This window comes from Drosophila gunungcola (genome assembly GCF_025200985.1).
Source record: "Drosophila gunungcola strain Sukarami chromosome 3L unlocalized genomic scaffold, Dgunungcola_SK_2 000009F, whole genome shotgun sequence".
Classification (NCBI taxonomy): Eukaryota; Metazoa; Arthropoda; class Insecta; order Diptera; family Drosophilidae; genus Drosophila; species Drosophila gunungcola.
In genome coordinates this window covers 561,946-850,303 of record NW_026453181.1, presented here as the reverse complement: position 1 = coordinate 850,303, position 288,358 = coordinate 561,946, and the positions used below count along the sequence as shown (strand labels likewise).

General features: G+C 41.2%; 10 protein-coding genes across 13 annotated transcripts; 5 read left to right on the top strand and 5 right to left on the bottom strand.

Moving 5' to 3' along the window:
• Positions 1–16,147: 16,147 nt before the first annotated feature.
• Positions 16,148–18,221, bottom strand: LOC128259659 (glucose-6-phosphate 1-dehydrogenase). Its single transcript, XM_052992183.1, has one exon. It carries the CDS (start codon positions 18,090–18,092, stop codon positions 16,491–16,493), a length of 1,602 nt encoding a protein of 533 aa, XP_052848143.1. The 5' UTR covers positions 18,093–18,221; the 3' UTR covers positions 16,148–16,490.
• An 8,794-nt stretch (positions 18,222–27,015) lies between these two features.
• LOC128259657 (tyramine/octopamine receptor) lies at positions 27,016–65,011 on the top strand. Its single transcript, XM_052992182.1, is given in 4 exon segments — positions 27,016–27,651; positions 60,560–60,828; positions 60,831–62,162; positions 63,184–65,011. Coding segments are annotated over 3 exon segments (1,878 nt in total). The 5' UTR covers positions 27,016–27,651; positions 60,560–60,675; the 3' UTR covers positions 63,577–65,011.
• A 279-nt stretch (positions 65,012–65,290) lies between these two features.
• Positions 65,291–66,330, top strand: LOC128259664 (uncharacterized). The gene has a single exon (XM_052992192.1). It carries the CDS (start codon positions 65,447–65,449, stop codon positions 66,080–66,082), a length of 636 nt encoding a protein of 211 aa, XP_052848152.1. The 5' UTR covers positions 65,291–65,446; the 3' UTR covers positions 66,083–66,330.
• Positions 66,331–66,826: 496 nt separating this feature from the next.
• LOC128259653 (uncharacterized) lies at positions 66,827–71,618 on the bottom strand. Of its 2 annotated transcripts, none has more exons than XM_052992176.1 (5): positions 71,398–71,618; positions 70,619–71,312; positions 69,144–69,933; positions 67,439–68,726; positions 66,827–67,384 (listed from the first exon to the last, which is right to left on the bottom strand). In XM_052992176.1, exons 2-5 carry the CDS (start codon positions 71,288–71,290, stop codon positions 67,312–67,314), a joined length of 2,823 nt encoding a protein of 940 aa, XP_052848136.1. In that variant the 5' UTR covers positions 71,291–71,312; positions 71,398–71,618; the 3' UTR covers positions 66,827–67,311. The 2 variants fall into 2 exon arrangements, with proteins under 2 accessions (XP_052848136.1, XP_052848135.1); XM_052992175.1 differs by having other exon boundaries at positions 70,619–71,317; positions 71,398–71,617.
• A 1,628-nt stretch (positions 71,619–73,246) lies between these two features.
• Positions 73,247–75,827, bottom strand: LOC128259656 (uncharacterized). Of its 2 annotated transcripts, none has more exons than XM_052992180.1 (2): positions 75,612–75,827; positions 73,247–75,534 (listed from the first exon to the last, which is right to left on the bottom strand). In XM_052992180.1, exon 2 carries the CDS (start codon positions 75,525–75,527, stop codon positions 73,572–73,574), a length of 1,956 nt encoding a protein of 651 aa, XP_052848140.1. In that variant the 5' UTR covers positions 75,528–75,534; positions 75,612–75,827; the 3' UTR covers positions 73,247–73,571. The 2 variants fall into 2 exon arrangements, with proteins under 2 accessions (XP_052848140.1, XP_052848141.1); XM_052992181.1 differs by having other exon boundaries at positions 75,722–75,819.
• Positions 75,828–76,747: 920 nt separating this feature from the next.
• On the bottom strand, positions 76,748–77,536 carry LOC128259669 (dnaJ homolog subfamily B member 4). The gene has a single exon (XM_052992197.1). It carries the CDS (start codon positions 77,331–77,333, stop codon positions 76,947–76,949), a length of 387 nt encoding a protein of 128 aa, XP_052848157.1. The 5' UTR covers positions 77,334–77,536; the 3' UTR covers positions 76,748–76,946.
• Positions 77,537–78,804: 1,268 nt separating this feature from the next.
• On the top strand, positions 78,805–80,310 carry LOC128259662 (60S acidic ribosomal protein P0). The gene is made up of 3 exons (XM_052992188.1): positions 78,805–78,962; positions 79,075–79,168; positions 79,244–80,310. The coding sequence occupies exons 2-3, from the start codon at positions 79,115–79,117 to the stop codon at positions 80,141–80,143; spliced, it is 954 nt and encodes a 317-aa protein (XP_052848148.1). The 5' UTR covers positions 78,805–78,962; positions 79,075–79,114; the 3' UTR covers positions 80,144–80,310.
• Positions 80,311–82,466: 2,156 nt separating this feature from the next.
• On the bottom strand, positions 82,467–84,746 carry LOC128259660 (probable cytochrome P450 313a4). 2 transcript variants are annotated; one of them, XM_052992184.1, is made up of 7 exons: positions 84,477–84,746; positions 84,216–84,413; positions 83,976–84,161; positions 83,695–83,767; positions 83,525–83,651; positions 82,896–83,463; positions 82,470–82,828 (listed from the first exon to the last, which is right to left on the bottom strand). In XM_052992184.1, the coding sequence occupies exons 1-7, from the start codon at positions 84,628–84,630 to the stop codon at positions 82,668–82,670; spliced, it is 1,467 nt and encodes a 488-aa protein (XP_052848144.1). In that variant the 5' UTR covers positions 84,631–84,746; the 3' UTR covers positions 82,470–82,667. The 2 variants fall into 2 exon arrangements, with proteins under 2 accessions (XP_052848145.1, XP_052848144.1); XM_052992185.1 differs by lacking the exons at positions 84,216–84,413; positions 84,477–84,746 and having other exon boundaries at positions 82,467–82,828; positions 83,525–83,631; positions 83,976–84,020.
• Positions 84,747–91,943: 7,197 nt separating this feature from the next.
• On the top strand, positions 91,944–92,308 carry LOC128259668 (male-specific opa-containing protein). Its single transcript, XM_052992196.1, has one exon. The coding sequence runs from the start codon at positions 92,050–92,052 to the stop codon at positions 92,257–92,259; it is 210 nt and encodes a 69-aa protein (XP_052848156.1). The 5' UTR covers positions 91,944–92,049; the 3' UTR covers positions 92,260–92,308.
• Positions 92,309–159,326: 67,018 nt separating this feature from the next.
• On the top strand, positions 159,327–276,006 carry LOC128259670 (MOXD1 homolog 2). Its single transcript, XM_052992198.1, has 12 exons — positions 159,327–160,086; positions 209,054–209,501; positions 209,539–209,954; positions 233,215–233,370; positions 248,235–248,519; positions 249,470–249,655; positions 250,615–250,810; positions 255,866–256,035; positions 256,124–256,286; positions 258,082–258,217; positions 267,090–267,258; positions 270,569–276,006. The coding sequence occupies exons 2-12, from the start codon at positions 209,384–209,386 to the stop codon at positions 270,878–270,880; spliced, it is 2,307 nt and encodes a 768-aa protein (XP_052848158.1). The 5' UTR covers positions 159,327–160,086; positions 209,054–209,383; the 3' UTR covers positions 270,881–276,006.
• Positions 276,007–288,358: the final 12,352 nt, after the last annotated feature.

Here is a 288,358-nt window from a genome sequence, read left to right as displayed (position 1 = left end):
TTTTTTAAGCGATCAATGCATAACACATGTGAAAAAAGTTATGATTATGTTCGAACTATATATATAAAAAATTTGCTAACCAATTCTAACAAAACCTGAATTCAAATAAATAAAACGTTATTAGCTTTAATAATTGAATATTGTTTACTTGGATATATACAAACTTTTTTTAGTACCATTTCAGTCAGAAGTTTGCCAAGCAGTTAAGTAGAAATTATAAAGTCTATTTTTTCTTGATCAGCATCACTGGGACCTCGTTTATACAGCCTAACTTTCGTAAAAATTGGGCTGCGATGTCATATAGCTGCCATAGAAACGATTGATTAATTGTTCGAATATTGTTGTTTCTAAGAATAATTAATTTTTGGAAAAGCTGCAAGGCTAGATAAACTTCAGCTTAAATTAATTTGTATTAACTAATGAAAAATATAAGAGTTTTCCCCCAACCAGGAAATTTTGTGAACTCCCAGAACTTTTAATTGATATGTATGTAGGTATCTGTGTTCTTGGATGGTGAAGTAGTAATCACTTGGTAACCGAATCCCGAATTCCCGGAATCCTTAGTTAGGAACTTAGATGCCAGCCCAGTTTGGCTCAGCTCAAACCCCTTTTCCGAGAAAGCCCCTGGCACGCACACACTCAAGCAGGCACACTACGAGCGCAGCGCGACTTGCACTTTGCCACGATTCAGTAGAGTTTACGGGGGCCTCGAGTGAGGGGGGTTTTGGATGCTCTGCGCTGCTCCATGTTGTTCAGCGCCGGCTGACTTGACTTGCCTTGGCTTTCGTGTTGTTGGTGGAAAATGCTGGATAATTGGCGTAAATAGCAAAACAGCAAATTGCCATTAACTATTGGAAAAATGTTCGCATCGGTTGCCCTGACTTTGGCCCCGGGGCGGAGACACGGGGCTGCAGAGGGGGCGTGGCTCTGCTGTTGATGGCGTTTGTGTTGCGTAGGTGTCGGTGATTACGCGAAATGCAATTAAAAATATTTAAGCTGCTTGCACGGCAACAGCAGCTATAACAACAGCAAGGCCCGAGTATAAATAATGTCGAACCGTTTATTAAAGCGCTCGTGTGAGCTTAAATGAGCCAGCAGCCTTAAATCTTCCTTTTTGCTGCATTCCCTGAGGCCTGATCTCTGCTGATTTTAAAGGTCTTTTCGCCATGTGCAACACGAGCAGCTTAACGCGATGCTTATTATGATGTTGCCGCAGCTCGTGGAGTGTGAATTAAATCCTCTCCTTTCGCGCTTTTTTGCGCACTCAATGCGATGGCTATTAATTAACAAGGGATAGCGATTGTTTGCATTTTTACACATGCCAAGCACGCAGATTAATAAAGTGATACAAAAGACCGAACGAGGCAGGGCAAGAGGGATGCTCTGGTATGGATGACAGAAAAAAAAAATACGGTCTCTACGGAAGGTCTCCCGTAAAGCTCTTTGCTTGTTATTTTAGTTGGTATAAAGTTTGCTTAAATTTGTGTTTTTTGTTAATTAAAATCGTGTATTAATCTCTACTCGCTTAAGGGTTTATTTTCCATCCGTGCGGAAGGATTGCGGCTTATCTGCTGCTTATATATTATATAAATTCATTTTAAACTCCACAAAATTGTATTATTGTGATTATGTTATTAAGTCGCGCTTTGTTGTTCAGCAGTCGGTTATTAATTAAAAATAATAATAAATTTGGCAAGATTTCCATTGACAAAGACAATACAATGTGTGCCAGCAAATATTTGATTAAGTGCCACTAATTACAAAGTCTAATTTGTGGCCAAACCGGTGAAAATTAAATCTTTTATGCAAACATCCTTCCAGCACCACAGTCTTGGCATAGTTTAGCATAATTTGATTTACTTTAATCCAGAATGCTAAACAAACTGGCAGGAGAGCGAGTTGAAAGGTAAAAACATTGCATAATTTGCGGCGTCGCCTCGCCAGACCGTAAGCGCATTTCAAGCCGAAGGACTCCCTCCCCAGGACATGAGTCCTGGGCCTCGTGGTAGAGAGCCTGGATTTGAGTCGGGCTATGGCTCAGTCTCAGGTTCGGGCTCTTGATGGTTATTATGTTAATTTACATGTCTGATGGCCGTAAAGCTGCGCACCACTGCGCGCCCCCTTCCCTGCCCCACCCACGCACCTCATGTGGGGGCGTGGCAGGTGCGACTAATGCATAAATTCTCTATAAACATATAGATTGTGCAGAGAAACAGCACAACACACATAAGTAAGTACCGCACAAAGTATGCAAAGTTATGGCAGGCCTATGCGCCATGTCACAGCTTTGAGTCGGCCCGAACCCCCGGCTTCCCCTTCCCTGCTGCGAATTGCATGAGCAGCCGCGCGTGCTTTATATGCCAAACCAAAATGAGTTTCTCCCATGCCTGCCTAACGCTCTCTGATGGAAAGCCGTGCTGGATTCGTGAGCAGATCCCCCGATCGTGAGTGGCTCGTGAGGGTTGGTCTAGAGGAAGGATTGACAATTTGTAATACATAAGACAATTATAATATCAACAATTACAAAAATTTTTAAACTTTTTGTTTAAACAAAACTATATAATACATGTTTATTTGTATTTATATTAATATGTATTCAGTTGCAACTTAAAATGTAAAACAATTATTAAAGTTTCTCTGTCAATCAATTTTATTATTGTCTTCTTCCATACAATCAGTTAATGGAATTCAATTCTATACTTCTGTTCAAGAAACAAAGTATGAGATTATGTTATTTAGTATTGAATTAATACCTATATGTAAACTAAACTATCAGTTTTTTTGGGGGTACGATTCTTTTTAAATCATCTATATACTTGATACACACTTTTAAACTGTCAAGTTAACAATCCACATTCTTATTTATTTTGAATTTTAAACTATTGGGTATTAAGGGGTTACATATAGTTGGGATTTTTAAAAATTCGATTTTTAAATATTTTTAAGAACGCCCGCAGAAAATTTCATATCGTTTCGGTGAATATTTTCGAAGTTACACGCAAATTTTAAAAGGCGTTTCAGAGTGCTCATAAGTGCAGTTACAAGCTTTAAACGAGTTTTCTCAAAACTAAAAAATGGCTAAGCCGATAAGTTTAAAATTTTACCACGAGCTTTTTAAATATATTTTTGAGTAATTAATTAAAGATATCTTTTTTGCAATAGGTATTATTTTTATATGCAATTTAAGTCCAAAATTTTGACTTCAAATCAATGTTTTTGTTTGAGAAACCGCCATTTTCTCAAAACAAGTTATTTTTAAAAATACTTTAACGAAATCTAATTTAGTCTAAAGATAAAGAGGTCACCGCAAAAGGCATTTTTCAAAAGGAGCTCCCGGAGATTAGCTGTATCTCCTTTCCCTATAAATGTTTTTTCCAATACTTAGTTTTAATATAAAGTTCAAATATAATATAATATGTATACAAAATATGACATAAATAAATTTTAAAGTTTTCTCTAAAAAATTATTTTTTTTCGGCCTTTTAAGTTTGAAGTTCTACTGATATACAGTTAAAAATTTCTCAATCAGGTGATTATTAAATTAATACCACTAAGTTTCAAAATTAAACATACGTGGTTAAGTCTCAGAGTCTTCAGTGTGGAAATGTAAACTCAACCTTAAGTTTTTTTTTTTGGTGTATGACCAATCATTATCTTCAAGTCTAGGCTAATATCTTTTTAAATCAACTATATGCTTGGTACACAGTTTTGAGCAGTGGTCAAACTAACAATCCTTACTCAAAATTATTTTGTAAAATGAACAAAAGTATTATCTTCTTTTTGGATGACTGGTTTCACGAACCCATCTCGAATTAAACCACAAATGCAGCTGCAAAGATATCGTTCCCGGGAAAAGGCAACCCTTCGGGGGCAAGTGGTGGTGATGAGTTGGGGGCACCCCATAATTGAGCTAAAATAGTTTGCATAAAAATGCAAATTGTCACATATCCTGCACTTTTCCATTTAGCTCCGAACATTTCCAGCCAGCTCCTCCTGCCGGCGACAGTGGCAGCAAATTGTTAGGGGACTTATCCTGCCAGCGAATCTAGCATCCAGCAAATGAATGAGAGGCCCGGGAAATGTTGGCCAATTTGTGTTAGCTGCCTATTTGAATGCGGGAAATACGTTTGCGATTGTTTCTGAAGCTGCTGAAGCGGTTTGCAGGCAAATATTGCATTAATTGAAACGCAGCCAAGCGGAGATGGAAGTCTTTGTGCCCGCGTATGGGAAAGAATAACTGAGGGGCCAACTAAAAGAGGAAACACACTCAGGCCCGAAAGCAGCATTTATTATCCTTATGTCAAAAGTAAATTAAGAGTCCTTTGATAATCTCGAAACGCACACCAGAATAATTCACACAAACACGACAGCAATGTCATACGTCTGCATATTTCACTTGTCTTTTCTAGCAACAATCCAATAACACATGGCAGGAGATAAAATTGAGTTAAGAAAATATTTTCGCATATTAAACAAGTGTCAAAGCAGCCCAGAGTGCCAAGTAAAGTTTGCCAGAGACACGGATTTAATGAGATAAATTTTTGATTTAGCCGTTTTTGCAGCACTGCAGGACTGGAGGGCAGGAATGGCAGGAAAGAATACACCGCAGGCAGGAAAACTATTTTCATTTTATAAGATTTTATCTTATTTAATTTAAGCATACTTTTTGTACTGCCCCCTTGCCTCAACCCATGCCCTCCGGCTGTCAACGGCAGCTTTGTCCTTTGCCGTTGCGAGTTGCAAACAATTTAAGGACAAAAGTCGGCCCAAGTATTAAAACTTTTCTAGTTACTTGTTAGTTAAATAATAATGCGTAAAAGGAATTTCGAATGCAGCAGCTCTGGCAGCGGCAACTGCAATTAAATGGAGACCGCACCTGTAGTCGTGTTAGCCACCATCAAAGGAAAACAATGGCGAACAGGTATGCAGTGCCGTTAGCGTTTTTGTTAGTGCCATCTGCACAAAAGCAGCTAAACAGGAGCGACCGCAAATCGGGCAAACTTTCCTCGGTCAACAATAAACCAAATTGGAAAGCTTTAATGTGAACCGCTTTCGGAGCTCTGACAGTTCCAAATTTGAAGCGATTTCCCGCCCAGTCTCCGTCGAAATTCACATGGCGCCATCCGAACAAAGTCCCCCAACGACCCTTCGTCCCTGTTGTAATACACATGCACTGTCTTTGGGTTTTTGTGCCCGGACCGTCTGGTCCTTTCCATTCGACTTTTGGCCCGGGGCCATAGACGAACATGCTGAGGATTTCTATACATTTTTCCTTGTACCGAGAATTTACGACTTAGACATGTTAATATGTGCGGATCATATATAGCGCATTAGTTGTGATTTATGTAAACTTATTTAAGCTCAACAATCAGATAAATCCGGAAACTTTATGCGTAGATTAAGTTAACTCTCGTGGGTGTGCAGAGATGAAAATGCTTTTGTAACGTATTAATAATTCCGAAAGTTTGCAATGAAATGATTGGACTTAGTCAGAGCTTAAGTACAATATTTCAGCCATTTACTTCAATTTAATTTCGGTGTTAAGCTGGGCCAAATCCATTACTTCATTTTCAACAAGTTATCCGGGGTATTAACTCTGAGTTAGCCAAGTGTTCCCTGGCATGCGAGCTGGCCTTATTTTTAAGGTTTCACCCACAACAGCACAAAGAATGCGCACCATATACCACTAATTAAGTAGAATTACGAAATGGTAAACCAAATTGATGTGGTCATCATCAACTTTTATGGTGCTTCGTTTCAGCGAAAATTGTTTAAAAAAGGCCAGCAATTTGATGAGAACCTATTCATATGCAGGAAATATGTGGCACATTCTATGTACGGCGGTCCTTTATGAGTTCAGATTTGGTAAAGAGGACAGAGGTCGTTGATATGCCAACAAACTGTCACTCGCAAATGCGCTGAGGAGGGAGAGGGTATGTGGCACATGCCAATGACGACTCTTGGTCCCGGACATGCCACGGAAGTTCCTTTCACCCGCACACACACCCACCCACACCCACCCACACACACACACACACACATAAGGGCACTCACTGAGAGAGCGACCTTCGGGCGCTTGGTCAACTTCCGCCTCAAGGCAACCGGAAGTGTGCCAAACAGTCGCCGTTGAACGCTGTCAACCAGCGAAAGGGGAAAGCAGGATACTTTCCCCCGCTGTGTCACCTGAACAAAGTTATTCCACCGACAGCGCTGACTTCAACACACAGCCTGATGTCGGGCTGCTAAAACGACTCGAATAGACAAGTCCTTAGGGGAGTGTAACCCACGGGTCATAGTAGAGAATTTATGGGCTTAAAATCCAGGTTTGACACTTAAAATCCAGGTTTGGCCAATGAAAAAAAAATTATTGAATACATTAAAACAAAAAAGGAAGCAAACTTGGGCAAGCCAAGGTCATAATGGTCAAAATTAAAAAAAAAATATATTACAAAAATTTTTTTTTTTTTTTTTTTCAATTTGGTTTTTAATATTTTTTTTTATTTCAATGGAAGCTATATAATATAGTCGTTCGTAATTGTAAAATATTTAACCATTACTATATGTCGAAGAACTAAAAAAAAAAATTTAAAAACAGCAAAGTTATAATTTGTTATCATTTATTTTTCCGATTGTTCCTATGGGAGCTATATGCTATAGTCGTCCGATCCGGTTCGTTCCGACTTATATACTACCTGCAATAGAAAGACAACTTTTGGGAAAGTTTCATGCAGAAAGCTTTAAATCTGAGAGACTAGTTTGCGTAGAAACGGACTGACAGACGGACAGAAGGACAGAAGAACAGAATTAAAAAGCGTTTAACGCTGCATTGGCTAATTTTTTTCAACTATTTCTTAGCAAGCATTAGTAAAACTTTAAATTCTACGCACCTTTACACTTATACTGTAAAGTTATCTATGAGACCTTGGACTGCCCTATTCCAGGTGTTTTCCCAATAATTTCATTGAGTCAATTAACAGCTTAGGTTTGCGGCCCGTCTTCAGCCCTCCCATCATCCTGCTATATGGCCGCTTTTATCACAAATTCTGCTTAAGCTGCAGCCTCTGCCACTTTGGCCCCCGACAAAACGAAAATTTGCAGTTGGCTTCCCATAACTCACACGGTTTAGGTTATTAGCGTAATGCAGCCCAGACGACTGTCGCACAAGGAGTCAAGATGGCGGGCGGAAATGAGGGAGGATTCCAGAGATTGCCATGTGCATAAACCGCAACGTATGCGAGGAGTGAGGAGCGGGGAGCGAGGAGCACTTAACCCTGACAAATGGGACTCGGTTCCTGGACAGGTTCAGCAGCCAAGTGTCTGGGTTTGCATTTGAAATTTATAATGCAGCCATAACTAAAGTCGGGCGAGCCACCCCTCGCACCCTGTAGATTTGCCACCGAAACTGCGATTATGAGATGCTCAGCGAACTGTGGTGAGAAGAACTATTTTCAAATTATATTACGCCCTCGGGCTGAGGCACCAGAGCTGAAATAAACTTTAGACTGAATTACCTCGCACATCGGCAATAACTCAACCCAGTCAATACAAATAGACGGAGCAGCTGTGGAGGAGCCGGGCAAAGCACTTCATAGCTTGTTTATGAAAACCAAAAGCTCGTAACAATAAATATCTTCAGCGTGCAACATAAAATCGTATTTACGATCCGGAAATAAATGGCAAATTGTCGCACAATATTTGTTTGAGCAAAAGAGATAATCAAATAGGACTAAGCCTCACTTTACCAAGGGGTCGGGATCAAACGGAGATGACTGGACAATCGGGATTCGCTGGGTTTCATTTCCAATAAGTCGGAACCGTTGTCAAGTGTGAAAGAGGTTTGGATTTGGATTCAGAGCGTGGCAGATGACGATAATGTGCGATAAAAACGCTCCATAAAATGCAAAGAAGATGAAGAAAAAGGCACAGAAAAGTAAATGAAGATGGGAAGAGAGCAAAACTTTTACAAGCTCGACTAAATTTGTTTGTCGTGCTAAATACTTAACTGATGACCATGAACTTCGGGAATGTTTGACATAAGCTTAACAGAAATGATAAAATTAATGTTAATTAGTAATGCGAGTTTGGTTCTTACGTCAAGTTGATTACTTCTCGAAATCTTGCAATCAAAAATATTCATATTTATTATTTAATATGTATATTTTAATAGAGTTAAAAAGTACATCTTCTTCGTCAAACGATTATTTATAATAATTTAATGCATTCTTAATTATTAAAGGAAATGCGGATCCATTTTGGAATCTTTCCCGGATGACATTAGATTATTAAATTAAGAAAGCATCCCGAAAAACATTTTACGTATAAATATTCATGAATGGGGAGCCGGTCGTAAAGCGAAGACAATTTGCATATGTATGCATTGGAGGGGAAGTGTTTCAGGACTTTTCAGTGGGGGTTGCAGAGTAAAAGCACCGTACTGAGTTCGCACATAAAAAGCCAGCTGGGAGCAGGGAGAAAAGTCAAGCACCTAGCTCATATTACGACATCCTACGCATCAAATGACACGTTTTAACACCAGAACAGATGCACAGAACAAAGCAGACAGGGTCACACACCATGACCATGACAACACCAGAAGCAGCAACCGTGCATCCCACCATTGTGCGATGCAGTTAGGAAAAATATTTGTGGTTTTTAGACTGGATCAATAGCTTCCATTCCCTTACCGATTTTTAAAAACAGGTTTTAGACTTAATCTGCTATTTACACAATCAATTCTGTGTTTATGATTTTCAAAAGAAACCTTTAGAAAATTTTCTCGCCGGGGTCAAAAAAATGCATAACTCAAAAATATAAAAATGTCTCGTTTCCGTTTCCGTCCGTTTCTATGCAAACTAGTCCCTTAGTTTTAAAGCTGTCTGGATGAAACTTTTCCAAAAGTTTCTATAAATTATTTGAGTACTCTTCGATATACGGAATTAGAATTTTAATTCTTTTAAAAATATAAAACTTTGGTAGTTACAATCGGAAAAATTTTAAAATATAGATGTAAAAAAATACTACTTTGCAGTTTTCCATTTTTATTGCAACGCAGTGAAGGAGACGTTTCCGACCCTATAAAGTATATATATTCTTGATCAGCATCACTAGTAGAGTCGATCTAGCCATGTCCGTCTGTCCGTCCGTTTATATGCAAACTAGTCTCTCAGTTTTAAAGCTATCTGCATGAAACTTTCCCAAAAGTTGTCTTTCTATTGCAGGTAGTATATAAGTCGGAACGAGCCGGATCGGACGACTATAGCATATAGCTCCCATAGGAACAATCGGAAAAATAAATGAAAAAAAATTATAACTTTGCTGTTTTTTAATTTTTTGTTTATTTTTTCGAGATATAGTAATGGTTTAATATTTCAGAATTACGGTTTAAATTTCATCAAAAACCGGACGACTATAGCATATGGCTCCCATAGGAACAATCGGAAAAATAAATGAAAAAAAAATTTTAACTTTTCTGTTTTTTAATTTTTTGTTTAGTTCTTCGACATATAGCAATGTTTAATTATTTCAGAATTATGGTATAAATTTATCAAAATCGGACGTCTATAGCATATAGCTCCAATAGAAATAATAAAAATATATAAAATAACTATCTAACAAGAAAGGAAGCAAACTTCGGCAAGCCGAAGTTTATATACCCTTGCAGCTATTGCAAGAATTAAATATTTTTGAAAACATTAAAATTATGATTTACTTGCGTATATGTCTAAAAACATTGAAGCAATGATGATTTGCAGCTCATTATTAGGTAGTTATTTTATATAATTTTATTATTTCTATTGGAGCTATATGATATAGTCGTCCGATTTTGATGAAATTTTAACCGTAATTCTGAAATATTTATCCATTACTATATGTCGAAGAACTTTTAGAAAAATTTAAAAAACACCAAAGTTATAATTTTTTTTCATTTATTTTTCCGATTGTTCCTATGGGAGCTATATGCTATAGTCGTCCGATTTTGTTAAAATTTAAATCATAATTCTGAAATATTAAACCATTACTAAATGTCGAAGAACTTAAAAAAAAATTAAAAACAGCAAAGTTATAATTTTTTTTCATTTATTTTTCCGATTGTTTCTATGGGAGCTATATGCTATAGTCGTCCGATCCGGCTCGCTCCGACTTGTATACTACCTGCAATAGAAAGACAACTTTTGGGAAAGTTTCATGCAGATAGCTTAAAAACTGAGAGACTAGCATATAAACGGACGGACAGACGGACAGACGGACGGACAGACGGACATGGCTAGATCGACTCTACTAGTGATGCTGATCAAGAATATATATACTTTATAGGGTCGGAAACGTCTCCTTCACTGCGTTGCAAACTTCTAACTAAAATTATAATACCCTCTGCAAGGGTATAAAAACAGCAAAGTTATAAGTTTTTTTATTTTTTTCCGATTGTTCCTATGGGAGCTATATGATATAGTCGTCCGATTTTGATGAAATTTAAACCGATATTCTGAAATATTAAACCATTACTAAATGCCGAAGAACTAAACAAAAAATTAAAAAACAGCAAAGTTATAATTTTTTTCATTTATTTTTCCGATTGTTCCTATGGGAGCTATATACTATAGTCGTCCGATTTTGATAAAATTTAAACCATAATTCTGAAATATTAAACCATTACTAAATGTCGAAGAACTAAAAAAAAAATTAAAAAACAGCAAAGTTATAATTTTTTTTCATTTATTTTTCCGATTGTTCCTATGGGAGCTATATGCTATAGTCGTCCGATCCGGCTCGTTCCGACTTATATACTACCTGCAATAGAAAGACAACTTTTGGGAAAGTTTCATGCAGATAGCTTTAAAACTGAGAGACTAGTTTGCATATAAACGGACGGACAGACGGACAGACGGACAGACGGACATGGCTAGATCAACTCGCCTAGTGATGCTGATCAAGAATATATATACTTTATAGGGTCGGAGATGTCTCCTTCACTGCGTTGCAAACTTCTGACTGAAATTATAATACCCTCTGCAAGGGTATAATAATTGAGCTGCAAATCATCATAGTTTCGATGTTTTTCAGCACATACTCAAGTAAATCATAATTTAAATGTTTTCAAAAGTATTTAATTAATGCAATAGCTGCAAGGGTATATGAACTTCGGCCTGCCGAAGTTTGCTTTCCTTCTTGTTATACCCTTGCAGAGGGTATTATAATTTCAGTCAGAAGTTTGCAACGCAGTGAAGGAGACGTTTCCGACCCTATAAAGTATATATATTCTTGATCAGCATCACTAGTAGAGTCGATCTAGCCATGTCCGTCTGTCCGTCTGTCCGTCTGTCCGTCTGTCCGTCCGTTATATGCAAACTAGTCTCTCAGTTTTAAAGCTATCTGCATGAAACTTTCCCAAAAGTTGTCTTTCTATTGCAGGTAGTATATAAGTCGGAACGAGCCGGATCGGACGACTATAGCATATAGCTCCCATAGGAACAATCGGAAAAATAAATGAAAAAAAATTATAACTTTTCTGTTTTTTATTTTTTTGTTTAGTTCTTCGACATTTAGTAATGGTTAAATATTTCCGATTTACGGATTAAATTTCATCAAAGTCGGACGACTATATCATATAGCTCTCATAGGAACAATCGGAAAAATAAATGAAAAAAATTATAACTTTTCTGTTTTTAATTTTTGTTTAGTTCTTCGACATATAGCAATGGTTAAATATTTCAGAATTATGGTTTAAATTTTATCAAAATCGGACGTCTATATCATATAGCTCCCTTAGAAATAATAAAAATATATAAAATAACTATCAAATAATTGAGCTGCAAATCATCATAGCTTCAATGTTTTAAACATATACGAAAGTAAATCATAATTTTAATGTTTCAAAAATGTTTAATTCTTGCAATAGCTGCAAGGGTTTATGAACTTCGGCTTGCCGAAGTTTGCTTTCTTTCTTGTTTTAAATATAATTCTCTTCATAATTTGTGTATTCTTTTAAAATAAAATTTCTATTTTCTAACAATTGGACAATAAAGCTGCCAAAGAAATTATAGAATAACTCAGCTGAATTTTGTTAAAAAATTGACGATATGACTATTGCAAATTAGAGAAGCTAACATTTGTTGTATGGTATAGTCATCCAAACCTATTTTTTCTGACTAACCTACTACACTGATAAAAATTTTAATACTAAAAATAAATATCTGTTTATTGTTTGAAAAAACAAAAAAAAAATTTTTTTATTAAGTTTTTTGTAACAAGGAAATAATTTAGGCAGTAATTGCTGAAGAAATCATCCAGATAGCTTCTTCCAATCAGAAGATATTAAATAAGGCAAAGGTGTTTTTTTTTAAAGTGACCAAAGTTAACTATTGAACACCTTTCGTCAAACTTCGAAAGTCTTAAAACCGGCCCAAAAGTGTTTTTTTTTTGTTGTCAACCCAAACCCCAGTTCCATGAAAATCTGACCTTTTAGTTATACAATGTATATTCATTTAATTAATGTGGAATTTAAAATAGATTCAAATAGTCAAATGAAAAATATTCATATTTTATACCTTAAAACCGCAAAGGATGAAAATCAAAGGGAAAATACTTAAATTGAACAGAACTTTTTTATATCAGTGTACCGGCATTAAATCGACAACTTTAGGAAAGTGGATAGCTTTAAAACTGAGATTCTACTTGCGTAAAAACGGACGGGCAGACGGACAGACGGACTTGGCTAGATCAACTCTCCTAGTGAAGCTGATCAAGAATATATATTTTATAGGGTCGGAAATGTCTTTTTCAATGCGTTGCAAACTTCTGATTGAAAGTATAATACTCTCTGCAAGGGTATAAAAATTTCAAAGTTGTTAGCCATACTGGAGATATCATCAAGTGCTAGAGATATTTGATGGTACCTTTGAGTTCCTGGAACTGACTTAACGGGGATTTATCGTATGGACAAATATTCTGCTGCCTGTATGGACAAATATTAGAGCTAAATAGCATTTTAGTTATTTCAAAGTGCTTGTTTGCACATTTTACCCTACATGATAGAGCCCTGCTTGTATGCATATAATTGTTATAATAATTGTTCCCGTAGTGTATAGGTAATTTATATCAATATAAAGTTTTTCCCGGTGTAATTCGCTGCTGCGTCTACAGCACTTCTAGTGCCATTTGCAAGACGCTGATGAGCGAGGAAAGAGGAGGCTAGATGCCGCCGCGAGTGCACATGGACTATAAACCGCATTTTTACGTGCCATGCGAACGGAGAACGACGGCATCTAAAAGCGTAGCTAAATGGTAAACTCTTTAAGCCGATGCCTAGGAGCAGGCGGTTGGCCAACATAGAGTTTTCAAGACAGCAACTGCCAATGCAAGTGGCCAAGACAAACATGGGATTACTTCGAAATATCTCTGAAATTAAGAAACCGTTTTACAGCTCCTTTCTAAGCGTAATTCCCTTTCTAGCATGAAGGTCGAGTGAAGTGAGAAGTGCAAAATGGAACGGTATCAGTGTCCAAAGGATAGAGCTCTGGAGACAGGTATCAGTAGTCAAGTGTAGCAGCAGCAGAGTTTCGCTGCCGGAAGCAAACGAAAAATTAAGACTTCTTTATAAATGCCTAAAGCGATTCATCAAATAAGCCTTGCATTTTTATCTTTACACGAAAATGGTAAGCTTCCCCACCTAAGACACTTCTCCAACTCTGCATAAACAACGGTTAGCTTCTTTTCATCAAACTCTTTAACTATTCGTATGTCCTGAATTTTTACTCTCTACGCTTTACTTTTCTCCTCCTCACCAAACCCATTATTTCACACCCTTCCAGTCCGATTCAAACTAAAACTCAACTCTATCCGATCCCATTTCCATTTCATGGACGACGGTAACATATTTCAGGGCTTCTCATCACACATCCCTCGGAGGGACAGGCGTTGAAAATCTGCTTAATTCGTTTGCTTTGATTACGAGCTTGTTGCGGAACCAGAAGCACCTCCGAAGCCACAAACACCAACTACTGGGCTGGTCAACATTTAGCTAACTATTTTTTTCACACTACCGAGCTCCAAACTTCCCTGCGCTTCACTGCCACGTTGCTCCTTTTTTGCACAGTCACTTTTAAATTAAGCAATTTGAAATGTTGACCAGGGAATCTTTCCCGTCCGCTTCCTTGCTTCCACGTCCATTGCGGACCGCAAAATGTTGGCCCACAACTTGTGTAGACTGTCACGGGTTGTAATCGCCCGTTGTAGGTGGCTGTAACTTGGTCAGCGGCAGAAGCAGAACCACCGGAGAACCAGTTGCAACAGCAGTAAAGATAGTGCCGCAACATACGGAGGAGCCACGAGGGGGAACGGACCGTGTCGAAGGATGAGTCGATGGCCAACTAACTACAATTTTTGATTGCCCGTGTTTTGTAAGCGCGCTGGCCATTTGCTTTACTACCTCACAGCGTCCCTTGTATCCTCCCCCCCCCCACCCCCCCCCCCCCCCCCCCTTCTGAAGGCGAGCAGCTTTGGTCAGCTCACCACTGGCACAGCCATTTTAATTTCACTTTACGGTTTCCAAACACGAAATCCTTTTTGCCACTAGGTGTGCAGCCAGGACTCGTTTTTCGTTTTTTATCGTCCTGCCCGTGAGAAGGTGTGTTTGTCTGGGTCCCCTGTTTGTGGGGTATTAAAAAGTGAAATGGTGCAATCGGAAGCACTAACCCGACAGCGAAGCATGCCAGTCATGTGTGCGGTGTGTTCAGGAACGAGGAATGGAGCTCCTCCGAGCTTTGAACTGGCATAGGGAGGCATGTCAGAGATTCGCCAAGATTGGGCTCCCACCGAGTTTTGGCTAGGGTCGATTAGGTACGGCTTGGGTTACGCTCATCGCGGCGTACGCATATCTAATCCGGTTGAGATTGCACCTGCGGTGATTCAGGTATCTTTTTTACCCAAATTATTTAATCGGTTAACGACGCCTTTCCCTTATTATGTTTATGGGAAATTAAATAGGCAATCACAAACAGCCAAGCAAAATGGCAGAAGTCCCACATGAAAGAAACGCCAACGGCAGGAGGAAGGCAAATAAAATAAATAAATTGCGGAGGCAATCCCAATTGAAAGCGACAATATTGTTTTTAATGATTTTCATGGCCCAGACGCAGCGTCGGAGTCTTTCCGGGGAGAAAAATCTTTTTATTTGGCTTTTTCGCTGCCGAAGGAAGCGGAGCCAGCAAAAAGCGAGGAAAACAAGCGGAGAGAAAGGAAAATAGCACAAAGCATATGCGTGGGCGGCACCAGCACAGAGCAACAAAGGCCATGGAAAATCAACAAGGAAGAGGGAAATTTCTCCCCGATTTCGTGGCCCGAATATCTTTTACGCTAACGTATGCCAAAGATAACAATGCCGTTTAGCCCCTTAGTGCATTACCTTATTAGACTGTGTTCCTCGGAAGACATTTCCGCAGCCAATTTACATTCGAATACTCGCTGAATCAGCGCGGTATCATCATCATCATCAGCGAGTGACCGCAGTAAAGTTTACGGGGTAAACAAGAAGTCAAAGTCTGGTGATTGAGCAGTTCAAAGTTTCTTAGCCAAAGTTGCGCTCAAGAAATCAAAGTAACTTTCCCCACTAGTGCGAACTCTTCTCTTCCTCTTTGGGTATACTTTTATATGTGTACTTTTTTCATCAACTGCTCTATAGTTATTGGAAACTTTTCCCGAAGCGAGGAACTGGCCAGTTTAGCAGCAACTGACCAACTGCCTGGCAAGAGAACCACTAAATAAACAAGGATGTCGGAACTAAAAACAGTTCGGTATATTAGCAAATCGGGCATTTAAAGAACTTTTTTTTTTTCATTAAATCATAAAGAGCTGCAAATTCTAACGCTTTTTATTGAGGTGTCCGCTTCCACTATCCCAACCTTTTAAAGTTTAGCTTAATTTGATTTAGCGCCTATAAAATTTATTCTTCGTTTCTTTTTATATTTGTTATATGGACTTGCACACAGAAACCACTTGGATTTTGAAATCACTTCAAAAGTCCACTAAAAACTTAACGTTGTCTTTCGAAAATAATCTTTAATAATATTAAAAAAAAATTAACTGTGAAAAGCTAGAACTAAATAGGAGGAAGAACTTTTTATATATTTTTTTCAACTACATTTTCAAATTTTATTACGCATGACAAAGGGTTCTAAGTACAATTATTAGAAGACATAACTTTCCTAGGGAATTCAAGGGCTGCTGTTGTTTACCAGCTCCGTGCAATCCTTAGTCCAATGGACAATGGCCAAGCCATGCGTGTTGCTACACCCCCGGGGCAACATCCTACCCAGAAACATTGCCAGCAAGTGCAGTGCACAAGAACACCGAACTGGAGGAAAAGTGTTGTTAAGTAAAGGGCTAGGCTAGTGGGGCGGTCAAGGTGAAGCGGTGGCCAGCTGGTGCAGTTCTGCATTCAGCACTTGCTTAATTAAAAAACTTTCGCTCTAGATTTCATTAGCCCACTTTCAGCCCTAAGACTTGGAGCTGAGCTTCGAGCGGGGCTCCCGGACCGGCCTGAGTGCGGTGTGGGGTCCGATGAGCTGTTTGCTCCGCTTGAGCGTGTACTCCAGCGTCGCCTCGCTCTGGTGCCACTCGTCCGAGGCGAAGAAGACGAAGCCGGCACGCTCCGCCTGGCGGTAGGCCTGCAGCGGTCCCCGGGACCCGAAATCGTAGTGCAGCGGCCGGGGGCGGTCGAATTCGATTGAGCTAAGGATGGGGGAAAATATGCGCCAGATCTCGCACTGCTCGTCGGTGCGCATGAAGAGGGTCTGGTCGCCCTGGATGACGTTGAGCAGGGAGCCGCAATAGCCATCGACGCCCCTGGGTCCACGACGTTCGTCCACACGCAGGTTGATCTCGCTTTCGCGCAGGCAGAGATCCTCGCCGTGCCGCTTTAGGCGCACGCGCATGAAGAGCTCCTCCGTGGGCGAGGATCGCAGGACGAGTTCGTTGCGCGCGTCCGCGCTTTCGCCGTGGAAGACGTCGCAGTCCGCCGGCTTGTACTGGATGCGCACCTCCGACTTGGTGTCGTTCAGGGCCTGGCCGGCCCGCAGGATGAAGGGCACGCCGGTCCAGCGGCGGTTGTTGATGCGCAGCACCACCAGGGCGAAGGTGGGCGTGAAGGAGTCCTTCGGCACGTAGCTGTGCTCCGTGAAGCCGCACTTGGCCGGGTCCGCCTCGCGCCCGTTGTTGCGGTACTGGGCCAGTACCACGTCCGCCATGGTGGGGGTCAGCACCTGGCGCAGGACCTTCAGCCGCTCGGCACGCAGGTCGTCGGCGGTGTTCGCGTACGGCTGGTCCATGGTCAGCATGGCCAGCACCTGCACCATGTGGTTGGTCATCAGGTCGCGGATGATGCCGAAGTGGTTGAAGTAGTCCGCGCGTCCCGCCGACACCGACAGCTCGCTCTTCACCGAGATCATCACCGCCGCCACGTGGCGGTGGTTCAGGGTCTCGCCCCACAGGTGGTTCGAGTAGCGCAGCGCGAAGAAGTTCTGCATCACCTGGCGACTGAGCAGGTGGTCCATCAGGTAGATCTGCGACTCCCGGAAGCTGTTGCACAGCGAGGTCTGGAAGGCGCGGTAGGAGACGTCGTCCCGCCCAAAGGGCTTCTCCACCACGATCCTAGTCCAGCCCGAGGAGGAGGTGCACTTGCGGCTGGCGTTGAGGGTCACTTGGTCGAAGACGACCGGCGGCAGGGCCAGGTAGAAGATGCGGTTCGCCTGCACCTGGCCGTGCTTCGCCTCCTGGCGAGCCATTGCCTCGCCGAGGGCCACATAGTGCTCCGGCCTGTCGTACTCACCCTGCACACAGTGCACGTTCGTCCAGAAGAGGTTGTACTTCTTCGGGTCCCGGCTCTTGTCTAGGTCCATGTAGGGCAGCACCTGCAGCCGCAAGGTCTTCGTCTGCAGGTGACTCCGGCAGAAGGTGAATATCTTGAAGCCCTGCGGCAAACGATGGTCCCGGTAGAGGGCCCAGAGCGCTGGAAACAGCTTCTGCTTGGCCAAAACACCTGAGGCTCCGAAAACGACGAAGGAGTAGGCCATCTCGTTGTGAGGATCGATGGGAAGCATTGTGCAGAATTTAATTAAAATTTAATTTTGAGAAACCAAATGAAGAAGTTTTAGTTACAAATTTAGCCAAAAGTATTTTTAGTTAAAATTTTAAGTAGAGGAATGAGAGATATTGCCAGGAAGTACAGACTGCTGGTATCAATTTACAACAGATACTGCACACACAAGTTTTTAGGCAAACAAATTAGTGCACAAAACTATTTCTGTGTTAGGTAATATTATCAATCTTTCGCGGCTGGTAAAGTATATTCCATTATGTGTTAAGATTACAATTACACAATAAAATGATAAGAATTTAGTGTCCAGCCCGCCTCTCGATTCTAAAATTCGAATGCCCACACTTGTTTGAGTTTTTACAATCTTAAATTTTATCAATCAACTTCTTCATTCATTAATAAATATGTTGAATCCAACTGACTATAATATCATTTACTTCGTTGAACTTCAAAATGTTTTGATTTAATTGAAGCAATTTTTTTAAGCTACAGTGGAACCGATTGATCATAAAAAAAAACCTTTACCTCTTTAGAAGTAAAAAAAAGTCGTGGCAATCACTCTTTTAATATACAAAATTTCTGATATCAAATTTGGTGACGAAAATTTTATTATTCACCTTTGTCCCAGGGTCGAATTTTGGTTTTTAATGCTGAATAACTCATAACGTGCATATTTTAGATATAAATGTCTTTTATATCGAGCCTAAAAAGAATTAGCCAATCGCGTTTTCGAAAATCGCCAAAACGTAAACACAGAAACTAAATTTTAGCTACAATTCCCTAATTATTGTATTATACTTCGAAAAATAATGTTAGTTAAATGTAAACAGCCCTGCAAAACAGCTTTTAAAATCGTGGGATTGATTTGGTGCATACAAACCAACATTTTTTTTCATTTTTATTATCACAAAAAAATGATTTTTTGAATAACTTTTGAACGGATCTTCAGAATTATAGCAAGTTGGGTGGCATTTGACGCGTATTGTCAACAAGATTGCCACCAGCCAATATTACCCCACCGGCCTCAACAGCTCCCTTTTTTTTTACTTACACCGATACTTTATCCAAATCAATATATTTTCTTAAAGCCTTGGTATGTAAACTTCTATGTTAAAACTATACATTCGAGATTTATAATAGTTCCCTTTTTACACTCTTAAAGTGCCTGTTGTCACCACGATTACTGCCGTTCACAGTGATAAATGCGTATTAAGAGAATTGTAATTGTTATGGAAACGCTTAATTTACATATTACTATATAACAATAGCTTACTTATTGAGTAAAAAGGTAAATTGTTTATGCTGAAAAGTATGTAATAGGGAGAAGGAAGCCCTCGACCCTATAAAGAATATATATTCTTGACGAGGATCATTAACCCAGTCGATATGACTATGTCCCTCCGTCTACCCGTAGCTCTGTACGTATTAAAGTCGAGATCTCGACATTCACACCAGTCGGCATATGTATTTTCGCAAAACCTTTTTCTTCATTGATTGTGTATGTGTGACGTATGATGGACTGGACAAAATGGTTCTTGTCGCCGGCCTGATAACAGAGCCGTGCCACAAAGCCCGAATGATGTCTTAATTTTTAAGAGACGTAGATGCTGGTGCTTTGGCCTGGCTACCTTAAAGTCCAGACTTAAATATCATAGAAAACTCCTGGTCGAAACTGGTTGAAACGCAAAAGAACAGCTTCGTTAAATAAAACCAGAGAGAAACCCGATTCTTAGATCATTTTCCTTTGATCATTCAAAATTTAGTGGAGTCGGTAGGAAAAAGTTACAGAACCAAAGAAGAATATAAATTTTACTTTCATAAATTTTGGTAGGCTTAAAAATGTTTTCTTAAGTAAATTAATAATAAAATTAATAAAAAATGAATTAATATAATATAATATAATATAGAAATAAATAATGAATGAATTGAATATTAACTACAGGAAAACAGGCTTATCCAGCTGTTCAGCCGTATTCTAATTAAAAGAGTCGTTTTTTAACTTTCTTAAGTTATTTATTAAATTCATGGCTACCTTAAAGTCCAGACTTAAATATCATAGAGTTTTTTTTAACTTTCTTAAGTTATTTATTAAATTCAACGCGTTAATACGAAACACCTTAAAGATTTTTTGTTGACTAAAATGCTTTTCCCGGGTGTAAGTAAAACATTTTTTTTACAAATCTGGCAAACGGATTTTAGCTCGGCAAGCTGGAGAATGTCGACCCTGAAAGAGAAACTGTTTGGAATAAGGATTTCCTAGCAGAGCCGGCGCTAACCCTCAAGTTCCCCATAAACACATATGAGATTTTCTGCCCCCGCCTGCCATGCAGAATGCAATTCAAATTCAATCAATTCAAATACCCCAAGCCACCGTTTAAGCGCAAGCGAGGGACCCAAAGAGCTGGATTGCAGTGGCATTTCCATTTCTTTGCATGACACACATGCTGTGAGTGCAGCTAATAGAAAGGGTTCCTATTGCGATTCCAGCTCTCTCCACTCAAAGAGCTCGGCGGTTGTTCCGTTGGACGGGCTTATTCAATTTCCTCGGGAAAGAGTCGGCTCAGAGGTCTAGCTTTCAAACTTGAGAACCCTTTATTTGCCCATCAAAGGAAAAGTCTTTACTTGGAGTTCCGTTTTCCTGCCTCAGGGAAAACTCTGTCCCTCATCCCATTTATTGATTCGTGCAGGATCACATAGGAGAAAGGGTTCTACGCCGCAGCTGCAGTAGTTGCGGCTGCCGCCGCCGCCGCCGTTGTGGCACCTGCTGCGCCAGCTGACTTCTTCTTTGGCTTTGACTTTCCCTTCACGCATTTCTTTAGCTTTGGGTTCCACTTGAGAGGGGCCTTACACTTCTTGGCTTCCGTTTCCACTGCGAAGCAGCACAGCAGCAGCACCAGCGTCACGATGCAGAGGCTTACCAGGGAGATCTTCATAGCTCTGCGAATTCAATTGGTCTAAGACGGGTTTTCCACGATCGCGATGTGTACATTGCCTATCCGCATACAGCCCGGTGGAACTAAACCCATTAGACGCCTGACATTTCATGGTACTTTATCGCCGAACGCCTCCAATTATTCAAATAGAATAATATCCATTTCCATTGTATTTTTTCGCAAGGGGTATACATGTTTTGTATCTAGAAAGTAAAAATATAAAATTCAATACTTAACAAAAAGCACAGCACCAAACTTACAAAAATATCTTTAATTTCTCTATTTATTTCGAAGACCATTTCTCCCCGATTGTAAATTTTAAAATAATAAAACAGTCGCTTAATTAGACTGACTTTGGATTGATTTTTATGAATTAATACAAAAATAAACTTTTTTAATAGGTTTTGGTGCCCAGAAGCTGAATCTGACCACAAAAATATCTTACAATCAAAAAATTAGGAAAAAATTCAAATCCAACAAAATGTGTAAGCATGAATCCGTTTGACTGATATTAAGCCGAAATTTATTTACCCTTTCATCTATTGCAAAAATTAAATATTCTATAAATCGTCGAAATTGAAAACTAGAGTTTTTTCGTATATTTTTTTAATATTCCGATTGTTTTTATGAGAGCTATTTGATATCGTCGTCCAATTTTTGTCAACATAAATATTATTTTTGAAATAATAATTAATTTATTTAAATCAAAGAACTATTATAAAGTTGAGAAACAACTAAGACCTTTTTTTTAAATTTTTTTTTCCGTTTGTTCCAGTTGTCAGAACCGGCTCATTGTCCTTAGAGCTCCTTTTGCTCGAAACGCTGAAGGGCAGACTCAAATTCAGCACACCCAAATTTATTAGAAAGGTAAAAATAACTTAACATATCAAATTTTAATGTATTGTCAACTTAGATCTAAGGGTAGACAATTCAAATCAATGTGAGTTTTAAGACTGAGGAAAAACGAAAAGAATCGTAAGAAATTAGGATAACAAATAAGAACTAGAAACGCGTTGAAGAAACGTGCCGCACGAATCGAAATCAGGACTAATTCAATGGCGCATCTTGAGCTTCTGGTTTCTCCTAATCTCTGTCCGAGTTCATCTAGCTGCCTGTATACGTGCCAGTCAAACTCCACACAATCAATATGGACAGAGTTGTGGAGGGATTAGTTGCCAGGAGATGGGACCAAAGCCGCTCGTATCGGACAACTTGAGCCGCAATGGGTTGTTGTTGCCGCTGTTAATTGGCTTTGTTTTCGAACTAACCCCGAGCACCCTTGATATTCGCAATACCCCTACAAAAACGTCTTACAAATGGTGGCTTCAACCGACAGTCATTCCAGTACCACCTGGCGTGTGCTTGATATTTTCCCATAATCATGGTCGAGCACTGTTTGAGAGGACTCCTATTTATAACTAATTGAGGCTGAAGACTTACATTTGAATAAGACAAGTCCCATTTACTAGGCAGAAGTGAGTTCGTCATAAGAATTAATTGGCCAAGTGCGAGAACAGTAGTAGCAGGTTAAACCATTTAAAGATTAGCTTAGAAAGCTGTTGAAGTATGATTAAAAGTATAATTTAATTGGCTTATTAATGGTCAACTCTGTTGTTTTCAAAGTAGCAGCTATAAAAGTCACTCGAAAGTTTTCTTGAAGAAAAACTGACACGCAAATGGCCAATCTGTATTGGACTTATGAAACCAAATGTTGATGATACCCAAATGTATAAATGCTAGGGATATGCATAAATTCCTGTCATGGATAATGCCCCGACAAATGAGTTGAATCATTTTGAATACGGCACATCCCTCATGATCTAACCTTTTCAATGACCCAGCAAGAAGCCAGTCCATCACTCAATTCGAAGCGGCTCTTTCGGTGGCCTTCTCGCTTAGTAGGCCAACTGGCGCCTCCCGAAAGCCAATTTCAATCAGCAAACAAAGGAAATTTCTAGGCTAGAACATAAACACAAACAGAATAGTGGTCAATGATCCCAAAACAGGAAGAGCGCCGGATGGATGGCCGGGCCAAAGTGGCTGAGAATCAGATTGTGGAGGAGTCAGGCCAAGCATAAACTTTGCCAAAAATTTATGCCCTGGCTAAGCATTTTAAACACATGCATAAATCAGAAACACACAGAGACCAAGGAAGCGGAGTGAAATGTTTGGCAAACAGTTGCTTAAAGCCAAAGTTTTTCAATGACCGAAAGAACAGATCACGATGGGCGGGCTCTTCTGTCCCGATGATGAGTGACAGTTTGTGGCAAATTGAAAATGCATGGGACGGATGAGGATACGGACTTAGACACACCATTAAGCTCATAATTGCCACATGAAGATAGACCGAATCCATAGCCAGGCTGGGCACCCGGAATATGTGCCATCTGCCACGAGTTTATTGTGGTTTATTTGCTTTCATTTACTTTCACTTGGATCACATAAATTTAATTAAATTGTTTTATTGCGTTGAGGCCAAATGGAATTCCTTGAGCCAACTGCCATCAACTTTAGCATTTCGTGTGCCGACAAGGCGCACAAAAGAGGCGCAAGGAAAGAAATCCCTGTTCGCATAATTAAAAGAAGCCGCAACTGAGGCTAAAACATTTTTGTGGCTAATCTTTTATGAGATTCCGCAGCCACAAAAGCGGATTCTTTTGGTCCGCATTCATAAAATGAATCTAGATTTGGTCGTATTGGAATATCTTCATTTGTTTGTTCTTTCAATGAGCTTAGAGTCGATGTCTTTGAAAAGAAAACGTAAATGTAATTGGCTCATAATGGTTTACCGTTAAAAGTTGCACTGTTTAAAAAAATACATTTTGAAAAAAACTGTTGAGAAATTCTACGATGGCAAAAAAGTGAAACAGTGCCACAAAGATTGAATTATTCATTTAGACTACGGGCATTCAGGCTAATTGTTCAATGAATTCTTCTTGCCTTAAAGCTGCTGAAATAAACTCGGGTCCCACTTTTTGGCGCCACGCTCTCACAAACGGCAAATGGCACACAAAGGGGTCCAAAAATGAAAGGAACTCATTGGCATATCTACATATTTCTGGTTCAATGCATTGCCAGAACGCTCACACAAACACACCAGAGCGCAAACCCGAAGCCCAGAATAGCAAACAAGCAGGAAAACATCTCTGGCGATTATGCAGTGAGAAAGAGCGGCGCCGGAAAAGTGGAAAATGGCCTGGCAGAGCTAAGGGGAAAACGTGGAAATCCTCCGCAGGCCAGGCAAGCCGAAAGTATTCCAAAGATGCCAATTCATTTGTGCCATAAACAACTACAAACACAATCGGATGGCAACAACAACACAGCAGGCACAAGATACTGCATAGAATTCATATGCATATGTATATTGGCAAACTATCGATCCAAGCCATTGTAATTGCAACTTTTCATTTTTCCCTTTGATTTTTTTGTGCTCGAAGATAAATTATTATTTGTTGGGGGTTGACAGTCGTAGTGAAATGTGAAATAATTTGTGGAAATTCCACTCGGGTCAAATTAGGGAAATGGTTTCCTCTTTGGTACCATTGAACTGTAGGTATTAGACTGGATTTATTGAAACCAAAGTAGCAAAGATATCGCTTGAACTACTAAGCGTTTTACCATACTTAACAGACAAAGTATAGCCATTTTAGAATATTATTTCTTTTTAAAAGCAGAAGTTTTCAAGTCTTGATTGGGGAGATTGTATAAATTACGGATCTTGCAATGAGCGTCTGTTATATGTGTTTGGGCTGCAGTTTTTTTTCGGTGAGCAGTGAGATAAAAAAATTACCTGACCCACAAACACAGACAGACATCTGTAAGTGTGTGGTTGAGGTGAGTCGATGCTATGAAACCATGCACTATGGATAACAACCGATTCTTGTAGCATTTATTAACAACTTAAAAACATAGCAATATATAATGATTATATTTCTTAAACAACGATTATTGTAAGTAAAGCAGAAAAGTTCCCCTTTTTCACAATAAGTCTTTAAATAATGTTATTTGGCTAAAACGTATATATAAAATATTTGCTATAATTTGAATCAAATATAATATAACTTTTAAATGTTAAAGTTGCCAAAAGTAAATATTCTTCTAATAGCACATTGCTAAATAAACAGTGTCCGAACTGCTAAAATTTGTATTGTAAAATATATATTAATTGTAAATATATTAATTATATTAAATATAAATATATTTTTGATATACTAACATGACACCTAAATAAAGATAGTGTAAAGACTCATGAGAAACTGATGTTGGCCAGAAAAAACGGTAACTTTTCCCATAGTGCAGTGTCGTCCTGTCTGTCAAGCTGCAATCCACATGTGAATTACACACTTAAATGTGCTGGCCTTGTTATGACAGACTACCAAAGCTTATGAAGAACTAACCCAACCCCTCTTCTGCACACTTGGGTCTATGATTTGGTCAGGACCTTCGACACAGTTTGTCATTTACTTTTTGTCACTGTTTCCAACGGCTTCCATTTGTGAGTACGCCTGCATGCAGGATAATTCGCTTTGACATGCAACTTCTGGAACTTTAATTGACAACAGCAAGGTGCGGTAGTTGCGGTAGCAGGAAACCGTTCATCAGGGAACAGCATTGGATGTCTCACAACAACTGAGACTTAGATTATATCCGGCTAGCCCAAATGTTGGAGCTTCGTATTAATCCAGACAACACTTCTCCTCCTTCTCAGACCCATGATGCAAGATAATTGAGTTTCCTGCCTGGAGCCAACACAACATGCAAGAACAATAACCTGAGCGGCAGAAGCAACTGCAAATTATTGTATCATTGCGACTACGGAGTGTGAAAGTAACAACAACAGCTCTTATGCACCCATGAATGTCTGATGTGAATTGTCACTTCTTGCAGCTACTCTTCTGTACACTTCTCCAGATAAATGCCATTTTCCCAGCTACCAAACATTTGTCGAGAAGAAAAAGTGGAAAGATACGTATAAACGATGTTCGTTCGTAAAGGGAAGCTTGTCGGTTTCCTCTTATTCGGCGAAATGCTTTTATTTATTTAAGAAGACTTTTGACATTCATTTACATCCAAATAATAAAGTACAAGCTTGGTACTACCTCATTCTTCAGGTCCTTTTGATTTTAAAGACCGTTTGACAATATTGCTGAAGTTAGCAAATAACCCAAATAACCCAAATATCCAATAATTAGTTTTGGCTAATTTTTGAAACAATTGTACGTTGAAGCCACTATTTTTGACAAGTACCTATGTACGTTCTGCCATATGACTTACACATTCACCTTGTTTTATTATGTATTACAGAAAATCCTGTCATCTGGGATATGGCTCTTTTAGCTTTAAAACGTGAAACATGTCGAAAATGACTGAAGCTGGTAAAGGTGTCATATTGGCGTTGCCATCGGAAAATTTAAGCCTCCGTGATTTGTGTGCCTTTGCAAATATTTTAAAATTTACTTTAAGATTAAAAAAAAATAATTTTGTTCAAGCTCCTCAGTTTTTTAAAAAAGTATCAATTAATTGAATTGTTGATTTTTTTTTTCAAAAAAAAAATGTTTGAAATCGAAAAAAGAGTGGTTGTGGCTAGCAAAGACATTCATTTAATTCGTTAATAAAATTTTTTTTTAAATAATAAATTAATTATTATTATTGTAATTATTATTTATTTCAGATCACATTAACCCGTCAAAACTTTAACTCGGATCGCATTTGTATGGGGTCAGAACTCCTTTATCCTTAAGGCTTTAATAAAAGATTGGCTCTAATTAAAACCAAACGTTCTGCTAAACCCTTTTTTGTCTAATTAGTTGTCAAAAGATTTTTGGACTCCGAAGTGAATCAACAGTTTGGCAACTAAGAGAGCCGCGCTAAGAGAGCCGTGCACTGCTTTACCGACGCGGTCCACTCGTTCCGAACCGACCCGATTTGTTTCGGCCCTGTTAAGAGCCGAGGAACAGCCAAATGGCCAAACGGCCAAACGGCGGCGAACTGTTGCGGGTGGCTGAAGTTTAAGGACGGACTGCGGGAACGCTGTCAGTTCAGTGTTCAGTTCCGTGCGAATTGGCGTTGGGTGTGGACGCGAGTGGCGGTAAGCAGGCGACGTCTCTAAGAAACAGCTCTTCCATCTCTCGTGACTCTGGCGCCGATGCGGCAGTAGCTGGCTGCTAGTTCAACAATTCCCGCATAAGTTCAAGTGACAATTGCCCAGCCAATAACAACTTTCCGACGAAGTCAACGCAAACTGATACCGATTCGATTGTCTCTCGATCCCCATCGATTCATTACGCACAGGAAAGGAAAGCCAAGCATTAAGTTTCAGTGAAAAAGTTTCCTTGGCTCCGTTGGCCTGGCCACGCTAGCGAAGCGAAGCCAAAAATTTCGCAAATGTGTTTACCTAACGTCGGGCTAAACCAATTAACAGAATTCGTTCTTGTGTAATAAATAAATTGGCAACAATTATAACTTGCAATCTCACTCAAGCATAATCAAATGAAAAGTTCAACAAAATGTTTACGGCAATTGCAGCTCAAAGCGGGAGACCATAGACGGTTTTCAAGGTGCTGTGGTAGTGGCACCAAAACTCAAAGGAAGCCGCAAGGCTCGACCAGAAATATATAATTGGTATTGCAGGTAAGCAGTATACACGGAAAGAACTCGCATCCATTTCCGATGAGGAATTCCTAGGAATTAAAATGTTGGGTCTTTGTTTGCTTCAACTGTGTTGAAATTAATTGAAACTTTGTATAATCAGCGAGTTTATATTAATTGGCAATCAAAGAGTCATTGACAATTGAAACAGCTTGAAAATAAAATGGGTTTAAAAAATCAAAAGTATTTGTAGCTCATGTTTTTGGAAAATATTCTTGTAATTTGAGGATAAAAAACTGATTGCCGAGTTTCATAAAATTACCAAAAGGACATAAGCTTCAAACACCGAAATTAAAAAAGATTTAATATTCTTCAAAATTAAAACAATTTAAAAATAAAAGAAGGGAAATTTAAATTGGTCCTAAATATATAAAAAGTAGTTCTGTTTTAAATAAGTATTTATAGCTTGAATTGGTTTTAAATTAAATATTGTTATCAATCAAATATTCTTCAAAAGATAGCTTCCCTCATTAAGAGCAATGCAAAATTTTGTTTTTCTTTAACCACCATATTTTTGCTTGATGACCGAGAAAAATGTACAGCTTAAGCACGTGCTTAAAAATAAAGAAACATTCCACACTGGGAAAATCCAAGGAGAAACATGTGTGTAATAGGAAAAAATGGAAGAAAATTTCCCAAGTGCGACGCTATGTATTATTTGAATACCTTAAATTAATTAAACGGCACAGCTCCCGAGTGCAGGCCACTAACAAACTTTCCTGAGGAAAGCCTGCTCTTTTAGGTGTTAAAATGGGTCTTGTGGGGCTGGGGAGTCGTCTTTCAACGGCATGATTATTATTTTATTTCATGTTGTGGCTTTTAAGTAACAGACTTAGCACAATCGCGTGGCGAAAATCCCAGCTATACGCCCCTTGCGGGCGGCGACCCGGGGGGCTTTTTGTCCCCAAGCGTGCCGCATTTATACCAATTTGAAAAGCGCGGCTTACTTTCGCGCCAACAGCATGATTATTTATTTATTTGATTTTTCCGGTCTGCGGTTGCTCTTTCCAAGACCCAGCGGTTCTATCTTTGGGGTTCGTTGCCCAGAAAGTATTTACATAAAATCTAATCAAAAGGCAGGCCATGTTATCTGCTCGGGCTGCTGCTCATGAAAATTTCAATAAGACTTTGACACAGATACAAATTCACGTTCATATGTTCATGTTCATATGAAAATAAATATATACCAAAGAATACATTTGTACATATAGATATACATGCGGTCTGCACTTAACCTACGGACCGACATCATTTACTAAACGAAGGTTAAGGGCTCGAACAGCTCTAAAAGCATTTTTAATAATTCAGAACTTTGTATTTTGTTTCCTGTCTGTCAAGGCGCCACACAACTCTTTAAGCTTTGGCTCTTATTTTACTTTACTTTCACTTCTTGTATAAGTCGCATACTTTAAAAGTTCTTGGTTTTAATAAAAACTGTACAAAATTAAATCATTCACATAGTTAGCTTAAATAAAGTTACAACAAATCTTCCAAGACTATAATCGTTATATCACTTAAATCTATTGTATTAGGTATTTGACGAAATAGAAAGGACAAGAAGAGATTACCTTGTCTAAGTACCGTAAACCACGGCTTTCTATCTGATTCGGACAATTGTGTTTGTCATTGAGGCAAACTGTGTCACTTTATTTACCTTCAATAAAGCCGCAGAAAATAAATAAACAAAAAGCGGAAGGGAGGAAACCTTTATATGGCCGTCAAAATTAATGCAGTTAAGCCTGCCAATGTAATCAATGAAATATTGATATTTGTAATGTTTAATCTTTTCAATTAAATTGGCAATGATTTACGCTGTCCTCCCGAAGATGTTTGGTCACCGAATTGAAATGACACATAAAGCCACGATACGAAATGTTGCGACGTGGCCGCGGAATTGTAAATGATGTTGTCGCGTAAATCAATTAAAATGGTGATTGAAAAATAATTAAATATACAAATTAAGTTGCAAGTTGTGTGGGCTCATCTGCATTAATATGCTCTGTGATTTAATGAATGAGTTTGCTTGTGCTTTCTGTGGGAAGCTTGCTTGGCGCCCGCTGAGCTTCAGTCGTTCGACCAATAAACATCTAAAGTCCATCCATAAAAGTCTCATTTTAAATAACGTATACGCCCTGCTGCCACAGCCAAACAATTCAATTTGTTTTTTCCAGACATTCACTGGCCAAGCAAATATTTATTTAACCAATATCAAGTATGCGCCCCATAAAACTATTCAACTGATTGCGGTATTTTCGTTTCCATAACGCATACGCCTCGATGCCCCGATTAAATGCCGCCTAATTGCTTCCCTAAGCCTAAAAGCTACTTCAGCAGAATAATATGGCCTCATAGACTCTTAACGAACACAATAGCACTGAATTCGATCAAGAGGAAATCATTTCAATTCAATGCTTTCAACTGGCATGCACAGTTTTAGGCTTTTCATTCACTCCCTTACTTGACGCATATCAATTTTAATGCATTCATTTAATTGAATGCCCCAAAACGGGCTGGGGACAACCCCTACCAATCAATCAATCAGCGGGCATGATGAAAATTATTTTGAGACCCAAAAAAACACTCGCAGAATCCAAAGAAGGAGCAAAGTAAAATAAAGGAAAGGAAACTTTGGGCTGCGGTTTGCATAATAATGGGATATGCCAAGGCTGGCCAAGAATGCGGTTCTGGGCTCTCAGCTGACTGCTTTCTGGCCAACAGTACGTGCCGCCGCCGTTGAGCAGGGATCGGATGGACTTAGCTCGGTGGAATTGGCTCCACTCAGGCCACTCAGCCGCAACACAGATACAAATTAGCATTTACGAATTTTTCTGCCTCTTTCGAATGCAATCGCGAAATTTGAAATTAAAGTATTCATCAAGGGGTTAGCGATGGAGTGGATTCTCCTTCTGAAATTTTTACCCACAGCGTAAACATTGACAGAAAGTTTTAATTACAACAAAGCAATTATTAAACATTAGCTCGGTTTCGGCTGAAAGCTAAAACAAACAGAGCTGACGGCCTGCATACTTATGAGGGCTGAGAAAAGCACTTCCCGCTTATAGACTCGAGCAAATGGAGCGTGCTGCATGGTAATTGAAAACACAAGCTGAATGACAGCAATTAATCTGACTAGACCTTCTCGCCCGTTTATCCGAAGGCGAAAGCTTTCTGGTCAGTTTTTCTGCTGGTTTCCTTGATTTGCATAATATGCTAATTACGACACACTTTCCAGCGCATAAATCATTCATTAATCATCAGCTTTCGGGCCAGTCTAATTCATGTGCGGGCTCTTCAAATAGACCCTGAACTTTTCATCCGTTTTAGCTGTCTTTGACTCTGTCGACTGAATGCGCACAAGTTTCTGAGCTAAGATTTTAATTTGTTGCGTGTGTCTGTGCGCCATAAAGCAAAAGATGATGCTTTCAAATTTTTTGCGAAAGGATTAAAGGCTAAGCTTACTGGAAGCAAAAGCTATAATAATAATTAAGTAAAGTAGTCTTGAAAAAACAAGAAAGAAAGCAAACTGTGGCAAACAGAACTTTATACACCCCTGCAGCTATAACGAAAATGCAATATTCTAAAAAACGAATATATACAAATTTGTTTGCGTAATAAAATAAAAATTAAAAAATAAATAAATAATTCGGTCGTTCTCGAGTCCCTTTTTTTTAATTTATTATAAAATGTTTTTTACAGCTTCTATAGCTTTGTCGATTTTCCTTTTCAGTTTAATAAGTTTTTAGTAGTAGTCTGATTTGTAAATATTTGAAATTGAGTAGTTAGTAATGCACTCATGCTTAAAAACAGATCATAATTTGTTCATTTATTTTACTGGTTATGGCATAGTAGTCATGAACACTACCTATGATAAGACGATTTTTTGGTTTCATCCAGACTAATTTGCGTCACAACGGTCGGACAAACGGTGGTCAAGAAAATATCTTCTTCACTGCAGTGCAAACTTTCGTCTGAAACAATAGATCTTCTGCATGAGCAAACAAATAAAAACATTTTAAGACAGAACGAACAGAAAAATATGCTTATATTTTTAAGCTTTTTTCTTGCAGCGTGTCGAATAAAAAGTTATAAACAATATATGAAAATGAATAAAAAGTTATAAACAATATATGAAAATGAAAATTCATATGAAATTAATGGTTTTTAAAACTCTTCACAAATTTTGGTGTCTTGTTGAAAGGTTTTTTGTATGTCCTTATAACAAAGAAATAGCAATTCCGTTTATGTTTTCCAGCTTTTCCACTCTCCTCACGCCTCATTTACGCCTTAGGCCTTAGCCAATCCCCACTGTAGATGCAGTATACTGCTGTTCGCTGCAAACGCATAAAAAAGTTGTTGCCACATCACTCACTCAGCTTGGACGCGACGACGGCAACTGCTTTTCACCGCTTTTCTTTTGCATTCTCACCAAGCGGAGGAAAGCGAAGCGTGGATGTGGGGGTCTCTTACAATATGCCATCGCGGCCCTGGCAGGCTGCAGGCAAAGGCATCTCATCAACAGCCATTCTGGCCCTTTCCCCTGCAATTTTTTCCTCACAGAATAAAAAAGGGCAAGGGGCTTATTACGTTATCACTGCACCTTTTGCGATTGGCAAGCAATTTTTATTGGCCCACTACCGCTTGAAATAAGAGAGAGCCTTGAGATTTCGGCTGACATTTAATTGCATACTTTGTAAGACCCATAGTCGGGACACACAATACCAATAGAATTTCGCAACCATGTGGGGTTTATGTGCACTTTTAATCTCTTTTACTACTTTAGGACCATGAGGCACTTAAATGTGTTGTAAATATTCGAGCGGAATGAAATTGAAATCGAAATGGGAATGCAAAAACACCCGCACATTGAAAGCAATTTCAATGGTGCCCCGTATATTTTCCGTCCGCACATCCACATCCTGCAGCGCCTTCCTGGCCTAAGTCTATTCACGATTTCGAGCCTATGCCGGGTGCTAAAGTACATGCGGCGCCAACGGGACCCGGAATCAGGCTGAAAGAGTCGTCGACGCTGTACAACTTTTTGCTTTTAAAAAGTATATAGAGTTAGAAGAGCGAATTGAAAGAGACAGGAAGAGAAGGGGGTTGAAAACATACAAAGGATGTTTAATTACATTTTTAAACTTATCAAGAGTCTGCATTTTTGGCGCGCTTTGAAATAATTTACTTTGTTTTTGCAAAAAGCGGTTTAAATTTATTTAATAGCTGCAAGAACACTGTAGTCGAGTCGCCCGACTGTATGGTATGTTTATATCCTAGCGATCTTTTTAAGTTAGACGATATAACCCAACAGTCTTTTTAGTAAAAAGAATATACAAAATTATGTTAACATTTGTTATCAAACAAAAACACCTCTTAAAAAGGCCAAAAAGACGTCATGAGCGCAAATTCAAAATTCTGATATACATTTTCGTGACGAAAATTATTGAGGCACTAGATTAACTAAGTCGTAACACAAACTTTTTTTGTAAAGACCTGCACAGCTCTAGAAAAATTGTTCCAGGATTCTAAAACAAGTCCTTAACATTTTACAAACAGAGTGTCAAAAATTGTCATTTTGATTTATACCGAAAAAAAGTATTTTTTTAATAACTTTTGAACAGAGTACCAGATCCAAATTAGGTGTCACTTTCACTGCCCTGCTCTTGAGCCAATTAATTTTTCTAAAGTCTTGTATTTCAATCCCGTTGCTTTTAGCGACTCTTTTCCAAACCAAAACAACAGATTTTCAATTCTGCGGCTATACATAGTTGTCTCCAAAGCACTCGTTGCGTATCGTTATTATTTGTACTGATGTCCACAGTGATATAATATGTTTTATATCATCTTTCACTACAGTTTCAAATTTTTTTAAAAAATTATTGCACTATTTGTATGTGATTTTGCTCCACACTCAATTGACAAAATTTATCAGATTTTTTCAAAGAAAAAAATACGTAGACTTAATAAAAGATTTTATTTTTTGTTTAAGAGTAGAGTCTCAAATTATTTTAAATAAAAATAATTTAATGCTCATCATACAAGAGCTGGCTCTTTAACCTTTGCCACAACATTGACACCTGGATAGCATTACTTTCTCGTGTACACAACCCACCCACACACACTACGGAAATGGCTCTTGTTGCTGTCATCGTTATTTGCACGCTTTTGACACTTTTAATAACCGCAAAACCGTAAATTCCGCCAGCCACAGCGACGTAAACCAAAGCCAGCCGTCTGGCGTCTGTTTAGTATGAGAAAGTGCAACAGCAGTTGGGCCACAACGGTTTGCATGCATATCCATCAAATGAAAAGAAAACAGCGCCACACACGACAGGACCTCCGCTTGGTTCGGTTCAGACAGCGACTTGGCACCAGCTAATTTCCGCAATCAGAGACCCACTTACCGGACCAAAACACATCAACAATGCACCTCAGATACGTCCAGGACCCGCGGCAACAATACAACGGAACAACATTGGCGGGGGCAGGGACAAAGGGTGAAAGGTGAAGGGTGAAGGGTAAGGACAAGGGCAATCATTGCTCATGTGAGTGTGAAGGTTCCTAGGTCGTCACATGCTATGTTTACTCCCGAAGGAATCGACAAATAGTTGCCTTGGAAAAATTTATATTTATTAATTAATTCCTTAAGGGGTTAAGTACAGTTATAATTGAAAATCAATGATTTTTTTTTATTTTCTTAGTGTACAAAAAATGTTATGTCGTTCAGGTGATGTGGTGGTGTTTTCAAAGTCGGTAACCAACATTACTCGAAAAGAACTAAGCCGTTAGTCTCAAATTTTAACACGAGCTTCACAAACATATTTTTTAGTAATTATTGGAAGATTTTTTCACACCGAATATTTTTTTTTTATAAACAATATAAGGCCAAAGTTTTGGTAAAAAAAAAAATTTTTTTTTTTTTGAATTGTCACTTTGTCAAAAAAAATTTAATTCGGCAGTAAGGTGTCAAAATTTTAAAACCATCTGCTTGAACTTAAACTAAGACTGTTTAATTTTTTACATTTAACTGAAAAATAATGTTTTTTTAATGTATTTTATGTTTAAAAGGATAGTAGTTAATTATAAGTTTTCAAAGTTAATTTGTCATACAATTGGAAAAGGGTTCAATTACATGATAGTACCTATTCATTTTTATCGCTTCGCCAATATCCCCTTAAAACATTAGAAGATATTTCAAAAAGCGCATCCACCGAAGCACAATGTTGTTTCGCTGGGGGATTTATGTAGTGGGGGTTTTTCTATTAGTGTTCCTTTTCTATGTTCAGGGTGACAGGCGACTCCTGTTCGAGTGAGTTAAACAATGGCCTAGACCAGAGGAATGGAAACCATCACGGCCAATCCTCAGCCAAAACAAGCTGTCACAACCAGCTGCACATCGACACTGAGACACTTTTAGTTTGACTTTTAATTGGATTTTGATGGAGCAGACTCAAGGACGCAGAAGCGGATGGACTGAGAGGGTATTGGCAGTGGGCTGAACTTTCCACAACAATAATTATTTGCCAGCCATTGAAAAACAATTTCCCTTTCGATTTCCCCATCACGTTTAACTTTGACTTTCCCTTCCAGTCGCACTCGCCCATCGCTTTTTTTCGTTTCGCTTTGGTAAATGTTTTTACCGGAAATTGTTGCAATTTATGATTTAATTTATGTTCTTTTTAAATGGCGGCGGCTGCCGCTGACGCTCCTTCCGCGCCACCTTTGTGCTCGACATGGCATATAAATGCGCCTGATTATCAGCGGAATGAAGTACTTCGCCACCTTTCCACAGGATATGCAGGGAATCAATGAAGACAATCAGGAGGTTCATTTGCGGCCATCCAAAGTCAAGTGCCAGTGCTGGGTGAAGCTACATGCTGTGGAAGGGGGACTTTAAAAATATTTTTATTTAAGATCTCGAGTGAGCAAGGACGATCTGATCTGAATAAATTACTTCCACCCCTCCACCAGGCAAAAATCGGAATTTTACCCGAGATTTCCATCCCATTTTCCTCAACTGTTTATTTTCACAATTAAGTTTCCTGTTTCCTCGTCGCTATTTTGGTTTACTTTAACTGTCAGAGACATCGCGGATGGAAGACGAAGCGGTTGACGGGGGCACTGAAAAGAAAGTGAATGCAATTGAGGCACGCATGACTGCATTTTTGACTGGCATACGTGAGTGAGTAAGACCCCACCCACGCACTTTCCCCCACCTGACGCCGTCATCAAAACTGATGTCACACGATGATGATGACGAGCAGCAGGAGTAAAGAAATTCCTCCAAAACGGTTGGCGTGTGCCGAATGACTCTGGGCAAATGTGGGAAGCAAATAGGAAAATGTTTTGCACATCAGATCCCACTGCAATCATGGTGAGCGGTTTCCTAATGCCTACAGCTCATGCCCTTATCAATCATTCTTTTAACATTCTTTTTGCAACGATTTACTTAATTTCGTCGAATTTGGCTGAGTATAAAGGGCATTAGACACCAAATTAAACATTGAACGCAATGAAATTAATCTGAAATGGCTGGGGGACGGGCACATTCAAAGAATTATGGCACAAGAACATGTTCACATGTGCATGCACGAGAAAAAGCAGGAAGACGACGAGCAAAGTCGATAGTGTAAGGAAATTGGCTACAAGAGTGATCTACAACGCAACGAAAAAAAGACACATTTTGAGCAGTAAATCTTAGTCTGTGTCGGAACGATTTTTTCAACACGACATACACAAAACCGAGTATCCTTAAGGACTAGTAATACCATCTCCTAAATAACCCCGCCAATACATGTACGCCAGATCGTAGTTCATTATTTTTTATTTATTTGAGATTTTAGTGAAGCTATTTTCGAGCTCCTATTATTATGGAAAAGTGTAGAGGTTTTGTGCAAATTTCAAAACGTTTGATTTTTTGTTCCTGTGCCATCAGGAAAGTATTCAATATTAATTGGTGGAGCTCTTCACAACTTATTTTAAATATATAAACTTAAAAGTTCAAAAAACTCAAATTTAAAAAAAAAAACTGAAAAACATCAGGTACCATCGTCATCTTATTAAGATAACTAAAGTTTTATCTTTTCATATGCTGAGTTGAAAAAAATATATACAATTTAAAAGCTTTATGTATATTCAAGAGCGCCCCTCAAATGTTTCAAGAAAATATCCTAACGAGTTTTTTTGTAGACGTCTGACATTTCGGAGGCCTTCCCATTTAAGCACAAAATTGAATTTATATGTAGAAATTCTAATTTGAAGACTTGGCAAAGTCTTAGGACCTAAGCTCCCAGGAAGTGTGAATGAAAGCTTCTGCGGGTCTTTATCTAAAAATAAGAGGCTCAAAAGACACAGCGGCAATTTGGAAACTGAGCGAAAAGTTTTTTGTCTCTGGCGAACCTTGAAGAAAACTTTACCTGTCTGCTAAATTTCCGAGCGGGGTGCCTTTGTCGCAATATTTTCCCGCCACATGTGGGAAAATAAAGGAAGCAGGAAAAGGTGTTCGCTGCGGGCCTATTATGATGCAGTTTCGGGGCCATCAATTGGTTCACCTGTCGAGCGTGAAGGTGCTATGTGCCAGGCCAATAAATCACAGGCGCACAATCGGCCCGGCCGATTAATCAAAAATGTTACAAATAAATCATGGAGTGGCGGCAGGATTACCATGACTGTGCCACAATTAAAACAACGCAGATGAGCAGATGAGAAACTCCGGCAAAAAGGTTATAGGCAAGCAGTCAACTGCCGACAGAATGACGTCAAGCGAAGCCATCATCAGGACACTTAAGTCATCGGATTGCCAAACAGCTCAAACATCCTAAACGAATCCAAGTGTGTGAAGATTGCGTGGGCAGAGGACCATTTTAAGAATGTTTATAATGCGAAGCTAATAGGATAAATCCAGTAAAGTGTAAGGAGAAAACCCATTTCTGTGGCCACTCTAAAAGTTAAGAAGATAGAAAGCACTGAAGAAAAGTTTATTGTACAAGTATGAGCCCCTTTCTGCTTCTGAAAATATGTTTTCGTCCCATATCTCTTGCTTAAATCTGAAATCGCCAAATGTTTTCCGGCCGGTCATGATTGATTGTGTTTAGCAATCGATGCCAGGCTAATTGAGTTTGCCGAACCCAGCCACAATTAATCATTCCATCCTGAGTAAAATATCTCAATCTTAAAGCGTCAGCCTTAAACTTTCGGACGGGAAAACTTAAATCAAGTATACGCCCTGTTGTGCGACTGCAAAAAGTCACCCTTGCTGAAGTGCTTAAGTAAGGCACACAATATGGCAAAAAAGGGGATTTGGGTTGTGTTCCCCAATGCCTTGTAGGTTAATTATCTCCAGACTCTGCCACAGTAGCTGCCAGTAAAATGCATCGAAATGAAAAGGGAATCCCTAAACCGAAAAAGCAAATGGCCAAATGCAAGAAGGCTGGCAAATGCTCACTGACGATTAGCTTTGCCCTCCCTGCGTTCGACGTGCAAGGTTCCCGGCAATAAAAGATTTATGCAGCGGAAATTGAAAGGCAGCCTGGAAAAACAGGGAAAGCTAAGTCACAGCTGAGAGAAGTGAAAAGCAGAGCACAGCTGAAAAACGCAAAACTCGTTCACTCGGCTCTCCCGTTTTTCGCCTTCCCCCTATTGAAGTGCTCGCCTTCTCGGGCGGGTCCAAATGCTTGTCAATTAAATTCAATTTATTAATTTCAATTATTTGCGCTTCAAGTGGCTGGCAGTAGAAAAAACGAAGTGTAAGCCGTAGCCAACGGAGGGAAAATCTGTCAACGAACGCACTAAAGCGAATGCTATGACCTTCTTATACCGATGCTCCCTACGCGTTGGGCAAGTGTTCAAGGGCATTTGATTGATGTGCGGGAAAATGGCTAGGCAGTTTGAAATAGCGAAAAGCCTACGAAGATCAACTTAAACTGTTCAGCACAGGACGAGTGGACATGGCAGCCTCATATAATAAATCAATACTTTTTTACCGGAAATCGTAATCTTTATACTTTGTCAAATGGTCCACAGGATTAAGTATTATTAATTGTGTTGGCAAAGTGTATACTTTTTATATCAATTAGGGTATCTTTTCCTTGAATCATATAAATTTGGTACTATATGCAAGCTACAATTTTCCACAGAAAGCAAACTAAGCCGCCATGATAAGCCGTTTTCCATTAACAATTTTCGCTCCTGAAGGGTAGAGTTCTATAATAAACGCAAACGAATCACACGATTACTTCTAATGGCACATACCCACGAATCAATATGTAATCAAGGCTCATTGACGCATCTTAGTCATTTAATGGACACTAAACGGAAAAGGACCCGAATCGAAGTCATCCAAAACCGCAAGGGAATGTACAGTCACCAGCCCATTCCCGAAATATAATTAAGTGCCATGTATAAAGGCAAAATGGTTCTCATATGTCAAAATCAACGCAGGCAGCTGTTCGCCGGTCTGTCTATCGTCCTTTGTGTTTGCTCTTGGCCTAATGCTTTTTATGTTGCCTGCTTTTGCGGGCGCCGAGTCAATTTTTATGGCCAGACCAGAACGAGCCGTGAAAAAGTTGAGCAAAGGAGAAATGCCATCAAAGTTCAAGTGAGGCACGATTACTCCAGGGGGCTGGCTGGAAGGTGGTCCTAGGCACCTCCCCCCACATAAATCACACATACACAATGATGTTAATAGTGTCGTAAAAACTACTACAAAAGCCCCCCAACCACCTGTCCAACCTGCATAGATGATGCTCTCCTTTGACGCAAATATTGACTACGCAGAGGTGACCCCAACGACCCCCACAGTGAAGGAGGTCTGTGAAAAGAGGTTTGGGGGCTCGGGTGGGGTGGGGTGGGGTGGGGTGATAATAAATCGACGTTTGGTCGCCAAAGTGTGAGTAGAAAATTAAAACATTTCACCTGGCCTGATGTTGACAAATTAGAGCCTTCCCATGCCAGCAGAATGACAGTAGTGGTTGCTCGTCCCCACCACATTCCCCTTCGGCCCCTTGTCAGTGTCACCTGTCGTGTCCTTTCAGTGCATATACAATTTACCAACGCCCCCTACTCCTACCCCTTTCCATTCCTTCCACTTGTGCGAGGCAACAACTTTACAGCCAGGCAGTTGAAGCTTCGGCAGATTATCGGCTAAATAAATAGACAAATTGATTTTAATGGAATTGGATACACCAGCCAAGCGACGAACGAGCGCCGCCTCCGACGTGATGGACACATGCCACACGCAGGCACACTCCTGGCCACCGGTGACAAAAGCTGCGACGAACCTCATTGGACATGACCCGACCCAGTTGTGCAAACGTATTTTCGTGTAATTTGGTCTTGGTTCGTTTGCTGTTTTATATGATGGCCCAATTGCTAGAGCTCCTTCTGCCTTGGATGTTGGTTTACAAGCTTTTAAATCTAGACGTGCTGGGAGTAAATTCCATTAAAAAATATTGACAAATAACCTTAACGGTTGGTATTACAATGAATTTGTATTAGATCCGTTACTCGTAGAGTTAAAGGGTATATTGTATTCATTGAAAAGTATGTATCAGGTAGAAGGAAGCGTATACTAACAAATGAGTATATTGACTCGCAATCAGAACTATAGTTATTAAAGACAGAAATTTGCGGTTAAGCATTCAGATTTTAGTTATGTAACCCATACATTATTTTTGTGATAATTTACTACCATTGACTTTTTGTGCATTTCAGAAGCTTACAAAAAATAAGTAGATTTTTAAGAATGTTGACGATGTAGACAACAAAGAACACAAATTTAGGATAAGACTGCAGTGTGACCTTTTATTATTGTTAAACTTCTTAGAATTTAGCATAATTTTTAGCAATCTAAATTTGATTTCCTGGCCATCCACTATGTTCAAATAATATCAGAGTTGTTAAAAGATCAACCAATGCGTTCCGAAAAGGGATTATGTTAGTGTGTTTCTACCACGCGCGGTCGTAAAATTCACTTGGCTGTCTAAGCCCAAATCAAAAGCTCAGATGCATATTAAAGAAATCTAAGCAATTCAAATGAAATGAAATGAAATGACAAAAAGTTGGGCACACAAAACGGCCATTGTGACCATTGTGACCATTTTTTTCTTTTATTTTTTAATCCAGTTTTATAAAACCTTTTTGTTTTAATAAGCAAACTATGTTTAATATAAATTTGACATGTATTTTTATTTTATTGCCAAGAGAAAGCGGCCATTTGAACCAGTGGGCGAGAAGGGCGGCAGAGGGCAAGGGGTTCCTACATGAGGTAGAATAACTTTTAATGACGTGCTTTGTATGCGAACGCGTGTTACATGTGACTCACATTATCAAAGGAGCAGGAGCAGCGACAACTTTGGCTCCAGACCGCTCCTTCGGCGGTGGCTCAGTGGCTCAATGCGCTGGTCTGTCGGGGAAACGTGTCCAAGTTTGGCTTCTGTGTGTGTCATACCATCCTTTAGCCAATACTCTTCGCTGCCACATGTCCTGGCCGCCCACCCCCTCACTGCGCCCGCACTAACTAATACGAGTTTCACTTAATTGCACTCGAAAAACTATGCATGTGGATTGCCCTCAACTTGTCTGGCAAGTGAGCCGACGGAGGCAGTGGGGAAAGCGGGAAAACTAAGAGAAAGTGGCCGAGAACACAGAAAAAAATAATTAATAATTGAAATTAAGCTTAGGGCACAGTTAGGATGCTTAAACATAGAACACGATTTTGCAAACAAATTTAAGTTAGAAATATTGTAAAATCATAGTTTTAAGCAAAAGAGTGTGCATATATTTATGGAAGGTATCTATTATAATCGTCCGACTGACAAGCTTTAAAAAAGATGTACACATAAAAACAAGATGGAACGACTATAAGATACCAGAAACTCTGCTTTCGCGATTTGTGGGCACATTTTGAAATAAACTTGCGCTTTGTAGGCATAACTAGATGGTTCATCTTACGTCTAAAATCTGGCTTCTATCGCTTCCAAGATTTCGACGTTCGGACAGAGGTGAAGTCGAACGTACAGACGATGCTGATCAAGAATATAGGGTCGGAAATGTCTCCCTTACTATGTTGCAAACCAAAAAAAAAATATAAAATTGAACATTTATTTTATTTTGATAACCCTAAAATCATTTAGCTTGTAAAACAATATTAAATATCTCAAAGAATTGTTAAGTTAGTTTTTTGCTTAAGAAACGCATTGTAAGTTTAAACTAATACGTAACCGGTCCCCCGATTTGACTAGTGTATGTTGGCATTAGTCTTCGCTTTCATTCATTCAGACAGTTTTGACAGAACATCAGATGCACACACTCAGACTGAGGGGCAGAAGGGGAGCCGAGCTTGGAGGGCGGAGGCGGAGACCGAGGCAACCGCAAAGCGACATCCTTGGTATCTGGGTCTGGTCGTGGCACAGAAAAACTTTCTTGCTTGCGTGCTGTTTCACTTTTGTCTTTGGTCTGGGGCTTAGGGGCAAGGGGTTAAGGCTTCGTCCAGAATCCGTTCCCTTAACCCTTGAACAACCAAAACTGTTGTCAGCTGTTGAAAGTTGCTCACGCTTAAGTATTAACCAGCAACCAAAGACTGACATCCTCTGCAAAACCCTGGACCGCATGCTAATGAGTACAACTTTCACCCACCTTTCCCATTTTTCCCCGTTCAAGAGCTGAACTTTTATGTAGGTGAATAAACTGGACAAAACTTTAATGAAAAACCTGAACAACGAAACAAGAACGGTTTAAGTTTTCAAATTTTCTTCCGGTATTAATCAATGGATTACAAGTGCAACTAGTTTTTAAATTTCTTTTTAACCGAAAATGTTTGTGTTTTATAATCTTTACGTTATACTTATGCATTACAATAAATTAGTTTTTCAATAGTTTGTTTTCCGACTGATTGTAATATGTACATTACAAATATTTTAAGCTCTGAACATCTGATTTTAACAACATTTTGCTTAAGAGATTTATGTGCATTCGATTAAATCGATCCCCATTTTTAGTTGCATAAGTCTCAAGATAACGGACCGACATTGCACTTACTTTGTCGAAGCTGTATTATTCTCACCTTGTTCTGAACTAGAGGAAGATAAATTTAATGGCCTGTCGTAAAAAACTTTTTGCCTTGCTGGTGTCCTTTATCCCTTTTCGTAGCCCTTTGCCCCTGGCACACTATACATTAGGGGCATTTTGTATCTCCCAGCTCTAAACCTAATGTTACTTGTCAACGGCTGCAAACAAATATGGCCGGAGGAGACAAGTGAGGCGGAGAGCGGTTCCCTAAGATAAATTGAAATTTATGAAGCGTCTAGAAAGTCAGGAAAGTCAGTAAGAGTCAGGGTAAACTGTCAGGTGGTCGGCCAACCCACACAGCATCACTTCAGCACTAAAAAGCACTAAGTAATTTATAGGACATGGACAGGAATAAAACATACAAGGGCTGAAAGCCGAACTAATGATGGAGACTCAGATCTGGCAGATTGCAAGTTAACCTTTTGTTTATATATTAGGCCATAGAACTTGAAAAGGAAACTTAAGTGCTGATATAAATTGCTCACAACTATTTTACATATATTGATGATTAATTCAGAAAATGCTAATTTTCCTAATGATTGCTCCTTAAATACTTCGTCTATCTCCTGTTGGCACAAAACACTTCCGGGTCCCCCAGCCTTTGTTCGGTTAGCATAATGAAATTATGCATTCCCACCCCCTTTTCGTATATATTAGCCCACCACCCACCTGTCGAAAACTACAAAACGTGCAGCAATAACAGAGCCCGTTACCAGTGCGTTTGTGTGCCAGTGTGTGCAACTTCCTTTTAGCCTGATGCCGGGGCCAATACCTTTTACCAGACCTTATTAAATTATACAGCCAAGTCGGCAACAAAAGGAGCCTCAGGCGAACGGCAGAACGGCTGAGCGGAGGGTGAGACGGGTACAAAGGCAGCACTCTGCATTTCTCGGTTGTCTGAAGATGTTAAAGTGTGGCATATTTTAGCTAAATATTTGCAACTATCCGAAGGGAGTTGCATTTGCTAAATGGAAACACGATCATATATATTGCAACAGCACATGGCGCCCCAAAGACGCAAGTCGGTGTCCTTGCAATAGGAATTGCCATTGGCATTAGAAGCAGCTAGAGCAGGTGATAAAGTTCCAAGCTTTGCCTGGGGGTAAATTAATTCTGGCAATATAATTTATAGCCCTTTGTTGTCTCATTCTGGATTATATTGAATTTACCCTAAAGGCTACTTGCTCCGAACAAAACGAAGTTACGTTTTATGCTAACAAGTAATAGCAGAAAATACATTGAACGTACCTGAAAGCTTGAGTTTAAGCGATGAAAATGTAATATATATAAACTTAAAAATTTTTAAAATATTAATTTGAAGAAATTGTAAGAGTGCAGCACAATTTTTCCAACGATTACTATAATATTGTAAGGACTTAGAAAAAATGCAATTATTAAATTATATTATATTGCAATATTGTTGTTGAAACCTTTAAAATTAATGTTATTACCGGTATGAACAGGGCATTTCAAATATAAGTAAGTGATTTTATTTTCATGATTTACATTTGCTGCAATGTTACACCTCATTTGCTTTCCATAAGAGGAGGAGGATTATTTTCTTGTCATTTTACCGTTTTTGCCGAGTTATTTAAATGCGATTTATTTACTTGCTCAGCCATCCTCCTTTGAGTTTTTCGCTTCTTGAATTATTGTCTTTATACACTGTCATTTCTGACATGTTCGTATATTATCTTCTAAAGAACTCAGGTTCCTAAGACAGCTTTGGGTGTAAACATACAAAATACGATTTTTAAAGTTCCATATTAATGTCTTAAAAAGTACCCCTTACATACGTAACACACGACTGAGCAAAGTATAATACAGTGTGCATGTGCATAAAAAAGTGTATCAGATATGATCGCATATAGTCTGAGATCTATGGTTTTTTACAATTTCCTAAATTTAATTACAAAAAATTGGACTGTATTATACATATATGTAGCTGTCACAAAAATGATCCAAATTTAATATAATAGAAAAATAAAAATGACTTTGTTGTTTTTTAAGATATCAAACTAGTCTCTGAGTTTTAAAAATATCTGCATGAAACTTTCCCAAAAGTTGTTTAAGGTTTGCTATTTTTCGCCTTTTGAGATATTTGGTTTATTTACTCAAAACTATGGTCGCCTATATCATAAAGCTCTAATGATAACAATTAAAATATGACAGAAAAATACATTTCTAAAAAAATTTTAACTTATCTTTTTGTATACCCTTGCAGAGAGTATTTCAGGGTAATTTCAGTCAAAAGTTTGCAGCGCAGTGAAGGAGACATATCCGACCTTATAAAGTATTTATATTCTTGATCAGCCTCACTAGGAGAGTCGATATAGCCATGTCCGTCTTTTTGTCCATTTCAACGCAAACTGGTCTCTCAATTTTAAAGCTATCTGCATGAAACTTTTTCAAAAGTTGTTATTTATTTGCAGGTAGTATAGAAGAAGAAGCCGGATCAAACGACTATATCGTATAGCTCCCATAGCTACAATCGGGGAAAAAATTAAAACCAGTTTATTATTCTGCTGTTTTTCCATTTTTTTATAGTTCTTCAAAATTCTGTGATGGTTTATTGATTTAGAATTACGTTTTAGAATTGATCAAAATATATGATATAGCTTAATTGAAATCGGAAAACGATATAGCTGCTGAAGCAACGATCGAATAATTTAGCTAAAAAATATAAAAGCTTTAGATGTTTTAAAGACAATTTCATTTTTTCAATAGCTGCGGATATATAATCTTCGGCTTGCCGAAGTTTGATTCCTTTTTTTTTTCTTCTTTGTCAGATTGTGTTTTTAATCATATATATATTTATACCCTTGCAGAGGGTATTATAATTTCAGTCAGAAGTTTGCAACGCAGTGAAGGAGACATTTCCGACCCTATAAAGTATATATATTCTTGATCAGTATCACTAGGCGAGTCGATCTAGCCATGTCCGTCTGTCCGTCTGTCCGTCCGTCTGTCAGTCTGTCCTAGTTTATATGTTGAAATACCTATAATAGCCGACACATCAAAATGATTAAAGGAAGTCTGACTTTATTCAATTTGAATTACAATGGACCTTGAATTTCACAGTGAGCAAGATCCGCATTTTCGACACCGCAATTTCAGCTCCCGGCTCCATTGGTATTATTGGTGTGAGGATTTTTAATTTGATTCCTTGCTCCCCGCTTCACTTAGGCGCACAAAATCAATCATCTTAGACGGCTCTTGAGGCGTTCACATGGAAAGTGAGCAGCTCGTAGACAGCCTCCAACATCCATCGACATGTGGCATGAGGGTTAAAGGTCGTGGGGGTCGGAGGGTTGATGGGTTTGGCGAATTCAAATTGTATCATTGGCAAAGTCAATTGTTGCCTGCAATGAATTGCAAATTAGGCGTAACTAATTTGCTTTGTGTGCTCGATGCGGCTCACTTGGAATTGGAATGAGCAAAAGGAGATGCGGAATCTATTTGAAAATTGCATTTTGTTGTCGACAAAGCCATCAATAATTTGGCAACATTCAGGGCTCATTAATTTCCAAATCCTGCATATATGCAGCTTAACTTAAGCTTTGAATTTGCTCAGAGTAGTGCTTAAGCAAAAATTAAATCCACTCTAGATTCTGCCCAGGAGAAGTGGTTTCGAAGCTAATTGCTATTGAGTTGCGATAATTGGTAAGCCAATTAACTTAATTTTTATGGGAAAACTTCGGGCACAGAAGATATTGAGGGACAGACAGACCAAAAAGTTTGGGAAGACGCACAACAAAAATAAAAGGGGCTAGGCAACTGCCATAAGATAAATATGAAAAAGGAAGGAAAAATCGAAAGAGTCCTTTGCGCTCTTTTCCCCTGCCTTAGACTGTAATGGCGTTTTGTATGTAATAGCCGTGACACTTATTATTGTGTCGATATTTTACACAAGCAATCTTATGTCATACAAGAAAATTCCCGAATACTGGATAATTTTTATTTATTCGCGGGTAAATGGGTGTAATGTGCTTGTGGAGCCGCGCCTCTTCCGCCCCTCTGCCGCTGCTCGGCCGTTGCTCTGCCGGTAATCGCTGATGTAGAAGATAGAACAAAAGAACTGTTAGCGGGAGGTGGGGGTGCTGCACGCATTTAGCTTTAGTGTTGGCTATGCAGTTTGACATACTAAGTTTGAAGTTTGTTGGCTGAGTAACGGGAATCTAATTGTCGGGAAATTGACCACAGCGTTCTGTAGTAGCTGATTAAAAACGACATGAGCCCATCGAACTTTTTCTGTTTCATCTTTCAATAAGGCTAAATATAAGTAAATTTTTCATCCATTAACAAATATGATGATTGATACATGTAGACAAACAGAACTTTCACTTAGGCAATCAACCCACTTTCTATCTTCCTCAGCCAAATCAAAGTAGCAAACAATTTCAATGCTAAGTACAAAATTGTTTCCATGCCAATGTACAAACTTGTTTCGATTTGCTAGATGGCCCCAAGAGGCGAACCCAATATGACACAGAGATATGCGCCTCAGGCCCCCACCCACTCGTTCACACCCACTCTCAACCTCGAACCTCCTCCCACCCAACCTACCAGCCACCCAGCCCCTCCCCCTGGGAAAACGAGCTGTTAATGACGTGCGTCGCTGCTACTGCTGCTGCTGCTGCTGTCGACTTCGTTTTCATTTTCATTTTCGTTCCCGTTGCCGTTCGGCGTTCTTCTTCCGGCATGTAAATAAATACGAGAGGAAAAGCGAGAAATGGAAAATAAAAGCGAGAATCGACTATGATTTATTTTGTGTTTGGCACGCACGTTGTCAATATTTGTTGAATTCGTCAGGAAAAATAAAGGCGAAACAAAAGCAAAAGGCAAAAGTTTCCCAGCACCGAGCACTTGAGGCATTCACCTTCCGTCTCCTTCCTACTCAATGTGGGCTCGTAAAGTTGTCGACACACTACTTGGGGCATTGGCGATACCTAAAAAATCAAATCTGTTATTTATGGATACCGCTGGTTCTTTTTGTTCTGCGGCACATGCAAACGGGGAATAAAAAAACCGAAAACCGTGAGCTAAATATATAGACAATTGTATCGAACAGCAAATGAGCTGAATGATGGGGAGGTGGAGGCCTGTTTCTGCCTGACCAAGTGGGCAAATCATGCGAAAACATTTAGCAAAACGTCTTGGTTCTGTTGGGAAATCAGCGTTCATGGGAAGAGCAGCGTTCTGGAAAAAACAGACAAAGGAAGTTTGGGCAATACATTTAAATTGAGTTATGAAAAATTAAATTTTATTATTCGTGATAAACAAGCTTGCTAAGATATAAATAAAGGTAGTGCAAAATGTAAGTATAAACATCAAATAAAATAAAACTTTTTCAATTTAAACAACAATTACAAACAATATACTCTAGGGCCTTGATTGAAAGTTGTGCATTTTGTAATGTTGTTCTAATTTTTAAAATAAACGAAGCACTGTTGGCAAAGTATAAAATATTTTATGTTGTATTGTATAAAAGCAGTGTCAACAGCTGGTGTGCCGATATTTTTTGCGATATAAATTAAATAAAAATGAAAAAAAATGCTTACAATATAATATAATCTCATATAATTTTACAGGATACACAGGTATTAAATCTTTCGTCAACCCATATATAATTGAGTTTAATTTTCACGCGATATGGAGTGAACTAAATAAAACATTAACTATTTTTATTTAGAAGTTTTGCACCGTTCTTCGCCCATTGGGATCAAAAGTTTGTGCTATTTCCTGCAATTGCTGAAACACTAAACTTTAGAGGGCAAAGTTTTTCTTGTTGTTTGTATATTTTCGTAGCTGACAACCAGTTGCCTGGTTTTGGCTGCTCTATGTTCAAGTGCGACGACACCTGCAGCTGCTCGGCATCAAAAGCAAGGGAAAAGTTCGACCAAACATAAAATAAGTTGGACATGTGCGGCCGAGATGGGAGAGAAGCCACTGTCAGACGAGCAGACAATAAACAACAATCGGGGCGGCATAATTGCGTAAAATATATCATTCAGACGTACGTTACTTTTCGTACATATTTGCATTTGATGCATACAAATTGTTCAAAGCACTATAATATTTCAAGTGATTTGTGAGTGCATGGAACTGAACTCTGGCACTCTAGCACTCTAGGAATGGGTGTAAGGGTATGCTAACTTTTTGCTATCAACAAACTCCTAATGGCAGTGGCAAGTGATAGAGTGAGTATAGAGTGTGGAGTGGGCGAGTGGACGGAGCAATGGGCTGCCAAATATGATTTATAGGCCATGTACATGTCACGGCTAGCGAAAGCAGAAAATATGACAGTGGAAATATATTCGGACTATAGGACACGCAATTGCTGTGAAAAATCGAGCGGAAAATTTATGGGCGAAGGCAAAACCTCAGACAATACAGATAGATTTATCTTAAAACGATATATTTATGTGACATTTATTTCAAAATACCAGGCACTGATTGTTCCTACGAATCGAGGCACATAGACTATCTCTGATTCTGGGAAATTATAGACAATGCCACGGATTTCTGCCTAATCCCCTTGTTCGGCATTATCATTCGACTTTGCTATCTCCGGCGGTCGAAACCTTCATATATGGTTAATCCATCATGCCTTTTGACAGCTGTCAGGTGGTCGATATTATTGCAGCTCTGACATTTTGATACATTTGCTTAGATTACCTTAATGTGCTGTTTTTTAGTCGGAAATGTATCTGGGAAATTATAATGAGTTTATTGAGTAGTAATTAAATTCGTTCATCTAATATTATTATCAGAGGTGTCAAAGAATTGAACAAACTGGCAAGCAAAAAAAATCAAATACTGCTTTTGGATAGCTTATGTCACAATAAATGCTATAAAAAGGGTATTAGGGGCTTGATAAATTTAAGAAGAAATTATGAATTGTATGCCATGGAGCTTATTCCTTATTGGCAATAGTTTAAAAATCTAACATTACCGTATTCATCAATAGTTTTATTTGACTGATTTAGTTTGAGATTATACAACGAAAATACAACTGCAACTGCAATTGACGGATCATCCTATACTCCACTATTTGCTTTCCCACCTCAAATCCCATTTACCCTCGTCCACCCAACAAAGTTATCACATCTCTCTGGTGTTTTTTTCCGAGAATTGGGAGGAATGTAGTTGGCTGAGTAAACAACATAAGGCAACACCACTGGGCCACCAAATTGCATGTAATAAATGCGAACAAGTAAATTTTGTCGCATGCAGTCAACGTCAAAGGCAACGGGTTCCCACTGCCAGGCACGTAGCGAGCACATCCCTGTCTCGGAAAATTCCCACTTTCCACCCGACCCCATCCGACCCCATCCGAGTCACAAACACCGACCAAGTCGACTATCAATTGGGGAATTGTTAGAGGGGGACTCAGTTCGGTGTGCCTGACAAATACGCTCAATGTCAAAGCTGCCACTGCGGGGATGCCTCCAGTTTCTCCGGCTACGAGCTGCAGCTCTCTGCTTTCTGGCCCCATATTGATGATCATCATCAACTATCGACTGGATGGCACAGCAATGCAATGAATTTGAAAGCAAGCCAGCAGGGCAAAGGGAAAAATTCGGAAAAACAAAAAAGTCTTGACTGCATTTTGATTTTGATTTTGATGCATTTATTCATGGGGTGGAGGTCGAAGCTTGGAGGAAACCTTCCCAATGCCAGTGTATAATACTGAAATGACGACCGGGCTAAGTGGAAAACTTCTTATGTGTGTTAATTCGGATACTTTTTTACGGCACGTTTGCAGGAATCAAATCGCAATCAGAAAAATATAAATGTAGTCGAAACAAATCAAGTCGCATTAGGATTGTCGATTGCCAAATGCCCAGACATGTCCCCCAATCAATGCCAGAGTCCATAAACAGTCCCACTTTATTGAGCTGCGAAGAAGCTTTTATAGAAATGGGGACGTCTGCCCAGTTCTGGTCGGATATGTTCAGTGTTTTGCTTTGTGCTATTCGCAATTGCAATCGTCTGAGGGACCGACTAAACCACACTTGAAAAAATGTTGCATTGTACATTTACTAAATACGATTTTTATAGTAAAACGTGACGGATTATTTTTAGATTATTATTAAAGCCTTTTAATTTAATAATGCCACATACTTTGTATTGGTTACCGGAGCAATACTCTTTAAAAAAAACTTGCAGTTAAGTTTTCTCGGTTGGGGTTTGTTTTTCTTAGCCCTATAAAAACATGAAAATTTATTATAGCCGTGTTAGAGGGCAAAAAATACACAACGTTCAAATTTTTGATGCAAAAACTAAAATAAAAGCAAGAAAGGATGCTAGCTTCGGTTAAAATACCCTTGCAGCTTTATGCGTATATGGTCAAAAACAGTGAAGTTAAAATGATTTTTCGCTGAATTATTCTACAGCTATATGATATCGTTGTCCGATATCAATAAAATAAAATCTTTAATACTAGCTATGTATGTTTTTTTTTCATTTATTATTGTTAATGTTTTCTATTTAAAGAAAATTAAAATCGGAATTTAAAAAATTAATAAAAAAATTTAAAAACAAGAAGGAAAGCAAACTTCGGCAAGCCGAAGTTCATAACCCCTTGCAGCTATTGCATTAATTAAATACTTCTGAAAACATTTAAATTATGATTTACTTGAGTATGTGCTAAAAAAAAAAATTGAAACTACGATGATTTGCAGCTCAATTATTAGATAGTTATTTTTATATATTTGTATTATTTCTATGGGAGCTATATGCTATAGACGTCCGATTTTGATAAAATTTATACCATAATTCTGAAATATTAAACCATTACTATATGTCGAAGAACTAAACAAAAAATTAAAAAACAGCAAAGTTATAATTTTTTTTCATTTATTTTTCCGATTGTTCCTATGGGAGCTATATGCTATAGTCGTCCGATCCGGCTCGTTCCGACTTATATACTACCTGCAATAGAAAGACAACTTTTGGTAAAGTTTCATGCAGATAGCTTTAAAACTGAGAGACTAGTTTGCATATAAACGGACGGACAGACGGACAGACGGACGGACAGACGGACGGACAGACGGACATGGCTAGATCGACTCTACTAGTGATGCTGATCAAGAACATATATACTTTATAGGGTCTGTAACGTCTCCTTCACTGCGTTGCAAACTTCTGACTGAAATTATAATACCCTCTGCAAGGGTATAAAAAGGAAGGCTATACGGTACGAAAAGACAGACGAATAGATCGACTCTCCCAGTGTAACTGATTAAGAATTAATATACTGACTGAAATAATAATTATTTTTTGAAAAAGTATTACGAGAAGGAACGCTAAAAGCGCGTGTCCCGACTATCAGATACCCTCCTCCTCTTTTAAGCAATCTGAAAATATACATTACCCCGGCAAAACATAAAATCGAATGTTGTAAAAAGCATACATGAAGGCATATCTGACTGCTTGCAATTTCCTAATAACTTCTGATTTGAGCTCTCTCTATCATAGCTAAACAAATGTTTTATAAAAAGTTTAAAAGCTCTTACAAGTGAAACAATGGATGGACATGGCTCCATCCAATGGGTTATTGGCCCTACATTTTTTAACCTTTTTACTAATTATTTGTTACTTTCGGAGACTTTTCTAAGGAAGCTAAAGCCATAGAGCTGGGCCGAATTTCTTCAAGTGTAGACTGGAGGTCGCCACTTTGACCCAGTGTGTGGGCACTTTGCCTACAAATGAGCTTGCGCAAAGTGCGACGCCGATGTCCTTTTAGTTTTTACGACTGCATCGATCGACTATAGCTTTTCAATCAATCCTCTCAACACGTACGCAGTGGGGTCAGAAAAGTGCAAATAGCACTCCTCTCGCTCACATCTCGGTCAGTAGAAAGTTTGCCCATAACAATGCTTATTATATTGCGGCTTGCTCATATTCTTTTTGGAGCACCAGCTCCATGGAGCGCTAATCTTGCAGCCCCTAAAGTCAATATATATTGAACTTTGTTTTTCTTGTGTGAAGTCAAGTCTATTGTTGAAACGAAAATGTTTAATTAAGTGAAGAGCAACAGCAACAATAAAACGAGGCATGGAGCAGCTGGCGTATGGCCTAGCAAAGAGCTCATGAGTTTACTGGGCGGCAGATGCTCGCAATTTGGTCTCTAGTCTCAAGGGGCACTGGCATATTGACTCGGAATTCGATACAGAACCGAGCACCGAAGACGGCCAGGTTGAGTGGCCATAAGCTAAGTTAACCAACTGCTGCTGTATATCAATCAAATCGGAGCTAAATTGCAATCAAACAAGTTTACAAGCTACCCACTCGAACACAATTTGCAATGCCATGACCTCTCGCAACACAATCATCAGACAGACAAAACAAAAAACTGCATATCAAATTAAGGAAAAATGGAACAAACGCCTCCCGTTGTGGGAATTCTGATTTGTTTGGGCAAAAAATCAAAAGTGGCAAATGGTCAAACACGGAAAAAAACACGAACAGACACGGACAAAGGCGAATCAATCAAATCAAATCAAATCAAATCAAACCAATTGAAGCCGTGCATGTTTGAAAGCTAAATACAGCCACACAATGCTTCGCGCTGTACACTTGACTTTTATCGACCGCCTGAATTGGCCAGCCAAAAACAAAGATAAACGGAACTCCAAGTTGGAAAACATTCAGCAGAATACTCATAGCTCTTAGCTAATTGGAAGCGACCACAAGCTTACTCGACTCGGCCCAGAAAGATGATATCCTTAATTAGTTTTACAAATTGATTTCGGTGCCGCGCCCACGGTGCGGGTGGACAAACAAAAAGGGAAATCAATTCATGAATAGTTCAACATTTTGGCGTAAGCCAAAACAAACACAGAACTTTCAGGGTCAGCTAACTGGGAATTAATGGAAACAGGAAGCCGACCGTCCATTCATAAAAGCAAACACATGCTGAATCGATTTAAAAGTGTGAAACACATCAAAGCGTGGGGAAACTTTAAACGGAATGAACTTAAAGTGCTGTAGTTTTGACTTATGGCCAGTGATAAAAACTTACCACTAGCTCAAATATACACGAGTGTCAACTAGAAAAGGTAAAAGACTTCAAATCATGCTAAGCACACGCTCATCAAGCTTAAATATGCAAGAACCCTACAAATATTTCAACAATCCCCAGAAGTCGAGCAGCACTTGGAGCCGAAATCTGCAATGAAAGCGCCCACATTGGACGTGTGCCAGCGGAAAATGCATTTCCATTTGCAACTTTGGGCCGCTGTCAGGACCTGGCATCCTTCTGGCCAAGTCCGCGTCCAGCGAAGTTCGATGGGTCTCAGGATAGTGTTCGATTCGCAGGGCACAAAATGTGCATTCGAGTGCAACTTTTGACTGACTGACAGCTGTGTATGCACAGAACAGAGAAACTTCCACAGCCCGATTTTCTGCAGCTGTAGCATGATTACTGATTACTCCATGTACTATTCGTCTATTTGGTCAAATTGCTCGTTACCAGAAAAGGGACTCTCCTTTTCAACGAAAAAGAAGGAGCTGACGAATTGATTACAAAATTGGTATACAGCATCATGTGAATATATTAATCAAACTTTGAACATTGTCGATGTCTTAAGTAAAAAAGCAAAGCAATTACATCAAATTTTAACCTAAATTATTTAAGATAAATAAATAAACCTAAATTATTCAGTACAAATAACAAATTAGGTATTACAGATTCGAGTAACTTTAATAAAATTTAGGATGTTATGATATAGATGCTGGTTAAAGTTATCGAAGATGAACTGTACTTATTTGGGCGTGGCCACACACCACCTCACATTGAAACACTCATGTACATGTGCAGCTAGCAGTTTACATGGCTGGTTAACTTTTTTTTTTGCCAATGATGATGATTTTCATGTTTATCAGTTGCAGGTATCTGAGTTCATCCATCTATCTGTCCTCCTTTCCACCGGACTGACATTTCTGCCTTTTTTCTGTCAATGCCGCTGCGATTGCTACGATTCTGCCATAGTACGCATCAATTTTCGAGTAGCCGGGTCCGCATTAACTCGCCAAAACGTGCCAGGATTCAGGTTCCCGATCGGAGGGCAGGAATACCGGATAGATTGCAAATTGCTGACATTTCAACACGTCCAGCAAACAATTGACATCGTCTGAAAGGAAGTGGTCGAATTTGGAAAGAAATGGCTTCGCTCTGAGTTAAAGCTATCCAAATCATCATTTAAACAAGAAAATGAATAAATAAAATTAAATTACTAGTTGCATTGAACTCAATTGTCCGCTATGTGTTAAATTACTTTAATTACTACATCTCGAAGGACTAAAAATTACAATGCCCTCGTACTCAAACGCTTCGTGGAAGAATCAGTTTTTTACTAATAGTATCACTTCAAATCAATAAAAATCAATTAAACACCGAATAAAAGTAAAGTTAAAATAATTAAAATATAAAATAATAAATTTAAAAATGTTTTGGGTTATATCCTGTGGCAGATAAGATAATTTTTAATGACTCTACTATCGTATATATGTTTTTAAATTTAATTTACATTAAATGGATTGTATGTTTTTGTGCATAACGATAATATTTAATGAAAACGAGCTAAGTACATTTGCACACCGACAACAAAAAGGGGTTGTTTGTTTTCTAAGAGCTTTGCAAAACTGGCCAAAACTGCAAAGCAAGCGTTTTGGCCAAACGAGGATTTTAACAAGTATTTTTTGGCTTAAATCCGATTCTTATAAAAGAGTTCTAAGGCACTTAAGCTTGTACATGAGTGAGCAACAGAGTACAAAAAAATAGGTTATGATTAAGTGACTTTAGAGTCGTTTGAAAAAATACTATAAATCTGTACCCAATTTGTTGGCCCCATTTACGTTCAATCAGCCAGTTGGCAGCAGCAGCAGCAGCAGCAGCAGCGCTCATTACTTTACGGGGAATATTTTCTGCTTCATCAATCTGCTGCTCATTTGGGAAGCAGCCCCAATTCGCACATGCCTTTATCACACGACCCCGTCTCCGTCCGCCGACCAATTGCTTCTCACATCTGCATGTTCTTGTCATTGCCAAACAAAAAGGAGGAAAAGTGGCATCGGGCGAGGATATTTCCCACATGGCACATGCAAAAGCCAAAAACGAAAGCGGGAAAAGCGGAAAAACGGAGAGGACACCCAAGAAGCAACCGAAATCCACAAGCCAAACAGAACTCCACATCAGCACGTAAACAAATTTGCAACCTGTCCGTGGTTTAATGTATGGCTGCTCTTCTGGTTTCTTAAAATGCATTAAGCCCGCAACTTGTGAACGGATATGGTGTTTGGCACACTTTGGCCATGCTTAAATACTTCCCCCAGCCCAGTGGAAATTAAGCAATCCAGACAGAGGCCCCGTGTTAAAGTGTCCCACTTAATCCAATTTCTGGCCCAAAACTGTATCGATAGTCGCGTAATAGAAGCGCAAAGCTGCATGAAAGCTGTGGGTTGGATGGGTTGGATGGGTTGGATGGTTGCTCCCAGTGCGTGAGTGCCCTGAATGGACCGCAGAGTCTGCCCACAAGTGGATAAGGCCTTGGGGCTGGCCATCCCCCCTCCCTCCATCCCCCATTCACTCATTTTTCATTCACCGAACCCAACTCAACTCGACTCGAATTGCATTTTATTGAGTACAGGTCGACTTTCATTTAAGCCTAGTTCATTTCAGTTTAGTTCCTGTACACTAACAAAAAATTAGCAACGGAAAACAATAAAAGGTTTGTGTTAGTTCATCACTGGAATTGTTTTTTTGAATTTTTTTCTCGCAGTGAAGGGAAATAGAAAAAGAAATTTTAAATCAAGCAAAATTCACTATTTACAAGGGATAGCAGAATGAGAGTTCTTCCTGACAGTATTTCAGAATTAAAAAATTAGAATTGGCCATTCGAACTCAAAGTTTTTTTTTAAAGTGCACTTCTGCTAAAAGGAGAAACTGCAAGAACAGAAAATGAACGCAGGTGGTTTGTTGAAATTGGCGAACGAGTCGTATCTGCAGGTTGGCCAGTTGTCAACTGGGCGCCATATCAGCGGCCTTTTATTGCCTCAGAGCGTGGAAAATCCGTGAAGGAGGGGGAGGAAAAGCGCAGAGCAACAGCACCAGTTTTCTAACTAAGCATTCCTTTGGGGCCCCAATCGTTGTTTACTTAGGCACGAAAACATTTCATAATTTCCAATCAATTTCACACGCTTTAATTACTCGTAAAATATTTAAAAATTTTTGCAGCTCAAAGAGCTTGCCGCGCAACCAAAGCGAAGCATTTTCAATGCCTTCATTTTGTTTGTTATGAATTTCGTAATTTTCTTGGGGGCCGTGTATTTGAACGATGAAATTTTACTTGTGTGTCTGCTGGAATTATTGTACGCCACATTAATCATGCAAATGAAATGAAACATGAAGGGGCGGGCCGTTGAGGTGTGGAGAAAAGGGCGTGGCCCACACACCCATCAATGCCAATTAATGCCAGAAATTTCCCAAGATGCATGTGCCTGTGAATATACTTTATTGGTATCCTTTTCGTTATGTGCGGCAAACTTGATCAGCATCAAAGGCGATTGGGCCTCCTGTATTTTTAGCTGGCCAAGTGCCTAATGATGGCTATAAATATAGCTCTGTGGGTGGTTCGGCGTGTGGGTCTGGGGTCTGGGGTCGAGGATGCGTGTATCTTGCAGATATGCCAGAACTCTTGCATATTTAATGAGCATGACACGGCGCACAGTTGAGGAAAACAAAGCAGATGCCACTCTGCCGTCGACGTTCGGATACTCTTTAACTGGTCGACACACTAAAGGTAAAACCCAAAGCAAGGAAAAGGCTTTAAGTTGTTTATTGGATTTTTCCCAAAAAAAGTTATGTTGGCAAACTTTGTCACAGTAGCTTCTTACATTCCCAGATGCAGGCACACAAATGCTAATGACAAGTTTGCCAAAAAGGACATGTCCGTGTGTGCATATGTATACAGTTTTATGTATATGGGGTTCGTTCAGTCAAGGTCGCTTCGCTTCCTTTCCGAGCGACTGCATAACGAGTTCAAAAAACTTTTACCCATTCCTCCCAACTGAACCCAACTGAACCCAACTGAACTCAAGCCAGGGACAAACTATCCTAAGCTGCTCATTCACACTCACGCGAACACAAACACAATTCCTGGGCTGCTTTTGGGCGCTGTTTCCTTAATCAGGAGCTTTTGTAACAAGCTTATCGCCCGGCGGCCAGGACAGGCCAGAAACGAACTCACGCCACCAATCTCAAGCTTCCACCGACCACGAGATATTCAATTATGTCGCGTAGATTCCAGCAGAAAATCAGTTTACCAGTGGGAGTATAATTCTTTGCACACACCAGCCACAAACGAGATGAGTACCAGCATGAAAGAAAGCTGTTTTCTTCAAAAAGATATTGTTATTGTTTTATTTTTTTAATGTAATGTTATTTAATGGTGAGAAATCAAATCTTTTAATATATTATATATTAAGTTATTCGGACTTGTTAAACATTGCTGTGTATTTGTAGACAAACTAACCGCCACACCCTCATCCAATTATCTTTAACCAATTTGTATATAATTATAAATCTTGATACTTTACTGGGCTGTCAAAAGTATTACATACTTATTACAGTAATTTTATAAGTTCTTCGTTTTTTTTCTTTTTGCTGAGCCACCCTTGAACTCAAATCGTGTTCAAATATGGCTGTTCAACCAACTAAAAATCGCTTAAAACTTTTTACCCGCCTATTTGTGGATGAAATAAAAACCGAAAACCCGAAAATACATCTCCATCTCCCGCTCCCCGACTAAAAGCTTTACATTTGCAGACAGAAATCAAGGTAGGATTCGGGGCATTAGCAATCTGGCAGTCAGCCACACTTCAGCCGCCCGTGGAGCGAAAAAACGCAAAACAATTTTAGCTGAATGAAAATGTTTGCCTCAAAGTTTTTCCTTCCTTTCCCCATTTTCAGGGCTCCGTCCAGTTCAGTTCGGTTTATGAGCGGGTTATTTTGATTAATGTTCTTTCAACTGCTATCAGGCATGGTCGAGGGATAAAAAGAACTCGAAAGCAAAACCCAGTAAAGTTGGCAAGCGCTTAGCGGATATAGAAGTGTCAAGTGAAAGAGCAGAGCAACAATTATTCGATGACTAAGGAGTAGGTGGTGGATGGAAATCTATTGATTGAGGAAAGGACTCGCAGTTCATGGTCCACGATATCCACGAACGTCTTGGAGCCGTCTCTCTCGGAAAAGAAATACTAAGGACAAACTGTTTTGGCTTGACAATTTTAATTACTTTTAAATGTTTCATCTTAAGCAGAGATAATGCGACAAGATTTGTCATTTAAATTGTTTATGACCTTCTGACCGTATTTCCCCAGGCCTGACAAAAGAGTGTACTTGACCTTTTTTCCGGCCTGCCACCAAGTTTTCCTCGTCCGGTCCGACCCGTCATTCGAATGTCCTTTGTGCTGCATGCTTATTGACAAGTTGTAAATAATTTGGATTTGACATAATCCTGATTGCCTCGTGCAATTTGCTTGGGCCTGATGGCAAAACTTTTAACCCATCGATGATGGCTGACGGCAACTCCCGCCAAAGTATAATAAGAGCCGAGGAATGAGCCTTTAAATGATCCACAATGCAATTGTTGAGAAAAAAAGGACTTAAATCGAACAATACTATGGGAAATGGTCAAGTCGATAACTTTTAATCTAAGCCAGTAGATCCCACAGAAACATGGTCTTTGATGTGGTAAAAGTTTTAAGATTTGAATTATTTTTTGAATGTATTTATAACAAGAAGTGGATCAAATATATTTAAATACAAGAAAGGTAACAAGTCTGGGCAAGCCGAAGTTTATATGCCCTTGCAGATACTTCAAAAATATTCTTGAAAGCACTGATGCTAAGAAGATGTTCAGCTTAATTATGGCAGCTTTATGATATCATTTTGCGATATGAATTAAACTAAATTAAAACTGTAAATCTGAACTATCAAATAATTACTATTTTCAAAGGAATACTAAAAAAAGATTAAATATAGCTTCCGTTAAAACAAACGGAATAATGTATGAAAAGCAATTATATCTTTGCTATTTTTCAATTGACTTAAATGTACCTTTACAGAAAAAATTCCGATATTCAGAATTTGGAACTAGAACACTTAAAATGAGGATGTACTTGTTTTGAGTACATATTTCTCCTAAGAACTCACATTTATGATATCTGTAGTAGTATTAGGAAAACAAACTTAAATTGAGGATATGTGTGCTTGAATTATTTATTTATAAAACGCAAAATACTCATAAAACCATTAATTATAATGTTTTGTTTTTAAACAAACAATTATAGAGAGGGGTAACGACGTATTTCAAACAGTAACGTTATAAAGCAAATGGGAATTACATTTTTAACCGATTTATTATGTCCTATTTTCATTCTAAAACCAAAATGCTTGAATAAAAAACCTTATATACTTAATGTAAATTTTTCCTTTCTTCATTTCGTTTTTACTCAATTTGAGAATTTTTGGTTTGAAATTTGGTAGAGTACAAAAGTTCTGAGATTAAGAGTCCAAACCTGACAATTTTTGTACTCTACAAAATTTCAAGACCAAAAATTAATTAATATTCACTATTGTCGAACATATAGGTAGACATACACTTGCTCAATTTAGCTTGCTTTCTTGTTTTTAATATTTTAGAGTGTACATTAAATTTAAGTCTTTTAAATGTTGCTTAGAAGACACCCAGCTACGCAACCTCCATCCGCAGTGCTGCAACCACATTAATCCTGTTTTCCACTCCATTTCTCTCCTCAGAAAGAAGCCAAGAAGCCGCACACATCGCACATTCCGTCCGCTTTCAGCCGAGGCGCATGTGAACGTAGCCGGAGCCCAAAGAGAGCACGTGGGCGAGGCGGGCTGGCAATGCCAAAATGCCATCGGCGCATCAGATCCTGTTCGTAAATGTCACCACAACGGTGGCGGCGGCGGCTCTAACCGCTGCGGCCGCCGTCAGCACCGCAAAATCCGGTAGCGGCGATGCCACACGTCCGTATACGAATACGGATGCGGATGCGGATGCGATGTGGGTGTGGGTGTGGAAGCGCAGACAGTGTCCAACATATCCGGCTCGCTGGTGGAGGGCCTGACCACCGTGGCGGCGGCACTGAGCACGACTCCGGCGGAAGCGGACTCCGGCGGAGAGTGCGGCGGAGAGGTGGAGGAGCTGCACACCAGCGTGTTGGGCCTGCAGCTGGCGGTGCCGGAGTGGGAGGCCCTGCTGACCGCCCTGGTGCTGTCGGTCATCATCGTGCTGACCATCATCGGGAACATCCTGGTGATCCTGAGCGTGTTCACCTACAAGCCGCTGCGCATTGTCCAGAACTTCTTCATCGTGTCGCTGGCGGTGGCCGATCTCACGGTGGCCCTGCTGGTGCTGCCCTTCAACGTGGCCTACTCGATCCTGGGCCGCTGGGAGTTTGGCATCCATCTGTGCAAGTTGTGGCTCACCTGCGACGTCCTGTGCTGCACCAGCTCCATCCTGAACCTGTGCGCCATCGCCCTGGACCGCTACTGGGCCATCACGGACCCCATCAACTACGCCCAGAAGCGGACCGTCGGCCGCGTCCTGCTGCTCATCTCCGGTGTGTGGCTGCTCTCGCTGCTCATCAGCAGTCCGCCGCTGATCGGCTGGAACGACTGGCCGGACGAGTTCACCAGTGCCACACCCTGCGAGCTGACCTCGCAGCGCGGCTACGTCATCTACTCCTCGCTGGGCTCCTTCTTCATTCCGCTGGCCATCATGACCATCGTCTACATCGAGATCTTCGTGGCCACGCGGCGGCGCCTGCGCGAGCGGGCCAAGGCCAACAAGCTCAACACGATGGCGCTCAAGTCCGCCGAGCTGGAGCCCATGACCAATTCCTCACCTGCCGCCGCCTCCGCTTCCGCCTCCGGCTCCAAGTCGCGGCTCCTGGCCAGCTGGCTATGCTGCGGCAGGGATCGCGCCCAGTTCGCCACGCCCATGATCCAGAACGACCAGGAGAGCATCAGCAGCGAGACCCACCAGCCGCAGCAGCCGCACGAGGGCTCCAAAACGAGGGCGGGATCCCAGAGCCACGGCGATCCGCAGCAGCAGCAGCAGCAGCAGCAGCAGCAGCACGTGGTCGTGCTGGTCAAGAAGTCGCGGCGCGCCAAGATCAAGGACTCGATCAAGCACGGCAAGGCCAGAGGCGGTCGAAAGTCGCAGTCCTCGTCCACCTGCGAGCCGCACGGCGAACAGCAGCTCCTGCCCTCCAGCGGGGGCGGTGGAGGGGGAGGGGGAGGGGGAGGAGGAGCGGATGGCTGCAGGACCGGCGGAGGGAAGTCCGACGCCGAGATCAGCACGGAAAGTGGCAGCGATCCCAAGGGTTGCATACAGGTTAGTGTGGCAGTACAAAACCGAAAGGATAAAACCAATTGGGCCCGGAATTTATAGTTCATATATTCGTTTTGAAACGCTTTAAATCGTCCCCAATATTTTAGCTCTACGGTCTTAGAAATAAAAGAAAACAAGTGAATAAAATATAAATTAATCTTAGAAAAACACAAAGTTCTGCGAATCTGTTTATTGGTACAGAAAGTGTTGTAATCCTGACTTGAAAATTCTTTTTTTTTATTAAGTATCAAAAAACGTATTCTAGTCGGCATATGTGTTTTGAATTTTTACTTTTGATCCTAGAATTGATTTAGAAAAACGTGTTATTCATTTTTACATTTTTACTTATAGCTAATACGAACTTAAAAATAAGAAAATATATATATTTTATGTACACGTAAACAGACTTAAATTATTTTGTAGCTTCATGTGTTGACATCTTGACAAAAACGTAAAACTTAAGGGGGTATTCTGGCTCTAAAAGCCTGAATTTTAAAAATTTTTTCAGGAAAGATAATGGAAAACATTTTTAATATACAATTTTTTATATGGTTTTTATAGACATTTTTATTTTAACTTACTGAAAATTTTTTTTAAAACCTAAGCTCATGGAATTTTACTTTTAGAATTCTGTAATGGAAATTAAGTAAAGACATTTCCTAACAAGTATGTATACCCTATATGTTTTGGTATTTTTATAATGGACTATATGTACAGGAAACAATAGCCACAACATTTTCGTATAAATATAAAAATAGTCTATATTTTTGTAATTTTATAAGGGGCTGAGTATCTAGAAAATAATGGCGTTAAAAGTAGTCTACTCATTACCTAAAAAGTAAGAAAATTGTCCATGTTTTTACCTAAACATTAAATTGTATACCACTTTAAGTTTTTAGACCCTGCCTAGTCCACCATTTTTCTGCGTGTATCGACATATTAGGAACAAACCCTTAGCTAGAAAGCATTTATGGCCAATTCTAATCCTTCCCTCACCTTCTTCTTTTCCTCTTACCTGTCCCAGGTCTGTGTGACCCAGGCGGACGAGCAGACTTCCCTCAAACTGACCCCGCCGCAATCCTCGACGGGGGCAGCCACCGTTTCCGCCACGCCGCTGCAGAAGAAGCCCAGCGGAGTGAACCAGTTCATCGAGGAGAAGCAGAAGATATCGCTGTCGAAGGAGCGCCGCGCGGCCCGCACCCTGGGCATCATCATGGGCGTCTTCGTCATCTGCTGGCTGCCCTTCTTCCTCATGTACGTCATCCTGCCCTTCTGCCAGAGCTGCTGCCCCACGAACAAGTTCAAGAACTTCATCACCTGGCTGGGCTACATCAACTCCGGTCTCAACCCGGTCATCTACACCATCTTCAACCTGGACTACCGGAGGGCTTTCAAGCGGCTGCTGGGCCTGAACTGAGGGCCCGGAGAGTGTTGCTCAGAGTTTGTGCCAAACTTAAATAGATGTTTATCCGACCAGCAAAGATCAAGATCTCAGTCGTAAGTTGAGCCCCAACTTCAAAACTTCCGACGTGGAACCAAAATCAAACTTCTCAAACTGCTCGTTTCCTAATATGTCATAATTTTGAGCCCTAAGCTTTTTTCTCAAAAAAGTACGACGACTTTAATTTTGACTGTACTCAAATTTGTTTCTCAAATTTTAATTTAGGTTAGGCTTTTTTTTGTTTATGTTTTCATAGTTTAAATTAATATTGTGTGTGGATCTAATCTTGTCCAAAAAATGGAGAAAACATAATGCGATTTCAACTAAGAGGTGTTTCCAGAATTTTTTCAAGTGCTGAAATTGATCCTGATAATATTGATCAACATTACAAGAATAATAGCTTTTATTGTTTGGAGTTGTCGGGATTACGGGATTTAAAAAAGGGTTTTTAAATTAAAAGCCTGTTCGGTAGATCTTTTGTGTAGGCCAACTAAATTTCATATGAAATTTGTATGATCAAAATACCAATTTTGCCAATTCAAAATGCTTGTTTACCAACATTTTATTTAATTAAAATGTTTTAAAGTTTATGTGTAGAAGCACCTCTGTTCCCTGTTTTTTTTTTTTTTTTTTTGGTTTTCAGTTCGGTTAGTTTCTTTTGTTGGGGAAAACTAGTGCTTACTTAAATAATTAAAAACTGTTCAATACTCATATTATAAGGGGTTGTGCTGGGATAAAAATGAGGAGATATGCATCCAGCCGTACACGCCTACAAATAAAATCATCAAAATTACAAAGTAACAAATTGCATAACCATACATAACATTATACAGGATAAGTGACATCCCATACGAGAATAGCATCATAATGAATTTAATATAATTAAATTAAATGTTTAGACACAAGATCTGTGGCAACTTTCGTGTTTCACCCTATGCGTATGGAAAAACCAAATCGGTGTTAGTTAAATTCAATCTGCGCTCAAAATATGTATAACAACTAAGCTAAACACAAACTTCCAAGAAATAAAATTTGTTTTCTAGGCATTACTTTAACGATTTGTATTTAAATGTAATTTAATTGTAGGCAAGCAAAAACCAAACTACTATACTTAATTGTATATTTTCAAATACGCTTTGAACTATTTGTTAAATAATTTATTGATTAATTGTTTTTATGACAGAGCAACAATTGTGTTGAGTGGGCAGCTAAAAGCTTGCGCATCGAAACTTTCTTAGGATAGATAAATGTTTAATTGCACTTTACGAAATGCAACATTGTTAGCGAATTGGAGTACATGCTATATCGTATATATCACAATTTATGTCTTTTAACGACGATGTACGATAGTTTCACTAATTAACTTGTTTAACGAGCAAATGCAAGCTAAGCATATACGAAACAAACAAAAGACAGATTCGAATTAAAGTTATGAATAAAAATAATATTGAATTTGTGTTTGGATTTGAATATTAATGGTTACTGAAGGAATACAGAATTAGGCATACATCATAATTATAATTTTAAAGCGAAAGTCATTAGAAAGACCATTGGATAACAGCGCATGTTAAGAAAAGCAAGTCTGTTAAGATTTTAGTAAGTATCATTCCGGTGTATGCGATATATTCACGACTATCGGCTATCGGCTGCTCGTGATTGCCATTCACACGGAACGATCCCAGCTCAGGTAGCGCAGCTGTCTCTGTCTCCCATCCCTAGCGAATTGACGGCTTGTAAACTAAATTGTTGAGATTTGAAATTGTTTGGACGGGCGGCAAAAGGACGGAGTTTGATCCCAAATACTGGTTACCTGAGGACGCAGATTTCCGCGAAGACTTCGCCGCGGATGCAGGCAAACCACATTCCTGTAATGTATATAAGCAGCAGGCGTGCTATAGAGATCAGTCAGACCATGGAGACCTCGGAAGCGATAAAAACGTGTGCGGAAAGCGAGCATCTCAACGGATCCTTCCGCCTGCAGTGCTCGGTGTCCTCCGTGGACATGGAGAGCGAGAGCGACCTGTCGCTGGCCTTCGAGCGCGAGGAGCAGTCGCCGGATGGCAGCTGCGACGAGCTGCCGGCATTCGAAATCCGCTCCTTCTCGCCACACGGACGAACCCCTTCACCCATCGACGAGCTCAACCTGTCCGACATCGAGACGCCTAAGCAGCCGCTGCGGCACCAGCTCCTGGCCGACGAGGAGGAGCCGTCCCGCCACAACGACCCCCAGTTCGTGGCCCTGTGCGAGATCAACGCCCAGATCAGCCCGCCCAGCGACGGCGACGAATCCAAGAGCCTGGAGACGATCTTCGAGGGCGTCTTCTTGAACACGCCACCGCGCGAGAAGGCCACAAGCTCCGGCAGCTCGCGCTTTACGCCCAAGCGCGTCCGGGCGAATCTCATGGAGCTGATGGCCATCGGCAACCGTCTGCACGACGGCAAGGAGAACCAGTCGCCATCGCCGCTCAAGGACCCCACCTAGTGACCACCCCCCGAACAGATTCCAACCAAAGCCATGGAGCCCTCGCTCAGACTGCCATCGATGTTCTAGACTAAGTTAGATTAACCTGAAAGTGTGGTTCTATCCCCAGCAGCCAGCAGGTGTACACTCTGGTGTGTATCCTCAGCTGATCCTTGAATTCTCCCTAGCTACGTGCCCTGCATTTTGCGATGTCGGGCTAGAAGTTTGTGTAGTGGTAAATAAAGATCGTCTTTCCTTGTTCCAAACAATACCCCAAGTTTCGGTTGTATTTTGATGGCAGATGGTGCAGGTAGCCAGGAGGATGGGTCGTCTAATCCGCGATACCTGGATCAAGACCGCTATTAAAATTTCCACTGAAAAGTCCAAAAATCATAAAAAAACGTGAACCATTGCCGAAGGTCTTTTGTCATAAGGCCAAACCAAGGGGTTTTCGCAAGATCAGCACATGGGTGTCATGGTTCTTAATAACCACATTGCTTAGGTTGCCTTAAATGTTTACCCAAAAATCCTAATATTGCTAGGTATGCTCAAAGGACTGACTGATTTATTTTCTACAAATTTTGCAGTACGTTTTTATTTTAAAACCAAAATCTGGTTTATTCCGCAATAGATCAGCAATATAAAAATATATATTTCTTTGTTGTTGCGAATGTGTAAATATAAAATTGTAATATAGTTTTCCCAATTTTAAAGGCTTGACAATTATCCGCTAGATAGTCTACTAGAGGTGAACATTTTGAAAGATTTGCAATCCAAACGGACTTTTAATGATAATTTTTGGACAATGTTTACCTTAAAACTAGGGTTCTTACATTAATAGTATCATGTCTAGGGGGTACTTGTACAAAATAGTAGTAAAATAAGTATTTTGTGTGAATTAATATCTTGTTGGAAGATACTGGAAACCCACTTGCAGCGGTGGTTTGCGAGTTCGCGTCTTACACGAACTCCAATTTGGAAGCATAGCTAAACTTAAAACGAAAATGGGGACGAGCATTTCAAGTAATATAGAGTAATAAAATCGGGAATGTTTTCATTGGTTTCAGAACACATTCGAAGTAATACAGCGGGCAAGATTGGAGGGAAAGGATAAACAACTTCGAATTTTGTAAGCAGTGGATACAAAATTAAAGTAACGAATGAGGTAGTTATCGCGCTTCTCTGTTCGTTGCCTTCGATCCTATATGGTCCTATATGGCAATATCAAGCCCACTCTGTATCGCCTCCAATCAGAAGTTCTTCGAGTGACGCGACGCCGAGAACACCTTGACGCGCAACAGGCCCGGATTGACCTCTTGCCACCTGAAATGGTACAATGATTAGATGGGTGTTCGACAAATACGGTTGTTCACCCACCGCAAACGACGCTCGCCCAATCTGGACTTCACCCGGTTCTTGATAGTGGACACTCCGTTGGCACTGTGCAGTCCTCGGCCAGTGATGATGAAGACATGCTTGTAGACCCGCGTGGAGTTGCGCAGCACGGTGATGTGGCGGTCGAGGAAGAGGTCCAGACAGCTAATCGCCTCTACGGTGTGCAGGTAATGCAGGTCCAACAGGTCGGGATTGTTCTGCGTGTGGCGATGCACCTCCATGATGCAGTTGGCCGCCCGCTGGTTGAAGACGTCGATCTTTTGCTTGTGCAGCTTGGCTATCTCCGAGTAGTAGAGCGCCACGCTGCCATTGCCGCGCTGTACCGCCTGCTTGGCCTTCAGGTAGCACTCGGCCTTCAGCTGGGAGTGATGGGCGGCCATGTTACGCGTCTCCTCGAAGTCGCGGAGGGCAGCGCACTTGGCCTCCTCGTGCAGCAGGGGCGACCGGCCAGTGGTGGATGAACTGGAACTGGTTCGCTGGCCCTGGCCTTGGCCGGATGAATTTTGGTGCACTTGCTTTTGCTTTTGCTCCTCCAGCGCCACCTGCTCACTTAGCTTTACGCCCTCGCGAAGGGCCTGCTCATACAGCTCCGCTCCACTGAGCGCACTTTGCACGTTGCTGTCCAAGACCTCCACTGTTTGGCCATAGTTACTGCCAGTGGCCGCAAAGATTTCGAGCACCGTGTCGCTGGGGATGTCGGGGAACGTCTCGCACAGCTTCATCTTGGTCAGGTGGGTGGCAATATCGTTGGGCGGCTGCTTGCGGGCGGTCAACTCAGCTGCCTGCTTGGCGGCCAGCTGCTCGCTGTTGTAGATGCTCCAGGCCAGCTCCATGTCCAGCAGCTCGCCCACGTTGCTCGGGGACTCGCTGCACTCAGCGTACTCCGGGTGCTTGAGCAAGCGGGCGAACTGCTCGTCATCACGCAAAGTCTGCTGGCGCTGCTCCTCCTGCTGGTTGTACACTGCCTCCATCCACAGCATGTATAGCTGCTTGGCCAGTTGGCGCGGTACGAATATTTTTGTGGCGGCGGGCAGTTCCTGTTCCGGCGGCAACATCTCGTCGTCCGTTTGGAACTGGGCGCGCAGCTGTTCGATAAGCATGGCACCCAGATCCATTTCCAGCAGAGTATTGTCTTCAGGGTCCTGCTCCTCCGGCTCTTCCTGGTCCGCTTCTTCGAGCGCCTCTGGCAATTTGGGCCCAACGGGTTGATCCAGAATCCCATTACGGATGTCGCGGATTTTGCGAGTGTGCTCCGAGTATTGTTCGTCGCCTGAAATATAACCGAAATTGTACCCACTTGCTTAAAATCTTCAAATAAATCTTATATTAACTAAAATCTTTAATATCATATTATTTTTGGTAAAGGAAAGGCATTAAAACAGGCTTTAAATGTACATTTGAGGCAGTCTAAATGAGTAAAAAGCGATCAAAAAGGATCGTCTGTTTATATGGGATTTACTCAGTTACTTTATAAAGGTATCATATTGTTGGCCGAACCCGACTAATGCGATTCACTATGTGCTAAAGAAAGAAGACAATTGCAAATGAAATAAGCAGGTGAATTATGATCATGGTCAAGAACATATACACTGTATAGAGTCTGCGATGCAATGTAAATGTACTTCAGGAGCATATTTATATACTTAGTTAGTTAATAATGTTTAATCACAACAAGTGAATATCTCACCCAACACAAAGCAATTCTGGATTTGCTGCTGTAACTCCTTGTTAGTGGGCGCCGAAATGCGTTTGCAGCGAGGCTGGCGCTGCGGTTTGGATGCGTTTAAAGGCTTAGAGGCTGGCAGAGTGGGAGACGAGTTGAGAGGAGGTGGAGTGCGCACTGGAGACTCCTGGCTCCGCACCGACTTGTCGCAGTCGCATTGGAACTCCACCGCCTCCTCGCTGCTCACGGTATCCTCTGTCCCGAACTGATCCGATCCCGTTGCGGTCTTGAGCTCGTCCTCCTTGAGCAGAATATCGACGGCCCAGTCCACGTCGGCCTGGCACTTGACAAACAGATCCCAGAGGCCCGTCAACTCTTTGTTGGGATACATCTGGCGCAGAAGAGCAAAGCCTCTGGGCTCATTGCGGCAGTCTAAGCAGTGTTTCTGAAAACGCTTTGCCTCACTGGAATCCGCTTTCGGTAGCGCCTCCTCCGTTTTTTTCTCTCCCCGAAGAAGCTCAACAAGCGATACTTCGCACGTTGATGTAGCATGAGCAGCCAATGCTTCTGGAACCACCGAGTCTCCTGAATCAGCTGAATCCGCTGTCTGGGACCAGTAGGATGGCGCTCCCTGTTCGTAGGGCACCCAGCTCTGGGCATTGGCATTCAGCTTATAGGTATGTTGCTCTGCCGCTGGCACCGAGGCTTCCAAGGACTTGTTCTCCTCAAATTTGGTGACGACAGGCACGGCAGGAAGAGGCGGATGCTGACGCAGTTGTGGCAGGTCCACAGTGTACTTTGTCTCCTTCAATAACTGCAAAAAAAGAGTCAATAATTAAAATTATTTTTATAAAATTTACCCAAAGTGATCGGCTTTCTAATATCGCTTAAAATTTTTGCTTTGTCTATTTCGCATCGTTAAAAAGTGCAGGTAGCAAAAAGCCAATGATAATTTCGAACAAAATGTTTACAAAAATAATGGAAAGTTAATTGATAAAAAGAGTTGTTTTTAGTTGAGGCATCTTCTGTGTTTAAAACTCAAGCGAATTTAAATCACTTAACATATAAATTGAAAAAAAAAATAAATATTTGTATATTGGTTTTAGTGTGGACCGCAATATATTACAAGGCTAAAAAATCTGACTCGAGTTTTTCTATGTTTGACTATATATATTTTCAAACAATCACTACAACATCATAGGATTTTTTCTTGCTTATTATATGTTTAATCATTGGCATATATATTTTGACTATGAAGCCAAGGCATTTCTGTCAATATACTCGGCACCAATTTTTTTACTATAAAACGAATAAGGGAACAGAATTTAAGTTATTCAAAGCTAGCTAATCGTATTTTAAGCAATTTAACAATAAAACCATTTTGGAATTCCCCTGAACTTTTTGCTAGCGTTTAGAAAAGTTATGGACTGTGAATTTCCTTGTTTATGCACTAACATTAAATGGATAAATAAGTCATTGCCGCTAAAGTGTGATCTTACCTGGATGAGGTCCCCCGCAGTGGTGCGCTCGTAGCGCTCCAGCATGCGCTGTATGCTCTCCCGTGGGACCTGGTGGGTGTTCTTCTGCGCCAGTTTGCTGGCAGACCTGCTCCAGCTGGTCTGCGGCTCAAGCAGCTCGAGGACATAGCCGTGGCGCACGGCGGTCTGGACGTAGGGCTGCATTTCCCACACCATCGTGTTGGTGTTGTCCACGAAGATGGGGCTCCAGCCGCTGGCGGCTTTCTCGCGCACTCGGCGCTGGTTCCACTCGTGGGCGGCTGGCAGCAGGGTGGGATTGAACTCGTACCCATGGCGCGTCCAGAAGTAGTCGTCCGTGCTGAGGACGAAGTCGCGCACTTTGTGCCGCTCGAGCAGGTGGGCCTGACGCAGCAGAGATTCGGCCAGAGTGCTTTTTCCACTTCCCGGAGGACCTCGCATGATGATCATCAGCTTGTGGCCCGCCTGCACCCGCTGGCAGATCGAGCTGAGCTGCTTTTGGCCCTGGTTGTTGTTCACATTGCTGGCGGGGCACATTCTGATGGAGCTCGGAGCCCCGGCGGTGTTGTATTTCCTGGGCGTACCGCCGCTTCGGCTGCGGCCGCCACTGTTGTTATTGCTGCCCACCAAGAGCGCCAGATCCGCTGGGTCAGCGGAATTCCGCGCCGTCGACATGGCGTTGCTTCGCTTCCGGTTGCTGCTCTGTGGAAGAAGATCGTTAAGAGTGGTTCGTCCAAAGTATTGCGCAGTAACCTCTTATCGCATCCAGGTCTTGAACTTACCAAAATCACACCAAGCGTAGGTCAACTCGATCTCGAAACTAAGACAGCGGACAATTTCCTCTCGCTCCTTCACTGGAACCAGATGCAATTTGACTCCTGCGGACTACTACACTACGTTTGTTTATTTCCAGGGCACGGGGAGCTCGGCGTCTCGTTACATCCGCGTATTTGCTGCATTGCCAAATGGGAAAAACCACGTCCGAGCGGAGGCTATCGATGGCGCTATCGATGGCACTATCGGCCACGCGTTATCGATACCCGACAGTGCTGACTACATTATTACGATTATTTATTCCTCGACCGCTTTTAAACGAATTGAATACTACCAAACATTTCATAATGGATAGACGTTTTTGGTACAAATATTTGTTAAATGTTATTTTTTTCTGATTTCAAAGTGCTAAATTATCTATTTCTACCAACCGAAGGCCCCAAAAAATGTTTTTTTTCGTAATGTGGACAGTTCATCCAAAAGCCTTTTTCCCTGCCTGGAAAAACAAAAGATTTTAAAAATGTTTTTTACTACAATTTTCCTTGAGAGAGCAATGATTTTTCAGTTGTTTTGGGCTAATTGATCTATCCTTTGACCCTTTGAAATTTAATAGGACCTTTTTCAAAAGGTAAGGGACGAAAACCAGACCGAACAGCTGTTATATCATCGAAACTTTCGAAAAAAGTATTTTTGAACAAAAAAAACCAAATTCAGTCTTTAAATATTGCAAAACAAACTTAGCAAAAAGTCAAATTGGAGCAAAAAAAAAATAGAATAAAATAAATGCCAAAAATAAAATAAAATTAGTAAATTTGTTAAAAAAGACCACAAATAGAGCAGCTTTTAGAACAGAGAAATATGCAGGTGATAGAACAGCTATTTTTTGCATATATTTTTAAATCCTTGCAGAGGGTGTTATAATTTCAGTCAGAAGTTTGCAACGCTGTAACCGCAAACTAGTCTATTAGTTTTTATACTATCTGCGTAAATCTTTCTAATAAGTTGTCTTTCCATTGTAGGTAGTATATAAGTCTACTATAGCATACATATAACGCAAAAATAATTTAAAAAATAAATTATATATGTGCTATTTATTAATTTTTTTTGTTCTTCAAGATATAGAATTGGTTTAATATTTCAGAATTACGGTTTAAATTTTACTTAAATCGGCCGACTATAGCATATAGCCTCCATGGGAACCATCGGAATATTAATAAATTAAATGAAAATAAAAATTTACCTTCTCTCTATAACTTTTTTTAAAAAATTTCTTTTGAACGTAGTATTAGCTTAAAATTTCTGAATTACGCTTTGAGTAAACGATTTCGTATAGCAGGAAATCATAATATTAGTTGTGCTGAAATCATAACAGCTTCAATGTTTTTAGATATATACGCAAATAAATCTTAATTTAAATGTTTTCAAGAATATTTTATTTTTGCAATAGCTGAAAGGGTATATAAACTTCGGCTTGCCGAAGTTAGCTTTATTTTTAATTTGGGTGTCGGTTTCGCAGTTTGATAACGTTACATCAAAACCTTGACCCATAGATAATTTAATAAAATTATTATAAAAACTTTACATCTTTTTGAGTCTTACACGCCCTATTCCCCTTTTTTTTTTGTTTGACGCACTGTGAACTGGGGCAAACCAACTAGCAAACAAACTATAACAATTTCAGCAGGAAACATTTTGTGTCGCCGCCTTGATGTTCAACACTTCAGAGATTAGGTCGTTTAGGGAATACCCAAATTATAAAAATAAAATTAATGGCTTACAAATATAATGAAAATCTCATGTTTATAGTTTGAATTTGTATTGAAAATAAAATTTTTATTTAAATGTATGTAATGCCTATGCAGTTTATGGCACAGAAATCAAACGTGGTTGAGTTACAATACCTCTGCCTTAATTTTTTGCTGTCTTGGAGTTTTACATCACACAATGTTTTTTTGACAATGATATATTTCAAACGCTTTACAGCTTTAATTATACAGCATTTTAAAATTGATTTAAACGATATTGTACTTTTGTTTTAATAATGCAACGCATTTTAGTTTGACAATAAAGGCCGTTTGGAATCATGGCAGCATGTTATTAGATGCATTTTAAATACCTTATTCGCCTTAAAAAAATATTGGTGATTTCCTTAAGGTCCACAGAGCTTGATATTGACCTTTTTCTATTTCTTCGGCGTTACTATTTTGTCCAAAACTGCGTTAGACATATTCCTTATCGGGGAAACCAGATATGAACCAGTTTTGGATGCAGTCCACTTCCAACCAGTTTTTACTCCATCGACCATAACTCTGTTAGAAGTCGTTAGGGCTGGACTTACGGACTTCGTATAAAATCCTGTGGACCATTTCCAGCCCGTTAGCACTCCTGTGGAAGTTTTCTCAATTACATTTTTGGCAGCTGAATAATATCTGGACTCTGGGGCTATCGGTTTGGCAATCAGTTTTGGTTTTTCTGGAATTATTTTTTTTTTTAGCAGTAATATTATGCCGCATGTGGAAACAAACAATGGGATCAAGATTTTGATATATACACCAGGAATGACCATTTTGCTGAATGAACTTGGTGAGGTCTGGGTGGTCTCACAAGCTGGCGCTGCTGTTTGTGTCTTGGATGAGATGGGGTAGGATGTCGTTTGTTGTTTAATTCCTTCGGTAGCCTTCCTACTAAAAGACATCACGGAAGAAAAGTTTACTGGCCACACACTTCTAGCCTTTGATGTTGCTGTTTCTTTAACTTTGATGGTACTTTTCGCGACTGAATATAGAACCGTTTTTGAAACACGCTCCATACCAGTAACCGCTGCTTTTGTGGTCTTGTCCAAATTAGCTCTATTAATATACCTTTGGGAAATACCCAAATATGAAGTTGTTTTGGATTCAGTCCATTTCCAACTGTTGGTAACACCTTTAACTGTAGCTTTTTTGAAAGCTGTTAAGGCCGGACGAACGGTGAATGGAATTGTGGAGGCAGAGCCCTTTCCTAGATATTCTGTCATCATTTTCCAGTACTTCAGCAGCCCTGTGACAGTTTTCTTAGTTACATCGTCGGCAGCAGAATAGGATCCTTTTTGGGATCCCTGGTTTAATGTTTTGGCAACAACTGTCTTCGAAGCAGACGATATTCCGGCTTGGGATCCCTGGTTTAGTGTTTTGGCGACTACTTCAGCGGCATAATTCAATTCAATGTTGGGTTTTGGTGTTATTGACTTTGCAACAACGTTGGCAGCTGAAGTCAAAGAGTAACTTGGAGTCGTTGACAGAACTGCGGCTTTTGGTCCTTTGGTTAGGGTATTAACGACTACTTCAGCAGCATGATTCAATTCAATATTGGGTTTTGGTGTTATTGACTTTGCAACAACGTTGGCAGCTGAAGTCAAAGAGTGACTTGGAGTCGTTGACAGAACTGCGGCTCGGGGTCCTTGGGTGACTGTGTTGGCAACGACCTCGGCAGCAGAAGATAAAGATGCATTGAGAGTCTTAGAAGAGAGTCGAATATTTTGCCCTGGAGGAGTCAATTTGGCGAGTCTTGAAAGTGCTTTGGATCTTAAAGCGGCTAGCCAAGATATCAATGTCCACAAAGACGCGGGGTGCACCTCACTGAGTTCCCGGCTGACAGCCTGTGGGATGACTGCCACCGGAACTGGCATCGGGGGAGCGGATCTCTGGAATAGTCTGTAGGACACATAGGCGCCCACCAGCACACCTCCTATGAACACAGCCACCTTGAGCTTTTCGTAGAATTCGTCTGGGTTAGGTTCTCCGGGGTTCGGTATTGGAAAGAATCGCTTTGGGTCATTTGGTCCGTAGTGATACTTATCTATGGTAAAGTGGTGGGGATCACGACGAGTTAGTTCATCGGAGACAATAAACCCCTCGGCAGGGTTGACGACTCCATGAGATTTTGTCTTTAAAGAGACATAATCATATGAGGCTCGTTTTTTGGAGTCCATCAGGATGCGATACGCTTTATTGATCCTCAGGAACTGATCAGACCCACTGCCGTTTTTGTCGGGATGCCATTGCAGGGACAATTTGTGAAAAGCGTTTTTAATTAGACGATCGGTGGCGTTCGGGTGCAATCCCAACACGTGGTAGTGATCTTCATAAGCGTCACTCATCCTGGACCTGAACTTAGGAATTTCTCAAGTAAGAATTAATAGGAATATTTATAGGACATATTATTATTATTTTATCTCTTGTACCGTATGCTCTGAGAATAGTGGGAAGTCCCAAATTAAAATGATTGCCGGTATGTGCCACCAATCGATAACAAGAACTAATGTCGATTACAAAAATATATATATCTTCTAACTTTTTAAATATTCACTGTGAAGCGCAATATTTTTTTCCGGGTGCTCCGCTTAATATCATCGGAACTTTAATGCAGTTTTTGTGACCGGCCGAAAAGAGTTGTCAATTTGGATATTTTGTATTCGGAGTTGGCTATTTGGCTAGTTGACCCATTAAAAGAATTTTGCAAAATAAACTTTAGCATAATGCCCTCTTCTCACACAGTGCATCTGTGGAAACGGAGCACATCCGTCCCACGCACACATTCGCTTAAAAGAGTTGTAGCGAAAAGGTTCAAGCGCCCATTCACACAGGCACCCGCTGATGCAAAAAACAGATGATCGCAACTTCAAAATTTTGACAATAAATTAATATCTGCCGAATATCCCAATATACATGAGTGCTTTTCCGCGCTAATTGTAAGTCGTTCTTAAAACTGTTTACTAGACCAAAAGGCATATCCATATCCCCTCAGAATTACAGCCTAATATAGGCAACGACGAGTTGTATAGCATTTTCGCCATCTCTTTCTAGCACATGTAGCGCTTATGGAAGAAAAAGCCGCTGAAGCGGAATCTGGACGCTGTTGCAGAAAAACCGTCTGTGTGAATAGGATTTTAATGCACTCTTTTCACACAGTCCATCCGTTAGAAACGGTTGCGATTTTTGACCAATAACAGCTGATCTGAACAGCTGCTGCTTTTCAAAACATAAGCAAATTCAATCATCTTATTTATTTTTTGTTGAGCCATAGATCAGATCAGCTGTTATCGGAAGGTGGATGTGCTCAGCGGAATCACCGGAATCAAAAATCCCTACGGTTTTTTCGGTTATGGTCTGCGTATGAAGAGCGTTGCACTGAACAAACATCGGCTAACTATCGCATAAATAGGTCCGTCAAACTCCGTTAAATTTAAGGGCGGACTAACTGGGAAATTTGTCGAACGGCAAAACCAAGTGGACCATCCCTTCACCGGATGGTGGATATATATCTGTGGAAATAGGCTATAATCTGACATCTCATGCCCAAAAACATTTTTGCTATCGATTAACTTACTATCGATGGACTGATGCACAGCTGTTGCACATTTGATTTACTGCACAAACAATATAAAAAATAACAGGATCAACAATATTAAACTGTTTACAAATAAACCTCTAAAAATTATTCTTAAGAGTATTACAGCGATGTTCCATTAAAAATTCTATCACTTAGTCCGCAGATACTTAGTTTAAAGGTCCTGAAGTTAGTCCGAGGACGACCCATCGCTGTTGGCGGCCGGCTCCTTCTTCCGGGTGAAGAACTGGAAGGTCTTGTAGGCAGCAAATGCAAATAAGACCGTTCCGCCGACGGCACACATGAACGGCAGCATGTCGGACGTGGGCTGGGCGAAGGTCGCCGGCTCGTCATCGCACCGCAGACCATCCTCCCCGAACTGGTCGTAGATCTCCCGCTTCTCCTTGTCGGACAGGACCTCGAAGGCGGCCACCACCTCCTTGAACTGCTCCTCGGCCTGCGGATGGTCGTTCTTGTCCGGATGGTATCGGAGCGCCATCCGACGGTAGCCCTTTTTGACGTCTTCGCTAGTCGCATTTCTCTCGATGCCCAGAATCTTGTAGTAATCTTTGCCCATTGTGGTGAAATGTGTTGCTCCTTTTTTCGGTTGAGATCTATGATTGACAGGGCTCAGCCCAGCTTATTGGTGCCTCGGTACACAGAGCAAGACGGATGTATGATTTAGGAGATTCTATCCGCTGATTAAAAACAATACAACAAATTATCACTATCATCAAGTATTCCCATCACAACTAATCGATACAATTTTGCCCGCCCCAACTGAGCGGTGGAGAGCTGCCGGACTTTGCGATGAACTGTTAATTAACAGAATAGCCGTTACAAACTTTAATTTTATAAAATCCAATCAGCCTGTACCAGTTTTCACTTTCGAAAAATTCACACGGATTCGAACTTCCCAGACCTGTTTCAGTTTTCACTTCCGAAAAATCCTCACGGAATCGAAAAAATCTGTTAACTTTCGAAAAAATGTCACGGAAAATTCCCGACAGACATTCGGATGCCGGATTCAGATCCGCCAGCACAGAAAATAATTATTTTAAAACGCTTTGCGATAGGTATGCGTGTAAAGTATATTTCTACCTTACTCTTTGATGTTTTATGAACAATACTGCATTATAAAATTAGTTAATAATAACAAGGTTGACTTTTAAAAAATTATTTTGCGGTTGCACATCAGAATCTGTTTGAATCTAAACTTCGACATTTTAGCAATTCCGCCGCCCCTTATCTAGTTTATTTTTAGCATGCTTTTTTGAGTTCTTTTAAATAAGTTAATCAAAGTTAAAGTTAAAAGATTTTTTTTGATTACCGCTTAATTTAATGTTGCTCTTGTGCCGTTGGCAACTCTGGTTCTCAACACTACTTGTGATCAGTTCACAGCACTGAACCCCAGAAGCTTTTAGCACTGGCTAAAAAGTGGCATACAAAACATAGAAAATTTTTATTTGTGCCCGCCAATGCCAGTTCCTTCGATTTTATACGTTAAACTAGTATACTATTAATGTCATTAGCTGGGGGACACCAGCGGACCAACATTTAATAAGCCCTGAGGCAGCAAAACTTTGACAAGTCAAACGCCTTTGTCAATAGGAAACAGCTGCCAGTCAGCTGATTTTGTTTCGGAACGAAGGGAACCAAAAGAAGGATTTTCCTATGTTAATCCGAAAATGTTATCAAATTCACTTCCAAGTGAAAACTGGAACTGTCCCGTATAATTTATCTTTGATTAAAATTTGCTTATAAATAATACAAATACTCAAAATTGTACTTTCAAATCAAAGAAACATAGTGAACTGGAATCTTAAATTTAGATTGCGTATTCCCTAAACGAATGAATCTGTGAATTTGCTGATTCCAACAAGTAATATATAAAAATAAAGAAGTTAAGACAGTCCACTGCTTGTTCAAAAAAACAATAATAAAAGCTGTTTGATAAAAGAACTGTTTGACAACTTAATTGGGACAATTTAGCCAAACAGTTTCTGTTGGATTTTCAGAGATTCAAAGTTTCAGTCGCTTAGGGAATACCCTTATTATGTTAACATTAGCAGTGCGCGCAGCAGCACAGTTTCCGAGCGCGCCTAACAGCACACTGTGTGCAACAGCACGCTGAGAGTTCAGAGTTTCCGCCACCAACTTACCCTCTTTCCGTTCTGCGAGCGAAAACCGAAAAGTCTGTGCTTTGGTAAGTGCTATTTAAAATCCGAAATAATGCTGCATCCGAAATATATTCGGGCTGGAAACTACGGCACTATGGTGCCCGCATGAGTCCGCTAATCGAAATGGTGTTTTTGCAGTTCTTAAATTCAACCGACGAGTCCCTAATACACTATCAAAATGGTTAGGGAGAACAAGGCAGCATGGAAGGCTCAGTACTTCATCAAGGTTGTGGTAAGTAACGCCCCAGCCAACGCCCCCGCCCCTGCCCAAGGTCACGCCACTAATCCTAGTTAATCCGTTCTCCAGGAACTGTTCGACGAGTTCCCCAAGTGCTTCATCGTGGGCGCCGACAACGTGGGCTCCAAGCAGATGCAGAACATCCGTACCAGCCTGCGTGGACTGGCCGTCGTGCTGATGGGCAAGAACACCATGATGCGCAAGGCCATCCGCGGCCATCTGGAGAACAACCCGCAGCTGGAGAAGCTACTGCCCCACATCAAGGGCAACGTGGGCTTCGTGTTCACCAAGGGCGATCTCGCCGAGGTGCGCGACAAGCTGCTGGAGTCCAAGGTGCGCGCCCCCGCCCGTCCCGGCGCAATTGCCCCGCTGCATGTCATCATCCCGGCCCAGAACACTGGCTTGGGACCCGAGAAGACCAGCTTCTTCCAGGCCCTGTCCATCCCGACCAAGATCTCCAAGGGAACAATTGAAATCATCAACGACGTGCCCATCCTGAAGCCCGGCGACAAGGTCGGCGCCTCCGAGGCCACGCTGCTCAACATGCTGAACATCTCGCCCTTCTCGTACGGCCTGATTGTCAGCCAGGTGTACGACTCCGGCTCCATCTTCTCGCCCGAGATCCTGGACATCAAGCCCGAGGATCTGCGCGCCAAGTTCCAGCAGGGTGTGGCCAACCTGGCCGCCGTCTGTTTGTCCGTGGGCTACCCGACCATCGCCTCGGCCCCGCACAGCATTGCCAACGGTTTCAAGAACCTGCTGGCCATTGCCGCCACCACCGAGGTGGAGTTCAAGGAGGCCACCACCATCAAGGAGTACATCAAGGACCCCAGCAAGTTTGCCGCCGCCGCCTCGGCCTCGGCTGCCCCCGCCGCTGGCGGAGCTGCCGACAAGAAGGAGGAGGCCAAGAAGGTCGAGTCCGAGTCCGAGGAGGAGGACGATGATATGGGCTTCGGCCTGTTCGACTAGGCTGGATGCAGGATGCCCAGTTGCGGCGCCCACGGGCCAACGCTTCTGCTTTCGACGTTTACCCACTAAGACCCTCGATTATGTTTTCTATGTGCAAATCATTGCCGCGGTTTGACGGACCCAATGGCAAGTTGCATTAAACATGCGGTGAACAGCGCGAAAGCCCACTCAAATGTGTTTTGATTTCGTATAGATCTGGAAAACCTTACGGTTTCAACCAATATCCCTTTACCCTTTAAACGGCCAGGAGACGAGGCGGCAGGTGCCGCCTGCAACTGCTCCCGACCCTCTGGATATTTACAAAGTAATTACTTGCGATAAAACGAATTTCACAAGATGAGAAAAGTTTAAAGTTTCTGCTGCCGTCGCCGGCGACTTTTGCGATTTCTTTTGCTTTTCGAAAAAAAGACGCGCTGGCGACGCTCATAAAAATTCAATTTGTCTTGACAAAATACGCAAGAAATTAAGAATGTGCCAAGTGGCGGCAAAAGAAACTTTCTTTCCCTTTTCCCTCATTTTCCTGCACATTGCTTGCTCGTCTGGCGAGCGAAAATGAGTTACGCGACTGGGGCGTGAAGCTGCCACGCCCTCGCGGCAATGTGTCGCCCATTAAAAGTGAAGGGCGGCATGTGCGGCATGGGCGGCAAAGCGGAAATGGAAGCTGACGGAGCAGGAGCCGCGGGCCAAGTTAAACACTGCATAAATAGCCGGGACCAAAATGAAAGGGCCTGACGAAAATAAATCCTCCGCAGGCCTCTGCGGACCGCAGTGATGGCACCGTGAGCTTTGAAAATTGGATGGGATTATATGTATTATTGAATCTGAATTCACTTTGTGTATTTTATTTTTCACCAGGTAGAAATTTGATTTATTGCATACTATACAATGTACTAGAAGTTTGGCCGATCGAGTTGTTAGAATGGTTTTATATATATTATTTTACAAGAGTGCCAGTGTAATGTATATAATGTAATGTATATATTTATAAAGCTTGAAACGCTGTGATCTATCAGGTACATATGTACGTTTTTATACCCGTTTCTTGTAGATTACTATTTATAAAGTATGAAATCGCGCCCGACTCTATAAAGTATATATATATTTTTGAATAGGATCAATGTCCCAGCCGATCTAGCCATGTCCGTCTGTCTGTCCGTATAAACATTGAGATCTCGTAACTTTAAAATCCAGAATTTAGGGACTTATGGCTGCGCAGTCTAAAGTATCTGATGTCACTTTAGTCTTGGTATACTGGGCTAGTGGGTCGAGATTTGGCCAAAAATTCGTTTTTTTTTTAGAAATAATAAAAATTTTATTTAATGTATGCCAACATTTTAACAAAAATTCATTCCATGTTTTTTTTTATCATATTTAAACCAATTAATTTTCATGAAATTTTGAATTCAAAGTCCAAAATTCTGGTAAAAAGAGAAGAAAGAGGTGCAGGACCGATGTGCTTGTAATTTAATTTGTAATTTAAGTTAGCTTAATTTCTTATTTATTTTATAATAATTGAGTAGAACTTTAAAGAATAAGTAATTTTTTCGCATATGGATACTTTGCTTTACGAGTACTTTCGAATCCCCTTTTCTTTAAAAATAAGTGTTTTTGCTTTAGTTTTCGAGAATTCGCGAACTATTAAGTTTGAACTTAATTTGAAGGAGAGGCAGATCTAGAAGTCTAATGGAGGACAAAAGTATGGTGCATCCCTTATAACTTCTCGTACGAGAACTAATAGACATGCAGAAAACATATAACAATGCATATCTTTCTGGATATCGTCATAAAGTATTTTAAAATTAAACAAGAAAGGAAGCAAAATTCGACAAGCCAAATTTATATACCCTAGCAGCTATTGCAAAAATGAAATCTTCCTTAAAACATCAGCATTTAAAAACTTTGAAACTATGGTAATTTTCAGCTAAATTTGTTGATCGTTTCTATAGCACCTACATTCCGATTGTTTTTATTTAAAAACAAAAAAATAGAATTTTTCGTACAATCTGACTTGTTCTCCCGTATATACTATCTGCAACAGCAAAAAATTGTTTGGCAAAGTTTCTTGCAGATAGCTATAAAACTGAGAGGCTAGACGAACCGAGTAAAAATGTTCTTGATTGACGAACAATCCGATGCCTGTTTTTCCTTTCAATTTGTAAACGTTCGTTCACAAAAAACCGATCGAAATCGTAAACACATACCTTTTCGTTAATAAAAGTTCGCTCGCATTTTTCAACAGTTTGCTCACAGAAATTTAACGTCATTCTTAAAAAACCACCTACAAGAAATCAAAAATCGTTCTGAAATGTTTAGCCTCATCCACAATCAATTTATTTATTTATTTTTTTGTTTTGTTAACTCTGTAACTCTATTTTTTTTTTAAGTTGCCTTCAAAAATATAACTTAAACTTGCCTATACGGGTATAGTACATAGTTGAATGTGGTATCAGAATGGCACACGTACTTTTTGACCCCGATCGGGCTTGACTTTTTTACCGTTTTACCCGTTTTGTTTAATAAATATTTAAATTCTCTTCTGGAGCTCCAACAGTGGCACAGTTTTAAGCTTTATAGCTATGTCTTCAACAAAACAAAGATCTTCAAATGGAAAGCTCGTCCTAAACCTATAATTCCGCAATAATTTGGCCAGTGTAACTTTAGTCGATATCAAGGCATATCTCCAGCCTGAAATTAAAAAATAAACATGATTTAAACAATCACATGATACAAAAGAAACCCATAGCTTTGTTACCTATGCAATTTCGGATTCCCTTCGTGAAGGGTATGAAGGCGTAAGGGTGTTTGTCTTGTATATTGTGGGGTAAGAAATGATCTGGATTGAAGGTTTCAGCTTCTGATCCCCAGATTTCCTTGCTCCGGTGGATGTGGTAAATGTCTATGGCGATCTGAACCCCCCGAGGGATCACTACCCCGTTGGATAGTTTTAGGTCCTGCGACGTTTGTCGGGATACAACTGGAACTGGGGGTATAACTCTCATTGATTCGTTGAGTATCATATCCAGGTACACCATCTGCTGAGTGTCAGCATAGGTCACCTCAAAGTCTCCGGTGTTGGGAAACAGGATTTTTATCTCCTCGAATGCCCTTTCCTGACAATTGGGAAACATGGCTAGCAACATCAATGCATAGTATATGGCATTTGAAGTGGTCTCAAAAGCTCCAAAAACAATGCTATTCGACTCATCCGCGACATTTTTCCAACTGAACACTCCCCGTCTCAGGCAATCCGCGGCCAGGTTCAGAAATATATTCTTATCGATTGTTTCTTTTTGGTTTTCGGATAAATGTTTTTCAATGAGCTGAAAGTAGACCGAAGTCTTACTGTTTTTTTAGTCATTTTATTAAGCATTTGATTGTCACCTTCTTGGTAAACTGGCGAACTTCCGTCTTGGCCTGAGAGTAGTGGGATTCCCTCCCAAGCAGCTGACGAACAAATCGACTGTTTAGCCATGGCGAAAAGCACATGTCTGTCATGTTTTCCAAAATACTATTAATGGATAGAATCGGTCCAAATCCAGCTCAGCACTTACCATTGGTATTGGTCCAGCAGGGATTTGCTCATTAAGTTCTCCTGGCTCTTCACGTCACTGCCCATGGTAGTTTCTTTAAATAAAATCGATTTAATTAAAATAGGAGCGGTACGTTTTAAAATATAAATTCCTGTTTAATGTTGTTTAAACAAAACTAAGAATAATAAAGAGTTATGTATTAATAGTTCCTACAGATACACTCTATTAGACTAATGAAGGGCTAAATGCCCGTTTGAATTATCATATTCTATTTAACACAATCAATTAATTTCTTTACTCACGGGTTGCTATGCCCAGAGTGAAGCTCTGCAGCACTGGAACAAGATTCTTCTCTCCATCGTCCTGCAATGTTTTCAGTTCATCCAGCAGAAGTGCTGTTTCTCGATTGAAGATGGGCAGGAAGCTAAGTAAAACCTTGTGAGCAAAGGCGGGATTCAACAGCTTTCGGTGGAGGCTCCAACGGGGATCTACAAAATACAGAATACCTAAGTAACGTTGTATTCCCAATTCCAAAGACACACCATGCATGCTGAACAGTCCAGTGCCCACGCCATCGTCCACAGCCTTATAAATAATACCCTTGTTGACGCAGTGGGGCGATGTGAAGATGTCCTGCACAACCTGGGGATCACTGACAAGCAAGAAGGGAATAGGCCCGAGCCACGAGAATATTATCGGACCGTACTCGTCCTGAAGGCGTCCGAACCCATTGAGGATATCTGCTCACAAGGACCAAAACTTATACAAATTTCAGCTGAATAATACAATAAATCTTCCAACACCTTCTTTGTTCATCAGCATGTGGGCCATGCCCAGAATGGGATATCCAAGTGGACCCGGGAGCTTGCGCGTGAGCAGGTAAAACCTGCGCCGGCTCCACAGAAAGTAGAGGCACAGCAGGAACAGGGATCCACACCACAGGGTCCAGGTCAGCATGGTTCGGTAATCCTTATCCACTTGTGCAGCTCGAAATGTAATCCGTTTCCTAGCAGTATTCGACCAATCGGTTTGAAGTGCGCCTACAGTTTGAGTTCCCAGCTAAGAAAAAATTCATTTAAAGCACTTACAAATTAGCCCATTATCTAGTCTGGGTACAACTAAATCATTGATAAATTTAATGCAAATAAGTTAAAAACCAATTAAGTCAATTATCTTGGTACAAATAAATATATTCAGCTCAGACCTCCCCGTTAAATCTTATAAGCCTTGCTCAAAGCGAGCCATGCCCCATTATTATTTGGCCGAGAGAGAATTATTGTGTACTAAGTACTTAGTACTGGAACCTAATGAAGGTCAGCTGGTATTTAAAAATATATTAATAATTAAACATTATTCGTTGCGACTGTTCGACTAGTTGACATTCTTTCCTTTTTTAATAAATTTATATGGTATACTTATTTTTTAAACATTCATTTTAAGAAAGTTATTAATTATCAACTAGGGTGTCTGGATTAGTAAAAAGTAGTTTGAAACGTTTTTTTTTGAAAATTAAGTTTAAAAGACTAAAGTAAATATGTACTATTAACAAAATTGCTAAAATAATTTTTTGAAAACCACCCTCACAATGACTATATATTGAAACAATTTTTAAAATAATAAATATTTTGGTAGGAGTAAACTAGAAAGAAACATTTTTAAATTAAAAGAACTAACTTAGTTGCGAAAAGGTTTGGTTCCCCAAAAGCGGGATATTGGAATTGTGATCGATAATGATGCCCCGAAGCTCGGATAGAAGTAAAAAAAATTTTAACATTTAATTTTAAAAACTTTTAATGGTTGAACATATTTTTTCTGGATATTATAAAACATTAAGCCTTAATATATTTTGCGTGTGATAAATCTATGTATAAACATTGGATATTAGACCCTTTTAATGAAATTGAAATTGATATATAATTGTGTAGTTAACTTAACTACACAATTAAGTGATTAGTCCGACCAAATTAATAATTCATAAATTATTCTTTGTTTTTCCACGTGACACGTTTCCATCTCTTTGGTCGGAATGTGTGGTTTGAGATAAATTAATAAAGACATTGCATAATTTCAGGCGCCGCTGGTGGCAAATATACACAGGAATTAGCATAAACTGCGGGTCGGCTGACCCATCGTTCGCCCCATTCGCCTCCCATCCCTCTCATAAGCCGCCCAACCACCACTAACCATCAACCACCACCCACCACCCACCGCTTGCCACTCAATCAGCAGCAAGCGACATTTGAAATCAAAATGCGATTGGCAAAATGATTTGCTTCAATTTTTGTGATGCGCATAACAAATGAAGTTTGGACATTTGGACAATTGATTGGGACAGCAGCCATGTGTTGGAGAGCGGGGAGCAGGGAACCGGAAGGAGTGGCTCGAGACCCATATAGACAATGCACGATATACCACACATCACATCACATCACATCACACACTCCATCGCAATGTTTGCCATGCACAACAAAATGTGGAGCAGTCGACAGATTCGGAATCAGATTCAGATCCGAGTTCAGGACTCCACTTCAAGTGCCAAACCCCTCCGCCTTCCGGGAATCCCCTGGAACTGGACTCGAATTTGGCTATCCAATGCGCACAGATAGATTTGTATGCATATTTTTGCTCTGGCATTTCGTTTGTGTGCTAAACATGTGAATGCCATCGATATAACGATGCTGCTCCTGTTATGCATGTTCCCTCGACATCCCATTCCACATCCCTGTGTGCTCAGCTGTGATTTGTTTGGCCAAAAGATTTGGAGCAAAACGGTTTAATTCTTGTGGAATGGCTTAAACGATTCCTGCCGGCGAGTTCTTCGAGCGAACTGTGAACTGGAAATGGAATTTTGAAACGATCTCCACACCAACAAACTTTCCATGGTTTAACTAACGCAAAATTGTACGTGTAAGTTACTCGATACTAAAGGTTAAACTATTTAATTCATTGCATTTCTGTAAAAGTAAACTTTATAACTAGTGAACACGAAGTTAGAATTCACACCTTTTAGTTAAATTCAAATCTAAATAAGACAGAACAGTAACTAAGGACTAAAATTTCTCAGGGTGACATGACATACTTTTCAGAACCTACACGTCAAATCCCAATTTTCTAGCGTTTATAGTTTTCGAGATCTCGACGTTCATACATGTTCTTTATTGGGTCGAAATAGCTCCCTTCTGTCTTTACTCTGCGAGTAACGAGTATATTACTTCGCCGTATTTTAATTTTTTATTAATTTTCTTTAAAATCTAGTAATGGGATTAATATTTCAGAATTACGGTTTTAATTTAGCTCCCATGGGAACCATCGAAACATTTTTTGAATTTTAATAGTGTATAGTTTAATCACAATATGTGGAAAAATCTTAAATTCAATATTTATTTAATACAATGTAGTGGCTTGTTAATTTAGTATTACAGATTTATTTTATTAAAATCCGACAACAATATCAAATAGCTGCCATAGGAAAATGCCCATTCATCACGAGGCGATAGAAAATGATGTGCAGGCAAAAAGTTTAAATAGCGTCCGATTCAAAATGCGGATTTATTAAGTCGAATTTTTATTAATTTTTCGTCAACAAATTTGCTTTCAGTAATTTTGTATGTTCTGCCAAAAATGTAGTGTTCTGTAAAACAAGAATATTTAAATTTTTATGCCAGCATGTTTAACAACAGCAAATCTATGATGATTTTCTGCAAAATGATTTAATTGTTTCTATGACAGCTTTTTATCATCGTTGTCCGATTTGAACAAATGAAAATCGTAATTCTAAAATAATAAACCATTACAATGTATCGACGTATTATCAAATCAACTAAAAACAGCAAAGTTTATACTCTTGCAGAAGATATTTTAATTTCAGTTTGAAGTTTTCAGTGAAGCTATGAAGATATAGCAGTGAAGCCGACATTTCCGATAATATACAGTTTATATATTCTTAATCAGCATCATTAGAAGAGTCGATCTAGCCATGTCCGGAACTAGCCGGATCGAAAGACCTTTTCGGAAAAAATTATACAAATTTATAACTTAGCTGTTTTTTAATTTTTTTGTTAGTTCTTCGATATTTTTTGATGATTTATTTTTTTTAGAATTACGCTTTAAATTTGATAAAAAAAACTATAATTTTTTTGTTTTTTTTATTAATTTTTTTTATATAGAAATGCTTTAGTGATTCAGAATTACGCTAATAATTTTATTCAAATCGGAAAACATCATAAAGCTGATATAGAATCGATCAAATAATCATTCATTTAAGCCTCAATGTTTTTAAGCATATACTCAAATAATTCGAAGTTAGATGCTCTGCTTAAAACGCAACTTTTTCGTTTGCCCTTCGTCAGTACATGTAATGCCGTCTATAGTGATTAAGATCGGACAACGATATTATATAGCTGCGATAGGAAGGATCAAAAAATTTGGCGGAAAATCAGCTTAGCTTTATTGTTTTCATTCGATTTAGAATAGTAAATAAGTAAATAAACCTCAGCTGGCCGAAATAAGCTTGTTTTCTTGTTTTTGATCTAAATGCGGCTAAAAAGAAAAAATGTTACCGAGTAGAGTGAACGTTAACGCCGGGGAAAGTAACCCCCGCAAGTGGGAGAAACTTTGGTTGGCATCAGCCGGCTGGATTCGAAATGATAACTGAAACAGAAATCTATTTTCCAACTGACTGACGTGCCATACAAAACATTTTCCGAGCTGTGCCAGGGGTCGAGCGGGGCACGGGCGACATGAAAGGGGAAACCGAAAAAAACGAAATAATGGAAATCTGAAAGCTTTCACGGGATTGTTCAGAGCGGGTTGCAGGGGCGGCACCTGGCCACGCCCCCACATCCCCACATCCCCACTCCAGACGGCACAACATGCTCAATTTAGTCTCGTCACATCAAAATGTTTGCTCTTCGCGCTGTTTGCTGAGGCTGTTGTTGTTGTTGTGGTTGTTGTTGTGGTCGGGGGGATAATTCAGGAGGTGGACGTCTTGTGGGCGCTTAGCGCGTATAATTTATCTATGCATATGTTTTGAGTTGCCAACAGCAGCACAAGTTCTCGCTGAGGTAGCCCGAATCGGAGCCGTGCCCCACATAAATCACAGTCAACAGCACGCATTCGCAGGCAACCGATGAGCCACCCACTCGACCACCCACTCCCACACCCCTTTCGTGTCGGATTAACTTTTGGCCTATTTGAGGGAAAATCGGAGACTGCACGGTATTTCCACCATTAGTTTCAGCTCTCCATTCTTTCCGCTCGATCCTAGCGATCCGTTGGGAGGCTATTTAAAGAGCTGCTCCAAGCGCGTTGGTAACAATCCGCAATCACGATGAAACTCCTTCAAATCGCTTTGGTCCTGCTCATCTCCTCGGCTCTAGCCATGGCGCAGAATCCTGCAAATCCTACGAATCTAAATGAAAACAAAATCACCATTGGAAAGGTTTAAAATAATTAAATTGAATAAAGTTAACTAAAAAAATATATTTAAAATATGTTTTTCAAAACGTATGTACTTTGCTGTTTTTCTATAAATAATTTCGTTTTTAGATATAGTTTTTAAACGCTTTCAAGAAATCTCTTCAAGAAAAATTCGTCTTAGGTGCCCTTAAAATCGGGACACTTTAAGAAGACACAAAGGCTCCTTGGGGCAAGTGGTAACGTTTGTGTTAACGGTTAACAATAAACGACAAAAACCCGTTACGACGAGCGATGATTGCAAGGCAAACGAGCAATTAAAAAGTCGTGTGTCGGGGGAGCTGCCACCCAAAACAACCCCCCTTCAACCCCCTCGTTCCACATCCCAGAAAGGAAACACTTCCATCCTTTGCCACGTACGAGGCATAACCTTTTGGCCTTCTTCTTGGCACAGCTGTCACTGTGCGTGTGTGTGTGAGTGTGTGTGTGCGAGTATCCTTCAAATCCGGCATCCTTCGGCTGCCTTTGTTCCTTGGAGGCATTTTTACGGCCCTCCGTTTTTACGCTGGAAGCGGGAATTTTCACGTTGGGTATTTGAAATATGCACGTAATATTGCAAAATTTTAAGCGTATATCTTTGCATAATTAACTGAGAAAATACTTAGCACATGGATAAAGGGGCGAGCGTGGCAGCCGCGGTCCACAGTCCCTGACTCTGCCTTGCAGGCATTTTTACCGCAGCTCCCAAATCTCTTGCAGAGGAGCGAATGAAACTTTTGCAATGATACTTTCGGTCCGGACTCCTCACTCCGCCCAACCCCCCCCCCTGCCCCCCTGCCCCTCTGCTGCCGGCACCCAGGTTGTGTGGAATTTTTAATCTGCCATAGAACCCGCCACCGAACTGGGAGTTCTGCTCTGATCTCACACAGGAAGAAATAAGTAAGGATATCTATGCATTGCAGGGATGGATGGCCTTTTCAATTATTTTATCTTGTCTTACACGAATGATTTTAGACAAATCTATTATACGCAATTATTTTAGTATTTTAAAACAGTAGCCAGAATGCTGGACTCTTTTGCTACCCTAGTGGTTAAATCAGGTAACCGTAAACTATATACTAAAAACGGAATTTGACTTAGACATATCTACGTTTGCCAACAAAAATTGAAGCTCTTTCCAGTATCCATATCATCAGGAATAGGTCGTTTAGACCTCAGCTATTCTAATTTCTAATGGGAGCTACAGAATGAAGATGTTCAACCCACTACAAAAAGTCAAACAGAGTATTTTTTACCTTACATAATTTGAATTAAAGAATGGATTGGTTATAGCTTCCTCTGACATGGAGTAACCAATAGAACAATAACCTACAAAAAGTGTTATAACTGAGCTTATAAAACTCGGGATCTCCCCAAAAAATATATATTGTTAGGAAAAGGTGGCTTAGACCTAAGCTGTTCTAATTTTTAATAAGAGCTTTAGAAAGAAGATGATCGATCGCCTACAAACAGTCAAAAAGAGTATTTTTACCATACATAATTTGAATTAAAGCCTTTATAGAATGGATTGGGCCATAACCAATTGAACAGTAACCTACAAAACACTGCGTATAAAAATCGGAAACTCTGCAAAAAATATCAAATAAATTCGTAAGCCAACCAGTGTCATCAACTAGTGTGCCATCTTTTCTAAGTGTACACCTCCTGGCGTTCACCCTGGGTCATGTATCTTTCTTTACTGCGGAGCTTTGCATCTTTACGCTTTGCTTAAATATTTTAATTTTTATTGGTCGGAGTTTGCCAACTGTCTTTGGCCGCCGTTGCCTGTATAGCAGGCTTTTTCAGCTTTGATAAAGCTGTTAAAAGCGTGTTTATTTTCGGGTGCTTAGAACTGCTGCCGCCTCGCAGATAAACTCGTGTATTAATGTGTTTCCCAGTTGAGCTCTGTCGATTTCGCAGTCCTCTTCGCCGGCTGATCCAGCAGCAGGTGACCGACGGACCGCACACACAGACCGCCACAGCAGCTGAGCCCGGGCTGCACTCTAATAGCCATAATCATAGGCCATAATGACTGCTCCGGCTCGGGCTCGGGCTGCAGAGCTCGATCTTTCGCACAGGCGAAACTTGTGAATGACATCGAACCGAGTGTGTGGTGTGTGTGTGTGTGTGTGTGTGTGTGTGTGTGTGTGTGTGTGTTTGTGTCATTTACATAAATGTAAAGTTCACCCACTTGGATGGTTGGGAATGCAACCTGGCAAAAGTTTTTGCCAAATTTAAATTATAAATAAGCTCAGGGCGGTTCGAAGGGGGAGCTGGCGCACTTGCCTTCCAAAACAAAACCTCATATGCATCGAAACGTAATGGCAAAAAGGATTTTAAGTGAAGTTGAAGTTGAAGTTGACTACACGACCGCATTGAGGGAGTGTTGCTCCTCGGTTTCTCAGTCCTCCCCTCCGCTCCCCTCCCCTCACCAATTCGCATCCCCCGAGACCACTTACACCATTGCCGTTGCAGTTTCATGGAAAGTTTGCTGGCACTCGGGAAAGGGCGGCAAGGGGCGGTCCAAAAAATAAGCTCAAAGTGGGAACTGAACGCGGCAAATTCCGCCCCAGCAGACAAAGTGCAAAGCGCTGCCCGGTTCCCCCACTGCACTCGAATGTGTATCTTTCATGTGTGCGGTGTATCTTTCGGGTTGTGGCAACCACCAGACAACCACAAGCAACCAGGAACGGGCTGCAGCCAAGGCAAGCTTAAATGTCATGTAAAATGTTTCCACTTACACAAATTAATGTGTATAAACTACATTTGCCACGGACCCGCAATGAACCGAATCTGCGGCACAGGCGGGATCATTGTGAGACCTCTGATTGGCATTGGTTCCAGCTATTGGCTCCACCCAATCCGTCGAGCTATATAAAGCTCCGATCCAGTCGCCCCGAGATTCGTCTATCGCCCGCCAATATGAAGATCCTACAGATTGCTGTGGTGCTCCTCGTGGCAGTGGCCCTGGCCGGAGCCCAGGATCCTCCCCCGCCAGATCTGCCACCACCAGCTGCACCAGCAGCAAAACCTGCCCCAGCTCCTGCCCCGGCTCCTGCTCCCGCTCCTAAAGCCGCTGCTCCAGCGGGAGGAGCCCAGAATGTCAATCACAACGTTATTAAAATTGGATAGAACACGTCTTCTTCGGATAGAACTTTCGCCAATAAAATCTTAAACATTATTAAGTAACTACAGATGAAGATGCAGGTTTAGCAGAATAATCGTATCTTCTAAGGTTTCTATGCGAGTAGGGTTCATATCTGAGTTACTGGAATTTTTATTCGTAAATGGGTATATTGTAATTGCTTAAAAGTGTGGTTTTTTCACATTATCCAAAGCTTAACACTCATTTCAAATGTATATAATTCATTGCGTTGCTGCCATTGTGTTACTTTAATTGATACATTTAAGTTGTTAAATTGCTCTGTTATTAAAAAGTTGAAGTGATGAAGTGATTGATTATAATTTATATGAGTATATTATTTTTCAGCCTTGCAATGTGTGGAAAGGCTGCGGATTTCTCTATAACAAGATAAAGAATTTAAACAGCAACGAAACTATTAATTAAACCAATGGAAAACTTATGGAATTCGAATTTAAATACCTTTACAGCTTAAAGAAGTGTTTCTAATTTCCACCGCCATTTCTCTTCATAAATATCTAAACACCTCAGCTCTTCAGTGTATCAAATTCGGAATGTTTATATTTTTTAAGAATGCAAAATATTTCGCAAAAGGGCACTAAGTTTCAGGTACAGAAATCAAAAGATCATTTACACGAATTTGCAGCATATAAATATTTTTTTAACTGTTTGAACTATGAAAATTTATCTTAATCTGAAGCTTAGGCGGATTTCAAAATGTCACTGGAACTGAACTATTTGTTCAAATGTAATTTTAAGATTAGAGTCAGGGTTGATCAGTTGTTCGGTAATTCGATTGACTCCACTTGGCGGTCAATTAGGTAAAGTAACGAAACATCTGTTTTCGGAATTACCAATAAAGGAGTAACCTCGGCATGGCTTTCATACAGGGTTACTCTGCTGCCCACTCAACCCAACTCCGCTTCATGGTCCCAGAGGTCTAATTCCTCTAACGCAATCTATCCATTAAAGCGCATCCAAATTCTCTCCAGAAATTCATCACTTAAGACAGCAGTAACCAGTATGTTTTCCAGTACCCACCCTCTCCTCCCTCCCCATGTGTTATTAACCCTTTCGACGCTTGGAGTTTTTGGGCCAAATGAAGCATTCCACTTTCGGTTTTGGGGCGGCACGGGTTCCCATGTGTGATACGGTTGAGAGACTTTTAGCTTCATTGCTTGATTTGTTTAAATGTCTTTACTGTGTTTGGTTTATGGTTTCGGTGGCGGTGGCGGTGGAGAGGGTTCAGGAGGGTTCGGGAGGGGTGGCTAAGGGTTGAGGGTTGGGACCAAAAAATCTTGTTTTTGCCAAGGAAAACTTTGTCGTCCACTGCATTTGCTGATGGATCATAGATACAAAAAGTTATTTGCACAAGCTAAAATCTCCCCCTTCCCATTCCCCTTTCCTTTCCTCTTCTGTTGGCTTTGTAAATGTCAACATATGCATATAATAATAAAAACAAATATGACCAAACTCTCTGACAGCTTGGCTCAGCACATTTCCCCCATTCCCCCTCCCCAACGCAACTGAGTGTGCGCTGATAGGCAGATACAGATACAGATACAGATACATTTGTATCTTGCGCATGCATAATGTATAAATAGCTCACATTAATTAATTGCCTTGCCAAGTAATAACATGATTAACATCCCAACGAGATCTGCCGTCCCAGCCATTTCAGTCACTTTTCGGCCTGACTGCAGCCAATTAACCCTTGGCCATGTTATCCGTCGGGCCAAGAACTTTTCGGTTATGTTTGCTCTCAAAGTATCTGAAAGTTATTTGAACATCTAATGAGCATGGATATGGCTTAATGAATTTGCTGTGTAGGCGGATAGCGGGCTGTCTTCGGTATGCAAATCCGATGAAGTGACTTCTTCAAAGATTTCAATTTTGGAATGGGATCAAAACCGATTTTAAGATTTTATGAGGGTTTGTAAATGTGGTTTTAATTCTATTAAAAAAGATATTTAATTCCAAATTATGTTCCATTAGGTTTAAAGATACTGGAATGAATTAAAATTGATCATATTCAAAGAGCTAACTAAAATATATTTATATTTCAAATATATAAACAAAATATATAGAAAATAGACAAATCCTATGAAAAAACCCTATACCACATTGCAAAAATAACGATTATTTCTCTTACATTTTCGAGTTCCGTTTGTTTGTTTACATTTAAATGAGATCTGTGTGAGTTTCATTTCAGCATTTTCGCATTTTAGCATTTTGGGCACAAACAAATTACACAAACGCAGCAGAAATAGAAAATCCTTGAGACAGACTCCCGGAAGGGAAGTGGAAGCTAGCTGGCTGCGGCAGGTTGCACGTTGCAGATTGCTGAAATCTGAATTACCCGAAGAAAATTGTAACAAATACAAAAGTCAATGGTGCTGCAAAAAGAAGTTTTTAGCTGTCTTCCACTGGCAGAAGGTAAATCTTACAAGCCAACTTTCAACTTGCTTAAATAAACCCCGAGCTGCACACTCGCACACCCGCACACCCGTTCACCCGCACACACACACGCGCGCCTAGTTAAGGGAAGGGGTTAAAGGGCAGAGGGGGACTATAAGCTGATTTTACACATGCACACATACAGGCAGGACTCTAAGAACTTCAGGACTCCGATTCTGATTCTGATTCTGATTCTGAATGTTTCCGATTTGCCCTTCGCTCTGCTCGCATTTTCGGCAATTTGATTATCTAGCACAGTGGCAATGGTCCTAAGATATGTAGAACAAATAGAAGTATCTGGATATTATCAGTATTAAATCATTTAATGAGAAATCGAGAGAAAAGAAACAAAGGTATGACTATACATTATTTACTCAACCCTGTGATTTTGACCAAATCAAAATGTTTTTCTGTCCATAACCTAGTTGTAAATATATGTGGCTGGATCGCACTTTAAAAAATTTAAGTAAAATAGCGATATTCACACTAATCAAACGCAATCTGCTTAAATGATAAATCAGACAAATAACAAATTAACAGCTTTTAAACTTATTCGGGCCTTTTACATTAATATAGACAGATTGATGGATATGTCCATAAAAGTACCTAGTATGATTTTGATCAGTAGTGTTAATCAATTTTTATTACAAAATGCCGATAAAATTGCTTGATCTTCATCTAAGAGCATCTTTTATAGAAGTGGTTTAAGATCATAATGGTTTTTGTTCTAGATTTGATTTCTGACCATGGCTTATCCAAAAATCCAAAGTCCGACTAAACGCCCAGGGGCAAATAAAATATACGATTGTTGTTTAATATACAAATTATTTTTATTGATTAAATGAAGAACAATCTACTATAAAATGTGACCGTTTCGTTTGATACCAATTAAAGTAAACTTCTTTATAACATTTTAGCTTAACTTAGTCTTACAAATCATAAGATTGACGAGCTTTTATAATAGAGGTCGTTACCACTGTGCATCACTCTCAGGTTTCGCTGTTTGTTCCGCCTTGCAACCGAGAGCGACCTTGGCAACAACAACAAATGCGCCAACATGAGCAGATACAACAACAAGAATCAATGGCAAACAACTAGCCAAAGCCGAAGCCAGAAGCTCTTCGAACCCCCCGCCCCCAAATCTTGCCCCTCGACCCCTCGACCGAGTTGCATGCTCAGCATTTCGTGAGCCGTTAGGGGGTGGTTCAAGGGGAGGTTGGGGGCTGGGGCTGGGTGGGTGGGTAGGTGGCTTAGGGGCGGATAGGAAGTTTGCAAGTTTTGCGCTTCCGTCGTTCGAGGATATTTGTCTGCTGAATTAATTGGAATTAGTCGCGACATGCTTATACCAACAGTCTAGAATAAACAATAAAATGGATACCTATTCAAATAAGAATCGCACACACACACAGCCACACACCCACACACCCACACACCGCACACACACCCACACAGATGCAAACAGAAGGAGACAGAGCGCGTGAGCGAGAGGGAAAACTGAATTTGATGGGGAAACAATGCAAAGTTTTAATGAATTTTGGTTTAAGTTTTCAGCGAGGTCGAGGGGTCTGGGAAATGTCGACGAGCCCTTTGAGATTTCCTGTAAAATGTATTTGAAACGAGTAACGGAAATTGCATTATTTCAATTACAAATTCGCCGAGCTTGGGAGTGAAACTCGAGCAGACAGCAAACGCCGCAGGCAATTAGTCGTGTCAAAGCTTTCATTATTGTTTTGTCATATTTGCCAGTCCTTGCCAGTAACTCCCCCCCCCCCCCCACCATCTTGCGTGTGTCATCCGCACTGTAAGGTCGTAATTAATGTATAAATATATATATATACGACGTGGCGAGCGGACGGAGTAGAATTTATTTAATTAGTGCGAAGGCGAGTGTGCACAACTTTCGTCGCCTCAGAATCGTTTCGTTTCCAATTGTTGTGACAGCAACAAAGGCAAGCAAATGAGCTGAGATCAGCGCCCCGCCGGGAAACCAGAAGGGGAAAGCGTCTAACCGATGGAGAGTTTTCCGGGCAGCTCGACAAACTTTCAGCAGTCACGGGCAGTACCCAGCATGTCCTCGGGGCAAATCTCGTCGTTCCAAAAAGAGATGCACTGGGAAAAATACCCCAAAATCCTAGATCCTTCCCGAAGAATAAAAAAAGGACATGTCATATAATTCATTTGATTATAATTAATATCCCAGCGCAGCAAGTTCTTCACTTATATTTGTAGCCCTAGTCTAGTTGAATGGGAGATACAAACTTATTTAAACAGGCATAGACTTAAAACTGTTACTTATTACTCTTAGTCAATATTTTAATTAATTTTTAAAAGATTATTAATATAATTAAATTATCTTTTTGTCTTTCATTTAACCTTAAGTATTCCTATTTAGATTTAAAGAGTTGCGATGTTAATTGTAAGGCAAAGAACACAGTGATTGATTTAAACTTTTTAAAAATGGTTCTTAATAATAATATAATCGAATTTATTTAAGAGATCCAAAAATATTCAAATAAGTTCATTTGGTTATAATTAATATCAAAGCGCAACAAGTTCTTCACTTATATTTGTAGCCCTAGTCTACTTGAATAGGAGATACAAACTTATTTAAACAGGCATAGACTTAAAACTGTTACTTATTACTCTTAGTCAATATTTTAATTAATTTTTAAAAGATTATTAATATAATTAAAATTATCTTTTTGTCTTTTATTTTACCTTAGCTATTCTTAAATTTTATATTTAAGCAGAGTTGCGATCTTAATTGTAAGGCAAAGTACACAGTGATTGAAATAAACTATTTAAAAATGGTTCTTAATAATAATATAATCGAATTTATTTAAGAGAACCAAAGATATTAAACTAAATAACTAAAATATATTTTTTGCCAGTGCATTGTGTTGCACTCTGGTTTCTGCTCCGTTGGAATTATGTTGCCATAAGGCCGCACTCGGAGAACTCCCTGAAATGGAAATGCAATGAATTGATTTCCGAGTTTTTTCCTTGCCTCCTGCACCGGGAAACTTTGACTATAAGTTTAAATGGAGTTAATGCGCCTCGGGGCCAAATTAGTTGCGAGTGTCAGGGAAATAATGACAGAATGCCGAGTGCAAGGGCTGCAGGACTCCGGAGGGTTGATTAGTGTCGATAATGGCGCGGCATGGCGCTTGATCTTTAATCTATCACAATATTGGCTCAGCTTTTAACCAATTTGCTTTGTTATGATGGCAAAATGCCCAGCTATTATGCACACCCGTGTGGACGAGTGTTTAAATCCTTATGTATATTTTTGTTTGGCTGTTTTTTGTGCGCCGGCATTTGGTTGTGTTGTGTCTGGTGAAAAAACACCGCCCAACATTATCATTGTTCAATTAAACTTTTCAACTGAAATCGGCTTTTGTTTTATCGCCGCTGCCGCCTGTCCTGTCCAATGCCAAAAACACAAACAGCCACAGCCACAGCCCAGCAAGTGCGCAAAAAACGGGCATGCAAAAAAATAAAATCCTATCGAATGCGTGGCCCTGCCTGCCATTGTAGTACACACACATCGTGCGCCAGAGATTTTTTATTTGGCAGTTCGATTTTTAATCGCCATATCAACAGATTCACGCTTGCACGATCTACTACGCACATTAAGTACACACAGTGGGCGGAGGGGGTGGCCCTGGGTTCCTGGGTTCGTGGGCACTGGCTGCATTTGCAAAGCTTCCACAACAATAACAATTACGGAGGCCCTCTCCAGTTGTTGTTTCTGTTGTTTCTGCTGTTGGCGTTGCTGTACGCACAATTGTGCGAATGTGACATCATCATTTTCATGTTTATGTCGAACAAGTCAAGTGCCACTTGCACACACACGCACCTACATGTATATTAGGCGGTACAGTAAGGTCCCTTCGATCGTCCCAGGTTAAGATCGAAAGGAAAATTGGTCTCGAGGATCGATGTTTCGATTCTATTTTTTGTTTTTTTTTTTCAAGTTTTGTTTTAATACACACAGAAAAAACCCCATAATAAAATTAAACATCAAAATATTTGAATGTAAGATTGGTTTCAAAATATAAACTTACTTTAAATAAACTGAAAACATAATAATTTATTTATAACCACATTTAACTGGTTTATTCAATAGAAAGAAGATTTCAATTTTAGTACCCGTTACTCGTTGTGTAAAATAGAGTAAAATTTATTTCAAAACGGAGCCAAGTATGTTCTGGCTTACTGAGACGTGCTGGAAAGGTGTAGGTGTTGGTTTTTGGGAGTGTGTTTCGGTCATATACACATAGGTAGGCCTAAAATGAAAGTGTAAAACGATTTAAAAATGAAAAAATAAATAGGCTGCCGTATTAATGTTATTCATAATTGATTGTGAACAACTAAATTGAATACATTTTGGAAAAAAGTCCTATAAGTTTAAGATTTTAGATATCTTGAGCGGCAAGATATGTCTAAATAAATTCACAAACGTTATTCAAATGGTTATCACGTATGCAAATAAATAAATTATTGTCAATATATGTATGTCCCGTTCAGTCAAATTTGATAATTGATAAATTTGATAAATGATAGTGTTGAAAAAGAGAGATATTTTTGCATAAATATGTTACCAATACTTTAAAAATAAAGTATACGTGATAGGTATTGCTTTTGTTTATTAAGAAAACAGTTTTCCGGATTATTTATGAAATGCCCCCATCGGCATGGCTTTTCGTAACATAGTACTACTTGACTCTGTGATTATCTGAAATTACGTCCAAAAGTCTTTCTTCTTTTGTAGGCTAATTCAAAATGCCATTGGAACAACTCTCAAATAAATTGTTGATTTGAAAAGTACCCATAAAAACAAGATATTTAGTAGTTTTATGGAACTTTTTGTAATTTTTGTCGTAGCCATCAGATCTTGCTACCCCTTCAAGTGACATCGATTTTCATTAGCTAATGCACACTGTGGACGGTATGCCTGTGTGGGGCGCATAATGAATGTTCTCAATTCTGTCGACTCTGTTGCTGACTGGCCTGAAAATGCAGCTTAATGAAGCAAGCGGCACAGAGGCCTATAAAACCCACTAACTGCACTGAGTTGCTTACACGATTTGTGCGCTCTTCTATCCTCCGCCCACATGGAGTCCACTAATTAGTAATAAGTGGAAATTATTTCTTCAACTACATTCGAGTTTCATGTGTGTGTAAAACTGTGGGAAAATCGTTCGCTTGCCACTGCTGCTTTGGTTTCGACTCATTCAATTTCGTTTTTCTGATTGCTGTAATTAGGCAGTTTGGTGTAAACAGCGAACGAGTGATGCGGGGGGGTGGAAAGGACGCTGGGGGTGTTTGGGCGGTAGCTGCATTAATGACCTTCGACAGGCCCGAGTAATGCTATCGTTTAATTATTATCGCCAAATTTATGGAAATTCATTAAGATGATGACGCGCTGATGATTGCCTAATGGCCAACCGAAATCAACAAATGAATCAACTAACGAATGATGTGCTAAATCAAGCGTGTTTTTATACCCTTGCAGAGGGTATTATAATTTCAGTCAGAAGTTTGCAAGGCAGTGAAGGAGACCTTTTAAAGCTACCTGAATGAAACTTTCCCAAAAGTTGTCTTCCTATTGCAGGTAGTATATAAGTCGGAACGATCCGGATCGGACGACTATAGCATAGGACGACTATCCCATAGGATTAATCAGAAAAATAAATGAAAAAATGTATAGCTTTGCTGTCTTTTAATTATTTATTTAGTTCTTCAACGTATAGTAATGGTTAAATATTTCAAAATTACGGTTTAAATTTCATTAAAATCAGAAGACTATATCATATAGCTCCCATAGGAACAATTGGAAAAATAAATAAAACAAAATTACTACTTTGCTGTTTTTTAATTTTTTTTTAGTTCTTCAATATATAGTAATGGTGAAATATTTCAGAATTACGATTTAAATTTCATCAAAATCGGACGACTGTATCATATAGCTCCCATTAAAACAATAAAAATATATAAAAAAATTTTTTTTTAATGTAACTTTTCTATTTTGTAATTTTTTTTAAATTCTTTTTGATTTATTAATAATTTGACAGTTCAGAACTACGCTTTTATGTTTTATAATTTAATTAATTAATTTAATTAAAATCGGAAACGATATCATATAGCTGTCTTCAAACTTCAAAGTTTTTAAACATATACGCAAGTAAAAGATAATTTTAATGATTTCAAGAATATATAATTTTTGCAATAGCTGCAAGGGTATATAAACTTGCTTCCTTTCTTGTTTTTCAGTTAATGTTAATGCGAATGGTAGATTGCCATTGAAAAAATATCACGTAAATTTGGGCAACAAATACCTTGCTTTTTATACCCGTTACTCGTAGTTTAGTGTTGGCTATGCAGTTCGACAGATGGCGCCACTTAGACTCCGATTGTTTTGTGGAAATATTTAGTTTGAAATTTTTTTGGCTGAGTAATGGGTATATAATTTTGGTTGTTGTTGTTTTTGAAATGCATGAAATTCTCTATTATTTTCGGAATTCAATATAATAATTTTTGATATATGTACATAGTATTATCCTGTTTTTTGTTCACTGTGCATCGATATCGATAAGAAACCTCTCAGTTGGAGCTAGCGCGACGGCATTAATATCCACGGCATTAAGACGACGGGAAGCCCATTTAAAAATTTATGTTTTGTGCCTGCCGTTTAACTCTCACAATTGCTGCAATTGTTTCACAGAGCTCACGCGCCATAACCCAATAGAAAGGGAGGGCAACTGGCAGGAAGACAGAGAGAGAGACACGTTCGCAGTTATTGTTTTTACGAGCTCATCTCGCCCAACTTCCTGCCCACCCCTCTACTCACCCGTCCGAGCTGCCACCAAATACTCCCGCTACATGGCTAATTGAAAAATACTTTGTTGTCCAATTTTATTGCAGCCTACTAGCACACTCAAGGTGTATACACAGAAAAAAAGCAATACTTAAAATTTCTATTGCCAGATTTATAGCCTTTTCTCTCATAAAAAAAATTTTCAGACAGATTCTTGACTGGCCTTAAATTTTTGAACGAACAATTTGGAAAACTTTCTTTACAAGAACAGAAATATCTAAAATTTGTTGTGATCATCTTTTGTTCAAAATCATATTAGTCGGACCAGTAATCTTATAATTTTTTATTATTTACAATGCTAGCAATTAGTATATTGTTACGTTAACAGTCGCTTATAACTTGTGAGTTAGATTTTATCCAAAAGATTTCACATATTATATCGAAGTTGAAAAAAAAAATGTATTTATTAACAGTTAATAAAATTAAAAATTTAACATCTCTTGTGGTAATTGTATTTTTGATAAAAACAAACTCAACCAATTGATAACCGTTGGCATATGCATTTTTCTCTGTATACTGTGACAGGGGACAAACCAGAAATTGAGTTTGCCCATTGGCACACTTTTTTGCAATGGCCAGTTGGCGGTGGGTGGGCGGTTCTAGGGAGGACGAGGAAGTGCTGGCGTGGGTAACCAAGTCTCAAATTCACTTTCCATACAAATTGCCCAGCCAGAGAGCCAGCGACGTTGGCAGTGCTAATGAAAATTAACATAAAATGCTGCTGACAGCAGCCAATCGAGCGAACAGGCGAGGAGCTAAGCCCCCTTTCCCGACCAACTTCCGCATCACCCCTTTATGCAATGGCATGCCGGTGTTGTCCTTGCCCCGAAAATTGCAGTCAGTGAAGATGCAGCAAACTGATTTTAATGCGATTCAACAGCTCTGCACGCGAGCCCAAAACGTTTTGCTAGTTTTCGAACTCCACAGCCTCACAGTGGTTAAAACCCCATTAAAACTTAAGATGTATTAGTACGATGGCTTAAGAATAAATCGAAAGAAAACCGTAGTCATTTTGGCGAAGAAACTATTGGTACTTTTTTTTAGAATAAATATAACAGTCAATCGAATTTTATTACAAATATTATATTTAAAATATTCTAAACTAAATAATAGTGCAACTCATTCACTATAATAGATTTTACTTATAGGCCTTAGATGTTTATTCGTTTAAATTTAGTTTGAGCTTAAGCTTCCAGAAGATTGCTTGGCAGGCCAAAATTACAAAAGTGGGTTCAGGGGAGCAGTTTAAAAATTCTTCTACTGGATGGAAAACAATATTTAAAATTAATTTCAGGCCAGAAAATGAATAAAGAACATTTCCATCAAACGGTTTTAAAACACTAATAATTAATTAAATTTAAGTCGTATATATTTTTTTAGGGCTGGTTGTGTTTCCGAGGGTTGGTAAAACATCGATTGTGTGCACTGCTGTCAGTTTTGGCTATCGTTGGTGTTCACTATCGATACTATCGATAGTATCAAAAATTGTTTATCACCAGAAAATAGAACGAAATATAAAAAAAAACAAACCTTAATTGATAAATTATTTTAACGCTTCGCCATGCCCACTGTCTCACCACCTTTTTTTATAACTTTTTATAATCTTATAACCTAACTTAATTCACTTGAAAGTCGAATATACCTGCAAGTTCCTAGAAATATACCGCTATAGACTCCAAAAATTCTTCAAATATACCATAATACAATTTTATTTTTAAGGAGCGAAGGTATAGATGGTGAGCCCAAAACCATCGATGTTTGCTAAAATGTTCGACCATCGATAGTATCGATAGTGCTATTGATTGTTTTACAAACCCTTGGTAGATCTTGGCTCCTAAATCTATCTCTAGTCTATACACATATTTTTTTCACACCAGTTGACTATACGTTGAACCAGTGTGCCACATTGTCGACCGTTTTGCTGGTTAGCCTCTGGGCTCAGGCACTGGCTGGCGCTGCATTTTGATGATGTGGGAGAGGGCTAGGATGTGGATGTGGATGTGGATGTGGATGGGGACGGTGCTGGACGTGGCTGCGGGCCAGAATGGAGCTTGGGGTGGATCCTGGTGTGTGGCATGGCATGGAGCCATTGTTAAGTTTAACCAAGGTAATCTCTGTGCTTCCATCGCCTATCGTGACAAACTGACATAAATGCCCCCGGCAGTCAGGCAGGCGCAGTGAGCAGAAGACTCCTGCGAGGATGGGAGAAAGTCCAATCAACGCCCAGCTACTTGCAGCCACGTCCTTCTGCTGATGCCTTCCACTTCCTCCACTTGCCTCACGCCTTCCCCGACGTCTGCCCTGCGGTTGTCCTACTAACTATTATTGTAGCAGAGAGTGCTGCAGAATTTCGGCTGTCTGCCTGGTTGGAGGCACTTGCCGAAACGCCGTCGTTTCTGCAACCATTGCGTCCGATTTGAACCGCCCACTCCCGCGGCGCCTTTCCCGCCCAATGTGGCCTACTCGACGGCAATTGACGGAAGTTCATTGGTTAGCAAATGACAGTTTTTGTACGCTCATTAGCATTATTTGTCAGTTTCGTGGTTTTTCGCCCCTCCCCACCAGTAAGTTGGCGCCGGGATCATTGTGATACATATCCCTCTGCTTTCCCAGTCTATCTCTGTCTGTCTGATTTGGGGCAAATCGAGTGGGAATGCACTTTCGGAGAAAAGTGATTGGACTGTCTGCCGGGTAAATGCTTAGAATGTAGGTTAACTACTAACGGCATCAATTATGGGAATTGGGTTGGCTTTTGAACGATCTATTCTTGTAGAATTTCGCAGGAACTATGAACTCTCGTCCCGTATTATCTGTTAATTCACCTATTTTCTTTATCATTACTTCTTTACCATTAATTTAGGTAACAAAAAATAAAATAGTTAAGCTTACCAAATTCATACTGATAACATTTTTTAGGTTGTACATTGTTTTAATCGATTTTTTGCTCAATAAACCAACGCTCGTTAGGGAACTTGCAGTGATGAAATCTCTGCTGAAACTGTAAAAACTTTTCTTAATACCCATTACCCCACATTCAACTTTTGTCCCACCCCTACACAATTTTATATTGTTCATAACTCTTTCTTCAGCGGGGAAAATTACAAAAGTGCACACCTTAAGCCCCTTATCTTCATTATGATGGTTATCTCAGGTCTGATGATCGTTACCGTTATTGGTTATGACAACTTTTGTGATACTTTGCCTGACGACGTTTGGCAAATGAGTTATTGATTTTTAATTTACCACACACGACATTTCTCGAGATTCTCTAGCAGAAGCAGCAAAAACTTTTCATTACTTTCCGAATCAGCCCCAAACTTCTTTCTCTCGCATCACAGTTTGTAGCACAAACCGAAGCACTCAAAAAAAATTGTAAACCCTTTTTGGTCTTAAAACATTGTTTCTTAGCTGTTTGCCTATCAATATTTTCCATAAACAAAAATCGCAACCAAAATAAGCATTACTGATAAGAAACACTTTGTTGTAAGTTGTAAGTGTTTTCCTCTTTTACTTAAAAATTAAATTCTTCTGGGGATCTTTACGTAACTGAATAAGGTTTAAATAAAACTTTAATCTGATAAATTATGTTTTCCTCAACTTATTTTAAGTATTCAAACAGTTTGGAATTACCTTAATTTGTTTTAGATTTATTTTTAAAACAAAGCTTTTGTTTTCATCATTATCACTTGACCTCGATCCGGCTTAGAAAAATTTATTAACCATTTGAAAGTTCGCAAGAAATCATCAATAAATCAAAATGTTATTCTTATATTGTGTTAAACAATGATTTTTCCCCGTGTAGAACTGCACCACCTCCCCCACCAATCCATCTATTCCACTGACAGTCGCTCATTTTCGCATTAAAAAGCAAGAGAATGGAGACACTTGCATCATTTTTCAATATGCCGTTGCAAAAGTTGCAACTTTGCTTGGGACATAACTTCGCAGAAGGCAGGCCCCAACTCAAACTCAAACTGAAACTCAACTCATTAATAAAACACACACACTCGCATTAACACACACACACACACACACACACACATATCCTGCCAAGAGAAAGCAACGGTAACATGTAATTGCATTTCTTTGGCGCGCAGGTTTCTTCACATCACATCACATGTCATCATTTGTGTGGCGGTGTGTGTGTGTGTGTGTGTGTGAGTGAGGGTGTGTGGGTATTAGTAACGAGCGTCAACGACTTTTGCGTACGCCCTAAAAACTATGCTATACGAAAGTGCAACGCATCGGCAGCCCCAGCGGACCCGAAACTCTTCAGGACTGTAGGACATCAGGACTCCAGGACTCCAGGACTCCAGAACTCCAGGACCACCAACCACCGAAGCTAACCAATATAGCGACACAAAAGCGTGTACTACATAATAGATCTGGGCACGAGTGCTGCCGGTTTGCGGGTGGATGGGATGCTGATGGGTTGGACTGGGTTACAATGGGTGATTCGATACGGTGCAAGTGATTTTCAAGGAAATTTCGCCGTTTGTAGATTGCAATCATCAGAGTAATGGTATAGAGACAGATGGGTGTGACATAGCAGTCAGTTGGTAATATCGATTATAATAACTCAGCAATCAATTTGTTGCATTGTTATTGGACTCAAAAATTGTATAGTTTTGGGAAGTTTTTCTGTACTTCTTTTAACTACCAAAATAAAAAAAAAAAAATTAAGTTAATGTTTAAAATAGACTGCCTTTAAAATAAACTACAGGCAGTATTAAAGTATATGTATTATTTCAATACATACTAAAGCTGTATATTAAGGCCTTACGTTTATGAAACATAAGTTTTATTTTGATACTTTCATGGTATTAATTTAGTACTCATCTTTTTGTGAAATTTTGTTTACCCAAGAGTTCAAAATTCTTGTAACAATAGTTTTTATGACAATTTTTGTTTGGGTGTATGGAATTTTAAAGTCGAATTTAAGGACTGCAGTGAGTATTTAGTTTAAACTCGTAGATTTATTATATGTTATTATGTTTATTATATGTTATCCTCTGACGCTAGTATTTGTTCATTGTTCAAATCAAGTGACAGGGCGCTAAAGCGACGAGGTAAAAAAAAACAAGCAATCTTTGAAGTGTAACTGGCAATAACCTAAGCATTTTTATAGAAAAGACTTCGTTTGAAACCGCTTTGGATTGGGAAACTATATAATAATGATTTAGCCACAATTGGAGCAATATGCTTAAATAGGTAAAATAAACATATTTATTAAAATGAATTGGTAAACTGTAGAGATATATATTTTAAGCTGACTGAAGTAAGTTTTACCCTTTATCCTCCTTTAAGCCTCTTTATGTTACAATTATAATTTAAATGAGAGGAACAGCTTAGTTTATTGTGTGTCATGAATTTCATGATTGGCTTTTAAACTACTGCTTAAAGGTAATCTTGGCTGTGTTCCCGGGAACAAAATTCTGATATTTGAGTGATGGGATCCCAGATCTCGTATATCAGAATACTACCAATGCATTTCTTAACACTGCAACCAGCCGTGTTCAACACTCTTACATCGCATTCTAGAGAGCTCTTTACCAATTACGTGCGCTTCATTGCTCCTGGAGCCATTAGTGTGATTACGTTTCATTGTCTGCCGAGTCCCGAGTCCTGACTGATGTGGAGGGGATTGGGGAGTGAGGGTGTGTGCGAGTGCGAGTGTGAATGTGAATATCTTTGCAGTGTGCGTGTGTCCTCGGTGCCTTTCAATTGTGTGTCAAAATGTAGTCATGACGAGACTGACAGTCCTCGGTCGAATGGAGATTGGAGACAAGGGGAAAGGGACAGAGGACAGGGGGGGGGGGGGGGAAGTCACGGGGCCAGAGGGAAATAGAGAATGGAGCAGACCAGCCACGTACATAATTGTATCTTAGTTACTTACGATTGCACAAATTTGAATTCAATTATGTTTCACTTATGTATTGCTGGGCTCTGTTCTGGCAAAAGAAATTGCATGTATTTCGTCTGGAATTGAATTATGTGACCGAGAAACAGACAGAGAGAGCATGTGTCTCGGAGCAGTCAAAGACTGAGAACTGATTGCCAGGACTTTTTCCACCAGCCCTCTCCCCGGCTGCAGTTTAATTTGCAATTCCGTAATTTAAAAGGACATTTTTCAGTTCGATAGTTTCAAATGATGCCAGACCATGGCTGACTGACTAGCAACTTGGCTGGCTGGCGGTTTTAGATTCGTGTTTGAAATATTCAAATGCAAATTGCAAATGCAATTTATCGAAGTATCGCACCGAGAATAAAGCGAAGCAAAGTTGCGCCACTGTGCTCGACCGTCGAATGCTCATGGATATAAATTATACGACATTAAATTACTACTTACCGATGTTTAAAATGCAGCAATTACCTTTTGTAACTTCAGCTTAGTTTCCCAAAATTTGTTGAACATTGTAACATATTAGATTGTGCATTACGAAATCATTTGCGAAACGAACGAGCAATTAATTTCTGAATTGTTTCAACATATTAACTTAACCTGTGCATTCGTTTTCAATTGGGAAAGAATCTGTGGCCGAAAATACTTAATCCTTACTTAGTTCACCACCTTGAATGGTAGTTTCAATGCATTATGTTTGGACTCCAGCTAAACAACTAAATATTTTAGCTGTTGTTTAGTTGAACATTTCGGTTGCATTTCGATTGCCCTAATACTGCTTTTGGTATCCTTTATCCTTTGGCAAATCCCGCCACCATCCACAACACAATCTGCGGCATTTTATTTTCAATTTAATTTTGCGTTCTGTAATTAAAGCAAGGACCAGGATTATTTATTTATTTATTAGAATGCGCAACTGATTTTGCGTTGATTATTATATGGTCACGCCCTGCGGCTCTGCCCCTTCGCCAGTCCCCCGCCCAGCTCGCCCCTGATGCATTAAATATTTACCATAATTGAAGTGACAAGCACAAATGCCACTACATGGAAACAGTTTGGAGTGCCGACCTCCAATCTCCGCGTCGTTGCAGACCCCCCCCCTCTCGTCCAGAACCCGCAGCAGCTGCTAATTGTGTGCAAGCTCATTAACATAACCGCAGGCAGGCCCAAAATCTACGCCATCGAGCGCTGGCAAGTGCAATATGGCCAGGAGACCCGGGAGCGGCCACCAAAAAACAGCTGCCGGCTGAGCGCTGGACCGAAAGTGGGGTGGGTTCAAGGACGGAGACTGAAGGGTTAGTGGCTGAGGGTAAAGGATTCCAGGATGCAGATGCAGAATGTCGACTATTCAGCTACAGTTCTTGATATATTTATAGTCGAATTTTTGACTTATTTTGGATTTTTTTTAATGATCCTCTTAAATATTAATGGCTCTTATTCATCAAAAATAAATACAAAATTTATGAATTGAAGATGCTTGAATAATACAGAAAAAATTACAAACAGTTCGTTTTTGAGATGAATTTGAATCTGTAGTCTTTGAGATTATTTCGCTTCGGCATAGTTCCAACTATAATTTGCTTTAGCTTATTAATACTACGCGCATTACATTTAGCCAGCCATTCCATTTGGATGTACTAATCATCCCTTTGATCTCCTGTTAAGCCTCCATTCCACACGCATTTGGGATCTGTTAGGCCGCATCTTCGGTGAGTGTGTAAGCCCCATTGTATATCACAAGTGTCAAACTGCATATGCATATCTTAATGCTCCACTCAGAGGGAGCGCATCGCAAAACCGACAAAATGAATTATGGCCGCTAAATTGTAAAATATACGCCAAATTCCAATAAATCAAACCCTGGACTCAAACGCACTCACACTCGTGGGCCGACACGCACAGTAAACCGAAACTCGAAATGAGTTTTATTTCTTTGGCGTTGGAGTGAGTGCATAAAAATACAAAAATACGGGGCATACATATGCATTATGTTCAATGTGGCGGGGTGGCGGGGCGGGGGAACTGTGCACATATATTTATGTATAAATCATGTTGGCAAGTTTTTATGCCTTTCGCTGGCAAGACGACTTTCTATTAGCAGAGGCGTCTCCTATAAATGCGAGGGTTCTTGCCTTTCCCCGGCCCCTGGCCTTTTATCCCCCGCCCGCGACTACTTTCCAGCCCATTCCTTGGCCGGCTTCTTCCTTACGGAGAGTGCATGAATATTTATGACGCAACATTTGGCATAAGTGGCACTCATTTTCAATAATCATCTTAAGCAGATTATGTTAAATGTCAACCATTAGTCATAATGGCCAGTTCTCCTTCACTTGTATGTGGTGAGGCAGTACATTGGGAAAAAATAAAAGATTAAGAGCAAGTTAACTCACAAGGCAACGCATGTGTATAGCTCCAAGGAAATTCCTCACAATTCAGGTATAAAACTATTATAATTAGTTAGAATAAAAAAAATATTTTTAATAATTTATTTTCTTAGTGTACGTATATTTAAGAACACACACAGAAAATTTCATATCGTATTCAAAATTTTAAAAGGCGTTTCAGAGTAGAAGTACAAACCTTAAACGCGTTGTTCTCAAAATGGTGTTTTCAAAGTCGGTGACCAACATAACTCGAAAACGGCTTGACCGGCTAGTCTAAAACTTTAACACGAGCATTTAAGAATTTATTTAATACAATTAATCGAAAATTTTTTCTCCCCGACAAATTTTGTAAATTTTGAAATTTTGCGCAAAAGTCCTTTTTTTTTTGTGAAAAAACCGCCATATTGTCAAAATACAAATTTTGATTATACCTTTCATTAATTACCAGATTTTCACGAAATCTTGGAGATCTGCTGTATCTCCTTTCCAAATAATATACTAAATCTTAATTAAAATTAAAAGACACCAGAAGATGTGAACAAATTTTTAGTTCTATAAATTTAAAAGTTTTCTCAAAAAAAATCTAAAAAATTCGTTTTTTGGCTTTTAAACTGTATATAACCCATTAGGAACTTCATATACGGACACTTCCGTCAAAATCACAATAAATCTTAAAAGTCTTATAAGCAATGATCCAATAACGGCTGAGTATGAAATTTTTTCACGCTTTTATGCCTATAATCCAATATCGTGATTATAAATTGAAACTTTTGAAGACGGAAAAACTTTCGAGATAAAAGAAAACATAATTAATAACTTTTTTCCCCCATAAATTTTGTCACGCTATATAGTGATGATGCAATATCGGTTAAGCTTAAAAATAGTCTTGATTATCATGATTATGAATCTAGCCATGTCCTTTAGATACGTGTCTCCCATTTAAAAAACATGAGTCAAGTTGCTTAATAAGAAAATTTCGGTTTCTTGATTGTTGTCACGAGTCGTTAACAAAGTCAAAATATGAAAATACCCACCACCAGAAATTTTTTTTTAACTAATAGTTTTCATAAAATGATGTTAAGAAAGTTCCCGAAACAGCAAATTGGCCCAAATTCAAAGTAAAACATTATATACAAAAATCGGCACTAATAAGCAGCAATAACAATATTGCAATTTATTGCAATATTGCAATATAGCATTTTCAGAAACTTTTTAAATATTTAATTGTAAATTCGTACAGTGTATATATATGTGAATTGCTTACATTTGGCGTTCGCATTTCACATTTTATTGCCAAGTACTATGGCGAAGGAAAACGCATAAAATCGGAGAGAGACCGAGAGTGAGCCGAAAACAAGTCCTGAACCGAGTCGTGGCCATTTATTATATGGAATTGTTAGGGCTCTGTTATAAACGCACCGTACTTGAGCGCCCCTCGCCTCTTTTTTGATGTGTGCGCTGCGGATTAGCCGAAAGAACATCGCAATGTCGCTGGGAAAACGTAACGTTTTCATTGTGCGTAAACATTTTTCCAGCCACCAGTGGGTGGCGATGGCGGTGGCAGTGGCAGTGGGGGCTGGTCAGGTGAAAAGTGGCTGGCTATTAATTTGAGCGCTGTGTCAGATGACATTAGGCATGTTAAGCATTCTGTTGAATCACTTGAGCACTAACGAGATGCCATTTAAAAAGCTGAAACTGAAGCTGAAGCCTCGGCTTAAGCTTGCCTTCATTAAAGATCTCAGTTATTTTTTAGCCCGAATTCGTCGTGTTCCTGCCTTCATTAATCTTGGTCTTGGGCTTGGGATTCCTCTGCAACTTCTCCTTTGTGTTTGCATATCTTCATGGCTGGCTTTGCCACAGGAAACTTGCAGGTTGCAAGTCCGACGTCAACAAAAAGAGCAAGAGTTAAAATAACCAATTTCATGGCGGGAGCAAAGCCCTTTATCAAGCTCTGCTCAATATGCAGCTCTGGCTGTGACTTTTGCTCCCACAGGAAACTTCTTCCCGGCTCTTGCGGTTTTGGTTATCACAGCTCTGAGCCCTTAACTCTTTCTGTCCCTCAGATCCTTGCACCTCCTGCCGGGTCCTTCCGCAGCGGCCTTGGCTGGCAGGTATGCATCAATTCATTGCCTAATCTATTTCCTCCTGACTCCGCCTGCACCCTCCACCCTCCACCCTTCACTCTCCTCTGGAACTCCTGTTCTCGCTGTTGTTTTCTCATTTTGCCTCCTGCAAGATTGTGTGCTTGTAATTTAGAGTCCTTCGGCTGCTGACAGGAGGCGTCTGTGCGTGCCGGCTTATCTAAAGTTGTGTTACACAAGCCCAGAAGCCTCTGACAGGAGCTGATCGAGGGCAAGGAATCTACAACTTTTCGGATGATCTTAGATTGTAAAAATGTGAAAATGAAATGGTTAGACTATGTCCTACATGAGTTGAAAACGTACATTGAAAAATATAATAATTATATTTCATATTGTTTTTAGCTTTTCTATGCTTAAATTGTCAACAATAAAAGCTGGGACTGTAAGTAAAATTTTGAAAGACTAAAAATCTATGTCGAGATTGAACTTATTTCCATACAGTGAATCCAAAAATGAGAAATTAAACTTTTTCCTATTTAATTTAATAAATGTGTTTAAAATACACGCTATAACATTAATGATTTTTTTAAAAGATAAATTAAAATTGATTTTAATTTCATAATTTGCTTATTGCTTATTGAAAATTACTTCAGATGTGTTCTCCTTATTCAATATAGCAGTAATTCTATCTTTTTTAAACAGGTATAATTTTGTATTATTTGTATTTCAATTTGGATATCGCAAATCCTGGCACCCAACGTGTAGCCTGTGCTGAGAGGCAGCTGAAAAGATTTGAGCAGCAAAAATCCCATCTAAATCCCAGCCACGTGTCCTCACCGTTCCTGCCCACAGCATCCTTAGCTGCAATTCGAATGCAGTTATTTCCGCCAGCCTCTTCTCCACTGGGCCAAGATTCCACACTCATAGACATCAATCAGGAGCAAAGGACCAAAACAGGAAACAAGAACAGGCGACTGAAAAGCTAACCTGTTTGGTTATGCAAACCACAGCGCTGACCGCCTGACCCAACAAATTACTCAATTTCTTTGTGCCTGGCATGAATATCGCCGCCCAAGGAGGTTCCCCTGGTATCAGGACTCAGGACTCAGGACCCAGGACCCAGTACCCAGAACCTCGTGCCCGGACACTCCCAGAGGACGGAGCTCGGCTCGGCAGCTGGAGGCAGTCATCAACAATCAACTTGATGACGAGCACAATAAAAATGAAAACCGAAACCCGCCTCACTTGCGGCTATCGTGGCATCTCGCTCGCGCCATGCTCTATCTCGGTCTGTCGAGTTATTTGCTAACTTTTATTAATGCCGAAACGTACGGCAACGATTTACAACGACAATAAAAAGCGCGTCCCGCTCTGCTATCATATCGCACAATGTCGCTCCCAGTCATAGTCATGCCACTCGCCTCCGCTATCGCTATCTAACCCAGCCAAGCCGGGCCAGCAAAGACACCCAAGACATCCAAGACATCCAAAGCCAGGGCGGACCACCAAACTGTGAGGCAACTCAGCCCAAGGACTAAGCCAAGGCGGTGGCAGGGCGAGCCATCCTCTCGTATCCTGACAATGCCAAAGAAGGTGCGGATCTCGATTTATGTGCACTGCACGCAGTCCCAGCAGCGGTTCCAGCAGCAGGCGAAATGGGTCGACCGGGGCGGAAGGATATGGGGTGATCGACTAGTTCGTTCCCTTTATGTGGGTTAGGATTGTTAAAGTTGTTGTCTGTCTATTACAGTGTGCATCATCGTATGATGATTCCTATTCCATGCAATCATTTCATGAAATGGGAAAATTCGTGTGAGTATAAAGTTGATCATGAATTCGCTATAAGTAAGGTGGCAACGCCAGACGTAAAGTAACAATTGCAACTAAATTCTTCTCGCCCTTTGAAGGCCATTTATTATTTTTATTTTTACTTGTGTTTATAGTAAATAAGTTTCGCTGTTCGCTTTTTCGATGGTAAAAAAAAACTAATAATCAGTTAAAACAATAATACTAGCAGAGCTGCCAGACATGTAAATTAGGTTGAGACTTAAGTTTGCACGTCTGGCATCACTGCTAATATTATTTTATGAATTCGTTTGTATCGCATAAGCAGGGTCTATTTTGATTTCATGTATTCAAAAATTCATTAAGTTCATTCATAGCATAAACTTAGTAGTAGTAGACTGTTTTAATTCGCAAATGCTAAAAATCTTGTTATTAAAAAAAAAAAAAATTAAAGTCATAATCATTAGTTGTGGCGTAAAGAAAAGAGCATCCCATCACCCACGTTTCACAATTACTACTTATTGCTGACAACTTCATGTTGACTAAGAGTAACCATAGTGAAACCAAGTATGTAGCTTTAGCATACTCCCAACGATTTCAATTTGCGGGGTATCGTGCATAAAAAAATGACTCTGGCTCCGTCCGACTGCTGTCCCTGGCAGACTCACAATGCATGGAATGTGAAAATCTTAAAGACTTTTGAATTGCCAGCCATAAATGCGCATTTATTTCTATGCTCAAGTTGGTGGCAATGGCGATGGCGATGGAGTTTGGCGGATGGAGCGGCAGAGATGGGAGTCGTAGCCCAAGCCCCGGCAGCCTGCGTCACTTTGTCTCATTTTTGTGCTTCGCTGACAAATGCAGCCGTGCATATGCTGCTGTTCACCCACACACACACACACACACACATGCAGTGAGTTATGCGGAGGAGCCCCAGGCCAGATCCTCATGGAACTCCCCCGATTCACCACTCCCACTCCCCCTTGGCAGTCAACGCATATTGGTAGCTAAGTTATCGCATTTGCGACAACAATGCCAAGAGCGGCAGAGATCTGCGAAGGAGCAGTGGGACCCGGATTCGGGTTCGGATTCGGAATCGGAATCGGAATTGAATGCTCCAGCAGGGGAGCCAGTGGAGATGTTGGATCGGGAGTGGGCATGGGAATGGGAATGGGAGTGATTGTGGGAGTTGTAGATACGAAGACCCACAGTCGCAGTGACTACTGCACTGCAATAAATCATTTTCGCAACCTCAAAATCTTATAACTCTCCCCGAAATTATTACAGACCTAATTCAGTCATTTTTGAAACAACGTATTGCTATAGCAATATTTGGAAACCAAATTCTTCTTACAAATTTTGGTTAATTACTGAACAAAAATTGGTTTTCCCAAAACATGCATTACTGAAGTTTTCTATTTGCGGCTCCAAAAATCCAAGATGATGCCATTTTACAGGCACTTTAAGATCGTATCCAAAAATTTATAGAATGCTAACAAATAAATGGTATCCATATATAAACTTTGGAACAGATATGTATAGAAAGCGTTTAAAGTATTTGGTACGAATACTACATAGTACATAGTTAATAAGACATTTGTTATTATTTGTGTTTGGTAATTTCTTTCGGTGCATGGCATCTTTTACACTTGCTTGCATATTTTTGCCATTTGAATTTGTAAAATCAACATCCATTAATCTGCACTCACACTTGCACTACCTCTCCGACCGCTTTCGACGACTGCATCTTCGTCGCCTCGTTTTGCATGCTCGGTTTCCTTTTTGGAGCTGAGCAGCAGCAGTAGCAGCAGCCAGAAAATATGAAAAATTTTCTAGTTATACTGGAATACTAAAAAGCAGAGGGGCTGGTGGCGAGGCCGAGTGGAAAAGAAAAGAAAAAGCTTTGGCAGTCAGTGCCAGTTGCCGTCGTCAGTTAGCATCGTTTGCGATAGTCTGGGCGACGTCACAGTGCCGTCCCATACCGCATTTCCACCCAACTTCTGCCCAATGCTGTTCCCGTTCTCGGAGCTGCTTGCATTATTTGCATTTTACGAGTTGCCTGGCACTGGGAAGGTTGCCACGCTTGGGTGGAACAAAAAAGGGGCTGGTATTGGAGGGACTTCCAAATGGGTGCAGGATAGTGACGAAAGCGTGTTAGGTAGTGATTTTGGTTGGGTCTGCAAGGATAATTATCCTTAACGCCTAAAGTAATGGGCTACTTTATTAGCATATACATTAGGCATTTATAAGTTGATTCCGGTTTGTTTTCTCTAAATTTGTAGTCATTTAAAAATGTGGTGAAAATGCCTGAAGGCTCTGTTTAAATGTTGAAAATAAATTTTAAAGATTGTTTTCTTTTGGCTTGAATTTGTTTACACATGTTACTTACCTTTCAATCCAATTAACTTCTGTGTTTTAGAAAAAAAAAACAGAATATATTTTTTACACAGTGTTATAAGTGTAATCAAGAAATTCTTGTATTTCAACAATTTATATCACAGACTACAAAACAATTCAATTGAAAATCTTGGCCATCTTTGTTGCATAAAGTTCAATGAATTTCCATAACATTTTGATTCGATTACTAACAACATTTTTAAAGCATAGCCAGTAGCTATACTTTCGCCGTCACACCATATGCTTCAATTACCGCACCTACAGCGCTTTAACCCCACCTCCTGAAGGCTTCTGCCATTGCGAGGGTGCTGAGGCCTGCTGCTGATGCCGATGCCGATGCCGATGGCGATGGCGATGGCATCGTTCGCCGGCCAAAGGTACACCTCTGGATCCGAGCCCGTGTTCCCCTAAAGCCGCACAAGTTATGCCCGCCATGGCGTTGTCAACATCGACGGAAGTGCATGTGTTTTTCCGTTGGAATAACTCCATTGTGTGTTTCAGTGCAGTCGGGCGAGCACCAGCGAATCCGAATCCGCCCAGTCACCACCCTACTCTCGTTCGCATTTCTCAAAACAAAATGGGGACAGCTGATACGTCTGCGTAGGTAAGCAACATTACGTAACGAATGAATTCCAGAGGATAATTGCAGATGTGGAACTCTGTGCAGTGAAGAAAGTTGTAACAAATTTAACCAATACCCATAAGTAACTCAACATTTTATTTGAATTCTGTTAATAATGGATATCATGAGGTCGCGTAAACTGGAAACTAATAGTGAAGTATTTATTTATTGATTCAATATTGACTTAATAAAAAATGATTTAATAAAAAACGATTTTCAATAATGGGGTTATACTGGACGTACTCAATCGCTTTCAGGTTGAGATCTCAATTATTCTCTTGTTGGAGTGTTTATAAGTTTGTTTTGTTTATGCTTTTTAAATTTCATATTTGAGTCCTAAAGGTTTTCTTTTAATGAGGAAAGTGATGCATCCACATTCCCTTTTAAAGTGTGGTTGGCTGTGTTTCATGAACCAGCCATTTGGCCCAGAGATTCGGGTGGCGCTCAAAAGGCAATCCAACTGACGGAAAAGCTTAAAGCTGCACACGCCCTGCTGACAAACTGTTGCCACTTGTGTTCCTGTCATGAATTATTGTTGACGCAGGCTGAAAACGAGGGAGCCCCCGCAAAAACGAAAATGAGGCCGACCAGGCCAAAAGAAACTCGACCAGCAGAAGGGCCGAGAAACAATAGAAAATGGGGAGTAACGGGGTTGGGTGGGCACCAAAGCTTAGGCACAGTGAAAATCCAATTCCAAAGGCATAAATCATGGCCAAAAGTTGCAAGGTTTTTTAAGCGACATAAATACAATAACTAACCAGAGGGAAAAATATAATTGCAAACGGCCCAAAAGGCCACAGTCCAAAGAAGGCCAACTAAGCAGGGCCCATTGTTGTTGTCCTTATTATTATTGTGGGCCCCCGTTTTCAAGTGTCAAGCTGTGGCTAAGCGGTGGAGCGGGAAAAAGGAGCGCTGGGGGATTCACATACCAAACATAAATTGCTGAAAAGTGTGAAGAGAACATAATTGTAACATTCCTTGTTTTGGCCCAAAGCAATGCACCACCACCACCACCACAGCAGCAGGCGAACCAGCCTGGAAATGGAGGCCAAAGCACAGCCAGACACATGGCCAAAATGTTAGAAGGCCCTCTTGCTGTTGTTATTGTTGTTGCTGCTATTGTTGTTGCTGCTGTTGTTGCTGCCGTTGTCGGCCTGCCTTTTTCAAGCATTCAATTATGTATGTCTGCGATCCCTGAGCCTGCCACAAGCACACTCCTGCCCACACACACACTCACACTCACACCGAAACGAGGCAAAAGTTTTGTAATGCCCGCCAAAAAAAAGGGGACTGAACGGGGGAAAGGGGTGGCAAAGGGCACGGAAAGGTGTGAAGGGTGTGTGCACCACACTGAGCCGAGATGACTGCCAAGCCAAAGGCGACTATTTGTTGTGGCCACCCTGCCCGGATTTAGGGCACATCAGCTAGTGTCGAATCTCTTTTCGAAATGGTATTTGGGAAAGTGAAATATTAAAGGATTTGAATTCATTTTGTCAGCATAAAATCTTTTCTAACGATGAAATTATATAAAGTTTTCATTGCCTTTTGACCTAGATGATCTCAGCCAGTGTGATTGAGATCTTATCAGCCAATAATAATTCCTTGTAATTTCATGCTCAAGTTTATCTGACTAAGGGCCGATTTCTAAATATATCAAATAATAAATATAAAAATAATCATAACATATGACTTATCAATAACCTCCTGTTAACAAGAGGAAATGTTCTAATCTAAATTTGTCGGTTGGCAATACGAAAATTACGAAGAAGAGATCGCCTACTTTTTATTTTCAGGTTTTAAAGCTCGAGTTTTTTACCCAATCTTCTAACAAACAGATACCGTAAAGGTTTGTTATCCGACAAATTAAACTTTCCTTAAGAAATCGAGTTTATGTTTTCGATAATTTTGGAATTTATTATTATTTTTACCGATAACAAACTATAACCTTAATATGAACTGTGAAGGCAATGTTCAAAGTAATATAAAAACGAAAGTATTAATTTAAGTTTCGGCTTTATTTTAAAATTTTGTAGCACGCATTTTTTACCGATTTGCGATTTTGTGTCGCTTGCAATAATAATCAACAGTTTTCAGTTCTATACGTATAGTTTTTTAGGTCGTATTAAATAAGGGTGTTCGGCATTCTCCTTTTATTCTCCGCCCTCTTCAATTATTCTTGTAGATTATGCCGTTTGTTTTTGTTATTGTCGCTGGAGCGCCATAATGTAAATGTAGCACAAACCTTTTTATAACACAGACGGACAGGACAACCGACACACACATGGGGCGGTGGGTCAGGGGAGGACGAGTTATGTGTGAGCTTTCGCTTTTTGTTGCTGCTGGGTTGGCATATAAAAAATAACAAGAAAAACTGGACCAACGAGCAGTCAGAGTCAGCTGTTTGTTGGCCAAAATATTTGAGAGTGCTGGGAAACTTTGCTTTTGGCCCATCGCCTCAGACTTTGCCATTTAATTTCAGCCAGCTTTGGAGCAGCACTTCAACTGTGAAATCAGCAAGTGGCATCAACAGTATATAGAAATATATACTTTGCATGTGTATGCGGGTCAGAGCTTATGCAACATAAATTGCTAGCAAAAATATGCCAAGGTCCTATTCAGGCATTATATTTGACAATTGTGTTCTATGCTTTCGTGGTTCAATAGAAGGAAGCGAATAATTCTAAAAGTCCCAAATGTTTTTGTACAGCATAAATATCCAGGAATGGTGAAGTCGGTTGAGAAGGGGGCTGTGGGACTTAAGTGCTTGATTTATTGCCATTTGAATTGCCAGATACATAAATATTATAGCTCTGACAAATGGAATTAGGACGGAACTAATAGAAGAAGGCAAGGGCAGATTATTATATGGAACAGAAGGAGGATTAATGGATATATTTTGCCGCAGCACAAGCATATTTTTTAATTTTTGTATTTTGTTTCTAGTCTGAACCAAAAATTTTTTCTTATTAGGGGGTGGTTCTCCTTTCGTTAGCCAAAAATATCGAATTTATTTTTCACAAAAATAAAGCTATATTTTTGTTGTACAAACAACATTATCGATACAATAAATTTGTATTTAATTATTTTTATTAAAGTTCCATTCCATTCAATGCAACTTAAAAATGTGATACCTTTTTTTATGAACTATGTTAGGAACATACAACAATATGGTTAAACAAACAAACTTTTTCACATGCTGACAGATTAGTCAATCTTTGGTCAAAACTTATTCTAATTTAATATAAGTCAACTATTTAAGATCACTAAAGGTGGACCACCTTATACTCGGGGACTCTTATTTCCGTGCAAAAGCCGAAAAATTACGCTACTTTTTCCCCGCAATTTTAAAAGTTGTAACGTACAGTGAAAATAACAACCAATGGTCAGAACCGAAAGATTCATCATACCACAAATAATTCCCAAGCTTACCTTCTTTTCGCCAAAGCAAGGAGATCCTTCCCTTAAGGGGTTTTATACAGTTAGAAAGCTGAAAAAAAGAAGCTCGTGTTAAAACTTGAGACTAACGACTTACCCGTTTTCGAGTAATGTTGGTCACCGACATTAAAAACACCAAATAACAAAAAAAATAATTTTTTTAAAATTCTAACTGTATGTAGTTTATAAATATATATATATATATATATATTTTTTTTTTTTAGTATGGTCATAATATCAATATATATATATATATATATATATACATATATATATTTAAAATTTGTGTGCAACTTCGAAAATACTTACCGGATTCTTATGGATGTATTCCTAAATATATGTACATTAACCAAATAAAAAAAAATAATTTTTTTAAAATTCTAACTGTATGCAGTATATATATATATGGACTTTGAAGCTTATAAATATCATAACGAGCTCGTGTGCTTTACGAACATTTTGAAAGTGCTTTCTGAAATCCAACCAGATAAATATTTTGTTGTGGTGTGGCATATGCTTATTAAGAAACACCATTTTATTTGCATTAATGAAATTTGATTCTCTTATACGCCGCTCTTTATTAAACAAGAAAGGAAGCATATTTCGGCAATCCGAAGTTTATATACCCTTGCAGCTATTGCAAAAATTAACTATGTCTGTGATGATTTCCATTATGCGATCATTCCTATAGCAGCTGTATGATATAGTTTTCTGATTCTAACTAAATTAAAATCGTAATTCTGAAGAAAAAAACTATTACTATACTCAAAAGAAATAACAAAAAAAGTACATAATTAAGAAGTTAAAATTTTGTTTTCAATTATTTTTTATATTCCGATTTTTTCCAGGGGAGCTGAATTTAAAACGTAATTCTTAAATAATAAACCAATAATAAATATTGAAGAACTAACATGAACTAACATAACTAACATGAGACACTTTTAGATGAACGATCAATGATCATGAAACATCAGTTATGCAATTTCTCACCCAACTATATAGACTTTACATATATACATGATTCCAATTAAGAGCAGTGTTTGGCTCACTAAGTTTATTTTGCTTACTTTTGTTCTAACTTCTCATAAGTCAGAAAGAACAAATTTGGCAATCATTTTAAAATTTATATCAAGCCGCGCCTTAAGTTTCTCAAATGTGTTTATCTTTACCTAATCTCGCATCTCTTACAAAAACATTTGATCCTTTGCTAAAGTACATAGATGCTGCAGAGTGGTTTGTTCCTTTATATTACTTTCAAGTTTTTGAGACCACCGCTCGCAATGAGGGTTCGAAGTACTGCCAAAATGCAACAAGAGAGCAGCCAAAAGAAACGAGAATGGGAAATTCGCGTTGGTTCAAAGAAAACTGCAGCGGAAACCGGAATTCCCAGCGCAAGATGTCAACCCTGTTAGGCCTTAGCAAAAAACTCCAACGAAAATTGAAAGAAGCTGAAGCTGAGGAAGGGCCCTCATCACACAGGGAAAAACACAGGCCAACTGTGACCCTCGAACTGGGGGAAAAAGTGGAAAACATTTTCTTCTAATAACTGCGCGGCAGAAAAAAGATGCGAGCGATGAAAATGAAAACGCAGAAAAACGAGACAGCGGCAATTTCGCTACAAAATTGCCAAACCAAAAAGGACTTTGAATTCCAATTGCAAAGTGGACCCAGGGGGTGGGGCGAAATATCGGAAGGGATGCTGCTCGTCAGCCTTAAAAACGAAAACGCAACCGCAGAACATGCAGACGTGCCACGCCCACACAACGAACCAACATAAATCATAGACAACAAAAAGGATGGGAGGGCAAAAGTGCGGCCGGCAACAAAAAACTTTCAATATCAGCAATGCAAATTTGGCTGGCCAGCGGGTAATGGTGCGGGGGGAGGGCATAGGGAACTGATGACGCAATGCCACCCGAAGGCAAATGTTGAACCATTGAAATCTATGCAGCACTAGCAGCCAAAGCAGCAGCCGCCGGACGAGCCATCAACGATGAGTCAATAGGGTCAGCACCGCAGCCGCGGGTCACAGTGGACAAAAGTTCATTGGAAAAATGCGAGCCAGGATTTCGGCGGAGGGTGACCCTGCTGCTCCTCATCCAAATCTAGATAAAGAAACCATTTTTTTGCGAACGGAAGAGAGTGAAAGTTTGAATAGTCCGAAACTGATGCAAAGTATTTTCCAAAGCAGAACTTGGGTTCAAGAATGTTTTTGATACTCCTGCAGCGTTCGCAAAGAAAAGAGAACTTGGTGAGAAAGCTCTAAAAAGTTTAGACATGGGCTAAATTTATTAATAACAGTTTAAGTATATATTCCAAAATATTTGGATAAAATCCTAATTTTCTAATATTAACGGCGTCTCATTATAATTTAATAAACAAAATTTAACTAATTTATTTACAATAAATTACACTCAGAAAAAAACCAAAAATCAATTATTAAAAAATATCAAAATAACACTTTAGAAAAATCACCTTTAGATCAAAATTAACTAAAATGGTGAAAAATTAACTTTATTAATTTTTCCCTATACTTAGTCTTGAAAATGTATGAAGCTTAAGGGGAATATTGAATGAATATCCTGAACTTGCTCCGTATTTTCTCTAATGCTGTTAAAGAGTACATGAGAACTTTACGAAGTCAGTCAGAAATAAAAGTTCGAATCGAACAATTTAAACGGACTTGTTTTACTTATTCCTATTACAGGTTTTTTTGGCTCAACAACTTTCTGAGTGTAGAGTTCCAAAAGCATGAGAAAGCTGAAAACATATTTAAGCCGGTATATAGGCAAATATTTTTAAAAACATAATAACGTTTTTGGTGATGGTCGTTGGAAAGGCAGTGCTCGTTCGCTTGTGCTTTTTAATTTCCTTTTCTTAACGCCTGATTCCACAGTGCTGATCGGCGCCAAAGGAAAAGTTATTGGGGTTGGAATTCTCTCAGGATTCTGGGCGCTTCATTTGAAGAGCTTTATGCCAACGTCTTTTGCATTGATGAGAATGCAAAAAGAGCGTGCCAGAAATTGCATGGCGATGGAGGTGGATGGTGGTGGAGCTTTTGTAGAAAGTAATTAAAAATGCTGCAGTTGATGCTTAACTAGTTTTTAATAAGTTTTTAATTAAAAATAAATATGCATTTGTGTGTAAAAAATGATGTGCGCCAGATGCCCAAACGAAGGACGTCGGACCCGGGGCACGTGACTCGGGATGGCAGCCACGTGGCCGGGCAGTTGGGCTTCATCCGCTCCGGGGTGGGAATTGCGAACACATCATCATCGCCATCATTATCTTTTTGCCGCTGTTTGTGCTACTCATTACATGGCGTGTAGACAAGGCAAACAAAATTGAATTAGCATAGCAGGCGGATGAAAAAATCACGCATACGCCACCGTCCTGAGGGAATCCTGGGGACGCTCCTCCGGGATATGAACCCCACTCCTGTTGCCTCAGTGTCTTTCCCTGAACTGTCTTTTGGCGCTCCTCTGTTGTCCTACAATTGCCCTCAACAATGTGAAGTGTGGAAATTATACGCGGACCCTTATTTCTTGGGCATTGTGACTTTGTTGTACTCTTTAAATTTATTTAAATTTAAAAAATTTTTATAGACTTACAGTTCAAATTTTAAATTTTTTAGTTAGGTTTACACATATTGCCCAAAATAATTGTGTATAATTTTTAAAGTATTTTCCTCTTAATATGGAAAAGGCTTTCAGGTAGCAATCTTATCATAAAAATAATAAATAATAATAAGTAAAATTCTTTAATCATTATCAAAGCAAAGGTAAATGAAATGAACACTAAATTACAACAAATATTGAAAACTATAAAACTGACATTTCGAATGACATTTCTTTTATTACTTACTTAAAAATATTTAAATCAAATATATTATGGATTAGACAACCTTCTGTTTAATTCATTAGTGTGTAGTGTGGCAATAATAATTGACAAAATAAACATGTATTTAAATTACAATTTTTTTTTTTAAATTAGATCTTACATTTTGAACAAACAACCAACACTGTTAAGTACTTTTCTACTGTTTGGTCTTAAATTCAACAAATTAAAGCTCAATGTGGTAAGTTCTAAGCAAGGAATTTCAATATTCGTAGATTTGATATGAAACAAATATATCGACTTAGCCTAAGTCCCTTAGTCAAGTAAACAAAATATTGAAAATGCAGCCAACCTTAGATTACGCGTGTGGAGAGGGTCTAATTCTTCCCCCTGGCCATTGGGGCTGATGCTTAGTATTCTGCTTTCCCTAACGAATGCAGGCGGTCCCGCCGGGCGGCCTTTCTGGGCCTCCAGAGACTGGGGCTGCTCCTCGACGCCTCATCCTGAGAATCTAAACGTGGCACGGCTCGGAGATGAATTCAAGCGCAAAATTATGTAGCCACACAGATACACAAGCATACACACGCATACACACGGCCGACAATCAAGCAATGAAATTTCATGCGTTTGCACATGCGTTTGCTTTTGGTCGGCGACCCCCTGCTCAGCTTAGCTTCGGGAATCCCCCGGCCAAATAAAATACCTCACGCTCCTCTTGCGCCATAAACAAGTAACACAATTTCACTTCCTTTGAACCTGTTACGAATTTTTAAATTTTTTTTTCCGGTAGATTATCCGCTTTTAGACCGGGCCACGCCTACGTCCCGCCTGCCCAAATGCCACACAATGCCCGAAAAGCACGTACCAAATGTACTGAGGCGGCGAGGGGAGCGTTTTGGGGTCCAGGCTAGTGATCCCATCGTCCATTGGTTGTGTGCAAAAATATTACTTGACTGACATTTAAATTAACACAATCACAGTTATTGGGAGCTCAACTTTAGTGGTTTCGGGACGGGTCTTGGGATGAGCCGGATTTCGTGCTCCGTCTTAAAAGTCAGAGAACAAGTGGATTCCCGAAATAGAAACAAAATGTTTTCCGAATAAAACTTGATAAATCTTTTGTTTGGGTTTGGATTGGGACTTCGGTGGGATGGGGAAACATTCGACTACCACTTTTGCTTGGGTCACTTTTGGTATTCATCGGACTTATACCACTTAATAGAGAGACTTTGAAAATAGGGGAAAGTTAGATCAAATAATTACATTATAAAAGTTGTTTATGAAAGGTCAGCTCAGAAAATATTAAATGATCCACAATCAGTGCGTTTCACTACATTGAAACAGATAATTGCTTTAACATCCAGTTGATTCAATTGTCTTTCTTGTAAAATTGACTCTAGTATATGGCTGATCTCCTTTAATTGGCTCACTAAGAAGACGTCGTTACAAGAATGTAAGAAGATGTAGGAAACGTAAGACCCTTGCTGTCTGTTTCCCCTTTGAACATATTTGAGAAACATATACCCAATTGACTTGATAAATGTTCAATTAAAACTTCAAACTGCTGCCCCATGCGAACTTAACATTTCCTTTTTGTCGTCGACTGCACTATTGTGACGTTTCTTTTTGTTTTTCGATTTTTTTCGGGGTCAAACATTTGACTCGATTGCTAGACAGTTTACGGGTGTATGAAAGTGTCCGCATCTCTCTCTCTCTCTCTCCCTCTCTCCTTATCAATCCATCTCGCTTGCCCCGCGTCCCCCGGCATCTTATGCGCGTGGGCGTTTTTTAATCAAAATGTAACAAGCCAAAAGCAAACAAGGATGGTCCTGACCAGCTCTGCCACTGCTCCCTTCATGGCCAGGACCGAGAAAGAGCTCATGGCCTGGATTAGTAGTGCAGCAGCAAAAAAGGAGAATGGAGAAAGGAGAAAGCAGAAAGGGGAAAGGAGATATAAAAGGCCGAAAACAGATAACGAGAGTTGCCGGCTTTGGAAAAGATAGTTCTTGTTGCCTTCCCTTGTTGCACACTTTTTATTGGACTCTATGCGCTTTTGTGCTGACCCATCCAGCAATACCCTTCGTTGTGTGCTTTGTTCAAAGGAGATGGCAAAAGGTACCCGAGAAGCGTATAAAAACCCATGGCCCCGGGTCAGGAGCAACTCAATAAACGGAGTCGAGGAACCACACGCGCAGCACTGTGACCAAATGAAGGGGAAGTCTTACTAATTTCCAGGCCTGCGCTCCGGGTTGATTAAATATGAGGGAAAACGGTTCGAGGCCCTCCGATTGTTTACCTTATTCGGCCAATTTGTAACTAAATCGGAGTCGGAGATGAGCAGCTAAGCTGCGTGTAAGCTCTCCAAGGCGCCACTTCATCAGTCTGTCCTAATCGGAGTGGGAATGGTGGCGGGAGGAGGAGGCGGCAATTCCTAGTGGAAGGCCTTTGTTGATCAGCTCAGAAATTAATTAACCAGGAACACACAGACCATAGTTTCAATGGCCCAGGCTCAGGCTCAGGACTAGGCAACGGCAACGGCAACGGCACTGGCAGTGGCCATACAATAAAACAATAACAGAGGACCACCACCTACACCACCCCTCATCAACACATTACAAGCCACTCAATAAGCTGCCATCGACGGCGCCTAAAGTGCCAAGAACACACACCCAACACCCACACACCCACACTCACACCCTCGCGCTGGATAACGATGTCATAGATGATGATGAGGCTGCAGAGTTGACGATGATCGGGATGATGAAGCCCCAGTAAGTGTAATTTGCTGCGTTCAGTTTTAGTTCAAAGGCGATATAGGCGCTTTCTCACAGCATTTGGGGCTTTTCGCAACGCTGTCGGAGGCGGGTCAGGACCTTTTGTTCTCTGACCTCATTGACCAACCGGGCTATCCCAACAATGTGAAGGCTTCAAATGCCTTTTCTATGGACGCATTCGTCCATGTGGGCTAAGATTTTTGTGCCGGTCATCAGCAGGATGACGATGACGAGGACGGACTTGGTTCAGGGCTGGACTAAGGTGAGACAGTGGGTGAAGCGAAGAGTAACGGACTTAATAGTATTTTTAAATCGTTACGTTACCGACGATCCAAGCTTCAGTATGTAATGTCAAATTTAACTTGATAAAACCCAGTGCCGGAAAATAATTTGAGGCTTTAACTGTGCAAGGACTTCTGCCCCATTAATTCATAAACGTAACAAAGTGCATCAAATTTAGTCAAATTGTAAACAAAGTAGTGGAAGAATCAGTGCCGTTTGAATAATAAAAGTTTCAAATACGTTTTATTTTCAGTCGGTAACAAAATAATTTTTCTTTTATTACTAAACGTAAATGCATTATGCTCAAAATAAATAATGGGTATTGAAAATAAAACTACGATTTTTTAGCACTGGCTTACCAATTTAAATCGATAAAATCCTCCAGAGATCGAACCTTGAGTTTTTGGTGCAGATTCCTGATTTCCTGATTCAAAAAATGACGCTCAACATTTTTCGTTTTTTTTTTTTTTTGTTTTTGTAAAGTGTAAATAACGTTTTTCACCTGTTTTCATGCCTATTTTATTTTGTATCTCCAGTTCTGCTTCAACCGAGTTTGTCATCGTTAGCTTATTTCACTAGAAATAGATCATTCTTCAACTTTTCAATCCATGATACAAGGATATGTTTATTTATATTGATGATAGAGCTTGAAAAAGATTGAATAAATTGCTAAAACTGAAGCTGCGACAACATAAATTAATTCTTAGGAATACACGACTGAAAACCGAAAATAGTTTTATCTCTTTATCTTTAAGATGGTAAACCGGTAAACCGATATTATACGGTTTTGATATGGGCATAAAATTGGCTTAACACATAAAACAGGAATTTCAGGATCTACAATAGCTTTTTATTTAAAATTTAAACGCAGGCACATCCATTTGGGGGCTTATAAATGTCAGTCTACAAAGTTAAATAGTTTTTGGTGTTAAATTTTTGAAATCCTTAACATTTCGGACGACTAGAAAAGCTTATTATAATCACCACTTGGTGGAAAATATTATATTCTTCTTATTACAAGCACAGTAAGAGATGTGGAAATCTCTTGTTTTATAAGGAATAGCGAAAGTCGTATTTAGTTTTAGAAAAAATGTTAATAAAGAAGGTTGTATATTACCTTGTTAACTAAAAGACTATTTAAAGAATTCATTAAAAGGAAACCTTAACTTTGAATACCACCCACGCTGTCTACGATGTTGGTTATCGGGCTCCTTCTGATTGTAATCAAGTTCCTTTATGCCTAACGATGTGTCAGCCTCGTGTGACGTCTTTGTTCGGCCCTGACTTGGCCAGGTTCCTCTGGAGCGTGAGCGGTCAAGTATTGGAGCCCCATAACCCAATAGCCCCATAGTTGTGGGTGTGTGCGGATTGGTATTAAAAACAAAAGACCCATAAAGATTATGTCAAAAACAAACTATTCAATTAAGTAACTAAACCAACTGACGTTGGCAACAAAGGGAAAACAGTTGATGAAGACCATTCCGAAGCCACTTGTACTGCTGCTGCTGCTGCCTTCCACACATGCCGCATGTCCATGTCTATGCTAATGCCAACTGTTGAAGCTCAGGGAACTTTTGGTCTTTGTCAAGCCCAGCTCACAACAACAATTACAAACGTCTTGCTCGGTAACTTTTTGTTTTATTTGCATAGCAGAGATAGGGATTGAAAATGATGAAGAGATGGGCGAGATCTGGCCAAAATGGGGAGAGAAATGTATATAGAAAGGGAAAACTTTGAGTTCGTCAATGGTTGGGGTGTAGTTGATTTCACATTCGCATTTTCTTTTCGCACACTTTAGTTAGTTGTATTGGGAATTTGTCTGCAGAAAATATTGCTAATATTGTATTACACCGGCTGTAAGTGGGGTATATCGATTACATGAACAGCTTTGCGCATTGATTGTGCTTTGAGAGAGATTTGTTAGTATTATTTATAGATATTTATTTGATTTGTCAAACATTTAAGTTTTAAGAGAGGATAAAATCAAAAAAGGGTAATATTTAAGAGAATTATAAAATTGGATAGTGTCGACGGTATGGTGTTTTGTCTATCGTCACAAAACGCGCAGGACAAGACATATTTGAAGTACTTTTTGTTACTTATCAATAATTTTACACTTGATCAGAGTGTATTCCATTAGGACCATCCTATCTCGCTTGTGTTTCACAAAAAGTAGTGCAATAAAATAACGTGTTGGGCATTGCTTTGGGCTTTCATTTTACAGGGTAGCTTGGTTGCGAGACTAGCTTTAGGTTGCTTATGGTTTTTGTAAATATATGCCACCCTTCCGACGGTCAAACTCTGGGTGTCTCTTCGTGGACTCCAAGTTATTGGCGTTATTAGCAAAAGGCTTAGGCCATAGCGTGTGTCAGGAGCCCTGGCATGAGCTTCATTGGACAGAAAATGGGGCTTGAGGCAGTGGCTCAAAACGGGTGAGGAGATGTGGCACGTGTCATAAAATAAACAATAATCCGAGGCAGCGCCTGCCATTCCACATAGCTGCACAATAAATTGTATCTAATAATGCGCACCGTGCAGTAGAACAAACAATCAATCAATATACAATATTTTCGCCCCTTGCGCAGAACTTTGGCCTGTTCTTCGTGTTGCCAGCGATTTTGTTTTCGATTCCGATTGCCTTAAAACAAAGAGCGAACAATGAAAAAATCGGGAAAAATATATAGATAGAAATAGAATAGACAGAACTTGTGTAAGGAGTAGAAAAAGATAAATATTTATACCCCGAGAGCAGTGCAGGCGACGCTCGACTTGTTTTTTCAGCTTCGTTGAGCGTATAGAACTAGATCCCAACCAACGGGGTACTCGAGGGTATGAGGGAAGGGGGCTGGGGGCTGGGGCTGGGGGTAGGCGGAAGGTGGGTAAGAGCATTTGTAGATAATAAAAAACAAGTAGGTAAATACAATATAAATGCTGGTAGTCAGAGTCTCTGTGTCTTTTCCCCGTGCTCCGTACTCCGTGCTGTGTGTATCTTACAGATACGATTCGGTTGCAGCAGCAGCGCCAGCCAGCACTTTTATTACAAGCGACTTCTCTGCAAATTGTGGAACCATTGTCTTCTCCTGCCGCTGCTCCATGGCCAAGAGGCCAAAGTGTTTGAATTTACTAGCAAGGCGGAAAGGCAAAGAGAGCGAAATGAACTACGACCCATCCAAATGCTCGGACGGGCTCAAAAGGTTGCGAACTCTTCCCGTCCCCATCCCCATCCCATCCCCATCCCCATTTTACAGCCCCAACCCTCACCGAACCGAACCGACCAGCCAGAAAGGTTCACAGTTTTCCGTTTTCTGCTGCGATGGCATTCTTATTTATAAGCCCAAGGGCAAAGCGGAGGAAACCACCTTGGGTTGGAGTCGCTCGTTATCCTGCGGGCGTAATAACTAGTCGATGATGCGAGAGTTGTTCGATCAAATTGGCAAACAAATGTGTAGGAGGGACATGGGCTTGAAAAGAGGAAGGAAAGTTGTTTTGTGTTTTACGAGATGAGGTGGGTTATTATAGAAAGAAGAACAACATTGCTTAGAGCTGTTATAATCGCATATCATTGCATGCAGTGACAAAAATCTGTAAGTTTTGCTCTTCCCGAAAATTAATAAATTATTATTATCTGCTTCTAAAAGAGTAAAAGGGTAGTTTGTATTCTTCGAAAAGTTGGTAACGCCACAAAAAATATATATTCCGAGTCAGGATCAAAAGCCGAGTCGATCTTGTCATGGTAACTTTAAGATCTCGGAAACTATAAAAGCAGATATTTAAGATTACACATGTAAATTTAAAATATTATTTTAAATCGCGTAATTCTGTCATGTCACTTTGAGACTTGGTAAAGGTCATCTTTGGTCTGTAAGTGTCAAAAGGTCAATATATATCTACACACCAATCATTATACCCGTTACTACATAGTAGAGTAAAAGAGTATTATATTGTACTCGTTAAAAAATCTGTAACAGGTAGAAGAAAACGTTCCCGACCATATAAAGTATATACGTGGCCACAGGAATTCCTCAGTGATGCAAATACTCTTGAGACAACGTGTATTGTGACAATGTTTATTATTATAAATATATGGATTTCAATTAACAAATTTATGTTGTGGTTTTAGCTTTAATGAGCTATAAGTATGATATGCTTCTGTGCATGCGTAGCGCGTGAGATATTGGCACCGACTGTTCTTATGATACTTTTATGATACTTGCTTGCATTATTTCTGATTCCTACATATATATCCTTGATTAGGATCAATAGCCGAATCGATCTAGCCCTGTCCGTCTGTCTCGGAAACTACAAAAGCTAGAGATTCTAGTTTTTCCTACGCAGCGCAGGTTTATTTCAAAACGGAGTCACGCCCACTCTAACGCCCACAAATTGCAAAACACTTAACAGGTCAGTCACTTGGCTCTAAAACATGTAAGAGAGCAGGTGTTGTACTCTGTGTGTGTGTTTCGGTCATATCTATCGGTAGTTTTTAAAAATCTTGCTAATATTTTAGAAGTAAGATGGTTTTCAAGTCCTCTGCCGCCGCACTGCATAAAAAAATTACTTTTTATAGAGATAAACTTAGTATCCTAGATTCCTAAGCTGACTTTTTATTTTATACGTTCTAGGATTTAGGTTGAAACTTCTGCGGAAAGTCTAAGATTTTCGAATAAGAAAGATTTTTATTTATATTTATGTTTACCCTTAACGGTTTTTTATCACATCCAATAAGAGCACAACCGAAAGCTTATTTACAGATATCTAATCCAACCAAATTTGAATTAAATTCCTTTTTCTAGTACCCCCGAATATAATTCGCTCACCAATTGAACACAGTCTATTTTTATAATTAATTCGATCTGATATAAAATTGAAATCAAAGTTTAAGCTAAACTTTTTTGTAAAATATTTACAAAATTTTTAACAATAGTCTGAACTAAAACTTTTCTGTACCATGTGGAAACAATCTTATTAAGCATATGTTGGCACTTACAGAGTCTACACGTTTAATATAAATTTATTTGCTTATACAGTTCCCGATACCTTTACAGATACAAAAAACATACACTCAGAAAAAAATGCCTTTATGGTTATCATGGACTACATTGCCTTATAGGAAGTTTTAAGGCTGTTCGTGGACTTCAAAAAATTAATTCAACTTCTAAAGAATAAACTTTTTGAAAAGTAGTCAAGTTATATCTATATTCGTTGTCCCAGCGGGCTAATGGGTTGCACATTACATCTTGGAAAGCTGGTAAGCGTGGGTTCGACTCCTGGTCGTCATGGTCGTCATGTGATTTTTTTTTGTAATTAATTTAATTTCTTAAATAATAATATTTATACCTTTTAAAGCGATGGTTCGGTAGTGCTAAGGAAACGTGTTCGACTCCAAACATGCAAAAGGTATTTTTCCAACAAAGTAAGTTCTTTGATTCTTTCTTTAATTCCTTAATACAGTTTTATTTTCATTTTCAGTTTCATATTCTTTTAGTTAGACCAAACGCGAGCGGGCATGCCCAAACCAGGTTGATTGATGGCAGAAGTGGTGACTTTAAATTTAAACTAAGTAGACCTAAGGGAAAGTCAATTTTGTTTAAAGTCAAAATTACTTAAATTTAGTATTCTCTTGTACTAAGTTTTTAGCTTTTATAGCCTTAACCATAGTCTATCCATACTCATATTCATATTCAAGTCTGTCATTACCTATGAAAAATGACTTTAGCTAATGACCTAACAATTTTCACAAAGTAAGCTTTAAACCGCAATGATAGTGAAAATGTAATACCCATTTTTAATAGGTACACAACATAAGTGAGCAGTAGCCGACGTTTATGTACCCTCGCCGATTTTGCAAGAAAGTGTTATTATGAAAAACGACTATTAATTTATGCGTTCATTATTAAAAGCAATAAATTGTTTATGGCAGCTGTTCCAGCTGTTAGTCGTCTGCTTCTTTTTAAGTTGATGTTATAAAAATGTACCCTTTAGAAAAACCTCATTATAAATTATTCTTATTAATAGAAGAAAGTCATGTGGTGGCTTTAAGGTAAACGATATATTTGCTAACAAACAGCTAGTACAAGGTACTCCATAGCCGAACACAGCTAGCAGCCTAGATCTTGTTTTTAGATACAGTATTAAGACACGTCAATTAAATCTTCTTCAGAGTATTTGAAAGTCCCCGAACACCTTAATGCCTGTACTTAGAGTCAGCCAAGAAAAGACAGAATCAGATTGGAGTAAGACGAAACTTTGGGGAAGGGAAAGCCAGCGCTGGCCATTTTACTCGGCTAAGTAGTGGGCAATTATTTTTACGACAACTAGTTAAGGGCGCCCCAATGTATGGGGCAGGGAATGGTGAAGAGTCAGGGATGGGCAGTGGGATTGCCACTTAAATTTGCTACTCGCTTCTAATTGCGGGTTCCTCCTATCCCCAAAAGAGAAGCAACAATGGTAAAAGGAAAACAATGTTAGCAGCACTAGCCGTAGCAGTAAAAAAGGACTAAGGACCAAGGACTTAGGAGGGGCAAATGTGTGTGTTGATAGCTCAGATATGAAGTTGAAGTTGGTCGGAGAGGAAAGCGAGTTGATTCGAAATAAATACATGAGGGTTTGCGAAACAAAGCAAAGTTAACTAACTTAAAAACTTGCCAAAGATAATGAGTTCTAAGATGGATGGCACCCATCCCCGATTTCACCCCTCACCTTGGGCGCAGCTTTCGTATGAAACATAACTCAAACTGTTGGCTCAGTTGTTTTTATTGCCGGGCCTTGGTCCTTGGCTTTCCTCTGATAATGATAACGAGAGCTCTGAGAAGTAACAAAACCAAGCTGCACCCAAGGGTCCTTTGTGTATGGACGGATGCACCCAGAGAAAAGAGACCACAATAATTATGAGTTTCTGTATAAAAATCAAGTCTTCTTAGCCCAGTGAGCATTCAAATGCAACATGTTTTGTGTAAAATTGGTCAAAACTAAAGCAGAATTGTTTTCTTCTTTTTGTACCAAAACCAATTTGTAATTTTTCTAAATATGAACTAACTAAATGAAAAAAATGTTTAAGTGATACAACCCATTGTTGATTCATGAAAAGGGAAGTTATTTTGATAAGCTCAAATTAAAAACGTACTGCCAATCTTGGTCTCAGTGCATGGGAGCCTGGAGTCAAGTATCAGAAATCTGTTTGAGACATTGTTGATGACTGCAGGAGGAGTTGTCTGTGACTCAAAAACTCTTAGTGAGTGAATCGCCAAGATAAGCTCTGGGTCTTTGTCTCCCCACTCGCATTTACTATGTTTGAGAAATCAAACTTTGGCACTGTGTCTATGTTTCGGTAAGTGTTCAACGCTGAAAGCTTGAAACAGTTAAGGTGGTAAAAGTTATTTGCTGGTGCAACGTTTTCAAAATTAGAAGTGGCAATACAGACAAGGAATTATACGTTGAACTATCTAACTTTGTTTCATTAACGATTCAACGCGATTATATGGCTTTATTTCGCTGCATATTCATAAATGACAAAACTTCGCAGTCAAATGTTGCCATATTTCAGATGTTTAAGTTATAGAAGAGGATTAGTCTGCTTTCAAATATTTATATAAAATTAATTATTTCAAAAGTAACATATATTTGTATGAATATTTAGATGTACATTGCGCATATACAAACTGAAAGTCATGCGGGTGCTAATTGAAATGCTTTGGCGACACGGCCGTTGACATTTTTTAGATTTTTAATTAAATTGCTGTCAACATTTTTTCAAAACATATTATTTTCAGTTGGCTGCTTTTCACTGGGGAGTTTCGACTACCCTCTCCGCCTCCAAGTGCCTCTGTAAAATTATTACATGCTAACTAATTTGATGTTTTTCGTGTTATATTTTTTTAAAACTTTTTTCTTCGCTTTTTTGTTTGATCCACGATTGTGTTATTTTCAACCACAAAATTGAAATGTTTTAATTGAAACTAAATGTGGCCCCTGTGTATTGCCAGCAAATAAAACAAGAGCTAAAACGAGAGCAAACAAGGCGGTCGAAAACAATAACAAGAACGCAAACACGAACACGAGCACGAGCCACCCGGAAAACTGGGAACCGGCAATAATAATTACATCGAATGTAGTTTCCAGTTCCATTCTCTATTTGCGACTTTGTCCTGAAACTCCATCACAATGCAGTAAACTCCGGAAATCCGATTTGCCAACCCTTCTGCCCGTTTTCATTCATTTTGCAGGGCATTTCATGCGGCTCCTTGTACCACTTTCTCCCTGTTCTTGCCCTTTATAAAGGACTGCATCGGATTCCCATCGAACGGTGGACAATAATGTGCCACACTCTTCGCAGAAATGACTCCCCAAATTTAATTGTAAATACATGAATCGCTTTACGAGCGTTTTTTCGCTAGTATAATTTTATGTGTTCCACCTTGGCTCTTTTTTTTAGGATATTTTCCATTGCAAAGCGTTAAAAAAAAGGCCATAAGCTTAAGCCTTCGTGCGGTCAACAAAAAGCTGGCCGCAATGGGAAAATAAATACGGGCTCAGGCTGTTGGTCGTGGATAAAACAGGACCGCGAGGACCTCCTCCTGTCCTTTGGGTACTTTTCCGACACACACACACACACACACAGAGGCAGAGGTGTACACAAACAGGCCACATAAAAATGCATTAAATAAAATTTGTCATATAAATCTTGCAATTTATATGTTTGTGTTGTGTGGCCTGCAGTAGCCCGAAAAATGTAATTTACAGACCAAAAGCTTTGGAAAGTAAGTAGTTGTTGCTATTTGAAAGGTATTCTAGGCTGAGAGTTAAAGTTGAGCTTATGAATTAGTTTATATTCTTAGACTATTAATTGTATTACCTACTTACTTTTATACAACATTATTGCAAATATAATTAACTTAAGGTTTAAATTAAAAGTAAAAGTAAATAAAATTGGTTGTAGCTAAAGTTCATTGATTAAGCCCCTGAAAGTAAACTAAGTATGTTCGATTACAGGATATTTATCATTAGTATGCTGATAAATAATGGAATACTAAAATAAACATCAGACTATTGAATTTAAAATTGTATACATCATACATATCATATCATATCATACATAGTTAAATGATTTAATATATAACATTTTATTAATGTGAAAATATATTATATTAAAATAACACCAAATTTGTGGACTCACAAGGTTTTTTTACCAGTTGAAGTGTTGTTGAAGGAATATACTACGTATATAAAAGGTGTAGCATACATCTGACTATTGAATTTAAAATTAAATATTAATATTAATATTAAATCTATGTATGAAATAATAATAATTAATATTTAATACAATGCATACTTTAATAAATGATTTAATATTAAATATTTTAATTAATATGTATTAAATAACTCCAAAACCGCTATGGTTGAATATCAAAGGGAAAATGTTTAAATTGAATACAAAATATGTGGACTCACAACGTTTTTTTTACCAATTGAAGTGTTGTTGAAGAGTTAAAAAAATCATTATACTACGTATATAAAAGGTGTAGCATACATTTTGGCGCTCGTATTTTTATCCCCGAAATTTGCTAAGGGGTAACCAGCAATTGCAAGGCTTTCTGTCATTAATACACTCTTTTTCGTTTTCGCTTGTCATCTCGAGCGAGTTGCCGTATAACTCATTAAGAGCGCTTGTCGCAGGTGCTAATTCGTTAAAATGGAAATCAGAATTTTCCAATTAAACTGCGGATAATAAATTGGCCCGAACCGAAACCATATATATATATACATATATATATACACCAGGCCGACCGAAGGCGAGCTTTTTGGGGTTGGCCGGCAGCATCGGCAGCTGCGTAGCGGTCCCTGGGCAGAAAGGAAATAAATTATAAATACGCCGGAAGTTCCAAGTCAGCATGAAAGGGCGAAAACACACACACTCACTGCCACCCCAGTGGACCGCCCACCCACAGGTTTGCATTTCCTTTAGCTAGCTAATTTGTAAAAAGCTGTTGACCAGCACACAAGAGCTCACAGCTGAGACTCGACAAGAAGATAAACTATGCGTCGTCCATATATGTATAGAGCTCATACATAAACAGATACTTTATCTAATGCCAGACGACGTGTGGAAATTTAGATGTACACACAGACACACACCCACACACACACGCACGGAACGCACCCGCCGTTTGTGGGGGTGGGCTAGCAATTAGATAAAACAAACGCAATGCTGACAAAGGCAATGCAATTTTGCTTGCCAACCGCAGCAAAAGTTGAAAACATCTCAAATATGGTGGAGTTCAACCAAGATGTGTATAGGGTAGCTTGGAATTGCAATAGTTGCTGGGACCTAACGGCCCACTTAAATTTAAATTAAACAAGCATTTAAAATAGAAGTACAATTAAGGCCCTTGCCCTAATTTGTACATTTTTAAAAACGTGTCTTTTAGTTGGCTACTCTATATTTGGGCCATACCCATTTTAGGTGTCAGTGGCTTTTTGGTTGTAGTTTTGAGAAATTTTGTTGTTACAAATGATATTTAATACAGTATTTAAAGCTTAACACTATACTATATTTAACAAAATTTACTGGTTTTTAAAGAAATAAACAGATACATTTGTGAGCTTACATCAATTTTAAGAGTTTTGGATTTTCAATGTATGTATAACTGTTTATAACTAGTTATAACTGTTTATAAATGAAAAGATCCTAACCCTTATTAGTTAGGTGTGATCGAGCTATACTTAAAATGTTATTTCTGCTTGGTATTCGACGAATATATTTAAAAGGCTAATGAATAACTTTCAGACTATATCACTGTAACCCACGTAAATTGGAATTTGGTTTAAAGAATGTAACTAATAGAAAGTTTTGAAATTTTGTTGCACATAATAAGGTACGCTTTCAACATTAATTTAAGTTTTTTGTTTTACAAAAATAAAAAAAAACTACTCCAACTGCTGACATGGTTCCGGTCGAATGAGTGGCTGAAATCGAAAAATTCAAAAGGATTTTAAAAGCTAAATATATTTCCCCTACAATAACCTACAATTAAATGGCTTCGGTTCGAAAAGAAGTCGTTTTTTTATGGTGAAAAAATGATTTTTTAAATTCCAAATGGACAACTTTTAACCAATCCAAAAGTTCGAAGTTGATTGTAGGTAGGACCCGTTTTAGATGATTGAGTGTTAGTTTGAAACCGATCAGTCGAGTTATAATATCAGCAGTTAAAAAAAAACAAATGATTTGTAAAAAAAGTTACACGTGTATAACCCCTTAATTTGGCCGCAATGAAAATGAAGAGTATCCTGGAGGCAGAGTTTTAAAGCTCAGTGCCTCTGATGTCCAAATTCTTGTTTACCCCTCCCGCTGATAGCTATACGTGAATATATCTCTCTTGAAGTGCCCATCCCCAAGTCGAGGCCGCAAAACCAAGCCAAAGAAGCGAAACGAGGAGTCAAAACTGCTGTTGCCGCAACTTGAAGTATGCGTGGTCAGAGTGGGCGGCGGGATGGGATGCACTGAAAGACGAGGGGGGATGGTAGATGGGGACTATTGTGTGGCAGCAGCTGCAAGAGCAGCTCAACAATTCAATTTAAGATTCGTGCGCAATTTGCGCAATGCCAGGCGCCGGGGGGTGTGGCCCAGAACAGTTGCCCTGCGTGGGTGCGAGTGACTTGAGTTGATTCATATGGCAGACAGCTTGCTCTACTTGGCTCTAAGAATTACTCGGCAAAGGGACCGCTTAGCCCCTCCGCCCCAGAATCCTGAAATCCGCGCATCCGGGCTTACGCGTGTTGCGAGCTGGGTAATTGTGAAACTGGCTCATTTATTTCCCCGCGTATTTTGTGCTGGTGTTTTATCTAAGACGCTACACATTTTGCCAGCAATTTTCTTTAGTGATCTGTAAGCAGAACGAGACGGGTACATGACGTAAAACGAAGAAACAATATGCAAGGAAAAGCTAGCTTTTCTTAAAAACTCCATTTAATGGCAAAGGGTTCGAAATCAAAAGACCACAGCAAAACAGCTTTACAACGATTATTTTTGAAAGAAATTCTAAAATGAAATGGATTAGTTTTTAAACTTTCCTAAAGTTCTGTTAATTTGCTCCTCAAATATTTTAAGTTTTTCAACTCCCGGAAAATTGCAAAAATCATGCCAATTAAAAATGCTCATCTCATCGATTTAAGAATCTTAATATTCCTTCATAAAATTATAGAAAAAAGCAACCCGAGTATTTGTTTGACCGAAACAGATGTTCTTCCTCGCCACGAACCAACAATATTATTAGTACACAAACAGTTTCTTATTTATGTTATTAAATTTTGGAACCAGCTACCCAATTAATCATTAATAAGTAAGTCATCTAAATCATGTTAATTTTAAGTTATCCTTATCTATTTATCTACGTATTCATTGATTGGATTTGAAGCTAATGTGACTGGCGCATTAATATAAAATTATTGTACTTGTAACATCAGGTTAATAAAACTAAATAGATAAATAAATTTAATTCATTTAAAGTTTTAAATGTCACTTAAGTAAATTTGAAAATTACACATATTGTTTTTTAAAAGCCGCAATACTTTCTCGTCTCTTACCGGCACTACAGGTGGTAATGTCCTTTCCTCTTTACCGTTTTCAGAACCTCTTGTGGTGCACACAGTTCCAGGGCAAACAAGAGTTATTTGGCTTTCCAATGGTTTAATTAAAACATTGTTACTTCATTGTGGAAATGCGCAAAGTGTAATTATATAACATTTTCCAACCACGTTGCCACACACTCACTCCCACGAAGTTGGACGCCCAGTTAGAGCGTTGGCAGTGCTAACAAACAAGTACAAGTGCAGCCAACGGGACAGACAAAATGTAGAACATGTGTCGACAGGCGGGGAAAAAGCCGGGGAAAAGCTGGGAAATGGTGAAAGGTGGTTCGAGTTCCAGGGCTCCCCGAGTGGAGGAGCAAGTGAAGCCGCTTTGAGCTTTAACGCTTTGTACAGATTCCGATGCGTGGTGTGGGTTTTCCTATGCACTGAGGGAAAAAACAGGATATGTAGAAAATTCAAGAACAACGATTTTGATCTGAGACCGGTCTGAATTTAATTTTTAAAATAAAATATGAGGATTTGATGCGGACTAACGGGTAGAAGACACACAATTAGACACACAATTTGACAAACTGCTACTTGCAGTTTGCTAACATTTTGTTTCCTTATTCACTTTGTTTATTTTTCTACTACACAACAATATTTAAATGAATTTCCTTTTACTGAAAACACCTAGTAGAGATCTGCTGACCTTTTAGATAGATCTTATTAAAAACTTGTGTAAAATATTGCAAGTAACAAAACAAAACATAAAAAACGACAAAAAAATAGAATTTTCTTAAATCAGTACCAATTTGTCTAATTCAAGGTCATTTAACTCTGAATTTATACGAACTGGTTAACTGTTTTTAACTGTTTTTCTCTGTGTGTCCACGTTTGCGTGTGCAGCATGTGTGGGCGCAAATCGCTTGGCTCCAAAAGTTGACACGCACATAGTTATAATAGGCACAAAATTAAATTAAGCCCGGCCACAGTTTCCGAAATTTAAGCTTAAATATTTGCACGCCATTCCAATAATATATAAATAGAGCAGGAAAAAGGTTAACTAGAGATGCGATTACAATAAAGGCAAGGTATCTAAAATTTTACTAACATCATTTTTGGCACTTTATCTCGTTTGTATCGTGTGGGTCCGGGTATAGATTAAGGAACAGTTAACGAGCAAACTTCAGTATATATAAACGATTACGTTTCGATTTGTATGCTTACTTGTTTGAATACAATAAGGAAATGTCGAGTTAAACATTTTTTTGAATGATCCAATGGCAGCTATCCGATATTCGATTCAAATTTAAATTAAAAAATTCCTCTGATTATATTGGTATACATTTCTAAAACCACGAATCTATAAATTATAAATTTCTTTTTCCGACTGTTCTTTTGGGAGCTTTTAAATATAATAATCAAAACTTATATATTATACCTGCAATTAAATACATCTTTTTGTTATATACATCCAAACTGGTTTTAAACTAAGAGACTATTTTTGCGTAGAATCGGAGAGAAGGATGAATCGACTATTGATGCTGATCACGATTAAATATACATCACAGAGTCGGAAATGTTTCCTATACTGGGTTGCTAATTATTGTTTAAAATTATAATACAATCTGCAAGGTATGAAAATGTAACATGCTTAATGTAAGTACATATAATGTAAACTGAAATTAACCTATTGTTGATCTACAATATAATTTTCAGATTATATAAGAGCTTTATGAGCAAGTTTATTTAGATGGCTCCTGTCCCGTAATAATCATATTCTGTAATGGCAAATATATTCAATAAAATTATAGCAAACTGATCAGATCGCCCCTAAGACAGAATAGGTTGCATAATTTAATTTCGTCGGAAAGTAGCATTGTTTATAATCGCGTTAAGCTTAATCCATTAAATACCCCACATTTTATAATATCTTTCTTATTAGCTTTTGTAGGAATCCCATCACTACAAAATGGTTTATCCAACGACCGCCACGACGACGACTTTAATTAAGCCTGCTAACCCTTTAATAACTTAATTGAGGTTGACGCTTTAAAGACGTTGGCTTTCCTTGGGCGTGGGAGTAAAATAAAGGAGGCCAAAGATGAGTTCAGCCGTATATAAGCACCAGCACAACAAACACACACGCACACAGGACTGAAAGCCAAAATGCCAAAAGGCTGGAAATAAATTAACTTTTTTGGTGATTTTATGTAAATTGTGAAATGGAAAGCGCTAGCCGTCAGACGACCTACCGACCCACTTATATTTATTTAACGATGTGACCCAAATTTATTTCTTCATGTGGAGTGTTTAATTAGACAAGTTCCCCTTACTTTTCGGCTTTCGCAACGACATTCGGTGGTCTTTACAACTCCCAGAGGTTGGGTTCGCTTTTCGTCAAGGTCAAATGATATGCGCATATAAATAACCCCGCCCAGGGTCCGCCTCGAATGGGTTTTGGGGCTGTTTTTGGGGTGTGCTGGGCCAAAAATTTACGTACTGTTAAGTAAAGGATTTGTGGTTAATGACGGTCGTCGCTTTTGGCCACCGCCGGATTATTTTTCTCCCTTCGCTACATATGTTGCGTAGGCTAGGAAGTGTTTCATGTGGACACTGTTTTTGGGGCTTACTGCGGTGCCGGGTTGCTCAGGATGTGGGCAATAAATTTAAGTTGTAATCAAATTTAAATTATAGTTGTGGCGTTTGGTCAGATTGAGAGATGCCATTAGGGCAGAATTGGATGCGGGAAACTGCGAAACCGTTCTCAAGGGGATGATTTTTGACTAGGTATGAAATGTTGGATTAGTTATTGTCAAGATCCTTTCAAAATACTATTGTCTTGTCGTTTTGGTATTTTCTCAAATCAAATTGACATAATTATGGTATTTACAAGAACAGGATGGTATCTTTTCATATCAATGAAATATTATAGTTATTTCCGTTACCATTTTAGGTTGTTTGTTTTTCATACCCAATTTATATTTTTTAGATCAGGTAAATTCGATTTTTAATACCAATTTGATATGTTACACAGATAAATTAATTGGTTTTAAAGTGTGATTGATGCTGTAGACTTAAATTAATATTTATAAAAACATAAAAAGAAGGTAATTTGCCGCCTTCCATTCTGATCAGTAAAATGTTTATTAATAATTTAAATTACATTCTGAAAAGTTACGTACCACTTTACTTCACAACTTCGCAGTTTCTAACATTTCTCTTAGAATGCCCTACGAAATCTTTTTTTCCAATGACCTCTCCAACTAACTTTGATAAGTTTTTGTAACTTATTGATATTAAAAATATAGTTTTGGTGGAGGAGACAACATCAAATTGGTATTCTAACTTTATTTACCTCTGTATACACGAAATACAGTTACGTGAGAATCTAAGAAACCAATTTATTTAGTGATATAAGAGATACATATCCAAAATTTTAAAAAAACAACTAGTTAGTTTAAAGTAAAGCTCGCTGGTGCCTGTGGGATTTCAGTATCTTGTACGGAACTTAAAACTAGCTACTCTATCTGGTTGAACTTAGTTTGATTTTCTTAAAGAAAATTTGTTTCAAACCAAGTCTAATACTAAAACATCGATTGCCACTTGACTTTCAGGTCAAAGCTTCAATTGAATGGCGAAGTAATTCCAAAAAGTTGGGGATGAGGTAAATCCTACATTCTCTCTCAGCGCTTCAATTTCCCCCCAAAAAGCCAAAAATGCAAATTGTGACATAAGTGGACGGCTTATCAAACTCGCAAATCCTTCGACCAAAACAGATATGAGACTGTGACAAATCTTGCCGGGACCTCAGCTGTCATGAATGCTCGACAGCCCCTTTGCAGCTCCCCGAGGTTCAGAAAACGCCCCAGCTAAGCCATGGCTTAGATGTGTTAGATATGTTCAACAGCTGCGTTATTTCCATTTTTCCACTCCGGTTTGCTTTTCTTTTTTTTTTTTGCCGTTTCGAGACCATGACAACTTTCAATTTCCATGACCGCCCCCTCGTTCGCAATTTCAATTTTCCAAAGCGCACGCCACACCGAAAGGTCCGGCCACGCCCACAAGCTTAAGGCGGGAGAGATGGCAGAAATATTCTAATCCAATCGAAGCATTTATCAGCGTAACCGATCGACAAAAGTCAGAGTTATGCATCAAAGTCACGAGGCGATGAGCTAACTGAGATAGTCCTCGTCCTTTGAGCAATTACCCCCTTTTCCGGCCTGAAGCCGAGGGGAAATTGATGAATTTTTTTTTATGTAAATACTGCACTAAATCAAAACACATTTCCCACACGCGCACACGAGCCGGCAATTTGATGCTGCATTGAGCAGACTTGACAAAAGTCAAAAACGAACCCCGAACCAAGAACCCGGAACCATTCGTATCATAAAAATATCTCTAACTATTTTTGCAGTAATGGCCAGACATAAAAAATACGCAACAAAACAAGTGCAGGGCTTCGACTTCAGGATGCGGTTTATCGGCTCTTCCGATATCCTGTAATAGTCACTGTAGCTATTTTCTGATACCCAATGTCCAGCAAAAAAGTGTCGTCCCATTTTTATGAAATGACAGATAAATTGATTTTGTTTATTTAATATATTTTATTTCGGGTTTACCAACATTTTTAATGAAGTGGTATAAAATAACAAAAAGGTTAATGTCCTATAGATTTCCAAAATAAATGTGTGATTGTTTCTGTTTTGAATGAGAAATCACACTGCTTTTGGTTTTGTTACAATATTTGATAGTTTTGATTCGCTTTAATAGATCCCAATTTTATTATTTTATTTATTTTATTGTTCTTATGATAATAAAAATAAATGTGTAATTGGTTTTTTTAAGAAATAAGAAATGCCACTGCTCTTAATTTTAATATAATATTAGATAGTATAAATTCGCTTAAAATATGGATCGTTCGTTAGGATAACAACAATCTTCTTTTGCCTTCTCTTAGCCGACTTCTGTGTGGTGGGTTAATCTAAGCCAGTGATGTACACACAAATACAATGACAAGTTTACTTGCATTGGTGTGCGTTAAGCCGAAGACGCTTGCCGAAGCCACACTATCATTTACACTGTCGGTGTTGGCAGAGAGCCGGCAGAATAAATCGCTGACCCGCGAGCTGTGCGCGTGGACACCACTGATCTAAAAGGAGATATCAGACCTGTTCCCACATAAATAAAACAAAACTTTAATAAAATGGGTCAAAAAGTAGATCAGAAACATAAATAAAAACAATATGGTACTATAAATATAGGTACCCGCATGTCCTCAATGAAGAAACCCACCGTATCGATCTCCTCCTAGTTTCGCTGTAGCGTAACCCTTTCTTTAACTTCTTCTCGATGCCCAATATACCCCCGCTACCCTGTGGCCGTACCGCGGGTATAATAATAATTTTTCACTTGCGTAACCAATCGATTCATGTGTCCTACCCCTAGCTGGAAATCGGTGCGGAGTGTCAAAGATGAGGCCACACTGATAAAATCCAATCACTATGAAATTTACGCTCCTTTACAGGAAATGAAGCGGAAGAAATGTGCAAAATGTATTGGCGACGCCCGCCCCACAGATACTTTTCGCCTGTCCTTCTCTAACGCCATACATTTGTCTTTCTGTGTGTGTTTCTTGGTGGAGTGGTTGGGGTGGTTGGGCTGATAGGGCGAACTCCAAGTTATTGCCATTGCAATTCATAAAACAAATTGATATGGCCCTGCTATTACCCACACAAAAACACACACACACACACCACGTCAAAGGCCAAATGTCGAACGCCCCCGTGTGGAACCGCAGAAGCCCCATCAGACATGAAAAAGGTGGAAAGGGCCGGCTAAATTAAATTAAATATTTACTCACATTTGCATGCGATTTTATTCCTTTTTTCCATTTATTGCTCGCTGAGCAATTTGCCTGGGACATGTTTTGCTTTGATTAGCTTTCGCCGATTGGGGGTAATTTGTGTCACAGGCAGCGTCAACGCCCCCAAAAGTCGACGATGGCGACGATGGCGACGACCACGGTTCTGGAAAAAATCTGAGTGCAAGCCCAGAGCACCAATTTCCCCCGCGACGCCTCTAATTATATGCAACAGGCTAATGCCCCTCCACTGGGCCCCGGATCGGACCCAGCCGGTGGTTATACAAAAATTCCATTCGAAATTAATAAATTGATGGCTGGACGAAAAATATGGTTTGACTGGACGTGGCATGCACAAAGAAAAAAATTTACTTCAAATATAACATTTTATTTTCTCCGAAATTAGCACTATTAAATTTGACATTAAAGATAATATGCATTTCTACTTATAATGACAGTTCACTCCCGGAATTTCTTTTGATTTTAAATAAACCATATTTAAATTAATTAATTCATGCCAAAAGACAACGAGGAAGAAGAAGGGGTTACTATAAAAAGTTCTTAAAGGGGGTATTCTGGTTTAGAAATTTGAAAAAATCGATTTTTTTTGGCTTATTTTGTATGGGTAGACTTTAAAAAATATGATCATTAAATAATTTTTCAAAATTCCAAATATTTTAAGAGATACAGCAGATTTTGTGACGTGGCGACTAAGCCATTATAAATGTCGAAAATACTTTTTTGGAGGTGGTTGACATGATATTTCAAGATCTACCCAACCGATTCCTTTGAAATTTGGTGTGTATCTTGTTTATACTACTCTCTATCGGGTCTGCCTGAACCTTTAAAAATTTTTGATTATAAGTATTTTTAAAATATTCGAAAAGGTCGAAAAATTGGAAAAAAAAAAAATATTTTTTGTTTTCAAGTCGACGCCGTTTTGTTATTTTAAATAATTTTTGTTTGAAAGTGGCTAACCCAATAACGGCATCTGTACTAAAGAAGAATTTGTTTGATTTTTTTCCTATCTCTACAAGGGTTGAAATCATGTCAACCAGGACGCAGCGTATGCTCAGATTTTTTTTTATATTTTTGTATTCTTAAAATGTCGATGAAAACCATATAAAAAACTTTATACGAAAAATTTTTTCATTGCTTTTTTATCTAACTTGAAAAATGTATTAAATTTAGTCTTCTAGACCAGAATACCCCCTTAAGTGTGAAATTAAACTACACAAAGCAAATAAATCACTTTAAATTTTCCATTAGTTAATGCATAGATATTGATTAGTTATTGTTTAATGTTTTTATTTTACTGCTTTGTTTTTGTTTGAATTCAGTTGGCTGGAAATGCTAAGATAAAAAACATAAATAAATCAAACTTGTTAATCACAATGGAACATTTTGCCACATTTTAGAATCCTTTAATACTTCAACTAAGTAGAGTACTATATATCGTAAATAAGCATACATTTTTTTGTTTGACAAAAGCTCAGGAAACTCATATATTTAACCAGTCATCAATGATGCTAATGACTTTTCTATTCGATATAGAAAACTTTAAATTAGCGTATTTTAAACTTTAAGCTTTGACTTGGCTATGTATTCTATAATATAATTAGTTATATATTTGAATATATATTTTATTTAGGGAAGCTAAGTATCTCTACAGCTTTATACAGGTCGTATTTTTTATCAAAATGTTTTTCCCAAACTACACATATAATCTGGTTCATTCGCGCAGCTAATTTGACCAAATGTTCAAACAATTGACAGCAACAAAACAGGCATGGATCGTCAGCCGAAAGTGGTTGGTTGGATAGTTGGCTTCGCTTCCCTGGGCTGGTGTTCTTCAACTTTCGGATAATCGTGAATCGAATTAATTAGCGGGGCAATTGTAACGGTTAAGTGACTGAGTCACGAGTTTCCGTGGCAATCCAAATGCAATTCATTGACAATCGATTAGTCAAACACTTTCCGCCCCGAGCGCTATCATTAATTACGCCGCACACCCCTGTGCAGTGTGTTTGGTAAGTCGAAAAGCTACCCCCAGAACGATCCCCGATCTGCGCCACTGCCAAAAATATATACCTATATATATATATAACACTTTGCGCACTCCCCTCGTCCGCGCCAGAGTTGTCGCCATGTCGCAAAGTCGCAATGTCGCAGTGTCGCAATGTCGCAGTTCGTTCCCACTGCACATCACACATGCTTTCGTTTTCGAGGCTGCGGACAAGGACTCACACTCGGGCCGAGAGTCTCTAATAACAGGCATTGGCAACCCCTAATTTTCCCTAATTTCTTAACCAATTTCGCCCATTACCAGGGCCAAAAGCGGCAGGGCGACCGGAAGAGGTCGATGGAAGCGGTCGTTTCGGGTGTGCAATAAAAATTAAAATCCATGCCCAGGCCAAAGACATAACTCGTTTCCCCAGTCCAGGACCCTCCGCTTCCCTCTGCACTCTGCACTCTTCTCTCTTCTCTCTACCCTCTTCCCACTTCTATCGTCCATTTTCCGTCTCCCTCTGCAACTGAGTGTCGTGTCTGCCATAATAAAACGCTGTCGCCTCCCCGGAGTGGAGTACACTCGGAAACAGCCACCAGTATTGAGAGGTGCGAAATTGCCAAATCAACTTTAAAACGTAATGGTCCGATCTCGAAACCTATTGCAAAAAATTGAGGGCAGAGTTTCCCAAATAAAAAACATTTTAGCTAGCAATTTGCTGCACCGAAACGGTTCTCGTTTGTCACAATTGATCTGAAATCTAAAATTAAGATTGTTCCTCAGAGTTTCTAAAAGTTATTAAATCTTCTTTGCTTAAATAGACAATGCTATACGTTTCTGGAACAGTCTACACATAACTTTAAAACTATTATGTGCCCAACTCAGTTTAACTTCAAAATTAAAAAACATATAACATAAATAAAAATAATTGTACAACAAAAATTATAGAAAAATTAAAAATATAAATAAAATGAATAAAAACATTAGAAATTCGTATAAAAATAGAATAAAAATAAATAAAAATTAATTAGATTAATGTAACATTTACTATGTAAAACAATAAATAATATTATTAAGAAATGTCTTAAGTTATCGAAGAAATTTTAGTATTTGTAATCTGTTTTGACTAGTTCATAAAATATAAGGTCAAAAAAATAAATATAAATATTATTATTGCCATTTTTATCTCAAAGAATACTTCAGGCTTATTCTTAAAAAATTATATTTTAATTTAATTTGGCTTCACTTTGAAGAACATTTAAGTGCCAAGAAAACTATTTTAAGGTATTTTTGTTGTGGAAAAGTAAGAATTTACTTCTGTGAAAGAAGAAAACTGGACATTTTAAAGCAAAGTATTAAACATTAATTTAAGTGGTAGTCCGAAGATATGAATTGAGCATAATGCTATCACGTTTTCCCCAGTGTAGAGTCAGAAGAATGGCCCAGAGAAGAAGCCAAGTGCAGTGTCCGAACCGGAGGAAGAAAGGATAACTGCAGGGGAGGTGGGGAAGGGGAAGGAGAAGGAGAAGGGGGAGCGGGACAGGCAGGGGTTCGGGTAGCAGCTGTGTGGATGATTCGTCGTGTTTGTGGCGGATGATTGGCCACACAAACACGCAACTACTGTCAATTATTTGACTGTCATTGACGCACCGACGCACCGACTGACAGTCGCAGCAGGACAGAGGGACTTGGAGGGGGGCGGATGGGGCAGGGGGCAGGGGGGAGGGGGTAGGGACCGAGGCGAGGCAAGGCGACAGGACCTGCTCAAAAGGGTTGGCTATCTGCGTAGGCTGTTTGCGGCCAACACTCCTGACATTTGGTCTCTTGTACTGGCCCACAACAAAAGTCTGTCTATCGGGCTGCAGTGGCAGTGGCAGTGGCAGTGGCAGTTCCTCGACTGACTGACTGCCCGACTGGCCATCAAGTCGCTAACCGCCGTCGCTGTCGCTGCTGGCCTCGTTCTGGTCGAGGTCCTTGGGCCCCTTGACCCCTCGACCCCCCGACCACCGACCCCCAACTCACGATCCCCGAGCAACGTGCCTGCTGTGCAGGTATTCCTCACTGACGCAATTGCGACAAATTTAAATGCGGTTTCTTAGTGGTCCGGGCCTGGCTGGAATTATGAGGCGAACTCAACGAATTTGTCCTCGTCAACGGTCTCCGCTCCGATATCCTGTACTGGTCTACTGCTCTGGGGTCGGACCAACCGAAGCGAGTCCTGCACGAGGTGTAATTAGGGCTCCGAAACGCAAGGTGGTAGACCCACAAATAGCTGTAACGAGTTTAAGTTGTACACTGCACACATTTAAAAGACTACAAACTGCAGCGGCAATTAATTAAGTTTTATTTGGTATATTTAATTTTTTAACGTGAAACTTTAATACTTGAAAGAAAAACATGATTTATTATGTTTAAATAATGTTTAAAGCTAGCAGGATAATTAAGTTGTTTTTAAAAAAGTATAAAATAGATTCATTTCTATAGAGTGACAGAAGTGAACTAATAATTTTATTAAATATTTATGTTTATTTAGCGGTATAATCGTTATTTACAACTACAATTTCGGCGTTCAGTTAACAGCACTTAAATCAAAAAAATTGGCATGTTTAAAATCCTTTTATTATTAAACTGCAATTTAACTTGCTAAAATAATAATGTATGTATAAAATAAAGAAATAAATTATGAATAATGAGCTCTTCTTCAAAATGATGTAGTACTCCGATAAAATTTTATATTTTTACTTCTTTTTACAGGATTAAGTACTAATTCATTTGTTTTAGATGTGAGTGTATTTATTTAGCTTTAAAAAACCATTAATCCTAAATCCTTACAAAGTTTAAAACCTTTGTTCTTCATCAACTTAATTAAATGTAATCCATGTCTTATTTTTCAGCGTTTAATTGAAAGGATCTAAAACTAATTCATACTATAAACCTACTTAATAGATATCAGTGTTTCGACTTCCACATTTGGTCAAAGCTGTTAAATGTTTCCTTATTTATCTCGTTTTGTTATTTGCCATTGGTTTGCTGCACGCCGCTGCAATCATCATTAAAACTTATTCAACGGCACACTCCTTCGTCCTGGCCTTGCTCGTCCTGTTTTGAGTTTCGAGCTCCGAGTTTCGAGCTCCGAGTGCTGGATTCCTTTGTTTGGGGTCCGACATTTCATGGGTAATTTCTGTCGCCTGTTTTGCTTTTGTGCACATAATGATTTTAATAAATTAAATTAAATTTGTACACGTCAAACATGTGACACCAACAATGCGACTTTAAATTGAGCGCCACGAAGGAGGAGTCTTACGGAGGTCCTGTCAAGTCAATAAAAAATTGAGCCAGCCACCGTCCCAGCCCTCCGCTGTTCGGCCGAAACTGAGCAGCGACAACAAAAGTGACCCAAATATTTTGCAAGGACAATGCACTGGAGCACAATGCAAACAAGGAGCTTCGCGTGAGGGACGGGTGATGAGGGGGGGACCAAAACAGGACGCACAAGGACCGCAGAGCTGGCGAGGGGAACGGAAACTCTGGTCATGTAAATAAACAAAAGTAATTGCATAAATTTATATAAATTAATGGAAATGCATCATGGAAATTGGACAATCGCCAAAATGAAATTTAAGTGCAAAAGTTCTCAACTTCTCGTTCCTCACAAGAACAAATTCCGTGCAACTTTATTGTATGAAAGTGAATGTTTGCATATTTGCGTGTTTGTCTTGCCTTTCACGATTAAATAATGTATAATTTTGAAAGTGATTTTACAATTTGTTCGGTTGCTGCTAATTTTATAATTATGTTTTTGGGCTTTTGTAAACAAAATTTATAATCAACTGGTCATAAAATTAAATTAAAACATGAAAGTTAGCTTACAACTATTGCAAATATAAAGTGTTCAATAAATCGACTATTTTTAGATTAGAGTATGTGGATAAACACATTTAAGTTTTGGCGATTTTCCGCTGTATTTTCATTTTGATCGTTCCTATGTCATCTTTATAATAATTTCAATAACAGCTCTAAACGAGATAAAAACTCGTCATCAAACTTCCAACATACAAAATTTTTGATATAACATTTTGGGACGAAAAATGATTTAGCAAGCCAATCTTTAGGTTTTAAAGCTATCTTTATAAAATTTTCCAAACGTCACTATTCGAGGTAGCATTTAAGTCGGAACAAGACGGATCGGATCATCAAAAAAAAAAAAAAAATTAAAAAAGAATAACTTTGCTGATTTGAAATTTATTTGAGTGTATTTCGAGACATAATAATGATCTCCGAATTACGATCTTAATGTAATTAAAATCGGTCGACTATTCCTATCGGAAAAATCGGAAAAATAAATGAAAAACCTATATAACTGCTTATATTAATATATTAAAATATATACTTCGAGATTTAGAAAAAGGTAAATATTAAATACGGACCACAGTATCATAGCACATCGCATACGAGGAACTATCGAACAATTTAGAAAAAAATCACCATAGCTTATCTGTTTTTGTACAAGTACCCATAAAAATCGAAATGTAATCGTTTTAAAGAATTTTTAATTTTTGTAAAAAAAAGGTAAAAGGTCAAATTTATATAAAATTCGGCTTGTACAAGCTTACTTTGTTTCTTGTTGGAGTATGTCTTAAGTTAATCGTTTAGAAAACAACTTTCTAGTATAGACAGATTCAAAAATTACTGTTTTAATTTTTTTTGGGAAAAACCCAATCACTTTTTGCCTCAAATTCATATATTTAAGTGATACATCGAAGTAGTATTGTTTATTATGTAGCTTGCATGCGAAAGCTTACATTGTTGTGTGGGCATCGTTATCAAGTTAGTTTAATACTTCTGTAAGGAAACCAGTTACTATTATTCAGTACATTAAAAAAATGTGAAGCTATTGTCACTATATTAAATAATGACAAGGATTCAAGGGTCCAAGTACCGTGCTTAAAAAATGAAGCTTTTGAGAAATATATTCGCGTTTTAGCTGCTCCAATGCAGACCTATGCTCGTCCGCCAATGGTCGCTGGTCACTCTGTTCGCAGGGGCCAGCAAAACCAGGGAATCGTCTGATTGGTGCGCTCACTCACCTGCAACAGGCAACAGGTAGATCGAGCCCCGTGCCCTGAGAGTGAGAGTGAAAGAGAAGGCTGGCAAGGGCGTGAAATGAACGCATACTATGTAGGTATATGATGGATGACCCTCACGAGTCAGAGGCTTGAGGGGAGGGCGATGGGCTGGTAAATGACCCCGGCGACATTTATGAGTGGTGATCTGTCAATCTCGTTACGACGAAGATACCAGGAGAAATTGTAGGCATTTATGTCTTGTAAATAAGAGATACAAATCTTTTGAGTTCGTGATTTCAGAGACATAGGGGCAGTTCTGAATTCCTCTATTTAAGTATTCTTAGAATTAATTATAAACGTATGCTTGATCAGGAAATAAATAAATCTTATTGTTATTTTGTTTAATTCCAAACGCCTTGGCTTAATGTAGTCATTATAAGCTTCCTGTTAAATATTATATTAACAGAATCATTGTATTTAAAATTATATATACTTTTTTTTTGCATATTGCAAACAAATATTTATTTTGTATCAAATAAATATAAAAAAGATCAGTTAATACAGCTTACTAAATTAACAAAACGTATATTAACATTCCGTTTCACAATTTTGATATATTGCTTTTTACTCATCCTTTATTATTTATAAGCCCAAAAAATGACCCTATCTTTTTCCTACTTTCAATAAATATTTTCAAACTTTCTGCTTAATGTTTTTTTTCTTAAGGGGTTGAATACAGTTAACGAACGAAATTCTGAATTTTTTCTGAGAAAACTATAAAATTGAATTATCTGATATTTTGTAGACATATTATGTTATATTTTGACTGTGGACCAGATCCTCCAAAATTAATCAAATGAAATCTAGTAATTAATCGAAAAAATAAGCAAAATAAAGTTTTTTGACATAATGATGGTTTCTTAAACCAAAAATTTGGTTTTTGAACAAAACTTTGGTCTACAATTGCTTATTAAAAAAAAATATTTATCTGAAAAAAAAATGTTTGGTTAATTTCTAAAAAATATATTTATGAAGCTTATGCTAAAAATTGCGACTAATTTGAGTAAAACGCATTTAAAGTTTGTACTTGTACATGCAAGCACTCTGAAAAGCCCTTTAAAATTTGTGTGTAACTTAGAAAATGTTTACCGGAACGATATAATATTTTCAGTGTGCATCTTTAGATATATGTAAATTAACAAAATAAAATAAAAAAAAATACATTATTTAAAATTACTGTACATATATAGCCCCTAATGCATATTTTGTAACCCGACTTACAGATATTCAAAGGAAAGGTTTCAAAAGTTTTCATTTTATTGTTGCTCCCAATTATTTTATTTATTTATGGGATGCCGAAACAATGTGTATTGCCAGCCAATGGTATTAACTTATTCCCTTTTTGCAATTTTTTGACCCATGGACCGTGGTTCCAACGCTAATCCCCCAGCGAAGGGCAAAAAATGGGATTTCAATCTATATCTGGGGCCCGGGGCCATCAACTGATTGATTGACAAGCCATTTACATTAACTTTGACGAGCGGGCGATGGAACCAATTAAAGCCAACCATAAACTGTCAACGTTTTTCTACGAGTGTGTCAAAGGTCAGCGGACAACACGAACAATATCAACAGGCAAAAAGAAACAATGCTGTCAGCTAATTAAAAATGCACATAAAATGTAAAACAAACAGAGAGGAAACTAATGACTGCAAAATCAATACACAACAATGCATGGATAAAGGTGAGGAAAAAAAAAAACAAATACAAATAAATAACTGAAAATAATTAATAATTTAAGAGCTCAAACGCACACGCTGCTTACAAAAGCTGACATAAATAAATTAAGGCGAAGTGAATGCGAAATACAGCGGGACAATAAATATTAGATAATTTTAAATATACGCAATTTAGTTAATAAAATACCCAATTAAGGCGACAGGGACCCCAAGGATGAGCTAACACAGAGGAGAAAAGCCATTTTAAAATCCCATTTTTCGGGGGCGAAGAAGGAATAGGAAACGATCCGATGAATGAATAAATGTCATGAAGTCAACTTGGACAAAGCATATAACACTCATTTATTAATGTACTATTTTAGCAGCCTCTCCTCCCCTCCCCGCCCTCATCACCCACAAAGAGGCAGCGAGAGAGATGAATGGCGAGAGAGAGAGAGAGAGAGAGAGCGGGAGCGGGAGAGGGAGAGGCAGCCGTGGAAATGGAAAACGTTTTGAACTCTGTAATAAATTCTTTTGCCCGCTCTCCTCGCTCTCAGTAATGTTGACATTGAAAATCTTGTCAACAGAATCGCAAAAGAACCCTGACAGAGCGGTTTTACTGGAAGCTGTAAAGCGAAAACCACTCTTCTCCGCTGTTAGCTTGCGCTGTTATGTTGGGCAGTTGAATTCAAACTGGTTTCCACTAACAGAGTTGAAAGCACAGTGCGGTTTGCAATGGAATGCAGGCACTTTTAAGGCTTCTTTAATCGGTTTCTGATGCCAGAGTATGGAATTACTCATCCAAATCGAAAAGTCTGCCCACAGGTGGGAATAAACATGTTTTCACTTTCCTAGTTACACGTTTAATTGAGACATTTACAAGCTATGTTCTCAAACTTGTCTTTTAGGTAAAGTAAATGCATTTTAATAAATTCAGGAATCTTTGTTTAAAAAAAAAACAATATCAATTCAATACTATAAAAGTTTATTGTATTCATATATGTACACAAAACATATTTATAAATATACATTTAATCAAAAGGAACCAAAATTGTTTATTTAATAATAAGCATCAAAATGTTTCTTCTGAGAGCAAATACTAATCAATCAAATAACATAACAAGTCTCCTCACAGCGCCTTTGTTTACATGTTAACCTAGGGCAAGAAACTTTGCAGCGCTAACAGCAGCCTGTTAACAGCCATTAATTTAAATGTTAATTGCTCGTTCGGCTGACAGGAGAGAGCATTTGCAGCTGTTAATGGAGTCGTTTCGCTTTCACAGCCGCTATGAATTCGAGATGTTCCCATAATGTTAATGGGTCGTTCAATGCCCGCAATTCGTCGCTAACAGTCTGTTAGCAGCCAGGCCCTGCATTTTATGGCTCTGCTAAATAAGTAAGTGTGTGTAGGTGGGGTGAGCCGCCTATTAACATGTTTATTTGCGGAATTAGTTCCCGTGGGTCGGAAAACTAATTTAAAAATAAGGATTGGATTAAAAGGCGAAATTTCCTTAAAACCACTGCATTTTTTGATTGCATTCTATTTCTAGCAAAACAAGTTTCTATGACCGTTGTGGGTTATGCATAGCTGGAGATACAAATAAAATAGGCTTATTTATAATTGGTCTAGCTATTTGAATTTATTCATCTTCCATTTTACAACAAAAAGTATATGTAGTATGTGTTGTGTTTTGTGTAAATCAATATTGTATTTAGTACATAATTGTGAGCTTTCTTGGTTTGTCTTTCCTGTGTTTAAATAGAGTTTTAGTTGTGGTAGCATTCTTTGGCACAAATAAATCTTTTTGTATAATATTCCTAAGCATTTTAACGAATATACGAATGTTTAATTCAAGTGCCGAAAGCTGCCGAACGGCGTGCAATTATACAAAATTGGTAACCTAACCTCAATTAAAAAAAAACACTTGCTTCTTGCTTGTTTGTTGTAGTTTGTTGCCGTTTGTTGGTTTGTATTATCGTTTGTTGTTATTTTTTTATTATGTTTTGTGTTTATATTCTTTTCTTTTCAATTTTCACGATTGCGTTCTGTTCTGTGTGTATCAATGAAAGCTATATATACATATATATTTGGCCGATTTCAATAATATTAAAACCGAATCTCGGGATTATTAAACTATTACTAAATCTTGAAGAACTAAACAAAAAATGTACAAGTCAAAAAAGTTATAATTTTTTTTTCATTTTTTTCCCGATTGTTACTATGAAAGCTATAGGATATAGTGGTACGATCTGGCCAATTCTTGTTCTATATATTTATAACATTTTTCTAGATTTTTGTTACAATCTTAGAGTCTGTTTATTTCGAAAATAAAGGTAATAAAGGTAGTAAAAGAACTTAAGGATATAATTTTAAATTTGTTAAAAACCCGTTTATAAATACAACTTAAACATTTAAAATGGGTCGCAGAGTGAACTGCAGAGAGAATAAATATAATAAAAAACAAAGAAAACAGAAAGTTAAACAACTAAAGTTGTAAATGAATGCTAGAATGCTAGAAAAAAGTTTTGTTCACAGAGGCGGCAAAGAGTGAAGTTTTACGACTAATTACTAAAATCGAAACATGCCCATTTTTTATACCCTTGCAGAGGGTAAATTAAATATAACAGAATTACGGTTTAAATTATATCGAAATCAGACGACTGTACTATAACATCTCAAGCAAAAAATAAAATAAAAAACAAAAAATTAAACTCCATTATTATCTAATTTTCAAAACAAAATCTTTTCGACATAGTAATAATTTGATAGTACAAAATTACGTTTTTAATTTTATTAACATTGAAAAACGATATCATATGGCTGTCATAGGAACGATCCAATTATTGAACTGAAAATCATCATAGATTCAATGTTTTTAAACATATACATACGCCGATAAATCAAAATTTAAATGTTTTTACGAACCATGTCATTTTTTCGCCGATAGAAGACAATTAAGTTATAGTGTCGGAACTTCAGTTTTAGCAATTTATTTAAACTTTGTCGAGCTCTAGCAACTATATTAGAAAATCTTTTCTGATAAGATGTATGGAACACTATTTTCAATTGTAAGACTTAATTTTGATATATTATTTGCTTTTGATTTATTAAAGCCTTATTCAAATTTTTATAATTATTAATTTTTTTAATTTTTAATTTTAATTTTATTGATTTTTTAAAAATAAATATTAGGATTGTCATTCTCATTGCAGCTTTTTCAAGTTCTTCTGACGCAATATTGTAAAGAAACATTTTTTTTCAAATCTGATAAGCTTTACAAGCGTAAAAATTGATCATTATTTGATGCATGCTTTATCTTTTTTCTCTATTTTTAATGCTAATTCTATTTTTTATCTAACTAGAAATAGATCATATAACTAGAAATAGATCATTCTTCAGCTTTCCCATAAAGGTTTCCTAATATACAGATAAGATCTCGACAAAGTCTATATAAATTGCTAAAACTGAAGTTCCAACAAAATAAATTACTTCTTCAGAAACACACGCCTGAAAACCGAAAATAATTTTAGAACTTTATCTTGACGATGGAACAAATCAAATAAGCTATTTACTTTAACAATCCGCCGGTAAACAGATAAAACAAGCTATCGATGGCCGAAATTGGTTAAGCAGAACTGCAGATAAAAAATAAATTTGGCATTAAAACAGTTGAAAAACGTTATTTACACATTACAAAAAAATGTTGAGTATAATTTTTTGAATTTGCGAGTCCAGCTGCACCGGAAAATGAAGGTTTGATCTTTGGAGGAATTCATCAATTTAAATTTGTAAGCCATTGTTATTCCTTACAAAATCAGTTTCAATCAATATCAATTACAATTTTTAATAGATAAAGCATATTCAATATTATAACATTTTCCTTAATACATCAAATCTCTCAAAACTCAACGGCCTGTCAAAAACGCAATTTGATAGGGATCGAGTTACTGTTAAAAGGTTTGAAGTTCTCACGTCGATGACTTCATTAGCCATTAAAGCATTCCCGCCCCCCATTTTCATTTCCTGAATGACTCCTCATATGTGGCATGCTAAATAGCCGCCGAAAAAGTATAAAGTATAATTAATAAAGCTCAGCCAGCGGCCGGGGCGAGCCACTCCCCCATCCGGTGGCCGAAAACAATTGCCCTTTGTCTAATGTTAATTTGCATTGCGCGCGGCACAAAAATGTTGTTTACATTGTGGTAATTAGCCTACGTGCATGGCATTTGAACCTTTTCAACGGCCGTCTGGCATTTCAATTTCACGTAACAGCGGGCCCCGACAGATGCACCTGCCGCTGTTGGGAAAGCCCTGTTAGCGGCCGCTCTCTGTAATTGCCCAAGAGGAGGAAAATTGAATTATGTAAACGGTAACAGACGCTCTCTCCCTCGCTCTCTCGCACATGCGCAACGGTAGAGAGAGCGTTGTAAACAAAAGCCTCACTCTCTCCCAGTCTCTCTCTCTCTTGCTCTCCGCCGAGGTGACGTAGCCAGGTGGCCGAAAGCGAGTTCAGTTACTTTCGAAGTGTTTCCTCTCTTTTCTCTTCTCTCAGCAACGTTCCTAACATTTCTGTTAGGAAACGATAATTTGTAACATTTCCATTAGGAAATTGTGATGTTCCTATTATGGTTTCAGATATAGTATCTAAGGAGCTATATCCCGACTTTTCGTTAATTTTCACTGGTGTGGGGTTACAACGATCATTCTTTCCTTTGCTGATTGTAAGAACTATATATTTTTATCTTACAATAACAAGTGTGAATAAAAACCAATGGGACCCTGGGAAGAATAAGACTCGCATGATCGGACGAGTTCAGAAATGTTAAGAATCAAGGTTTTCCCCAACAGAAAATGTAAGCAAATTGCAGAGCGACTCTCTCTCTCTCTCTCTCTTTAACAGTAAGTGTAAAATGTTAAAAGTTTCTGTTACGAATCGTACCAAAACAGAGTGAGACGGTTTTCGTGTTCCTCGTCCCGTCAAATTCGTCAGAACCGTTTTCACCGTTTCTGCGTTTGGACGTGTTTGGTCGCGACTGCTCCGTGCTCCGGGCACCGAATTGTTGTACGTGTTTTGCGCGTTTCTCGAGTTATTTTTGCCGGCGAAGAAGTTTCCCAGCGAGCACTTCCAGCACGACACGACAAGCAAAACTCTCAAAATAAAATACGATAAGGCGAGACAGAACTGTGCGTGAAACATTGTGCAGCGTGGCGAGTGCTTCTTCTGCCCAAAACACCAAGAGAATATGTAAATAAAACGTTGTAAACGAAAAACTCGGTTTCACAGTGCGGCATTCATATGCAAATCGGAATCGGTGCCGCAAAACTAAGCAGCACATAATTTGCGAATTAAATCAAAACACACGTCGCTCCGTCTCGCTCTTTTGAGCCGGCATCCTGGCAGCGGCAGCGGCAACGGCAACAACAACAATTGCAGGACATTAAGAGGACGCCCGGCTGAACGTTACGCGACGCGAACCGTTAACCGTTACGCTTCCGCTTACGGCTTACGTTGGGCGCGGTGGGTGCGTGTGTGAGTGGCGGGATTTAACAATTGGCAACGGGGCGTATGAGCAACGCGTTGCCGTACGATGCCCACGTAATGTGTGCCGAAATTTAAATGCGACTGTGACTGTGTGTGTGTGTGTGTGTGTGTGGATAACCATAACCATAACCATAAACGTAAACAAAAGGATTAGACGTTACGTAGCGGGATTACGCCAGCAGTAGCAGAAGCGACAGACTTTTCCGATAGCCTCAGGTGAGTACCGTAAATGATGTATTGCCTGGGAGGCGGCGAGAGAGCAAGAGACACGAGGGCGGAGAGGGGCTCCTGTGGCGGCACTTGTGGTTGCTGTGTGTGGCATGTTAAGTGCAATCCATTATACAGATATGTGCCTTGCACATGCAGGTTTGCTCTCGTCTCCTACTTCTCTGTCCCTGTCCCTGTTCCTGTCCCTTTCTGTCCCTTTCCCTTTCCCTGTCCCTTTCTGTCCTGTTTCTGTTTCTGTCTCTGATTCTGTTTCTGTTTCTGAGCTTGCCTTGTGTGAGTTTTCGTTTGCCACAAAACTTCGCCGCGCTAGTGTGTGTGATATCTGGGAAATAGTGGAGCAGGGGGGGAAGGGCACGGGGGAAAGCCTTAATGCATCCATCAACTTCAATGGAATGCCATTCAATCAGTATTTCTTTTTTTTTTTAAGGTTTTGCCGCTTTGCATTCTGCATTTTCGCCACAAAAGAAATTGGAAAAAGTGACCCAACTAAGAGCGGAAAAGCAGCAGGTGCAACGCTCAAAAGTTTGGTACACTTGCTGCAGATCTTCTCTTAAGGAAACAGTCGTACATCCATAAGTAGAACAGCTTTTGGGGAGATTGGACAGGGACTGAATCATAAATTAAAAAAAGTAGGTCTGCTGGAAAAACATTTTCACTTGGAAAGATGATCTTGAATTCGATTAGCAAAATAAATCCCAGTATTATTATTATGATTAAAAAAGTATTGTTTGCAAGGTACCTAGAAAAGCAATTCAAACTCAAATCGAATTCAAAAAAATTTATTGAAAGTGAAAACCATTGACCCATTCACCAATGCTTATATTAACTTAAAATAGTGTTTTAGAGACAAGCTTCAATGTTAGTATTTTCATTTACAGAATACTTTTTAAAATGTTTTTCAGATAATTTCCTTCATTATTTTATTTATTAATTATACGAGATTAGATAATTTTTTATATTTTTGGAAAAGTTTTAAAGTTAAAAGTACATTTTACAGTTCGTTTTTTTTTTAATTTTCCCAGCCTTAGGTCTAGAAATGAGTGTTTTAAAATATTTTGCACTATATAAGTTTGGCTACGGAAAAAATGTTAAACTTATGGAATATGGAAATTATAAAGATAAAGTTTTTGTTGTGCTCGGCTGGCGGCCAGGAAGCAAATTGAACATATTCGTTAGCCCATTTTCGATGGTAAAATATATGGCGGGGGTGGGGTGGGTGGTGTGGGGTGCGGGAGCCACAAGTTTTGATTCTGGGAAAGTTTCCGAGACAAGAATATGATAGCTTAATTGGAATTGCCGAATGCAGGCGAGTACAGAATGGAAACCAGAGAGAAACATAGCGAGAACGGAGAAAGGGCAATTAAAAGTTTTGTCGGGGATACTGTGGCCAATGTTGAAGGTCCCCGATGGCACACAATTGAGTACATTACAATACCAGTACTGTAGCTTATGTATCGAAAGGCTTTCCGGCTTAGCACAGAGTTTTCCCTTTCAATAACCCCTCCTTTTGCATATGCGGCCCACCCCTATGCGATCTCGTTCCGATCTGGAATTGAAATGCCACAATTGATTGATTCGATGCCATTCGATGCCATTCGATGCCATTCGATGCCTAATGAACAGCAATAAAAATTCATTTGGGCTACTTACGACCGCCACTTCAATTCATTTCTCCACTCCCTTTTTGCCACCACTTCGGGGCACTTTCAATTGGACTTTTTTAATTATCAACCAATCATTAAGAATTTTATTTTTCGCTATATTGAAATATTGTATGCCCGGTATTCCCCGGCGCTTGTCATAAATATTTTAGCAGCTTCCCGCGCTCCAACGAGAGCAACACAAATATTTTAACCATAAAAATTGGCAGTCCGGCGGGAATCGGCAAAAAATCCTTTTTCATTGCGCTCTATATACATATATAGAGGACGAGCGAGGTGCATAAAATGATACAGCAGTGGCAGCAGCAACTGTAAAGAAAAACGCATTTTCCAAAATATTTACACAGCAAAAAGGAACAACAGAAGCGTCGGTAGAGAAACTAGAAAAAGACCAGTAAAGGCTGAAATAAAACACAAATAAAATATGAAACAAGGCGGCGTTGGGCGCGAGGAGCTATTTTATTTTTCGGCTACAATTTTTGTCGCCCATCGTTGTCCTCAGCGCCTGGCTGTGTGTGTGCCTGTGTGTGCCTGTGTGGCCGTGTGGCTGTGGGGGTGTGGGGGTGTGGGGGTGTCTATCTCTGTTTCTGTTCTGTTTCTGGGCGAGCTGCAGTAAATAAATATACGCGTATCTCTGATGGGGATTTATGGCAATAAGAGCCTCGGTCCGGGCGCAGCTCTCTGCCGCTGGCCTAGGACTTAAATAAATGATAGATTGAAATTTATATAGCCTATGGGCCTCGTTGCCCCTCTTCCGCACCTATATTGCACATTTTAGACACTTCTCGATGGTTTTTGATTTGCTTTCGGGCGGCCGTGAGTGCCGGCGTACTAAAATCCCTGGCATATAAATTGACTAGGTAACAAAATCTATGATGTATCTATTTTCGCGCCCGAAATTTCGATGCAATTTCCATGCTGGTTAACATTTGCCAGTGGTGGGTCTGCTGAAAAATGTTTGAATCGCGGCGGGGAAAGTGGAAAATTTGCAATATTATTTCAGGGGTTTATTTGTTCAAACTAGTGTTGGATTTCGGTGTCAGTCAAGAGGAATCTGGGACAGGGGTATTGTAATTCTTATGAAAATATTTCAATTTCTGTTTCGAATGTTTGTAAACTCATCAGTTATCATTGATTTGAAAATCACTTTCAAATACCATTTAACTATTGGGGGCTCACCTGGGACGAGCACGGCTTTGAATTTCGATAAGAGAATGCTTTGTTTGCCTTGCATTTTCATTGATACATATTTACACAATTTCCAACAATGTTTCATAATTAATTTTTGTGCTTTGCTTTTCTATGCCCAAGCCAGAGGCCTTTTATACCACACCCCCTCTTCCCGACCGCAAATTCAAAATGCAATAACAAAAGTTTAAACAGAGAAGCGGCAATATGTTTGTTTTTCCAATAATAAAACTTTGCCAAAGGGGGCGGCTGGTAAAAATGCAATGCAATTTATATGAGCCAATTGGTCAAAGCTACAAAACTGCAACAACTGCAACTTCAATGAGATTTTTCGGTTGTGGAAATGCAATTTAAACACACAGGTTTTCAGGTAAAATTAATATTAATTTTAATGAAAAGCAGATTCAAACAGTATCCCCGGTCGAGTACAAAAAGGCTTGTTAATATGTAATGCCCAGGGGAAATGCAAGAGCAGAGAAGCGATGAAATCATATCCAAACTGCAGCCAACGAGAATCTGAATTGTGAATGTTAAAACCCAAAGCTAAACAAACTTCATTTGCCAATATGTGAATACAAATGGGAATAGAAATTTGAAGAAAAGGATACGAGAAGGCAAGCTGAACTAGTTGAAAAGTATGCAACAGTTGAGGGGCACCGAAATTAAATTTTAGTCAGCAATTCACTCAGCCATTTATTACTTTTAGAGTGCGTTTTGGGGAAGGCTTGTCCCCCAAACGAGTTAGATAAAAGAATATATTCCCCATATTTTTCCTGCAATTTTTCAGAGGTAACCACAGACCGAACCTCGCCGCTTTCAAAATAAATTCGCATTAAATGGTTTCTCTGCTTATTTGCCACTGAAGGCAGCACATAGAGCTCTGCCTGCTGACTGTAAAATTAATTTCATATGGCAAATGGCTAAGAAAAATGTTTTGCCACACAATCTATGGGAATTTTACCCCAATCTAAGCAGACTCAAATCGGCTGAGCAAGCAAGAGGCAAGCAGGGAAAATGCCAGAAATGCTAAATAAGATGGCTCACACATCTAAGACCCCAAAGAAGCTTCAATAAATAAATACGTGTGTGTGCCTGGACTCCCTTCCCGCAACCCGATTCCTGTGGAGTCTCGTTTAATTTTGGGAAAGCGCACTCAAATGTTAATTTCATTTCCCGTTTGCCTTTTGTCTGCATTTCTCTGTGCCGCAGCCTCGGTCTCAGCCTCAGCCTCAGCCTCTCTCAGTCTCACTCTCATGTGTATAAAAAAAAGATGATATTCGTATTTAATTTCAATTTCAAAGGATTTTCCATGTATTTATTCAAGGACTTTATCTTAAGCATAAATTACGGGCCAACGAACGAGCGAGCGAGTGAGCGAGCGAACGGGTGCGGGCACTCCATTTGGCTTTCCGTCTGCCTCTGGCTTTCACCTACTTTCTAGCCGGGCTCGAAAGGTAGCCGCCCCGCCCGCACACGCACGCTCCCCGGCTCTGCAGGATTCCCCTCCGGATCCCATTGCAAACATTGTCTGGCTCCGAGTTGGGGCTGAAGCCGGAGCTGGAGCTGGTGCTGAAGCTGGAGCCGCCGTGTTTGCCAAACTGTGGCTTTCAGGTTATCTGTCTCGGCCCCGCCCCATCCGCCCCATCCGCCCCATCCGCTCCATCCGCTCCATCCATTGCTCTGCCGTCGTCGTCGTCGTGTGCATTTGCTTTTCATTTACATATGAAGCTCCTTAATAATCCTTTTGTGCACAGGACACAGCCGGAGAGCCGAGAGCCGAGAACCACGTGCACACAATTCGTGTTGCGTGCGCATAAGGAAATGTTTAAATATATGCAAATCTAGTTAAGTGTAATCATTTAGCACAAGAAAAAGTGGCCCTCCTGCTACCTGGACCTTAAGCCAGGAGCATCCTTTGCAAAAAGTTGGCTTGGGAAATTAGAATTTGAATGCATTTAACGCACAAAAAGGAAGTTATCAACAATGGGCAGGCGATAATAAAGTTATAAATGCTTCATTTCCTGGCCTCAATCTCCGAGGAAAAGTCACCTAACAAGCAAAGAATGGGAAGCAGAGGCTTAGAATTATCTTAAACTTATGGGATTTAAAGCTTAGGAAGGAGCCATAATTTTTCGACGTAAATAATTGAGTAGATAAGATGGTTTTAGTTTTGGTTTTCAACATTTAATGTTCGGTTTTAGTTTTGCACTTTTCATATACGACTAAATAGTCTGTGCATTTACTCACGCGTCTTTAATTAGTTACCCAAGTATTAAATTAAGTGCTTACTCTAAGACCACATTCAGATAGAAATACGCGTACGCCTGGCAGTTCCAAGGGTAAATATTAATTCAAATTGCAAAGGAAATGCGAAAGAATCCATTAACGCTTTTTGCAATTGCATTTAAACCGTCGGCCCCTCTGGGGACCCGCAAAAGCACCGCATATAGCACTCCATCCGGAGCTGCGACTGAGACTAACGAGCGGCGTTAGTTTAATTTCTAGAGCAACATTCCAGCAGAGGAGTAAAAAATCATACATAATGAATGCAAATGCTTTTGCGCTCATAATTTCATCATCATCATCCTCACCATCATCATCATCATCATTATCATCATTATCATCATCCACGGCAGGATGACGAGGAATCATCCTTGTGATCATCAACAGCGGTTCTGAGCTGGGCTCTCTTTCGCACTATTGCTCCCTGTGCGGTTTGGCAGCCAGGACGTTTCGTGTGTCTGCAGCGGATATGAGCCAGTGGCATCACAAACAGGCCACCAGGGGGGCTCGGGCCACGAAGTTGGTTGCCTATTTTCAAAAACACGGCATAAGGATAACAACCTCTTAACCCAGTTTGCCAGTGCGACTGCAGTCAGAGCAGGCAGCGCAGTCAGCCAGTCAGATACACAGACACTCCGATACAAGATACAAGATACAAGACTGCCGGGGCATCGGCATCGGCAGCGGCAGCGGCAACTGACAGAGGCGTATCCTTGTGCATGTCCTGGGCTACCCATTTTAAATTGAACTGTGCGCATTTAAGCGTGAACTGACAGCTTGGAAAATCGAAAGCAAAAATAAATTGTCTAGTGAACTTGGTGGTCCACACACAGCTGAGCTGATGGTAGCCTTTGGGCTTAGTGTCAGCCCAGCCGGCGGGCGGCAGGAAGTGGGCGGGGACGAAAGGACACTGGCAGGAAATGGTTCTCGGCCCGGCGAGCGTGTGTCTGCGTGCGTCTGTCTGTGTCTCTGGCTATTAATTGAAATTCGTTGTGCTTAAAGCCTCGTCCTCGGCAGGCTAGAAAGTTTTAAAAGCTTGCCAGGACCCTCGTAGGCCTTGAAGGACATTACCAGCAGCAGGCTGCGAGGATACTTGTCGCCTTCGAAAGGACCCACTCCTACGGCGACCCTCTCGAATGGCATTTGCATATATATCATCTCGTATATCCTTTTTGTCCGAGCCCGGGCTTTGCACAGTGTGTTAAAAACTTTGTCCCTTTCTGCCCGAGATTTGCATAGCCAGTCGTATCGTAGAAGTTCCTTGCTTGTGTGCGAGTGCTCATATATCAGTCAGCAGTCAGAGCCGTGGTAGGTTCGGCCCTCCGATCCTCCTCGAAAAACTAACTCTGATAACCGAATAACCGGTTTCGGCACTGGGGTTACGCTTACCCCTGTGCTCCTTGTTAGAGAGGTAAACAAATCTGAAACTAATCCTTTGCAGCCAACTGGCAATTGTAAACGAATTCGGATTGTTGGGCTTGTTTGGATTGAATGCACTCCCTGACGGGTGGACTCGTTTTTAATTAAGAAATTTCGGGAACAAAGTTAATGAAGCATGAATCGAGGTCGTGAAAAGGGTTCGGGGAACCATATATCACAATTTACATACCTCAGACACCTTGAAAAAATTGGAAACCCTACTTCAAATGCAGGCAGATGAAACCTCAGAATATATATTTAATTATTTGATTTATTAAGTGAACCTTTAATTTTTAAAAGTTTTTGTGGTCTTATTCAAATTATATTCCATTTGCCCTAAACAAGATGGTAAAAATGTAGTTTAATCTTAAACGTTCTAAGTACCTATTTTTAATGAACTTAAAGTGCCTTCAATTTTGAGTTCTGCCCCACGTATGGGATGCCATTGCAGTGCAGTAGCAATTGCAATGGCACAGAATGCATTCTCGGGCTGGGAACGCACTTGCCATCGCAGCAATAAAATCGAAAAGTTGCCGATGCTCACCTGGTGCAGAAGTTCCTCACCTGCCTGCAGCTGGGAATGCGAGTTGTGAAGGGGTTTCCACGGATAGTTTGGGCAACTTTTCCGCAGTCTCCTCCGCTGTAGAAACTTTTCCACAATGCCTTTTTACATATTGAGTCCTCTCGGCTACCAGTCCCTTATGGTTTCTTTTTGCATGCCCGCTACTTTTGCTACTTAAAGTTTGCTTTTTGTCTTTGAGCAGGGAGATATATACGTACCCCTCCCTCTTTTGCACCCCATCTACGGTCCCCAGCTATACTTCGTCTTGGGCTCTTTGCTATCCAAATTGTGAGCAAATTAATTGAACGCAAAGAAATGCAGAAGGTAAACAGAAGATAGAAAAGACGCTGAAACTTCTTCCTTATGTACTCGTACCCATCCTGATGTCGCCCATGGTGGATATCTCGACCAAACGCTGCTTGCTTGTTAAATTTAAAACGCTTACCAGTCTGCAATGCCCTGCCACCTGGGGAAAACCCTAAGTGAGGCAAATAGAAAGAGCTCAACTGACCTCAGGGAGTAAAAGGTTACGGCTAGGAAGTGCTCACTGAGCTTTCAAGTTTTTAATTGGAGAATATCACAGGTACTGGGGCTTGTTGGGACTTCATTTGATTTTACTTCCTTGCCTTGCTTTCACTGATGATGAATGGTGATGATGATTAACTATAAAAGCTATAGTTTCTCCATAAAAAAATGCAATATATTTATTTTGTAGTTAAAATATTTTGTTAAACAGTGAAATAGTGAAAACTCAAACGAATAGCAGCACCTATACATTTTTTACTCTTTTAACACCTAGCTTATATACCCATTTGCTATCCCCTGAAATAGTCTGTGGCATAAAAAGAAGAGGAAAAGTTTTTGCCACTCATTTTTTACACGCAGTCCTTGGGCTTCTGCTGCGAATCCCCCCTGATTCCCTCTCGGTTTCCTTTTCGCTCTCCCTATATTTAGGGCTCTTTCCCCGGCTGCCTGCTAATCCAGGACAATAAGTGTTTGTCGTTGGGATTTAGACAATTATTCACGTTAAGTTGACGTCTGAGACGGGGAGCCCAGGCAACTGACAGTTGCGATTCGCCTGGCTCTGCCTCCTCCGTTTCTTCGGCCTCCTCATCCTCATCCGCATCCACTTTTTCCTTGGCTCCGACTTCGTTTCGAGTCCCAGACTGCCCACCTCACTTCTGGTCCCCGGATCTGCAGCCATTTCTGACGGGACGAGAGTCTGCACAGTTTTGTAATTTCTTCAACGTTTCAATTTGTACCGGTCTGGATTTTGGACCGCTTATTTTTGGTTTTCCTTCCGAGGATTTTGCTCCTGAGGGCACACGCAACATTTTGTTTTATAAGCGCATTTGGGTTTTAAGGTGTCAGCAGCTAGCGAGTCGCGTTGATATGTCATCTGGAAATAATTTTTATTTATTCGTTCGTTGCCATCGCTAAGCCGTCTGGCAATTTTACGATGACATTTCTGCCTCTTCGAGGGATTTGCGTTTGCCAAATTTGCAATATACATTTTTCATACTTGTGCACAAGAGCAGAATGCTTCCGCACCCACTCGAAGCGCTTTATTTGATTTCGTCGCCCCAATAAAAAACCAAGTCGAACTCGCATTCGCACTCGCACTCGCACTGGCACTCGCACTGAGCTTGTGTCTCCGGGCACCATTTACGCACTCTAGGAAGTGACCCCCGATCCGCACGCCATCCACATGTGTCCGGAACCCCCGTCCTGGTCACGTACGGAACATAAAAGTATTTACAAATAATATTTCCATATGGTAAGACGTGACAAAGACTCAAATTAGCGATGGAACGTTTATCTTCGACTGGTGGGTTGGCGGAGGGCCTCCTACTCCGCGGCAGCTGGCCGTATAAAAGTCCGGCCATAAACAAACATCGGAAAAATATCGTAAACCTCGTAAACATCCAATTTATATATACATAAATATCAGAGAGCTTAAAGAAATATTCCCTTACTTTGTTCCATAATTTTAATGCCCCCCCCCCCCCACCAAATTGAACCTTTTTTTTTTTGGCAAACAAAGTTGGCCAGCGCGGGAAGTATGGGGGTGAGTGTTTAGGCCATTAATTTAATTTTATGTTTGCTTTTGTGTGCACTTCTTTACGCGTTCTACCTTTTTTTAATAGTTGATTGTTGTTGGTTGTTGCCGTCAGTGCCTGGCCATCGGAAATTATTTTGTTTGGCAGTTTTAATGGCTGCATTTGGCGGCAAAGTTTTTTGTGTTGCTCGGAACTTTAATGACCCAAATTGATGTGGGATTTTGTACGGGGCACTTTTAATGTACGGTCCGGAGTCTGGGCTTGATATTTTGAAACGGAAAGTAGAGCTGCAATTTATTCTTAATGTGTACGAGGGTGAATCTCGAAGTTAAGGCAATGAATGGACAGAAGAACGCTTAATGGATCGTGTTTTAGCAACCTCGGCCTCTAAAGTTATCCCGCAAGCATCTTGCTTGCTCTCCAGGTTCGAAGCAAACTAAAATGCTCTCGTGTAGTCAAAGTGGTGGCATCATTAAGCTGCATTTATGATCCTCACATCGTTAAGCCAACGCCATAACCCTGCTCTCAACCACCTTCTCCGCCACTCCAGTTTTATGCGCCTATTAATGTCTACGACTAGCAGAAGTTTCTCCACGAAGCACCTCCTGTGGCAACCTCTGAGAACACTTTTAATTGCTTGAACTTATTAAACAGCTGCCACTGCAGCTTGCCACGAATCTCCCTCCGCGCACCCACAGCTGCAGTACTAACTTTCCGTATTTGCCTCATATCCTTAAAAAATCGGGGAGCAGAAGGGAAAAAAATAAAACTTTACTCCGCCTGCATAGACAAAGACAAAGACCCAAGACTTGGCTTAAGGTCAGCAACTTTTATTTCTTGGCCAACACTTGCACATCCCATGTCTGAAGTGGCTCCGCCATCCGCCATCCGCCATCCGCCAACCGCCAGCACCACCTATGCCCAACGTCCTCATCCCCATCCTCGGCAGCATCCATCGCTCGTCTCCGCCTGCTTATCTTTGCGCTCCTCTTGTTCTTTGTATTTTTTCGACGCTGGTGTTGTGCCCGTTTTATTGTTCTTGGCCTGGCCAACACCAGGGTCCTCGACACGGCTGCATTTTGGCATTTTGCAGCGGTCGTTTTATTTTCGTATCTTTTTTATTTTGAAGTTTAATGCCAGAGTCGTGCCTCATATTTCGACGATGGAATACAATAGACGATGGAACAACAATTGCAACAACGGCGGCAGCGGCAGCAGCAGCCTCAATTTAAGGCGTGCCGAGGGGGCGGAGGTGTTTTTGGTATTTGTTGTTTCAGTTTTGTATACCCTTGCTGAGGGTATTTTGATTAAGTTAAAGGTATCGGAACAAAAGGTTAAGCCAACTTGCTATTTGGAAATTCTAACAAACGGAAACCGGTTATATTAAAACAATTTTCCCAATTTGTGTTAATAACTTGTAAAGATGATGTTGGCCTTCTCCAATATATGAAAACTAAAGATCGGGATACAAACCATATTTATATATTTTGGATGTACGATTTCGTAGGATTCCGTTGATCGTGTTCCTTATTTGTTTCTTATAAAACACACTTATATCATATTTCATTTTCTTAGAATTTAAGAAACCAATAGCTCTTTAGGGTATTAACCTATTTCGGTCTCGAGTGTTACCTTTCTCTGCCTGTGTTTTTTTTTCAGTTGTTGTTTCTGATTTTTTTTTTTGGGTGCTGCACAAGTAGTCGATGCTTTGGTGGTTGCTACAGCTTCAGCTTCAGCTCCAGCTTTTGCTTTTGCTGGTTTGGTAATCCGCCTCACTTTAGCACTTGAGCGGCATCTCCTCAGTCTGCCGCCCTTCACCGCCTTTCCCCTGTACGTACCCTCACCCCCATTGTCCACTCGAAGCGCTGACTGCAGATTGAGCAAAAGTTGTTGTTTGCCAGCTTGCCAGCCTCTGGGAAGTGTGAACATTTTGGGCAACACTCCGCGTGCCGAACACCGAACACCGAACACCAACACCAACACCGCGCCCCCGCCTCTTATCCTGTTTCCCAGGCCCGGCTCAAAAGGTGTTGGTAATGATGATTTTGAATTATTCATGATTCACGACGATTGAAATTATTTGCGCGCGCTCGTTCGCTGCCAGCTTGTTGTTGGTTGTTAAAGTTTTCTGGCCGCGTGTTGCAAGGAGTCGGAGTCGGAGAATCGCACTTATAAAGACTGAAGAAGCAACAATGGCAGAGGCAGCGGCAGCGGTAACAGCAACAGCAGAGGGGTGTTCCTGTGTGTCTGCTCGGTTTTACCTTTTCGCTTTATGTTAAATCATTCAAATTGAACAAAAAAAAGAATACAAAACAAAGCCAGCAGCAGCTGAGGATCTGCTACAAGGCTACAAGGGGTATCCGTAGATGAGGGGTGAAATCGGCGAACGTTCTCAGGGGATGGATGCTAAGCTGGCTGCGATGAGTATATGCTTCCGTGGACGGTTCGGTTTGGGATCGGATTGGCATTGGCATTGGCTTAGGATTTGCCACATATTCGGAGTGCCAGAATTGCCGGTTTCAGAGCGGGTATAATGGCATTGACAGGGGGTTTGACAAGGCCCATCAAAGGATCTGCTGGGTCATTTCGTGATCCGGCAAATCATCGCTGAACAAACGAAATGTCATAAATGTAGATCGCCGGCTGCTTGCTCACTTCGATGTTTCAATTCTCGTGTTAATGGAATTTGGGATTAGCTCTGAGCTTAAGTTAATTGAAAAAGAGCAAGTTGGCAAATAACATTGAAACTGATCTGCCCATAAAACAGTGTTGTGAAATAAAAGGCTTAAATCTGTACAAATGGTAGAATTTGTACCCGGAGTAGTTTGAATTAAAATATAAAGTAATTCGTAGCCTTTAATGCTTTAATAAGTAATTAAATTTATAAGCTTAGATGGCCAGTAAACCAATTTAATATATAATAGTAAAACTGTGTCTTTTTTAATAGAAAACTAAAATCATTAAAAACAAGGTTTGAGTTTTTAACCTAGCTATAAAAGCTACATCATGCTGATCAATAAAAAAATCTCAAATAAGGCTAATAAATTGAGGATTTGTCTACACCAAACGAAAGCCATTTTCCATCAATCCAACTATTTCCCGCCTTGTGCCATTTTCTACCTCTTTGGCAGAGCATTTCCTTGTGCCACTTTCCGCTCATTCAGCATTTTCCAACCCGCCCCGCGGCCACCTAGCCCGACCATCGTAACTTGCCAATTGGCACCGGGGATTTGGTCAAAGTCATTTTGCGCATTTTCAATTTGCCAAAACTTTCGTTTCCTCCGTCGCTCTCTCCCTGCAGAGCTTCTCCTGCCGGCTGCTGATTTTGGCTGCTTTTGTAGTCTTAGCGCATTCAGGCTGCTAATTAGGCGGCATTAAGATTGGACCCCGAACCGAACCAAACCGAACCGACCACCTCCCGCCCCACGACATGTAAGCGCATTAGATGGTTCAGTTGTGACGCTCACAAAGTCAAAACGAGAAATAAATGCCAATAATTTGGTTCGCTCAAAACCAATCACCCACACACTGACTCCGAGAAGTCTTTTGCCCTTTTTTGCTTTTTTGAATGGCAAACGGCAGGGGGGGTTTGTGCAGTGGTTGGGCGAACACAATTTAGTTTTTCTGCTTTTTGGAAAGGCTAACGAACTATTTTCACAGAAACCAAGACGACCAAAGCCAAGACGAAGTCGAATGCTGTTTGAGGCCACTTGAGGCGGCAAAAAAAAAGTGCAAGCCAGGCCAAAAAGAAATAGAAAATCAAAGGCAAAAAAGGTTTTCCTCCCCCTAAACCCCAGTTGTTGTTATTGTTCTTGTTGTTGTTGTTGTTGTTGTGTTTGCTACGTGCACACAAACTTAATTTGAAGTTAAAATGTAGCGTAAAGTGTAAGGCAAACAAGGATGGGTTTTGGGGAGAAGATGGAGCAGTTGAAACAGGCTGAAGAAAAGGGGTTCGAACGGGTCTCATCTTGGCTTTTATGATCGAGTTAATTTGAATTTTCAACAAGCCAACTTCTCTGTGTATTCTCGCCTTACTTTGTTGCTGTTTTTGATCAGCTGAGACAAAAAGATTTCTGGCATTTGCCATCGGATTCAACAGGAGCTCTGCCCGAAGAACCCTTCCCTACCCCGTTTTTTGCGACTTTGTTGATTCACTTTGGAAAGTATTTTCCCGCCGCATGTGTCGGGTATAACTTGGGGAGCTCCTGTGGTTGCTTTTCCCTTTGCCGAGCTTACCGCTTTCCACCTTTTCGGGTTCTGTTTTTTTTTTTTTTTGGAGCCAAAAACGTTTTGTACGTGCCCGGGTTTATGTGCATAGGATTTTCAATGCCTCCGTTCGCTATTGATTTTTATACAATACATACATTTTTCTTCTTCCGTTTTTTTTTGCGCTGCTGTCCATCTGATTGGTTGCTTCTGCGCCTGCATCAGTTCTTTGTCATCGTTTTTATATGTAGAATGGCCCATACATATAACATCAGATTCGATTATACGATTTAATCTGATTTCGCACAAACGAATGATTCAAATGCAAATAACACAAGCACACGCACACACATGCCACAAAAGGCGACGGAGGTGGGTGCTCAGTTAGCATAGAAATTTGAGTTGCTCCCTCCCTCGGTTTTCCCCTTTTTTTTTTTTTTTTGGTTAATAGCTTTCGATTTATAACAAGCAGATGAAAGCAAAAAGATTTGCATTACAAAACAAACGACAGGTAGGGCAAAGCAGGGATTGGGGAGGCGGGAAAAGGAAAGGAAAGGATTGGAAAAGTCCTGGCAAAGTCAAGCCAGGACATACAATTAGTGTGATGGGGTTGGCAAGAAAGTTGATTGGGTTGCGGTTTGTGCCTGCTTGCCAAGGCAACTGGTTCCATCCAAAGGGAAGGCAAAGCAGGGTTGAGCTCAATTATAATGGGCTGCATGTGGGATCTTTGGGTTAAACACACTTTGACGGAATTCGAATTGGAATTGAACAGGTGAAACGAAGCTTACATGGAATTCCAAAAGGATTGCCGGGCTGGAAAGGTAAAGATGGAGAGGCAGCTGGGGTAGATTTAAAGGGATATACCTAAAATATAAATAGCTAGAATTTTCATTTTTCTAACAAGCAAGGAATATCATTAGAGATTTAAAAGGTTGAATACTTTGGTTCCTTTACAAAAGACCTATAGATAATCTTTCTCCTTAATCCACTCTATTAAAAACTGCATTCGCTTAGGCCACTCTCTTTCCAACGGTCAGATTGCGTAAATCATTGCTCCCAAATAATTTTCCTTATTCCATAACCAGCAATCAACTCATGCAGTAATCAACTCATTTCCATGGAATTACACCACCGTACATATGTTATTTATTTGCCAATCATTTCATTATATAATCATAATTAAGCCGACTATCAACACCTTCTCAATCTGGCTGGTGGGGCACAGTGCATTTCGAGCTTCTTCGGAATCTTCCCACAATTGCTCTGCTCCGATTGCAATTGGAGTCTGCCGGTGTACTTCCCACAGATTATCACAAATTAGATGCAGTTCGCGTCGGAGTCTGGCACACATGGATCAATCCCCGCCTGGCTCAAATTGGGTTTCGAGCTCGCCACTTGAGGGGCAGATGGCATATTTTCCCTGCGATGGCGCATAATTTCGCACACCGCCGAGCGCATGACGACGTTGATGGCCCGACTCGAGTATCTTATGGATGCACAATGGCCTTTTCCTCATAACCAACACGTACGTGCAATTCACGAGGCGAGGCCTCCACCAGAGGTGCTAATGCTGATCAGCAGTAACTGATACCACATGGGTCCGGGCCAGGAATAATGCAAAGAAGCCAGTCCAACTCGAAGCCGGCAGCCAGCACAATGCAAAGCCAAGAAAACAACAGAATTAAGTCCAGCTCGGCCTGGCGAACAATGCCCAATGCTGGGTGTTGGATGCTGTATGCTGTATGCTGTATGCTGGATGTTGGATACTGTGTACTGGATAGAGGATTGTGGATGCAACAGGGACCGGTAGAAACGCCCGCTGGACGTGTATCTGATAGGGCACACAGCCAGTGGAGAGTCTCGGCCAGTCCCGAGTTAGTTGAGAGCTGAGTCGAGTTCAGTTCGGAACACAAATCATCTTCCAGCGCTCACGAAATTGTTGCGCAAACTTTCAAAGGAAACAGAAACAAAAACCCCCCAAAGAAAAGCAAACCAAACAGAGCTCAAAAAAGCAAAACAAAAACGAAAAGATTGGCCTCCATGGTCAAAGTTTTGAATACCCTACCCTCAGAAGTGGATTTATATGTTTAAATATACAATGCATACGATCTGAAAAAATTCTATATTTGTAATGCATAGTTATAATTATAATTTGTAATTTAATTTAATAATATATATTAATTTTTTTCTTCTTTTGAACAATACTTAACATTTAATGTTCAACCTAATAACTCGTTTACTGAGCTCTAGTTGCGGTGGCCCAACGACGTAAGCTGAAAAGTTTCAAGGCAGTTTTCTAATAACCCAAGTCAAATCCGCCGTTCGAAGTAATAATACCCCCTTGTAGAGGGTATCCAAAATCAGAGTAAAACCGGCAAAGCGTGAGGGGCTGGCCTGGAGAACAAAAGGAGGCGTTGGTGTTGGTGTTAGCTGATTGTTGTTGCTGTTACCTGTATGGCACCGGTGCGGTGTCTGCGGATCTGCAGATCTTGCTAAAGGAGGGCGAGTGGAGGCGGTCGGAGCGGATTGGAGCGGACTATGTGTGAACTCGCAAAACGTGACACATTTATATCACTTCGTTTGAATCGCAAAATAATAATAAATATAATAGCAACAACGTTGCTGGGGGAGTCTCTGGCCTGTCTGCAGTCCGAGTCTCTGGAATGGAATCTCTCGGGTCTCCGACGACCGACAGACAGTCTTTTTCTGGCCAGGCCGTACCCAGGTTTTGACCTGCCGACGCTTTGCTGGGAAGCTCTTATATTTATTTCGCTCGCTTCTCTTTTCGTAGTTGCCTTTTTGTTTCGATTGGGTTGGAAATTTTTGCACTGTTGCTGCTGGCGGCAATTGTTAAAAAATTTAAACACCAGCGAGAGATAAAGAGAATGTTATTGCTTCGGGGTAGGTGGCTGAGGTATGCGAATGCGGTGATACTCAGTTAATAGTTGAGGGAAGGTCGCTTGAAAGGCGGTAAAGACCCCACCAAAAATGACTTTAACACAAAGAGTTGAATATTACCATTTAATAAGAAGTTTTAACTTATTTAAATCGCCTGCTTTGAAATGAAATTGAAATTATTGTTTCCTCTTTGTGTATAGAATCTTGTCAATGTCTCATCCTTCCACGAAGTCGAGGCAATTCACCCTCTGTGAGCTACCAAAACATGAAATGTCACTGGTTCCGTCGAAACCTCTTTCAGGTAGCCACAGCCTGAGATGGATTCCTCGGCCACATTTCCCCCACCCCAGCGCTCGAAAACTTTGACCATTGGGTCCAACCCAATGAGTTTTGGGTATTTTCGGGTCTCTCCTTTGCCCATTTGACATTATACGAAATATTGCACCCCTGGGCATGCCACGTCGCCCTCCATCCTGGCTAGAGTTGTCAGCAAACGGCGGCGGATGTATTTGTGGCGTATAATGTTACATCTGCTTAGCGGAAAGATAAATCAACAGAGTCGGCGACCGTCGCTTGCATCAGCTACCATTTACCAGTAACCAGTTGCCAGTTGCCAGCTCCAGCATTCAGCTCCCAACCGAGCAACCCAGCATCCCGGCATCCCGACATCGGCATCAGCAGCAGCGCCAAACGTCGCACTCAAGTTGACAATGATAAATAGTGAAAAAGCGCCAGGCAAACTGGGGATTCCGGGGAAAGTGGGAGAGGTGACAGACACTCCACTCCCAGGTTGGCAAGTGGTGAAAGTTTTGCACTGCTCCCGCGGTGAGAACGCTGATGGAAGTAAAACATTTCGATTAAAGTTTATGAAACGGCAACCTCAGCGGACCTCCAATGACAATGGGTGCCACAGAGATCCCCGTTTGGCCGAGGAATTAGTATCTGCGAATGCATGAGGTCCGAATATCCGGGCCAACCAACTGTGAGTCGAACTGTTCTTGATTAAAAGTTTCACCCAACTTATGCAGAGTGGAAGTCCTCCGAAAACTTGGATGGGGAATGAGCCAGCCGCAGAAGGAAGCTGAGTGGCTGGGTGTTCGAAGCTATTAGGTGCTGCTTCGACAATCAGTTTTGTCTATGTTCAATGCCGACAACAAGTTATCTCGCCTGGCAGGACCGTATTTCTTGTCCACTGGCAGGAAAAAAAAAATAAAACTTTTACGACCATGGAAAATAAGTTAAGCTCAAGGCGAAACTAAACACTCTTTGAGGTACAAATTTAAATATAAATAAAGTGCCAAACGAAAGTACCCATGCGCACGTTGCTGCGAAGCAGCTGCGACGGCGGGCAGTGAGGGGATAGCCCTAAAGAAGGTGACTTTATAATAAATAAATAAAAATGCAACAAAATGACATTAAAGGTAAATTCAGGAGGAGAGGTGGCAGCGGCAGCAGCAGCAGCAGCTTCTTGGTATATTTTTTGTGGGGTGCCAGGGGGAAGCTGAGCCGAGCAATAAGCAAACTTGATGGCACAGGGTGCAATCTTGAGCTGGAGGGCAGCCACCCTTTTTATCCGAATCCCCCAGCAGCAGAGAAACTCCGAGGTTTGCATACAAATAGCGGCGGTCATGGAGGGCGGGTCTCGCAGCTGGGGGTTAGGGCTAGAACACTAGGGTTCCCAACCCCTCGACCAAAGGTGTTGGCAGGAGCAGCCAAGTGAAAATACCCAGCGAACTGGACGGAATTGTGCTAGCGGAAAGTTTTTACTTATAATTGGTTAGATGGTTGAGGGTTTTTTGTTGGTCGAGCGGCTGGGTTCACAGATCCCGCAGTGGTTCCAGCTGTGAGATCCTCACCCTGGGCGAAGGATCCGGGGTAGACTGGCAGTGAACTTTGGGCAAACTCTCCCGTCTGGAGAGACTCGACGAGCGGCAAGCTCAGGCCTCAAGAGTAAGGTCAACAAAAATCGAAGCCAGACGCAGCAGGATAGTTCTGGAGTGCAGTGTGTGTGGCGTGGCGTGGTGTGCGTGTGTGTACTTGCAGCAGACACTGTGTACTTTGGGGTGCCATAAAGCAAACTATAGTTCGCCCAGCGTCCTGAAATATAAAATGCTCGAGCTCAAGCTCGTGCTCACACCGACCCAGACCATAAACAAAACACAAACACCAAACTCGTATGACCCACATGAAGGTGTCCTAGCCCCCACCCTCACCCTCCTCTCCCTCTCCCCTTTCCTCTCCGGTTTCTCGTATATGTTTTTATTTACACGAACGACCCTCCTATGTGAGCCCTCGGTTGACATGATAGCAAAGCGGCGAAAAGAAAGCCGTTGACGAAGCAGCAGCAAAATTTTGAACTAGTTTAAGTGCCCCATCATGAAGTCCCAAGTTTCTCGTTTTCGCCAGGATTGTTTTACTTTATAAAATACACTCACATGCGCACCCGGCCATTGAAGCTGCATGGTTATGCAAAGTAATTTGGTTGTGTTTGTGCTGGTGGATGGATGAGAGGGGCTTTGGGGGCGGCAAGCAGCTTCCAAGGCAAGGACAACACATAAAGTATTGGGGATGCTGCTGCTCCGGCTGCTTTGGCTGCTCCGCTGCTTTGGCTGCTCCGGCTGCTTTGGCTGCTCCGGCTGCCTGAGCACAGTTTACTTTCCGTCTGCCGGAGGGGGTGAGGGGGCGTGAAAGGGCTTTCGAAGGGGTTAGATGTCCTGCTGGACTGTGTAAACAGAGACGAGCATCGCAGGAGCAAGGAGCCAGTGCAGTTTTAGCCCTCCTCGATCCTCCTCTTTTTTCCTTCGCCCCACATAAATTGGCAGAGTGCGTGAGCTGCTGCCATAAAGGGTTGCGGGTTGGGTTTAGGAGCTGCGATGCACATGACCCCCTTTCAACAGCTGCACACAACGAACTGCAGTCGCCCCGCACCTCCATTCAAAGTGCAGATAATTTCATTTGAAGTATGGCAAAATACAATTTTTTCCATCGTTCAAGTTTTCATCTACGGTGCGCCCCATTTTCATTTACCCCCCACCCCCCTTCCGCCGAGTAATTCGAAGCTGGAGCTTCAAAGCTGCGGAGTCCTTGCTCCCCATTTTTTGGAGCTGAACACAGCTGCAGCAACTCATTTCCTTTTGGCTAATGATGTGGGTCAATTATGGCAGCCAAAAGCGTAGCGAACTCCTCCCCGGCTCACTCCATTCGGATTTTGTGTACTGGAATTAATGGCATTAGTTTTGTGCATTTAGTTTTGATTAGTGAAGGGGAAGAAAGGGAGGGGGGGCTCAAGCATTTGCATGTTTGGACTGGGTTTTGCATTCGCACAAATTCGGGTCGAGAAAAACAATTTTGCTGGGTTCATTCGAAATCAATGCTGCTGGAGATAGCTTTTTCCGGCGTCTGGTATTGAAGGGTTTTTTCCCGTTGAGAGGGGTTAGTTTTGGTAGATAATAAAACTTTGGCCAGGCTATATCCGTTTTTTTTGAGTCTTATGGTCGATTTCCTGCAGTGGAAATGGTTATGGCCTACGAAAGAAGCGCTGAGAACGACTCTTTTGGGTGGTTTTTTTTTGAGCAGAGGAAGTCATTAATGATTTCCCTCGTTAACTCTTCTTACTTTGAAGTGAGCATTTCAAGTCAGCCATGTAGTCCTTATTTTTCAACCTCTTGTACACACTTGCGTTGCCATTTCTCAGCAGGCAAATTAGTATGAAAGTATTACCCATTTACCAACTCGGATCAGCTTCACTTTGGCTTTATCTTTGGCAAATATCTGCACCTCAACCGCATGCACGTTCCGCTCAACTAAACCACCTATCCAATACCTTCACCCTTCCACACCGAAGTATACGTGCATAAAAATCAAATCTCTATGTTTGTTATTTGCAACTCGTTGTTCACTATTTTTCATCACCAGCCCGACAAAGTTTTTTGTAATATTTTTTAAATGTCAACAGACATTTTTTGGCTCCCTATCGTTTTTGTTGGCAGCGCCCCTTCACCGCAACCCCTTTTCATATTAATGCTGCTTCAATTGTACGCTGATTGGCAATCGAGAATGTGACTTGCATGCGCGAGGAGGTACCTCTTCGACGGAGCGGAACCGAAACAATGCCAGAAGGACGGGTGTTTGAATATCGTGGGTGGATGGGATGCTGCACTTATTAAATTAAAAACACACAGCCCCATTTCTACAGGGTATCGGCTGTACGTATGTACACAGCAGGAATACATATCATGTGTTGTCTTTTTTTTCTTTGCTATTTAACGTGTGCATGCTTCGGCAATTTGATTGTGGCCGAGCAGGCGTATGAAAATCAATTTCACGCTGAAACGCACCAAAAACTTTAATAATATTTGCGCCGCGGCACTTAACAGACAGCAAGGACAACAAGGACGGCGAGTGAACAGGACACTGGCAGGAGGAAGGGAAGGAATGAATGCGAAGACTGATAGATATTCACCCAAAGTGGGCGGCACCACTGAATGCGAGGCTTGGGGAGCACTCACTGCATTCAATTAAGTGTTTCAATAAGAGGGGAATAATAAAAAATGGGGTGGTCAATGCCGATCAATTTATTTTATTATGTTAAAGGAAAGCTAATAAATTTTATTTGAGCCAAGGTTCGTTGCTATTCGTCATACATGCCAACCGAAAAGGTATGACAAGCAGACATATTAACCTAAAGAATAAAAATCGATCTAACTGCCATGAAAGTAATCATCTAGAAACGAAATAAGAAACACTTTCTGGGGAAAGTCAGCCGATACGTTTTATCTAGCTAATTGGACTTGATGAATGCATTTGTAAATAAAACAAGAAACGTCGATGATCTTACAGTAAGACAGCACAGTTAAACTTACTTTAAGTGTCGGCTTCCTGATTTCTTGTATAATGAACAGTCCTCGAGCTACAAAAGTTAACGATACCTCTGATTTCAAGTTTAAAGATCATGTAGTTAAATCTCGGCGAGATCTATCATTTGGAAAGGTAATCCTCAATACAGAACAAAGAGCTTTAAAGACCTAAGACACTTGCAGGGTAGCCTCCTCTAGGAATTTATCACCTTGCCGAGAGAGCCTCCGAGTCCGCTCGACAGGGCCGGAGCTGCACTGAATCCGAGACTCTCAGACACTTGGCATAGTTTTGTGGCCACCGGGCTGGAGGCTCCGAGTGGAGGGAGGGATCCTACACGTTGCCCTAACTTTTGCTTCGAACATAAAGTGCGCGCTAAGAATTTACCGCATAAATTTTGAACAAGTAGCAAAAAGAGGCAGAGGTAAAAGCCAGAAGTTGCAGGTAGCCAGCCGAGGGGTGCTGTGCGGTGTGCGGTGTGGGGTGTGGGGTTGTGGGGTGTGGCGAACTTACAAACCGCACTTTGGCACAAAACTCACAAGACACTCATAACTTTTTATGCTGGTTCGTTGCACACACCCCGAAGAGCCCAAAAGCCCAAGACAGAGGCCCAGGCCAGAACCCAGAACCCAGTAACGCTGCAGCCTGGACGCGCTGACCAAGGGAACGGAGGGCGGCAAGGTGGACCGGAGACCACCCCAAGATGCAGTCGAGTGGTGGCTGCCGTTGGCTCAAGCACTCGGCCAATTCCCCTGGTTTGGGCCAGAAAAAAAAATTTTAAGTTTTTCCTCAGCCGCGTCTGGAGTTTTTATGGGTTTCGGTGCTACACATTTACACAATGAAAAAATTTGGTATTTAACACAATACATAAACAAATTACTTTCTATTTTTCCTAAGACAAGCCAAAAAACCTTCTTAAAGCCAATGTAATATTTTAGTAATTTGGTAATCGATTTCTGAGCAAACTTTCAATAACTACTATATGAGATAACAAAAATAATAAGAGATGATAATTTGTTTAATTTCTGTTAGCTAATTGTTTTAGATGGTGAAAGAATCGTATCTTAAATGCTCTTCCTTAGAAAGGAACGGGTATTATTTATTTTTAATCACTAGATTTCTCTTTGTGCATCCCCTCCGTTTTCCCTTTCCGTTGCTCATGTGTTTACAAAGTAATTACGTACCTGAAATTAAATTCACAAGAAGCTGACGAGCAAGAAGGCGGCGAGCATTTAAGAAACATTTCAGTTTCTCCTGGCCAGCGACTCCTCCTCCCCCCCTTTTTTTTTTGTTTTTTTTTTTTTTGGAATAGTTGCTGTTGTGGGTCTGCTACAGTTAATGCACGCTAAAAGGTTTTTTTCCGCCACTCGCAGGGCGGTGGCCATGCAGATTAGCGGGGGATATTAGGGCGAGGTATTTAAACGCGGCTTAGGCAGCGAGCGCCGAACAAGATGAGGACCCACTTTGGGTGGAAAGTTGTGAACAAGCGGACTTAGCCGGTGCAGCAGTGCAAAGTTTAATTGAATCGCGGGGAGTGTGGAGCGGGGAACGTGACAGAGGGGAGGGAGAGGTCTGCGGGGAGTAGTTGGACAGGCGGTATTAAGTGGCATCAATACTCGGGTTTTATGGAAATTTAAGAAGGGTTTAGCAGCCAGGGAGACTGGGGGAGACACGTAACTTGAGTGGATTTCTCAATCTCGGTAGCTTGAAAACTAATCTGAAAGAAATCCAATCGATTGGAAATTCATTGAGGAATTATAATAATGAAGGTAATCTTTATAAAAAGGTTGAAAGGTTTCCCAGAGAAGGTGAAGCCAAAAAGAAAAAATGCACAGAGACACGATCGCTGAAAGCAAAGTTCAAAGTAAAGTTTATTTAATAAACATTATGTTTTGGATATTTGGATTTGTTAAACTTGTAAAATGATTTAAATTAAAATCAAATCTATATTACAATACCCTTTCAAAGACTCGGTTATCCTTTATAGAATGCATTTTGAGCAGCAAACAACTTGTTTTAAAGTTATGACTTCAAAATCATAACCTAAAAACTTTTAAAGGTCCAAGGTCTCTTCAACATGTTTTTAGAAACCATTTGGAATGCAGCGAACGTAGGGCTCTCTGGAGATTTCTTAGAAAACTAGAAACAATACAATAAAGCACAATGGCGGGCCCTCCGCCGAAGGAAGACAGCTTGCATATATCAAAATTCCTTCGCCTCGGTGCGCTTGCCATTTTCCTGCTGGATCCTTAAAGTTTTTGGCTTTACTCGGCGTGTATTTTAAAGAAGCCGCGGCACAGATTTCAGTTCCCTTTGTATCTTTCGCCTACATTCCGGCTTTTCGCAGCTAGAAAGCCGCCGAGGGAGCACGTGCTCCCCTTAACGGAGCTCGGTCGGTACAAATGTGTCTAGGATATGAATAAGGGAACGTATTAATTTTGAATATGTGGAAAATCTCGCACGCCAATGTACGGACCGCAGCAGGAAATGCCGGCAATAATGCCTGCCAAAAGGGGTGGCCGGGGCTGCTTGCCAGCTACAGACCCAGCTACAGCTACAGCTACAGCTACAGCTCCAGCTCCAGCTCCAGGGAAAAGCCCCCAACAATGAAGATGCCAGGCGATACGACAAGTACGTCAGGCCGAGGAGATGGGCAAGGACATCAGAGTGTGGCACTGTCTGCGTAGGCCTTTTATTGCTATTGTCAAACTATTGAGCCTGTGTGTGTGTGTGTGTGTGAGAGTGTGTGGCTGGTGCTCTTAACATCCATCCATACATCCCCCAACCCAGCCATCCCCCTGTAGGCCGCTTCATCGTCTGCTCGAGTTGCTTTTTATGAAACATCAAAATGTCAGTCAATGTCATTAAATGACTTTTATATTACACCTAATACGATGACAAGGCCTCCAGCTTGTCTGCCAGTCCTGCTCCCCCGCTCGCTTGATATCTTTTTGAGTGTATCTTAAAGATTCTAAAATTAGACAATTGTGTGCTATGCCTGCCTGCCTGTTTATTTGTTGTTCTTCTGTTGCACGACCCAGAGATATTCGCCGTTTCTCCTCAGACGGTGCTGTGCACACATGTGATTGCTTTTTGTCTGCGGTGACAAATCGCGACTGGAAGCTGGTTTTCGACCTCCCTCCCCCTCCCCCTCCCCCGCCGTCGCTAAAGTACTCGTACACCTCCTCGAGAACTCCATGTCGTCTTCGTCGTCTCGTTGACAAAGTCAAACAATTTGTTGAAATAAGTTGGAAATTGAATGAAATTGTCAAAAGCATTTCGCACATTTTATTATTTTTATATTCTTTTTCCAGCGCACTTTCTGCCAAGTAAAAGTTTTAGTCGCTTTTGCAGGGTGTGCGAGGGGTATATAAAATGTAGGAGAAGTAGGTGTACACCAAAACCAATTAAACGAATGGTTTTAACCTTTGTGATTTACTTTCTTTCGATGAGTAATTACAAGTATAATATTAACTAATTTATTTGAATATATTTCAGTTCAATTTTAAAGAGTGATCGTCTAAGGACGTAGTGTATTCTACAATATTCTAATATAACCACTCTCACATTCATTCCCCTGCCACTCTGTTTATTTGTGGGCTGCTGCGAGACTTTTGCATCCCGATTCGACATCTGCGGGGATTTTTGCTGACTTGGCTACGGCGAAAGTGAAAATTTTTCTTCTTGGCGCCATTTCCTCCCACTCCTTTCACTCCCGCCCGCCTCCTGCTCTTCGCTTTCTTATTTATGCATCATGTGTTCCAGAGGCTTTAATAAAGCACAAGCTAAAATTGGTGTCGATGTGTAATGAAAACCATAAAATATTTAATAAAAATATTTACTATGTGTTCCGTCCAACATCGTTGGCGTCATAAATTAGTCGTTTTTAGTGTTTTGGCCAAAAGTTTGAGTTGCGTTCTCAGCCGCAGTTTGAGTGAAGTCTAGGGAGACAGCGGGGAACTCTTTGCGGTCGCCTTTCCTACATATATACATTCATATATACGAATTCGGGGGCGTGAGCTTGATTTATGTTCGAAACTTGATATCACGTTCGTTCAAGCGGATTTTTTCCTCCTCATCTAGCATCTTTCCCTACTTCTCCTTCTCCATCTCCATCTCCTTCTGGTTCTCCATCTCCATCTCATTTTCCGACTCTATGTGTGGTTTATTTTTATGTAAAGCGCATAAAGAAAAGTTTTTTAGAGTCCGCACATAAACTGATTTTTATTTATGGCATTAGCAATGGGCATGGGACTGGGAATGGGTCTGGGACTAGGACTGAGAATGCGAATGAGATCGAGAATGGGGAAATCGAGACGTCATGATATGATGAAATGGGAGCATTAACCATGGGGACTGGTAGCGATGAGTCCATCACGCCTCTTAATTATGCCAGCTCTTTAGTTAATAGTTTTAGTAACGCAGCTGGAGCAGGGATGCGAGATTTGTCGGTAATATGAGGGCTTTCAGATCGTCGGAGGGCATAGTAGTTGGCAGTGGAAATCAGCATATGAATGGATGTCCATAAGGCATTGAAATCTGACTTTTATGTTGATCTATTAATAAAGCAAAGGGAATCACATCTATGCCAGATGAAACCATAACAAAGACATGTTCCCGGACAAAGTGAAGTTTATGGAGAAACTCAATGGCGAAGTCACAACATTGTGGTCGGGGTAAGATTCGGTTTTTTTGTGGATCCATTCTGAGGGTATATGAATATATTTTACTTTCAAGATGCTCGCAACTGAACCCATTCATCTTCTATGGAAACTATGAGTTCTCTCTGAGAAAGTTCTCCATTTGTGATCATCTGAATGGAATTATGGTTTTATTTTCTTGTACCTAAATTCTTTAAGAAGTCCGCGAACTTATCCCCGAGATCTTTGTTGCAACTTGTCCGGAATGAAGGAGCAGTTGGTTTCAATTTGCCTTCGCCCATCCTGCCGCACGGCTCCTTTATCCTTTCGTTCGTTTTTATTCGCTTTTGCAGTGACTCCTTGCTGGCCACAGCCATTTTTTATGGCCCTCTCTACTTTTTAGCTCTTTTTCTAGCATCTAGATTTCTTTTAATGAAAATTTGTTACATCGTTTTATATAACAAACAAAATGCAGGCAGAGCTCTCGCAATAACAGCAACTTTGTATCCCGCCCCGCCATTCGCCATCCGCCATTCGCCATTCGCCATCCGCCTTTCCAATCCCTCACTTGCTCCTCTTCATTACTGACTTTCATTTGCTTTTTGGCTTGGCTGGGGCTGATTATTTTTAACTGGCAAACAGCTAATTAAGTATGGAGTAGCATTGTTGTTGTTCCTGTAGCCGTGCCGTACTTCTTCTTCTTCTTCTTCTTCTTTAGCCAGCTTGTTCATTTTGTTAAAAACGTCTGGCAGAGGGCGCCTTTGTTGCAAGGCAAGCCGAGGGGAAGGTGCAACTAAGTGCGTTTCATGGGGAGTGGGACTGGGGAAGGCAATGGCAAACAATGTTGCAATAAATGACGGAAAATGCACAAAGGTGGCCCAAGGCACTGCGAGAAAAGTGAGTGGAAAGCGGCTGCAGTTGGACTACGGTGGTCCGTTCATTTTCGCTCAGTGCAACTGCTGCTGGTTAACTTGGTTTGACGTAGTTATGTCGTTTATAATAAAAACGTCGCTGCGACTCAACGCGACTTTAATGGCTGTTTGGATGCCTCCCTTTGCTGCCGTCGCCCCTGTGCAGCATCCTTTGCCTGCATCATTTCAAATCAGATGAGTGTGTGGAGGCAGCAACGGCGGAGCAGAACAAAACAGAGAAAAGTCTGCTGCTGCTCATTGAAGTTCCCTCGTCTACTTTCTTTTTAGCCCGCTCGGCTTTCATCCTGTGGCTTGGGCCACTCCAGCTGCGACTGCCTGCATGTAAGTGGCCCCAGGATTCCCTTTCTGCTGCTTGTGCACGGGAAAAAACACAACCGAATCTCCTCATCAATTCGGAATTCAATTTTGTACCCTGTTCTTAAAGAGTTCAAGCGAATATGGTGTTCTTGAGAAGTACTGGAACAGAAATATTCTCACTTTCTACTTGTCGCTTTACAGAACTCAAGAAAATATGAAAAAAATGTAGGGCATATCATATATTAGGTAATACTATAGTTCCTTATTTTTCTGTGTACAGTTCTCTTTCTAGCAGCTGCAGTAGCTGCTGGTGCTGTAGTTGCTGCAGTTGCTGCTGTGTATATGGCATATAACTACATTTAGCATTATATCGACATTTGTTCGGCAGAAAGTCATCAAAAGTACTAAAAAGCAAAACAAAGTTGCCCTCATCCTGCCAAGCATTCCAAAAGGACCGAAAGGAGCAGGAGCGAGGAAAAACTTTTGCCAACTTCAAGTTGGAAGCTGCTCTGAAGTGGAGCATCTCTCCCTTTTGCCTTGTTTTGTATTTTTATTTCCTACTCTCGGTCGCAGCGGAGTACAAAAGTCAAGAGATTTACTAAATAATGATGTAGAATTTATTTGCGATTGGCAAATGTGAATAAACATCAGTGATTTTACGCAGCCGAAGCATATTTCTGAGATTATTTCTTTAGAGGAGCATTTCCGGCAGAATTCGCTTATTAGGGGTCCCAGAGAAGTCGAGTGACTCATTTGCAGATCAATTTGGATGAATAATTCGCGATGGTAATGTGGTTTTGAAGTGAGTTGAACCAATGAGTCAGATAAGTCGTATTTGTTGGCTGTTGCGTTACCTGTTTTTCATCGAGGTGCCTTCTTTATTTTACTCCAAACAAAGGTTTTCGATTTGTGTGGAACTCATTCAGCTGGAAATTTCAAAGCATTTTTTGGTTGCGTTTTTCCCAACAGCTCCCTTACCTGTTTGGTTCGCTGCATACTGGCATTTGTTACATTTTGTGACTCTGACTATTGTAATGCAACGGGAAATTGTGTGGAAAAAAGTTGTTTGCATCTCTATCTCGTTGACATTTCTTATGGCCCGCTCTCCGCTGCTTTGAGCCAGTAATGAGACAGACAAGTCCAACCAAATGCATTTCCCCATGCCGCCTCTCTTGGCGAATTGAAACCTATTTGCGCAACAAACAAAGCCAAATGCCTCATGGCGGTGATTGTTGGTGGCTTGGGTTGCTCTCGTTGTTGCTGCTGCTGATGATTATGACAATATTTGCATTGCCGCTGCTTGTGCACACATATTTTTACAACCGGAAGTTGACTTTATGCATTTTGTCACTGTTTACACACTATTCAAAAATTATTGCGCAACATTTTTTATGTACTCTGGCGCTGCTTGGTTTTGTTTGGTTTCAGTTGTTGATTTAAGTTGCGGCCAGAGTTCTGCCTTTGACAAGTCTTTTCGATACATAAATCCCATTTTAATCGATTGTGTAGTGCGTACATACAACAACAAGCAAATAATAATAGATTAAGACACCATTTTAAGCCTCCCACTAATATATTTACTCTTTTCGTTACAGGTTCGTTAATCAATCGAATGATAATGTTGAAGTTCGTTTGGATGAGTAAGTTTTTTACTTAAGGAACATATATTGGTATGCAAACACGAGGTTGTTCGAGCTAATGCATCTCCATTTGTTCGATCGACCCCTGAATTATGACAGTTTTATCTAAGCCACCCCATCTCGGTCTTTAGGCCATTTACTAATTCCATTTGCTACCACTTTGACCCTAAAACCGACTGGCTTTTCATTAATATTCCATCAGCGGCCGATATGTAGATGGCTAGTTCTTATCGGGTCTACTCCATAGACGTCGGTGACTCAGCCGAATAAAAGGAGCCAGGAATGCACTGCCTTGGCGGAGGGGTCAGATAAGGGTCGGTTTTAACTTGGCTAATGGCTGCTCTTTAACCATTTTATTGTATCACTTTCCTTATCAGAGGTTCCTCAGAAGTTTATTTTGCTTTGCGCTGTGTGTGGCTCACATTTAACCCGTTGCCCACCTGCATCCATTTAATGCCCCATTTGATGGCTACACGGTGAAAACCTGGTTCGAATCAGCGTGGCTCGCTCACTTACCCATACCCATATTGTGCGCCAATTTTTATGAAGGGGGCGGGCGGGTAGCATTGTCAAATAAAAGTAGAGGCCTCTAAAATAGCTTTTAAAGTCATAAAACTCCACGACTCTCAAGCCGTACCATAAAAATTAACGATGGGTGCGTGGGGTCGGAAGTGAAAGAACTAGCAAATGTTTGTTTTGCTTTCATTTTGCGTTTGTTTTGTTTGCGTTCGCTGGTTGGGCCCTTTTTAATAGAATTTCGCTTAATTTGAGTCCGAGGCGGGGGTACAAAAACTTTTCCACTCTTTCCTTTTTTTCCAACTCTTTTAATTAAATGGTTATTGGCAAGCGGGCTGGGGGCAATGTCAATAGCCGGGGAGAGGGACAGTCGGCGAAAGCGTAAAGCGTATTAATGATGAATATTTATGTGCGGCCAGAACGGAAACGGAGGAAAAGCGGCATAAATTAGGCGAAAGTGTGGTCAGGGGGTTGGTCGATTGATTCGAGTGGTTACCGGTGGTGGTGATAACTTACAGGGGATAAAGGCACTTCGGGTTTAGATAGGGATAATTATGCGCCAGCGTGAGCAAGGGTTAAGGCCGTGGTGAGTGGATTTCTCGATCGAGCAGATAAGCGGGAAAAGTGTTTTTCCTTTATCATTTTTCTTCTGGGAAAGGCTGCGCTCAGTCATCGATTATTATCTTTGATATTGTTCTTCCCTGCCACTCTGACTTATGACGGCTAGAATTCCCTGACACTTTTCCCCACTAACGATGTAACCACTACACACATAATTTTACCCATGGATACTGTATCCAGAAATCCTTCGGATTTGGCTGGTGGTAAAACCTGCGTTAGTTCCGCTCGCCACACGTTGCACGTCAAACAAATTGTCTCCAGCGAGCTGCCCCGTTCCCCTATGATTTACTTCCGCTTGGCGAGCATCTCAGCTCCCAGCTCCCAACACCCAGCAGCCAGCAGCCAGCACCAACGCCACCGCCACAGCCACCGCCACAATAATCCTGCAGCTCAGTCGAAATGTCGCTGGCAATCTAAGAAAGAGGAAAAATGCCAGCGACAGCGGTTGGGTGGGGCGTCCTCGGCTGGTTGGTGGAGCAGCAGATGCTGCTGTCGCTCAGCCACCGCCCCACTATCTGCTGCCCCCACCGAGGCTTTGTCACATTCAAGATGCTGGGGCTGCTGGTGTGTCGGAGGAGAAGAAATTCAAGTAAATTGATTTTTTCTATGCTCTTGGCTTTGACTACTGGGACTGTCAGTTTGAAAACGCTTCGTCGTCTTCGTCGTCGTCGTCGTCGTTCCATTCCAACAGACCTCAACTCCCCCACTCAACCACTGCCCGTTCAGGAGCCCTTGCAATTTTTGCTTTTGGCGCGTAATCGACTTCATGCTTTTGCTTTTAATGGTATTTTTCCTGTGGTTCAAACTAATATCCATAATGCATAAATATTGAAACCCTACGACCTAACCCCACGCCACCCAGCACCCTACTGAACCTCCAATCATTGGGCTGCCTTGGCATTTTTTGCTCGATAAATATTCCTTTCCCTTCTTGTGATTCAACTCCAAGTCACTGGTCGTCGTCTTGGCCTTTCACACACATATATATCATTTTTTCTTGTATATACTCGTACTTTGGTGCGTCGTTTCGCTTTTATCATCATCATCATCAGTCGGTGAGTTTTCTCGTTTTTATAAAATTTATGCGCAAAAATCCCTACTACGTCTGCAATTTATTGCATTTTCGTAAGTCGAGCGATTTGAAAATGCCACCGGCATCAAAAGCAAAAGCAAGCAAAATAAAAACAACGAAGGGAAACAAATAACATTTTTGCTGATTTTAATGTTTTGTCAATGTCCCAGCCCTCTCGCTTTGACCCTCCGACAGCCGGGGGCTTTGCTTTTGTTATTGCTGTTGATTTGTTAATAAACAATTTTTATGTCCTGCCGGCCATCGGCATATAAAAAACTCACACGAACGAAAACAATTTTTATGGCTGTGGGGTAGGCTTATGGAACGATACCCTGTTATAATGTTGATCTTAGAAGTTTATGTTTACGTTTCGTTGGGTTGGGTTGGGTTGTACCCTTTCAAAGGGTAATTTTGTAAAAGTTGGTAAAGTCTTTACTCTACAAAGGCTCTCTAGGTCTTAGCCAAATTTTGAATTATTATTTTTAAAAGAGTATTATAAACATAATATATTGACAATTTAATCTGTTTATTTTAGTATGTAAAATTTATTTTTTGGGGGTGCAATTTTCTCTAACTGACTTTTACTTTTTAACAGTCTAAGACCACTGGGCTGTCGGGGTCGCTTGAGGCCGTCTTTAGTTCATTTCCATAGTTTAAGCCCTTTTGAGGCTCACTTGTTTCTTTCCACCTTATTATCGGACAACTTTTGGCCCGACTTTTGCTGACTACGAGGACAGCAGATGTTGCATTTGCCGTTTTCCCTTTCGCAGTTGTTGAAGCTGGAACATGTGGCACCTTGAGGTGGAGGAAACGAGGCTGACTTTGAGGCTGAGCCCGGAGCTTTCTTATTCGGCTGCTGGCTCTTAACTGACGGCCATATATCTTGCCACGCTCGCTGGTCTCGGTCTGAAAGTCGGTCTTAGACCATTTCTTATACTAGTCACAGTTCTATAATTTCTCGATTTATTCTCAGCAGCGACAGCTTGTGTTTTGTCCTTGTTGCTTGGACTCAGTCGCTGTCGCCGTCGCTGTCTCTCTCAGCTGCCAGGGACAATCCAAACATTATTCAAAGTCAAACTTCATTCGCACTCACAGTCACACATGCGTGGAGGCAAATTTTTAACCACATTATTTATTTACTGTTTGCTCTGTCTAGGCACCTGCCCCACTCCCCATCCATCCAGCCCCGCTCAATGTGAATATGTTGCACACTTCTGTTCTCGCTGTTGTTATTTAGATTGTTTTTCTGCTGCTGTCGGTTTTCTGCTTTATTTTAGTATTTGTATCAGCCACAATTTATCAGAGGCCATAACAAAAGGCGCCGAGTTGGCTGCCAAAAACGGAAACCAAAAACCAAAAACTGCACGCCGAACTGCTCCCTTTCGGCCTGCTCCTAAATTTTTATTATAACGCGACACATTTTCTAACTCGACAAATAATAATTTCGCCGTGGCATACGACATGCAGAAAATATAAATTTCATGCTCTGAATGTTGTTGGAATGAAAAATCATAAAAAATTGCCTAGCATAGAAAAGTGATGGGGCAAAAAAATGATTTGCCATAAACAAAGGAAACCGAGAAATGAGGTCATAAACAGGTTTGAGTTGTTACAAGGATCATCCATCTTAAAAATCACTAAAGGCGTTTGAAAAGACAATTTATGGAAACCTAAATTAAAGTTAAATTTATATTTCAAACTTTATAAAATCGAGTTTATAAACAAGTTTTCCTTTACCAAGCTAAGTGGTAACTTCTGGTAATCCTCTTTTTTTATATTTTGAAGTTTCAAAGGAGATTCTTTAATATTTCTGCGACTCCCTACTGTAAATAGCCAGTAAACCCCTTCACATATTTGGAGTATCCACTCGTACAGAACAACGGCTAAATCTGGCTTATTGGCTACACAAGCTTCAATTGTTGTTTTGGCATATTTTATGCGTGTTTATCATTTATATGCTTTTTACCCACTCACACACTCACAGACAGACACTGACATAATAAAAACAAGGGGGAACAAAAGCCTATAAATTAAATAAATTGTAAAATATAACTCCAAAGGGTTGTCGGGATCAGAGAAGGGATTGCATGGGCGCAGAGGGAAAACGGGGAAAGAAGACTGCTAGTTATTTTATTAAATTAAATATTTCACTGCAATAAAGATTATCAGTTGGCAAAAGGCAGCAATGATAAAGCAAATAGACAAATAGACCAGAGGACGACTCACTGACTCTTCAAACAGAGCCCAGGGGTGTCCTGGATAATGTTTGAAGGGGGCGACTGGGTACAGCTTCACATACTCTAACACGAGCGTTAACATTGTAAGCAGACCATATAAATGTAAATGAACTTTCCTGATGCCGTTTCCGCTTTCTCGTAGTCTGCATAGCATTTCCTGTCACACACACACACACACACACACACACAGGCCCAGTTAGGCAGCCATTTTTTGGTGATGCATGATTCTCATGCCGCCCACTTCGCACACAGCCTCGCCACTTTGCATGTGACTCTTATTCAGTTCCGTTTTTATTTGCTCAAACAATATTCGACATAGTAATTTTATGCTTCGACTGCGGAACACATAAAATTATCTTTTGAATAAATAAAGATAAGAGGAAGACACACACAAACACACACACTGGGAGCATAGAGAGAACATTACGTACATTGACACAGACACAGGACATAGAGTAAATGTTCACATTTTAATGTTTTATTCAAAAGGAAACATTCAGAGACGAAGATGCAAATTAAAATATCATTCAATGCTGGCAATTTAATATATTATTTTTGATAAATGAATACGGTCCTGCCGGCAGCAGAGAAATGCTTTCCCATTAACATATGCATGAGAGTGTGTACACACACACACAGTCGTAGGCGGACTAAATCGTTAGAGCCTGGTTAGAGACACCTACGCAGATAAATCTTGTGTCTAACGCTTGGCCAAATATCTTTCTACCTCGCAGAATTCTTTGTTACAGCTCGAATTTAAATTTCAGACTTGTATTATTGTTGCCCAAATATTTTTGCACTTTTCAAGCTTAGCTTGCGGATTACAGCATTGCTGGAAAATGAAAATGTTTTGTGGCTCTGGCTAAATGGTTTTCTGTCCCATTGTTTGTGCTTTCCTGTTTTATTGGGCACAATAGCACGCACATGTTTATGCTCGGATTTTGGACAATGTAAATCGGCTTAATGATTGAAAGATGTTCAAAGGGTTTCCCCACACAATAGCGATGGCGCACATGCCCCCAGTAATCAATAAGAACATTTTAAGGGTGCTTTTGAGGGGTTCCTCCCATCCCCATTAAAGTGGTTAAAGTTCGAAGTTTAAACTTTTGTCAAGCGTTGAAAGTTTTCCTTCCCATTCGTCAAACTGTATCCGTAAATCTGTCGGGCTCAGTGGGGTGAAAGAGTCCGAACCCAACTAGCATTTCATAGTCACATTAATTAAAATTTTATGCAGCCCGCGTGAGGTGGAACTTTCCCCACTCTATCAATTTCCCTTTCGGCCATGTCTGGTCACGGAAAATGTCGGATGTCATGTGAATCAGCGTTAGGCCTGTTATCCTCTAGCCCACACATTCGGACGACTTTACCATGTATATATATCGATGGCCATTTTTGTATCGCTTCGTGGTCGGACGGTCAATTCGATTATTTTTCATTTTTCACCTTTCCCGTTTAAACTTTCACATGTCGCGTATAGTTGCAGTGGCCCTCGCTTGTTGTTGTAAATTCCATGTAAATTAATTAAACTCGCTGGCCGTGCCACAAAAAAGACAACAAATTGGCAGGAGCATCTGGGATGAGCCCGATCTGACCCACCTCACCTCGGTTTTGGTTTGAATGGATGAAGGGCCTCCTTCATAGCGTAAAAATTATATATTGCATGTCAAAGGGCAGACAATGTGCCCGCAGGGGGTCAGGGTGTGGGCGAAGGTTGGAGGTTGGGGGTTGGAGGCTTGGAGGGTGCCACTTAATATTTTTTCATATGCCACAAATCGACCGCACGACGATCGGAGGCCGCCACTGGACTCCGCCAGAGGACACGAAGGATACGCACAGGTGCGCGACAACAATTAACGAAAATTTATTCAATTTACGTACCGCCCCTTTCCAGGCGCCATCCCGATATTTATGGAGTTATAAGGAATTTTTAAAAAATAATGAAATTTTTATATTAAGCTCTCACTGCTCTTTCTCCGTCCAGCTATTAATACAAATAAATTAATCAGCGCAGGCTGCAAATTGCTTCAATGGCCAACCAAGTTTCTCATTTCGATTTCAATTTTAATTAACAATTACCATTCCATATATGCACATGTATATGGCACTTTATATAATTACCATTCTGGAAAAGCCGCCAATTCTCTTTTTTAGCAATTCATTTTAAGCGGTTTCCTATAAATTATATCGCCCAGTCAGTTAGGGTCAGACAGGCGAATCTGTTTTGATTGTTGGGGCTGGGTTATATGGTTATTTGGTTGCCCTCTGCGGATAATCTGCGGTCGTTCCGAACATTCCACACCAGGCTATCCACCGAAAAGTATGGAAATTTCAGTCGCTCTTTCCGCTGGAATGGGGCCAAATTATCAGTTGGTCATAACTTATTGAAAACTATGATAATTGCTCAATTGCTTAATTGAATATGCATCAGGAAATATCCCACTTGAGTGAGCGTCTCAAGGGGTGGGGCCTTGAGAAAGGGCTAAGCAACTCTCCTTCACTCGCGTTCCACTTGCCCTACTCCGGAAACCACACTGACCCACACTCCGCCAAAACCGACTTACCAAGGCCTAGACATGCCAAATGCTCATTCAACTTCCATCCTTCTTCGCCGTCGTACTCCACTTTTATTATTGATTAAAAGTGTGCAAACGCTTTCGCAGCAATTTCGATTTTAAAACCACTTTCCGATTTCGATTGGTGGCGGCGTCTGGCGAGGATTTTAAGTTTGTTTTTCGCATGGACATCACGTATTCAATCAATTGCAACGACGACTATGATGCGAGGGCACCACCGGGCCAGCGGGTGGTGCAGTGACGAACTGCGCTTATTTCGGTTGACCCATTTTGCCAATTGGCCAAAAATGTCTGCAACGTTCTCGAATGCAGTCTTTTGAGGCCATTTCCCCGCTTCGTCAAAGCAGGCAGGGCACTGGCCAAAAATTAAGATACGAGAACTGGCCAGTTCAGTTCAGTTCAGTTCAGAACAGCACAGCACGGAACAGAACAGAACAGAACAGAATGCAGCAGAAAAGAGGGAAAGGGAGGAGTAGGGGACCGGGGCGGACCAGGCCAAATGCTGCAGCTGATTGCAGATTGGTTTAGACAGGAATCCACACACACACACACACATGGGGGGGAAATCTCACTGCTCTCTGCTCTGCCTCGCCTCCTCGGGTGTTGACATTTATGTCCAATGCAGATTTTTCCACAGACAGCTCCTGCCTCCGCCCGTTGTCCGTTGACCGTTGCCCGTTGACTGTTATCCGTTGCCCGATTTGGCCCCAGCAGGGGCAACAATAAAATTTGCCACTGTGACGGGACACAAACAGGACGCAGGATGGTCAGACTGGTCGGGCCGTGCGGTCGGAAGGGCAGGAAAACGGGCAGCACGAACTCCTGTGTCAAACAGGCCAAAGTCCCAGTCGCTCCTGCTTGGTGGTCGAACAATGTAAACGCTTCATGTTGTTTCAAAACTTGTTATAATTTCATACCCCTAGGATCGAGGGTAGCTCCGGAAGGTGGGTAGGTATATGAGCTACGTCTTTTGACTTTGCTTTCAGTTTTATGTATTACTACTTTTTCGAAGTCCAAACTCCTTAAACAGCAGTTACAGATAAAAACAAAGATATATTACAAAAAACGATAAATCCTTTGATTTTGGGAAACTTTAGTCCTCACAGCAAAGCTTCGAATGTCGGGTATAAGCCCCAAGTGAAAAGTTTATTTCTAGTTCTGATAATTTAACGACAAAAAATTTGAATTCAGACACTGTTGCTTTCCAAAGAGTAGCAAACAGTATTGACAGATTAAAAAATTTATATATTTTCTTAAGACGATAAATCCATTTACTTGGAGGTACTTAAAACTTTGCACAAACTTTGCCACAGGTAACCTGTCAGTCGGACCCTCTGGCCCTTATCATCCATTCCGCTTATGGAAAGCAAGTTGTTTAGGCAGCCGCCCACTGCACTCCCCCCCCCAATGCGATCCACCCCCCTCTCCCACCGATTGCACATCAGAAAACTCATAGCATACTGCGGAGCGCCGGCTTTTGAGCGCTCTGCAGGAAAATTTATTGAGCAAAGTTGCTGAGCTGATGTATTGCCTGGTAGGCAGTCAGTGGACGAGATGGGCGGTGGGTCGTTTGCTCGGTTTGCCTGGTGGGCGTGGCAGGCGGGAGCGGGCTGACAGTTGGCATACTTTATCATCGGCGAGGCAACGACAACGCTGAGGGATGGCCGAAGTATGTAGCAAGTAGGATGCAGGATCAAACCACAAAATCCAAACTGATGCACACAAATAAAAACGAGAAGCGGCAAGGAAAAAAACGGAGAAAGAAGCGAGCAAACAGCGACTGCACACAGTTGAGCCCCCTCTTCATATGTGTGCATTACTGGGGCTTGGAGAAAGGAGAAATGGGTGACTGTGGGATGTGGGTGGCAAAGGCGACTTTAAACGTAACTCGTCGCTTTGCTATGCACTTGTGTTGCTTTTGTTGCTTTTGTTGCTACTGTGCCATCTCTTTCATCGTCTCCCTGTCTCTCTTCCTCTCTAGCCCGCTGTGTTTAAAAAGTTTTATGCTCGTCACGAGAGAAATTTATTGCACTCCGGTGTTCAAAGCTTTTATCCTTTTCATACAGTACGGCTAGCCACATATGACAAGGGTATACGGGCACCATGAGGCATGTCTTGTGTGTCAGAAGAGTATTGTAAACAAATCGGAATCTAAATCTACAGCAGGCAAAGCTTCTAGAATGCACATGCTGCTGAAATGGATTCTCAGAAATACAGAGCAATTTTAGTAGATTTTGTGATCTTGTAAGGGTGTCCCGTTTCAAACTATATCTATGGTTAATCAATTAACTTAGTTTTATCAAATCTTTGAGAGGCTTACATAAAAATTGAAAAACTTAGGGACCAATTTCACTGTTATTACTAACAAAAAAACATGATTTGATTTTTAAACACATTTTAAAGAAGCAGGAAGCACACAAAACATACTTTTAGCTTATCTTGTCAGCTCTGTATAAAATAATATACTTTGTGGTATCCTGTAGTCCGTACCTTTTTATATACAGCTTGTTCCTGTTGTTATCATTTTATTTTTTGGCCAAAGTGCCGCCCCGTGTCCCTCGCTTACATTTCAGACTCGGACTGTGTCTGAAAAACGGATGTGATTTATTTGGTAATGCTAATGATGTTTTTGCTGCAGTCACCGCATCCTGTCGCTCAGTCCTGGCCCCTCCCCCTCCCCCGCTACCTACTCCCCGGCTTACAGTCCCTTTACCCAGTTTATTTGAGCAATTTTTATCGCATGTGTAGCAAGGGCAGCAACAACTAAAAACAGCAGAGGGATACAAAAAAAAAAAGAAAGAGAAAGAAGCGAAAACCTGCCGAAAGTTTTTCGACAGCCAGCAACAAAAAACCTTTGCGGAAAATGCTTACATTTCGTTTTCAATGTGAGAGCGGGGCTCTGGGAAACTGTAAACATTTTGCCATTTATCTTGCGTAGCCAATAAATCGCCTTTGTGTCCCCGTCTCCCTTTTTTGCCGCTGGCAAGGTACTCGAAGTTAATTTTTTAAATGAGCAAAAGATTTCCTCCATATCGGAGTATATTTATGTGGCCCGCTCTCTGTTTCCTGTCTGCAAGAACCGGAGATGTTCAATATCTTGTCACTGGCATTGACAGCCCCCATCGGATGGCATTCGAAAGCGATCCAAGGGCTTTGTGCTTTAATTGTCTAGCTTAGGGTTTTGGTTTATTACACAGACTTAGCCGACATTGAGCTTTATTAATTGTTTGCCCAGCACTTTTCCCCCAACTGCCCCCATGTTTGCTGATTCCATGTAAACAGCAGTCGACAGCAGTCGAGGGAGCTGAAATTACCCACAAGGTTATGTAAGGGGACAAGGTCAAGTCTCGAGAGACGAAAGAAGAAGATGAAAAGTCCTGCCAAGCCTGGCAAATGTCGAGGCTGCTGTGGAGGTTAAACGCATATGATGACAACATATCAGACAGGCCATTACAAGTGGGGAAACGCAAAACGAAGCCCCTTAACCCATTAGGATTACGGAGCAGAGTTAGTTAAGATATATGGCGCCAGAGTTGTAAACATATCATGCTACAGCTGGGATTCAGAACAGAACGCAAATTTCTTTTACTCTGAATAAGTTAACCGAAAACATTTCTAAGCTGCAAACTCCAAATTCTTCAGGGGATTGAGCGTGCATCCCCTCCAATTATAATTCTCACCATCTTTCGAGCACCTTCCTAATTTAATCCGTGCCCGCAATTGTTTTTATTATTTGCCAACCCTTTCAACAAGTGACTTGCTGTTCCATCATCAAGCTAAACTCACCCAGGGGACCACCTTCCCAACGCCCATTTCCCAGCTCCCAGCTCACAGCTCTCATCTCCCAGATGTTGTCATATTGGCTAAGCCAACTGAGCTGTTCTCCGACAAAAGCCACAGTTTTCAAGCTACATTTGCCCCATTCGGGGCCCTCCGCTCCTGCTGAGCATGACATTGAAGAAAATGCTGAGGGCCTTGGAGGGATGGATGGACGGATGGGTGGGTGGGAGGACTGCGTGGGTGATGGCGTCTCAGCTTGTGGCAGGGACAATTAAAACGGTAACCGAAGCTGTAATCTGCAGAATGTTTACACTCAAATGGCTGCTTTGTGCACATTCTCCTCAACCACCCCCAGAACCTACCCGCCTTTCAAAGGGAAATATCATGCATTGTCATCCACTTGAGTGGCGGCGCTCTTGGAAAATTCATAATTTATTTGTTTTGTCATTCAACATTGTAAATAATGCGAGAGATTTTCAATAATCTTCTGTGTTAATATTGAAATTAATTTGTTTACAGTTATGCTACTTAATTAAACAAAACGAGAGCACGCACCACACACAATCCCCCGGTCCCCCGGCCCCCCGGGCCCCAGAACACCTACCCAACTGTTGGTTTACCGCAAGCTCATAAATAACAGCAGGAGGAAGCCAGAGCAAGCGGGAAAATATTCCTACGTGAAGGATCTCCCCGGCAAGTTGAAGCGAAAACCAAGAACAACCATTGCGTTTTAAAGCCTTCAAGAGGATTTAGTCCTGTTCAATTATGCAATAAATTTATCACCGACACAGGTAGCTCTCCGCACCGATTTTGTTGCGGCACAAATGAAATATTCATGCCACTTGCCGCATTCCTCCGATTATTGCATTCGATTAATTAATACCCGGGACACATTTAAATAATCATAAAAGTTTTCTGTCGAGGCCAGAAAAACATTTGTAATGGCAGGAAATTTGTTAGCGCTCGCCATAACAAATTAAGTGAGAAACATCAAATTGTGTTCCACTTCTGCCCACACGTCGTCACACACTCCTCCCTGTGGATTCTTCTCTGAAACGCAGTTTCCAAGTATGTCCCAAACAGATTTATCTATTCATCTAACATACTATAGGCATGTAGCGTGCCCCACCCCCCGCCCATTAGAGATCTCGTGGGGAAGAAAAAATTAGAACAACTTAGCAGCATGGGGAGACGAAGAAGAGCGGCGATAAAGCCGCCGTGCCGCCTGTCATCATTTATTTTGTCAGTCTAAAAACAATTTGAAAACTTATGGCTGCAAACAAGATACTCCGCCCGAGATGTAGATACAAATGAGATGGAATCGGAGAGATATTCGGCCCCAATCGCATCGAACATCTGATGCTCTGTAGGCTTGGGGGAACTGTAAGAAACCCCACAACTTAGCTATAGGATTTCAATTTATGGTCTCTAGGTGTATTTGTCTTGTCTTCTAAAATTTAATCACAAGAGTATTTTATTTCAAGAAATGTTTTTTAAAACTCGGCAAAGTGAGTCATAATGAAATATTTCAATATTAAAGAAGAAATAAAGAGTACCTAATAACTGAAAAGCTAAAAGAAATATTTTTTGTCTCAATTCTACTAAAAAATTTTAATTTAAATGCACTGAAATAACAAAGAGCGACTCACCTTTATTTATCCATTTCAGCCATTTCTAATCCCTTCAAAACTACCTTCGAAATTGAATTTCTGAATCTATATTTCACTTGTATTCTCTTCTATTTCAACTCTAAAAGAGCAATCAGATCTTAGACATAATGTTTCCTTTTCTTAATCCATTTCCTTGTGCCATAATTCCATTTTTCACGATGATAACCCGGATCGAACAAAAGACCCTTCGCCTGGACAAGGTGTGTTCCCATACGTCTTTTGTCGGGAGGCAGTCCTTTATGCACGCCAGACGGTCCATTCTTCCCTTTCTTGTCGGCCAGGCCTTTCAGCCTGGCTAACAAAGTCATCAGGCCGGCCCGGCCCGGCTCGGCTCGGCCCTTTTGTAGGGTATCAAAGAGATGTAGCAGAGTATCCGAGTTAACGAAAGCCCAGGCAACGCCTCCCCGCTGTCTCTTAATGATGTGTGGCTGCTGCGGAGAATCTTTTCCTCTTTTTGCTGCTTTTCCTTCAGTCATCATTGTCGTCTGCACCTACACACACACACACGCACACACACGCACAACACAAGTCATTAAGTGTTAATTTAATGGCCAGGAGATCTTTGTCACAGATAACAAAATGCATGCAAGAGAGTTTAGTTCGTTTGGTTTGGTTTGCTTTGGTTTCGGTTGGATTCTGTTCGGATGGTTTGGATGGGCCTGTTCTGGCCTGGTCTGGGAGTTCTCTCTCCGGGCCTATCAGCCAGTTGGCATCTCTTACAAGTTTTGTGGAAAAAACATTTCTGTGCGCAGCAGGTGATATATGTGTGTGTCTGCTTATGGAAACAACAACAAGCGGCCAATACCTCCCAATACTGCTCGGGCCGGGCCCCTTGGTCATATGATATTTGTGTTGTCGGTTTGTTAACGCTGACAGACAATTAAGTGTTTGCTTTATGTTTATTGGAATGGACTTTGGTGGGGACTGCTCCACGCGCTCCTTAGCGAATTGATTGATGGCGCTGGGTGGAAGAGTTGTCTCCGGTTACCTGCCGCCATCAAATATTTCCTACTTTGCTACTTAATGCAATAAAAGGGCCCAAACTACATAGAAGTTACAACGAGTGGCGGCCTACAAGATGCGGATTCCGGAATCTGAATCTGCAGGCCTTTTGCTTTTGTCGTGCTGATGACTTAACGTAACGTAACGTAACGGAAACTTTTTAATTAAAATTCGAAAAATTAATTAAATATTTTCTGTGACGTCGCCGGGAACAACAACAAATACAACAACATCAACAACAAGTACAAGCAGCAAGTACGGGGAGTACGACGGCGTTGACGATGACGACTTTGAGATTAAATTTCCTACCTTCATACCTACCGAAAATGCAAAAGGCAGCAGCAACAGACACAAGGGGGTGGCGGGGGGAAAAGGGAGAGCGTTGAAAAGTTTCACTCTGCCAAAATAAAAAAAAATAAACAACAACAACAAGCAGAAAAGCAGAAGAATTTCCCAGGCAGGAGGCAGCAAAAACGGCAACAATATCAAGTGCAAAATGAGAAAATTCACTTGCCTGGTTCAGAAACACACAACTACGAATAGTGGGGCTGCGATGAGGGGCCTCCGGGGAAGTAGTATATTGTAGTAACGGGGTCCCGACTCTAAGCAATAGACAGAAACAAAAGAAAGTTCCTGGGCTGGGAATAGAAAAGGAGCGTTCGGAGTGCCGGAGAAAAGTGAACGGAGTTCGCAATTGCAGAATGAGTAAGAGCTAAAAGAAGAGGCAAATTTTATGATGCGCAGCTGATAAGCCAAAAAGATGACACACAGCCAGCAGAAAGAGCAAGCGGGAAGCCGTCGGCAGGCAGCTTTCTCCAACTATTTGTGTATCCATTGCACACTAACAACACAAACAGACCAAGAGTAAACCAAGTTTAAATTTGCAGACAGACGGACTCCACGATTTCAGTTGCAACTTGCTCAAAGATGATGCTCTGCCCAGCAGCATAATCCTGCATATTCGATGGCGACGGCAAAGGTTATCAACCCAATAGGAGCTTGGGAAATGTCCAAATGATCCCCCGGACCCATCCTGACCCGCCAATGTAATCAATCACCCCCAGAAAGAGTAAAATATGCAAATAGAACCCCTCTCATGATATATTAACGTTTGCCCTGAGATGAGATTGAAATCCTGCAGCGCAAATACTTGTAGATTCAGATACTCCGAATTAAAGTCGGAATTTTGAACAGGCTCTTGTTTGAGTTTCGTTAGAGCCAACTCCAAAGATAACCAAAGCTTTGCCAACTTTTATATACATATCTACCAGTGTGTGAGTGTGTTTATATATCCGTGCATTTAATCCAATTGCACCCGAGTAGAACTTTTTATAACTATGCCGACAAGCCAATTATGCCAGAGTAAATAGCAATCTCCACCCAGCCAGCACCCAGTTGAAAATGTTAAAAACTTAAACAACGCTGACATATTTCCCCAGATGCCTTCAAACTTCCATGCCAAAGTGGTGAAAAGAAGAGAAGGGGCTGGGGAGCTATACAAAAATGTTATGTCAACGCAGCTCTCTGAGGCCGACAGCACCCAAACCCCCCACCTGACGGCAAGAAAACCTTTTTTCATTTCGTGTTTAATGAAAAATGTCAAATAAAAGTGCCCAAAACAGAAAACGTCAGCAAAGTGCAAAAAGCTTTGTGCGATAGTTTGCAGGTGGAACTGAGGCAATAGCCTCGAGAATGCCAATAAAAAGCGACGGGCGACGGCGGGCGGCGGCGGGCAGAACTCTTTTCGGCACACTAATTACTATTTATTCGAAACGAAAATTGCTAACGAGCAAAAGATATTACCAGGGCCATAATAATCAACAGGCGGCAGGGCGCTGAGCACGGCCAAGCATCCAATAGAACGAATTATTATTTTTTATGATTATTTAAATTACGCAACGTTCCAGGAGGAGAGGCAGGAACTGCTGGAATGTCGGTGCAATTTACAAAAGGCAGCCACTTTGCAGCTCCATAGCTGCCTTCACTAATAGTTTTCATCAGTCGGCTGGCCCCCTCACAGTGGGCTAAGTCCGCACGAGCTTGGCTTAGCCCTCCGATGCCCCCATAGCGAGCACTTTGGCTGCCTGTTCGGCTTAGAGGGCCCACTGTAGCGGCACTAAGGCAGGCAGAAGCCTGCAGCTTTTAGTGCAATTGGCTGCCAGCTTGTTTAATGATCATTAAATACGAAGACGACACACGATGGACGACGACACAGGAGTCTTGGGTTTGGAGGCGCAGATTTGATTCAAACCGCTCTTGACCAGGCCTTAATAAATGAGAACAGGTAGTCGAGTCCATCCCCTCCTTGCCTCGACTCCCCTCCACACCCCTCCTTTATTGCCCCTCCTTTATTGCCCCTCCCAAAAAGCCCACTCAACTCGAGCCCGGACCGACTTGGTTTTTATTTTCCTGCTGCTTCTGTGGCCCGGGGCCAAGTGCTTTGGACTCACTCTAATTAGTCAATTTTTTTACTCAATTAAATCTGCAAGGCGCTGAGCGGAGGAAGTCGGTCCGATGGGCGGCAGAAGAGGCACTCGAGTAAGCAAATGATGTGCAGTAATTAGTGGAGTCGCAGCGCATCTGTATAGCCATGCATACCCGTATAATTCCCAGTTTGACTTGTCTCGGAAACCTTGCCCCGCCGATGATAAATAATAATTTTTTTCCCCACCGCACTGGATGGCAATTTTCGCTGGCAGGCTGCAGGATGACAGGTGCAGTGACAACCACACATGCACATGCACGCTCCTCCAGATACACGTTCTCACAGATACACACTTGCGCGGCTGCAAGTACAACAACTTACATGTCATACAAGTTGCCTCGTACATTTATAATCAAGCTGCGGCAACCGCAGAGCTCTCAAATCGACAACAACCACGAGAACGCATTGCATAGCTGTCGTTGTTGTTGTCGTTGTTGTTGCCGTTGTTGTTGCCGCTGCTTCGTTGCCGCTGCTTCGTTGTTGCTGCCACATGATGGAGCATCTTCGATGATGACGAAGGCCCGGTAGCGTACCGTGTGTGTGTGTGTGTGTGTGTGTGTGTGCCGTGTACTTGCAGCTTGTATCTGCTAAATGAAAACATACCCGGTAAGCCTGCCCCACAGCCCCACAGTCCCTGCCTTTTCCTGCCCCCGGCCTTCTGTGTTAGCGGCTAAGCAAAAGAAATTGCCACAAACTGCACACTGGGATGCGATTAGAAAGTATTGAAATGCGCCAAAAATCACTAATTACACCTCAGCGGGCGAGGGGAACTGGAATTCCGTCTGGTGAGAGATATTAAAATGTGAAAGCATTCGATTACCTCGCAAGTGGAAGGTGAAAGGAGCAAACGATTCGCACAAATCTGAACCCATCGTTATTAATGATGTGTGAAATGGAGGGGGCAAGAATGTTCTGTGATTGGGCCAATGAGTTGGCTAAATATTGTAATTAGAATGGAATCAATTAAGGGAAAGGAATACCACCGAATGACCTCAGCAAGAAAACAATTTGTATTGGCTCCAATTTCCCAGGGGGTAACACAATCATTTATTTTCTTGTAAGCATCGACAGCTGAATACAATAGATTGGTACACTTACCTTTTAGTCTCCTGTTAATTAGTCTTTTGCAGCAAAGATCTTTGCTGGTAGCAGTAGACAAATTAGTGCCTGAGTTAAACACTTTTAATGAGTACCTGTGCTTTTATTTATCAGTCTAGGGCAGCATTTTGTTTTAGGGTAGTTTTATTGCAGATTACCTTCTTGATGAAATATTTACGTCATGAGCAAGTTTCGATTTAGCGAGCTGACCGCCCAAATGAATTTGAACTTTATGGTTTACGACTATTAGTTAACTGCTTTCCACGAAACGTTGTGCCCACTCCAATTCGAAAATCGTATGAATATAAAGTTGGAGAGGTCCACACGTTGACCTTGTCTAAACACCTTTGGCCCCATCGAGAACCGTTCCATGTGGGCTTGTCCCACTGTGGCTAAAGCAAAACATCCTCATCAATGTCGTTGTCCGTCTGCCGGCGAACAGAAGCAGCCGCAGACCAGATCTGGAGCCACAGCCTCAGTGCCTCAGTGCGTCCTCCCCTGCGAAACTACCCGCTCCATCTACAAATCGTGCAATGATGAAAACCATTGGACAAAGTCTTTGACTTGTATTCATTTTTTCTTGCTTTCCTTTGGCTCCTCTTTTCTTTCTTTCTTTCTTTCCGCTTCTGTTGGCTCTTTTTTGTGTGCCGCGCGGCGCTTGGGAAGGCTTTTATATGCCTCATTCAGTTGCATCTTTTTGCTCACCCATCAGCCGGCGATGGGTGAAAGGGAGGGGGGGGGGGGGGGGCTCTGTCCGTTTTGTCTGGGTTTTTGTGTAAAAGCGACTAATGTGTCTACGGAAGCCATTTCGTGCCTTTTAGAACCAGTTGCCAGAGCAATCTTCGAGTTTGTGTTTGTTTTGCTTTTGGCGTAGTTAATTCGCCAAGTAATAATATTATACGAGCGGCCTGGACGAAGCACTTGTGCTTATGAATGTCCTCTGGAGATGGTAGCCTCGCAAACCAGAAATGATCGATACTCAGCTGAAGGCCTGAACCAAGAACACGCATTCCAGCTGCCAAGCTCACGCTGCCATCGCTGCAACTCGACGACGAGCACTTGTACTTATGAATGTCGTCTTCGTCTTGGGCAACATGCTGTGCAGCCTGGCAGCCTGGCAGCCTGGCAAAGGAGGAACCTGCCGGACCTGCCTCCCTCCAGGCAAAATTGGCTTGAATTTTACGGCAGGCAGCGACGACCAGAGCAACAATCATGATGATGAGGACGATTGGCCTCGCCTGGGCTCGGTCTGTATTTAAGAGACATCATTCATCTGACCGCCCCATCAACGACAGTCGAAGTCTGCACAACGAATCTGCCTGACGATGACGATGATGATGATGGTGGTGATGATAATGATGATGCTGATGATGACGACAGCAATAATAATAACAAACAGCAAAAGCAACAGCAAAAACAGGGGAACCCTGTAGCCCTGTGTAGTATGATACAAAGTACAAGTCCGCATAATTATAATCAACGTCATTTAACGTTGCCGGCCGTCACTCAGCGCCATCCCAAAAACAACGGCCATGGAGCTGGGAGCTGGGAACTGGAGAAGCCATGTAAAGCTACATTGCCCCATCAAGCTCATTGTTGTGTATCTTAGGGATACATTTTTGATAACAGCAGCGGGGAAGGCAGGCACAATAACGTTGTCGTTGGGAAGGAAGTAAAACATAAAAGTCACCTATAAATATGCCATAGAAATCTGCTAGATATTGCGGTAGTATCTTTGATATCCATTTGTCCGATGGCAGGAACTTCCTAAAATTACTTTTATTGGTCGACATTAGGAAGAGCTTGTTATGGCGGAGCACATTTTGCTAAGATATTCAACATTCCCAAGGATGTATCGTGGCGTGGCAGACGATAGAAATACTATACACTTTCTAGGCTAAGGAAGGGCATTCCATCTTCGCTTCGGCAACAGAACACTTTTCCTCTTAATTCGCTTTCCGTTTGGGCTTTTCAATTTTCTCTGTTTGCCTGGCGTTTGTTGACCTTTGTACACTTTGAACACGCGACTAAGCACTTGGAATTAGCGCAAATACGTTTCAGTATCCACGCAATACGCACTCACACAGCGGCGAGAGGTATCTATGAGTTGTGTCGGGGCAGCGGAAGTTGGCTATTTATAACAAATTACCAACCATTTGACATTTACCCAAAACGCCGACGTCAAATTAAAGATTTGTGTGCGGAGTGTGGAGTGTTGGCGGAAAGGGGCGGTGGGCGAACACTTTTGGCATGTAATCAAATGTAACCGCACACCCAATATGGGCAGACAGCTGCGATGGCAACGGAGGAAGTACACAGGAGCCCCGGAGTCGGGAGATTTGAGGACTACGGACGGACGGATCGACGTCGTCAATGCGCTTGCGGTTCGTCTGGCCGAGCTGCGGCGATTTAATACAACAAATCCCCCTGTCCGAACTGGACTGGTCCCACTTGGCTCCCTCACTAACGCCATGCGGACGGACACGGACAGCGGCTTGACTCGGGTTCGGCTCTTGGCGACCTTCTTCATTAAAATTATGACAAGCTGTAATTATCTTCGATTTGCTTTGACCGAGCCACAACGCACTAATTGCGTGCGAGACAGTGGACTCTTGATATCCGAGCGGGGAAAGCCGGAATTAGTCATTCAAACACCGAAAGATAGGGCGACGGAGGTCGGAAGGGGTGGTCTGACTCACTTGGTTCGCTTGAGTGCAGACATGGGAAGGATTTCGGCAGAAGGCTGGTGCCGATTTCTTCACAATTTTTTATCCTTGCACTTTTATTGTGCGAGCGCTGTATCGGAAGATATTTGCCCTCTTCCTGTCACTTTGATCATAGTTCTTTTGCCCACTGACTTTAATTTCCCTGCTCACGGGAGTACTTCGAGCAATTTCGTCTTCCGACGTACATTGCTGTGAAAACTGCGTGACCAGGCTAATTAACGTTTCAAGGAAAATGTTGACGAACTCTCGACAACAGCAACGGCAACAAAAATGAACCGTCAACTTTGTTGTGATGTGTGGATGGATGGACGGATGGATGGATGTCTGTGTGGCAGAGTGCCTGAGTGGCTGAGTTACTGAGTGGGGATGTGTATCTCATAGATACCGGTTCATAATTTATGTAATTATATGCGTTTAAGCATTGCAGCACGAAAGAAGACCTAGGGCAGGAGGAATCGAGTTCTTTCCACTATTATAGCCGACAACAAATTATAGCAATTATTTAACATTTTTTCCTTTTCCTACCAACTTTCAGGTTGCATCCGCCAGATCAGGCCAACCGCGGCTTACAGCTTTGTCCATCCGCGGCTTTGTTCGTGTGACAAGCGAAACTAATGAGCAGCAAATCGGAAACAGGAAGCAGCGACGAAAGTAAAATTGCTTAAGTAAATAATCGTAACTGTGATAACACCAAAGAAAGCACAGAACAGCAGAGCAGAGCAGAGCAGATCACAAGGTCCGAAGCAGTTGCGTAATTACGAGCCATCGTCCAGTGATTTTGCGCGCAATAAATGTCAACGTGGCAACAAGAAAAGTAATCACAACTATTTGCTAAGCCCAAGCACCCAGCAAACCAGCGCACAAAATGGCTCACCCAAGGAAGGCAGTCACGACGCCAGCAACACTCGCTGCCCCACCAGCAACACTCGCAACACTAGCAACACTAGCAACACCCAGCACGGCAGCAACACTGAGGCGGAGCAGCAGACGACCTAGCAAAAGCAACAGCAACAGCAACAGCAACGCATTCAAGTTCAAGGCGGTCATCGTTAATCACATGTTTTATATCCTGCCACACGTTCAGCTTGTTCTGGCTGCTCCTCCTTGTTTTGGCCAGCGGAGCCCGTGCTGCCGGCAAGCTGGCCACTCGCAGCAACAAGACCTCGGGCTCGTCGGCAACGTCGGCGGCGTCGGGGGCCGGAACAGCAGCAACATCGGCTGCGGCGGCGGCTGCGTCCGGAACACCCATTTGGGATCATGCCATCGATTTGAATGAGGATTTTCGCATACTATGGCAAATCATTAATCAGGATATAACATTTGAAATACAGGCACGTACCCTGGGCTACGTCGGCTTCGGATTCTCGCCCGATGGCAATCTGGCTGGTGCCGATATGGCCATCGGCTGGGTGGACAAGGGTCAAACCTATTTTCAGGTAAGTGAAGTGCAAAATAAAAATGAAAGCCCACCACAAAGAAAGTGAAGAGGGGGTAAGGGGGGGAGGGGGGAGAGCAATGGCAAAGGCAAAGAAAGCCATCTGGATGGGGAAGGGGGAATCTGCGCGCCTAACGATTTTTCATTCCCGGCTAACGTTTTCATTTTTCCAATGCGTGTGGCCGGAAATTAAGGGCAGCCCCAGCCGGCCAACTAAATGAAAAGTTGTCGCCCTAATATCATCCAATTTATTCTCACAAAGTCTCGTTCCCTGGACAAACATTTTGCGCTGCCGCCTGTGTTGATAAATATGTTGTATGAAAAGTACACAAGAAAAACATTTTGCCACTCAACTTGGATTGTAATTAATTTGTGGCAAAAACAAAGCCACACAAAAAAGGTGCGCGAAATACTATGTATATGTATGCAGACAGTTTGCCCGGCGCTTGAATAATGACAAACTCATTTGCGGCGTTGGACAGAAAAGTTTTTATTTGCACTTCTGCCGCACAGTCTCGGTTAGCTAATGGAATAGTTGGGGCTTTGTCGCTGTTACTTGATTATATCACTTAATCTGACCGCTTGCGAGTTATAGCCAGATATTTATTGTCGAATTATGTCACTCGCTTAGGATGTGCTTAGCCAAATCGAGGGCGGCCACTGATTTGTCCTTTTCAATTATGAAATACGAAAAATTACACAAAATTATGGCATCTGGCCTCCTGCAGCTTGATCAGCTCAAATTTCATGTCGCACTTAGCTCGAACTCATTTCCATTAGAGGGACCGATCAACCATTCCGTTTCACTTCTTGTGACAGCCTTCATCGGACCACCAACTGCCAGCGTTTGACCCTGCGTTTGGCCAATAAAACGCTAATTTTTCGTTTTTATTTGGAAAAGTCGCAGAAGACGACGTCATTTGGTTAAGACTCTGGGCCCAAAGGAAGTGGTAGCACCTCTCGCCCAGCTCAATGGGGACTCTTCAGGCAGAGTAATAGGAGTCGTCACTGCAAAGTGTCTAATGAAATGCGAGTATTGCGTGCTGTGGTTGCGTAGCTCTTCGCTTTTCTTTTTCTTTTTTCACTCCTGGCCTGACAGGATATGCGTGGGGCAGGAAAAGGCGGTGGGTGGTGGGTGGTGGTGGGATGGCCAATTGTACGGCTGACACAAACAGAGAAAGCTTTTTTCCTTCCTCGTTGTTGCTGTGTGATTTAATGATTTTCGAGGCAGCCAACGAAAATGTCACCCACACACATAGTGATTGTTATTGTTGTTGAATGTTAAATACCAGCCAGATACATTAATATGTCTGTCTACCGCCCCCGACCTTTCCCGCCCCGCACCCGCTGCCCCGCCCCGCTGCCCGGCAGACTGTCTGCTTGTGTGACGGTGTTAATTTCACATCTTGACGTGTCGTTGGTAATTGCGAGTTGCTTCAAATTGTACATACAATATCGTATAATGGGACTCGTGACTGTCACCTCGCAACCAACAGCCCTGTGCGTTTTTTCGGAGGGAGGGGGCGGAGCTTTGCTTTGACTTTTGTATGGGCGCTGATTTGTGGAGAGGTTCAAAGGTTAATTAGAGCTGAAATAGATATGCCGATTTAATATATCAATTAAGTGCCAGGGGTGCCAGGTGGTAGAAAGGACCCTGCGTCAAAGCAATGTCAAAGGACCAGCACTTGTTTACACATGCCTCGGGCTGAGGGTTTTCGGGCCCTGTTTCGGGCCCCGTTCCTCCACTCCACCCCCTGCTCAGAGGAGCTTATCGCCTTTAAGTTCTTAATTACAAGTGTCCAGTGCCCAGCATGCTAATTGAAACAAATTATGCAATTATGCATGTTTCTGATATGAAAATATTTATGGAAAGCAAAGCAGCTAATTGGCTAATTTTTGGAATACTATTAAATTGTCAAAACGACTTTTGCCCAGGACATAAAGCGTTTGGGGGGCAGGCGGATGAAATATGGATGGCCTAGTACATTTTTATGTTGCTGGCATTTATGGAATTTTCATTTAAAATTCAACACACATCGGCAGAGTGAGAGAAGAACATTGACCATAAAATATTTGCTCACAGAATTTGTTCAATTGACTTTAAGCGGAGTCGGAGGGGCCGAAACCGAAGCCTAAAGCCTGCGGGCGAGCCAGCGACCAGAGTCTCTCTCTGTCAAGAGTTTTTATCTTAAGTGTCAGCCCAAGGGCAAATATATAAGCATAAGCTTAAGTATGGCTCTGTGGAGGGACTCGCAGAGGGGGATAAACGATGCCACTGACATAGTTCTCATTAGATTGAACAATGTGTGGGAATTTTCGCATTCAATTTGGGTTTCCCTTAACTCGGTTTTTTTGGGCAAGTGCCATGTGCCTTGGCATACTTGGAATGCTTTTTGGCTGGCATGGTTTTTAAATTCAACCATGATTATGATTGTTTCACGAGCCTTATAAAAATTGCAAGGCTTGAGAGAAAAACTAAAGATGAAATATCTTTGAAAGCTAATTATTGAGCGGAAACCAAATTTTAATTGAATAAAATACATCTCATGGCCTTAACAAAAGCTAGCTAGAGATTTAATCAAATCATTTATCAGAAGTTGAGAGGGAACTTTTACTTAAGCGAGAGTGTCTTATTTAAAGATAAACATTCCTGAATTTTAAGCACCAACAATTTCAACACTAGCATATAAAACATCTCAACTAAACGCATACCAGAAATGAGTAAACACTTTTGGAATGCAAGAAACGCAGTAAGAAATCCGTCTCATCAGCACATGTGTTTTATAAATGAAAGCAAACAGTTTTGAGAAAATTTGAAATGTATCTCACAGATAAGTACGCATCTATGCGACATTTTAAGCATTCCAAAGTCTTACCAACCGCCCACACGCAGCTTTATTGGGATATCAGTCAAGTGGGACAAATATTTGATAAGTTTCCCCGAGATCTCTCTCTCCGTCTCGCCTGGTTTTTTCCCAGCAGCACGGCTCGGATTTCACCCAGAACTATCATCATTTATTGGCCAGTTGACCAGCATCTGAAGTTGACATTCCCACAGCGCCGGCTACGACAACAAGTGTAACTCTATAAGTCCGTTCTCGGAGCTCCCCTGCGAGCAGAAACTTTGCTCACTTTCACCCGCAGAAGCGGGGGAAGTCGGCCCAAGCCAAGTCAAGCCAAGTCAAGGCAAGTCAAGTCTTGTCGAGCAATCAAGACGGAGACAGGCAGTAAATGGCCTCGGCGAATCCGCTTTAAAAGCTGACATAATCAACAAGCCAAGAAGTGGATCTGGGGACGGGGTCCCGGCCTATTAGTCGCCCATTATTTTGTAGATACTTTTGCGATAAGCCCTTTGCCGCTGCCACTGTCGCCGAAAAAGCGACTATGACGATGATGATGATGATGATGCCACACCTAAAGAGAAATACTAATTTCGTGTAATTTATTTTCAACTTTTATTACACGCGCCCCGAGGAGCGGGAGTCTTATCAAAATTTTAATTAATACGCATCTGAGAAAAGTTTTGTGAAAATGGTTTCATCGCCAAGGCCGAAAGGGCCGAAAGGGCCCAAAGCCAAAAGCTCCCTCTGACGTTAATTAGTGCCATCCAAAGTGGCTGGCGACTTTGTTGCACTCGCTGGCGGAATGAACTACAGCTACAGCAAACAAGCCACAACATGCCATTAGCTGTTTAGAGCAGCCAACAAAAACCAAGAAGCGATTAGTATCTTAAAAGTACTTAAAAGGTCATTACCCTGGCCCCATCTAAATACGCAGCGCAAGAAAAAAAAATAGGGAATACGGCGAACTTAGCCAGCGACTAATTATTTAATTTCAAGTTTTAAGCAGGCTTCCAGTCTGTCAGTCACTCCACACCGCTGTTTGCCCCACGGGCACCGCACCCCAGCGGCCAGAGACGCAACCCATTAAGCGCAGAGATAACAGATCCATTATAGAAGAATTACGAGTGCGCAACATCAGCGGAGCGCCATCAACATCACAGTCGTCGTCATCTTTTGCTAATGACCATCGATGGCGATGCGATGGCGATGCGATGTCGATGGCGATGTCGATGGACGTCGATGTTTTGTGGCCATCGTAGTACATCACTCAAGCCGAAGGTTGCTTATGGAACTGACAGCAGTGTGGTGGGGGGGGGAGGGGAGGGGTGGCCCAGTGTCCATCTATTTGACTCATTTTCAAGTGGTTACGCTGCACAAAAATAAGGCGAAGCGGTGCCGAGGCTTCATTACAAACTCATTAAAGTTGGACGAAAATGAAACAACAGTTTTGGCAACCTTTTGAACTCTGTGCTCGCCGCATGCGTGCGCACTTTTTCCCGAGATTGAAGTGTATCTGACGGATACATTGGGCATTGGCATTGGCACTAGCATTAGCATTAGCATTAGCGCGATGTTCTATTTGGACGTACTGCGCTGTTAATTATCGGCGGATGATTAATTATGGCAGTTCAGTCCAGTTCGAGCATCGGAATATCTGCGGCTTGTCTGGGGGCCCTTTTGATTGGCATATGAGTAATGAGCTTTTTGTTCTGGGTTTTTTCAGTTTATTTTATTTATTTTTTTTTTTTGGGTGCCATGACATGCGAACATCTTAGAGTGTTTTGAGTAATTTTTCTCTTTGTACGATTTGTGTGTGAAATTGTTTTTCCCCCTGGCCCCATCTTCTGCCCACACACACTCGCCATCAGTTCGTAGATATATCTATCTAGCAGCTTGCATGTCATCACTTCAGACCTGGGAGTTCTGCGTTTCTTTCAGTTTTCAGTTTTCGTTACTCGCCTTTTGTATGTATTTCATTGGACCGCTGGTGCTTTCATTACTTTCTCACAGCTGTGGCCCAATGGCGTGCTCAGCGCTTAGAATTCAATTAGTTTTTATAGACATTATCCAATTTGTTCCTCTTCTATTTCGCTCCAAAGTTGTTGGATAGTTGGGTGCGTGTTCCGCGGGAGTGTGAGCCCGGTATCTATAACTGAAGCGTTTCGCGTGCTGAGCATTCTGCGGCCAAACTCAATGGCCATTCTAGATCTCACTGTCTATTGTTCCATAAAGCACTATTTGTAGTTGAGGACACGCACACAGCAATGCGCCAGTTGGGGGTGTACGCCTACGCATACACACACTCACACACTCACACACGCACTAACACTCGCACTCACTTCATAAATCATAAATACATGCTGGCAAATTATATGGATGAGAAACCCCTCTGGTTCTCCTCCAGCTATTTCTCTGCTCGCGCATTGAGAGCACCAAGCCAAATAAATAATAGTTAAATTTTTTCTATTATTTTCCTCCAGACGCATAAATATTTTGTTATTCAATTTTGTGATATTTACCCTCGACATTCGCCTTAGGCTCTTATATTGAGTGTGGGAGTGGGGACCAGCCAAATTGCTTCAATTGTTATGGGAAGTTGAGAGGTTCTGCTCAAGTTGTGATATGTGTTAAAGCCTATGAATGGGATAAGAATTGAGGGTTACGAATAATGATGATAAACTGTCTTAGAGAGGTGATTCTTTTATTGCTTCATGTTTAAATTGCAAACTACTACATAAATAATAAAAGCATTACGGTGGTTGAGGTACTCCAACAATTGCAACTCATTTGTTTGTATTTATACCAATGTAACTTGCCATTTTGTAACACTTAATTAATTTGGGCTGAGCATGGCTAAATATGTATATACACAGAACTATAATTCCAGCTTAGAAGGCTTAGCAAGAAATTTTACTTAACAGAATCGTAGACGCTTCCTTTTCAATGTTACTTACTTTGTACACTACGAATGCCGAGTATAATAACCACGTCAGCATTGCAAAACGAAATTGCTGAGATTATGGCCATTAACATTACTCAAATCACCAACTCATCATCTAATGAAATTCCATAACTTATTAATGTTTATCCCCAACTCTCGCATTCGCATTCGCATTCGCATTCCTGTCCCAATGGACCCAACACATTTCAAAGGCCATAAACTATGCATGGGAAACTTTCTCAGGATGTGCCGCAAATCGAGGCGAATTAAATCGAGTCGAGCTGAACGGTTCAAAATGCATCGATTTATGCTAACTTTTGGCCAATATCAAAGTCATTACTCATCAGTTTTGGGCCCAAAAACACACTAACACACACACGCTCACGCTCACAGAGAGCTGGGCGCAGACACTGGCAAATCAATTAACTGCCAAATCAATTTACAATTTATGCATAAACTTTATAATCAATAGACTTAAGCGCACGACGGCCGACATACAACTCCGCCTCGATGCGATCCCCTCCCTGCTAGCCTGTCAGTTTTAAAGCCAAAGCCGTAACAATTATGGAGGAGGGGCGCAGACCGAGGACGGGCGAATCCGTTAGGCCATAAAAGCCATAAATGCTCAATTACAGGAAGTAAATATGCACACTTGATTGCAGAATGTTGCGTAGATGGTCGGGCTTTTGGCTCTGTCTTTGGCTAAGTCTTAGGCTTGAGCTAAGACTTGGACTGGCATGGCCAAGTTGGTTGACTTTTAAAATTATCGCACATATCAAAACTGCTCGACTGTGTGTAAGTGTGTTGTGTGTGTGCCAGGAAGAAATTTAATTTCATTACTTTCATGTGACATAAACCGTTGTCGGATGCTCAGGCTGGTCCTGGCCCAACTCTGGCCAAAAGCCGCTGGTCGTGACGTCGTCCCCGGCTCCTCTAAGCATTTTGATAATCTATTGCACATAACGCAAACCTCAAAAACCGCAAAACAGCCGCCAGACCCCGGGACACTCCACTTGACTGGGACGTTGGAACTGGGACGTTGGACCTGGGACCTGGGACCCGAGTCCCGAGTCCCCTGCTCAAGGCCCCTTTCTGTGGGGCTATTAGTGCGTCGTTGTCTTCGGCGGGACAATGCCAAGTGCGCATATTTGCTTTAGCGGCAATGCGCATCTTCGACAACGGCCGCTTCTTGGCCAAGACAACGGATAATTGCAGAAAGTACCGTTGCCCATATGCGAAAGATTCTTTTTCGCGGCCCCAAACCGCCCCGCCCCGCCCCGCTCCGCTGGTCCACCAACAGACCTTCTTCCCGCAATTTTCGCTGCGTTTGCAAAATATTTGCTGGTGTCTTGGCCGCGCAATTTATGAGCGCTGAAAAGGCTTAGAAATTGGGCCGGGGGAGGCCAAAGGGGGAGTGGCCCCTTGATTATGCTGATAATGTCAGCGGGAGAAATGGAAAAGAGGGGCTGAGAGGGGCGGCCAAACCAGTTCCAACCGGTTCCCAGGCAGCATCTTCTTCGCCAGTCATATTAGCCTGTCCCGTTGCCGTTGTCGCTGGTTGTACCTGTTGTTCGTGTTGTTCGTGTTGTTTGTGTTGTTTGTGCTGCTGCCGTGCCCGATTGCTGATGCTGCTGTTGCTGTTGCCGTTGCCGTTGTGCGTAAAGCGCTGGACTGCAGCCCAATATGGTCAACGCTCTTTTAGCCATGTTAACACGTTAAGTGTGTTTGTATGTTAAGCATTTCGCCTCCTTTCGACTTCTCGCTTCCCAGGCCTTGCTGCTTGACATTCCCAATTGTTTTTGTAGTTGTCGCCGATGTTGTTGAGTGTCTTGCTAATCACTTTTTGATTGTCAGAGGTACCAGAAGTCACACCCGGTCCAAAAGATGTAGATAGAGATGCTCTCGATGCCTGAAAGAGTTGTGGCTGGACTGGGGATTAACAGTCAGTCGTTCTATTTCTCAACAGACTCGACTCTCCTGAACTGTGTAACCTCTATAGACGCAGCTATTTGTACATTTGTTTGGCTTTCTGCATCTGATATCTGCACTCACTTCTTGGGTCGCTAACGGAACCGCAGATGCCTCGCCGCCAAAAGGAGTTGCGTGAAAGCATATTTATGTTAAAATGTGTGTTTTTTCGAAAGGCCTCTAAGCTGCGAGTTAAATGACATCGAAATTGGCAAATGCCAGGCGAAACGCAAAAATAGAAAGAAATTAAACGAAACTCCATGTCGTGCATCTCCCTCCACAACCTAGCCAGCTCGCTCCGTTGTGCGGCGGCAATTTTTATATTCATCATTAATTAAGCGCTAAACAGTCGCCCGCTGCGAAGAGTATCCGGGGGATTTTCATCGGGGTATGGTGGGGATTGCGGATAGTGCACAGCATGACATCATATTCAAGAAATTGGTAAGGGAAGTCATATGTGCATGCATGCAGCGAGGGGGCGAATTGTGTGTGCTGTCTACTGAGAGAAATGTTAGAATGTCAGTTCATCTTATGTTTCCCAAAATTCTTCTTTTCAAATTACGTTTTTCGATCTTATGTCGATTACGTTTTGGCCTATGAAATCATTATTTAAGTGTTCAGCAATTCATCAGGTTTTTATTAAAAGGCACAACCATTCTACCATCATGCGAGTTATCTTGTGTTTTGTCCGACATAATAATTTCATGTTAATCTTAATGTATCTTAATAGTGACATTTTTTCTCACTGCACTTATTAAAAACTGCACGGAATTGATTTCGAAATAGAAGCAGCCGCCGCAGCCCATCATGATGATGATGGGGCGAACGATTATGATGATGAGGCTGCTGGATTGTGGATGCTGTGGCCGAGGATCCCCTGCCTGGGCTGCGTGTTAATTAAAAGCCACTGGACGCTGGACCAGGCGCTGGGTCGGCAGGGAGGGGGGTTGGGCGATTAGAGGCTACGGGGAGTGAGTGCAACAACCTTGGCACTTCCTGGGTACTTAGTCAACGCTTCGGCCTCTTGATTGTGGCTGTTGTAGTGCACACACACAGACACTCGTGCCACATATAAATACTCTCGAATGAAAATGCGTAGGCAGCCTCAATACATGCGCTGCCCCATAAATCCCTTCTCCATGCCCAGTAGCCGAAGACAGGGTGAATCGGGAACGGGAGCTGGGAGCTGGGAAACTGGGAACTGCGAACTGGAACTGGGCATTAATGTCCGCTGACTAATGATGAAATGCGTGGCATTCGCTGAGCTGGGTTGGGTACGGGTACGAGTCTCATTTATGTAGAAAAGGATTAAGGCCATAAACCAAATGGCTGACGTTGGAGCTTAGCATGAAAAATGATTGCCGGGCCAGTCATCAGTCGGTAGTTTTTTGTATAAGCCCTGCCCTCTTGGGTAGGTGTTAAAGTGCCACAGATTGTGGCCTCCGTCTCGGACTCCTCCGATTCCAGCCAAGACAAGTGCAGTGACGGGTCTATAAGCCGGGATTGGGAACTGGGTGCGTTTGCCGGGCGGCCAAAGCCTCTGAGTTATTTGCATAAGTATTTCTGATGTACGGCGATAATGGAATTTCAGTGACTCGATTAAGACGGTGAAAATATGCCCAAGCATTCGGGTTATTCAGTATGGAAAATTAATTAGAAATCCAAGCGACGGCAAGGGGTCGCCAGCTCTATGAGAGCTTCAATAATTCAGGCGATTGAAATCGTTTGGGTCAACATCGGTGGCTAATGCTCGTACATTTGTCCATTTGCCTCGGACAAATGCCCCCGAAGAAAAGTTTTTATTTTTCAACTTTTCTGTCAAAGTTTTGCGGCCCGAAACGAGCTCCAAGTCAAACAAAGCTTGACCACATCGAGCGAGACAATGGCACCCGGAGGCGCACTTAAGGCGGTCAAAATGCACACAAATCAAACTTGGCCCAGTGCGGTCAGACGGAGACCACAACGTGGCCTTCCGTTGGTCTTTTATTAAAAAACCGTAACTAATGATGCCTAAATTCGCAATAAAAATGAAAACCAAACGCACAATATGGTCCATTAGGGTGCTTTGCTGCTGTTGTTGTTGTTGTTGTTGAGCTATTACAGGTTCGTCCCTCGCAATTTGAAACAATTTTAATAATACAAAATAATATTGCCAAGAAAAGCCAGAAAGGCAAACATCGTGGCTAGAAAAAGCGGAGACGGCGGCAACAGCACCAGCTTATTGTGACAAATTTTAAGTAATTTCATTTTTATTTCACCAACAGCTCCAACTTTTTATATTGTTCTTGAGGCCCAAAGCCAAGGAAAAGGACGAAAAAGCAAAGTCAGCCCAAAGAAAAATCCAAAAAATAGGGCCCTCAATAAGCAGGACAAAGCAAAGTCGTCAAAGCGGCTTTTTACTTTATATAAATTTCGTTTTCGGAGAATCCAAAGCTGCTTCCGTCTCATTAAAGTCGCACTGGGAAAAGACAAAACTTTCGTAGCTGTTTGAATTTTCTGAATATTTATTTACACCTTTACCGAGGGATAAAAGTTCCATCCTTCGACACTTCCCCGCTGCTCTTGTTTGTTTTGCATGTGTCTAAAAGGCAGACAAAGCCAAATCTAAATCCGTAAGCCACATGGCCCCAAGGCGTGCGAAAGCCGACAAAACGGAAAATACTTCAATCAATGTAAAAATTGGGCGAAAAAGGCCGAACATATAGGTAAAGGTTGGTGGGAATGAAACGGCCGTACAATTGGGCGGCTGGGTGTTAAGCGGCAGGAAGTGGAAAAATAATCAGAGAAGTTAAATCTGTGGGCGCCATATGCCCACCGACCGGCAGACAGTCAGACAGTCAGACCTTTGGCGAGGGAGTCAGACAGAGACACACCCAGGCACATAAACAATGAAATGGCTGCTTAAATATATCTTCCTTTTATATATGTTTACCCTGTACAAAAACAAAGGGTGATAGTTAGGGCGTATTAATTAGAAACAAGCATGAACAATGAACAATGTAAGGTTGTACACTTATTTTTCTTTAACAAAATAAAATGCCGAATAAATATCTAACCACTATATACTTTTAAAACTATTTTATTGAACAACGTGTATTCAAGTATAGCTCAATTCATCAAATATTTTAAATGAAATAATAAGTTATAAGTCTCATAGCATATTTTATCTTTATTAACAAAAATATTAATTAATTAATATTTTTCTAAAAAGAATTTAATAACAGTTCTTAAATGAAAATATATGAATAAGAATATTAAAGACAAATTAATTTAAATGCATACCCCAAAATAATAAAATTGACTTTAAAATTAAACGTACACGTAAACTTTCAAGGGAAAATGTAATGTACTAAAAAAAAAACCATATAAACAAAGCAATGAGTGTCTTTCTGTCGGTTTCTACCAGTTTTTGACCAAAAATTCGATTCGCTTCCCTGAAAGCCGAGAGTAGAAGTACCAAGCAGACTGGGGATTTTTTTTAGACTTCATAGCAATTGTACTGAGCTTTTGAAGGCTCCTTGAAAACCTATTGGAGCTATAAATCCTTTGTGTTTTCAATTTTTATTTTATTGCTCTCCGCAGGCAACGGTGTGTGCGTGCCCCGCCCTGAGTGTGTGTGAATTTGAGTCGTTGTGGCAAGGTGGGCACCAAAACACCGAAACATCCAACCCAACCCAAGCGAGCTCTGCCACTTTTTGGGGGAGTGACTCAGTGGAAGAGAACAGAGCCAGAAATTACAGCACGCTTTCAGGGACAAAGCGCAAATGCACAAAAGTAAAATTTAAACAGATACAGCTCAGTTCCTGCCCCCGGGGGTTGGCCACTTCTATTGGGGTTAGTCTTGAGACGGGGGTGGAACACTATACTTCCGCGTTCGAGGCAATTGAGTTAATCTAGCAATGAGTTGGTCTGGTGGGGCAGGTAAAGCAATTGGGGATGTGTGAAATTGTTGCTGGTGGGGTGGCACGTGGGCGTCTCTGGAGTGTGGTTGCCGCAGATAGCAGATGTGCCTAAATAATTGCTGATAAATAACAATAATTCCGGGGATGGGGCAAAGACAAAAAACGTAATTGGATGCCCGGATATTGAAAGTGAAGTCAGCCAAATAAAAGTTGATTTGTTTGGGATATTATATTCGGACCTTGATAATTCCATTTCATCTGGGAAGATTGCCTCAACGTTATACGGAATCTGAAATTTCAACACTCTGATTGGATTAAAAGCTTGGCAATATTGTAGGTCTTAGCCCTTCCTACTTCCAGATATTTTGAGTGTACAACACTATTTTGATACGATTTAAAGTCAGGACCAAAGCTTTGGCTGTTCAATGGGTTTATCAAGTGATCTTATATCTGCACTCTTAGGACTTTTGCTCATTGCACTAACGCTCGATTCAATTCCCCAAGCAATCCATTCTATGTAGCTCCTTATTCTCCTGCTGTTTTCGTGCTATTATTGGTATTGTTGCTTTGTTGCTGCTTGCCCGTACATTTCTCGCTTTTCCATGCTCTCCATTGCTCCTGCCATTTAAACGTGGAAATAAATGACTCCTTGGCTGGAAAGTTTATTTTAACCTCGGAGCCCAAAAGTGCACGGAGCAATAATCGAATTTGAGTGAATTAAGATTGGGGAATTGCTCTCGAACAATGGAGTGAGTGGAAAGTCCTGCCACATGCGAGTGTGTATGGGTGGAAAATTATCCCTAAAATAAACACAAGGAGGGCTGAAGGGAAGAAGCCCATGACTGAGGCCTTTCTCCGGCTGCTCCTCGCCATTCACTCGAATGTATTTTTTTATTTGTTTACCGATAACACTTGGCACTAAAAGGGGACCACGAGGATGGCAGCTGGCCCACAATGTCCTGGTCGCTCTGGCCTGCGACAGCAATCAGAACGCTCTACAAATAGCAACAAGCCAGCTTCCCCTATCTCGCTCTATCTGCCTCTGTTTGCGTTTGCGTTTGTGTTTGTGTTTTCATCAAATAAAATTGACACACACAAGTGTTAGCCGCTTAGGTTGACAGCCTTCCCTTTACTTCGATTCCCACATCTGCTCCGTGCTCTTCTTGGCTTTCCCTCCTTGGGGGACTGCGGATCCTCTGGCTAAGGACCCAGCTAAGGTCCTTCGTTCCCTCAGCTGGCTTTGAGCGCCTGGTTAATTCTCTATCTCTCCTTCCTTTCTGTAGCTGTTTGTGCTAGGCCTGAGCTTTTGATTTGACAGTTTAGTTAAATTAAATTGGGGTTAGACAAATAAAAACAAAAAGAAATAAAACGAACTGAAAATCTATTTAAGGAACCGAAGCCCTATATCCCCTGTAAGTTGTTCTAAAACGTACTGAATCATAAATTATCTGGAAAATCCAAACAAACATGCATACATAATGAGAAATTAAAAAACAGAGGGCAAGACCAACAATCGTTCTGCAAAACAACTGTTTTTAATTGATTACTCCAGAGCCTTATAATAAATACTAAAGAATTTTTGACGACCAAATCTAAATACTTAAATAACTAGTTTAATGAATATCAAAATAAAATCAAGATTTTGTGATACAAATTTCTTTCTAAATTAAATAAGCGATTAAGTTGACTTTGGACGTTAATTTGGTTTGTTTACATTTGGGGAAAGTACAAATACACAGCCCAAACGCTACAGGGTAATATATCCTAGACTGCCATTTACCTTTATCAAAAAACTCGCCTGCAAGTGGAATCTAGTTATATCCTAATCGCCACTCAGACACTCCCACACAAACACTCACTCACTCACTCACTCGCACACTCGCCCCGACCCTTTTTAAAGTTCAAAAGCGTTTGAGGCAACAAAATGTTTGAGCGGCAGAGCAAAACCTGCAGGGGTGGGGTTGGGGGCTCGAGGGGGCTCGGGGGTTCGAGGGTTCGAGGGTTCGAGAGTTTTTAAGGGGTGAAGTTGGCTTGGGGCTACAGGCAATGCCTGCGTCAATTGAAGTTTTAACATACAAATGTAATTAAAACGTTTTACGTATCCGCCGCCAGGCACAAGAACCAACAACACAAAGTGTATGGGGAAACTCTATGCGTGTAAGTGTGTGTGTCCAGAAAGGGGAAAGCGTTTTCAACTCACGCATCCGCATTTACACACTCACACAAACAGGGCGAAGACTCTTGAAATTGTTGCCGGCGGATGCAATAAGTTGGTGATAAGGTGTTCATTCCCCGGGGTCCGCAGGGGAAAACCTTTTGCAAACTTGTCAAAAATCAGAGAACCGGGAAGGGGAGGGGATGCAAAAAACGTGTTTTCCGAGTCGCTCGCCGGCAGTGAAAACAATGCCAATGTCGTTGTTAACCTTTTTTCAGCATTCGCCGCTTGGCTGCCGAGCATCCACCACCCAACACCAACACCCATTATCGCCCCCTTTACGGCAGAACAACTCGCCTGGACTATGACGCAAACAATGATATTTACATTTTTTATCTTCGCCAGGGGTCGTGGGGCCCCCCACTCAGACTTTGCACATTTCCCTCTGAAATTGGAAACAAGCCGAAGGGCTCCCGGCATCTCGACACGTTTTTGGGGCATTTGGCGAGGAGCGAAATAAAAATGGAGAAGATGAGGCCTCATATCAAAGCGATCATGGATTTATGGCCTTAATAATAGACGAAACGGAAGGGACGGAGCTGACTAAATTGGACAGAAAAGGGGAGCACGCAAGTGGACAAGTAATTAGGGAAAGGATTTTCCTGCGCATTTTTCGGGAAATGAGCCATTTTTCTGCAGAAGAGTAGGCCATAAAATACGTGAGCAGTTGGCAAACTGGAAATGACAGACATTTAAGGGCTCGGAAAAAGTTTAACGGGAAGTTTGTATCTCAAATCTAACTGCTTGGAATTTGCGCATACTCTTTGGCAACGGCGCATTTATTAAAGTGAAAATCCCTTCGTCCCCACGGAAGGTATTCATCATTTTCGCCTTCGAAACGGAGCGACCCTCAGGGCTGACAGCTTATCAAACTCCCGAGCAAAGTCACAAACAACAGAATCCCAACAAAAAAAAGAAAAAAGGAGCAGCTGCCACAAAGGGTGCACAAACACATACGCGCACAGAAAATATGCGGGAGGCCAGACACCATTTGCTCATTAAAATAAAATTTTTGCACAAATATTAAATAGCCGAAAACGTTCCGAGGCATATAATCCGAATGTCGCTGGCAATCCTCAATCTGCCACTGACATTGAGTGGTTAAGTGGTGAGCAGTGAGCATAGCGATGCCTGAGGGCTCGGGGGACCTTCATTGAGGGCTGAGTGGAAGTTCATTTTTCTGAGATAACTCTCTGGCGGCACAGAAAGTGTCAAAAACGCTTAATAAACGTCAATGTCAGGCGATTCCAAGTCAGCGGCGAAATTCAAAATTTTTCAAACAAAACACACTCCTGTCTGTGGGGGAAAATGAGGCGGGGGGGGGGGGGGGGATGCTGTCAGAGTTTGAGGATTGTGGATTGGGGATTGGAAACCAAAGCGCAATTGAATTCGCAGAGTCAGGCGAACCGGGAAAGGAGCCGGAGCATCCGAGGACACCCAGGACACCCAGGACACACATCTCGATGCCAATCCCTCAATTTCGGCTCTCGGTTTCACACACTTTCATTCCATTCCACTTCCATCCATTCCGTTTGGTTCGTTCGGTTCGTTTCGTCCCATTCAGCCGTCGTTCATTCGCTTGACAAATGGAGTGTCATAAATGCAGCCCTTAAGGGCAGCTCTCCCCCAATCACCTCCCTCCCCTTTATGCTAAACGACACGTAGACAGCCCGTCCCATCCCACAACCCACTCCACAGCCCACAACCCACTCCACAGCCCACCAATCGCACCACCCACGCAAAGCAGGCTGGAGAGCTAAAAATGCACTGGGGATTGGAAATTTATTTGAATTTGCTTTTAGTTTTTCGGGTCCGGCTGTGTGTGAGATACATTCAACAGATTTCGATGGCAGCCGTTGCGGATCGCATTTAAAAAGTGGTTTCAATGCTCAAACTGGGTGACAGAGATGTCTGTCGTGTGGATTGGATTGGCTGATGAACGATAAAAGTACCCTGCGCTTAATGTATCCGTTGTTATTAAGGTTAATAATATGTGAATTCAGCACTTGCCATTCTTAGAAATGCCGAATCGTTAGTGACGAAAGAAGTGTAAGCACTGTAAATATGAATATCTGATCAAACAAGAACCTATGTTTGATTTTACTTCTTTGGCTATTGTACCTTGTTCAGCATATATGTCGAGACGAGAATTGGTTATAACTTTAATTCAAATGCGGTATGAACACATGGCTCTCTCACTACTATATCCTGAATGTCTGAGCAGAAACAACCCTATCGACGTTCCACGGTATCGGATGAACACCACCCACAGCAGCTGCTAAAGGGACACCCGCAGACACAGACAAAAACTGACAGACGTCAGCTTAACAATATGACAAATACAATTTTTCGTCTTCTTAATTTAATTTTACTATAAAAACGCATTATTATATAATGCGTTGGGCTATCCCTCACGGCCCCACCCCCAAAAAGCAGAGTGCCATTATCAGCGTCAGCATCCGCATCCGCATTCGCATCCGCATCCGCAGGCGAATGGGCGTGGCCAGAGGCAGAGAGCCAACAGCGTTTGGGCGGCACACTCTCGGACAATTGAAAGCGATATATAAAAAAATAGTCACTTCCCCAGACTCGCTCTATCTTGCTGCCATTGTTTCTTTTCATAATTCTTTGCTTTTTTATGAGTTCGTTTTTGCGGTATTTGTCAACACGGGGTGGCGATGGAGTGTTATGTGGGATGGGGTGGGGTGGGGTGGGGTGGGGAAAAGCGTCTGGCTGAACGCCCTAGAGTTAATTTTGAGTGACGTGCAAAGTTTGTTAATTGAATTTGCCTTTTTGATATGTATGTCACATTGATGACGACGCCGCAGTACAGTGGGGACTAGCTAAGTGGGTTGTGTACATGACATTAATTGAGCGCACTAGTTAAAAGGGTTGCCAGCTCCCTTCCCCATTACGTCACCACCCCTCCGGTTATGGACAGCCGACGACTTCAGCCGGGCTGAGTCGAGAGTCGAGAGTTGAGGGTTCGAGTTTGGGTTTGGGCTTGGGTTTCGAGAAATTGTTTAATGCAAATGGGCAAATCAAGTTCCCCCTCGGGGCTGAGCGACTGAGATTGCGGATAGGAGAGTGCTAAAAAACAATGGGGAGCGGTCCCAGAAGTGGAAAATTAAACAAGCGTTGACTTTCAAAATTCAAGAATCCCTTTGATGAGCGCTGTCCAATTAGGGGTTAAAACAACAATGAAATTATCTTTCGCTTTTGGCCATTAAATGCAACATTTTCAAATTGCGCCAATAACTCTATTACGAATTTAGAATAAATTGCTAAAACAATTCTATTACAATTATGTGACTTCAAATTAAACGTGGCCCATGTTAATATCATATGTTAATGCATATTATTTTCATATTTTATTATACTGATGCTCGCAAACTTATTTAGTCAACAATTCTCACACTTTTAAGTCATGGCCAACTTATTGTCTTCTACCCATTTGGACTACTTTGCCGTATGACCACTGTTCACTTCCATTAATCCGGATGTCGGTTTTTCAGTGCGCTGTGCTCCACTTTGATTTTGATTGTTTGCAGCTGCATTTCACTCGGCCACGTTCCATCCAGTGCCATGCCGTAGAGTACCGTCCCCGCCCGTTTTTAATCATTTTAATATGCCACTTTTTGTCTGCCTGTCCAACGCTGCTTAATGCATCAATGAATTTAACAGTTATCAACGGACAAGTGCTGAAGCGGAGGGGGAACATCGGGGAGGGGGAACGAGGCTGACAAATGGCAGGGACTAATTTATATGTGTTTAATGCCATCGCATGCATTCATGCTGCCTTAGTCGGGCAATAATCACTGGACGTTTTAATGTAATATGACCATTGAAGAACATTTAACTCGTTCAATTGCTGTCATTCACTGCCCCGCTCGCCCTTTTCCGCTGCGATACAAATTGCCACACTGGCTGAACAAGACAAAGTGATTGATATTTAATCTAAAATAAAAGCCAAAAGTCCGTTGGGCAATTTCAATTTTAATAAAATGCCTTTTATCTGCATGAATGGAGAGGAGGGGGGGGACAGATTGAAGTGGAGTGGGTGGTCGTGGGCCGTTGGGTTTGGTTTTGGGCGACTGGGCGACTGGGAGATGAATGAAGAGTTCTCTCGCCCGGATCTATGCAATGCTTACAATCGAAGAGAGGGTGCCGGCCAAGTTGCATTGCACTGCACAATTTGTTGCTGTTTGATTTCATAAAATATTAACTAGCAATTTGCAGTGTCTGCATATATATATATATATATATGTCTGCTCCTTATGTGGAAAGTTGGCCAATGTCTAGGGTTAGGCAAACACACGCAGCTCTCAAAGATGAGCTCTTCCTGGATGATGGATAGACAGACGGACAGGCGGACAAAATGGCTCAAAATCAACTGAAAGCGATTTAATTTGCCTGAGTCCGGGGCTGAAGAGCACTTTGGCTGAGAGATACAAGCTCCTTCGGTTTTTGGCTCATGCTTCAATGCAATCCCTGGCACTCAATGGTCCCACTCTCCGTCTCGAACACACTTTAACTATATTAATTGATATACTTGCTCGCAGCGGTAATTTAAGCCAACTGAAGTCACCTGCCAATGCCAATATCATCAGCCTGTCCCGCCCCCCCTCCAACTACTCATCAGCATCATCGGAAGATAGGTTAGGGTGGGAGCTTTGGAATTGGAATTGGAATTGGTTGGGCTGAAGCCGGATTCTGGGTGGAGATTTTGTTTCTTGATGACTTTGCCCAGAGGCGCGTCTCTTTTGGCGCCGACATAAGGGGGAGCTGAGTGATGTACAGTGTACACACACCCACACACATACACACACAGCAGACTTTGTGCACTCCTGCAGGCAAATAGGCAGGCAACATGGCGTATACGTAATCAAATGTACATAAGGCATCAAACGACGACGACGACGACGACGGCGGCGACGCCATCAATTCCTAAGCCAAAACAAGCGCGGGCCACTGACTGTGCGAGTGTGAGAGCAGGAAAACTGAGAGCTCCAAAGAAGCTCCTGTAGCATACATCAAGTGCAGGCTGGCAGCCAAGGAAATGGGGCAGGAAAGGAAGGACAAGCAGTGCACAGGAAAACAATTTACAATGCCACCAACTTAACAGGATGTGTGGGTTAGCAGGCTGTGGGTGTGGGTGTGGGAGGGAGGGGCAAGCTGCATACAATTTTGGCACTGGCAAATGGCAATAGATAGCTAAGACAGTTGGCAGCAGGAAGGGGCATACCTCGGAGGTGGGCTCGAGCAGTTTCCAAAACACATGAGATCGATAGTTTAGAAGAACTAAGGGCATCGGGGTAATTCATTACCTCTTTTTCCAAGACATTGTGCCCCGTTTTTTTCTTCTTTTTCCCCAGAGTTCGGTCCATCTAAATCATAGGAACCTGTCGAAAATCGCAAACCTTTCTCAAAGCGTGAAAACTCTGCAGAACTTTGCTGGCAACACTCCGGAGGCACATTTTAGTACGACTGTGTGTATACAGAATGGAGAGCTAACATTTTGATATTCGTGTGATATGTGTAGTGGGAGCGAACCAACCCTTTTGCTGTATGTCTGCTCCGGAGTAAATCTGTACACGATGCTAGGCATTAGTGGGCGAGTGGCAGGGGGCAAGGGGGCAGGCAATAAGTTTAATGTGTGCTTCGAGCATATTTTAAGGCTTTTGCTAGCCAGCTGTCAGTTCAGCTGAGTTCAGATGACTTGAGCGGAGTCGAGCTCAGTTTGCCGAGATGACGGTTCCCCTCTATGTACTTCACTGAACTGTCCCAGCTGACGTTGAATTATCATAAATTGCCGAAGTTTGTTTTTGGCATAACAAAACTTGGGCATTCTGCGAGTGGGAGTGTGAAAAGTTTCCATCAGGCGAAAATCAGAACAATTAGGCTCATGTCGTGTGGCGGCAGAAAGGGTTTCCAGCAATGCAGCGACACAGAGTGGAAGGACTTTGCATAAGTTTGTGCCACGCCCCTGCCATCAGCCAGCAGCCATCCTTGCTGCATAATCCTATCAAATTCACGTTGCGGCCTGGAAAAGCAAAGTAAACCAACCGGCGAGGGGCGGGCGAAAGCTCAAAAGGTGCTTAATTTGTGCGCTGCTTTTATTGATTTCCCACCCAGCCCCTGCCCCTGCCCCTGCCCCTGCCACACATTAGAAGAGGAGCTCGGCTAAAAGGCATTAAAGTCTTGACAAGGCTATTAAATGCTTAAGAGGCAGCGACGTTAATGACAACATCGCAAAAAGGCCAAACCAGGGCAAGGAGCTGTCTGCTCAAGCAGAAGTAGTCGGGCAGACGCGATGCGACGAGAGCCGCGCAAGGATTACAATTTACGAGTCCTGCGAACCATGAAGGTGTGATAAAATTTCAGCAATTAAAAAAACGTGTGCGTTGACAACGACAACGCGAACGAGAACGAGAACGAGAAAGCGAACGCGAACGGGAACGGGATCCGGATGGTGAGGGAAGGAGGTAGGGTGGGGGTGGAAACGCAGTGTCGAGGACCCGCGACAAGTACAGCAAGAGGGCCGAGTCAACGTGGCATGCAACTTAAAAAGAAAGTACGAAATTCAAATTTCAATAAAGATCCTTAAAGAATACTCTTTTCACTCAGTAAAAAAAGTTTGCAGGTGTCTCATCCAATTACTTTAACAATGTTATGCGTTTAATTGGTGTAAGGGACTCTACAAAAAAGCTTTTGGAAAAGCTGTCTTTTAAAATGATTAAGTATCACAGCAAATTGGAAGGAATAACGTTTGATGAATAATATCAATTTTCTTTCGCTAACTTAATGTTCCCTTGAGACTTTTGATCTACTGGTTATTAACGCTGAAATATGTAGCATACTTATTAGCGTGAGCGCCTAAATAAAAGCAAAGTCTATCCAAAAACTCATGTACTCCTCGTTCAACACACCCACAAGTTCCTTCAGTCGACATTGGCGACATTTCTTCCTCTTCTTCGACATCCTTGTGCTGCCAACACACACACACCTATAAAAGAAAGTTGTGAGCACTTTAAACGTCGTTGGCATTTGAGAGCAGCTCCAAGAATATTGCAAATTTATGCGCCTTCCCTTTTTGCATAATTACCCCTCAACGACCCTGGGTAACCTGCCCGCCCATCCAGCTCCCTTCCGGCCACCTTTCACCCAGCGACCATGCCCACCCAGAGACCCACACTCACACCCACGCCCACACAGATTTTGATAACGTCGCTTCATGTTGGGTGCTTGCAACATTGCAGCGCGTATTTTTAATTTCCGTCAGTTGCCGCTGTCTCTCTCCCTTTTTTTTTTAGATAAGCGTGAAACATGTCAAGGTATGACTATGTGTATGAACCTATGTGAGTGTGCAGGTGTGGGTAGATAATGTGAAATTAAAAGGGAAACTGTGCAAAACAGGCAAAACGGCAGAGGAAGAGGAACTGCGCGCCTGCGATCTTGAATTATGCGTTCCCAGATTACCCACCAAAAAAAGGGACAGCAAATAGACAGAAAGCGCGGGGAACGGGACTATTATCTGCGCCATAGATGGAAAATAATTCTACAAAATTTATGTTTAATGTTTCGCCACAGCAACAGCGCAGTGGCAGAAGAAAAACTTTTAATTAGCCAACTAAAGTGGCAAATGGCGCAGGGTCTGAGATATGATTAATTAAATGGCGGCATGTAATTCGGTCGGCAACAGCACGCAGCACTGGATCCAGATGATATAAATTGGGGCAAATTAATTGCAATAGTCTCAGGTGTGTGTGTGTGTGTGTGTGTGTTTGTGGGTGGCTGAGTCAGCCTTCTCGCTAGCGTGTGTGTTCGTGGGAAATTTTCTATGTAATTAGATGATGGAAAACGCTCATTTTGCTATCAAATGGTGGCGAGGAGAGGGGCTGGCCGAGGGTAAGACAGATGGATAACTTTTTTCTATGCGCTATAATCTGTCAGCCGGGATAAAAGAGCTTGGGAAAGTGCACATCCTGTTAAGTGTGATAAAAGATGGGGCATTAACAGAAATAAATCAAATGCTCAGGTGGAGGGTGGCCAGAAAAAACTGACCATCAGCTGCGAGTTTCCTTGTAAATGATGGAGAGTGCAATTTACCAAATGAATAGAGCGAAATTATCAAATGGAAAATGTGAAAATCAAATGAAATCTTTTCGGAGACTAAGTCGCTGTCCACGAAGACATGCTTTGAAAGCACTTTTCGAGCAGTTAAGCAGATTTTCAATGCTAAGCTGAAAATAGTCTTTAATTTCAATCCAATTCTATCAAAGTGTAAAACAAAACAAACCCTTAAATGATTTTACCGAAATGAATAAATTGAAAAAGGCTCTGCCTTCGCAGTTCCACATGAAAACAAATAATTAAATCAATAAAATTTTTGAAATATCTACATGGAAAACAACTCCCCGAATTCCATCAGCTTCAATTACGGTCGCTGGGTGGAAGAGGTTTCCAATCTCCATCGCCACCCCACTTCACTTTTGACTTTGCCAACATCATCAAAATTTTGTGCCAAACAACAAAAAGATGAAGAGGAACGCAACTGGGAATATGGGGGCTGACAAGGGAAGATGGCAGGCATAACGCCCATTTGCAGTCAACTGCCAATATGAAAAGCCGAATCCTTTTACCCGGCACCTAGCCACCCACCTCCCACCCATCACCCACCACCCACCAACCAGCACTCAGCCACAACAAGCTGAGAGAACATTTTCCAAATATTGGGCAGGCAGACAGGGGTCATGTTGTTATATGTATAAGAATTTACATACACCCACGGATATCTGGCTTCTGTGTTCGACGAGGCTGGCCAACATGTGAAAAGGAATCGGAGAAGAAAGGAGAAAAACGGGAGAAAATCGGGAGAAAGGGGGAGAAAGGAGGGCCTTCCGGCGCAAGAGCACAGGCAAATTTTTGTATTTTTAAACCGAGAAAGGGTTGCTCATCTGCTTCTTCATCTGGGCCTGGGCCTGGGCAAAACTACTTATACAACTTTAAACTTGGCAACTCTGTCAAAACACTTGGAAAAGCCAAACGTGCAAGGGAGTGAGAAAGCCAACGGCCTGCGCCAATTCAGTGCAAAATGCAAATTATTTTACCAAAATATACCCAGAAAAATAAGAACAAGTAGGGATCCCATGCTGGGAAAGTTGAGCACTTGGATGCGAGGAGGGGGGTCAGCAATAAAAACACGACTGGCAGAGGCGGTGGGACCTTCCTGCTTAATGATATGAAAATATGTCTGATACCGCGGCCGGGATGAAACCGAGAATCTCTACAATGATGCAAAGGCTCTGGGTTATTTAAGCATTTTTCTCTCATTTTTCTCTCGCATTCTCCATTCATTAATCCCCGTTCGCTTTCGCTGCATTTAATTACAGGATCGACACGTCACACGGAATGGAGACCCCGAGCCCGTGGTGGATCCCTCGCAGGATTATATGCTGATGCTGGGCTACGAGAACGCCACGCACACGGTCCTCCGCTTCCGACGCAAGCTGGACACATGCGATCCCAGTCACGACATCGCCATAACGGTAAGTTCAGTCCATCAGGAGTCAACCGTTTAATAGATATACTGGTCAAAGTTTTGCCAGCTCCAAGTGAAATTTATGCCCTCTGCCAGCGGCGGTGGTGACGTCCTGCCTGACTCATAGTTTATGTTAATAAAAGTTTCAGAGTGCCGCCACCAGAACTCCAATGATATAAGCGCCTGCCATCAAAAGTACTCAAGTGATTTCCACTTTGCTCTGGGGGGAGTTGCTCGTATGTGTATTGTGTACACTGAGAAAATGATTTATCTATGAGTTTAAACTAGGAACTCCGAATACTGTCAGTAAAAAAATATATGCATAAAATGGTACAAAGAAATTCAGAATTCAATTATTAGTAGATTAAAACAAAATTATTTTCAATGAGCAAATATCCCTGATAAGCGATAATAATTTATGAAAGTGGCTCAGGAGCCTAACATTCTAAAACAATTGAAATCAGGTTAGTGCAGCTTAAAAATGTTTTCGAGTTTGTCTTTCTGTGTAGGGGGATGGGTGATTCCAGATTCGGCAATAAACTTAAACAAATAAAAGCGGTGAAATTTGTGGCATGCTAAGCATACTGAATCAGCCCACAGGCTGTATCTCTTCCCAAACTAGAAAAACAAGGCCCAAAGATTAAGGATTACGGATTGGGGGTTGCATTCGAAAAGCTAAGCCCTGCTGCCGCTTATTAGCTGCACTCCTGAGCCAGTCCAATCGGTTAATATTGGCTGTGCAATTAGCCGCCAAATCCCTTCATCGCCAGCCACCTCTAAGCACTCTATCAAAGCCGGCGGATATCGGAGGAAGCGAAGAGGACGAACAAGTCATAGTGATAAAAGTTTTATCACGTATAACTTAAGCGTAAATCTTAAAGAAAACTTTCTGGTTAACTTAAGTAAACAAAGCGCGTGGCGCAAGCACACAAATACTTCCCGAAGGGGAAGGCAAAGGACACATATGCCAGACATGGCGACAAAGACTTGGGGCAACTGAATACCCCGACCCGACCACAAAACGAACACACATATTGAGATATAGTGTGCCTGAAGTTTGACTAACCCAAAAGAGCGGCAGGCTAAAAATGTTATGCATAGTCGCGTGTGTTTGTTCGTAGACACATTCGGTTATTGCTTTATCTAAACGCTCCAAGTCCCTTTCCCGCCAGGCTCTAAGGATGTGTCTGTGGGAGGGAGCTGAGCATTTTATTTGTCTAGCGTATTAATTGGATTTTGTCGCGTCATCAGCGACACAGCGAATTTGGGAACGGGCGAGTGGAGGGAGCCATCCAGGAAAAATCTTTTGGCTAAATCGCCGCAGACAAATTAGTTTGCAATAAGCCAGTACTTAAAGTTGTTGTAGCTTTAGCCAGCATTTGTTGCGGGGCAATTTTGGAGCACAATGCAAAGTTTTAATGAATTTCTGTTTTAGCTGACCCTGCTCTACGCAGTTCGTTTAAGTTTGCCGCTACAATTTACCCTAAAGTTCAGAGTGGATAAAGGGAGTTCCAGTAGGACCTGCCAGCTTGGCAACTATTTGTACAATCCAAATACCCTAGGACTATCAGGAGTATTTTGCTCTCACGTTCAACACAAATATTCGCGATAAAATTAAACATTTTACTCCTGTTTAAATAACCAGATCTGTTTTTATTTTTAGTTGCTTAGGATATTTGAAAGTGAGTCAAAATATTCTCTATGAACAATTTTCTTTTAATTATTTATAAATGTGTTTGTTGTATGCGTTTAAAAGATCAAGAAATATGGTTTAGTAAATATTATATATCACTTTTATAATTTTAAAACTGGGTATTGCAGGTCTCACTTTTAACTTTAAAACTCCATCATCCTTGTCCTCCTCGCATAAGAAGTTTTCCCCATTTTGGCTTTGCTTTTGTGCTTTCCCCTAACTTCTTCACCGATTTCCATTTTTGCGCCATTTTGGGCAAGGTATTTTGCATCCCCCCCACCATTTCCCACTTTTGACCTCCCCCGCTTTGCCATGAATAAAAAGTAAACTACAACTTGCATTTTTATACATTAAGTGCAATAGAGTAGGGGCTTGGAGTGGGAAAGCAGAAGCAACCATTTGGCAAATTAAGCGCTGTTTGTTGTGCATCCGGCGAAGTGAGTTGTGGGGGTGGCGAAAATTAATAATGTATTGTGTGCAGAACCATTTGCTAGGTTTGAGCTTGGTTTGTCCAGAACTTTGAGGTCAGCGTGCGGGGCATGATTTGACGTGCACTTAAAAATTTATTAATTGTTTGCGTTTCTCCAAGAGTAGCTCCACCAAGTCCCCTTCCTTAAAACAAACCACTTCCACCCACTTTCTTTTCGCGTTTAATGAGCGGCAGTTGTGCAAATTACTGCAATAACTAGCTAGGAGAAATACCTTTTTAACAGATTGTATTCCTCGTTGTCTGTCAAAGAGCTTAGAGCAAAACACTTAACCATTTAAAGTGCCTGTTTGTTGTTTACCATGAAAAATAGTCAAACCCTTTCAAGTACCTTCTCATTGTTTACAGTTTGAGCCGATTTCAAAAATTAATCCTTTGCCAAAACTTTTTAATCTAATCTTTCTAGGCCTTCACATATTATTTTTTCGATTTTGTGCCACTTCAAAGCGCACTGAAGCCAGCCATATGAATTTATCAGCCTGAGCCGCTCAAGTGGCATAATCATTTCAGCTCACCCCACCAGATCTGACCCATTTTCCCATAAGAATGCCCAAAATTAACCCCGCCAGGAGATAAACTCGCACAGAGTCTGCATTTTTGATATACCAAAATAAAATTTCCAGCTGTTTAGGCTCGTAATATAAAATCCTATTTTAAATAAGTTTCAACGATTTCAAGAATTTCGCTTCACCAACCCCCGCGGACCACATTTTCCAGCGAAAGGTCATAAAAAATGGAATAAAAATGGTGCAAGGGTGCTCGGAGGCGGAGTCAATCAGCTGCTCAACCTTTCGAGTTGCCAGTGTTCAATTAAGCGTGTACGATAAATTCGATGGCCGTGGAGCAACCCCTATATAGGGGATACGGTTACTCAAACGCTGAGCATATGTGCGGAGGGCACGATCTCGGGGAAAGTTCAAAGTTTGTGTCTCGGACAATTTTCCTATCAGTATAAATAAAAATGTTTATTTATATAATTAATTGTATCAGTCGGAGGAAATTGGCCATGCGAGCAACCCTTTTCGCTGGCCCCCTCTCTTTTTGCTTCATACATAAATAAAACTGCAGGGGTGCGGAGGGGCGAACACTCACGCACACATTTTCCTATATAGCCAGAGTGGGTGGGGGGGTGGTGGGTGGCAGACAAAACCGCAAAAACGTCAACCACAATACAAAAATTACGGCCACTAAAAACCGCCAACGACGCCGGCGACGACGAAGTTGAAAAATATCAATCGATGTGGGTTCATTTATGTGTAATGAACATTAATGAAGCGCAAAGAGCGTGACTAATAACGAAATTACCAATTGGCCAAAAAGAGTCAAGACCGCAACGGAGAGAGATGACGTCACTTTTTGCCCCACCTCGAGCTTGACCCATTGCAAGAGGAGAAAGGAAACTTTTGCGAGGAAAATCTATGAAAAGAAATCGAACATTCCATGGGTAAAAAGTGTTTGATTGGGCAGAATGATATATAGATGGTAGATAAGACGGGAAGGTGGGTGAGTTGCAGAGATGGAATAGGAATACTGCGCATAAGCCATAAAATGCCATTAAGTGCGTCATTTCAATTTGATTTCAGAGCTCTGATTTTTATTTTGCTTCCTTTAGCTTAGCTTAATGCGAGTGAATGGCAGGGAAAAGGACACAAAAAAGTTGGAATTGTAAAGTTTCCGCTCTGTATTCCATTTCTGCGTCGGTCAATGCCAACTCATTGAAATATTTTTAATGATTTCCTGCGTTATCCACAAACTTTTGCACTTAAATCTAAACGACAACTGGCAAATGCTAAATTATGGCTTGAAGTAATCACAAAAGGATTAGGAAGCGACTGTCGTCAGATAAATTTGGCATGCACAGATTGGGATTCATTTATCACTCAATATTCCTTCCCAGCGCTGAGTCGTTTGGCTTAATTATTCCTCCTAATTTCCCCCACCATATTCAATTCTTTTCCTGGATTGATAATGAATGGTTTTCAATTTATTCGAGCCAACAATGAGATCTGGAAGTGTCTTTGTCGTGGCTTTAATTAAATTTTCTCAAACTCACTTAATTGCTCTACGCCCACTGCAAATCATTAAAATCTTTATGGGCCGGCCTCTCCCTGCTAATAAAAACCCTCAATTTGACGAGCTACACAAAATTGTCATTAAGTAGCCTCCATTACGTTCCTCAACTCAATTTTTAGGGGCACTTTGTCTGCTCCTCCAAGCTTTTGTTCTGATTTATGCATAATAATTGAGTAATTACAATTTTTAATTTCTCATTGACTTTCATGTTGCATTATTATTATTATTATTATTGTTGTTATTATTTGCTTAGGCCAACAAGCAACACAAGTGAAGAACAAAAACAAACTCATTTAAAATGCAAATTTCATCTAAACTGGGCAAATTATAATTCAACAGAGACCGAAAGCAACATTCCGCGCCGAAAGTGACAATTAACACTAATTGTCATTATAATATTTTCATATTGTTTTTTCGCTCTTAGTTGTTGTTACTGCCGCTGTTGTTATTGCTGTATTTGTTGTTGGGGTAATTGTTTAAGCTTGCCACGGCATTGTGCTGTCCCGGCAATTTAAAATGCAGAAACTAGAGTGGAGAAAGAAGTCGTGAGGCAAGAACTTTGCCGTGTGAAGTTCAGTTGAGTTCGAAGCAGAGTGAAAATATTGTTTTTAATATAATTTATGTGCCCGGGCCAGGACCCAAGTCGAAGTAGTTCTGTAATGGAATTATGCCCCCGTTTTCACCCTTCGTCCTTCGTCCTTCGCCCGTCTGCCTAATAGGATCCGCACATGGCGCTACAATTTTTGCTATGTGTTTATTATTTTAACACGAAACTTGCACTCGAGCTGAAGGGTGGGGGCCAGATGGAGTTTTCCCCACTTGTAAACAGTAATTTTTGCCCATTAATGGCGGGTCCTTGCATACTCACATATGTATATATAGTGTTATTGTTGGTACACCACAAGCAGGACGGCCAGAGGGACGGGCTGGAGCCATAACAAAAGCAACAAAAAAAAGGCAACAAGTCAAGTCGACAGTAATTTTCAACACTTACCAGCGGGCTAAGGACCCGGGGAGCCCAGGACCCCAGAGCCCCAGGACCCCAGAACCCCAATGGCCATTGCAATTTTTACATCAAAGCAGTAAATTCCTCGAAACGAATCCAACCGCGGTGGGGGAAATCCTGCGACACACAGGAGGACAAGAAAGTGGGCTCTAATGGAAAGTCGGCGATTCCGCAGAGAAAACGTTTTGGGGAACAGACATTCGCAGACGTTTCCCTTCCTGGCGCTGACTTTTGTGCAAATCGTGCCATAAACATGAACACCAGCACTAAACACCAACACCAACACCAACACCACCACCCAGACATCTCTCTTACGGGCCACATATGGGTGCAGTTTGTCACGGCATAAGCTCGAGCTGTTCGACTTGAGGAGGAGCGAGGTCGGGGCTCCGAGGAGTGCAACTATGGATTCGCGTCACAGCAGAACGCAAAAACCAAAGCCAAAGCACTGACTTTTATAATGAATTATTAGTGTGGAGTGGTCAGGGGCTGGGCGGCAGTTGCTTGTGTGGTGTTTGCGGGTCCTGCGGTTTCAGCTTGGCACTTAAAAATTTAATAGGGCTGCAACAAAAATACCCGCTTGCTCGGCGAGCAACAACCCAAAAAGAACCCACCCGTCGGGTGGGCTCAAAAAAGTATGCAGCGAATTTAAATTGATTTAATTTTTCAGGTTTTTGTGTTGAGCTCAGCTCGTGCGGCGGGCAGCCAACAGTAAATCCTTTGGCACTTTGTTAGTGCCAAAGTCACAAGAGCAGAACCGAACGTTTTAGCATTTGGCCCGAAAAAAAAAAATGCCAACTAAAAGCCAAGTTAAGTGCACAAGTGGTCAGCAGCTCCATAGCAGCTCCCGCCCGAAAATGCGGCCATTAATGCAGCGGCAAGGTTCAAGTAGTCGCCAAAAAATGATGAAATTAACCTTCAGCCAAATGGCAGAGGTAAATTCTAAAAATTTAGCATCGCAATGTGAATGGGGCTTGAACTACATAGCTCCGAACCCCTGCCATACATTTTTGCTTACCGCTCATTACGCCCTGCAATGTTTTTCGCATTTTTTGCAAACCGTTTTATGTTGATTGCTTTGAAGCGCACAACACTGGCCCAAAAAAAAGTATGCCCTGCCTACTGAAAGCCTCTTTTGCAACACAAACACACTCATCTAAACCAGACCACTTTACACTGGCCGCGCAGCCAAACAAAAATTGCGCATAATTCCGGCTCGGTAAAAGTTTCGAGTTTTGAGCTGCGCTCCGCCACTTCACCACTCCGGCGGAGCTCCATCCATGAAGTCCTAAACGTTTCCCAGCCCGGACCCAGTCCAGAACCCAAATGCAAACCCCAAAAACCCGACACCGCCAGCGTCGTCGTCGTCGTATATTTGTCAAGCAAATGGAATAACCGTTGCAATTGCTACAACGTCAGAGCCAAACAAAAATGTTATTTGCCGCTTTGCCCAAAAATCAAGTACACAACCAACCCGGTGCCGGGATCCGGCCCAAAACCAACTCCTGCCAGCGGCCCGCACTGGAGGGAGTGAAATGTGGATTTTGATGTTGCCTGGTACCCGAAAAGTGGTCTGCAAGGGTCGGTCCTGGAGTGCGGCGCCCGCCTAGTCGCTTTATTAAAGTTAAAACCCAGCATTGTCCCTTTTTACACATGAGTTTGCGAGTTGACGAGCATCGAATGAGCGAGCAAATCAACGAACGAATGCACACTCGCAGGACCAGGACCGAAAGTCTGGGCTACCATTGGCGCAGCACATATAAACTGCAAAGGGATTCGCGTGCGTCCAGATTTGCAGCTGCACCCATCGCAGAAAACAATCCAAGAGTTGTAGGGCAAAAACTAGTCAGTTATCCTTGGTATTGGAGGGAAAAATATATATAATTTGTCAAGAGTTCAACTGAAGCAAAAGCTTTTATGCAATACAAATTGATAACACAAAAAACTCGGGCATTTCAATAATAAATGATTTCGTCAATTTTATGCAACTTAAAATAACTTATATAATAAATTATATGAACAATGATTGTTTTAGGGTTTATATTCGTTGAATTCGTTGCTTATTGATTCACGAGGCTGTTGGTAGTAATTCGATTTTGTAATATAAACTTACAATATCTTTTTTATTATTCCAGTTGTAGAGTATACTTCCAAACGGTTCGCTTTCGGTACCAAGTACACAACCAAATATGCCCCCCTTTTTTTGGGACTGTGATTTTCACGATTCGCGCTCAGAAGTTTGCATTCCCTGTGTTGTTTCGGTTCCGGAGTGGGTGCGCTGGGTTCGGGATCGGGTGATGGGTGATGGGTGTGGATGCATGTGGATGGGCTTCATGTTGATGGTGTTGTGCCACTAGAAGTGCATGTGAAACGTGCACGCCAAAAAACCGAAAGCAAAGCAAAAGGCAAACCCAACACAACGCAATGGGAAACGTTTGTTTTAATGCCCTAAAGCGACAAATATTGAAAGAGAGAGCGAAAGAGAAAGCGGAGCCTGGGTGCTGGGCTGCTGCAATACTAAACTCCAGTAGGCGATTTAACAGCCAAAGTAATGCAATGACAAACAAAACAGCCGGCACAGCGAGCTTTTCAGTTTTTTTTCAACGGGTTTAAGTGGAGCAGCTCGACCAGGGATCGCACATTTTTGACCATTTTTCCGTCCGAGTTTTGGCAAACGTTTTTCGAGGTTAGCGACGCGAGGGGCCGTTAATAACGACCCCAGTTGAGTTGCTTTTCGGCGCAGCGGGATATGGCCAGGACGGAGACGTCCTGTCAAATGCAACAGGACAGGGCCAAAAACCAAACCAAAACGGCCGAGCCAGGAACTCACAAAAAAAAAAAAACGTGGAAATCTGCGCATCCTTAGAGCCAAAGTAATTAAAGTGGCAAACGCTGACAGGCAGAGGGCGCCACCTGAAAATTCACAACATATAAAAAAGCATGCACACATATATGGAAACCGCAAACACGCCCCCCTTTCCCTCCCCCCCATCCTTGTTCGTTGAGCTGTGCAAAACCAATTTGTTTATAAAAATATTAGACCACATATGGCGGGGTTGTGGGACTCTGCTGGACGCCATAAAGTATGCAATAGTTTGCCTGACCTGTGTAGTTATTTTATTATATTATTTATGGTAAAACGGCGAAGTAAACTTGCCTTTTTTTCGCCCCGCTTTTCCGCTTTTCATTTGGTAAACTCTCTGAACAAACTCGGTTAGTAAATTCATTTTAAGCCAAGAGGGACTGGTCATCCACCCCCCTCGACCCATTGATGTTTGTTTTTCTTTATTCGCTCATACTCTGATGTAAGCCAAATAGCGCGCTAGTGACCAAAGCAACCGCAAAGTCCGAGCAGCCAAGACACATCCATACACATGAAAATGCACGGGCGAAGAACACATATACAGATACAGACACACACAAAGAAACCACAAAAAAGTGGTCAGTTGGCCAAAAACTAAACGAAATGTAATAAAGCAACGGATATGCTAGTTTGGCTTGAACCCCCTCACCATCTCCACACCTCCCGCCCCTCTATCGGAAAAGAGGGGTCATGGAAATGTGAAAAGCATTTGCAGCTACAGCAACACAATAAATGAATATGAATTAGAAAACAAGGGGGGGGTGCGAAAATAGCAGAAAAAACCAAAAAAATTAAACAGATACAAATTCAGCAGTATATGGGTTGAATAACTCTCCATCACCATAGAAAACGATTAATAAATGCGACATTCACCAATTACTTTCAGGAAAATTTTAAACAAGAGTCCCTAAACAACTAATTATGTGTTCTACTTTAAAATTTACGACCCTTACCTTAGCTTGGCTTGAGCTCTAATATTAACTGAATTGCACTTTCCTTTCGACCCATTTGAAGCTGCCACTTTTGTCTTGATTTTCTTTTGGGTGGCCATTTTAGTTAATTTCCCAAATCGTATACGAATGCATATGCATAAGTAAGAGTAAATCTGAACATCTTTGCTGCAATAATTTACGCTGCATTTCCCTCATGCGTTTCGCATTCAAATACTGCCGCTTTGTCCACTCAGAAACATTAATTTTCCCCACAGCTTAAACAACATTTTCATTTACACACACGTGAATGGGTGAATTAGTTGAGTGAGTGAGTGTGGAGTGAATGAGCCGAAACAACACCTCCGAGCGCTCAGACGAGAAACCGTATTAGATTGGTTAATTTAAATGCAATTGCCAAAAGCAGTTGCACCTTGAGCCAAATGGCCTTTGCCTTCCTACCATATATAAATCAAATTAATGTCAATTGCAGAGAAAACAACAACAGAAGCGCTGAGGACAAATGTGTCCAGGCATTCTGGGCAGACGAATTCTGCTAAAACGACTCAATTTAATGAAACAAAAATCACTAAGCCACTTAGCCGAGATGGAGAGAGTGACGAAAAACGATTACAGCCTTGGGAATACGAATTCTTGGGCCGTTGGCTTCCTATTCTGCCCCGGCTTCCCTAGCACCGATCTCACCTGTCTGGACCACCAGCTGTGCCCCAAGATGTATGTGAGCTGGCCCGATTCAGGTGGCTGTCAACAATGTGCAATGATTTCTCTCCGGTCGAAGGCAATCACAGAGGCTGACACGGCAATTAGACTGCAACAAAGGGGGCCGGGGGCGAGTGACCACTTTTGCCTATTAGTTATTGAAATCAGCTGTCAGAAAGTTCCGAATATTGCACAAGTCCCAACTGAGGACTGGAATGGCATAAATGCCACAGCAACGGAAAACACTGACACACACTGGAAGAAATCGGGGAAATGTCGAGGAAACTTCGCCACGTCTGAATGGGAATCGAAGTTTCCGTTGCCATTTCCCACATGCAAAATTGATATTCAATGGGCTTTGGCGAGTGTAGCTTAGCTTAGTAGAGCAGATCCCTCGACAGCCACTCACAAAAATGGCCGACGTGACCATGGTAACCTGTTCGACACAGACACATGCATACTGGGGTGGACCAACAAAGCGGATTGACCATTCTAAAAGCCAACTTATCCCAATTGTTTTCTGCTGTAAATTTCTATAAACCTAAGCTTCAGAAACCACATAGGTTTCGAATTAGTTTATAAAGGTGTCTAAAAGTATGCAATGAAAAATGGAAACGTCGTCTTTTGTAATAAATCTATCGGATTTCCAGTTTACAAATATATAGTATAGTTTTAGACACCTAATTTATTTGCCTAAGAGAGGTTTTTATTGAAACTATATTTTTAGCATGAAAACAGGAATCTTAACAGCGTAAAAATTTAAGGAACATCTGAGAACCACCCTAACGCAGCCTTATATATTCAGATGGACAGACACACATATGCAAAGGACACGGGTTTCTGGGGAACGGTTGATTTGATTGCCGAGCAAGGAGAAAGAAGAGTAAAACGAAACCGAAAGACCTCGAGTTTTGAGCTCAGCTGCTGCAGAAAGTTAGCACAATGCAAGTGGGCCAACTCCCCCCGCTCAAGTGTGAATTCATGTAAATGTGTGCGAGTCCTGTGCCGCATTTGTTTGCTCTGTTTATAATTCAATTGTAAATGCATTTCAATTACGTGCACATTAAACAGGGCCAGCACAGACAAAGTTTTCGGTGTCGGACCAAGGACTCCGACTTGACCACTGGGCCAGCCAGGCCAAGACCAGTGCCAGGGCCAGGGCCATTACCACGGCCATTGCTGGGCATTGCTGGCCGGAGTCTGAGCCGGAGCCAACTTAGCGAGCGGAACACGCTCCACATTTAAGGACAATTGGCCCATTATGGCAACGCGTTGAAACGGCAAAATGGAAGTGGGCAAAAAACAAAGAGTGCGATGGGGGAGAACAGACAAGGGACGGGGGCTGGGATGCATCCTGGTTCTGGATAACAATGCCATTAACAACTACTACAAATGGCTCTTAAAGGTGCAATGTGTGAACGAATGCCAACGAGTGAGCAGCCAAGAGTTTGCTGCGGGCAGAAAAATAAGAAACAAACTGCAATGATTTGCAAGTGAAGTTTCCTCCGCAGCTAAAGCAATGATGAAAGTAGTTTTCGAAAAGTTTGATAAAGCTTTAAGCAGCTATTGAAAGCATTGCTCTGTAGATTGCAAGGTTAGAAGATCCAAGACTAGTTCTCATTATCAAATTTAACCAATTTAATGCAGAATGAAGTAATTTCCTATTTTAGTTAAGAGGTTTTATTTGGAAAATCGTATTTTGAAATGACGAAAGTTTTAAAAACGTAGGTACAGAAATACATTTTCGGTCTTGAAGTTCTTATGACAATTTGTGCTGAGCCCCTATTAAATTCGATCCGTCCACATCTGCAGTATTGTTAACAAGGCTTAATTGAATGTGAACCGGGCCAAAAAGGCGGAACGAACCCCACCCCTTGGATCATCGCCAGGGGGCCAAAGCCACCCCATTGCATTGAGAGCAGTGGAAACCTGCCCAGTCAGAGGTTAAACGACCTTTGGAGTGCACTTAACCAGGCAGCAAGGCTCAGCCGAGCGTTCCGTACCGTTCCGTTCCGTTCGAGGCTGTGTCGCTATAACTGTGTGTGTCCTGAGTCCTGAGTCCTACGTCCTACGTCCTGCGTCCTGCTTCCTGCAACCCTCGCAAGTTTTTTGGGCCGTAACCAAAGCCACTCTAATGAGTCGTTCAAGTCCGAGCCCGAGTCCCGCCGCATTCACAATTAGCCTCGAGTCCTTCTGGCCCTGCAGCAGTCACTAAAGTGTAACCTGTATTCTTGACCACACTCACCGCCCCACCCCTTACTGCCCCTTGCTGCCCATCATTGCCACGCCCCCACCACACCCCACTCCCACCTTGCCCACCACATCGTCATCGTCTTTGGCAATTAAGCCTTGGCCGACCGTTGACCACGGCAAATGACCGCAGCCAGTTTGCTTTCATTAATTTTCGGTTGTAATCCTTGCTGAAGCTTTTCATTTCATTTTAGTTTTCGCCTCGCAGTTGTTGTTTCACTGGCTACGACCCGGCTCCTTCCGGGCTCTTCCTCGTCATCCTTGTCGTGCGTGTGCATAGTTCGGTGCACACTTTTTCACACTTGGCACATACCTAGTGGGGATGACGAGTGTCAGGCAGAGTTGTCTGGGTTGTGTTGCCGGAGTACCCAAATCCAATTTGTTCTAGTATAATCTCCGATTTTAGCCAGAAGCTAGAAAACTTTAAGAGCTTCCGTTAAGCAAGCCTCATTCATAAAGGTATTATATTGCAATGTTGTTGCTTCATCATCCTTTGTTGAATATAAAAATGAATAAATTTCAATGAAACTAAGCAATTGCCTACATAAGGGACAAGACAACTTAAAGACTTTTTTGTTTTAACTAAGTTAAGCTAAAATCCATCAGTTTTGATCACAGCTGTCTCATCTTTATAAAGTACTTTACTTGTTCATCCTTGCTTTATTCCACAAATCGAAATCAGAGATATTTTTATATAAAGGGGCACATTTTTCCTAGTTACTCAATAATTACAGTTTTAATTTCCCCCGCCGTCATCGCTGTAGCTTTGACCACTGAACCGTAGGTGGCACTTTGATGAACTCTGGACATCAGCCCTCAATGCCGTGCCATTGTTTTGCCGCCTCTTGCAATCCAAATCCCTTTCAACTCGCAAATTAAACAATTTACAGGTCACTCCAGAGTCCGGAGGCAGCGGTGACCCGGCGACGGCCTCTTTTTTTTCATTGTTGCCGGCGACCGAACCGAGCGTTGAGTTTTTTTTTTTTGCCACAGTGGTCGTGTTTTTACATCTGGGCCATGTCCAGGCCCAGTCAGCTTCGGTAGCCTCAGCGTTAATGACTTTTGTGCTGCGCCCCTTCTGTCTCCGCCTCGCCTGGCCGAATGTTTTAAAACTGGCCAACAGTTTTTGTTGCCGCTGTTCTGCTGCCGTGCTGCTCTGCTGCCGTGCTGCTGTTATTGTGGGTTGTTGTTACTGGCGATTGCCGGGCGGTTAGTCCGCCGCGTTTGCTACCGCCCGCAGTGTTTGCCAGGACAACCAGGACAACCGACTCATTTGTACAGGTTTTTTACACACTCTCCGCCTCGTTTGGGGCTGCAGCGGGGAGGGGGGAAAGGGAATTGTTAATTAAAGTATTGTCTCCTCGTTGCTGGCAAAATGAACAAGTAGAAACAAGGACCTGGCCCCACTAGTCCTGCTGCTCTGCTCGTCCTGGGCCGTCAATTGTCGAACATGGTACTCTACAGTTCCACTTAACAGCTACAATGGGCACTTTGCCACAATGAATTCAAATGGATGCCCCCGACGTTCGTTTTTTCTTTTTTTTTGTTCACTCCACCACACACACAAACACACACAAACACACACACACACACTGCTGCCCAGAGTGCTACATATGTTGTTATTGTTGTTCCTGCTGTGTCGCTGCACACACACGTGGACATGACGTGCACACAATGACAGCTGACTGTTGGCTTCCAAAAGCCCCCGAGGCCATGGCAGTCCACAAACGAGAGTTCGGAGGGGGGCGGATCCGGATGCGGATGCGGATGGGGGTGGGGGTGGGGCCAGAGGTGAATCAGGAGGTGCTGGGAGGAGTCATAGAGCTGGCCGTGATTCTTTAATGGCTGCTTTAATTTTCGGGCTTACCAATTAAAAGTACGTGGCGAATGAAAACTACATGCAGTACGGAGCCTGCATAATACAAAGGCGTTAGAGTTCCCCGGGGGATCGGAGGCAACCCGAAAAAGGCTCGGGGAAATGGGAATATTTCGTCGAGCTAGACGAATGTTTGGGGTCACCCACTTGAAGTGTAAATTGGTTGCCCAAAGATGCAATTGCGGAGTGGAAATTACACAAGGGCAGCTCGGGCATGGAATTCAGCTAAATGCACGGAGCAGTCAGCTGAAGTACAGTCTGCCAGTGAAGTTCGGCAACGTGGCTGGCCATGAGTGCACTGGTGGGGCAGCGCCGAATTAATTCGTTAAATGGGAATTAAATAAATGAAATGCGGTCACTCGGCGAGCAATTTTCGGGCGGAGCAAGAGGATCACGCTGTAGTGGCGAACAATGAAGGACTCCCCCTCGAGCGGCTCGAGGCTTTCCACCTCCGTTCCGGGTGAAGTGCGGCAACGCTTTCCGTGCGCTGCAATTTGCACCATTAACCCACCATCGACAATGGCCTGCTTCAGCTTCCGACTGCAGCTGACCAAACATCCACCTGCCCTCCACTTTCGTCCTGCCAGCACTGCCAGCACTGCCAGCTCTGCCCACAGGCAAACATCCTTGCTTCCTTCCTGCCCTGTTGTTGCCGGCTGTCCAACTTGCAAGCGCGAGCTTCTGCCGTGCTTGCACTCCCTGCTTTTTGGTGAGTGTGTACTTCATTGAGCAGGCAAACCTTGTCCAGAGTGGGGAGCCGACAGACGGGGGCTTCCGGAGCACGGGGGGCATTCCCAGCCAGCCAGACAGGGCATCCGTGTACACGTCAGCAACGACATTATTGCCGCTGTTGCTGGGTTGTTGCAACGCCATTATAACGCCATTTCGAGGACCCCACCTTGACCACCTCTGGCCACTAATTTTTTACACATTTCTCATTTTTCAACCCGCCATTATCCGCTCTTCCCTTGCAGAACGACACGATGCGCCTGCTGTACATGTACCACGCCCACGACCCGCCGCACGGCTCTGTGCGTCCGGGCACCCTTCCGGATCCGGGCCGCGCCTTCCGCCCCTACCGCCCCATGGTCCTGATGCAGCGCGCCCAGCTGCCGATGCCCTCGCCCACGCACGACGAGCGCGTGCGAGTCCTCGAGCTGCGCAACGAGGATGTGGAGCTGCCCGCCGGCGACCTGCCGCTCTTCTGGTGCAAGATGTTCAAGCTGGAGGACATCAATCGCAAGCACCACCTGATCCGGGTAAGGGAGTTCACTCGATTCGCGGCACCACATACCCTGTAGTCCCAAGGGTACTGGGCTCGAGTTCGAGCTGTGATTCTGTTTAAAATCTCACTGACAGAGACGGTTTTTCTCTAGCCTGGTGAAAATAGCTTACTTTCCCCGTTTAAATGGTTATATAAATACTACTCGTTCATATGTATGCCAAGTAAAAATGCTGTACAACAAAAAATTCAAACACAATCAAAATTTAACAAAACAAAAAACATTTTTTTTTGTAATTTAAAATTGTTGCCAAAGGCAAAAATGAATTTTTAAATCTTAATTGTAATTTTTTCAAAATAATATCTTTTGTTATGCTCTATACGCACCAACGAGCACAGTAAAAGCGTTTGCAAGTGAAAGCTTACAATTTGTATAATAATATAAATAGCCTTGCATATTAATCAGAGTTAATAATTACCATTAGCTTCCAAATAATTCAGCACAAAAGTTTTGTTTCCTTAAAATTCTTCAGTTCTTTAAAGTTAATATATGTTATGAACGGTCTTCGTAAAACAAAGAGTGATTTAATGTATTTTAGAAAACAAGAACATAAAATTAAAGTTAACTAAGCTAGGACCTTAAATTATTTTAATGTAAGTTGTGAAAAAAAGGGTGTGCGCAAGTCGAAACTCCAAAAATTGTATATATATTCGTCGGGGTGCAGTACTAAACGATATTAAATACAATGCATAATTAAGGCCGAGTGCAGTGACGCGTTCTGGCGATCCGCCGCTTTTGTCTGCCAGCCTTCTGCTCGGAATGCTATACTCTGCATTCTGAGCTGTCGTTGTCTCCTGGCCTCGGCATAACCAAATTGAAATATTAAAAATTTATTCCCGTCTCGCGCACCCTATCCTTCCCACAAGGCACATCTCGCTAACCGTTGTCTCTCGTCTCCCGCTTCATTTTCTTTTCATGGCTGGCAGTACGAGCCGATTTATGATTCATCGTCCAGCGTTCACTACCTGCAGCACATCACGCTGCACGAGTGCCAGGGAGCCCACGCCGAGCTGGAGGAGATGGCACGCGAGCAGGGTCGCCAGTGCCTGGGCGCCCGATCCATTCCGCTGGCGTGCAACGCCATCGTGGCCTCCTGGTCGCGCGGCAGCGAGGTAAGCATAAGCATCCGATACCGGATACCCATACCCGTACCCATACCCTCAGCCATACCCATACCCTCAGCCATTTTCGTCATAACCATAACCATGCAATATTAATTTAACCTTCGCAAATGCTTCCTTTCAACACGAAAAAAAGGCGTCAGAAAGAGAGTCTACACGAAGGCTCGATTACTCTTGATTATCTGAAAAGATTTCAGCAATCTCCAGGGCTCACAAGACCGAACCTAGGTCACCTAAATTCAACAAGGCAAATGCCTTGAAAATGTACATATCCGTACAGGACTAAAGAATTATCTTTGTTTTAATAACATAGTAAATTTCTTGCGATAAATTAATAATACATATCATATCTTAAATTTCTATCCTCCAAAGTAAAGACTCATTTAAACGAAATAAAACTAAATAAATATGTATAGAAATAAATGCAATGCAGATGACTGTAAACGTCAGTGCAAGGAACTTAACTTACTGTTTCAGCGAATGCATACTCCCATTTCTACCGAAAAAATAAATGCCTTGGCCCTATTGGCCCCTGACCTCTCCGCCCGGGCTCGTGTTTTCGTTTTGGAGCAGCTCCGACGACTCAGGGCAGGTTTTTCATAATTTCATCAGAGGAGCGCCATAATGCAGTGGCATGCTATGGCTGCTGTCCGCCAGAGGCGGTCGGAATGCAATTGAATGGCAATGGACGGAATGGGATGGGATTGGATTGGATGGGATGGGATGGGGAGGTGCACGGAGGGCTCCTCCGATGGCTGCATTTAAATTGCACATGGCCATGGCATCCACTTCCACTTCCGCCCAGCCCGGCCCCCAACTTATATACACTCATGCGCGAGTATAAAAACAAACACTCAACATATTCCCCCAGCCCGTCTGTGCTACCATATATTTTCCGCTTTTCCGCTTTTTCCGCTGCTTGCTGTCATTCTGTTTGCTTCTTTTCGCAGGGCTTTACGTATCCACATGAGGCCGGCTACCCGATCGAGTCGCGACAGGCGAAATATTATTTAATGGAGACCCATTACAACAATTTGAAGCCCGACTTTGCCCAATTGCATGCCAGACAAATGGCGGATAATTCGGGTTTGAAAATCTACTTTACGCACGTCCTGCGACCCAACGATGCCGGCATACTGTCAATCGGTAAGTACGAGCCCCTGCCCTCACGATTCAGGGCTTTAGCCATATCCATATGCATATGGTATAAACTGCAGCAGAGTGGGAGGCAGCTGCTGCCCTTTTGTATATTTTATGCGCCGGAGCGGCGTGGAAGGACTTCTACATATATATATATATATGCAACTCATGTCATGCAATTTATGAGATTGCCGAGTGGACTAGAGCAGCCAAGGATGGGTGTGGAATGGTAGCTCTAACCGCATTGGTGGGGCTAGTAAAACAAAAGCTTATGACTTTACCCAGCTTGTCCAAATGCGGTTTAGCTGCGCTCGAGTGTGGGTGTGTGTATCAATGTGGGTGGGTTGTCTGCAAAAACAGCCATAACAACAAACAAAGGAGATAAATCCTGGGAAGGAGCAACCAGACAGCAATTTAACTACCTTTTATCCACCGTGAAAGTTTATATCGTCACAATTTTAATACGAGCACGCCTGTCAGACGATGGGAAGGCCCTGCTTTTTTCCAGCCGCTGCAAATTGCCAGCAAATAGATTTTCATTTTAAATTTGCCGTTCGCTGGACATGGACATACACGCATCCAAATCAAACAACTCGCAGGACTTGGCATGTGTCTGCAGCCGAAACAATAGCAAAAAGCTGAAACTTTCTAGCCAAGCAACTAAATAATTCAAAAATCCAAAGGTTAGGTGCTGCCAGTTACAGTTTATTGTGAATAGTTGCAGCGAGGGTTTCTCCTTGAGTTTTTTATATAATTTATATTTATTTTTAAAAAAATTATAAATGAAATGAATAGGACATTGGCTTCATTTGCAGAAACAGTTTAATAATCTTCATATTTAAATCCATGGCTAATCAAACATGACTTTCAACCCCAACAATGTAGTAAAATGTATCATCATTAATCCTTGGTTACCTAAAAATACCATTTTGATTGCGTAAACATGTTCATTAGACAATCTCCTTGAGATTCCGGCGCTTTTCCTTCAATTATCATATTTTCTAGCTTATCCATCAGATGAACACTTTCGACTCACCAACCGACTCTCGATTGGAAAAACCCGCAAAACAGCAATTTACAAGCACCTCGGCGTATTTCCCTCGTATTTTCCCCACCCCAAAGCCTAAGCGCTTTTTGAGTACTTCTCAGCCACACTCCGTTGCACCGCCCATCCATATCCAGCAACGAACCCAATGAACCACCTGAAAATTCTTGAGGTACTCAATTTTTTTGTATTCATTGCGTGGTTCGTGAGCAGGCAGAGGATAACTAAAATACTAATTTCACTTTAGAATTTATTTCTATTTTTTTTCGGTTGGTCGTGCTGGGTTGTTTCTTCTGTTTGTTTTTGGCATTTTCGGGTGGTTATGGTGGGTCCGTGCTGTTGTTGCTGCAATTGTTATTTAACTTTTGTTGAGAGTCACGCAAACCAATATAACTTTTGCCCAACCGCACAGAGAGACATGGCCAAAGCGCCAAATAAGAAGGTGGGCAGGAAAATGTGGGGCCCATGGAAGGTTGGTAGAACTTCGTCTACTTACACTTCTTCCATCTTTTTTTTGTTGAGTAGGTGTTGCCAAAACTTCCGGAGTAGAACGCTGAAGCACGGCGAAAAACAGAATGAGAAGTGGATTAATACATCTTGATAGAAAAATACAATTTGGGAAAGCAGAAAACAGAGGAACATTTCGGTGTATCACAGGGCCGATTCGGGCTGGAGGACGAGATCCGATTCGGTGGGCTTTAGGAGCGGCAGACGGCATTTGCCATTGAAATATTTAATTGGAATTTAACGCATACCACGCACACAAACAAACGAGTCAATAAATAAAAAATGAGGAAAGCCATAGCGAAAAATAAAATGTTGGCTACAATTTTCTCCTGGTTTGCTATAAATTGAATTACAGAGCGTACGGAATCGGCGGGTGGAGGTGGTGGGAGCTAAAGCCAAAGCCAAAGCTCTCGGGTCCCACACGCATAAGTAGCTGCGAAATTGCTACGTTTCCGGTCTGTTTCGTCCCTCTCTCTCTCTCTCTCTCTCTCTCTCTCTCTCTCTCTTTGAGTCGGCCGTCTCGCTCGCGCGGTGGGTGGGGCAAAATTTAATTTCAATTTAATTGGTTATTGATATAGCGCCCTGGTGTATGCAGCGAATCTGTGATTAATGTTGCGGCTTGGCGAATTTTTATGGCACCTTGGAGATGGCAGCTGGGAGATGGGGCGAAACAAATGAGGTTGGGACATGTTAAGCCTGCTTGGGGATTGTAATCTGCAGCTCAAAGCTTATCGAAAAATGAGTGAACATCCATTGATCGGCAGAGGGAAGCAGAGCACAGAAAAGTTGGTAACCCACAAAATGAAGAACTTTTAAGATTTCACTCATATTTAATTTATATTTCTCACTTTTTAGTTAGGACATTAATTAGAATGCATTTCAACAACAAGATACATATATGTACAAAATAAAAAATCATAAATGGGAACAAGAATACCCATATGAACCATCAAAGTATATATATCACTCACCATAGAAGTGCGGTATATAAAATTTATACTAAAATTTGATAGCAATACCCGATGAAATTGCTGCCACAGAGTTTATCTGACCCAAAAATGTTTTTATAAAATACGATCTCTTGGCCAAGTTGCAGTCAGCCAATGTGGTGCCGAAATATACAAATATATGGCTGATATCTGTGTCGCCCACGGACGCTAATCAAATTGTTTTGCCTGCCGGGCGGCAGTTCCTCTTTTTGGGACATAAAGTGAGTGAGCTGACGCTTTGACACAAATTGCCATTTAAAATAATTAGAAAAGTTTCAATCGGACATTTTTGCATTCTGCCATTTGCCGTGTGTTGGCTGTCAGCATGCAACTGCTGAAAAGCCCTGGATGGCAGCGTTAAATATCGATTTGAAAAATATGTGTAGTTATGAATTGCGAGCGAGCTTGTCCCCGCCGCGCTTTGAGCCAAATCAAATAGAAATAGAGCCAATTCCCGTCCGTCTGTCCGTCCTTTTGGCCACGCCAGTGAATTTCGTCATGCTTCGCATGGCCAATATTGAATTTTGATTTAATGAATGGAAATTTGCAGAGACGCATGCGAGGAATAGAGACAGAAACGCAATTGAAATGAATCCAAACGAATTCGAAACTCTGATGGTCGACCATTTCACAGCAAGAGCTCTCTATGCTGTGCGCTTTGATAATATTCAAATGGACTGATCGAATTGAAAGTTAATGGAAATCAATTAAAGGATGGCCGCAAAACTTTTACCGACTCTCGTCGGTAGTACCCCCAAGAAGACGATAAAACTTCTTAAATGGCAGCTTATCGTTTTGGTTGGCTCGCATGAATCGTAATTTTCAATTAAATTGATGACTGAGAAATGTAGTACTATAGAGCTGCCTCTGCCCCTCGCATGGTAGATTGATTGATTTTGCTCGCGTGACATTTTGTAAAATGACCAAAAAGTAGGAGCCAGGGGCGTTTAGGTGGTCGAACTTTGTGGAAACTTTTAAAGCCATCACGGCATAGTTAAACAATTTTTTGGTAATTGAAAATTGATTCCCTGCTACACGACAAAGCCAAAACCCATTCGGTGGCCACTATGAAAATTAATAGAAATAATCTCCCCTGCAAATGTGCAAAGCAAATTTACATATATTCCAATATATGCATATATATGCATATAGTTATGGGTCGACTGTGCCAGCAGCGGGCGTAAAATTCAATTCATTACGTAATATTCTGGCCGTTGAGGTTGTTAAATTGCAAAAAGGAAAACACATCGGCAGGCCAAATGGAAATTTTATGCAAAAGGTTTTAAAGTTAATATTTTTACGTAGGTTCAATGCGATTAAAGGGGATGACTCAGAACGGGAAAAGGAGCAGAAGGAAAGTAGGTCAGTGGCTTGGGGTAGTGGCACTTGCAGGGCAGAAATATATGACAAACGCAATCAAAAATAATTAATGCGATTTCATACTAATCTTAAATTGGTGCATTCAATATTCAAATAATTCCGGTTCGTTAATTGGCTTTTCTTTTGAACGAAATTGATCAAAATTTGTAGGGGAAATATTTTAAAAATTATTAAGAAGCGGATTTGGTCGAATTGCGGTCGATTTAAATGCACCAAAAGTTTAAGCTGATATGTTATTGTTGTAATCAAGTTGTAGGGATAAAGGATTTAAACAAGATTTAAGCTCAGATTTACGAGGCCGCCACAATAAGGGAATAACGCGAAACGCAAAAATGGAAATCAATTGCCAGCTGAATTCTGAAATGGGCTCCTCCAGCAATGCCAAGCATTTCCCGCGAGTATTTTGATTGGCATACTATAACCCCACACCTCCTCTCCAACCCACCCACTGGCTCCCACGCACAACAATTGAAATGCCAAACAGCCGAGTGGCAGCCGGGCAAAGAAGCGCCAAATTTATATGTAGCACATGAATTTCAAATATTTTTTCGGCTTGGCAGGCGACACGCGGCCCTAATTGAGTGTGGCTGTGGGTGTGGGTGTGTGGAGCATGGAAAATCAGGGAAATCGGGGAAATGGCCCGGGGTGCCAAGGTCCTGTGTATGAACAATATTCCACAACATTTAACTAATTGAGCCAGCGAGAGGCAAACAACGCGCCCCAAAAATTCAAAAATGCAAAATTTGATTTGTGAAGAATTTCGTGGAAAGAAGCAAGGTCCCTAATTGATATGTGGGTCGTACGGGGAGCGAGTCTGAGTCTGAGTCTGAGCCAGACTGCATTGACAAAGTTGTTAAAACATCAAAAGCAGCAATTAGAACGTAATTACACGTTCTGTGCCAAATCGAATTAAAAAATCAACGTTCAAAGTTAAATAGAGTGTCGAGTGCAGGCTGATGGTTGTGGGCGATGGGGAGACACTGATGAGCGATGATAACGAGGTTGGGGTTTTCACATTCCGCTTGTCGCGCTTACCACGGCAGCTTTTAGCAGAGCTTCTCCCACCCACGATCCCCACCGTTAATTAAAAGCAGTGAAACGTTTTTGAAACCGAACCGAACTGAATTCCACTCTCCGCAGGTATGGACCCCAACTGGCGACACATCATACCGCCGGGCCAGAAGCGGGTCGTTTCCGAGGGCCAGTGCATCGAGGACTGCACCGGCTACGCCTTCCCCCAGCAGGGCATCAACATATTCGCCGTGATGATGCGCACCCACCAGATCGGCAAGGAGGTTAAGCTGCGCCAGGTGAGTGCCCTTGGCTACTGGGATACCATTACCGTACTTAAATGCAATGCTAATGAGCTAACCTCTGCATCTAACCCACCCACTCTAGATTCGACAAACCGAGGAGCTGCCGCCAATTGCACACGACAGCAATATAGATGTTGCCTATCAGGACTTTCGACGTTTGCCACAATCGGTGCATTCCATGCCCGGGGATAGACTCATCGCCGAATGCATTTATGACAGTTCGTCACGAAAGGCAATTACCCTGGGTAAGTGCTGGGGAGTGTATATATGTATATATACCTATGTGTGCTTGGTTTTGGTGCAGTTCTGCTCAGAAGAGGGTGCACCCGACCCAAACAGCCATAAAGATTGCACAAAATTCAGTAAATTGCACAAGGCAAGGACGACGAAGCCAGCTTTGTCGTGAGCGAAAATGTTCTATGAAATTGCCGATGGCGCTGGGGCGTTACCAGGAGGTGGCGGGGGACAGGGGGGTGTGGGGGGGGGCTGTGTAAACAGGCAGTGGCAACGGTGAGCAATCGTCGTTATGACACATTTAAATCAGCCAAACGATATGCGACAGTCGGCGGTCTGAGGAGAGTCCTGAGTCCCGAGTCCTGAGCGAGAAACCGTTGCACACGAAGGCCCAAGACAAAGGCGACGGCCACACTTTCGAGGAGAAGGAGCAGGAGGAACAGGAGGAGCAGGAGGAGCAGGTGGATCCTGCCGGCGAAGACAGAGCAGCCACGTCATTGTAAAATACATAAGCCAAGACAGGGAAACATTTCACTTAGCACAGGGATGGGGTGGCATACAGGTGCTATAGAGGGTGTGGGGTGTGGGTGTGGGTGTAATGGGTGTAGTGCAGTCCAGGTCTGCTCCTGTTGTGACAGCTGCTCAGGGCTCCAACGAAATGGACAATGCGGTACAATAGCGAAGTGGAGTCTGGATAGAGGTTGTTATTAATGAGATTGGAATAGTGGAAGATGGCAAAATGTGAAGCTGACACAACAGACAACGATAATGGAAAGAACTGATTTTGAAGGATGGGGAAGAGGATAGTGAACCAACTGGAATTCAATTCAATGTTAGTTTTTAGGGGAATATGTGGGAGAGAGCTACTTGTTTTCGTTAGTTAGTGAGATCCATGTATTCAACCAGACAGATAGATGAAGTGATAGCAATCTCAGAATATTAGTACACAAAGTGTCTTTTAAAAATTGAGTTAGTAACGTAAAGTAAACTAAAAACTAAAAACTTAAGCTGATCTTGATTGTTATTTCATTCCTACAAAAAGTCATTGCAATGTTTCGTTTTATTTTAAAAGGTTTTTCAAATGTATTACATGTTTTAGTCCTACAAAGTTCATGCCAGTGTCGCAAGTACCAACCACTTCACTACAGTCCCATTATTTTCCCCGTGGAATGGTATAAAAAAGCACCTAACGTAAATTGACTTTCTTGCTTGCTTGCACAAATTCAAACACAATTCAGCCGACGAGGGGGAACAAATGGGGGAGTGGGGATTTACGAGGCGGGTGACAACTCTCAATAGAGACACTCGGATTCTTAATAGACAAACGTAACGATGTTGCAACGTACAGAATGGAACAGAACAAAATAAATCCGAAGACAGTGAGCAAGTCAGTGAGGCGTGCGCCCGGAAAAATAAAGCGGCGCCCAACTGGAACTCAAATAACACCCGTGCAGGCAGCAAATGACGACGTTCTGTTCCCAGCCATCAGCATCAACGCTGTCTCCGTTTTGCAATATTATTATGATGGCGTCTTGGCTGCTTTACTGGGCTGCCAGCTGCAGCGGCCGCTTAATTTTGTCCTTTGTTGCGAGCCAACCAAGCCAGCCGACTTGAGCCGGAGGACGAGGACGAGGACCAGGACGAGGTCTTACCTGGCCAGCCAGCCAGGAAATTGTCCATTCTCTCGGTGACAATTTTTGCATTCTACGGGCTGGGCATGGGTTCGGGGAAAGCCTGCTTTTGTTTTTCACATCTGCATTTCTTATGCATTTCGTCTGACTTGCTGTTCTCTTTCCTTTCGCACAGGTGGACTTACCATGAAGGAAGAAAGCTGCACGGTGCTGACACTCTACTATCCACGCCAGAAGAAGCTGACAACGTGTCACTCACTGCCGAGTCTGCCCACAGTGTTGCACTCGCTTGGCATCGAGCAACTGGCAACGTAAGTACTTCATATTCTCCCCTCTGCCCATCAAAGTTGCATGGACAGTCCTGGGTGGGCGCATTACGGATCCGGATCCGAATCCGGTGCCGATCATGGGCTAATGAAAATTGACACATTCCGAATAAGAATATGTACCATGGAGAGCAGGAACATTTCAAAGGGAAATGGAATCCATTATGCCGAGGGTTTATCGTTCAGTGGTTCGAATGCTGTAAGTGGCTAGCAAAGGTAAAAAGAGTACTTAAAAGGAATAAAAAGGAATATGTTTCAAGGGCCGCGCGAGTGTGTTTCTAAAAAGATATATGCACGGGCACTATTGGATAATTAATTGTAGTAGATTGAACCCAAAAAGTTAGCTCCCCTAGCTCTTCCAATCAATTTACTCGCTTTTCACATTTAATTTGGATCCATTGTAGCTTCTCTCGCCCACTTCACCTATTCTCCGACCCGTACTCTTCATTCCGCCCTCTCTACGTTGTCGACTTGTGTATAAGGAAATTCGGTTTATTCCTCTGTTGACTAAAGTAATTGGTGATTTAATGATGTTGTTGCATAACCAAATCACCTAACGAACTCGCAGTGGCAGCCAAACAGAGCGCCAGGATGGAAAGTGGAAGGACGAGAGGTCGGGTCCTCGTTGCCGTACTCGGGTATTCTCAATTCTGAAGTATTTGCCTAGCAAACAATCGGAAAATGAACTGAGCACTGCACCCAGTGCTCTGCTCTAATTGAGAATTGTGAATGTGGAAAAATAAATTACGAGACAGCAGCAATCCACGACCTCGCCGTAGAGACCTCGCTTTTATTTAGAAAATATTGATTTCTATTACCGTCAAGTGCTAAATAAACAGTGAACAGGACCCTGCCATCCAGCCACCCTGCCACCCTGTCCCCCTTTCAGCCATCACTCAGCCGTCATTCAGGGTCCATTCAGGGTCCTTTAACCCCCACCCTGCACTTGACTCTTCGATGGCTTTGGTGGTGCGGCCCCAATCGGTCTGGGATGAATCAGCACGAGCCCATAAATATTGTATTAAAGCGTGCGCTGAAAATTAGTCGAAATTAAGCCAGAGTCTTCGAGCCAAGGACGAGGCACGCCCTATTAATCACTTCCTATTGACACAAGGCCAGGTCCGAATCGAATCAAGCCAAATCAAAGATAATTTTCTACGGTCTGCCGTAGCTCTCCACCGCAAATCAAAGTAAACGGCATAAATGGATTACTGTTGGCCTGGGCAAAAAGGTGGGCAAAAAGTAAGGAGCGGAAAACAAGGCCACGTAAATGAGTTACAGTCGAGACGGCGATTGCCGTAAGATGAAAAGCCACGGTTGAAAGTGTTAGTTAGGTATTTGCGACTGATTGGTTTTAGATGGGACGAATATAAAGGAATACCAATCGCTATCTTCGCAAAGGGTTGGCCGAGATCTCCACAACCTGCAATAAATTCAACAAACCGGGCCGGATCCTATCATATTCGAACGCATTTCATGCCACTAAGCCCGGACAATTGAAGCGGGCGAACACAGACCCATCATCTAGCGGCTTTGTCTGCTTACAGCTTTTTGTTGTAAGTGATTGTGGAGCGGAGGCCCAGGGAGCATGCATTGGCCCTTTGTCCAGACAATGTCCACTTCATGGACCCATGGACCCGGCCAAACACCGGCCTCCTCTCCTCTCCTCACCGCTCCGCCCGACGACATCTGAACTGAACTGCGTGTACCCGAAATCGACATGAATTGATAAAGTCATTTGCAATTGTCTGTCGTTATGGGACTGCCATGGCCGGAATCGGGAAGGGTACGGGAAGGGTACGGGAAGGGTACGGGAAGGGTACGGGAAGGGTACGGGAAGGGTACGGGTTCAGGCCTTGTTTCGGGCCATCTCGGCTTGTGCTATTGTTGCCGTTGTTGTTTCACGCGCTTGTTGTTGTTTGTTTAATACGTTGCCGGTCCGCGTTGTTGCTGTTCCTGTTATTGTTGTCGGTCAGTTATTATGGCCACTGCAATTTTGTAGCGCTTAATGTCCGGCTACGGCTCTGTGCCCCTTCTCCGGGTCCGAAACCCACAGTTCCTGCAACCGAAAGTGCGAATGCGATATGAGGATTAAAATTCATAATGAAAACCCGAACGGCAACAAACGAACGAATTCGGTGGGCTGGCGACTGAAGGTGATGGAAATTCAACAGACCCAACTTTGAATGGGCAGTGGGGCGGCTGGGGCGGTTGGGGCGTGGCAAGGACTGCGGCTCCTATTTGTTGTATGTCTAGATGGCCCGCAGGTACCGCATGTTGTGCGCATCAGGTTTAATTAAACAATGATAGGAAACGAACACATGCGAAACAATAACATCGTTGTGCCTTTGGAAAGGGAACTGTGTACATGCGGTTCATTTATAGAGTGGCCCCTGTGCACTCAGAAGTTTTCAATCCTTTTAGGGCAATTAAACAAGCACAGAAAAGACAGTCGCAAAATAAAAACAAAATATATATACACTATGTGAGCCAAATGCAGGTTTTAGACTGTAAAATGCCATTATAAAATCTTCACGCCTATATGTTATAACTATTTTATCACTACATATTTGGCACATTCATTAAATTATACTCAGCAGTTTCGATTCCATTACACTTCAGTAAAATCCTTGAACAAAATTGATGGTTTTTATCTCCTGATTCACACAACAGTGGCTATATACAACCGGTGGCTCGTTTCGATTTGGCATGCCACGCTGAATGATAAGCTAATGATGCACACAGGTCGTAGCCAACAGCATCGGGCGGCCAAATTGAGGCTCAATTGGTCTGCAACTAATGTAATTATAAGCCACTTGCAAATGCCAGCCGGTATCCTCCCAATCACACTCGCCCTTGCCCCTCGCCCCTTATCGTCCTCGTTCGACTCTGTCTCTGTGCTTATTGTGGTTGAAATTCAATTTAATTTGATACGCACAGATTTTCGGCGAGTGTATCAAAGGGGTTTCCAAAATTGTTTGCAGTTCAACTGTGGCTCAATTGACCAACACACGGACACACTCAGTCAGAGTCAGGGCGAGATGCGACACAATAACCAGATTGGTGATGATGGAGCAAGCCCGATAGGGAGGGGGGAGGGGGTTGTGAGGGTGACGGGTGGTGTGCGGATGTGCGGATGTGGGGGAGAATTATGGGCGCCCATCAGAAGGCTGGACCACGTTGTCGTCGTCGTCATGCAAAACTCATTGAAGTCGTTAGCGAGCGTCGGGGCCCAAGGACATAAAGCACACAATGCGTGCGGGGAGGGGGCAAAAGGCGGGTTCTTGGGTGCAGGGGTGTAGGGGTGTCTGCGAGGATGTGCAGTAGCAACAGGACATCGCCTGGCTGGGAAATGCAATGCAGCACAGTGAGAAACGATTCTGGAAGTTGGTAGTTCGTAAGGAGGTTACAATTTCGTTGCTCTTTTAATTCAGCGTATTATACTTACATCCAAACTAGAATTAATTTATATAACCTTTGTTTTTATTGAAATAATTTTAACATTAGAGTGCTTAAAATAGTTTGACATTGTTCTTTTCACAAAATTGGTCTTCTCCCTCAAATGCTATCGAGTAAACTATAAGACATTTCAAAAGGCGTACTGATTAGGGCCCACCTGATTCAAGAGGCACATATATCCTTTTAATTGTCTACCAGCATGTTTCCCATATTTTTTTACAAATCACGGAAATAAATAAATTATATATATTCTTGATCAGCAGCACTAGGAGAGTCAATCCACGTCCGTTTCTTCGCAATCTTTTCTATCAGATTTAAAGCTACATGCATAAATCTTTTCAAAAGTTGTCTTCCTATTGCAGTTAGTATTTAAGTCGAAACAATTAGAATATACCTTTGCCACAATCCATACTGATTAACTGGCCCCTTTCTTTCAGTGCACCTGCTGAACCGCACAGCTTCATTGATCATGCGCCCGATGGGCGGTCTCCTCACCGCCACATACTCGCACACGGTTCATTCCGTTCACGAGTCCTTTGGCCAGTGCCTGATTCCTGAATCGCTACGATGCCCGGGCCGATTGCCCCGTTATTGGCTTAATTTACGTTTTACGTTTTGGGGTTTTGTTGCCTGATTTTTCCTTGCGGCCCGACGACCATTTCGGGTGCGCTTTTTCGAGCGCCAAGCGAAACGAGCGCGTCGGAAAAAGGGAAAACCAGAAAAAATAATGTGATAGTGGTTTTTACAATTTACGCACTTGCCATGGCCACTGAAATTAATTTTAATTGTACGTGCGTTTGTATCTGCCTCGCCACTGGCCTGGATCTGGTGCCGGCATTAAAATCAAAGTAATTATTCAAGTTGTGTGCATTTCCATTCCCGCTCTCCGTCTCCTCTGTTGTTTTCAACTCCCCTCCCGGCCGACTGACTGCCTTTGTTTATTGGCGTTTTCTGTTTGTTGAGCTACGCAAATTGGCTTCATTTTATAGTGCTTGCCGTTGGGTCGCAGCTTTCGTTAATTGTTTGGGGCTGAGTGATATAGATATCCTCTTTGTGCCCAGTTTCCTCCTCTTCCCAAAAGGGAGCCTCATTAAGGCTCATGATGATATCCTTTATTACTTTATGACTTCTCCTTCGCGGCCATGCCTTCGTCCTTGCATATCGGATGTCTTGGTTGCACACACGGAATTTTTGGTCTTGCGGCTCCGTTCGCTTTGTTATCGATACTCCTTGCGTGGCTCATCGCAATTATCCTGCGAGGCGTGTCCTTCTCATCTTGTTGGGTTTACACTTTTAAGTTGCGAAAAAGTTGCGTTGAGTTAGTTAATATCCAGGCAAAGGAAATCTCGTTGATGTTTAAACGGCTTTGTGACTTTATTTTGCTTTCCTTGAGAATACCATACACCAAAAGGCTCATTATTATGGCATTATTATGTTAAACATGCTGATTTAATTTTCTCAATCTCACTTTAGTTCGCAAGAATAAAGCACTTTGAATGTACATAGTCATAAAAGTATTCCAATCTTAAGTGTCGTGTGTAAATTTTAATAAAACTAATGCTGCCCACTATGTCGAAGTACTACTAGCTTTGATTTAAAGCTAACTTGATTTGGACTTTCTCTTTCTGTTGCTTGATTCAAATAGGCAGATTTATCTTATATCCATTTTGCTACCCCGACCCTGGCCATTTAAGTTTTCATTTGTCATCAAGAACGGTCATTTGGTCGTTATGCCAATTGCAATTGCATTCGGATTCAAAATTGAATTCTGCCCCCATGCGAACGGGAGGTCATAAATGCTCACAAACATACACTTGGCTTCCATTACAGCCACTGTGCCACGCCCCCCTCCGCCTCCGCCTCCTTTGCGGAATTGCGGCGTCGTCATAACGCTACATAAATAAACCCATTGCAGAGCGCATTGCAGTTGGAAGGCGGTGTGGAAATGGATGTGCATGCGGATTGGCACAAGAAGTGCAGCAGGAGCTTGGAGTTGCTGCTGTGGAATCCATGACCATGGCCTAGAGCTGGTTCCGCTCGAAATGCATTTCGGGCCTGGCATTGTGATGTGCCATTGGATTTTATAATCAACAATGCCAAACCAGTGACTCTCCATCCCATTCCCATTCCCATTCACATTCCCACTGCCCTTGCCACTCCCATTCCCACTCGCAATCCAAATCCGGATCCTTTGTCCTGCCGAATGTTGCTGCTGGCTAGTTGGCTGCATTCCTGTTGCTGCCGGGCCATCATTTTAATTATACTGAGTGCCAATGAAGTCAATGGCGATAAGGCTAAAACGCCGACGATTGATGCCGCACAGCGGGGCGTTCGAGTGGCGAGTGGTAGGTGGTGAGTGGTGGGCGGGGCAACATCCTCTCTAGGATGTTATCCCGTTTTTACATTACCGACATCTGTGGGGGTTTCCACTGCATTTATATTTATTGTGTGTGTGTGGGAGGTCACGGCAGCTTCGGTTACGGTCATGCAGGCCGGATATATTAGCAAGCGAACCTTGCACCCCGCCCTCAACCTCCCCCCACTGCCATCCAATGAACCGCACTGCAGATACACAGCGAGAAATGCGAAGCATCTTCAAGATACAAGAACGCGTGACTAAGTGACTCAATAAGTTGGAGGAAGAATGTTTGGCCAACGAAGTACTTGTCTGGCTTGTTTTACATTTAAATAAATCGAAGACTTCTCTAACAATTATTTGGGGAAAAGATAAAAAAAAAGAGAAATCATTGGAAAATTAATCACCACTCAAAGTATTCTAGTTGTATGATTTTACAAAACAAATATAAAATTTTACAATTCTCAACTGAATTGTGCGATTCCCAGCCTTTACCTTACAGCTTGTGGTTTTTGACTACGGCTTATAATATCTTATAGAAAAATTTAATTAGAAAATCTATCTTACTTAAATTTATATTATTGTTAAATATTAATAATATTCAAACAATATTTTAATATGGAATAAGAATTTTGTAGTCTCATGTCTTTACACAAGAATTTTTTTTGCTAATAGTGCTATGATGCATACTAAAGAAATAATAATAATAATAAATTGCAACTTAGGTTACAGTTTTTTCTTATGCAGAGGGTTATAAAAGGTTAAAGGGTTTTATGAGTTCGTAGTAACATGGTATCGATACTGAAATGTTTGCTCCTGGTTCAAACTATTACATAATATAGAAACCATTAATTTTTCCTTCTACACATACTCTTGACATTAGTTAAAATGTAAAATGTTGTGCTGTAGCCTTCATAAATTCAATTCTACTTACAAAACAGCACTTAGAGTAAATTTTTTCTAGTGCACTGCACTGCCGCAAAACAGATGGTCGGGGAAGGGCGGTGCCATATATTATTTTATATTATTATTATTGCGGGACGCAGGACATGGAACCGGACCGCACGGACATGGACATGGACATGCGGACGACTCGCACAAGTGGCCAGCGCCATTAGAGGAGGCAGGCGAGGGGGAGGTTTTGCAATCAATCCGCAGACATTAATATTTTTCGTGTTTCCAACCGCAAATTGTTGCGGCTGTTGCAGCGGCACTTTCCACCCCTCTCCGCCCTCCTGGTTTTCCCGCCGCAAGAGTCAACCCCTGCCTTCCTGCCTCCCCGCCAGCACCTTTCTCCGTGCGGAGCGGACTATCGCAGACACAACCCTCGATGCGGATTGAGTGGAATCATAAATTAATTAAAAGAGATTTGTTTGCGGCTTCCAAAGGATTCTGGCAGCCGCCAAAAACAACTCGCAGGAGGGCACAAAGAAAATGTGCGTTGCCCGTAGCCCGTAGCCCGCTATGTGTGTGGGCTCTATGAAATTAAAGCAACATTTTTCGTAATGCCCGGCAAAGAACAAAATTAATTAGCCTAATTGTAAGGGCGGACGGACATGTCGAGGGGCAGACAGTGCTGGGCCAACCTAACCAAACCTAACCAAACCAAACGAAACGAAACGAAAAGAAACGAAGCGAAATGAATGAATGGAGGGAATGAATGAGACGAGATGAATATATAGAAGGAATTTATATTGCACAGCATCCCGGCCAGGGGTGTAGCGCACAGAAGGGGTGAAGTCATGGCACGGATTATCTTTCACAGGGGATTACAAAGTAAACTCTTTAGAGTTACTTTTCAGTGAGTAGTTTAGCCAGCTGTAGGCTTGTCAGTATTAAAAACCCAAAAGGATAAGGGATTTCACTTGGCAATAATCTATTTTCCAAAAAGATTTACCAATAACAGAGTTTATAAGTAAAATAAATGTAATTAAACGTTGATTCAAACTAATTTTTTGTCTTGGTAACTTTGTTGTTAGATTCTTTGAAGAAGCTTCACCACTAAATGATATACACAACATCTAGTTACATCTAGTCTTATGATAACTAACTCCCAACCGGTAGTTTAGCCAAAAGAATTTATAGCCTAACCAAAGTAGGAAGGGGATTTACAGAAGGTGAAATACAACCTTTATATGCTTTTTTTCTAAACCAATTCAGCTTGGGGACTTTCACTTTACTACTGCTTATCTGGGATACATAAAAGGATCTTTCGGTTCCATTTATCAATGTGTTCTCGTCTCCTTCTTTTGTAAAATCGGAACAATCTGATGGCAACTAATGACAATAAATCGCTTCCAGTCTGATTCCAAAAAAGCCACATTTCTTCGAAGCCTTTGAAAAACCATGATAAATAGGGAATCCTGAGTAAAAACAGAAATCAAATTAAACAGCCAGATTATACATATTTGTTATAGGAGAAAGACCCAGGAGCAGCAGCATTGACACAATTGAATAATCAGCAAACAAACGGAGCCACAGAAATGACTTCCATGAGCCAATCCATTAGTCATCTCCCTTGGCTTTCCGGTCGGGGGGTTCGCAACCCCCCGGACTACGCCACTGATTGCCTGGCGCTGAGGTTTTACACTTTTGGCCCATTTGTTAGGTTTTTCCTCCCCTCGAGGTCTCTGTGCCGGTCCTTGTGCGGTTTTTATTTCGCTTTGGCAGACCGAAATTGTAACAACGTATTTGACGCGTCACAAATGAAAATCTAAAAGATTAATTAGCTCAAGTTTTTGTTGAGCGCGCGCCTTTGCCGACGAAAATCCGAGCGCAAATCTGCCAGGACTTACCGAGAGCAAGGACCCCGCAAGGACCCCTCGATTCTGGGGGTAAAAGTTGAAAATGTGCTGGCAAAGCGCCTTTTCGGGGTGGCAGAGTGATTCGGGGCCCATCGCCCATCGCCCTCCATCTCCACTTCGTTTTGCGAGTGTAATAAATTTTAAGTCCTAATCAAAGTTGACAATAATAATAAAGTTAATAATGTTATTTAGCGTCTCGCCCTCTAACGCTCTCTTGTCTCCTTCTCTTATCTTGCAGCGACTCGAACCCCGTGCTTATATCATCGCCACCCGAATTGGCCGGAATGACACTGGAGGCACGTCTGATATCCTACGACTGGGAAAATCAATTTGGCGAGTTCCAGGAGGCCACACGCAAGGGCAGCTTCAAGCCCATCTGCTGGGGGGCCAAGAATCATGTGGTGCCGGTAAGTTGAAGACCGACCTCTCGGTTTGTGGCGCGTTTCTATTTTTTTTTTGCCAGCTATGGTCTGAAGATGGAGTGCTCCAGCTAGATGGCGAATCTCCCAATCCGCTCTGTCACAGTCGAAATCACATTAACCCTTTTTATCTATCTGGGCATCTCAATCTCGTCCTTCTCACTACGCTCGTTGGCCCTAATCGCAGGGAGCATTTCGCTCGCCCTGCTGCTTTACATCCATCAGCTTAATCAGCTAAATTGCTAGACAATATCTGGGATAATTTTTCTTGCTGCCATTTGATGGCCCCACCCACACGGAGCAGGAGCAGCAGCAGCAGCAGGAGCAGGACGCAGACAAGTGCTCATTTATTCATCGAGCGGGGGGACCTAAAGCAGAAAAGACATTAGGGCCATCCCACATCCCCCACTTTCCACTTTTCACATCCCACATCCATCGGTTGGGGCAAAATGCGGGTAATGTCTACCGGAAACCGCACGTTATAAAGTGCAATCAATTGCATTGCGGCCATGGGCAGCGGCGTTCGTTCGAGTTTGTTAGGCGCCACTTTACGGCAGTCTGGAGCGTAGAGTGTGGAGTGCAGAATGGATAGTGGATAGTGTATAGTGGATAGTGGGCTTCCCTTTGGCTCGACTGAGTCACATATATCAGGCCAGCACACGTACGACTTCGACAACGATCATTCTAATGGGTCACACAGTGGAGCGAGCCGAGCGGGCCGAGCTGAGAACAGGACCAAGCGGCGGAGGACGATTCCCAGCCAGCTGGCTCTAATTCACGTTCAAAATGGTTTAGACCGACTGACTGAATGCTCCCATATGAGCATGATTCTTTCGCATTCTCTTTTCTGGGCTGCCTTTAATGCTGCTTTGCACTGTGGAAATTGCGGGAAATTGCTTAAGTTGGAAATTGTTGCCGTTTTGATGCCACTGACTCCGTTCACTTTGTGTTTTCGCCAGTGGCGCTGGCTTCGGAAATTATCAACGCTTGAATTGCCATCGATTTTCCGTGCTATTGCGTTAAATGTTGTTGGCCTGGCCGCTTCAGTTCGGTTCAGTTAGGTCTCTGCCACTTTTTGTCGCTGTCCTTTAGTCAATAATTCATTGAGCAACTCAACCGGACCCGGGTGAGATCTCTCCCAGATCTGCCGCCCCTGCCGCCATCCACTTGACGGACAGGCCCATCGAATTTGTAAAAACCCTCGAAGCGCCCAAATTAGCAGGGAAGCGGGCAAAAAATGCCATAGTTCTGCGTGTGGCTGTGTGTTTGGCCAAAAGGTGAACGGCAGTTAAATGTAGCGGAAAATATACAGCGGCAAAAAGGTGACAAAGGAGCAAAGAAGTAAAGAAGTCTGTGTGTGATTAGTTTTCACAAAGCCCCCAGATTCCGGGGCTCGGTGAGTCGGAAGGCCTAGTTCCTGGTCACAAAAAGATCTCCGACTGACAAGCTGATGGGGCTCAGTGAGCAATCGGCTGGGGACTCAGCTCAACGGATTCCGGACACCTACCAACTGAGAAATACCCTGGAAACTGATTGATTGACATAAAGTATGGCTGAGGCGGAGCACCGTACAGAGCAATTTAGACTTTAGTGTCAACTGCTTTGCAAGCCCTCGCTGTAGGTCAACTTAATTAGCATAATATAAAATATGGTAGCACACTTTTTTGGGCCTACTTTGGCTATCAAACCGGTAAAGCGGAGCCCCCCCCCCCAAAAAAAAAAGGCCAGAGCAGAGCAACCTAATTAGCATGTCAATCTCTGCACACAGACACGGGAAAATCTATGGCCCAGCTTTGGGGCATGGGAAAAGAGTGAGCCATTAAAGTCCCAAATTTATGCATAAAACAAAATTGCACATTTTATACAGTTCAACCTGAATGGCCATGGAAACAACAGCGGCGGCGGTGGCACAAACAAACACACATTCCTTTTCAATTAAAATGTCTGTCTGTGGCAAGAAGGCGAACTCTTCTGAAGCCCACACCTGGATACGTCCGTCGCTTCTATGGCATTCCACTCAGCTCAGGTTTTTATTCGGACTTTTCCTGATCGCCCCCAAAACGATTCACAAAATGCCTTTTCAAAAATTCAACAACCTACAACGAGCTCTGCCATCCTCGTCGTCGTGGCCGTCGCACGATTTGCATAATATTATTAGTAAACACTCGTTATGAAGTCAGCCACGCCCACCGTCCGCCAACCGCCGATGCCGCCCCACACAAATGCAGACATTCGCTAGATTTAGATTTTCGACTGGGCATAAAATATTTGACCGCAGCACAAGTCCCAGGATCTGCCCGCCACCACTCGCACCTATTTATAAACACAAATTTATTCAGCGTAATTAAAACACAAAATTTTGCCGGCGAATTCACTGGGGACTCCAGCAGTAAACACCGAGTGGGCGTGGGAAGAGTGGATGTTGAACTAGCTCTGAAGCTTCATTGTTTTGAAATTGTACCAGGATTTTACCTAAGCTTGGGTGCTATTCACTTTAACGCTTTGCATCTCTGTTTTGAAAATGTTTTGGTTGAAACCTTTTCTGTGGTATCTTGTTTAGACTCTTCGATATATCCATTCCATTTACAACAATGTTTTAAGACTTCTGCAGGTCTGTCTTAAATACGAAATCTAATTCTAGCACTGATAAAAAAGTGGATCAGTAAAAATAAATATCTGACTATTGAATTCAAACTAAATACTTAATATTTAAATTAAATATTTAATTATAATTTTAAACACAATGCTTATTAAATTGCGTGATATAATATTAAATATTTTAATTAATGCTGAATATATTGGAAATTAAATTAGTTCCTTTTTACATAAATACATTTTATTGATCCAAATATGGTTTAAATTTAAATTAAATTTTCAGATATTAAAAGCAATTCCGAAAATAGTCAAATAAAAAATTGTAAATTTTAAAATCAAACGAAAAATGTTGAAATTAAGTACAAAATATTTAGATTAGTATTTTTTCTTACCAGTGAGAAGAAATTCAAAACTGAGATATCAAAACAAAAATAAGTTCTAAATACAACTTCGGTATTTCGAAAAGTGGAAAGAGTATCCCTCCTCCTTGGCTTTCGTCCTTTTCCGTTTTTGTTGCACTGTCAACGGCATAAATAAGCTTTTCAATTTCCGCGCTCGCTCGCTCGCTCCGTCTCGAAAGGACAAAAACCGAAACAGCGCTGGGAAAGGAGAAAAATTTAATTAATGTCGTTATTTATTATATACAGATCCAGAGCCGCAGCCCGCTAATGTTTGCCATTTCCTCTGCTCTTATCGTCCACAGGGCTCCGAGTTCCTCGAGGGCTACAGCATAAATGTGACCAAGACCTACAAGAAGCACCGGCGGTGCAAGCCCAAGCGGCCCCTGGCCCCGCCCACCGAGCGGACCGCTCAGCCGCCCGCCTCCGACCTCAGCGAGCTGCCGGTGCTGCACGAGCTGGACAACAACAACATCATCGAGGGAGCGGCGCGGAGCAGTCGCAGCTCGGCGACCGACGTGCACGGTCTGAGCCGCGGGAGCGGGCGCCAGTTTGTCAGCTGCCTGCTCTGGCTGGGGGCCTCGTCCTGGTGGCTCCTGCTCATGCTCAGGACGTGAGGGAATTGAAGGGGCCCGGCGATAGCGGGAATCACAGGCACCACCGTCTCAACACACTTAACTAACCATACAGCTGCAGAACAGATGGGAAATCAGTGAAAAACAAAAACAAAATGGAAATAGTGTACTGAAATAGCGAACGCAACTCAACTAGAGCTACAGCTCTCTAACTGCAAATGACATCCTTAATCCTACTACAGATACAAATAGCAGCAGAATTTTCATTCTGCGCAGAGGAGGACAACATGAAATATTCATAATAAGCTAGCATATAACAGCTTTTCCCGATCACCCCTCCCCGTACACCTGCTGGTCCCTGACGCCCGCTTATTTATGCTCCTCCCTCCACAGTTTTGTTGATTTTGTTCTAGAGTTTTAGTAAATTATTAATGATTTTTTTAAGTAGTCTAAGCTGGAAAAAATACAAACAAAAGTAAAAATACAAAAAAACAAAAAAAAAAAAAATCAAGCAAAAACAAGCAAAACAATGTCGAGAAAAAACCGAAAAGCAATAATTAGTTGTTGTTGTCGTTATTAAATATACAAAATGCGAAATTGTAAAAGATACAGATATTATAGATATTATAGATATACACCATGACTACATATATATGGAGCAGTCATTCCTTCTACCATAACGGATATAAACCATACACCTATATTTAGATATCTATGTATACATATAGGGTCTGACTTATGTAAAGCTTGAGCGTCTGATGGGTTTTGTTGGGCATTGCAAGAAACAATCGTAGAAGGGAAATGGCATCAAGTGGCAAGTAGCAAGTAGCAAGTAGAGGAACGCGCATCAGGCCCTTCATCCCTCCCCAGTTAAGTTTAGTCCGAGCTCTAGGTGGAACTAAGTTCGAGCGAAAAAATCATAAATACATCACACAAACACAACACAAGCATGCATAAACTTATACGTCCATTTAAGAAGCGAATCGAGAGAGAGATGCGAAAGAAAATGATTTAGTTTAACGTAATTTTTAGAAAAGACTAACTCTGTGTTGCAAAAGACTACGAAAGGAAATTCATTAATGACAAAAGCGATAACTAAGACTCGATTTCCATAGAGATTCTGTACTAATATTATGAGAATCATGTCCTCACACCATTTTATAAATATTTTAGGCTGATTTAAAAGCAGGTTGCAGCTAGGATAAGCAAAGTGAAAGCTCTTAATCCAATCCAACTGCAGTTTGCACATGCAATTTTCTCATTTTTATTTTATTCTGACAACACTACACTCGCGCTTTAATCCTAAGTTTCATTCAGTTACCTAATGCAAATCTACCTGCTCTTTCAGATACAAAACGAAATTAAGGAAAAGAAGCATAAATATTCAATACACTCAAAGTGTTGCCTCCACTCTTTCTTACTCGCTGTCGTTCTACTAATATTTCTACGTTTAACACGATAGGCTATAACTCTCCTAGACCTAAGTTGTAAATATACTCTAGCGGACGGAGAACGGGAAACTAAATGCGGAATTGCAAGGCAGGAAGGCCGGAAGGTCGAAAGGTCGAAAGGTCGGAAAGGCGGAGTTTAAGCATTATACAGGGTGTGTGATTAGGTATGGCTCTCGATCAGCTCTAGCAGCTCTAGGCGTAGGATTGGATGTCTCACTATGTCTCTACATATATAGTTGGACACAGATAGACAGTTAGAGGACATTTAGCAATGTACGACGGCGCCGCCAAGATCTGCTCGAAGTAGTAAAAATATACCATATACATACGACATAAACAAAAAGTAAATTTATATATACACATACGATAACTATACTATAAAGTCTATATATACAATACCATACATCTATAAGTAGTTACGTGGTTCGTAGTTGTAAATGTGAATGTGAGTATTTTATACAAAACTAAAGAAACGAAATAAAAAAGAAATAAAGCAAAGCATGAAGCGATAACAAGAAAAACCATTTTTATACCAAAAGAACGAGAGCGAAAGATGATAAGCCCCATTAAAGCGATCGAGAGTAGTCGCATGCTATATATACAAATCATATATATATTTTAGGATAACTGCTGTAACTAAGATTAGAGACAAGTTGGCGTAAGCAGAAAGCAAATGCAAATGCAAAGTTGAAACAATCAAAATAACATTTAAACAAAAAGCAACATAAAAAAGAAAACACTTTTTTGCGCTAAACTATTAAAAGTTTGCCTCACACACACACACACACACACACTCGGGCACTCACACTGACAAAACTTTGGCCTGTTGGCGGAAAAAAAGTGAAACTTTGTGGCAGCCAGAGGCGCGGCCTTTATATATGGGCCATGCTGTTTTTGAGGTTTTCCCACTTGTCGGCCAACTTTTTAATGGACCCCTCCCTTCCTCTCCTGGAATCCCATCCCATCCCTTCCAGTTGAATGCCAGCGCCTTCAGCCGTGTTGGCGGCCCCAACTAGGTCTAATTAGGAGCGATGAGCAACCGACATCGTCCTCATAGTTTGGCTTTCGATTCGCCCGCTTTGTCCTTTGTCATAGCAACCTGGCCACATTTTTCCTTTGCCTATTTTTTACCTTTGTTTGGCACATTAATTAAACTTCTTGCCCGGGAAAAGCCAGAGAGGGGAACTGGGCAAAAACAAGGCGCACAATTACAAAGGCCAGCGGAAGGAAACTAAAACGAAAACATTCCTTCCTTGGCTCGCCAATTGGAAATTAGTTTCGCCAACTGGCGGGTAGACACAAGACAAACTAAGTCACACACAAAAACAGAGGGAAATGTATTCATATAATTTAATTAAATGCAAACAACAAAAACGGTTTTGGAAAATGTACTTGCGATAGAACGATAAAAAAGTCGGAAAATAGTTTCAAAAACTACATATACAAAGCGTAATAAAAAGGAACTAAACGAAAGCGAAAACTAAACTAAAATAATCTAATTAAAGCTAAAAAACAAAAATACACAATTATACTGGAAAAGCACATTGGGGCAAAGGTGTCTTGGGGATATAGATCTGATAAAGAGCTGCAACGACTTGACCCAAAGTCTGCGCAGATTAAGCCAATGAATCGGGCTTCTTGGCCAAACTTTTGCTGGCACGACAACAATCCTATTTGAAATGCAGAGCAGAGCTTTAAAGTGAGTCTGTGCTCCCCGGCTTTGGCCATTTTCAGCCACTGGTGGCTCAATCTTCTATCCGTCTATGAGCATGTAACAGTTTCCCGCTCCGCATTGCCCGACTCTGACTTTGGTCCTTTGTTGGTGCAGAAAAAGCAGATGCAGAGGACTCCATTCAGGAAACTAATAAGTTTTTTAAAACTGACCCAATTAGCTCGTTTAACTTGTTTCCCCATTTTGTAGATGCCTCAAAGACACCTTTTGTTCGTCCACTCAAAAGCATCTCGAGAACCAGGCAATGAACCTCCACTGGAATCCAGATTGGAGGCTGTCAAAGTGGCAAAGTAGCACACACAGAACACACACCGGCACACTCAGAGAACACTGTAGCACGTTAGTAGTACCAAGATATGTGTATATGTTCTTAGGCCCTCTATTGAAAGTATTTATTTTGCGAACGAGGAAAGGCGAGGAAGTGAATGAACGAGGAAATGGAGAGAGACAAGAAACCAAAACAAAACACAACCTACCTAAAGCGATAAAACAAACCTAACTATTTTTAGTATGTACCTTGATTTTTTCAAAGCGAAAGAAACCCTGAGCGGACGTTGAGAGAAGCTGCGAGATGCCCCGAGGAAAACTAATATTAATAGATATATATATGAGTAATATAGCAAACGTAAAAGTAAAAGCAATAATGAACAAACGCATAGCTATCAATAGGAGGATCGAGGGAGTAGGCTAAACAAATACTCTAACTATAGGCAAAATATAACACTAAGACATAGTTGAGGATCGATGAGTGAAACGTGTAGCATACTTTTTTGGGCAGCCTATTGGCGGAAACGGAAATGAACCGAGCAAAGAGAGATCGGAATTGGAAACGGGAACGAAACGAAACGAAAACGGAAATGGGAACAGGAACAGGGGCAAGCAGTGCGCAAGTTAATGAAAGATAGAGAAGGCAGAAATCGAATTGCATATGATTAAAACATAAAACAAAAACTATTTTAAAGTAGAGCAGTTTGCAAAAAGTATTTAAATGTGTCGTTAGAAAACCCCCAAAAATTGTAGTTGCATTGTCGTTAGCCATAGTAGCAAAGTTACATATTGAAAAGAAGACGAGGACACAGGAGCAAAAAGTAAATGGAGGAAGAAGCATACATACCATACATCAATCAAAGAGAACTAACATAGCCGGCATCTTAGTAACATCATCAGTATTTGTGTATAAGCCCTGCATGAAACGGAATACATACAACAGGCCCACATAGATACTTATACATATGCATACAAACATATAAATATCGTAAAATACGGATAAATATAGCTGAAACCAACCATTCACAACCCCAAACAGGCCCCAAAAAAATCTTAGAAATCATTCCCCAGAAAAGAAACTTAAAATAAAGCCCGATATAAGGATAACACCATTTGATCATAAGCTACAGACAACTGAATCGAGCTCTTGGAGAATGGAGGCAACTGTACTTGAGTAAAGGACAGCAGAAACCACAGTTAAAACCTCCATAATGCCAGTAAATCCCTTAACGGGCTTACCTTAAGCGCTCTTCAGTCGCCGCCACCTGGCCCAAGCACATTTTTAGTTCGACCTAACCTCAAACTGAGCTCAACCTAACCTCAATCTGTCTAAGGATGAAATGCAAGCGGTTGCCTCTACTCTCACAGCCAAATCAACAGTCATAGCAACACTCTGGACACAGTTACACACCTTTACACACATTTTTGATACCAAACTAATTGATAATGAGAAGCAGGATGAGGAGAACAACAGGACAGGCAGACGAACATCATTTATCTATTGTGAACTACATCGTTTGATTGTGAGCTAAGTTCCGACTACTACAACCACTACTCTCTATGAATGTTTTTAAGTTATTCACTAAAATAATTTTGTAATATACTAAAACCGCAAGCTAAGCAACTTTTACTATAACAACAAATGATAAAAACCGAAAAAAATAAAAAGGAAAACAAACAATAAAATAAAATATATATTAAATATATATATATAGAAATCGACAGATGTTTTTATTGTTTTTCTGGATCATCCTGGGAAAAATTCAATTGTTAAAGCTCTTGTTGAGAGACAGTCTTTTCTCTTTTTTGTCTGATTTAAAATTTTATACTCGTGGCGACTACAAGTGAAAAAGTATTTTTACAAATATACCTTGGTATAGGTAGATTATACCCACTTAAATTCCTGCGAATTTATTTATGCAAATTTAGTTAAATGCAAATTAATTACATAACTGCCTGTAAAAGCTGAAAACGCTGCCAAATGAAAATGTTTACAAAATGCAGCAACAAAAACAGCGAGTTTGAGGACTCCTCACACACGTACGCGCATACTTTAATATAAACAAGCAATACAGAAAAGCGGGTAAAAGCGAGGTAAGCCTCGAAGCAAAAATTATTTTTGCATCATTAATTTACATTTATATTCAATTAAAGCGCAAACACATTGCCAGGGGGAGGCCAACAACGGGGGGTTGGGTTCGAGGGAGGGCTTGCAGTTGTGCCAAATGGAAGGCGCGTGCCTGTCATGCCACTGGGCGTGGCACTTGGCAAACACACGGCAAGTCACAATGTGAGAGCAATAGTTGTCAAAAGAAATACTCCGTATGTAATCAAAATTTTCGAGCAACGAGTCTTAACAAATCGTAGCAGTACTAATGAATATACATAGAGCAAAATTAATTACAAAATATACACATAACAAGTAACAGACAAAATATTCCACAATCAAACGATTTTTACAAATTTAATGGACTCCCGTCTTCGTATTTTTTTTCGTTCGTTTCTTTTACCAGTTCTAAATAATTTTTACTCGGGGGGTTTAATTAAACAACATTTAAACTTTTTTGCTCCATCGTACATAAATTAAAAGTTTGTTATTGGCATTGTGGGCGGATGCAATTTGATTAATTATTTTAATAATATTTGAATCACTATGAACAGCAGTACATGCAGTGACGATGCGCACCAAGAGTGTGTGCAAGGGAGAAGACAAAATATAGCCGAAAAATTGAAAATATGCTGTGATGGAACACCAATAAAAGGTGTCGCTTAAAACAAATGGTGTGCATACCAAGACCTTACGAACATGAATTGGTTTTGGAGAAAGGGCTGTGAAAGTGACCTACTAAAAATGATTATTGATTTGAAACTTTTGGCCCGGCTTGGCAAAATTCACCACTTTCTCCTTTTGGAAATACGACATACTTGATTAAATCCGATGCTTAGTATAAAATTAAACAAAAAATACTCAACTTTTTTAGCACAGTTTAAATTTTTATTTTTTTATTTCGCGTGGATACGATGCTTTGTTCAAAAGTTATTTAAAAGTATAATGTATTTTATATATATATGTTATATATCTCAATATGTAAATTTTTGGGTGTCTGACAAACAGTTAACAAAAAATGTTAAGGACTATTTTTAGAGTCCTGGAATAAGTAACAGGTCGTTACAAAAAATGTTTGTTCTACGACTTTTTGAAAATCTATATTATTTAACGGACAACAGAATAGCTAAACTAGCGCTTTAAGTCGTTAAAATATATTGTTAAATGCCAATCGCGCTTTCTTCACATATATGGTATAAATACAAAATTTGTAGAATTATTACATTTTTTTTTATTTTTTGTACACTCTTTTGAAATTTTTTTTTTGTATTTTTACAGCCAATAGTAGGCTGACGCTATTTTTTTTGAGGAGACTCCGACCGACCGCTGCCACAGGATAAATAATAAATCAAAAATAAAAAAAAAGTCATAAATACTCTTGAATCAGATATGAGAAAATAAATCGCAAAAATCTGTTTTTCAGCCTCTGAAACCATTCGAATGCATTCTGCACCTTTAAGCAACAAAAATGCAACATTTCTCAGTAAAGACCAGCTTGGGCAAGAATTTCCTCCTAAAAGTATGCATCACCAATTTGGTGGAAAAGTGTTTGTAAAATATTTATTACTTTTTAAAAATTAAACTTTTAAAACTAATATTAAATTAAGCTAACTTATATGATGTATATATAACCTTGCAGCTATTGCAAAAATAAAGCATCTTTAAAACATTTAAATTTCGAAATATATGAGTATCGATCGTTCCTATGGCAGCTACATGATAACTGAGAGACCAATTTGCGTAGAAATGGACGGACAAACGGACATGGCTAGATCGACTCTCCTAGCTATGCTGATCAAGAATATATATACTTTATAGGGTCGGAAATGTTTCCCTCACTGCGTTGCAAACAAATATATACAAATTTTTTGTAGTGTCTTAGAAAAAGCCCATATAAGCTTAACATTTTTCAAAACCTTTAATTGGAAATGGTTGGGCTTAGTAAATTAAAGCAATAAAGTGTATTTAAATGAAGTATTTTAAAGTAGCACATGTTTGTTTCATTATTCGCAGGTTTTCAAAAACGTTGCCAAGCAAAACTTTTTTAGTTCATGCCGCTTAAGATAAAAACAAGAAGGGAAGGAAGCCTCGGCAAGCTGGCGGTTATGGCATCATCACAGAGTGGCAAACTTTTGACTGAAATTATAATACCCTCTGCAGGGTTTATTTCCCAGATAACACTATTAAAGTCTCCAATTGAAATTAGCGTAAAAATCTTAAAAAAATGTAATTACTACTCTCCTAAATTGTTAAATTTTGAGTTTTACCCCAATATTTCCTTAACCAATTGACACTTGATAAACTATGTTTAACTTATTTTGATAATGTTTTCTCATCGGACAATCATACCCAATACTTTATTCTGCGCAGTAGTCTTCTCCCGCAAACTCGGTGCAATTCGTCACTAGTTGGACTTCCGTCCGCAGCGATATCTATGAGATATACTCTGCATGTCAATATACCCATCAGAGCTTCACGCACTTTATCATTTGGCCACACCGCCCAAGGCAAGCTCGCTTTTCGGCTCATAAACCATTTCTATTAATTAACCATTTAAAATACGCATTTGCACATTTGCCATGGCCACTTAAACTGTGTCAACAAACAAAGAGAAATACCCGGAGAGTGAGCCAAAACAACAGAGAGTTTGTCAACTTTTTGACCAAGCCCTGAGCGTATTTAAACAATTTTCGCTAAAGTGCATAAAAAACATGTGTATATAAAATATATGCATCGATATAAACAGCTCAAATTTCGAGTGGGGTACGGGAATATTTATTCACTTATTTATTTGTTTATATATTCAGCACGCCTTTCCAGCCGGGACGATTCATCGATTGCGGTTGATTTTGGCCCTGTGAAATCTGTTGAAGCCTTTTTTGCAGATTTTGCTTTGGCTCGACAGTTGCAGTTATTAAAACTACTCTGCAAAGTGATGCACATTTATAATAATTTGCATATTAAATTATTTTCAATGGCTGGACAATGATTTTCAGCATCAGCAGCGGCGACAGCAACAAATAATAAAATAGCCTCAAAGACGCAAACAAACAGCGGCTGAATAAAAGCAAAACAAGTAGGAACGCCATAGTCGAGTTTCCCGACTATTACATACCCGTTACTTAGCCAACAAACTTTAACCTAATAATATTCCATACAAAACAATCGAAGTTTAGGTGGATCAGTGGCTAAGCAGCGGCAGAGGGGCAGCAGAGAACTTCAAAAGCTCCATAGCTTCTAAAATAATAGCTCGATTTAACTAATTTTTGGGACTACCGATAGATATGACCGAAACGTACACACAACAATCAACCCCAACCTTCTAACATGTCTCAGAGTGACAGTACATACCTTCACGATTTGTGGCGTTAGAGTGGGCGTGGCTCCGTTTTGAAATAAACTTGCACTGCTTAGGAAACACTAGAATCTGCATCCCAAATATCTAGCTTTTATAGCTTCCAAGATCTCGACGTTCATACAGACATACGGCCAGACGGACAGATCTTGATCCTGATCAAGAATATGTATACCTTATTGGGTCGGAAACAGTTCCTTCTGCTTTTCAACGAATACAATATACCCTTTTACTCACGAGTAACGGGTATAAAAATCGAATTAAAAAGCGTTTAATGTGCCAGGGATTTAAGCTTTGGCGGGTGTCCGTTGGACGGGCGTGTCATTATTTGCGATATATAATCTGCAATCGTTTACCATTTTATTTCCAACTTTTTGTGATCATTAAGCAATGTTTTAATTTTTTTACGAACACAATATTCGATTGAACAAAAAATGGCTTTCAATGGAATTATGTGAACAAAACAACAAATTCCCCCTGGACAGAGGCATTAAGAGTTATGTGTTGGCTTGGCGAGTTGCCAACAGTGCGTATACTTAATGAGCTCCGTTCAATCGAAAGCTTTGTGGCGAACATTAAATTAGAGTCGGTAAGTGAACCTAAAAGCAATTCGATAAAAGGCAGAGGTGCCTCCTTAACCCAGCAGAAGTCTCGCATTCCAAACTTCTCACGTTAATTCTCCGAAAACTATCACATCTCATTTGCCTAACACTTTTCCCTTGATCCCTTGATGAAGTTGGCACGGTAACTTTGCAGCCACATTAGTCGGCAGTGCATAGGTGGGTCTGGGTGTGTGAGGATGTTCGAACCCAACACTCGAAACTCACTCAAACACTTGGCATAATGCGAGCCTAAAAGCGTGCCACATTTGTAAACCAACACTTAGAAGGGGATGTAAAAGGGGGTGGAAATTATGCAGCTGGAATAGAAATAAAAGTAAAATGCTGTCACATCCGATTCGAGTGGCGATATCAACAGGACGGACCAGGGCAAACAACACCTAAAAGAATTTCAATAATTTCCCCAGCAATTCCTGCTGACAAGTTTCGCATTTCTATGGCCATTAACCCTTTTTATGGGAGCCACGGCACACCCCCAAGAATACCTGTGCATTTACAAGCCAAAATTTTAGCATATTTCCACAGTTTATATGGCAAATGATGCCCAACTGTGAATTTCTAATAGACGAAAGCCAATTTCAGCACTCTCATCATCAGCATCCATCCCCCCGTAGAAGTCATAAAAATCTAAATTTCAAAGCAGCCTGCCAAACATCTTTGGTAGGGCGAGTGGGGCGGTGCCGAGCGATTCGAATGTCAGAAATTTTCGACAAAAGTCGTGTGCAAGGGCCTAAGGACGAAGGACGAAGGACGAAGGTATTTAAGTGCAGCCAGGACAGCTGCAGCAGGGACACCCCGGTGACAGACCAAGGCATGCAAAAATCTATGCCTTCTATGTCCGATGACGAGCCCTTTCCCTGGCCCCCTAATGTCTGTCTGTCTGTGGCTTTTGATTCTGGCATTGCATGCCAGTCACCTGAAAGGGGAGTGCAGGACAGCAACAGCAGCTGGTCGTAAAGTGCAATAATGCTTGAATTTATGCAAGTCGAGTGTAATAAAAATATGCATAATTCTGCCATAAATGATCTTAAGCAAAGCACACACACCAAAAGCCTGTGTCTTATTTTTCACTCACTCAAGTACACCAAGGCGACCAAATTTGTCCGTAGCCTAAAGCAGATATCTCTTTGCGGAAGTATAAAATAAATTGTAAATTACTTTACTTTAGGTTAACATTTTCTTATTCAGTATTTTCTTAACACATCGCAACTTTCTTTAAATTAAACATGTTTTTCGTTTTTGTAAGCCTAAATGCGGCTATCATAAGTAAAATATTTTATACCTAGTTCTCACAAAAGCTTTAAGCGAAATAAAACATTAAATTTACACTAAATAACCCAAACATAGAAATTCAATATTAATTAAGTACTTTTTGCCGACCTTACTGTCATAGTAATTGTACAACAAAAGGTTGATAAATATCTAATACTTTTTAGACACGGATAAGTAAACTGTTAGTAAGAATTTAATGTATTCGTTATGAATAACAACATATGTGGAGATCAGATACTGCCTAAAAGAGAGTGGTCGAACCGTTTCAAACATATATGATATTACATTAATGATCAGTACTGACCGATGTACTGATACATACTCGTACTAATAAAAAAGAAGTTATAGTAGTAGTAGATTTCTTTATTTATAAAAAAAATAACAAAGTATAAGGCTTTACAATTATACTTTTATAATGATATGCATTGTTGTTAGAAATACAACAATAATAATTTAGTATCGGCTGGGTTCTTTAACCGTCTGCCGAAGTAATTATACTTGTAGTGTTTTTAAAAGATTTTCTCCAGAATCTTTTAAAGTTTTTCAATATCGAACAAGAAACAAGAAAATACAAAATTCCCAATGCGCATTGCTTAACCGCCAATTAGTATATTCCGTTCGTATTTTCACTTACCTGTCTGGATTGAGGCCCTGGTGCAGGTTTGCCACTTCGGTTACTTTGTCGGCTGGACTTTTATGTCTTCCTGGCCCGCTGCTATGTTGCTTAAGTGTTATGCGCCGGCAGCACACCCACTGATGCACTGACTCATAGGAACACGATACCAAACAGGCTCATAAAGGGCGAAATCTTTCGGATTACACCGCCGGAGGGCAGGATGAAGCTTATTGCCATGGCCATAACTGGCGATGCTTTTGGTAGAACTTAAGCAGTTCGCAGGTGTTGCAACGAAATTGCAGTTTATCCAGCCAGCCATAGTTTCGCCCCACTTCGCCACCCCATTTGCCAACGGGGCGTTGCGGGGGGACCCCCTCCCACCGACAAGTTAATGATCTTCGGCATATGTTGCAGGTCACTGGGGAGGTGGCTTTCTGGGGAGCGGACTGGCCAGAATAGGACAGGAAATTAAGTTTTGTGCTGTTGTGTTGCGTAAATGGCTTTTTAGTTCCCACGGAAGTGAGTTGCATAAATTTCACCCTACTTCTGCTCGCTTTCTCGCTTTCTTTGGCCCTAAAGCGCGTGTAAAAGCCATGAAATCGGAATCGAAAACGAAACTAGCAAACTAGCAAACGGAGATGATTGACGAAAAGCGGTAAGGGAAGGGCAGAAGGAGGCTATTCGGCTAATGGTGAATGGTAACTGGAGCAAAGCATAAATCTTCATTCGAGTTTTCGCAGTCGTCGAGTCATGCCCCCTCCCCCTCCCCCTCTCCCACTATTTTTTGGGCTTGCAACGACCGCCCCTCGACCGCGCCCACCCATTTTCACCGCCCACCGCCCACCACCCACCGCCGAGGCGTAGAACAAAGGCCATTATGTTCAGGTGCTGCTCGTCCAAAAGTGCCAAAACAAAGCAGACGCACTTGCTCACACGCACAATCCCCTGCTTCTGATACAGACAAGGGCCAGGGTGCAGACACATTGATTAATGAATTAATGAGGTAAACTTTGCACCTCAATGACAGAAAAGGCAGTGTGGCGGAGCAGTCTCCAGGTGCTCCCTCCAGGTGTTTCTGCTTTTAATGTCCTCGTCACGTCACGTTACGTTTAGCGTATCGTTACGTTGTTCTGGGCCGTCTCTGATTTTGGTTTGTTGGTCTGTGGGTTCAAGAGGTCACTTGGTGGCAGCCGCCATAGAAAGAACAACAAAAAGAAGGCCTCGACAATCAGATACCCATTACCCATTTACTTTAATTATTTCGCCTCAGACACTGCTAGATCTACTATGATGCTTATAATGTTCAGTTATATATATTATAAGGTATTGACAGACCTGGTTAAAATTTTAAAAATGTTCCAATTTAATCAACAAAACGATCCCCAAAGGATGCAGACCATATTACGTTATAGGACTGGTGAATTGTTATATTTTCTTTTTAAATGTACAATTTTTATTATGACTTCAGATAATCATCAGTTTAAGACTTTAATTAAAAAGAAATAACAAAAACAATCTATTCCATTAATTATGGTTTTATTAAACCGCTGTAGTTAATAAAGGCCAATAGTATTGTTGCTTACTTTCTCTGCAACCGCTCTCCAACATTAATTTTCAACCAATATCCAAGGTGTACAGATGGAAACTACCACCACGAGAAAGAATCAACGCAAATGCCACATGATTTGTAAAAACCCGTTTGTCATCAAGCTGACGAAAAATCGTGGCATTTCCCACTGTGATTTACATGAGCTGGCTCATTCCTCACGTGTCCATCTCCATCTCCATCTGGCTCCATCCAGCTCCAGATCCAGATCCTGCCGAGGGGCGTTCGCAGGCGACGAGCCAAGTCCACGTCAATGCTACTGCTGACACGTGATAAAACGCTGCTCCGACACCCTGCCACAGCCACTGCCACTGCCACTGCCACCCACCTGCCCACACCCTTAGCAAGGCCAGCGGTACGTTGTAGGTGAGCAGGGCACGAGGCATTAACATTTACATGGCACACGCACTCATGCTGCTGCTGCGAGGAGTGGGGCTTTGGCAGAAACAACAGCCAAAACTTTGGCAATTCTTTTGTGTGGGGGGAACAGGACGTCCACAGGCGCCCCGAACCTTCCATTGTGCTATCCATCCGTCCACAAGGTAATGTGCGGTCCTGCAGGGAGTGGGCACCGCCTCAAGGAAGCAACGGAAACTCTGCTGCGGACGCCCATGGATCCCTGCCTGGGTCGGACGTTGCCATTAACGTTTCTATTGTGAGCTTTTGGCCTTAGCGAAATAAATAAAATTCGACAGTTGCGATGGACATCTTCAGACACCTCCTCACATCGTAACCACCCCTTGATTCTGCAAAGTGAAATCTCAAGCACTGCAAGAAACTTACTAGAATCATATTATGCTTCTTACTAGTTTCAAGAAAAAACAAGAAAACACGCTTCAGCCAAGTGCCGCAATGACCGCTTTGCCAATCAAACATAAACAGCTCATGACGAGGTAAGCAAGTCGTGACCTTCCGATCTTCAAAGTTTCAGAGAAAAAGTTCTGTAAAGAAATATTCGACTAAAAAAAAATATTTTTAAAACAATTTTTTTCTGTTCACAGGAGACAAATGTTGCGTTTCACATGTATTTTCTCTTGCAGCATTACGAATAAGAAAATTATCTAGGTATACAAAACAAATCACCTATCCCTGTCCAAGTCTGTATTATTTTAAAAGTTATTGAGTTATCAAGTCCTCTGCCGCCGCTCTGCCGCCGCTCTGCCGCCGCTCTGCCGCTGATCTGCCGCCGATCTGCCACTGCTCTGCTCTAATTTATGCTCATTCGATAAGGGCGTGGTAGCCGCTGAAAAAGAGTGATAGAGCGAAAGAACTTTTAGCGGGGTTATGGGGTGCTGCACAGTTCGACAGATGTCGCCACCTAAGTCCCGATTGTTTTGTGGGTAAACATTTTATAGTCGAGCCGCCCGACTTTCTTAATACAGAATTTAGCTTCAAAACACACTGAAAGTACAAAAAATATTGATGAAATAAAGGAAAAAGATGAAGATGTTCTTGCACTTTCACAAAATTTAATTGTTTCTATACATTTTTATGATTAAATAACATTTCAAGAATATTTTATTTAATCGATTGAAGCAAATTTAACGAAGTAATTATTTATATATTTCGATGCTATCGCCGGGTAAGCAGATGCATAAAATTTTAAACCTACTCTTCGTTCTCACCAAAATTTTGAAATCAGACTAACTTCAAGCTTGTGCCAAGCTCTGTTAGTTTCGGATAAATAAAATTAATGGATGTTTTTTTAAAACCTTCATAAAACTTTACAAAACGTTTGTATGAAATTGGTTTATTAAATTTCCTTAAAAAATGTATCTGTAGCTCAAAAAAAATTATGAAAACATTGTAAATATATTCCTTGAATCAAGGTTTATCATGTGAGCTTTAATATTTTTCACAGTGAACCAAAAACTTTGTGGCTTTGAAATTTCGCACAGACGAGCCGAGGCTCGGATGAATTCAGGGAAGAGCCGGCAGGACGAGGCGGAGCGGGAGCGGGAGCGGGAGCGGGACCGGGAGCCGACACCTACCAGTTGTGCGACTGTTCGGCGTATTTATCTATTCATGCTCACAAAAAGCAATTCGAACGCCGGGTCCGGGAAGGGAGCAGCCGCAGGGGGACTGCATGGGATGGGATCGACTGGAATGGAAGGGGATGGAAGGGGATGGTCCGGGGGCAGGACAAACTTCAATGCAGCTAACGATGTAGGGACAACAACAGAAACAGAATCAGAACTGCAGATGGAGTTGGAGCTGGAGCTGGAGATGGCGGTGGAGATGGAGATGGAGCTGCGTTGCCCGCAATGGACTGCAGTGTAAGTTGATTCTGTGATTTTCGGGGGGAAAAGTTATCCGTGGCTCGTCCTGGCACTCGTCCTTCTCGTGGCTGCATTTTGAGCTTTTATTATGTTTTTTGGGAAGCTCTTCGCCTCGTGTTGGTTCAAAGTTGAAGCTGCACCGGAGTTGGGGGCGAAAACGAACAGAAGTGTAGACTTTTTAGTGTTTTACACAAAAGCGCCGGCATGGACACGACCGAAAGGTCGAGGATCGGGGGTCAGATTGGGTGCTTGGGCTTGGGCCTGGGAAATGAGACTGGGATCGGGTTGCTGGACGAATGGTTAGACGCTTGGCTGGCTGCAAACAAATAGACAGACAGAGGGACGGACGAAAGGAATCGAGTCTGGGAAGCGTTTGCAACATGCATTAGATTGGCAGTTGGGGATTTACTTGTAAAATGCAAATGCAATGAATGTACAGTTTAGAAATTTTTACACCAAAAAATAGTCGACTCGGTGGAAGCGTCACTGCATTTTGGGGGAGAAATGGGCACTTGCACTGCATGTTTCCTTCCATTGAACTGCGAAACAGAAACAGACGGGAAGTCAGGAGGGGAGAGTGCGGAGAATGGGGTCTGGTGTCCTCGGCGTCAGTCTGTTTTTAAAGTTCATTTGAAATGCAAGCCGTTGTTTTGTCTGAATGACTCGTAATCTATGCTAATGAAATTGTTTTTGGGTTCGGGTTTTTTGAAAAAAAAAAACGAACTTCAGCCCCAGTCAACTCACAAAAACTTTCCGCATAACAGCCAAAACTACAGGAGGAGCAGCAGCTACAAATAACAGCAGCGAAGGGTGCCAAGATAAATAATCAAAGTGTCTGTTGGCTCAAATTGAAAAGCAAGTGTAATGCACTTGTAGATAATGCAATTTCCCTCTGCGCATTTGCATAGCTCTCTCTATAAAATTTAATTATACATCTATTTTTAAATGATATCATTCTTTCGTTGGTTGCTAATTAACACAAAAAACGTAAACTATTTAGTGCGAAGTGTAAATTGAAATAGTTAATGTAGTAATTTGCTTAAAACCTTCGTCTATCCTAACAAACGTTTTATTTTTGTGTAAAGGATTTATGCGGACACCGATAGGTTTCATTCCCGAACCAAATTTGCCAATCAATGTCGTAAGCAGCTGGTCAACGACAATGCGGTCCATTAGCATCCAGGGTGCTTAAATCGTTTACCAAAATGCCAAGAAGACTTTTATTGCAACCGCAACAAGCTTACATGCCATCCATCCGCACAAAGCGATACTTCCCATAGCTGCAATAAACTTTGGCTGCAGTTGCAAGCTGCAACTATAAACCGAATGGTACATGCATACGAACATGCCTGCACACAGGCATATGTGAGGAATTCATCAAAATCGCCAAGGCAACTTGAATTTTCATCGAATATTTGGCAAAATTTCTTACTACAACGCCCACAAAACTCAGTGAAGCACTTAGAAAAAAACAGTCTTAAATTCATAAAACTCAACAAAATGGTAAAACTTTTCCGAAATGTTTATCCTACGATATCCTTAACTTGGTACATATGTTAACAAATTAGAATCCAAGTTAATATGGCATTAAATGTATATCAATTGATTATAAAATAATTTGAAATCAAAAACGATTGCTTTTAAAAAAAAAATACTTTGCAAATATATTTATCTTGATATAAACTTTCTATTTTTCAAATAACAGCTATTGCCAAAATTAAATGTCTTAAATTCATCAAATGCAACAAAGTGCTAATAATTCTTACGGAATATTTATCTTTCGATATTTTTGGCTTGGTACATTAACAAATTAAAATCCAAGTGAATATGGTATAAAATGAATATTAATTGATTGTAAAATAATTTGAAATCAAAAACGATTGCTTTATAAAAAAACACTTAGCAAATATATGTGTTTTGATATAAAATCTACTTTCTAACTAACAAAAAACTGAAAATCGATAACTGGGCTAAAAAAATTAAAGAAAATCGTTTAAAACTCCCCATTCTTTTGCTATGCATTACATATGCATCACAATATTTTCAGGGAAATCGGTTATCTGAGTGCATCCTTAACCCTTGACTGGCCGGGCAGCCACTTGGCGTCCCTGCCTCCACCACCACCAATCCTGCTGCAGGACGAGCGTCGCATGTGGCGTTGTTGATTACATTGTAGTGGCTGCCGTGGTTGTTGCTGCTGGGTGTTTCGTTGTCT

Bases quoted from the DNA above. Each gene is read 5' to 3' on its own strand.
- LOC128259653 (XM_052992176.1), bottom strand. From the start codon at position 71,290: ATGTCGACGGCGCGGAATTCCGCTGACCCAGCGGATCTGGCGCTCTTG. The intron at 69,934-70,618 runs GTAAGATCACAC...CTTTTTTTGCAG, and splicing joins CTGCGGGGGACCTCATCCAG to TTATTGAAGGAGACAAAGTA. The intron at 68,727-69,143 runs GTGAGATATTCA...GTTATATTTCAG, and splicing joins CCAGAATTGCTTTGTGTTGG to GCGACGAACAATACTCGGAG.
- LOC128259669 (XM_052992197.1), bottom strand. From the start codon at position 77,333: ATGGGCAAAGATTACTACAAGATTCTGGGCATCGAGAGAAATGCGACT.
- LOC128259660 (XM_052992184.1), bottom strand. From the start codon at position 84,630: ATGCTGACCTGGACCCTGTGGTGTGGATCCCTGTTCCTGCTGTGCCTC. The intron at 83,652-83,694 runs GTAAGTGCTGAG...ATCCATTAATAG, and splicing joins CTGCTGGACCAATACCAATG to TATTTTGGAAAACATGACAG. The intron at 82,829-82,895 runs GTAACAAAGCTA...TTTTAATTTCAG, and splicing joins GGGAATCCGAAATTGCATAG to GCTGGAGATATGCCTTGATA.
- LOC128259664 (XM_052992192.1), top strand. From the start codon at position 65,447: ATGCAGGCAAACCACATTCCTGTAATGTATATAAGCAGCAGGCGTGCT.
- LOC128259670 (XM_052992198.1), top strand. From the start codon at position 209,384: ATGGCTCACCCAAGGAAGGCAGTCACGACGCCAGCAACACTCGCTGCC. The intron at 209,955-233,214 runs GTAAGTGAAGTG...ATTTAATTACAG, and splicing joins AGGGTCAAACCTATTTTCAG to GATCGACACGTCACACGGAA. The intron at 256,287-258,081 runs GTAAGTGCTGGG...CCTTTCGCACAG, and splicing joins ACGAAAGGCAATTACCCTGG to GTGGACTTACCATGAAGGAA.
- LOC128259659 (XM_052992183.1), bottom strand. From the start codon at position 18,092: ATGCTTCCCATCGATCCTCACAACGAGATGGCCTACTCCTTCGTCGTT.
- LOC128259662 (XM_052992188.1), top strand. From the start codon at position 79,115: ATGGTTAGGGAGAACAAGGCAGCATGGAAGGCTCAGTACTTCATCAAG. The intron at 79,169-79,243 runs GTAAGTAACGCC...TCCGTTCTCCAG, and splicing joins AGTACTTCATCAAGGTTGTG to GAACTGTTCGACGAGTTCCC.
- LOC128259656 (XM_052992180.1), bottom strand. From the start codon at position 75,527: ATGAGTGACGCTTATGAAGATCACTACCACGTGTTGGGATTGCACCCG.
- LOC128259668 (XM_052992196.1), top strand. From the start codon at position 92,050: ATGAAGATCCTACAGATTGCTGTGGTGCTCCTCGTGGCAGTGGCCCTG.